Source organism: Capricornis sumatraensis, chromosome 20 (assembly GCF_032405125.1).
Source record: "Capricornis sumatraensis isolate serow.1 chromosome 20, serow.2, whole genome shotgun sequence".
Taxonomy (NCBI): Eukaryota; Metazoa; Chordata; class Mammalia; order Artiodactyla; family Bovidae; genus Capricornis; species Capricornis sumatraensis.
The window spans coordinates 62,554,136-62,842,493 of record NC_091088.1 but is presented as its reverse complement, the minus strand read 5'-3'; the positions used below and the strand labels follow the sequence as shown (position 1 = coordinate 62,842,493).

The following is a 288,358-nucleotide window of genomic DNA, read 5'->3' as shown; positions in this document are numbered from 1 at the left end:
TAGTCCACAGGGTTGCAAAAGAGTGGGACACGACTGAGCTACTGAGAAGGAAAGCACGTGGCCCCAAGCAGGGGAGGGGGAGAGAGGACCCAAGGACTCAGGGTAACTTTGGGAAAATCTCAGAGAGCAAGCCTCACCGCACCCCCCACTCCCCGCAAGGGCATCATGTGACTTTGTGCACCACTGGCCTCCCACCTCCCCTTCCCCAAGCGCAGCTCGAGGCCACGGAGGGCACACCCCAGGAGGAGCCCCTCCCTGGGGCATCAGGCGGAGGGAGCAGGTGTTTTCAGAGGTTCCAGCCCTGCGCCCTCACCGGCTCAGGGCTCCCAGGTGTGCTGTGTGGGATGGCTCCAGCTCAGTGCCACAGAAGACAGGTGTTACAGGAGCAGCGTCAGCACCCACAGGGGGCTTGTTCAACGTGTCATTTCATGGTTTCCCTTCAAACCTGCTAATTCATAACTTCTTAGACTGGGGAGGGTTTGTATCCACTTTAAAGCTGCGGAGAAAATCTTTAGGCAAGTGGTTCTCGTCTGGGGTTCCAGGAGGATCCTCCTTGCAAACTCCGGCCCCTGGTCCTGGAGGAGCATCAGTGCCGCTTGTCTTCCTGCTCCAGGCAAGGCCCGGGCTGAACACGGGGCTTCGGGTGCGTCTGTGAGAGCTCAGAGCCAGCTTCAGGCCGGGAGGGGCAGCGGGGTCTGCTGTTCTGGGGTCGGGAGGGGGACGTCAGTGCCGCTCACCTGTCCCGTGTTGGCAGAATCCAGGGAGAGAACACGTGTGGACAGCAAAGGAGAACTTGACGTGCGTCTCCGGGAGGAGCTGATCGTCCTGAGTCTCTCCTGAGACGAAGGGCAGGAGAGGTGGGCCCTCTCAGCTTTTCAAGCTCCTTGTGCCTGTGGGCGTGTTGCGAGCAGGCGAAGACGCTGTGCTGACGCCTTGGAAGGTGTTATCTCATGATGCTGAGGTGATCCTTCCCCATGACCTTGAGGAGAAAACGACCCAGGGCAGGAGGAAAAGAGGGGACACGGGCCAATGCAGGGAACACGGGTTCCATGCCCGGCCCGGGAAGATCCCACGGGCCGCGGAGCAACTAAGCCCATGCCCACAAGTACTGAGCCTGCGCTCTGGAGCCTGGGAGCCGCAACTACGGAAGTGTGTGCCCTGGAGCCGGCGCCGCACAACGAGAGAAGCCCCCGCAAGGAAAAGCCCATGCACCACAACTGGAGAAAAGCCCGCACAGCAACCAAGACCCAGCACAGCCAGAAATAAATGCGTAAGTAAAAATAGAAGGGCCTGGGATTTAGGAAGACTGCTGGTGACCAGGGCTGCTGGGGAAGACCTATGAGGAATTTACATTGGCTTATGAACTTGCAGGCTGTTATCTAGCACCTGTGCTAATGAGAATAACTAGTGTCAAAGCAAGCACCCGTGGGCTTCTGGTCTATACAAATGCTGCCAAGGCAGCAATATCATGGAGCAGTGTAGATAACTCTCAGCAATACTCCTATGCAATCCATATTGTAACCATCATAATGTTTCAGTAGTTAAAAATGAGGAAATGACACACTGTACCATTTATGGAAAATATGATCTCAAGTTATTTGAGGATTATCCTGGACTGGAAGAAACACAAGCTGGAATCAAGATTGCTGGGAGAAATATCAATAACCTCAGATATGCAGATGACACCACCCTTATGGCAGAAAGTGAAGAGGAGCTAAAAAGCCTCTTGATGAAAGTGAAAGAGGAGAGTGAAAAAGTTGGCTTAAAGCTCAACATTCAGAAAACGAAGATCATGGCATCTGGTCCCATCACTTCATGGGAAATAGATGGGGAAACAGTGGAAACAGTGGCAAACTTTATTTTTTGGGCTCCAAAATCACTGCAGTTGGTGATTGCAGCCATGAAATTAAAAGACGCTTACTCCTTGGAAGGAAAGTTATGGCCAACCTAGATAGCATATTCAAAAGCAGAGACATTACTTTGCCGACTAAGGCTGGTCTAGTCAAGGCTATGGTTTTTCCTGTGGTCATGTATGGATGTGAGAGTTGGACTGTGAAGAAGGCTGGGCGCCGAAGAATTGATGCGTTTGAACTGTGGTGTTGGAGAAGACTCTTGAGGGTCCCTTGGACTGCAAGGAGATCCAACCAGTCCATTCTGAAGGAGATCAACCCTGGGATTTCTTTGGAAGGAATGATGCTAAAGCTGAAACTCCAGTACTTTGGCCACCCCATGTGAAGAGTTGACTCATTGGAAAAGACTCTGATGCCGGGAGGGATTGGGGGCAGGAGGAGAAGGGGACGACAGAGGATGAGATGGCTGGATGGCATCACGGACTCGATAGACGTGAGTCTGAGTGAACTCCAGGAGATGGTGATAAACAGGGAGGCCTGGCGTGCTGTGATTCATGGGGTCGCAGAGAGTTGGACACGACTGAGCTACTGAACTGAACTGAAACGATGGCCAGTAGAAAAAGGGAATTACTATGAGATGTCATTCTGTGTGCATCCTAAGTCACTTCAGATATGTCCAACTCTTTGTGACCGCATGGACTGTAGCCTGCCAGACTTCTCTCTCCATGGGATTCTCCAGGCAAGAATATTGGAATGGGTTGCCCTTCCCTCCTCCAGGGGATCTTCCAGACCCAGGGATTGAACCAGCATCTCTTATGTCTCTTGCAGTGGCAGACAAATTCTTTACCACTAGCACTACCTGGGAAGCCTCATGAGAGTCATCCTACTGTGTTACAGATACTTTCTACTCACCATCAGTTAATGACGACTTAAAAAAAAAAAGCAAGGGGATGATAATGCTTGTATTAATGCTAACATTGGTGGTGGAATACGTATGTGCATGCTCAGTTGTGTCTGACTCTTTGCAACCCCATGGACTGGAGCCCACCAGCCTCCTCTGTCAATGGGATTTCCCATGGCAAAAATACTGGAGTGGATTGCCATTTCCTTCTCCAGGGTATCTGCCTGACCCAGGGATCAAACCTACACCTCCTGTGTCTCCTGCATTGGCAGGCAGGTTCTTTACCACTGAACCACCTGGAAGCATGTTACTGATGAGAACACTTCTTCAAATATACATCAAGTTTAATATATGAAAAGCTGTTCACTTTTATTAATTAACATATAGTAAGTTCACACATAATCTAAATAAAACTTTCCAAAGTTTACTCTATAATCTTTGATCAAAATACAGATTACAAGCATTTGGAAACATTCTTGTTCTTCTGATACAATGGTCAGAGAAATGTGATATTTATGGCTTACAAAACAGAGAGAGCAATTATTTAGGAAACAAGAATGTACATTAATTACATGACCTTTCAGGGAAAGGTTACATATATTTTTCTTGGGTATCTGTGAAGATTTCCTGATTGCTACCATGTCAACTAAAATTCATGACTTCTAGTTATTGCTGTTACAAAAATACATCAGGATTTCAGTGAACTGCCATCTTTATATCCATAAAAAACCATTGGCACAACTATTTAAAATTTCGACTCTCTGTCTTACTTTAATACAAAGAATTATTCTCTGAACACTTACCTAATGGTGACATAGAGGGGTGTTTTAAACAATGACAATCATCACCTTCATTTAGACTTCCACCGTACATTTCACATTACAAGATCCTTAACAGTACATTAAAAAGTAGATACAAATTATTTCCACCTAATATAGAAGGGTTTTGTTTAACTTTGAGGCAGCAAAGATCAAGAATATTAGTTTTTTACAAAGCGTATTAGTTCACATACACACTAGAAACAAAGGTATGGCATGTAGTACTTTGAAAGTTGAGTTATATTAAATTTCATTTTCACATACAGTCAATATGAATAAGGATACAATGATAGTAATTATATTGTCCAACATCTCTCGCCTTGATCCTATGGTCCAAGTAACAAATAATTTTTCTAAGTGTTTTAACTTTGGATTATTTTCTATAATATCCTGATTTAAAGTAATACCAGAAAAGGATTATTGACTGAATGCTATCTTTGATGAATTCTCTGATATTTACTTAGACCTGAGTTTTTAAATTCATGTTGTACATTTTTTACAGCATTAAGTGTTCTTCCTAGTATGAACTCTCTGGCATTTTCTGATGTGTATGCTTAGGACAAACCTCTTTCATCACTTATTACATTTGTAGGGTCTCTCTCCAGCACATGCTCTCTGATGCTGAGTGAGGTGACAGCTCACTTCAAGGCTTTGTCATATTATTTATATTTGTAAGACTACTTGGCAGTATGAATTATTTTATGGCAAGTAAGATTTGAGTGGCAATTAAAAGCTTTGCCTCATTCTTTACATTTGTATGGTTTCTCCCCAGTATGAATTCGCCTATGTCAGCTAAGGTTTGAACTCTGACTAAAGGCTTTGCCACATTCTGTACATTTATAAGGCTTCTCCCCAGTGTGAATTCTCTGATGCTTGAGTAAGTTTGGAGCAACTGATAAAAGCTTTGCTACATTCTTTACACTTGTATGGTTTCTCCCCACTATGGATTCGCTGATGTTGAGTAAGTGTTGTACTTTGGTTAAAGGCTTTCCCACAATTCTGACATTTATATGGTTTCTCCCCAGTATGGATTCGCCTATGTCGATTAAGGTGTGAGCTCTGATTAAAGGCTTTGCCACATTCTGTACATTCATAAGTCTTCTCTGCAGTATGAACAGTGAGATGTTGAGTAAGGCTTAAGGGCTTGCCAAAGGTTTTGCCACATTCTGTACATTTGTGAGTGTTCTCTAAAGTATGAATTATGAGACATCGAGTAAGGTTTGAGGGCTTGCTGAAGGTTTGGCCATATTCTGCATATTGGTTAGGTTTCCCTCCGGTGTGGATTTTCCTGTGTCTATTTAGATTTGATAATTGAGGAAAGACTTTCCCACATTTATTCGACTTGCAATGTTTCTCCTTAGCATGAATACTCAGATGTTGAGTAAGTTCTGATGACTGGTTAGAGACTTGACCACATTCACTAAATTTGTAATTATTCTGTCAATATGTATATTCCTATCTGTAACAAGATTTGAGCTTTGATAAAAGACATTTCTACATTCATCCCTATGGTTCTCTGAACATTGAGTTCTCTGATGATTCATGAGATCTGAGTCTTGGTCAAAGTGATTCCCAGGTTCAAGGCATGGGTAGATTCTGGCTCCATCATAAATACTATTGTAATTATTGAAGCTGGAGCTCTCACTTAAGGCCTCACTCGTGGGATTACACATGGAAGGTTGTTCCGCATTATCTGTACTATGATACCCATTGAATGACGGCAGCTGGATAAAGACTGTCTCATTATTATTGACATTATAGATATTGGAATAAGGAGAAAATGTTTCTTGGTGGAAAAATAATGAGCCTTCACTAAAGGATCTCTCAAACTGATCATAATGAGATTTTCTTCCTTCATTTTCAAATCTCTGGCTCTCAGACATGTATGACTGACTGTTTAATTCAAACCTATATTCATACTGGTTTGAGTGATTATTTGTAGCATAGACTAGATGACTTTCCATGTTTTCAAAATTTCACATCAGAGAATATTTTTTTTTAAATCATGTGGGTTCTTGCTTACAAAAACATATTTTTCTGCCGCACTTATTGGCTTCAAATGGAATTTTTCCCAATTTGATGCGTATCCTCAATTTCTTTTGGCAATCATGTTTTCATCGTGAATAATTGTACCGATTTGGTTACATCTAAAGCAACATCCTTTTAGCCCTTCACAGCCCCCCTTACTTTCCCAGTCTTTCATTAAGTACAAATTTCCAAGCTGGGAGCTCTCAGAATTTCTGAGCACATTACACATGAATCTCCTATCCATAATTTCTTTGGGAACAAACCCTGGGTATCATGAGAAGATATCGCTGAAAGATAACAAATAACCAAGATCCCACTTAGTACCTTGAGTGAATATACTTTAAGTTGTATGCAATATTGACAAACCCTTAGCTAGATTAATAAGAGGTGAGATGCAAGGAAGATCAGAAGTAAAAATAATGGCACTGTACATGTTACATAGAACAAAGAGTAATTCTATCAGGTTACAGTGAATGATACTATACCAAAAAGTTGAATACCTCAAAGGAAGATTCAATTTTTAGAAACACAGAACACCTTAGATGTTAGCATGAGAGAATTAAAAAATTATAACACATCTACAACTATTAATTAGAGTTAAAAAGTAATTTTTAAAAATCCTTGGAGTAGATGAGTTAACTAGAAAATTCCAACAACATTTCAAGAAAAAGAAATATCAGTTCTCCATAAGGGATCACCATGTACACATTGCAATATTTAAAATGGAGAGCCAACAAGGTCCTACTGTACTGCACAGGGAACTCTGCTCAATGTTATGTGGCTGCCTGGATGGGAGGGGAGTTTGGGGGAGAATGGATACATGTGTATGGACGGCTGAGTCCCTCTGCTACCCACCTGAAACTATCACAACATTGTTAACCAGTTATACTCCAATACAAAATAAAAGAACAGTAAAAAATACTTCTGTGAGTTAATAGATATATTAAATGGTTTTAGCATTGACGAGTTGGGGTAAATGCACTTAAAATGTCTAAAATCTGTTCATAGAAGAAAAAATTGGGAGGTAGAAATTGGGGATTACATTTTATGATTTCAGGGACTGAATCTGAATTTCGGAGAGCCAGGTTTGAAGTTTCCATTGGAAATCAGAAAGCAGGAAGCATATAACTGTTCCCAGCATTTCTGGAATTTTGTCAACTAATCCCGGGGTCTGCACAACTCTCCTCACACTTTTCTGACTTGAGGCAGAGACGGAAATTTGGAAAGGCCTTAAGGCACAGTTTGTCAGAACTGTTAGCAGCTTTTCCTAGGTCCCCCAAAGCAGCGAGAGTACACAGGTCCTTACAGACCAGGAGGAAGGTTTCGGCTCTCAGTGAAAGTGAGGGAAAACCCACTGGAGCTGAAGAAGAACACATGGAGATATAAGAGCAGAAGAACGGGGCAAGTCATGTCCCTCTGTGGCAGACATAAACCCAGGCTTCTCATTCTAGTGAAGCAGGCCTCCCCAAACCATCTGAACAAGTCTGGCTTCCTCTGTGGTCTTTGGACCTCTTACCTGTGTCATCCGCTTCATTCCTTCACACCTAGCACCAGGATTCTTCCTTTACTCCAAAGGGGACCTGCTCATTAGAAAAATGAACATAATTAGGACTTTGGGTTTAACATATACACTCTAGTATATTCAAAAATAACCAACAATGATCTGCTGCATAGCGCAGGGAACTGTTCTCAATATCGTAATAATCTATAAGCGAAAAGTGTCTGACTTGACTGATGGAAACCTCTCCTTACAAAACTCAGTATCTCTCCCGAACACTGTTGAGTGTTCATATTTCAAAGCCAACTAGCAGCAAAGAGACACTAGGAGGAAACGGAGTTTCCGCCTTAACTGCGTTGGATTGTGCACCTCCCTCACTACACCTTGCCAAGATTTTATTCAAGATAAAGAGAAAAAAATGGAACTTGATGGTGTGGGAATCTGGCAGAAAACCCCTGAATCGGTGATCATCAGGTATAATAGGATAAACTGGTGTCAGGTGAGAGAAACACTCAAGAAGACACTTGGTCACTGCTCAGGTACTTTTGGCAAAAATAAGGAAATGTCAATGTATCTTGAAAAAATTTCGCTTTTCTGCATTTTTACTCCAAAAATACCTCCCCTGTTCTGCATCCCTAATAGCACATTTAAATAATAGACCTTTCTTACCAATGTAGAGAGTAGTCAGATTTTTGTCGAAAGTCTCTAAGGAGCTCTAAACCACTAAGGTCATCCTGTTTCAGTTCAGTGCAGTCCCTCAGTCCTGTCTGACTCTTTTTGACCCCACCCCATCCCAACAGAAATTCTGCATATCAGTGCCTTCCCTTGTTGGTCTTTCGAAAAGGGAATATTTTTAAAAACTTAAAGTTGTTAATTCACACTGGGAATGCTTCATGCCCTGTAGGGAGCCTGGAGGCAGACAAAGAGAATAGGCTCATGGAGAGAGAAGAGTCTGATTGTGATTCATAAAAATAAAAGAAAAAACAGTATTTAATAGTTGAAAACCACCCCACCAGGCAAGAATATCAGAAAAAGAGAATTAAAGATTTTTATGTTTTCAATCTAGGGCATTTAAGGAGGAAAAAGCAGACACAGCCTCTAACCTGGATCAAGACATTCACCTGAGAAGCTGCCATCGCCTCCTCTTCTTCCTCCTGTCCTGGGTCATTTTCGCATCAAGACTGTGGAGGAATCACCTCAGTGTCATGAGATCACACCTTCAGAGGCGTCAGCATGGCTCCTTCACCTGCTCCCAACACCCACAGGCAGAAGGACCTTGAAAAGCGGGAAAGGCCAACCTCTCCTGTACTTCGTCTCAGGAGAGTTTCAGGACAATCAGCTCCTCTGTGGAGACCAATCTGTCAATTTGTTGTTGTTGTTGTCTACTCTTGTTTCTTCATATAAAGTCCCCCAAATTCTGCTAACACGGGGTGTGTGGGCTGCACTGACTAGCCCCTTTAAAGCTCATGCAGAGCAGAACTTGTTGCCTCTGCTCGGACTGAAGCCCGGCCTCAGCTCTCACAAATGGACCAGGAGCCACGTCCCTAACCCGGGCCTCCCCTTAGAATCCCCTGGAGCACTTCCTACACACCACACTGATGCCCCCACAGGACCGAGAGAGAACTCTGTGGGGAGGGCACTGGGGAGGTTATCGCTTATCACTGGTCACATGACCCTGGTGGGAAACAGGTGGAGAACCACGTGGCCAGAGATTCTTTCTGAACCAGTTCAGTGTGTACAATCCCATGAGGTCAGAGCCCCACTCTGAGAGGTTATGAATCTGCAGGTCTGAGGTGGGGCCATGAAATGAGTCTTCAGCAAGTTCACTATTCTGATGCTTCTTCCCCAAGACCCACACTCAGGAGCCCTGAGCTTCAGCCCTCACACTCAGCACAGCTGAGACCTCCAGGAGGGGAGGGTTTAGGGCAGGAATTTCTTGGAGAGGTCAGGCTAGAACCAGGCAGAGAAAGCTCCAGTACTTGGGGTTCAGGCCTTTCTAAGGGACCCTGGGTGAAGTGCTGAGGGCTCCCCAGGCTGAGCATGGATGGGTCCATTCAAACCAGAGGAGCAGGATTCTGGTGAGCTCTGAGGGTGTCACTGAAGAGGGGTCTGTGCAGTAGACCCTGGGGTTCAGGAAGACTGCTGGTCTCAAGGAAGGGGGTCATCTAGTGGAGGTGCTCACAGGACTGGCTGGTGTGAGTTCAAGGACCTGCAGGCTGCCAGCTCCCCAGACAGATGCTGAGGCAGCAACAGCACGGGGCAGTCAGGGAAGCTCTCAACAGTACTCTGTATGATCCTTCTTATTAGAACCACCACAGTGTCCCTGCAGTCACAGAGAGGGAGCGGGAGAAGGTACAGTGTAGAAATCATGGAAAATATGTGACATTATTTGAGGATTAAGGCCAGGAAGGAAACTAACTGTTACAGATGCCATCCCTCTGTGCTACCTAATGGTGTATTGTCACGATCTCTCCCCCATAACCTTAAAGAAGGTGGGAGAGGTTAATGTTGGTGGTGGGTTAACCATTCATTACACATCAACTTTATCACCAGAAACCATTCAATTTTATCAATTAATATATATGAATATCACACATAGAATAAAACCTGTTACAATCCACTGTGTGACCTTAATCAAAATACAGATTTACAAGCATAGACAACAATATTCATTTGTCTGCTACAATGATCTGAGAATTGTGACTTCTATGGTTGCAAAATGGAGGCTAATCATTTAATAAACAAGATGCAACTAGCCACATGACTTTTCTGGGGAGGCTTTTGCATACTTTTCTAAGGTGTCAGAGATGTCGTTATCCCAAACATGTCAACTAATATTCATGACTTCAGTTGATATGATAAAGATACATTAAGATTCCAACGAACTCTCATTGTCTTATCCTTAACAAGCAAATGACATAACTGTTGAAAATTTAGAATTTTGTCTTACTTTGATACATGGAATTAATTCCTGAACACTTACATCATGGTGACCTATAGGGATGTTTCACATGAATGACGAACACCGCCATTTAGATGTTCAGTGTACACATTACATTGCAGTTAATCTTCTAATGGAGAATAAATACAAATGATTTCTCCCTAGGATAGAAGGGGTTCTTTTATCTTTGAGGCAGCAACCTTCACAAACATAACTTCACATACACTAGAAACAAAGCATAGCATGGAATAATTTGAGAGTTGCATTACAGTCATTTTGGTTTTCAAATAATCTCAAATCATGTTGATAAAACCAGAAAACATTGCTAATAATTATACCTTTCTAAACACCAACCGTCTAGTCAAGGCTATGGTTTTTCCAGTGGTCATGTATGGATGTGAGAGTTGGACTATAAAGAAAGCTGAGCGCAGAAGAACTGATGCTTTTGAACTGTGGTGTTGGAGAGGACTCTTGAGAGTCCTTTGGACTGCAAGGAGATCCAACCAGTCCATCCTAAAGGAGATCAGTCCTGGGTGTTCATTGGAAGGACTGATGTTGAAGCTGAAACTCCAATACTTTGGCCACCTGATGCGGAGAGCTGACTCGTTTGAAAAGACCCTGATGCTGGGAAAGATTGAAGGCGGAGGAGAAGGGGACAGCAGAGGATGAGATGGTTGGAAGGCATCACCAGATCAATGGACATGGGTTTGGGTGGACTCTGGGAGATGGTGATGGACAGGGAGGACTGGTGTGCTGCGGTTCATGGGGTTGAAAAGAGTTGGACATGACTGAGCGACTGAACTGAACTGAACTGAAACACCAACCTTTTGTCTGGTGATACAGAGTGACATCAATTTTCTATCTGTCTTAACTATGGATTACTATGGCATCCGGTCCCATCACTCCATGGGAAATAGATGGAGAAACTGGAAACAGTGTCAGACTTTATTTTTGGGGGGCTCCAAAATCACTGCAGATGGTGATTGCAGCCATGAAATTAAAGGACGCTTATTCCTTGGAAGAAAAGTTATGACCAAACTATATAGCATATTCAAAAGCAGAGACATTACTTTGCCGACTAATGTCCGTCTAGTCAAGGCTATGGTTTTTCCAGTAGTCATGTATGGATGTGAGAGTTGGACTGTGAAGAAGGCTGAGCACCGAAGAATTGATGCTTTTGAACTGTGGTGTTGGAGAAGACTCTTGAGAGTCCCTTGGACTGCAAGGAGATCCAACCAGTCCATTCTGAAGGAGATCAACCCTGGGATTTCTTTGGAAGGAATGATGCTAAAGCTGAAACTCCAGTACTTTGGTCACCTCATGAGAAGAATTGACTCATTGGAAACGACTCTGATGCTGGGAGGGATTGGAGGCAGGTGGGGAAGGGGACAACCGAGGATGAGATGGCTGGATGGCATCACAGACTCGATGGACGCGAGTCTGAGTGAACTCCGGGAGTTGGTGATGGACAGGGAGGCCTGGCGTGCTGAGATTCATGTGGTCACAAAGAGTCGGACATGACTGAGCAACTGAACTGAACTGAACTATCTACAGTAATTCTCCTCCAGGAACTTCAGAAAAGAGGAATTGATGAAATGTTTTCTTATACATTCTTTGATATTTATTTAGATTTGATTAAATACTTTGTTACTTTTTGTTTTAACATCATTCACTGATCTTTCTTGTATAAACCCTTTCCTGTTTTCTAAACTACATTTGGGATGAACCTCTTTCATCACTTATTACATTACTAGAGTTTCTTTCCAGTATGTACTCTGCATATGCATTAAATAATCAGGGTGATGATATACAGCCTTGACATACTCCTTTCCCATTTTGGAACCAGTCTGTTGTTCCATGTCCGGTTCTAACTGTTGCTTCTTGACCTGCATACAGGTTTCTCAGGGGGCAGCTAAGGTGGTCTGGTATCCTCATCTGTTTAAGAATTTTCCACAGTTTGTTGTGATCCACACGGTCAAAGGCTTTAGTGTACTCAATAAAGCAGAAGTGGATGTTTTTCTGGAATTCCCTTTTTCTATGATCCAATGAGGAGAAGGCAATGGCACCCCACTCCAGTGCTCTTGCCTGGAAAATCCTATGGATGGAGGAGCCTGGTAGGCTGCAGTCCATGGGGTCACTAAGAGTTGGACATGACTGAGTGACTTCACTTTGACTTTTCACTTTCATGAATTGGAGAAGGAAATGGCAACCCACTCCAGTGTTCTTGCCTAGAGAATCCCAGGGATGGGGGAGCCCGGTGGGCTGCCGTCTATGGGGTCACACAGAGTCGGAGACGACTGAAGTGACTTAGCAGCAGCAGCAGCATGAGCCAATGAATGTTGGCAATTTAATTTCTGATTCCTCTGCATTTTCTAAATCCAGCTTGTACATCTGCAAGTTCACGGTTCACGTACAGTTGAAGGCTGGCTTGAAGGATTTTGAGCATTACCTTGCTAGCATGTGAAATGAGCGCTATTGTGCAGTAGTTCGAACATTCTTTGGCATTGCCCTTCTTTGGGACTGGAATGAACACTGCCCTTTCCCAGTCCTGTGGCCACTGCTGAGTTTTCCAAATTTGCTGGCATACCTAGCGCAGCACTTTCACAGCATTATCTTTCAGGATTTGAAATAGCTCAGCTGGAATTCTATCACTTCCACGAGCTTTGTTGGTAGTAATTCTTCCTAAGGCCCACTTGACTTCATGCTCCAGGATGTCTGGCTCTAGGTGAGTGACAACACCATTGTGGTTATCCAGGTCATTAACACCTTTTTTGTACAGTCCTGTGTATTCTGGCCACCTCTTCTTAATCCCTTCTGCTTCTGTTAGGTCCATGGCATTTCTGTCCTTTATCGAGCCCATCTTTGCATGAAATGTTCCCTTGGTATCTCTAATTTGCTTGAAGAGACCTCTAGTCTTTCCCATTCTATTGTTTTCTTCTCTTTCTTTGCATTGTTCACTTAAGAAGCCTTTCTTATCTCTCCTTGCTACTCTTTGGAACCCTGAGTTCAGATGGGTATATCTTGCCTTTTCTCCTTTGCCTTTCGCCTCTCTTCTTTTCTCAGCTGTTTGTAAGGCTTCCTCAGACAACCATTTTTCCTTTTTGCATTTCTTTTTCTTGGGGATGGTTTTGGTCCCTGCCTCGTGTACAATGTTACAAACCTCTGTCCATAGTTCTACAGGCACTCTGTCTATCAGATCGAATCCCTTGAATCTACTGTCACTTCCACTGTATAATCATGTTGTTGTTGTTCAGTCGCTCAGCCGTGTCTGACTTTGCAACCACATGGATTGCACCCTACCAGGCTTCCCTGTCTATCACCAACTCTGGAGCTTGCTAAAACATGTCCATTGAGTTGGTGGTGCTATCCATTATCTTGTTCTCTGTCATCCCCTTCTCCTGCCTTCAATCTTTCCTAGCATCAGGGTCTTTTCCAAGGAGTCGGCTCTTCACATCAAGTGGCCAAAGTATTGGAGTTTCAGCTTCAACATCAGTCCTTTCAATGAACACCCAGGACTGATCTCCCTTAGGATGGACTGGTTGGATCTCCTTGCAGTCCAAGGGACTCTCAAGAGTCTTCTCCAACACCACAGTTCAAAAGCATCAGTTCTTCTGCACTCAGCTTTCTTTATAGTCCAACTCTCACATCCATACATGACTACTGGAAGAACCAAAAGTTTGGCTAGACAGACCTTTGTTGGCAAAGTAATGTCTCTGCTTCTTAATATGTTGTCTAGGTTGGTCATAACATTTCTTCCAAGGAACAAGTGTCTTTTAATTTCATGGATGCAGTCACCATCTGCAGTGATTCTGGAGCCCCCCAAAATTAGTTTTGTTTTTATTTCATTACTCTAAGAGGTGGATCCAAACAGAGTTGTGCTTTATATCAAAGTGTGTTCTGTCTGTCTGTCCTACCTATATTTCCCTCAAGAGGTTGAGATTATCAGCCTTCTTTTGAGCTCTTTCATCAACTTGAAGTTTCTTTTTCTGTCTGGGTTCAGGGAGTGTGGGAATTTCATTCTCTTTTCACTTGAGAGACCTCTGCACTATCCTACAGTCTGGCTGTTAACAATTGACATTGCCAGCATCCAACATGTAGGAGGGCTTGCTTCTCTCTACAACCCTTTCCAGCGTTTATTGGTTTTAGACTTCTTGCCAATGTCCATTCTGACCTGTGTGGGTTTTGATTGGCATTTCTCTTAAGATTTCGCCATGTTGAAATATTTTCATATGATTTTGAAAAAAACAGTGTGAGTAAAACTGACCTCTCGAGGTTGTCCCCTTGACCGACTGCCCTGTTTCGAATTCTTTTTTTAGGATCTACCTGAGGACATTTGTTGAGAATAGATTTTTTTTCCCTTACCGCCCCATTAAAGTGAAGTCGGGTCCGACTCTTTGCGACCCCTTGACTGTCCGACTTCTTTGTGACCCCTTGAATGTAGCCTACCAGGCTCCTCCATCCACGGGACTTTCCAGGCAGGAATACTGGAGTGGGTTGCTATTTCCTTCTCCAGGGGATCTTCCGACCCAGGAATCAAACCCAGGTCTCCTGCATTGTAGGCAGACACTTTACCGTCTGAGCCACCAGGGAAGCCCCATAGACCTGGTGAATATGAAGTGCCCATGAGCACAGGTTTTTCAGTCGTTACCAAACGTGGCCACAAGGTGGCAGCATCTCTTCCTGCTCCACTGTTCAGTTTTCTGTTGTTTTTTAGTGTTTATTTTCCGTTCGAGTAGAGTTGATTTCCGATGTGTTTGTCTTAAGTGTACAGGAACTTGGTTTAGTTGTGCATGAACGTATCTCTATTCCCTTTCGGGTTCTTTTCCTATATTGGTTCTCTCGGTGTGTTCAGTGGACTTTCCTGTGCTATTCCGTTATTTTGGATTATCTATCTGATAATAAGCAGTGAGCATGTTAATCCCAACCTCTTAATGTCTTCCTTCCCCTACCTTTAAAAAAAAAAATCATAAGTGAGTTTTCTAAGTCTGTGAGTCTGTTTTTGTTTATAAATTAGTTCATTTTGATGAATTTATAGATTCCACCTGTAAGTGATATATTTCTCTTTCCTTCTCTAATTGACTTCACTCCGTATAATAAATCTCTCGGTCCATCCATGCTGCTGCCAGTGGCATTTTTTCGTTCTGTTGATGGCTGAGTGTATTCGGTGTACAAATGAACCATTTTCTCATTTCTCTATTGATGGACGTTTTGGTTGATGCTCTGTCTTGGATATTGTCAATAGTGCTGCCCTGAAAAGAGGGGTGCATGTACCATTTTAAATTCATGTTCTTTCCGGATCTAACCCGAGGAGTGGGCTTGCCGGATCATGTACTAAGTCTATAGTTAGTGTTTTAAGGAATGCCCATACTGTTTTCCTTGGTGGCTGTCCCCGCCCATTTCCGTTCCTGCCCACAGGAAGGACCAGTCCCTGTTCCCCTCGCCCTCGGCAGCATTTAATCCCTGTAGATCTTTTGGAAGATGGCTGTTCTGAGGGGTGTGAGGTGATACCATGGCCCAGTTTTGATTTGCATTTCTGCAATAGTTAGTGATGCTGAGCATCTTTGCAGGTGCTTTATATGGCTATCTGGATGTCTTCTTTGGACAAATGCCCATTTAGATCTTTGGTCCATTTTTTCTAATGGGATGATTTTTTAAAAAATATATATATATTGAGCTGCATGAGCCGTTTGCATATTTTGGAGATAAATTCCTTGTTTCTAAATTCAGTTCCAAACATTTTTTTCCCCATTCTGAGGGTTTCTTTTTTTTTAGTTTGGTTTACAGTTTCCCTTACAGTGCAAACGTTTTTGAGGTTAGAGAAACTTAAGTCTTTTGTTGAGTTTTGTTTAATTTTTCATTATTCTTAAAGTGGATCCAAAAGGGTTTGCTAGGGTTCATGTCAAAACTTGTTCCTCCTATGATTTTCTCAAGGGGTTTAGAGTAATTATCGCTCCATTAAGCTCTTTAATTGGTTTGGAGTTACTTTCTCTGTATGAGGATAGGGAATGTCACAATTTCATTCACTGTTATCTTCTTGTTATCTTGTTACCCTCTCCTCTGTATGGACTCTTAACAATTTAACTTGGTAGCCTCCGTGCAGGAGAATTAATTCCCTTTTCTCCAAAACCTTCCAGCATTTATTGTTTGTAGACTTTTTGACAAAGGTCATTTTGACCAGTGTGAAGCAATACCTCATAGTTTTGATTTGCATTTTGGTAAGATTGCAGGGTATGAAGGCTTTTCATGGGATTAAAAAGAAAGTGTGAGTACAACTAATGTATCGAGACTGGCCTCTTGACCGTCTGCCCTCTCTTTTGAACTCTTTTTCCAGGACCCACCCGAGGACATTTATTGAGGACAGGTGTTTTTTCATTAAATCCCTGCAAGCCTGGTAAACAGTGAAGTACCCATCCGCACAGGTTTTCCAGTTGCTGTTACCAGATGTGGCCACAAGGGGCAGCAGTTCTTCATGCTCCGCTTTTTTTCGAATTTATGTTTATTTTCTGTTGGAATACAGTTGATTCCTGTTAGGCTTGTTTTAGGTTTACAAGAACTTGATTCAGTTATACATAAATGTATGTCTATTCTCTTATCTTTAGGGGTCTTTTCCCATATAGGTTCTTTCAGTGTTTTCAGTACACTTCCTTGTGCTATTCAGTAGGTGTTTTTTGGATTATCTATCTGATAATAAGTAGTGTGTATGTTAATTCCAGCTTCTTAATGTCTCCCTACCCCTCCCTTTTTTGAAATAATCATAGGTGAGTTTTATTAGTCTATTTCTGTTTATAAATCTGTTCACTTGAAAGAACTTATAGATTCCACCTCTAAGTGATACAATATTTTTCTTTCCCTGACTTCTCTCAGGACGATAAATCTCTTGGTCCATCCACGCTGCTGTTAATGGCATTATTTTTGTTGTTGTTCTTTTTGATGGCTGAGTGTATTCCAGTGTCTAGGTGGACACAGTTACTCTTCACTTCTCTCTATTGATGGACATTTTGGCTGAAGCTCTCTCTTGGAATTTGTGAACAGTGCTGCCATGAAAACAGAGGAGCAAGTATCACTGTAAATTATGATTTTATCCAGACCTAAGGGAAGGAGTGGGCTTGCTTCATCGGGTGGCAACTATTTTAATGTTTTCAGGAATCTCCATACTGTTTTTCTTGCGGCTGCACCCACCCATTTCCATCCCCACCCACAGTGTAGGAGGCCTCCCTGTTCCCCTCGCCCTCTGAAGCATTGAATCTTTGTAGATCTGTTGGAGGATGGTCATTCTGAGGGGGTGAGCTGATACCTTGTTGCAGTTTGATTGGCATTTCTCTAACAGCTATGCTGAGCATCTTTTCATAGGCTTTATGGCCATCTCGATGCCTTTTTTGAGGATACATCCATTAGATCTTTGGCCATTTTTTTCTCTTTGGTTGATTGTATTTTGATATTGTGCTGCAGGAGCTGTTTGCATGATTTGGAGATGAACACGTTGCTTTTAAATTCGGTTGCATTTTCCCCCTGATGTTCAGGGTTGTCTTTTTCTTCCGTTTTGGGTTTCCCTTGCTGTGCAAAGGTTTTGAGGTTAAGGAAGTCCCTTTTGTTGAGTCTTACTTTTCATTATCCTAAAACTGGGTCCAAAAATAATTTGCTGCGATTTGTGTGAAACCGTGTTCTGCCTATATTTTCCTTAAGAGGGTTAGAGTGATCGTCCCTCAGTTTAGTTCTTTAACGGATTTGAAACGTCTTTTTCTGTAATTGGTTAGGGACTGTCAGTTTCATCACTTTTCACTTGTTTAAGGAACCTCCACCCTCTCCTCCACACTGGTTGTTAGCAGTTTATTTTGCTAGCATCAGTGTAGGAAGGTTCCCTTTTCTCCACAACCGCTCCAGCATTTACTGTTTGTAGACTTTTTGACAAACGCCATTTAACCAATTGTAGTTTTGATTTGGGTTTCTATAAGATTTCATGATGTGAAGGCTGTTCATGTGATTTTTTTTTTAAAACAGTGAGTAAAACTGACCTCTCAAGGTTGGCTTCTGCACCGTCTGATCTGCTTTAAATTCTCTTTCCAGAACCTACTCGAGGGCATTAGCTGAGGACAGGTGTTTTTTCCTTACATCCGAGCTGCTGCTGCTGCTAAGTCGCTTCAGTCGTGTCCGACTCTGTGCGACCCCATAGACGGCAGCCCACCAGGCTCCCCCGTCCCCGGGATTCTCCAGGCAAGAGCACTGGAGTGGGTTGCCATTTCCTTCTCCAATGCATGAAAGTGAAGAGTGAAAGTGAAGTCACTCAGTCGTGTCCGACTCTTAGCGACCCCATGGACTGCAGCCTACCAGGCTTCTCCGTCCATGGGATTTTCCAGGCAAGAGTACTGGAGTGGGGTGCCATTGCCTTCTCCGACATCCGAGCAGGCCTGGGGAATATGAAGTGCCCATCAGCACAGGTTTTTCAGCTGATGTTACCAAAAACGGCCACAAGACGGCAGCATTTCTTCATGCCCACCAGAGCCTTAGGGCAAGTCCTATACTGGGTTGTTAATTAGAATGGATATACCCAAGGCTGTGTCTCCTTCCTTCTCTCTGAACCTTTATCCCCGGACAGGTCTCAACGATTGCCACATCACTCTGCAGAAAGAGCTGTCCTCTCAGTGGGGTGACCCTAAGGAAGGAGGCTGGAGGTCGGAACCCTGCCACCAGGAGACACAGAGCCCAGAGCACTTTGCAAAGCTTTTCCAGCCCAGAGACCCCACCATCCTTTGAGGGCACTAGGGTTGGCTCTGCTGCAGGAAGGTCCCCTGGATCTGGAGATTGTGGGCCCATGCAGAGGGGAACAGGCAGTCCAAGTCCATGGGGTGGGAGGTAGGGGGCTGTTTGCCTGGCAAACCCTCCCCAGAGCCCTCAGCTCCAGGACAGTCCCGCCTGGGGACCCAAGCCTGCTCAGACTCCAGGCATGTGACACCAGCCCAGGTCACCAAGGCCAGATGGGAACAGAGTCAGCAGTTCTTTTCTCTTTTTTAAAAAAATGTTTTTGAATTGTAGTTTACAGGTGACTTACATTGTGGTGGCTTGCACAGAAACTTGATTCATTTATTTGTGGAAGTACATATATTCTTTATCGTTTTCTTTTCCCATAGAGGTTATTACAGTTTTGAGAGGGTTTCTTGTGCTCTGCGGTGGGTCCTTGTGGATTATTTTAGAAGTATAAATAGTAGTGTGTTTATGTTCTTCTCAACTTGCTAATTTCTCCTTGCCCCACACATTTCACTTTGGGGAACCATGAATTTATTTTCTAAGTCTGTGATGCTGTTTCTGTTTTGTAAAGAAGTTCACTTGTATCCGTGTTTAGGTTCCACCTAGAAGTGGTCTTATAGGATATATGTTTTTTCCAAATGTAAACAAAGGCCCAGAAGGGCGTCCTGTGTGAGTGATGTGAGTCCCCTCTCACTGGGCTCTCACCAGGACTCTGGCACTCCTCACCCGGTGTGTGCTACCTAGTCTCTGTCTTAAATAAATAAACTGCTTCTGTGTGCTTGCCCAGACATTCTGTGTGTCTCTAATAATGAACTTTGTTTTTACGGAGTGTGCCTCTTTGAGACATTCTTGCTTTCAAGCAGAGGAAAGACCCAGGGTCAATTTGCTTCTCGCCTCTGGCCCCTGCTAGTCTGGCAGCGAGGACTCTTGGTTCTTTTCCGGGCTCCCCACATTCAGTTCAGGATGGCTCACTGCTGCCTGCAAGACCACTTGGTGCTGAAACCAGAAATCCGGGAGTTCAAGGTTTGCATTAAAACAACATTGGGATGGACATGATCGAAAGGAGTATCGATGGACATGAGTTTGAGTAAACTCCGGCAGTTGGTGATGGACAGGGAGGCCGGGCGAGCTGCAGTCCATGGGGTCTCAAAGAGTCGGACACCACTGAGCTACTGAACTGAACTGAAGATAGGGAAGATAATGTTATATGTGGTCAGGACTCTCTAAGACTACACTAGATTCGATTAGGTAAATAAATTTTGTGATTAACAGTAAACTGTGACCAGACTGGAATTTGGTTTTCTCTCCCTGTTAAGAGAATAAAGTTTTCTTGGAACATGGCTTTTGATAACATTCTATGTGAATTTCTTTGCCTTAAAGTGATTTATATTTGTTTTTAAAATCTTTGGTTACTTTGGTGAAGTAAATATTATTTCACAGGGACCTCTGAAGATTGTGGTACATGTAGATAAAGCCAATTCTGCTTCTACAAAGAATTAACCCCTCGTTGTCAGACTTTTGTTTTCCTGATGTCCTTAGGAGTTGGCAATAGTCTCATAAATCAAGGAATTTACACTGGTAAACACTAGCTGTAACTCAGTCAGGGCCACGGGAAATCCAAGACGGCCACTCAGCTCTTCCCAGCTCCTGGACAGACCTCATTTACATTTGATGGCTTACAGCCTTTCCTGGGTACATGTTACATGCCTGATGGCCTCACAATGGAAAAACATAGTTTAAAATGTGTTTTCCACTTGGGGTACATTTGCCACAGTCTCCAGTGATCATGGCACCCACTTCACTGGACAAACCATGCAAGCCTTAACAAAAACTTCACAAACTTCTTACAGCTGTCACCGTCATCATCATACTCAACCATCAGTCAAGGACAGCAGAACAAAGATTAACTACGTGGGGTTAAATAAACTGCTAAACGTGATTATATTGTTCATGACCTTTGGGGTGACGTATTACTGGCTTCCACTCTTTTCAGGTATAAAGGTCTTCTCCTCAAGCTACTTAAGACTTACAACAGTTTGGTAACTTATACCTCTGGGTAAAATTCAAACATTTTTTCTTTTCTCTCTGCCTTGTCCCTCCAGAAATTAGAGACACTTGGGTTCTGAGCAGCCTTACCAGGTAAATGAAAAGACCGTCTCCTGACACGTACAGGAATCTCAAAGATTTTCAGATTTGGGGGACCTTTAGAAGAGAGGAAAAGCCACTTAGGCAGAATCTGATGGCAGGCCTTTGGCATGACTTTCTTGGCCTTGAGAGGCCTTTGGGGAATTTTAGTCCAAGACTCCTGAGGAATTACAGCAGAGACCGTGTAGAAGAAGCTGTGTGGTCAGTACACCAAACTTACTTTTAAAACAACTTAGTCTTGGCCTAGTTTAATAAAAATGCGGGTAATTTTAGAAAAAAAAAACTTGTTTCATTAAATATTAAATTCTAGTTTTGTTAATGAAGGTCTGTGTTTACTAAGACTTTTTCGTCTTAGTAGATGTAGGACCTGGATTACACTGGCTACACTTCGTACAGGTTCTCAGATTCTTGCTTGTGACCCTATTAGTACTGCGAGCTGTATTATTTCTTTTTCTGCCTGCTTTCGAATTGCTTCTTGCATTACTAAATATACGACTGAGCCTCTGATAACACAATGATATCATATAATTCCTCATGAGCTCAGTGATGGTAGTGGTTTACCTCTAAATATGGGAAGAAGCTCCAAATGGGAATATTTTCATGGACCACAGAGGCTGGAGAGACAGGTGGTCCAGCGGCTCCTGGCTACTGCTTTATGGCCTTGTCCAATAACGCCACACTGAGCGGCCTGTCAGCGGAATCTTTCCCAGACCCGGGAACGAGCGTGCCTAGCACCATGGCTCAAAACAGATGTGAGATGCCACCAAAACCGTGGTCAAACTGGCGGCCATGAGGGGCCACGTGATAGGAGATGGGCACCACCGTCTGCTCCTGTGAAGACTGAATCAGGGGCCACTGCCGCTGCCGGCCTTCAGCACAGCCTGAACAGCACGGAGGCGGTGGTCAGGAAGGAGGCCTTGCGCTCTGAGGAAGCTGGCGAGCAAGCCTTCAGACGGTTAGATGTCCTCAGGAAAGATTTTCATGAGCCCAGATTCTTGCCCCTTCTCACGCCTAGAGAGGCGCTAAAGTCAGTAACTGTCACAACTGCTTTGGGTTTTGTGATTTTTTTGTGTTGTTAATAATACCACATCAGAGGTTAAACTCTATTTAGATAAATCTAGACAACTGGCTACCAGGCTAAAGGTCTCCCTGAAGTGCCAGGTCTAGACTGGAACTCAGGCTTACTCTCCTGGGGAAAAAAAAAGAGACCTATTTTGCTTATTACTGTTCAGGTTGTCACCCCTCCAAGTACTTCAAACTGTCGCACCTACATCAGTCACTCTGGGAAAGGGGGAGGGGGGAGGGGAGGGGAGGGGGGAAGGTGGGGGGAGGGGCGGGGCGGGTGAGGTGGGACACTGGGGAGGAGAGGGGAGGGAAAGGGAGGGGAGGGGATGGTGGGATCTTAGGGAGGAGAGGGTGGAGTGGCGTGGGGGGCCCTGGGGAGGGTGGGGTTGGGGGGTGTGTTGGGGCGGGGGTGATGGTGAGAGGAGTGGGGGAGGGGAGGGTTGGGACCCCTGAGGAGGAGAGGAGAAGGAAGGGGAGGGGAGGGTGGGAGCCTAGGGAGGGGAGGGGACAGAAGGGGAGGGTGGAGTGGGTGGGGTGGGACCCTGGGGAGGAGAGGAACATGGTGGGGAGGGGTGGGGTGCCTCCTGTGGAGAAGCAAGGCAGGGTGGGCCCTGCCAAGGTGGGCCTCCAGGGAGGGGCTGTGAGGTGGGCCTTTAGTGATTTGGGTCTTAGGCTGTTTGTCCACTACCTTTCAGAGAACAGTTGTTGAGTGTAGGCTTTTGTTTGCTTGTTTGTTTAACAGGTCCCCAGGCTTGATGAGGGCCTTCCCAGGTGGCTCAGCAGTAAAGAATCTGCCTGAGATGCAGAAAACGCAGGAGACATCACTGGTTGGTTACCTGGCTCAGGAAGATACCTCGAGGAGGCCCTGGCGACCCATTCCAGAATTCCTATCTGGAGAATCCAATGGACAGAGGAGACTGGCTGGCCATAGTCCATTGAGTCACAAAGAGTTGGACACAACTGAAGTGACTGAGCATGCGTGAGGGCTGGTGGGTATTAGCTGCCCAGCAGATGTTTACAGTTGCTTTTACCAGGGTCAGGATTAAGTCAGAACCAGAGTCATACCAGAGTGAGGCCTAAGTACGTACCACAGTCAAGCCTGAGTGTGACCAGAGTCAGGCCTGAGTCAGTACCACAGTCAGGACTAACTCAAGACCAGGCAAGGCCATAGTGAGAACCAGATCCAGGCCTTAGTGTGGACAGAGTCAGGCCTAAGGAAGTACCACAGCCAGGCCTCAGTGAGTACCAGAGTCTGGCCTTACTGTGTAGTAGAGTCAGGCCTGAGTGTGGACCAGAGTCAGTCCTAATAATGACCAGAGTCAGCCCTTAGTGAGGACTACAGTCAGGCCTCAGTGTGGACCAAGTCAGGCCTTACAGTTGACCAGAGTTAGGCCTAAGTGAGTACGACAGACAGGCATAGGAGTGGACCAGTGTCAGGCCAAAATGAGGACCAGAGTCAGGGCTTAGCATGCACCAGAATCAGGTCTCAGGATGGACCTGAGTCAGGGTAAGTAAGTACCAGAGTCAGGCCTTATGTGGACCAGAACTGCCTGAGTGTGCACCAGAGTCAGTCCTGATTGTCGACCAGAGTGAGGCCTTAGCCTGGTCCAAATTCAGGCCTGAGTGTCCACCAGGGTCAGGCCTGAGTGTGCACCAGAGTCAGGGCTGAGTGTCCACCAGGGTCAGGCCTGAGTGTGGACCAGTCATGGCTGAGTGTGCACCAGAGTCAGGCCTGAGTGTGACTAGTGTCAGGCCTGAGTGTGCACCAGAGTAGACCTGAGTATCCACCAGAGTCAGGCCTGAATGTCCACCAGAGTCAGGCCTGAATATCCACCAGAGTCAGGGCTGAGTATCCACCAGAGTCAGGCCTGAGTGTGCACCAGAGTCAGGGCTGAGTGTCCACCAGAGTCAGGCCTGAGTGTGCACCAGAGTCAGGGCTGAGTGTTTCCAGAGTCAGAGCTGAGTGTGCACCAGGGTCAGGCCTGAGTGTGGACCAGAGTAGACCTCAGTGTCCACCAGGGTCAGGCCTAAGTGTGGACCAGAATAGGCCTGAGTGTCCACCAGGGTCAGGCCAGAGTGTGGACCGGTCAGGGCTGAGTGTGCACCAGAGTCAGGCCTGAGTGTGACTAGCGTCAGGCCTGAGTGTGCACCAGAGTCAGGCCTGAGTGTGCACCAGAGTCAGGCCTGAGTATTTCCAGAGTCAGGGCTGAGTGTTTCCAGAGTCACACCTGAGTGTGTACCAGAGTCAGGCCTGAGTATTTCCAGAGTCAGGCCTGAGTGTTTCCAGAGTCACACCTGAGTATGCACCAGAGTCAGGCCTGAGTGTTTCCAGAGTCACACCTGAGTGTGCACCAGAATCAGGCCTGAGTGTAGAACCGAGTCTTCCTGATGCATGACTGTTACTCACTTAGGCCTCACTCTGGTCTACACCAAACCTGACTCTTATACCCACTCAGGCCAGACTCGGGTCCACACTAAGGCATGGTTCTGGTCCACTCTCAGGCCTGACTCTAAACCACTTAAGACCTGACACTTGTCCACTTTAAGGGCTGACTGGTCCACATTAAGTCTGACTCTAGTTCACACTTAGGCCTGACAGTGGCCCACTCTCAGGCCTGACTGTGGTTCTCGCTGAGGCCTCGTACTATTCCACACCACAGCCTGACTCTAGTCCACACTTAGGCCTGAGTCTGGTCCTCAATTAGGCCTGACTCTACTCAAGGCTAAGGCCTGGTTCCACACTAGGGCCTGAATCTGCTGCGCACTAAGGCCCGTACATCATAAATCAGTTCAACCCCGAATAAGTTATAATTACAGCTGGCATAAGCTTAGTCAGAAACTGACAGAAAATTTCAGAGCTATTATCCAGCAATAAAAATTAAATTAAAAAATCATATATGTGTATAAATTTTCAGTGATTGGGCTCCATGCCTGCAGAGGGAGCTGGAGAAAAAGTAATATTTTAGAAGACAGCCACACCCTAGCAATATCGGCAGCTCTAGGTTCAATAACCAAGACAGTGAAGCAACCTACGCTTAGAAGGAGAGATGAAAGACAGAAAAGATGCAGTACAGACACACAGGGCGATATTACTCTACACAGTGTGCGATGAAATAGCGCCTTTTCCAGCCACGGTGACAGAAAATGTATGTCCGTGATCTCGGGGAGACAGCCGTGAGCGGGCCTGGAGAGAGATCTCGGCTCCCTGCCCAGAGCTGAACCAGGGTGCCCTGGATGAAAAGCAGGACTACCAGCCCCGAGACTGCCAGTGGCCAGAGTGTAGAAGCAAAGTGACCCTCAGTCATTCCCTGGTTTGAACCCAAGACTATTTTAAGGAGGCAAGAAGCATAAATACACATAGAAGTCCATTATTATCGACACAGCGTAACATCTTGGAGAGCACAGAGAAACACAGGGTGTTTAAGAGAGAAGCAGCTCAGAGATAAAGAACCGAGAGAAGTGTGCACATCCTGCGGAGAAGCCCAGGAAGAGCTGATGTAAATCCCTCACTGAGGACCAACCTTCCGGGTCTTTGGTTACCTTTGAGCAATTACCTTCTCTCTTTTTCACACCTGACTGATCCCTGCACCCTCCCCAAGATGTGGGCACGACATTTGCTGAGATTGATCCCCCCACAGAGGCCTGTGGGTGCATGTCCACACTTATTATGGGATGGGGCCCCCTCCCTTTTCGGCCATCAAGGAGGCTTCCTGCCCTTGTACAGAGGAGTCTTCCTTGACCTCAGGAGAGGGCCTCTTATCTCTTTACTCTTGCAGACTTCAGCTTCTGCCACTAGATTTGTCCTTGGAGTGTGTGAGTGAGGACACAGCTTCAATTTCACTCCACTTGACAAATACCAGCCGTCCAGCCCAGAGGCCCCTCTATCTCCTATGTCAAATCCTGCTGAGAGACATGAACCCCAAAAATCTTTATTGGGCAGCTGAAGGGTGAAGGTCTGTCTTCTGTAGCTTCTTCAGGCTGGCATGGGGCTCATAGACCCTACCTAGCTGGGGTCATGGAGCTCTCGTCCTGCCTCATTCAGAGGCCCCAGGGTGACCTCTGTTGTTATCCCCACAGGATCTGTTCCGAAGAGTAGCTGGAACCATTATCTTGATGTGAAACCATCGTAATCTGAAAGAGACAAACATAAGAAGTGGATTTAAAAAGTCAGGGACCAAAGATCTGTGATTAATGATCACTAATTATTGTGAGCAGGAGCTATAGCAGGAGTAAGAACCAGGTTACATTTTTTAGCAATTGTGATCCTGTCCAGATAGAGTCAGCACTGGTGGTACCCTCTCCACAGGCATGGAGCCTTTTGCTGTGGTCTTGCACACTTTGGATGTCTTCTGTATTAGCCCAGAGTGACTGACGTAGGTGTGACAGACTCAGTTTCAAGTCATTGGAGGAGTGACAACCTGAACAGTACTGTAAAAAATCAACCACAATTTTTTCCCAGAAGAATAAGCTGGATTCCCAGTCCAGACCTGGCACTTCAAGGAGACCGGTAGCCAGTTGCCAGTCTTGCCTCAGCAGGTTCAGGCCGCTGGCGCGGTGATCACACAGCGATTCGCGTATCAGAGCAGCTGTCACTGCTGCTGACTCTAGTGCTCCTCTAGGCGTGAGAAGAGGCAAGAATCTGGGCTCATGAGAACCTTTACTGAGAGCATCTGACTGTCTGAAGGCCTGTTCTGCCAGCTTCCCCAGCACGGATGCCCCGTTCCCGATCTCCCCGCTCAGTGCTTTCCAGGGCTGCTGAAGGGCAGCCGCTGCAGCAGGTCCTGATTGAGTCCCAGCAGAGGCAGATGGCAAGTGCTGCTTTTCAGCTGGCACGGCCCCTTCGTGGCAATCTGACCATGGTTTCGGGGGCGCTTCATGTCCATTTCCTCCCATGGTGCTAGGAATGCTCATGCCTAGCTCTGGCAAAGATCCTCCTGACGGGCCACTCAGTGCGCTGTTATGGGACTAACCCAAAAAACAGGAGCCAAGAGACACTGGATCACCTGTCTCACCAGCCTCTATGGTCCGGGACAACGTTCCCTCTTGTTGCTTCTTCCCATAGCTAGGGTTTCACCGTTACCCTCACTGATCGCATACCATCATTTTATCAGAGGCTCAGTCACACATTTGGCAACGCAAGAAACAATTGTGCAAAGCAGGCAGAAGAGGAAATAATGCAGCTAGCGGTATCAGTAGGACCACAAGCAGGAATCTGAGGACCTGCTTTAAGCACAGTCAGTATGTCCCAGGTGCTCTGACTTAGTTTGTTAAATAACTGTAGCCTGGGGTTAGTCTCCTGGTTGCAGACCATGGAGATCCTGACCCTTATCCAAAGACTGATTACTGAGATAAGTTTTAGGAATAAACTTAGAGAGTCCCTTACTAATTCAGTTAACTCTCATCAGCATTATAACATAAACGCAAGGAACTATGTGATAAGACTTTCTTAGTAAACATAGACCTCAATTAACAAAACCGAAATTTAATATTTAGTGAAACATTTTTTTTTCCTAAAGTTGCCTCTATTTTCATTAAACTCAGCCAAGACTAATTTGTTTTAAGAAATAAGTTTGGTGTGCTGACTGCATAGACTTCTTCTACACTGACTCTGCTGTAATTCCTCAGGAGTCTTACACTAAATTCCCAAAAGGCCTCTCAAGGCCAAGAATGTATTAATTGGTTCTACTTTCCCCCATTTATAAATGACTGACTAGGGAATAGAATTATCATTACTTTCTTACAACAAAATATTTCCAGTCTTTATATCTTCTCTCACTGACAACATATATCCGACTTGCCATACACACTGAAACATTTTCCTTGTCACTTTAGTAGATCTTGAGTCCATAATTTTTAATCTTTAAAAAACTGATCCCTAGTGAAAAGCAAGAAGAAAGCAATTGTGAACTATTTGTTGCATTGGCAGTCTCTGATTAGCAAACTCAAGAACATATTTTAGAGCCTCTAAAAACATGTATTTTTCAAAGTAGTTTTTCTCAATGTAATACAAGGCATGTGTCTAATATATATACGTCTATGTATAACTGAATGAAGTTCCTGAAAACAACAACAAAAAATTGGAAATCATGTCTACTCTAATAGAATATAACACTTTAAACTACCAAAATAGAGTGGGGCATGAAGAAATGTTGCCACCTTGTGGCCATTTTGGGTAGCAACAATTTAAAACCTGTGAAGATGGGCACGTAATATCCCCAGGCCTTCAGGGATGCAAGGGAAAAAAACTGTCGTCAACGAATGACCTTAGGTAGATCCTGGAAAAAGAATTCAAAACCTGGCAATTGGTCAATAAGCCAACCTTGGGAGGTAAGTTTTACTCACACTCTTTCAAAATAATCACACGAAAAGATATCGGTATCACTGAAACTTCCTGCTGCTGCTGCTAAGTCGCTTCAGTCATGTCCGACTCTGTGCAACCCCATAGACGGTGGCCCACCAGGCTCCCCTGTCCCTGGGATTCTCCAGCCAAGAATACTGGAGTGGGTTGCCATTGCCTTCTCCACACAAAAACTTACAGAAATTCAAATCAAAACTACAATGAAGGTATCACCTCACTCCGATCAGAATGGCCATTGGTAAAAAGTCTGCAAACAAGAAATGCTGGAGAGGATGTGGGAAAACAGGAACCCTCCTACACTGATGCTGGCAAGGTAAGCTGTTAACCGTCAGCATGGAGGAACAGGGTGGAGGTTCCTCAAACAAGTGAAAAGACGATGAATTTACTACACTGCTTAACCCCATGCAGAAAAACATACGCCAAATCAGAGATCTAAATGGAGGGATGGATACTGTAAAGCTCTTGAGGAGCATATACAGAACATGCCTTGATATAAATCGCAGCCAGTTCTTTTTGGATTCATTCTTAGAATAATACAATAAAATCAACAAATGGGACCTCATTAACCTTAAGAGCATTTGAGCAGCAGGGTAAAGTAAAAATGAAAGAAAAAGACAACCCTCAGAATGGATGGGGAATAAAAGGGTTTGCAAATGGAGACGCAAAGAATTCATCTCCCAAACATGCAAACAGTCCATGTAGCTCAATTAAAAAACAAAAACAAAACAAAACAATGGAAAAGTGGGCCAAAGATCGAAATGGGCGTTTCTCCATAGAAGGCATCCAGGTGGACATAAAGTACGCAAAAAGATGCTCAACGTCCCTAATCATTAGAGAAATGCAAGTCAAAAGTTCAATGAGAGATCACTTCACACCAGTCAGCATGGCCATCTCAAAAATTCGACAACAATAAATGCTGGAGGGGGTGTGGAGAGAAGGGAACCCTCCTACCCCGGGTGGGAATGTAAATCAGTGCATCCACTCTGGAGAACAGTACGGAGGTGATTTCAGACACTCAGCAACAAAGTACCATGTGACCCAGCCATCCCATGCCTGGGCATGGATCCTGGGAAAACCAAAATTTCAAGATACTGCACGCCAACAATCATGGCAGCACTGGATACAATCGCCAAGGTACAAAAGAAACCTAAGTGTAGAAGGACAGGTGAATGGTTAAAGAAGCCGGGGTCAATTCAGTTCAGTCGCTCAGTTGTGTCCGACTCTATGTGACCCCATGAATCACAGCACGCCAGGCCTCCCTGTCCATTACCAACTCCCGGAGTTCACTCAGAGTCACGTCCATCGAGTCAGGTATGCCATCCAGCCATCTCATCCTCTGTCGTCCCCTTCTCTTCCTGCCCCCAATCCCTCTAAGCATCAGAGTCTTTTTGAGTGAGTCAACTCAGACACACAAGCCCAGACATAGAAGGATGAAAGAAGGCCACTTCCAGTCACAGGGAAGAGCCAGAGACGATCACACTAGATGAACTGAGACAAGTATCACCTGTTATCACTTCTAGGTGGAATCCAAACATGGAAACAAATGAGCTTCTTTACAAAACAGTAACAGCTTCATACACTTAGTAAAGATCCATGTTCCCAGGATCCATGTTACCAAAAAGGAAAGGCCGGGTTCAGGGAGAAATATATGTTGAGAATAACATATACACACTACTAGTTATAAAGTAATCCATAAGGACCCACTGTAGAGCACAAGGAACCCTACTTTGACTGTAAATAACCTATATGAGAAAAAGAACCCCAAAAGAACATATATACATCTATATATAAATGAATAACGTTGCTTTACACATCCAAAAAAAAAAAAAACCCCACAACAGTGCAAATCACCTATATACTCAAATTCAAAATAAACGTACCAGGAAAGAAAGAAAGAAAGACAAAAGAACTGCTGACTCTGTTCCCCTCGGGCCTTGGGAACCTGGGCTGGTGTCACGTCCCTGGGGCCTGAGCAGGCTGGGTCCCCATGCGGGGCTGTCCTGGGGCTGAGGGCGCTGGGGAGGATATGCCAGCCAATCAGCCCCACAGCCCGGTGGACATGGGCTTCCTGTTCCCCTCTGCATGAGTCCACAATCTCCAGATCCTGTGGGACCCTCCTGCAGCAGCACTAAACCTAGTACTCCCAAAGGATGGTGGGGTCTCTGGGCTGGAAGAGCTTTGCAAAGTGCCCCGGGCCCCGTGTCTCCTGGTGGTGGGGTTCCCACCTCCAGCCTCCTTCCTTAGGGTCACCCCACTGAGAGGACAGGTCCTTCTGCAGAGTGGTGTTGCAATCATTGGGACCGCCTGGGGGATGAAGGGTAAGGGGGAAGAAATAGGGAGACACAAGCCTTAGGGCTTCCCAGGTGGCGCTGGAGGTAAAGAATCCGTCTGCCAATGCAGGAGACGGAGGAGAAGCGGGTTCAATCCCTGCGTCTGGAAGATCCCCGGGAGGCATTCTTATTGCCAACCCAGAAACCAGACTTGCCCTAAGGCTCTGGTTGCCCAGGTAACCAGAGCGGGCATGAAGACATGCTGCCACCTTGTGGTCATTCCCTGTAACAAGCACTTGAAAACCGGGGCTATTGGGCTCGGCTCTAAATGACACCAGCGGAGGGGCCGCCGCGCCCATCCCGATGGCTGGAGGCGTCTGGGGTGCGGACGGAGGCGGCGGCGGCGGCGGGCGCGGGAGCGGGAGTGGAGCAGCCGCCGCGGGACCGACCGGACCGAGCTTCGCCGGCGCACCTGCCCGCAGCGCCCGCGGAGCGGCCGGAGCACGACCACCTCCCGGAGCGGCGGCTGAGGCGGCGGGGAGCGGGCGCGGCAGGCGGGACGAGGCGTCGAGCCTTTTCTCTGTTGCAGACAGTTTCACATGTTTGGGAGAACAGACCAGCAGCACTTCTGAATTAAGATCTCAGATTCTTTGAGGTGGCTTTGAAGAGCACTAAGATTAGAAGATGAGTGAACTTGACCAGTTACGGCGGGAGACCGAACAGCTTAAAGACCAAATTAGAGATGCTCGGAAGGCGTGTGCAGACGCGACTCTCTCAGATCACAAACACTGACCCTGTGGGAAGAATCCAGACGCGCACCAGGAGGACGCCGAGGGGACACTTGGCCAGGATCTGTGCCATGCACTCGGAAACCGACTCCAGGCTTCTGGTCAGCGCCTCGCAGGACGGTAAACTTCTTACCTGGGACAGCTACACCACAAACAAGGTCCATGCCATCCCTCTGCGCTCCTCGCGGGTCGTGACGTGCGCTTAGGCCCCTTCTGGGAACTACGCGGCCTGCGGAGGCCTGGATAACATCTGCTCCATTTACAGTCTGAAAACTCGTGAAGGGAATGTACGTGTGAATCGTGAGCTGGCTGGACACACAGGTTACCTGTCGTGCTGCCGTTTTCTGGATGACAATCAGATCGTTACCGGCTCTGGAGACACCACCTGTGCCCTGTGGGACATCGAGACTGGCCAGCAGACGACCACATTCACCGGACACACCGGGGACGTCGTGAGCCTTTCACTCGCTCCGGACACCAGACTGTCTCTGGTGCTTGTGACGCTTCAGCCAAACTCTGGGACGTGCGAGAGGGGGTGTGCCGGCAAACCTTCACCGGCCACGAGCCCGATATCAACGCCATCTGTTTCTTCCCGAACCGCAACGCATTTGCCACTGGCTCAGACGGCGCCACCTGCCGGCTGTTCGACCTCCGTGCGGACCAGGAGCTCAGGACCTACTCCCACGACAGCATCATCTGCGGGATCACCTCCGTCTCCTTCTCCAAGAGTGGGCGCCTCCTTCTCGCAGGGTACGACGACTTCAACTGCAACGTCTGGGACGCCCTCAAAGCCGACGGGGCAGGGGTCTTGGCCGGGCATGACAACCGCGTGAGCTGCCTGGGGGTAACTGATGACGGGATGGCCGTGGCGACGGGGTCCTGGGACAGCTTCCTCAAAATCTGGAACTAACCCTGACAGCAGGTGGACGCCACAGTGACTGGAAGACCGTTCCAGCCTTGGACGGTTGCAGATAGCATTTCCCATCTACCCCTGCTAACGCGGACGCCCTGCACCCCTCAGAACTTCAAAAGCGCAAGACCTTCCCCTCACTTATTGCTGAAACCAAGAGCACAGTTCCCACTGAGAGAAGAATCTCTGTGCTGTAACTAAAACGAATCGTGCATTCCTTCTGGGACCATTGTCTTTGTTTTCCTTTTTTGTTTGTTTTGAATGAATTTAAAAGGAAATACTATAATAAAAATGTTAACAAGAAGGTAAAAAAATAAAAAAATAAAAAATAAATGACACCAGCCCTAAAGAAATCTTCCGGGGTAAATCACATGAAGAGAATTCAAAACAGGGCTGACTTTCAAGAAGCCACTTTCCGGAGGTTAACTGTACTCCCCCGTAGAAGGTAAAAAGCCCGTGGAAAGATACTCATCATCAGTAAGTAGTAAAGAAATGCAAATTAAAACTACCATGAGCCATCTTCTCACACGGCTCAGAACGGCCATCCTCAAAAGATCTTTGAAGCTTAAGTGCTGCCGAGGGTGAGGGGAACAGGGAACCCTCTTACGCCGTGGGCAGGGTTGTAAATGGGTGGGAAAAGCCACGAAGGAAAATATCTGGAGGCTCCTTGAAACACGAAATAGAGAGTTACCCCGTTTTCCAGCAATACCACTCCTTGCTTTGATCTGGAAAAAATCCTAATTCCGAAGAATATGTACATTTCTATTTTCAGGGCAGCACTGTTCACAATAGCCCATTAACCAAAATATCCGTCGACAGAAAAATGAAGACTAACTGGCCCATCTGGACAGTGGAATACACTCAGAAAAAAAAAAAAAAACTACCATGAGCAGCAGCATGGATGTACTGAGAGATTATCACACTGAGGTATGAGTCCAAAGGCAAACATCCTAAAACAGTACTGAAAAGTGGAAGCCAGAAATTCATGCAAATGAAATAATTTGCAAATAGAAACAGACTCAGACTTAAAAAACCAACTCATGATTATTTTTTTAAAACGTTGCAGGAGGGATACACTAAGAGGGATTAAAATGCTCTCATCACTACATATCAAACAGGTCATCTAAAAGGACCAACTGAACAGCACAGCAAGTTGAAGGAAACACACTGTGATAACCTTCATGGGAAAAGATCCCCCAAAAGAACAGCGGTGCATCTATTTATGACTGAATCAAGTTCCTATACACCTAAAACGCAGTCGGAAATCAACTGTGAGAAAAAAATAAAGTACCCAAAAAATTGGAGGATGAAAAATGCTGCCGCCTTGTGGCTGCTTTTGGTAACAACAACTGAAAAACCTGTGAGGACCAAAATACACCTGTTCTTAACAAATGTCCTGGGATAGGTCCTGGAAAAAGAATTCAAAATAGGGCTGATAGTCAAGAGGCCAACGTAACTTGTTAATAGCCAGGACAGAGGACAGGGAGGAGGGTCCTTAAACAAGCAAAAAGAGAATGAAATTACAACACTCCTTACCCATTTAAAGAAAAACTCCAAATTAGTTAAAGAACTAAATGGAAAGACAATTACTCCTTACCATTAGAGGAAAGCATAGGAAAAACAGGCTTTGACATAAATCACAGCAAATTCCTTCTGGATCCACCTCTTAGAATAATGAAAAATAAGAAAAACTCAGCAAGGGACCTCATTAACCTTAAAAGCACTTACACAGCAAGGGAAACCATAACGAGAGAAAATGACAACCTTCAGAGTGGAAAAAAAGTTTGCAAGCAAATATATCAACAACTAATTCATCTGCAAAACAAGCAAACGGCGCATGCAGCTCAAAAAAAAAAAAAAAAGAAAAAACCAAAAACAACAAAAAAACAAAAAACAAACACATACCCACACACACACAACAGAAATGGGCCAAAGATCTAAATGGATATTTTTTCAAAGAATGTATCCAGATCGCTATAGTTCAGTTCAGTTCAGTTGCTCAGTCGTGTCCGACTCTGTGCGACCCCATAGATGGCAGCACACCAGGCTCCGCCGTCCCTGGGATTCTCCAGGCAATACTGGAGTGGGTTGCCATTTCCTTCTCCAATGCATTAAAGTGAAAAGTCAAAGTGAAGTCGCTTAGTCGTCTCCAACTCTTAGCGACCCCATGGACTGTAGCCCACCAGGCTCCTCTGTCCATGGGATTTTCCAGGCCATAAAGCTCATGAAACGATGATTCGCATCACTGTTAGAGAAATGCCCATCAAAACTGCAACGTGGTATCAACGCACACCCCTCAGAACCGCCATCTTCCAAAAGCTCTAGGAAGTTTAAATGATGCGGAAGGCGAGGCAAACAAGTCTTCCTACACTGTGGGCGGGGATGTAAATGGGCGGGGCCGGCAGTGAAAGAAAGCAGTGTGAAGACTGCTGAAACACATTAAACAGAGTTACCGCATAATCGGGCAAGCCCACCCATTGCCTTAGGTCTGGAGAAAACCCAATTTAAAATGATGCTTGCAAACCTATTTTCAAGGCAGCAATATTGACAATATTTAATGGAGAGCCTCCCCAGTGGCTGAGCTGGTAAAGAATCCGCCTGCAATTCGAGACCTGGGTTCAATCCCTAGATTGGGAAGATCCCCTGGAGGTGGGCGTGGGAACCCACTGCGGTATTCCTGCCTGGAGAATCCCCAAGAACAGCAGAGCCTGGCGGGTTACAGTCCATGGGGTCGCAGAGAGTCAGACACGACTGAGCGACTAAGCCCAGCACAATAAAGAGCATCAGTCGAAATGTCCGTCCATAGAGAAATAAAGTCACTGACCCATCTACACACGGGAATCACTCAGCTGTCAAAAAGAGCGAGAAAATCATTGTCAGCAGCGTGGATGGACCGAGGTTTATCACAGTGAGTGAAGTCAGGCAGGCAGGGAAAGAAACATATCACGGGTGGGATCTGTAAACTCATACGAATGAAGGAATTCATAAAGACAAACAGACTCTCAGACTTAGAAAACCAACTTATGACTATTAAAAAAAAACAGGTACAGGGAGGGAGACATTAAGAGGTTTGGATTAACATATAACGTATTATCAGGTAGATAATCCAAAAGGACCTCCTGAGTAACACAGAGAAGTCTACCGAACACACTGAAAGAACCGACCTAGGACAAACCAGAAAAAGAATAGATACAGTTCTCTATATAACTGAATCAAGTTCCTGTAAACCTGAAGCAAGCACAACAGCGGAAATCCACTCTACTCCAAGAGAAAATAAATATTAATTTAGCCCACAAAACAAAACAGCGGAGCGTGATGTGCTGCCCCCATGTGGCCGCTTTTGGTAACAACAGTGAGAAAACTGCGGGCCGGCACTTCACAGGCACCAGGACCGAGGGCTGTAGGAAGACGCACCCGTCCTCAGCCGAGGCCCTCGGTGGGCTGGGGGAAGATTCAGAACAGGGCCAGTGACCACACGGCCCATCTCAAAAGATCAGCTTTACTCACATTGTTTTTAAAAATATCACATGAAAAGCTTTCAGCATTGTGAAATGTTACAGAAATGTAACTCAAAAAAGTACAAGGAGGTATCAGCTCATAAAGGTAAGAACAGCCTTTGTCAAAAAGTTGTTAACAGCCATGACAGAGGATGGAGTGGAGGTTCCTTCAACTTGTGAGCAGCGAAAGAATTTACATCTCTCCCTAACCGCTTACAGACGAAGGAATTTCAAATCGATTAAAGAGTTTTATGTAGGCATGATTCCTCTAAATCTCTTGAGGAAAATATATGCACAAGACACTCTGACATAAATCACAGCAAGTTCTTTTTGGGTCTGTTAGGTAGGTAGAAAAGGGAAAAGGAGTCCAAAATGGCGGTGGCTACAAGACAAGGAAGGGAAAAGCCTGCGAAAATGAAACAAAAGAAGGTCCGAGGACCGGAGTGAGGACCTCAGGGAAAACAAACAACACTCCTGGCTGGCCCAATTTACACAGGACAGGCCCAGGGAGAGAAACATATAAACGGAGGGGCCAAAGCCAGCTCGCTCTCTCTCCCGCACGCTGGGGCGCACTTCTCCTCCGGTCTTTAGATCAACGTGCCCTCACGCCTTGAAGATGGATTTTCCTGCTATCTTCTAAATAAAATAGAGCTGTAACACTGAGCTGTAACACTGATTTGTCTAAGAGCTATAACATGGTCCATTCGAGAACTGAGAGCTATGAAACGGTCTATCCAAGACCTGAGAGCTGTGACACGCCGTGTGGGTTTTAATGTCCGCCACTCCAAATCTTTGTTGTGATGAGACAAAAAATCAAGGAACATACACTTGCGTGACAGATCTATACTCAGAATTATTAAAAATAAAACTAAACTAAAAAAAAAGGCACCTCATTAACCTAAAAAGGTTTTGCACAGGAAGGCTAACCCTAAAGGAAAGAAAAAGACAACCCTCAGAATAGGAAAATAAATGTTTGCAACCGAACTTAAAAATAAGGAATTGGTCTCCAAAGATGCAAAATGCTCACACAGCTCAAGGTTTTTAAAAAAAAAAAAAAGAAAAAAAAAGAACACAGCAGGAATACAGGCAAAGATCTAAACGGGCATTTTAAAGAAGGCATCCAGATGGCCATAGAGCACATGAAAAGATGCTCAGGACCACACTTACAGAAATGTCAATTGAAACCTCGATGAGGTATCACCTCACGCCCCTCATACAGCCCCCCAAAGACCTACAAAGGTTAAATGCTGCAAGAGCCAGGGGAACAGGGAATCCTCCGACACTATGGGCAGGGAAGGAAATGGGTGGGTGTGGCCACAAGAAAACAGTATGGACATTCCTTACAACACTGAACATAGACTTACTACCTGATCTGGCAAGGCCACCCCTTGCTTTATATCCAGAGAAAAGCATAATTGAAGATGATAGTTGCACCCTTATTTCCAGGGCAGCGCTATTGAATCTCCAAGATGGAGCATCAACCAAAGTGTCCATCAATAGAGACATAAAGAGGAATCTGTCCATCGAAACACCGGAATACACTCAGCCATCGGAACAAATGGAAAAACGTAATTTTCAGGAGCATGGATGGACTGAGAGTTTACAATACTGAACGAAGTCAGTCTGAGAGAGAAAGCAAACTATCACACACATGGGGAACAGATAAATTCCTCAAATGAACCAATTCATAAACAGAAACAGCCTCACAGAATTAGAAACATAAGTTTATGATTATTTTTAAAAAAAAAAGGTTGGGGAAGGGAGACAATAAAAGGCGGGAATTAACAGATACACGCTACTTACTGTCAGATCATCCAAATGAACCTACTGAATAGCACAAGAAAGTACAAAACACACTGAAGGAACCTATATGGGAAAATACTCCGGAAAAGAACAGAATAGATATACCTCTATGTATAATTGAATCAAGTTCCTGCCAACCTAAAACAAACACAGCAGAAACAACTCTACTTCAATAGAAAATAAAAATTAACAGCAGTAAATAAATTCACTGAAATAAATAATTGTGCAGCATAACAAAATGCTGCCGCCTTGTGGCCGCTTTTGGTACAACAACGGAAAATCCTGGGCTGAGGGTACTTCCTATTCACGATGACTGAGGGGCTCTAAGGAAGAAACACCTGCCTGGAGAAATGTCCTAGGTGCGTCCGGGAAATTTTTCAAAACAGGGCAAAAGATCACAAGGCCGATCTCCGAAGCCCATTTTACTCACACTGCTATTAAAAATATCTCGTGAGAAGCTTTCAACTTTGTGAAATGTTATCGAAATGTAAATCAAAACTACAATGAGGTATGAGCTCGTACTGGTCAGAATGGACTCTGTCAAAAAGTCTTACAAAAAATAAAGGCTGGAGAGGTTGTGGAGAAAAGCGAGCCCTCCTACACTGATGCTGGGATTGTAAGTTGTTAACAGCCACGATAGAGGACCGGGTGGAGGTCCCTTAAACAAGGGGAAAGTTAAAGCATTTACATCTCTGGCTAACCAATTCCACACAAACTCCAAATCGAATAAAGAGTTACCTGGAGGGACAATTACTCTAAACCTCTAGAGGAAAATATAGGCAGCGCACACTTTACATAAACCACAGCAAGATTTGTTTTTTGGATCTATATTCAGAATATTTCAAAATAAAACTAAACTTCAAAAAGGCATCTCATTAACCTGAAAAGCTTTTGCACAGGAAGGGCAACCCTGACGGAAAGAAAAAGACAACCCCCAGAATGGGAAAATAAACATTTGCAACTGAAGTTAGAAACAAGGAATTCATCTCCAAAGACACAGAGTGCTCACACAGGGAAAGTGAAACTCGCTCAGTTGTCTCCGACTCTCTGTGACCCATGGACTGTACAGCCCATGGACTTCTCCAGGCCGGAATACTGGAGTGAGCCGCCTTTCCCTTCTCCAGGGGATCTTCCCAACCCAGGGATCGAACCCAAGTCTCCTGCATTGCAAGCGGATTCTTTACCAGCTGAGCCACCAGTGAAGCCCCCACAGCTCATGATCAAGGAAACAATCAGCCCAGGAGAAAAACTGGCAAAAATCTAAATAGACATTTCTCCAAAGAAGGCACCCAGATGTCCATAAAGTACATGAAAAGATGCTCAGGACCACTCTTAGAGAAAGGCCAATCAAACTGCAACCAGGTACCACTGACGCCCCTCAGAAGAGCCATCCTCCAAAAGATCTCCAAGGATGAAATGCTGCAGAGGGCAAGGAAAACAGGGACTCCTCCTACCCTGGGGGCGGGGATGGAAACGGGTGGGTGCAGCCACAAAAGAAAGCAGTATGGAGATTCCCTAGAACACTAAACAGACTTACCGCATGGTCCAGCAAGCCCACTCCTGGTCTTAGATCAGTAGACAATCACAACTGAAATGATAGTTGCACCCATATTTTCAGGGCAGCATCATTGACAATATCCAAGACAGAGCATAAACCAAACTGTCCATCAACAGAGAAATAACGAGGAAATTGTCCATCAAAACGCTGCAGTCCACTCAGCCATCGAAACGAATGAGAGAAAAAGTCATTTTCAGGAGCATGAATGGACCGAGAGATTTATCACACTGAGTGAAGCCAGTCAGAGAGGGAAAGCAAGGGATGATATACAGGGAGAATCGACAGAGTCCTCAAGTGAACCAATTCATAAACTGAGACAGACTCACAGACAAAACACGAGTTTACGATTTATTTTTAAGGTTGGGGAAGGGGAACAATAAGAGATTGAGGCTTACAGATACACACTACTTATTGTCAGATAACTGAAATGGACCTACTGAATAGCACAGGGAAGTCTACTGAACACACTCAAAGAATCTATTTGGGAAAAGACCCTGAAAAAGAGGAGAATAGATGTACCTTTATTTATAACAGAATCAACTTCCTGTCAACCTAAAACAAACACAACAGAAATCAACTCTACCTCAGTAGAAAATAAAAGTTAACCGTAATAAACACCTAATTGTGCAGCATAAGGAAATGCTGTCGCCTTGTGGCCACTTTTGGAACAGCAATGGAAAGTCCTCTGCGTTGGCACTTCATTTTCATGAGGACTGAGGGGCTCTAAGGAAGAAACTTTGGCCACCTCATGCGAAGAGTTAACTCGTTGGAAAAGACTATGGTGCTGGGAGGGATTGGGGGCAAAAGGAGAAGGGGACGACAGAGGATGAGTTGGCTGGATGGCATCACTGACTCGATGGACGTGAGCCTGAGCGAACTCCGGGAATTGGTGATGGATAGGAAGGCCTGGTGTGCTGCGATTCTTGGGGTCGCAAAGAGTCGGACACGACTGAGCGACTGAACTGAACTGAACTGAACTGAAGGAAGAAACACCTGCCTGAAGAAATGTCCTAGGTGCGTCAGGGGAAAAAGAGTCAAACCAGGGCAAAAGATCACAAGGCCAATCACCAAACTCAGTTTTACTCACACTGTTCTTAAAAATGTCACAAAAGCTTTCAACTTTGTGAAATGTTATAGAAATGTAAATCAAAACTGCAAATCAAAAATGTAAAAGGAGAAAAGGAAAGATATACCTATTTGAATGCAGAGTTCCAAAGAATAGCAAGGAGAGATAAGAAAGCCTTCCTCAGTGATCAGTGCAAAGAAATAGAGGAAAACAATAGAATGGGAAAGACTAGAAATCGCTTCAGGAAAATTAGAGATACCTGGAGAATATTTCATGCAGAAATGGGCAAAATAAAGACAGAACTGGTAAGGACCTAACAGAAGCAGAAGATATGAAGAAGAGGTGGGAAGAAAACACAGAAGAACTATCCAAAAAAACCTTAATGACCAAGATAACCACCATGGTGTGATCACTCACCTAGAGCCAGATGTCCTGGAATATGAAGTCAAGTGGGCCTTAGGAAGCATCACCATGAACAAGCTAGTGGAGGTGATGGAATTCCAGCTAAGCTATTGCAAATCCTAAAAGATAATGCTGTTAAAGTCCTGCACTCAATATGCAGGGAAATTTGGAAAACTCAGCAGTGGCCACAGGACTGGAAAAGGTCAGTTTTCATTCCATCTGAAAGAAAGGCAATGCCAAAGGATGCTGAGACTACTGCACAATTGCACTCATCTCACACACCAGTAAAGTAATGCTCAAAATTCTCCAAGTGAGGCTTTAACAGTATATGAACTGAGAACTTCCAGATATTCAAGTTGCATTTAGACAAGGCAGAGGAACCAGAGATCAAAAGGAGGGGAGCCCTAAAGGAAAAACAAAATAACCCTCAGAATAAAAAAATGTTACAACCAAGGTGAAAATAAGGAATTCATCCCCAAAATATGCAAACAACACATGCTGTTCAATTAAAAAAAGTGGTGGAGGGCAAAGATCTAAATGGATATTTCTCCCCAGAAGACATCCAGGTGGCTATAAAGCCCATGAAAAGGTGCTCACATTGCTAATTATTAAAGAAATTAAAATCAAAACTACAAGAACATATCACCTCACCCAGCTCAGAGTGGCCTATCTCCTGAGGTTTACTAACAAAATGGCAGAGAGGACGTGGAGACACAGGAAGTCTCGTACAATGATGCTGGCAATGTAAGCTGTTAACAGTCAGGATGGACAGGGAGGAGCTTCCTTAAACAAGGGGAAAGGGAAAGAATTTATGTCTCTCCCTAACTGTTTACAGAAGAAAAAATCCAAATAGCTTGAAGAGTTAAATGGACGGAAGATTACTCTAATCCTCTTGAGGAAAATATAGGCAAACACACTTTGACATGAATCACAAGTTCTTTTTGAATCTATGCTTAGAATAATTAAAACTAAAACAAAACTTTAAAAAGGCACCTCATCACCTAAAAAGCTTTTGCACTGCAAGGGCAACCTAAAGGAAAAAAAAAGACAACCCTCAGAATGGGAAAATAAATGTTTGCAACAGATGTTTAAAATAATGAATTCATCTCCCAACATGCAAACTGCTCACGCAGCTCATGATAAAGCTGCAAAACAAAACAAAACAAAACAAACAAACAAAAAAAAACCCCTATCAATCCAATAGAAAAACCGCAAAGATCTAAATGGATGTGTCTCCAAGGAAGGCATCCAGATGGCCATAAAACACATGAAAAGATGCTCAGGACCACTTTTAGAGAAATCGAATCAAAACTGCAATGAGGTATCACCTCACACCTCACAGAATATCCATCTTCCAAAAGGTCTACAAAGGAATCCTCTGTGTCCTACAAAGGTTAATTGCTGCTGAGGGCGAGGGTCACAGAGAATCCTCCTATACTGTGGGCAGGAATGTAATTGAGTCGGTGCAGCCACAAGGAAAAGAGTATGGAAATTCCTTAAAACACTAAATACAGACATACCACTTGAACTGGCAAGTCCACTCCTTGACTTCAGTTCAGTTCAGTCGCACAGTGGTGTCCTACTCTTTGTGACCACATGAATCACAGCACGCCAGGCCTCCCTGTCCATCACCATCTCCTGGAGTTCACTCAGACTCATGTTCATCAAGTCCGTAATGCCATCCAGTCATCTCATCTCGTCCCCTTCTGCTCCTGCCCCCAATCCTTCCCAGCATCAGAGTCTTTTCCAGTGAGTCAACTCTTCGCATGAGGTAGCCAAAGTACTGGAGTTTCAGCTTTAGCATCATTCCTTCCAAAGAAATCCTAGGGCTGCTCTCCTTCTGAATGGATTGGTTGGATCTCCTTGCAGTCCAATGGACTCTCAAGAGTCTTCTCCAACACCACAGTTCAAAAGCATCAATTCTTCAGCGCTCAGCCTTCTTCACAGTCCAACTCTCACATCCACACATTAAAATGATAGTTGCACCTCAATTTTCAGGGCAGTGCTATTGACAATATCTAAGACAGAGCATCAACCGAAGTTCCATCTATAGAGAAGTGAAGAGTCACCTGTCCATCTAACAACTGGCATACACTCAGCCATCCAAAAGAATGAATGAATGACATTTTCAGGAGCATGGGTGGACTGAGAATTTATCATACTCAGTGAAGTCAGAGATGAAAGAAGAAGTATCACTTAGAGGGGGAATCTATACATTTATACGGATTAGTTAGTTAGTTAGTTAGTTAAGTTGCTCAGTCATGTCCGACTCTTTGTGACCCCATGGACTATAGCCCACCAGACTCCTCCATCCATGGGATTCTCCAGGCAAGAATACTGATTAACTAACTATAAACAGAAACAGACTCACAGACTTAGAAACCCAACTTATGACTTAAAAAAAAAAATGTAGTGGCAGGGAGACACTGAGAGGTTGCGGTTAACAAAAACACACCATTTATTACCATATAGATAATGCCAGTCGACCTACCAAATAGCACAGGGAAGTCGACTGGATACGCAGAATAGATATACATCTGTGTATAACTGAATCATGTTCTCGTAAACCTAAAACAAACAAAACAGAAATCAACTCTACTCCGATAGAAAATAAAAGTTAACCAAAAAAGAAAAAAAGAGAAAGAGAGATACCAAGGGAACATTTCATGCAAAGATGGGCACAAGAAAGGACAGAAACAGTATGGACCTAACAAAAGCAGAAGATAGTAAGGAGAGGTGGTGAAAATACACAGACGAACTATACTGAGTTTCCCCTGTGGCTCAGCTGGTAAAGAATCCGCCTGCAATGCCTGAATTCGCCTTCGTTCGAACCCTAGAAAGGTTGGGAAGATCCCCTGGAGAAGGGAAAGGCTACCCACTCCAGTATTCTGGCCTCGAGAATTCGACCGACTGCATAGTCCATGGGGTCACAAAGCGTTGGACACGACTATTAAGGAGAGGTGGTGAAAATACACAGATGAACTATACTAAAAAGATCTTATCACACCAGATAATCCCGATGGTGTGACCACTCACCTGGAGCCAGAAATCCTGGAGTGAGAAGTCAAGTGGGTCTTAGGAAGCATCACTATAAAAAGAGCTAGTAGAGATGATGGAATGCCAGCTGAGCTGTTTTATTTTATTTATTTATTTGTTTAATTTTTTTATTTTTTTTAAAATTTTAAAATCTTTAATTCTTACATGTGTTCCCAAACATGAACCCCCCTCCCCTCCCTCCCCATAACATCTCAGTGGGTCATCCCCATGCACCAACCCCAAGCAAGCTGTATCCTGCGTCAGACATGGACTGGCAATTCAATTCTTACATGATAGTATACATGATAGAATGTCATTCTCCAAAATCATCCCACCCTCTCCCTCTCCCTCTGAGTCCAAAAGTCCGTTATACACAGCTGTGTCTTTTTCTCCTGTCTTAGATACAGGGTCGTCATTGCCATCTTTCTAAATTCCATATATATGTGTTAGTATACTATATTGGTGTTTTTCTTTCTGGCTTACTTCACTCTGTATAATCGGCTCCAGTTTCATCCATCTCATCAGAACTGATTCAAATGAATTCTTTTTAATGGCTGAGTAATACTCCATTGTGTAAAATAGCTGAGCTATTTTAAATTACAAAGGATGATGCTGTTAAAGTGCTTCATTCAATATGCCAGCAAATTTGGAAAACTCAGCAGTGTCTACAGGTTGGAAAAGGTTAGTTTTCATTCCAATCCCAAAGAAGATCAATGCCAAAGAATGTTCAAACTTCTGCACAATTGCACTCATTTTACATGCCAGCAAGGTAATGCTCAAAATCCTTCAAGCTAGGCTTCAACAGTATGTGAATTGAGAACGTCCAGATGTACAATCTGGATTTAGAAAAGGCAGATGAACGAGAGATTAAATTGCCAACATCCACTGGATCACAGAAAAAGTAAGAGAATTCCAGAAAACATCTACTTCTGCTTCATTGACTATGCAAAAGGCTTTGTGTGGATCACAACAAACTGTGGGAAATTCTTCAAGAGATGGGACTACCAGACCACCTGACCTGCCTCCTGAGAAATCTGTATGCAGGTCAGGAAGCAACAGAACTGGATATGGAACATGAACTGGTTCCAAATTGGGAAAGGAGGACATCAAGCCTGTATATTGTCCTCTGCTTATTGAACTTTCATGCAGATAACATCATGCAAAATGCCAGATTGGATGAAGCTCAACCTGGAATCAAGACTGCCAGGAGAAATATCAATAATCTCAGATATGCAAATGACACCACCCTGATGTCAGAAAGCAAAGAGGAACTAAAGAGCCTCTTGGTGAAAGTGAAAGAGGAGAGTGAAAAAGCTGGCTTAATACTCAAAATTCAAAAAACTAAGATCATGACATCCAGTCCCTTCTCTTCATGGCAAATAAAAGGGGAAACGATGGTAACAGGGAGAGACTTTATTTCCTTGGACTCCAAAATCAATGCAGAGGGTTACTGCAGCCATGAAATTAAAAGATGCTTGCTCCTTGGAAGATAAGCAATGAAAAACCTAGACAGCGTGTTAAAAAGCAGAGACATTACTTTGCCAACAAAAGTCCATCTGGTCAAATCTATGGTTGTTCCAGTAGTTATGTATGGATGTAAGAGACGGACCATAAAGAAGGCTGAGTGCCAAAGAATTGATGCTTTTGAAGTGTGGTGCTAGAGAAAACTCTTGAGAGTTCCCTTGGACAGCAAGGAGATCAAGCCAGTCCACCCTAAAGAAAATCAGTCCTGAATATTCACTGGGAGGACTAATGCCAAAGCTGATACTCCAATACTTTGGCCACTTGATGGGAAGAGCCAACTCATTGGAAAAGACCCTGATGCTGGGAAAGATTGAGGAAAGGAGGAGACGGGGGCGACAGAGGATGAGATGCTTTGTTGGCATCATCAACTCAATGGACATGAGTTTGAGCAAGTTCTGGGAGTTGGTGATGGACAGGGAAGCCTGACATGCTGCAGTCCATGGGGTCACAAAGAGTCGGACAGGACTGAGCGACTGAACAACATTGTGGTCTCGGGAGAGAGGAAGGCATTGTAGAATGTGAAAAGAGTCCAGGACGTGACTTCCCAAAAGAGTTTATAGAAAGCACATTTACTGTAGTAGGCAATAGTTAAAACCCAGATCCTGAGATCTCCATCAGAATAACATTCAGTCAAAAATAAGGGTGGACCTCTGTCTTTATGAGGAAGGCAGCATGATTTTATACCAGTAAACTGAGAGAGTGACCTCTAGTCTAGAGCGAAGGAGGCAGAGAGCTCAAGAAAGAGGAAGGTTAGAATCATGTGAGTCATCAGGAAGCTTTCTGTCTATTCTCACCAACTCCCATTTATTCCTCAAAAGCAGAGATTGTAAACTCTATTGTAGGACACAGAGGATTCCAGAAGGCAAGCTACAAATGAAGGAAACAATATCCCAAGGGTAGATAAGGGATTCTGGAAGGCAGCTGTCCTCACCCGAGAAGGCCAGGTTCCCATAGTTCTCTAACATCACATCCCTGTACAATTCCCGCTGACCGAGGTCCAGGTACTCCCACTCCTCTTGAAAGGTTGTTGCTGAACCACAGAAGACACCAGGATTCTTGGCCTCTGAAGGAGAAGAATTCCATTCGTGGCCAGAGACGAGGCTTGATCACTCAGAGCCTTTGTGTAATAGAGTTTTATTAAAGTATAAAAGAGATAGCGAAAGCTTCTGACATAGACATCAGAAGGGGGCAGAAAGAGTGCCCACTCACTAGCGTTAGCAAAGGAGTTATATACCTTTAATTAGTTATCCCAATGAAACAAAAGAATGTCTGGAGGTTGTAAAGATCTTACTAGACCCACTCTCATAATTTACATTTTAAGATAACAGGATTAGCCAGAAGATTTTCAGGAAGGAGGAACTGTCCTCAAGCAGGATACGTTATTATTGTATAATCCCTAGTACAGAGTTTAAACTGAGTTGTGTAATTGACTAAGACTAAATATATTCTTTGCAGCCAAAGATGGAGAAGCTCTATACTGTCAAAAAAAAAAAAAAAAAAACAAGACCAGGAGCTGACTGTGGCTCAGATCATGAACCCCTTATTACCAAATTCAGACTCAATTTGAAGAAAGTAGGGAAAATCGCTAGACCATTCAGGTATGACCTAAATCAAATCCCTTATGATTTTACAGTGGAAGTGAGAAATAGATTTAAGGGCCTAGATCTGATAGATAGAGTGCCAGATGAACTATGGAATGAGGTTCGTGACATTGTACAGGAGACAGGGATCAAGACCCTCCCCATGGAAAAGAAATGCAAAAAAGCAAAATGGCTGTTTGGGAAGGTCTTACAAATACCTCTGAAAAGAAGAGAGGGGAAAAGCAAACGAGAAAAGGAACGATATAAGCATCTGAATGCAGAGCTCCAGAGAATAGCAAGAAGAGATAAGAAAGCCTTCTTCAGCAATCAATGCAAAGAAAAAAGAGGAAAAGAACAGAATGGGAAAGACGAGAGATCTCCTCAAGAATATTAGAGATACCAAGGGAACATTTCATGCAAAGATGGGCTTGATAAAGGACAGAAATGATCTGGACCTAACAGAAGCAGAAGATATTAAGAAGAGCTGGCAAGAATACACAGAAGAACTGTACAAAAAAGATTTTCATGACCCAGATAATCATGATGGTGTGATCACTCATGTAGAGCCAGACATCCTGGAATGTGAAGTCAAGTGGGCCTTAGAAAGCATCACTATGAACAAAGCTAGTGGAGGCGATGGAATTCCAGTTTGGCTGTTTCAAATCCTGAAAGATGATGCTGTGAAAGTGCTGCACTCAATATGCCAGCAAATTTGGAAAACTCAACAGTGGCCACAGGACTGGAAAAGGTCAGTTTTCATTCCAATCCCAAAGAAAGGCAATGCCAAAGAATTCTCAAACTACCGCACAGTTGCACTCATCTCACACGTTAGTAAAGTAACACTCAAAATTCTGCAGGCCAGGCTTCAGAAATACGTGAACCGTGAACTTCCTGATGTTCAAGCTGGTTTTAGAAAAGGCAGAGGAACCAGAGATCAAATTGCCAACCTCTGCTGGATCATGGAAAAAGCAAGAGAGTTCCAGAAAAACATCTATTTCTGCTTTATTGACTATGCCAAAGCCTTTGACTGTGTGGATCACAATAAACTGTGGAAAATTCTGAAAGAGATGGGAATAGCAGACCACCCGACCTGTCTCTTGAGAAATCCATGTGCAGGTCAGGAACCAACAGTTAGAACTGGACTTGGAACAACAGACTGGTTCCAAATAGGATATTGTCACCCTGCTTATTTAACTTCTATGCAGAGTACATCATGAAAAACGCTGGGCTGAAAGAAACACAAGCTGGAGTCAAGATTGCCAGGAGAAATATCAAACACCTCAGATATGCAGATGATACCACCCTTATGGCAGAAAGTGAAGCGGAACTAAAAAGCCTCTGGATGAAAGTGAAAGAGGAGAGTGAAAAAGTTGGCTTAAAGCTCGACATTCAGAAAACGAAGATCATGGCATCTGGTCCCATCACTTCATGGGAAATAGATGGGGAAACAGTGGAAACAGTGTCAGACTTTATTTTTAGGGGCTCCAAAATCACTGCAGATGGTGGCTGCAGCCATGAAATTAAAAGACAATTATTCTTTGGAAGAAAAGTTACGACCAACCTAGATAGTATATTCAAAAGCAGAGACATTACTTTGCCGACTAAGGTCCGTCTAGTCAAGGCTATGGTTTTTCCTGTGGTCATGTATGGATGTGAGAGTTGGACTGTGAAGAAGACGGAGTGCTGAAGAATTGATGCTTTTGAACTGTGGTTTTGGAGAAGACTCTTGAGAGTCCTTTGGACTGCAAGGAGATCCAGCAAGTCCATTCTGAAGGAGATCAGCCCTGAGATTTCTTTGGAAGGAATGATGCTAAAGCTGAAACTCCAGTACTCTGGCCACCTCAGCGAAGAGTTGACTCATTGGAAAAGACTCTGATGCTGGGAGGGATTAGGGCAGGAGGAGAAAGGGACGACAGAAGATGAGATGGCTGGATGGCATCAGACTCGATGGACGTGAGTCTTAGTGAACTCCAGGAGTTGGTGATGGAGAGGGAGGTCTGGTGTGCTACAATTCATGTGGTCGCAAAGAGTCGGACGTGACTGAGTGACTGAACTGAACTGAACTGAACTGAAAGAATGTAGACAAAAAGTTTGTCCTTTGCTTCTTCTTGAGAATTCCAGACCCCTCTCTCCTTGGGGACCCTCGGACTTCTTATCAACCTGCCTAGGAACTGACTCTCTCACTCTTGAGTGAACTCTATGGCCACATCCCAGAATGTCAGCTGCCCCTGAAATACAACGGACAGATGCCATGTGACTGTGGGAAGACTTCCTAATGTGACCCAAGTTGAAAATAGAAAGTACAGAGAGCTAGTTTTTCAATGAGAAGAGTGTCTGTAGGTATAGAATAAGATTCTTTTTTACATAGTAATATGCTCTAGGGCATTTCTAACCTGAAGAAAACAGGATGACATATGATTCACAAAGCCACTTGGGTTTCCCTGGTAGCTCAGATGGTAAAGCATCTGTCTGCAATGCAGGTGACCTGGATTCAATCCCTAGGTTGGGAAGATCCCCTGGAGAAGGGAATGGCAACCCACTCCAGTATTCTTGCCTGGGGAATCTTATGGAGAGAGGAACCTGGCAGGCTATAGTCCATGGGGTCAGAAAGAATGGGACGTGACTGAGTGACTAGGAGTCATTCATTCATCTGGGAGAAAAATTATTAACTGTGATCAACAGAGGCATATTTAGTTTTGAGGGTTTTCCTTGTGTTGCACAGGATAAATATCAGTCAAAGCAGGAATATTTTTAAAAAGCATATTGTGATTCAAGAGTTCTAGAGTGGGGCCACAGTTTTTCATCTTGAACAAGCTTAGTTTGAACTAAATCTCTAGTTGATAAATGGCCATTGTGAATAGCACGGAGGTAAAAGAGCCATGGCAAACAGCCCCGGCATCCAGTCCCATCACTTCAGGGCAAATAGACGGGGGAACAAGGGAAACAGTGAGAGACTTGATTGTTTTGGGCTCCAAAGTCACTGCAGATGGTGACTGCAGCCATGAAATTAAAAGATGCTTGCTCCTTGGAAGAAACACTATGACCAACTTAGACAGCATATTAAAAAGCAGAGACATTACTTTGCCGACAAATTTCCATCTAATCAAAGCTATGGTTTTTCCATAGCTTTGGATGTGAGAGCTGGAGTATAGAGAAAACTGAGCACCAAAGAATTGATGGTTTTGAACTGTGGTGTTGGAGAAGACTCTTCAGAGTCCCTTGAACTGCAAGAAGAGTCAACCAGTCCATCCTAAAGGAAATCAGTCCTGAATATTCAATGGAAGGACTGATGCTGAAGCTGAAACTCCAATACATTGGCCACCTGATGCAAAGAACTGACTCATTGGAAAAGAGCTTGATGCTGGGAAAGACTGAAGGCAGGAGGAGAAGGGGATAACAAAGGTTGAGATAGTTGGATGGTGTCACGGACTCAATGGATACATGGTTGAGTAAGCTCTGGGAGTTGGTGATTGTCAGATGTGCTGCAGTCCATGGGGTTACAAAGAGTTGGACAGAACTGAGCGACTGAACTGAACTGAAAAGAGCCAGGTATGAATTCATAGTTATTATTGAGCTTTATGCGCATTACAGATTTTACAGGTTTAATCGATTAGTAAGCAGAGAAAACAATCCTTTTGATCATTTCTGAACTATATAACCTTCTAACATTTTTTTACTTTGTAATCTTGAATTAGCCACATAAATAATTTTAGATTAAAAAATATTGCTGTTCAAAATTATTTGGAATATTTGATCAAATATTCAGAAAATGTAGAGCTTGGGATTTTCTTCAACGGATCTGAGCTCGATTTTATGTAAAAAGAATTAAGTCAACACAGAGACCTGACTGAGCGACTGAATTGAACTGAACGCAGAGACCACTCTAATGGATGTTTTACCAGTTGAGGTAACTGGCAAAAATATCAAAAACAGTAAAACAGTCATATACTGTTAACATTTTCATGCACACAGACATACATTAGTTGGGAAAAAAATGATTCATGTTTATAAAATTAGGAATAGATTTCTGTGCTTAAACTTTATAATTTATTTGTGGCAATATTCTGTATTTTTAAAATACACTAGGGTGCAAAAACACATAAAGACAAAAATTAGAGCTCTTGGTTCTGAATCTTTTATTCCTTTGAAAATCTCTGTCATTTGTGTTGCATTCTATTTTAGATTTACCAGTTAAACATACATAAGCAATTACATTCTTATAAATATTGTAGAAAATACAAAGATGTGATAAGAATTCTGTCTGGAAAATGAGTGCGGAGTATATTACTAACGGAAATGATCAGACCTGGGCTTGAGTGATGAAAACCTCCATTCCCAAAATGCAAGAACTGTATTAAACACAGGTGAGTGTTCATTTTCCAAAGCAAAGGGTACTAAGAAGACGCAGCTTGCTACATTAATTTCGGCAGCTTATACACATCCCTCACTAAATCTTTCAAAAATCCTTATTAAAGTCAAAAAGCAGGAACATCACAGTTTCCAATATCACAATATCACAGAAGCACCTGAACCAGGGAATGTGAGGTGTAGTGGGATAAATGTTGGCAGTGATCTAAATCCTGAAAAATCAGTTTTATACAAAATTCACTTCTTATATAACTTCCATGTTCTGTATCCTAAGACTACACTTAAGAGTGAGTCCTTCCTACCAATATAGACAAAGGTCTCTCATATTTTTCTCCTTCTATTCTCCAAACTTCCTGTGGAATTCTGGACCACTGAGGTAATTCTACTCATTAGGACAATTTCCTAATCCTGTTCTAAACGTCTCAAGTGGCATATATATGTAAATTCATTCCTAATTTCCCCTACTTCTCAAGGTCCCAAGACTGTATTTAGTATTTTACTTAAAAAGCATTTTAAGTATTTTACTTAGAGAGCAAGTGACATAACTATTGAAAATACACATCTTACTATATGTGGAATTACTCCCTGAACACTTACCTCATGGTGACCTATGGGGATGTTTGACATGAATGACTAACACCTCCATTTAGATGTACATGTTACATTCCTGTGTCCTTAATCTTCTAATGGAGACTAAATATAAATGATTTCTCCCTAGGATAGAAGGCCTTGTCTCACCTTTGAGATAGCAATCATCAAAAACATAACTTTGCCTACACACTAGAAATGAAACACAGCAGCATGGTGTAATTTCAGAGTTGAATGACATTTATTTTGGTTTTCAAATAATCACAAATTATGTCAATATAAACAAAGATATATTGCTAATAATTGTACATTTCTAAATACCAACCTTCATCTTGTGATCCATAATAACATATCAATTTTCTGTTTTAACTATGGATTACTATCTACAATAGTTCTCCTGAAGAGGAATTTCAAAAAACAGGATTGATGAAATGGTTTCTATTGTACGGGCTTCCCTTGATAGCTCAGTTGGTAAAGAATCTGCCTCCCACTCCAGTATCCCAGCCTGGAGAATTCCATGGACACAGTCCACGTGGTTGCAAAGAGGTGGACACGACTGAGCGACTTTCACTTTTTCTAGTGTGCAATTTCTGGTATTTATTTATATTTAATTTTTATTAAATACTTTTCTACATTTTTTTTAATGTCACTCCTTCTCTTTCTTAAATAGATGGTCTTATATTTTCTTAAGTGTGTGTTTAGGACAAACCTCTTCCATCACTTATTAATAGGGTTTCTCTCCCGTACGTGCTCTCTGGTATCTAATAAGGTGAGAGCTCTGATTAAAGCCTTTGGCACTTTCCTTACATTTGTAAGGTTTTTCCTCCAGTATGAATTCTCTGATGTTGAGTAAGATGTGAGTGCTTGATGAAGGCTATTCCACATTCTTTACATTTGTAAGGTTTCTCTCCAGTAGGAATTCGCTGGTGTTGAATAAGACTTGAGTGGTGACTGAAGGCTTTTCTGCATTCTTTCCATTTATAAGGTTATTCTCCAGTATTAATTCTCTGATGGTAAGTAAGACCTGAGTGCTTACTAAAGTCTTTGCCACAATCCTTACATTTATAAGGCCTCTCCCCAGTATGAATTTGCTTGTGTTGAGTAAGAGTTGAGTTCTGAGTAAAGGATTTCCCACATTCTGTACATTTATAAGGTTTCTCTCCAGTATGAGTTCTCTGGTGGCAAGTAAGACCTGAGCACTGGTTAAATTCTTTGCCACAATCCTAACATTTATAAGGCTTCTCTCCAGCATGAATTCGCTGGTGTTGAGTAAGAGTTGCGTAGTGACTGAAGGCTTTTCCACATTCTTTACATTTATAAGGCTTCTCTCCAGTATGAATTTGCTGGTGTTGAGTAAGAGTTGCGTAGTGACTGAAGGCTTTTCCACATTCTTTACATTTATAAGGCTTCTTTCCAGTTTGAATTCACTGGTGTTGAGTAAGAGTTGAGTTCTGACTAAAGGATTTCCCACATTCTGTACATTTATAAGGTTTCTCTCCAGTAAGAATTCTCTGATGGTAAGACAGACCTGAGCACTGGTGAAATTCTTTGCCACAATCCTTACATTTATAAGGCTTCTCTCCAGTATGAATTTGCTGGTGTTGAGTAAGAGTTGAGTTCTGACTAAAGGATTTCCCACATTCTGTACATTTATAAGGCTTCTCTCCAGTATGAATTCTCTGATGGTAAGTAAGACCTGAGCACTGGTTAAATTCTTTGCCACAATCCTTACATTTGTAAGGTTTCTCTCCATTATGAATTCTCTGGTGGTAGTAAGACCTGAGCACTTCTTAAATTCTTTGCCACAATCCTTACATTTATAAGGCTTCTCTCCAGTATGAATTCGCTGGTGTTCAGTAAGATGTGACTTCTGATTAAAGGCTTTGCCACACTTTGTACATTTATAATGCTTCTCCCCCGTGTGACTTCTCTGATGTTGACTAAGGTTTGAGTAACACATAAATGCTTTTCCACATTCTTTACGTTCATAAGGTTTCTTGCCAGTGTGGATTTGCTGATCTTGACTAAGCTCTGAATTCTGCTTAGAGGTGTTGCCACACTCTGTATATTTGGAAGGTTTCCATCCTGAATGAATTTTCCTGTGTCTACTTAGACTGGATGAGTTAGTAAAGGCTTTCTCACATTCATACACTTATAACTTTTTTGTGGATTATAAATACTCTGCTGTTGAGTGAGATTTGAAGACTGATTAGAAACATCACCATATTCACAATTGTAAGTCTTCTCTCCAGTATGTGTACTCTCATTTAGTGGAAGACCTGATGTTTGATAAAAGATATTACTCCATGCACTATTTTTAGACTCTTTGTCTGAAGATTGAGGTCCCGGATGTTTCAAAGGGTTAAAGTCTTGTGTAGTTTTACACCCAGTTTCATTGCATGAATGGCTTCTCACTCCATCATAAATATTCTTGTAATCACTTGGGGTAGAGCTCTTACTTAAGGCCTGACTTGTGTTATTACACGTGAGAAGTTGTTCCGTATTAACTGTATCATGATGTGTATTGAACAATGATGGTGGGATTAACTCTCTTCCATTATTATCAACATTACACATTTTGGAACAGAGAGAATCTGTCTGTTGGTGGAAGAATAATGACCCCTTGCTCACAGATCTCTCAAACTGGTTATATTGTGAGTTTTCCCCATCATTTTTCAATTTCTGGTTTTCAGACGTGCTTGAATGTATGTGTAATAGAAGCCTGTGTTCAGAGTGGTTTGCAAGAATATTTGCAATAGAGACTGGATGACTTTCCAGATTTTCCACATTTCTCTTCAGAGAACGTGTATGTTTCAAAAACGGATTTAAGCCTTTGCTTGAAGAGATACACTTCTCTGCAGATGTTGATAACTGAAATGGGTGTGTTCTGCAGTTTGACTGACATTGCTCATTTCCTTGGGCAGTAATGTCCACATTGTGTGAAACTGTCTTGGTTTCTTTCTGTCCATATAAACATCTTCTAGGTCTTTCACATACCCCCATATATTCCCGGACTTTCATTAAATGTTCGTTTCCAAGGTGAGACCTTTCATATATTCCTAGGTTTGCTTTTTGGATTAAATTTTCTAATCTTGCATTCTTTGACATCAAACCACGGATGTTGTGAGAAGACACAGCTGAAAGATACCAAATGAAAGTTTTCTTATCTACTATTCTTATCTACTGGGTCTGGTGTGAGCTCAACTGGGACAGAAGGGGAGGCTCATTCTCTGTGGGAAGAGAACACGGCATCAGTCTGTGGCAGCAGGACAGAGTGAGACCTGTACACAGGGTACTGATCCCAGTCCTGCCTACCTAGCCTGAGAAGGTGTCCACTGCAGCAGACAAAGGCTGGGTGCTGAAAAGTGGGGTCTGGAGAGCAGACTCAGGCCGAGGACTGCTGTGGGCTGTGAGGAGACATCCTGAGGGGATGGGGTGAGGGAGGAGCTCTATAAACAAGAATGCCTGTGGAGGAAGCCTGAATCACCAGAGAGCAGAGCGCCGTTGTTGAGTGATGCCCAAAGGGAAGATCCACCACTGCAGCCCCTTTCCCCCTGTGCTGGCCCCTTCTCCCCAAGCACTAGGAAGGGCCACCACATGGGTGGGCTATATTGAGCTCCAGCCACAGCCTTCCCCCATGCACCTTCTCCACAATCAGCAGACTCCTGCACTCTGTGGGTAGCTGAAAGCTCAGCTGATCCCCAAGGTTAAGGAAGAAAACCTGAAGTCTCTCCTCACAGTTGCAAAAACCATGCTTTTACACCTGCAACTGGCTTTGTCAACTCAGCCCCTGCAGAGCATCTGAGTGGACAACAGGGCTCCCCCAGCCATGGGAGGTGTAGGTTTAACAGCTGTAGACTTTGTGGAGATGTATACTAGGGGGTGGGGCCAGGCCAGAGTCTGAGCTGCCCCCATAGCACCAGAGCAGGTCCAGCTCCATGAATGTAATTCTGGGACCTGAGTTCACGGGATTTATGCTGGTGTTCTAGTGAAAACAACATCTGAGGAGGCAGACCTCTCTGCTTTCACAAACAGTGGATGTAAATCCCTAAAAGTGAAAGCTGCTGGCACCAGAGCAATGTGCCACCATGCCCATGGTTGAAAGGGGGCCAAGGGCAGTGCCAACATGGGGTCACGTGAGACTCACACAGTGCATGAGCACACCCCAAGGTGAACAATCCCAGAGGAGCAATCCTTAGTGGCTTCTCTCCCAGTAGGTGTCCTCCAATCCTAACTGCCTTGACCACAGACCAGAATCACAGTGAAGAAACGGATCTGGGGGTCTTCTCCACCAACCAGGGAGCAGACCCTACACCTGACAGGGCAGAGACAACCATAGAGCCGAGGGGACACTCCCCTCAATATCCAGGGGAGGTTGGGTCACAATAACAGCAATCAAAGCCAAGATCAAGGGGGTAAGGGTACAAGCCTGTGGAACAACCACCCCCCCTAGGGGGAAGACAACAGACCAAGAGGAGCTAGGATCCTGCAGCCTGCAGAACAGACCACAAACCCACAAAATGTGACAAAATGAGAGGACAAAGAAGTATGGTGTAGAGGAAAGAGCAAAACAAAAAGCTACAAGAACCACTAAATGAAGGAGAGACCGGCAGTCTAATGATGACTCTTCCACTTAAGTCATCTTAAATGCCAATGCCACTAGGTGCCCTCTAATTCTTTAACCCACTTTATATTTTAGCGTGTTCTATATGAGGTTTCAATACAAAAATCATAAATGATACTGACATAGGTCTAATCAGAAAGCAAGGACATGTAGGACAAAGTCTGGGGAAGCTGATAACAAGATTCATTAAATAAAGAAGCAGTTCTTGAGAAATTAAGAAAAGAGACTTTAAAAATATGGTGTGAACACTATCAATGCTCTGTGGAGATCGAATTGGGAAGGAAATCTTAAAAAGAGTAGATATCTACACGTAAAATGGATTCTCTTTGCAGTACAACATTGTAAACAGGTTATACTCCAATAAGAACGTTTTAAAAAGATTCTATTATCTAAGCATTATAATAGTTTGAAACAATTAAAAATATGGTGGAAAATGTTTTAAGCTCTTAAGCCAATTTATTTGAAAATTCTTTGAGTTAATTGAATATGCTTAAGTCTTTTAGCATTGAGGAATTGGGGCAGATACACTTAACATTTCATATGAGTTCGTATGAAAAAAACAGAAACTTTGAAACAACCCTGAGATTGGCATTCTTTCTCTTTAGGGAGGTTTTGGTTCATGCAGTGAAGAAATTACGTGAATTTAAAATCTATAAGATCATATTTTAAGCTTCCAGTGTTTTAGAAATTATAAGTCAGAAAAAAAAAAAAATCCACTCTGTCCCCAATATTCCTAGAACTTTGGCAGTATGTCTACAATTCTGCTCACACACGGCCATCTAGAGGTAGAAACTTTAATAGGAGCGTCTTAGAGTTTTTCAGAAATGTCCAGTTTTCCTAGGGCGCCAACACACACCCCTCACCCCGACCCCCCGCCCACTGGAGAAATTGAATAGTAGTAGATTCATGCAGGTTGTCACAGGCCAAGAGAGGGATTTCAGTTCTCACTGTGATTGAGAAAAGTAATCACTGGAGATGAATTCAGGAATAATTTAAAGAGACAGAATGGAGCAGGTGATATCCGCCTATGACAGCAACAGAAAGAAACCCAGACTTCTCTAAAAATCATTTCCGTTGAAGCAGATCTTCCCAAACCACATGACAAAGGATGAACTCCTCACTAATCTTTGGACCTGTCGTTGACTCATCGGCTCCATCCATTCATACATACCTGTGTATATGGCTGGCATCTCCAGTCTCCTTACATCCCAGGGATTTTTTATTTGCAGAAAGGTGACCAGATCTGGCTTAGAGACCACAAGACCTGCTATCAGGAAAATGAATATTCATTTTATGAGAGATTCATCAGTTTCCAATCTAATATATATTCAAGTGAGAAGAGAAGGCACATGTGCTAAGCCACTCCAGTCCTGTCTGACTCTTTGCCACCCTATGGACTGTAGCCCACCAGGCTCCTCTGTCCATGGGAGTGTCCAGGCAAAAGTACTGAGTGGGTTGCCATGTCCTCCTCCAGGAATTCTTCCCAACCCAGGGATCAAACACACTTCTTTTACGTCTCCTGCATTGGCAGGCAGGTTCTTTATGACTAGTGCCACCTGGGAAGCCCAGAGAAGGCATGGTAGAATGTTAATACAGCCTAGAACTAAAGTATTTGGGGACATAATTTCCCAAGCTGTATTAAAATTCCCTGGTGGCTCAGCTGGTAAAGAAGCCACCTGCACTGTGGGAAACCTGTATTTGATTCCTGGGTTGGGAAGATCCTCTGGAAAGGGAACTGCTACCCACTCCAGTATTCTGCCCTGGAGAATACCATGGACTATTCCATAGGGTCACAAAGAGTCAGACATGACCATAATTTTGCCCATTACATTATTACTATTAACATTCTAGAGAAGTCATGGTTGAATGTTAATATAGCCTAGAAAGTTATATCCCCAAATACTTCATCGAAGCACTTTTATAACTAGAAAATACATAAAGAAAAGATCTTGAGATTCTAGTCAAGTACTACTAAGGCCAAAGTAAGTAAGTAGGAGATATCTGATTTATAAAGGAGAGTGGCACCCTTTTATACCACAGAACCTACAGAATTAGCACTAACCTAGAAGAAGGAGGCAGGTTCCACCAAGGAAAAGTTAGAATCATAGTGAATCATCATGAGGTCTTCTTTCTCAACTCATAAATATCCATTTTCCCATAGAAAGCAGGGATCTGAAAATATTATAAGGAGCAGAAGATTCTAGGAGACATTCTAGAAATGCAGAAACCAAAACCCGTAGGTAGAGAGGGGATTCTGGAAGGCAGTTATCCTCACCCAAGGAGGCCAGGTTCCTGTAGTTCTCTAACATCACGTCCCTGTACAATTCTCGCTGACTGAAGTCCAGGCATTCCCACTCCTCTTGAGTGAAGTCTATGGCCACATCTTGGAATGTCAGCCATCCCGGAAATACAAAGTACAGGTGCCATGTGGTCATGGGAAGACTTCCTAATGTGACCCAAGAGGAAACCAGCAAGAGAAATGGCTTTGATTTAGAAGAATGTCTGGTGTTACACAGGAATATAATTTTTACACTATAATATATTCTACCAGATTTTTAACGCCAAGAAAAGAGGATGAGATACGATCCATCAACCACTACAGAAATTATTCTGATTTGGAAGAGAAATTACAATCAGATTAAAATTGGCATATTTATTTTTGAGTGTTGTACTCAGTTGACAGATGACAAACTGTCTATCATAAAAAACAGGAAATATTTTTAAAAAGCACTTCCTGATACAAATATCCTGGAGTGGGCTCAGTGTGCCACATTTTTAACAAGCTTATTTGAACTAATAATGTTGAAAATTCTGCTCTATGAGTGACAATGTTTGAACAGCAACGAAGAAGAATAGTAAAGAAAGAATTCACAGTTAACTTTGAACTTTAAGTCCTTTACAGATTTTACAGGTCTGATAGGATAGTAACCTCGGTGACAGGAATCATTTTAATGATCTGGTATATACTATTTTCTGACAGTTTTCAGAGACTTGAATGTATAACAGAAATAATTTAAAATCAATAATGTTGCTGTAGCATCTTTTGGCAAATATTTTAACAAACATCCTTTAAATGACAGCTTAAGGGACGGGGGAGCCTGGTGGGTTGCCGTCTATGGGGTCGCAGAGTCGGACACGTCTGGAGCGACTTAGCAGCAGTAGCAACTTTTACTTCAGTTTGTGACTCTAGACTTTAATCAAACAAAGACAAACGCACAGAGCTAACTCTAATGAAAATTTATAGAAATTTCTGTATTTGTAAATAATACTAAAAACAAGAAAAGTGTTAGTCACTCGGTCGTGTGCAACCCCAGGGACTGTAGCCTACCAGGCTTCTCTGTCCATGGGATTCTCAAGGCATGAATACTGCAGTGGGTAGCTATTCCCTGCTTCAAAGAATCTTCAAAGAAGAAAAGGAAAGAAAATCTATCAAATGATGTTAACATGTTCATGCATACGGACATACACTAAAATCAGGAGTGTATACATATTAAGAGAAAAATGGTCTTGGCAATAAAATCAGGATACTTTTTAACTGATTGAAAATGTACATAAATATTTGAGGATGATATTGTTAGGTAGGTAGATTAGGGAAAAGGAGTCCAAAATAGCGGTGGCTAAAAGACAAGGAAGGTCTGAGGAAGGTCTGAGGACCAGAATGGAGACTTCAGGTAGAACAAACAACACTCCTGGCTAAATCCAGTTTGCACAGGGCAGGCCCAGGTCGAGGAAAAAACATATAAAAGGAGGAGCCAAAGCGCTTTCTCTCTCTCCCTCTTTCTCTCCCGCGTGTATGCGTGAGCTCTTCTCTTTTTCTCCCTCCCCCACGCACTCCTCCACGCTCTTCTCTTCGAGTCTTTGGGTTGGTATGCCCTCACACTTCGAGGATGGATTCTTCTGCTATTGTCTAAATAAAATAGAGCTCTAACACTGATTTGCCTAAGAGCTATAACACAGTTTGTCCAAGACCCAAGAGCTGTGATGCGCCGAGGGCTTTAATATTCATCGCTCCAAATATTTGTTGTGAGGAGACAAAGAACCGAGGAACATACACTCGTGTGACAATATTATTCAAAATTTTTTAAATAGACTAGGGTGCAGACATACACAATGATTAAGAAAATAGACACCTCTGGTTCTGAATTTTTTAATTTCCTGAAAAATTTACCATTTGCATGGAACTATATTTTAAAATTTAACACAGTTGAACATAGATTCACAGTAATATGATTCTTGTAAACATTTTGGAAAATACAGAAATGTGATGAGACTCTATCTGTGATGTGAGCATGGAGTGTACTGGAAATGATCAGACCTGGGCTTGAGTGGTGAAAATCCCCTCTCCCAAATCCCAGCATCTCTACTAAACACGCAGGAGTGTTGTCAACTACAAATCGGCACTTGCCAAGAGCATCGCCAGCGACTGAACAAGACCTTTTAGAACTAACACCCCAAAAAGATGTCCTCTTCATTATAGGGGACTGGAATGCAAAAGTAGGAAGTCAAGAAACACCTGCAGTAACAGGCAAATTTGGCCTTGGAAAGCAGAATGAAGCAGGGCAAAAACTAATAGAGTTTTGCCAAAAAAATGCACTGGTCATAGCAAACACCCACTTCCAACAACACAAGAGAAGACTCTACACATGGACATCACCAGATGGTCAACACTGAAATCAGATTGATTATATTCTTTGCAGCCAAAGATGGAGAAGCTCTATACAGTCAGCAAAAACAAGAACAGCAGCTGACTGTGGCTCAGATCATGAACTCCTTATTACCAAATTTAGACTTAAATTGAACAAAACAGGGAAAACCACTAGACCATTCAGGTATGATCTAAATCAAATCCTTTATGATTCTACAGTGGAAGTGAGAAATAGATTTAAGGTCTTAGATCTGATAGAGTGCCTGATGAACTATGGAATAAGGTTCGTGACATTGTACAGGAGACAAGGATCAAGACAATCCCCATGGAAAAGAAATGCAAAAAACCAAAATGGCTGTCTGGGGAAGACTTACAAATAGCTGTGAAAAGAAGAGAAGCGAGAAGCAAAGAAGAAAAGGAAAGATATAAGCATCTGAATGCAGAATTCCAAAGAATAGCAAGAAGAGATAAGAAAGCCTTCTTCAGAGATCAATGCAAAGAAATAGAGGGAAACAACAGAATGGGAAAGACTAGAGATCTCTTCAAGAAAATCAGAGATACCAAGGGAACATTTCATGCAAAGATGGGCTTGATAAAGGACAGAAATGGTCTGGACCTAACAGAAGCAGAAGATGTTAAGAAGAGGTGGCAAGAATCAACAGAAGAACTGTACAAAAAATATCTTCATGACCCGGATAATCACGATGGTGTGATCACTCATCTAGAGCCAGACATCCTGGAATGTGAAGTCAAGTGGGCCTTAGAAAGCATCACTATGAACAAAGCTAGTGGAGATGATGGAATTCCAATTGAGCTGTTTCAAATCCTGAAAGATGATGCTGTGAAAGTGCTGCACTCAATATGCCAGCAAATTTAGAAAACTCAACAGTGGCCACAGAACTGGAAAAGGTCAGTTTTCACTCCAATCCCAAAGAAAGGCAATGCCGAAGAATGCTCAAACTACCTCACAATTGCACTCATCTCACATGCTAGTAAAGTAATGCTCAAAATTCTCCAAGCCAGGCTTCAGCAATACGCGAACCGTGAATTTCCAGATGTTCAAGCTGGTTTTAGAAAAGGCAGAGGAACCAGAGATCAAATTGCCAACATCCGCTGGATCATGGAAAAAGCTAGAGAGTTCCAGAAAAACAATTATTTCTGCTTTATTGACTGCTAAAGCCTTTGACTATGTGGATCATAATACACTGTGGGAAATTCTGAAAGGGATGGGAATAGCAGACCACCTGACCTGCCTCTTGAGAAATCTATATGCAGGTCAGGAAGCAACAGTTAGAACTGGACATGGAACAACAGACCAGTTCCAAATAGGAAAAGGAGTATGTCAAGGCTGTATATTGTAACCCTGCTTCTTTATCTTATATGCAGAGTACATCATGAGAAACGCTGGACTGAAGAAACACAAGCTAGAATTAAGATTGCCGGGAGGAATATCAACAACATCAGATATGCAGATGACACCACTCTTATGGCAGAAAGTGAAGAACTAAAAAGCCTCCTGATGAAAGTGAAAGAGGAGAGTGAAAAAGTTTGCTTAAGCTCAACATTCAGAAAACGAAGATCATGGCATCTGGTCCCATGACTTCATGGGAAACAGATGGGGAAACAGTGGAAATTGTGTCAGACTTTATTTTTTGGGACTCCAAAATCCCTGGAGATGGAGACTGCATCCATGAAATTAAAAGACGCTTACTCCTTGGAAGAAAAGTTATGACCAAACTAGATAGCATATTCAAAAGCACAGATATTACTTTGCCAACTAAGGTCCATCTAGTCAAGGCTATGGTTTTTCCAGTAGTCATGTATGGATGTGAGAGTTGGACTGTGAAGAAGGCTGAGTGCCGAGAAATTGATGCGTTTGAACTGTGGTGTTGGAGAAGACTCTTGAGAGTCCCTTGGACTGCAAGGAGATCCAACCAGTCCATTCTGAAGAAGATCAGCCCTGAGATTTCTTTGGAAGGAATGATGCTAAAGCTGAAACTCCAGTACTTTGGCCACCTCATGCAAAGAGTTGACTCATTGGAAAAGACTCTGATGCTGGGAGGGATTGGGGGCAAGGGGAGAATGGGACGACAGAGGATGAGATGGCTGGATGGCATCACTGACTCAATGGACATGAGTCTAAGTGAACTCCTGGAGTTGGTGATGGACAGGGAGGTCTGGCGTGCTGTGATTCATGGGGTTGCAAAGAGTCAGACACGACTGAGCAACTGAACTGAACTGAATAACAAGGGCGTTTGCGATCTGCCTCTGGGGAGAATGAACCCTATGGTGCTGCAACTGACTTCAATCCCCTCGAAGGAGTTCAGGGTGGATTGTAGCACTCTGCTCCAGGGAATCTGGGGGAACAGGTCTTTAGAGTCAGATATTCTCAGGAACTGCTTTCATGATCCCAATCCTTGCATCTCTTCATATCTAGAAAAGCACTAAACCACTAAATGATGACTTCAGTTCCTCATGCCTGGCAGGAAACCTTTTGTAAAGTAAGTGCTTGATTGCACTGAACTCCCCCTTCACCAAAGTCACGTACTGACCTTCCCCCACTGGCTCTTTGGAGCAGTTCCTCAGAGTTCTCTGAGATGCTGTCTCCTGGGCTGCTGTCCTCATTTTGCCCCAAATAAAACTTAATTCACATCTCTCAAATTGTGCATCTGTTTTAGCTGACAGTGTTTATTTTTCAAAGCAAAGAGTAACTAAGAAGATACGGCATTTCCTCATTAACTGTGATAGGCATATCCATCACTTTTTCTTTCCAAGATCCTTGTTCAAGACAAAAAGAAAAAAATGAATTTCATAGCGTGGAAATCTCAGAGAAGCACCTGAACCAGTGAACATCAGAGGTCACGGGTAAGAGTGCACAGAAAAATGCATTATCACTGCCTGGCATCTTGGCAATATTAGGAAAACCATGATCTCAATCTATCATGAAAAATGTCAGCTTTCTGCAAATTCCACCTCCTATATACCTCCCGTGATCTGTAGCTTAATAGTCCACTTAATTAGTATATTTTTCTCATTGGTATAGAGGATTGTCTCTGCTACTTTAACTTCTGAAAAATTCTGGAATGCTGAGTTCATTCTATTAACAAGGGCATTTTCTCACTCCTGTTCTAGAGAGCAGAATTGCATCCACACGTAAATTCATCACGGCATTTCCCCGACTTCTCTAAGATCCTAACACTGAACCACATCCCAGTGGGAATCTCAGATACCAGGGCCTCCCTGTATTGATCTCTCACAAAGGGAATGTATTGAACATTGAAAGTCACTATTTCATGTTGAGAATTCATTATGCTCTATAGAAAGCCAGGGTACACACAATGGAGAAAAGGCTCTGGAATATGAGGGAGATGAAACCTGAAGAGCTGGTTTTCACTATTTAAAATTTAAAAAAAAAAGGGGGGGGGTGAATGAGAAGGTGATAACAAGCACTCCAGGCAGAAAACTTAGAAGCAGAGAACTAAAGGTTTGCAGATTCTCAGTCCAGGCATGTCAGGAGGAAAAGCAGACACAGCCCCACACCCGGGACACGACAATTACCTGAGAAGCTGCCATTTCCTCCTCTTCTTCCTCCTGCACTGCATCTTCTGGGGGATATGACGTCTCAAATTCACAGCTGCATGTTGAGAAAATACCTTCAAAGACATCCATACAGCCGTTTAACCTGCAACTGTTGCAGTGAAAAAGAAGAAAACGTTTTCTTGTTTCTCTCACCCTTTTCGGAGCTCTTGTCTGACTTTCTGTGTTCCTGATCTGTAGTGGGTAATCAAAACTAAACTGATATGCTAATCACATCCTGCTGGTCCACTCTATTTGCAGATCATCTGGGCTAGTTCATCTCCTTCCTTTTTGCACTACAGAGAGCAGGCCGCAGAACAATTCACCAGACACAATGGACCCTACTTCTGGGCTACTTGACCCAGCCTAGGAGGGTTTTGAAAAAATGCAAGAGACCTGCATTCAGGAGCCCTGAGGGAAACCTCACATTTGGCACATCTGAGACCTCAGGAAGGGAGGATTTAGGGTGGGCACTTCTAGAAGCAAAGCTCAACCTGATTCCCTGGTGAGGGGCTCTTTCTAGGATGTGTGTGGTGTCCTTGGCCTGGGTCTGCGCCCTGGGGGAGGGGAGGGGAGAGGTGACTGTTTGGTAGGAATCACCTGGGGGTCTTGGGTTCCTGCCAGGCTTTATTTGCAGACTTCTTCCCAAAGATCTCCCGTGTCCTTAGTTTTTTTCACCCCTCTCTGCAGCCTGGGGACACACGTTTTCACAAAATGATTTGCATGGTGACCACCTCTCTGCAGGTGTGGCACCTCCAACTTCAGAGACCAGGAGCCTGGAGGTGTTTCCATCACAGCTTTCTTTGAAAATAAACCGAGGGCAGCAGGCGGCCTGGCGAGCTGCAGTCCATGGTGTCGCAAAGAGTAGAAAGGACTGAGCAGCTGAACTGAACTGACCTGAGCAGGACACGCTAGATTAACAAGTGTGTGTGGGCAGAGACAAATGCCTTTGAAAATGATGCCCTAAATGCTATCTGATGACCAACCAAGGAAATAATGATCGGTGTTGTAAGTTACATTACACATGAATTAACACGTGAGAGCGTTGTTCTACTTCCTGTGTGTGCGTTTTTCTAGGTTTTATGAATCAACTGCTACAGTTTGTTGTCTGTGCCATCTAGAGAGCTCTATTTTCTCACACCTTTAAAGTATAATGACTAAGAAGAAATTAAAGTTAGAAGCATGTCCATCTTTGTAATATTATATATTCTAAAAAATATTTAGTGTGCATGCACCAGTACCAACTTTGTAGAAGATTTCGTTTCACAGCAGAGTTGAGAATAAGGTATAGACGTTTCCCGTATACCCCTTGTTCCCACACGTGGACAATCTCACTACTTACCTTTCCCCACCAGAGTGAGCATTTGTTACCACTGATGAAGCTACAAGGACAGTAAATACATAAACTCTTTAGTTTACCCTTATGTTTCTCTTTTAGGGATGTGCACTCCATACCTCTGGATAAATGTATAATAACATGTATCCATCACAACAGTTTAACACAAATTACTTCACGGTCCTGAAAGTTCTCTAGATTTAGGATATTCAGAGTCCCTCCTTTAAAACCCATGGCAACCACAGACCTTTTAAATCTCTTCTATATTTCCTACTAGATTCCCAGGTGACTGAGTGGGAAGAAGTCTGCTGCCGATGAAGGACATCCAGGTGATGTGGGTTTGATCCTTGGGTCAGGAAGATCGCCTGGAGGAAGAAATGGAAACCCACTCCAGTATCCTTTCCTGGGAAATCTATGGAGAGAGGAGCCTGGCGGGCTACAGCCCCTGGGCTCACAAAGACTCAGACACCACTGAGCACATATGAACATTTACCTACACCAAAGTGTCATATTGTAAAACTCCTACTTTCTGTAGCATTTTTGAATGGGCTTTTTTCACTTCGTAAAATGCATGGCATGATTGTCCACGTATTTTATGCCTTGAAAGCCTAACATCCAAAAGCTTAAGAACGACCTCTGTGCCTATATTCCTGCTCAGTAAATAAGTTCATCAACACCATTTTTTTAGATTCCATATATATCTCTTAAGGCAATATTTGCCCAAATATAGAGAACAGATGTATGGATATGGCAGGAGGAGGGGGACAAACTGAAGAGCCCCACTGACACACATATACCACCGTGGCTGAAATGCTGGAGAAGACTCTTGCCAGGCCCTTGGACTGCACAGAGATCCAGCCAGCCCATCTTAAGGGAGATCAGTCCTGGGTGTTCATTGGAAGGACTGATGCTGAAGCTGAAACTCCAGTACTTTGGCCACTTCATGCGAGAAGCTGACTCATTTGAAAAGTCCCTGATTCTGGGAATGACTGAAGTGGGGAGGAGTAGGGGACGACCGAGGATGAGATGGTTGGATGGCATCACCGACTCAATGGACATGAGTTTGGGTAAACTCTGCGAGTTGATGATGGACAGGGAGGCCTGGCGTGCTCCAGTCCATGGGGTCGCAAAGACTTGGACATGACTGAGCAAGTGAACTGAACTGAACTGATGGTTAAAACAGATAGCTAGTGGGAAGCTGCTGGATAGCACGGGGAGCTCAGCTTGGTGCTCTGTGCTGACCAGAGGGGTGAAATGGAGATCACGGGAGGGAGGTTCAAGAGGGAGCAGATTCATGTGTACTTATGGCTGATTGATGATGTCGTACAGCAGAAACTAACACAACATTGTAAAGCAATTATATTCCAATACAAAATATACATGCATCTCAAAAGGAAAAAAGCTAAACAGACGGGTCACCCAGTGGTGGAGAATCCATCTGACAGTGCCGGGGACATGGACTTGATTCCTGGTCCAGGAATACTCCACATGTTTTGTGGCAACTAAGCCTGTGCGCCACAACTGCTGAGCCTGGGTGGGACAACTTGCTCTTTTAGCTGGGCAAGAGGGAAATGAAAGATGCTCACTAGTGCTAAACAATAAAAAATGCAAAACAAAGCTACAGTGATGCATCACCTCATGCCAGTCAGAATAACAATTAGCAAAGAGCCCACTAATAATATCATAAACGCTGAGGAGGCTTGGAGATCAGGGACCTACTACAGGGTTAGAGGGAATGTAAACTGGGGCAGTCATGGGGGGGGGGAGGCACAGAGTGGAAGCTCCTTAAAAAATGCAACCTCCTGACAGTTAAGGAAATGAATTCCATGAAAAATAGACAAAACAGATTAATTGACATATTGATAAGTTTTGCTGTTTTTAGTCAATCATCTGCAAGTCTAAAATGACCCGTTTTGATCTAGCCTTTCTAAATTCTCTAAGTTAAATGTGTACAAATACACATACACTCACATATTCCTTCTTGGTTTTCTCACTGCTAACATGTATACCTTCAGATATTTATATGTTGTATTCAATGTGTGTTATATAAATTATATGATGTATATATCTTCAGATATTTATATATTGCATTCAAAGTGTGCCAAGGCTATGAGAAAAATTCCTTTAAGCCTAGACAAGAAACTTGTGCTAAGAGTTGTACAGGGTAAGATTTTATAAATCTTGGTTCAGAACTTTACCATCACGGCTTTTAATTATGCTTTCTGTGACTTTGTTAAATTTACATTTGCTTAAATGAGCCCCTGAAAAGTTTTAGCTAACAGAAGAACAAAGGGCAATTGAAGCAGGTGAGTTTATGACTCTAGGTCCTGAGAGAATTCACAGGAAGACTTGAAGGCCCCTGAGGAAGGTCAAGGCTAGAACCAGGCAGAGAAAGCTCCAGTATTTGGCGTTCAGGCCTTTCTAAGCGGCCCTGGGTGAAGTGCTGTGGGCTCCCCAGGCTGAGTGTGGATCTGTCCATTCAAACCAAGAGGAGCAGGAATTTAGAGCTCTGAGGGTGTCACTGAAGGGGGGCCTGTGCAGTAGACCCTGGGGTTCAGCACGACTGCTGGTCTCAGGGTGGGTGGTCATCTAGCGCAGGTGTTCACAGGACTGGCTGGTGGGAGTTCAAGGGCCTGCAGGCTGCCTGCTCCCCAGACAGATGCTGAGGCAGCAACAGCATGCAGTAGTTCAGGTAAACTCTCAACAGTACTCTCTATGATCCTTCTTAGATCCATCACAATGTCCCAGCAGTTACAGAGAAGTTGGGGGAGTGGGGGGGAGTACAATGGAGAAATGATGGGAAATATCCAATTATTCAATTATTTGAGGCTTAAAGGCAGGATGGAAACTAATTGTTACAGATATCATCCCTCTGTGCTAACAAAGAGTTTATTGTTAGGTATTTTCCCTTCAACCTTAAATTGGTAGGTTGACAATTCATTACACACCAACTTCATCACAAGAAACAGTCCAGTTTTATTAACATGTTATATCACATAGTCAGAATAAAACCTTTTCCAACCCACTATTTAACTGAATAAAATACAGATTACAAGCATAAACTATGATATTCATTCCTCTGATACAATGATCTGAGAACTGTGATTCCTATGGATACAAAATGGAGGTGAATTGTTTATGAAATAAAACATACACTAATTACATGACTTTTCTGCGAGGGGTTTCCATACATTTCTAGGGTATCAGATATCTTTATTTGAAACATGTCAAGTAATATTCATGACTTCTGTTGATATTATAAAGATACATCAAGATTTCAGTGAACTGTCATTGTATTTTACTTAAATAGCAAGTGACATAACTATTGAAAATGTACATCTTACTATAATATGTGGAATTACTCCCTGAACAGTTACCTCATGGTGACCTACAGGGATGTCTGACATGAATGACTAACACCTCCATTTAGATGTACATGTTACATTCCTGTGTCCTTAATCTTCTAATGGAGAATAAATATAAGTGATTTATCCCTAGGATTGAAGGCCTTGTCTCATCTTTGAGATAGCAACCATCAAAAATATAACTTTGCATACACACTAGAAATGAAGCATAGCAGAATGGAGTAATTTGAGAGTTGAATCACATTGATTTTGGTTTTCAAACAATCACAAATCATGTCAATATAAACAAAGATATATTGCTAATAATTGTACATTTCTAAATACCAACGTTCATCTTGTGATCCATACTAACATATCAATTTTCGATTTGTTTTAACTATGGATTACTATCTACAATACTTCTCCTGAAGAGGAACTTCTAAAAACAGAATTGATGAAATGGTTTCTATGTGCGGGCTTCCCTGATAGCTCAGTTGGTAAAAATCCGCCTCCCACTCCACTATTCTGGCCTGGAAAATTCCATGGGCACAGTCCATGGGGTTGCAAAAAGTTGGAAACAACTGAGCGAGTTTCACTTTTTCTAGTGTGCAATTTCTGATATTTATTTAGATTTAATTTTTATTAAATACTTTTCTACATTTTCTTTATGTCATTCCTTATCTTTCTTAAATAAAAGGTCTTGTATTTTCTGAAGTGTATGTTTGGACAAACTTCTTCCATCACTTATTAGTAGGGTTTCTCTCCAGTACGTGCTCTCTGTCTAATAAGGTGAGAGCTCAGATTAAAGTCTTTGCCACTTCTCCAGTATGAATTCTCTGATGTTGAGTAAGATCTGAGTGCTTCATGAAGGTTTTTCCACATTCTTTACATTTCTAAGCTTTCTCTCCAGTATGAATTCTCTGATGGTGAGTAAGACGTGAGTGCTTTGAAGGCTTTTCCACATTCTTTACATTTCTAAGGTTTCTCTCCAGTATGAATTCTCTGATGGCAAGTTAGACCTGAGTGCCTGCTAAAGTCTTTGCCATAATCCTTACATTTATAAGGCCTCTCCCCAGTATGAATTCTCTGGTGTTACATTTATAAGGCCTCTCCCCAGTATGAATTCTCTGGTGTTGAGTAAGATTTGAGTACTGACTGAAGGCTTTTCCGCATTCTATACATTTATAAGGCTTCTCTCCAGTGTGAATTCGCTGGTGTTGAGCAAGAGCTGAGCAGCGACTGAAGGCTTTTCTGCATTCTTTACATTTATAAGGCTTCTCTCCAGAATGAATTCGCTGGTGTTCATGAAGAGCTGAGTAGTAACTGAAGGCTTTTCCACATTCTTTACATTTATAAGGCTTCTCTCCAGTATGAATTCTCTGGTGTTGAGTAAGATTTGAGTACTGACTGAAGGCTTTTCCGCATTCTGTGCATTTATAAGGCTTCTCTCCAGTGTGAATTCGGTGGTGTTGAGTAAGAGTTGAGTAGTAACTGAAGGCTTTTCCACATTCTTGACATTTATAAGGCTTCTCTCCAGTATGAATTCTCTGGTGTTGAGTAAGAGTTGAGTGGTAACTGAAGGCTTTTCCGCATTCTTTACATTTATAAGATTTCTCTCCAGTATGGATTAGTTTATGTTTAGTAAGACATGAGTGCTGTCTAAACGCTTTGCCACAATCCTCACATTTATAAGGCCTCTCTCCAGTATGAATTCTCTGATGGCGAGTAAGACGTGAGTGCTTGCTAAAGTCTTTGCCACAACACTTACATTTATAAGGCCTCTCCCCAGTATGAATTCTCTGGTGTTCAATAAGAGTTGAGTAGTGACTGAAGGCTTTTCTGCATTCTTTGCATTTATAAGGTTTCTCTCCAGTATGAATTCGCTGGTGTTGAGTAAGAGCTGAGCAGCGACTGAAGGCTTTTCCACATTCTTTACATTTATAAGGCTTCTCTCCAGAATGAATTCGCTGGTGTTCATGAAGAGCTGAGTAGTAACTGAAGGCTTTTCCACATTCTTTACATTTATAAGGCTTCTCTCCAGTATGAATTCGCTGGTGTTGAGTAAGAGTTGAGCAGCGGCTGAAGGCTTTTCTGCATTCTTTACATTTATAAGGCTTCTCTCCAGAATGAATTCGCTGGTGTTCATGAACATCTGAGTAGTAACTGAAGGCTTTTCCACATTCTTTACATTTATAAGGCTTCTCTCCAGTATGAATTCGCTGGTGTTGAGTAAGAGTTGAGCAGTGATTGAAGGCTTTTCCGCATTCTTTACATTTATAAGGTTTCTCTCCAGTATGAATTCTCTGGTGATCAGTAAGATATGACTTCTTAATAAAGGCTTTGCCACACTCTATACATTTATAAGGCCTCTCCCCAGTGTGAATGCGCTGATGTCGACTAAGGTTTGAGTAACACATAAATGCTTTTCCACATTCTTTGCATTCATAAGATTTCTTGCCAGTGTGGATTTGCTGATCTTGACTAAGCTCTGAATTCTGCTTAGAAGTGTTGCCACACTCTGTATATTTGAAAGGTTTCCATCCTGAATGAATTTTCCTGTGTCTACTTAGACTGGATGAGTTAGTAAAGGCTTTCTCACATTGCTTACACTTGTAACTTTTCTGCGGATTCTGAATACTCTGCTGTTGAGTGAGATTTGAAGACTGATTAGAGACATCACCATATTCACAATTGTAAGTCTTCTCTCCAGTGTGTGTACTCTCATTTAGTGGAAAACCTGATGTTTGGTAAAAGATATTCCTCCATGTACTATTGTTAGAATCTTTGTCTGAAGATTGAGGTCCCTGATGTTTCATAGCATTAGAGTCTTGTTCAGTTTTACACCAAGTTTCATTGCATGCATGGCTTCTCACTCCACTGTAAATATTCTTGTAATTATTGGGGGTAGAACTCTTACTTAAGGCCTGACTCGTGTTATTACACATGAGAAGTTGTTCCGTATTAACCGTACCATGATGTGTATTGAACAGTGATGGTGGGATTAACTCTTTTCCATTAATGTCAACATTACACATTTTGGAATGGAGAGAAACTGTCTGTTGGTAGAAGAATAATGACCCCTTGGTCACAGATCCCTCAAGCTGATTATTTTGTGAGTTTTCCCCATCATTTTTAAATTTCTGGTTTTCAGACGTGCTTGAATGTATGTGTAATCGAAGCCTGTGTTCAGAGTGGTTTGCATGAGTATTTGCAATAGAGACTGGATGACTTTCTAGAGTTTTCACATTTCCCTTCAGAGAACGTGTATGTTTAAAAAACTGCTTTAAGCCTTTGGTTGAACAGATAGACTTTTCTGCAGCTATTGATAACTGAAATGGGTGTTTTCCACAGTTTGACTCATATTGCTCATTTCTTATGGCAGTAATGTCCGCATTGTGTGAAACTGTCTTGGTTTCTATCTGTCCATATAAACATCTTCTAGGTCTTTCACATACCCCCATATATTCCTGGACTTTCATTAAATGTTCGTTTCCAAGGTAAGCTCTTTCATATATTCCTAGGTTTGCTTTTTGGATTAAGTTTTCTAATCTTGGATTCTTTGACATCAAACCACAGGTGCTATGAGAAGACACAGCTGAAAGATATCAAATGAAAGTTTTCTTATCTACTGTTCCTATCTACTGGGGCTGGTGTGAGCTCAGCTGGGACAGAAGGGGAGCCTCATTCTCTGTGGGAAGAGAACACGGCAACAGTCTGTGGCAGCAGGACAGAGTGAGACCTGTACACAGGGTACTGATGCCAGCCCTGCCCACCCAGCCTGAGAGGGTATCTGCTGCTGCAGACAAAGGCTGGGTGCTGAAATATGGGGTCTGGAGAGCATAGCCAGGCAGAGCACTGCTGTGGGCTGTGAGGAGACATCCTGAGGGTCTTGGGGTGAGGGAGGAGCTCTATAAGCTAGAATGCTTGTGGAGGAAGCCTGACCACCAGAGAGCAGAGCGCCTTTGTTGACTGATGCCCAAAGGGAAGACCCACCATTGCAGCCCCTCTCCCCCTGTGCTGGCCCCTCCTCCCCCAGCACTAGGAAGGGCCACCACCCGGGTGGGCTCTATTGAGCGCCAGCCACAGACTCCCCCCATGCACCTCCTCCACAATCAGCAGACTCCTGTGCTCTGGGGCAGCTTCTGCAGCAGACACCTGTGGGTGGCCCACACACATAGAAGGAGCTGAAAGCTCAGCTAGCCCCAGGGTTAAGGAAGGAAAACTGAAGTCTCTCCTCACGGTTACACAAACCATGCTTTTATACCTGCAACTGGCTTTGTCAACTCAGCCCGTACAGAACATCTGAATGGACAACCAGGGCTCCCCCAGACATGGGAGGTGTAGCTTTAGCAACTGTAGACTTTGTGGGGATGTATACTAGGGGGAAGGGCCAGGCTAGAGTCTGAGCTGCTCCCAGAGCACCACAGCAGGTCCAGCTCCATGAATGCAATTCTGGGACCTGAGTTCACTGGATCTCTGCTGGTGTTCCAGTGAAAACAACATCTGAGGAGGCAAATCTCTCTGCTTTCACAAACAGTTTATGTAAATCCCTAAATGTGAAAGCTGCTGGCACCAGAGCAATGTGCCAGCATGCCCATGGTTGAAGGGGGGCCAATGCAGTGCCTACATGGGGTCTCATGAGACTCACACAGTGCCTGAGCACACCCCAAGGTGAACAATCCCAGAGGAGCAATCTTTAGTGGCTTCTCTCCCAGTGGGTGTCCTCCAATCCTACCTGCCTTGACTACAGATCATAATCACAGTGAAGAAACGCGTCTGGGGGCTCTTCTCCACCAACCAAGAAGCAGACCCCACCCCAATAGACCAGTGACAACCATAGAGCCAAGGAGAAATTCCCCTCAATATTTTGGGGAGGCACGGGTCACAATAACAGCAATCAAAGCCCAGATCAAGGGGATAAGGGTACAAGCCTGTGGACCAACCTCACCCCCTAGGGGGAAGACAACAGAGCAAGAGGAGCTAGGATCCTGCAGCCTGCAGAACAGACCACAAACCCAGAAAATATGACAAAATGCGACGACAAAGAAGTATGATGTAGAGGAAGGAGCAAGACAAAAAGCTACAAGAACCACTAAATGAAGAAGAGACAGGCAGTCTAATGATTACTCTTCCTCTTAAGTCATCTTAAATGCTGATGCCACTAGGTGCCCTCCAATTCTTTAACCCACTTTTTATTTTAGCAAGTTCCATATGATGTTTCAATATAAAAATCATAAATGATACTGACATAGGTCTAATCAGAAAGCGAGGACATGTAGGACAAAGTCTGGGGAAGTTGATAACAAGATTCATTAAATAAAGAAGCAGTTCTTGAGAAATTAAGAAATGAGACTTTCAAAGTATTGTGTGAACACTATCAATGCTCTGTGGAGATCGAATTGGGAATGAAATCTTAAAAAGAGTAGATATCTATATGTAAAATGTATTTTTTTTGCAGTACAACATTGTAAATGAGTTATACTCCAATAAGAACGTTTTAAAAAGATTCTATATCTAAACATTATAATAGTTTGAAACCATTAAAAATATGGTTGAAAATGTTTTAAGGTCTTATGCCAATTTATTTGAAAATTTTTGAGTTAATTGAATATATTTAAGTCTTTTCAGTTCAGTTTAGTTCAGTTAAGCCTTTAGCATTGAGGAATTGGGGCAGATACACTTAACATTTCATATGAGTTCATATGAAGAAAACAGAAACTTTGAAGTAATCCTGAGATTGGCATTCCTTCTCTTTAGGGAGGTTTTGGTTCATACAGTGAAGAAATTACTTGAATTTAAAATTTATATGATCATATTTGTAGCTTCCAGTGTTTTAGAAATTATAAGTCAGAAAAACAAAACACAAACTCTGTCCCCAATATTCCTAGAACTTTGGCAGTATGTCCTCAATTCCGCTCACACACTGTCATCTAGAGGTAGAAACTTTAATAGGAGCGTCTTAGAGTTTTTCAGAAATGTTCAGTTTTCCGAGGGGCCCCCTGCCCCCCACGAAATGGAATGGTAATCGATTCATGCAGGTTGTCACAGGCCAAGAGAAGGGTTTCAGTTCTCACTGTGATTGAGAAAAGTAATCACTGGAGATGAATTCAGGAATGATTTAAAGAGACAGAATGGGGCAGGTGATATCCACCTTTGACAGCAACAGAAAGAAACCCAGACTTCTCTAAAATCATTTCCATTGAAGCAGATCTTCCCAAACCATATGACAAAGGATGAATTCCTCACTAATCCCTGGACCTGTCATGGACTGGTCGGCTCCATCCATTGACCCCTACCTGTGTATACTGCTGGCGTCTCCAGTCTCCTTACATCCCAGGGATTCTTCATTTGCTCCAGAAAGGTGACCAGGTCTGGCTTAGAGACCACAAGACCTGCTATCAGGAAAAGGAATATTCGTTTTGCTAGAGATTCATCAGTTTCCAATCTAATATGTATTCAAGTGAGAAGAAAAGGCACATGTGCTAAGTCGCGCCAGTCTCGTCTGACTCTTTGCCACCCTATAGACTGTAGCCCGCCAGGGTCCTCTGTCCATGGGAGTGTCCAGGCAAAAATACTGAGTGGGTTGCCATGTCCTCCTCCAGGAGTTCTTCCCAACCCAGGGATCAAACCCATTTCTTTTATGTCTCCTGCATTGGCAGGCAGGTTCTTTATGACTAGTGCCACCTGGGAAGCCCAGAGAAGGCATGGTAGAATGTTAATAGAGCCTAGAGCTACAGTATTTGGGGACATAATTTCCTAAGCTGTATTAACATTCCCTGGTGGCTCAGCTGGTAAAGAAGCCACCTGCACTGTGGGAGAGCTGTGTTTGATGCCTGGGTTGGGAAGATCCTCTGGAAAGGGAACGGCTACCCACTCCAGTATTCTGCCCTGGAGAATTCCATGGACTATTCCATAGGCTCGCAAAGAGTCAGACATGACTGTTACCTTGCTCATTACATTATTACATTATTAACATTCTAGAGAAGGCATGGTTGAATGTTAATATAGCCTAGAAAATTATATCCCCAAATACTCTATCGAAGCACTTTTATAACTAACAAATACATAAAGAAAAGATCTTGAGATTCTAGTCAAGTACTACTAAGGCCAAAGTAAGTAAGTGGGAGATATCTGATTTATAAAGGAGAGTGGCACCCTTTTATACCATAGAACCTACAGAATTAGCACTAACCTAGAAGAAGGAGGCAGGTTCCATCAAGGAAAAGTTAGAATCATAATGAATCCTCATGAAGTCTTCTTTCTCAACTCATAAATATCCATTTTCCCATAGAAAGCAGGGATCTGAAACTATTATAAGGAGCAGAAGATTCTAGGAGACATTCTAGAAATGCAGGAACCAAAACCCAGTGGGTAGAGAAGGGATTCTGGAAGGCAGTTATCCTCACCCAAGGAGGCCAGGTTCCTGTAGTTCTCTAACATCACGTCCCTGTACAATTCTCGCTGCCCGAGGTCCAGGCATTCCCACTCCTCTTCAGTGAAGTCTATGGCCACATCTTGGAATGTCAGCCATCCCTGAAATACAAAGTACAGGTGCCATGTGGCCATGGGAAGACTTCCTAATGTGACCCAAGAGGAAACCAGCAAGAGAAATGGTTTTGATTTAGGAGAATGTCTGGTGTTACACAAGAATATAATTTTTACACAGTAATATTTTCTACCACATTTTTAACCCCAAGAAAAGAGGATGAGATACGATCCATCAACCACTACAGAAATTATTCTGATTTGAAAGAGAAATCATATGATCAGATCAACACTGGCATAGTTATTTTTGAGTGTTGTGCTCAGTTGACAGACGATAAACTGTCTATCAAAAGAAACAGGAAATATTTTTACAAAGCACTTCCTGATCCAAATGTTCTGGAGTGGGCTCAGTGTGCCACATTTTTCACAAGCTTATTTGAACGAGTAATGTTGAAAATTCTGCTCCATGAGTGACAATGTGTGAACAGCAACGAGGTAGAATAGTAAGGAAAGAATTCACATTTAACTTTGAAGTTTAAGTGCTTTACAGGTTTTACAGGTCTGATAGGATAGTAACCTCAGCAACAAGAATCATTTTAACGATCTGGTATATACTACTTTCTGACAGTTTTCAGACTTGAATGTATAACAGAAATAATTTCAAATCAATAATGTTGCTGTATCATCTTTTGGCAAATATTTTAACAAACATTCTTTAAATGACAGCTTAAGGGACGGGGGAGCCTGGTGGGTTTCCGTCTTTGGGGTCGCACAGAGTCGGACACGACTGGAGCGACTTAGCAGCAGCAGCAACTTTTACCTCAGTTTGTGACTCTAGACTTTAATTAAACACAGACAAATGCACAGAGCTAACTCTCATGAAAGTTTATAGAAATTTCTGTATTTGTAAATAATACTAAAAACAAGAAAAGTGTTAGTCACTCAGTCATGTCGTACTCTTACCAACCCCAGGGACTGTAGCTTGCCACGCTTCTCTGTCCATGGGATTCTCAAGGCACGAATACTGGAGTGGGTAGCTATTCCCTGCTTCATGGAATCTTCAAAAAAGAAAAACAAAAAATCAATCAAATGATGTTAACATGTTCATGCATACAGACATACACTAAAATGGGACTGTGTACTTATTAAGAGACAAATTGTCATGTCAATAAAATCAGGATAATTTTTAAATGATTGAAATTATACATAAATATTTGAGGATGATATTGTTAGGTAGGTAGAATACGGAAAAGGAGTCCAAAATGGCGGTGGCTAAAAGACAAGGAAGGTCAAGGAGGGTCCAAGGACCAGTAGTGGGATGCCACTGCCTTCTCCTAAAGAAACAGCACTCCTGGTTAAACCCAATTTGCATAAGGCAGGCTCCAAATCTTTGTTGTGATGAGACAAAGAACCAAGGAACATACACTTGTGTGACATCTATGGTGCCATGACTCGGATTTAACCAGGCTGAAACAACCTCCCAGCGGAAGAGGCCAAGCGCAGCAGGAGTCCAACTCAGCGAAGCTCCCGCGCTAGAAGTGGAAGGTGAAGAAACCCAGCACAGGGGAAGGCCCATCGTGCTGGATACCGGGACAGCGAAAAACAAATTCAGCCGAAAGGTCACGCGTCCCAGTCTCTGATCCCAGATTAAGGTAAGAGGTCCTCACTGGAGGGATATGCCTAATGAAATCTTAATTCCTTTACAATCTCTCCTTTCTTGTTGTCTTGAACCTCCTGCAAACAGGCAGGCGGCAGGGGGCACAATTGAGGGACTCTGGAGAAGCTACTCCTCAGCATGCCCCAAAGGCGCTGTCTGCAGAGCCCCAGCAGCTGTTACACAAGCCGGTGGGGGTTCTTCTGTCCTTTCTCTTCTCTGTGCCAAGGATCAGACCAATGAAATTGTGAGCACTGGTCAGATATTTAGCAAATTTTCCGGCGGACCATGAAGGGGATTCCTTGGCACGTTTTACCCACTGCTTTTTCCTCCTGTCCTTCAGCTCTCTCCCGGTACTCAAGCTCAGCCAAAACTAATGAAACTCAGGCTCTGGTGTCTCATTGCAAAAATTCATTGAGAGACAAAGAGGTGGATTTGTTAGGATCCAGAGAGAAGCCACTCTTCAGGGTGTGAACCATTGCCAAGGGCAAGGGCTGGGGCCACAGCCTTAGGCCTGGCTAGGTTTTGTGAGGGGGTGAAAATCATATGCTAATGAGTGGGAGGATCACCGCAACCATTGGGGCACCACCCACTCCTCCCTCTTATGCCTTGAAGCTGTTCTGCACCTGTCTGTTGGCTTATAGATTGGGGATTAAGTACTTGAATTTGACTTGTTATTTTGGACCCACTTGGTTTTAATTGGTTTACATTATACCCTTGTGCAATGTCATTCTTTCAAAGCTTGTGCTCTGCCCCCTTCCCTCCAGTTTCATGTTCTTTGCCTGAGCCCCATCCAGACCCACAAGAGACAACCAGAAAATAGCTGGCCTTGGTAGGGAAATACTCTATAATATCCAACCCCCTAATCCTACCCAGTACTGTTCACACTGGAGATCTTGGGGACGTCCAGCTCCAGTCTGGGGGTCCAAGGAGGTCATCACACCTTGACATGCCTAGGGATCTAGTCCTTGAAAGGTTGTCATGTCTCAACTTGCTCGGGGATCTGCTAGTCCCAGGGGTCCCAGGAGGTCGTCACGCCTCAGCCTTCCCACGGACCCAATTCTCGAGAGGCTGTCACACCTCGACCTGCCCGGTGATTCCATCTCTAGCAGGCTGTCACACCTCAGCCTGCCTGGGGCTCTGCACCCTGACCTGGGGACGCCTGGTTCTCAGGTTGCAACAGTTCTGAGTAGGATAAGCTTCAGAAAGACTCACCCCTAAGGAAGTCCACCCATGGAAACAGAAGGAAGCCTATTACTTGTGGGACTGTGCCCAGTCTCAGCAATAACTCACGAACCCAGTGAGAACCCCATTGCCTTTCTGGAAAGGCTGAAAGAGGCACTCCAAAAGTTTACCAATCTGGACTTAGACTCTTACGAGGGACAGGTGATTTTAAACGACAAATTCCTGTCCCAATGTGCATCAGATATCAGAATTAAGTTACAACAGCTACAACAGCAGGACCTTGCTGCCTCTTTAGATGAGATGGTCCAGGCAGCCACCAATACCTTTTATAACAGAGAACAGGAGAAGGAGGCCAAGGCCCAGGAGGAGGTGAGAAAGAAAGAGACAAGGCATGCCCAGATGCTGGCCGCCCTCTAGAGAAGCCCTATGGCAAACCCCGAGTCCCTGAAGGACAAGGCATGAGACAAATGCCTGATCTGTAGACAGGCGGGGCATTGGGCCAAAGAGTGTCCAAACCGGGACAAGTCTCCTGGAACGGCTTGCCACAAATGCCATCAACTGGGACATTGGGCGGCACTCTGCCCTGGGGACCCAAGAGCCTCAAGGTCAAGTGCCAAGCCTACCCTCACGAAGGTTCAAGAGGACTGAAGTGGCCCACTCCAGCCAGCCTGCCTGTCACAGATAACCATCACAGGGCTGGAGCCAAGGGTGCAACTGGATGTGGCAGGTAGGCCCGAGAATTTCTTGGTTGACACAGGGGCTACCTACTCTGTCTTGATCTCCTACTCCAGAGCCTTCTCCTCCCAAACCTGTACCATTTTGGGTGCCACAGGAAAAGCAACTACTAAAAGATTCACCCGAGCACTTCTTTGTTGCTGGGATGGACAAATATTTTCCCACCAGTTTCTAGTGGTCCCTGAGTGTCCTACTCCCTTATTGGGAAGAGATATACTCACTAAACTGGGGACCACCCTTGTGATGGGAAGTTTTTCAGCCCCTAGAGCTCTACAGCTCCTGGTTACTACTGAAGAACCCATTACACCTTCAATAGAGAGGGACCAAAAACCATGGGAAGACAAAATTAACCCCCAGGTGTGGGACCAGGGGATTCCTGGATGAGCCCACCAAGCCGAACCGGTCATCAGTGTCCTCCGAGATCCCACTCGGTTTCCTAACTGGAAACAATACCCTCTCAAAAGAGAGGCTTGGGAGAGACTACAGCCTTGAATAAATAAATTCCTTGCTTGTGGGCTATTGGTTCCCACCAGTTTGCCACGTACACCCCAATCCTCTCAGTAAAGAAAAAAAAGACGGAACCTGGTGAATGGTTCAAGGTCTCCGGATCATAAATGAAGCTGTAGTCCCCCTCCATCCCGCAGTACCCAATCCCTATGTAATCTTGGGAGAAATCCCACCCAGTGCCAAGTGGTTTACAGTCTTGGAATTCAAAGATGCATTTTTTTTGCATACCACTGGCTAAAGAATCCCAATATCTTTTTGCCTTTGAGAAAACAGCCCAGGAGAAAACAGCCAACAGATGACTTGGACAGTATTACTTCAGGGGTTCAGAGATAGCCCCCACCTGTTTGGACAGGCCCTTACCCTAGATCTGGACCTGGGACCTAATGGGAAAACATTACAATACGTAGATGACCTACTAATCTGCTATCCAGATGAGGAAAGTGCCCAACAACATGCAATTCAGGTTCTAAACTTCTTGGCAGAAAGAGGATATAAAGTCTCCCATGCTAAGGCACAGATGGTCGAGACAAAGGTCACTTACCTGGGAGTTCAGATTACACACGGGTCCAGGAGGCTGTCCTCTGATCGGGTACAAGAAATCCTCCAGTTGCCCTCCCCCATGACTCGAAAACAATTGCGAGGTTTCCTGGGGCTAACTGGATATTGTAGAATCTGGATACCCAACTATGGTCTAATTGTCCAGTCCTTATATGAAAGCTTAAAGGGACGAGATGATTCAATCTCACTGATATGGGGAACTCCTCAAAAGAAGGCAGAGGCTATGCTAAAACAGGCCTTAACTCGAGCACCTGCCTTGAAGTTGCCAGACCCAGAAAAAGCATTCCAACTTTATGCCCATGAAAGAGAGGGAATAGCTTTGGGAGTATTAGCTCAAAGGTTGGGATCTGAGCCCCAGCCCGTAGCTTACTGATCCAAAAAGCTCGATCCACCTACCCGAGGCTGGCCCTACAGCCTTCAAAATCTTGCAGCTATTGCAATCATGATAGAAGATGCTTTAAAACTCTCCTTTGGGGGCAAACTAACTATTTTTACCAGCCACCAAGTAAAACAACTCCTAAATGGGAGAGGCCATTTATGGATGTCTGATCAAAGAATCCTCAGATAGCAAGTAATGCTGATGGAAAATCCAGGCCTCACTATATCCCCTTGTGAGGTTCTTAACCCAGCCACCCGCCTGCTTACCCCCGAGAGCTCTCTCCCCTTTCACTCTTGTCTAGAAACCTTGGACCACTAGATAAAACCCCGGGAGGGATTGTCAGAAGATCCTCTGACCAATCCTGAGGAAATCTGGTACACTGATAGAAGCAGCTTTGTCTTGGATGGAAAAAGAAGAGCTGGGTATGCAGTAGTCTCCAATTTTGAGACCATAGAGGCTAAGCCTCTGCCACCAGGCACTTCAGCCCAATTAGCTGGGCTCATAGCCCTGACTTGAGCTTTAGAGGTGGGAAAAGGAAAAAGAATAGCCATTTACACTGATCCCAAGTATGCCTTTCTGGTGCTACATGCACTTGCTGCTATTTGGAAAGAAAGGGGCCACTTGACCACCCGAGGGTCCCCAATCAAATATGGTGACAAAAATCTTCGACTCTTGGAGGCAGTCCATCTGCCCACTGAGGTTTCAGTCTCCCACTGTAAAGGACACCAAAGATGGGAGCACAGAAGAGGCACGAGGGAACCAAGCAGCTGATCAGGCAGCTAGGAGAGCAGCATTACAGAACCATGACCTAATAGGGGTTGCCACCTTAGTTCCACAGACTAATTTGCCAGAAACTCCTTCATATACTGAAGGTGAGACTCTTAAAACTAAGAGCAAGGGCTTTCAAGAAGAGCATATGGGGTGATTCCAAAAGGAGGGACTCCTTTTTCTGCCTGGGAACCTCCAATGGAAGTTGGTTAACTCCTTACATGCCACTACTCATTTAGGAGAAAAGGCCCTCCAAAGATTACTAGAAAAGTCCTTCAGGGGAACAGACTTCCAAACAACTATAAGACAGGTGGTGTCCTCTTGTCCCACTTGCCAATTAAACAACCCCCAAGGAGCTCGAAGACCCCAGCTGGCCCAGCCCATCTGACGACGTGGAGCCTACCCAGGAGAGGACTGGCAGACGGACTTCACCCAGATGCCAGTTTCTCAAGGGTATAGACACCTATTAGTCATGATAGATACATTCACAGGATGGGTTGAATGCTTTCCCACCCGGACTGAGAAGGCTGAGGAGGTGGTAAAAAAACTGCTCCATGAAATCATTCCAAGATTTGGTCTGCCCAGGTCATTACAAAGTGACAATGGGACATCCTATACTTCCAAGGTCACCCAAGGGGTCTCAAGAGCATTGGAAATTACTTATTATCTCCATTGTGCCTGGAGGCCTCAATCTTCAGGAAAAGTAGAAAGAGCCAATCAATTCTTAAAATCAGCTATAAAACAGACAACCCAGGAGACCTCCCTGGGGTGGAAGGAGGCTTTACCAATAGCTCTCCTCCGCACTGGCATTGCCCTTAAGGAACAGCTTGGTCTTAGTCCTTATGAGATGCTATATGGGAGACCTTTTGTTTATGTCAATGACCTCTTCCTAGATCCAGAGGTTCAGACCCTCTAGTCTTATACCATGGCCATTGGGCAATTCCAACAGGATATACGCTTGTGGGGTATAAACCAGGACCCAAAAGATTCTAAGGAGTCACCACGATATGCTCCAGGGACTCAAGTCCTAATTAAAGTCTGGAAAGATGGGTCCCCAAAAGCTCAACTCCAGCCCACATGGAAGGGCCCCTACCCTGTAATACTTTCTGCCCCCACAGCAGTCAAGGTACCAGAACATGACTCCTGGATTCACTACTCACGAGTCAAGGCATGGAAGATGACAAAAGAGGACACTCAATACACCTGTGAGCCCTTGGGAGATCTCAGATACCTATTCAGGACTACCAATGAGTGCCATTCTAATGAACACCCCCAAAATCTGATTTCTGGGGATAAGATTTCTCAGGATAGCTCTACACAGCCAACCCAGCTTGAGAGAGATTGTATTCCAAAACAGACAAGAGATAGAACTTCTGATCCCTGAACAAGGAGGGACTTGAGCCATCCTGGCGATGTGAATTTAAAGTTGACTAATGCCCCTACTAGTCCTTGTTATGCTGCATTGATGATGCTTATGATTATTCCATGAACTGTCGATTGTCTAACCTGTTTTGTCTCTGCCCAGGTCAACAAGCTACAACATGCAGTGCCAGTTCAGCAAAGATAGAAAACTCCAGCCGACCATGAAAAATATCACACCCTAAGATGGACACCGCTATAAGGACTCTGAGGCTTGAGACTAGCAAGAGGGGGAGGCCCAATACCCCTCACCGCCCCAGTTCAGCAGGAAGTAGCCAGAAAGACCTTGACACCCCTATTCCCAAAGAATTGGGCCTCCCATCTCTTGAGGGGGGAATGTTAGGTAGGTAGAATGGGGAAAAGGAGTCCAAAATGGCAGTGGCTAAAAGACAAGGAAGGGCAAAGCCCGCGAAAATAGAACTAAAGCAGGTCCGCGGACCAGAGTGAAGACTTCAGGTAGAACAAACAGCACTCCTGGCTAAGCCCAATTTGCACAGGGCAGGCCCAGGGGGAGGAAAACATATGAAAGGAGGAGCCAAAATGCTTTCTCTCTCTCTTCCTCTCCTGCATGCGTGCACTCTTTCTCTCTCTCTCCCCCTCTCCCACACGCTCCTCCACTCTCCTCTCTTCAAATCTGTGGGTTGGCATGCCCCCACGCTTCGAGGATGGATTCTCCTGCTATCTTCTCAATAATATAGAGCCGTAAGACTGATTTGCCTAAGAGCTATAACATGGTTTGTCCAAGACCCGAGAGCTGTGACGCGCCGAGGGCTCTAATGTCCATTGCTCCAAATCTTTGTTATGACGAGACAAAGAACCAAGGAACATACACTGGTGTGACAATAGTCCACTTAATTAGTATATTTTTCTTTTCGGTATAGAGGATTGTCTCTGCTACTTTAACTTCTGAAAAATTCTGGAATGCTGAGTTCATTCTATTAACAAGGGCATTTTCTTACTCCTGTTCTAGAGAGCTGAATTGCATCCACACGTAAATTCATCACAGCATTTCCCCGACTTCCCTAAGATCCTAACACCGAAACACATCCCAGAGGGAATCTCAGATACCAGTGCCTCCCCGTATTGATCTCTCACAAAGGGAATGTATTCAACATTGAAAGTCACTATTTCATATTGAGAATTCATCATGCTCTATAGAAAGCCAGGATACAGACAATGGAGAAAAGGCTCTGGAATATGAGGGAGACGAAACCTGAAGAGCTGGTTTTCACTATTTAAAATTTAAAAAAAAAAGGGGGGGGGCGGTGAATGAGAAGGTGATAACAAGCACTCCAGGCAGAAAACTTAGAAGCAGAGAACTAAAGCTTTGCAGATTCTCAGTCCAGGCATGTCAGGAGGAAAAGCAGACACAGCCCCACACCCGGGACAGGACAATTACCTGAGAAGCTGCCATTTCCTCCTCTTCTTCCTCCTGCTCTGCGTCTTCTGTGGGGATACGACGTCTCAAACTCACATCTGCATGTTGAGAAAATACCTTCAAAAGCATCCATACAGCCGTTTAACCTGCAACTGTTGCAGTGAAAAAGAAGAAAACGTTTTCTTGTTTCTCTCACCCTTTTCAGAGCTCTTTGCTGACTTTCTGTGTTCCAGATCTGTAGTGGGTAATCAAGACTAACCTGATATGCTAATCACATCCTGCTGCTCCACTCTATTGGCAGATCTTCCTGGCTAGTTCCTCTTCTTCCTTTTTACATTACAGAGAGCAGGCCGCAGAACAATTCACCAGACACAATGGACCCTACTTCTGGGCTACCTGACCCAGCCTAGGAGGGTTTTGAAAAATGCAAGAGGAAGACCTGCATTCAGGAACCCTGAGGGAAACCTCACATTTGGCACATCTGAGACCTCAGGAAGGGAGGATTTAGTGCGGGAACTTCTAGAAGGAAGGGTCAACCTGATTCCCTGGCGAGGGGCTCTTTCTAGGATGGGTGTGATGGTCCTCGCCTGTGCCTGCGCCCTTGGGGGAGGGGAGGGGAGAGGTGAGTGGTGGGAATCACCTGGGGGTCTTGGGTTCCTACCAGGCTTTACTTGCAGAATTCTTCCCAAAGATCTCCTTAGTTTTTTTACCCCCCTCTGCAGCCTGGGGACACAGGTTTTCACAAAATGATTTGCATGGTGACCACCTCTCTGCAGGTGTGGCACCTCCAACTTCAGAGACCAGGAGCCTGGAGGTGTTTCCATCACAGCTTTCTTTGAAAATAAACCAGAGGCAGCAGGAGGCCTGGCGAGCTGCAGTCCATGGGGTCACAAAAAGTAGGACAGGACTGAGCAGCTAAACTGAACTGAACTGAGCAAGACACGCTAGGTTAACAAGTGTGTGTGGGCAGAGACAAATGCCTTTGAAAATGATGCCCTAAATGCTATCTGATGACCAACCAAGGAAAGAATGATCGGTGTTGTCGTTTAAGTTACATTAACACGAATTAACACGTGAGAGCCTTGTTCTACTTCCTGTGTGTGTGTTTTTCTAGGTTTTATGAATCAACTGCTACAGTTTGTTGTCTTCGCCATTTAGAGAGCGCTATTTTCTCACATCTTTAAAGTACAATGACTAAGGAAAAATTAAAGATAGAAGCATGTCCATCTTTCTAATATTATATATTCTAAAAAATATTCAGTGTGCATGCACCAGTACCAACTTTGTAGAAGATTTCGTTTCACAGCAGAGTTGAGAATAAGGTATAGACGTTTCCCATACCCATATGACTCTTGTTCCCACACGTGGACAATCTCCCTTCTTACCTTTCCCCACCAGAATGAGCATTTGTTACCACTGGTGAAGTTACAAGGACAGTAAATAAACTCTTTAGTTTACCCTTATGTTTCTCTTTTAGGGATGTGCACTCCATACCTCTGGATAAATGTATAATAATATATGTCCATCACAACAGTTTAACACAAATTATTTCATGGTCCTGAAAGTTCTCTAGATTTAGGATATTCAGAGTCCCTCCTTTGAAACCCATGGCAACCACAGACCTTTTTAATCTCTTCTATATTTCCTACTAGATTCCCAGGTGACTGAGTGGGAAGAACTTTCTACCTGCCAATGCAGGACATCCAGGTGATGAGGGTTCCATCCTTGGATCAGAAAGATCCCCTGGAGGAAGAAATGGAAACCCACTCTAGTATCCTTTCCTGGGAAATCTATGGACAGAGGAGCCTGGCTGGCTACAGCCCCTGGGCTCACAAAGACTCAGACACCACTGAGCACATATGAACATTTACCTACACCAAAGTGTCATATTGTAAAATTGCTACTTTCTGTAGCATTTTTGAATGGGCTTCTTTCACTTCATAAAATGCATGCCACGATTGTCCATGTATTTTATGCCTTGAAACCTTAACATCCAAAAGCTTAAGAACTACCGTTGCGCCTATATTCCTGCTCAGTAAATAAGTTCATCAACACCATTTTTTTACATTCCATGTATATCTGTTACGACAATATTTGTCCAAATATAGAGAACAGATGTGTGGACACGGCAGGAGAAGAGGGGGACAAACTGAAGAGCCTTCCTGACATACATACACTACCATGGCTGAAATGCCGGAGAAGACTCTTGCCAGGCCCTTGGACTGCATGGAGATCCAGCCAGTCCATCCTAAGGGAGATCAGTCCTGAGTGTTCATTGGAAGGACTGATGCTGAAGCTGAAACTCCAGTACTTTGGCCACCTCATGTGAAAAGCTGACTCATTTGAAAAGCCCCTGATGCTGGGAATGATTGAAGTGGGGAGGAGAAGGGGACGACAGAGGATGAGATGGTTGGATGGCATCACCGACTCAATGGACATGAGTTTGAGTAAACTTTGCGAATTGGTGTTGGACAGGGAGGCCTGGCGTGCTCCAGTCCAGGGGGTCGCAAAGACTTGGACATGACTGAGCAAGTGAAATGAACTGAACTGATGGTTAAAACAGGGAGCTAGTGGGAATCTGCTGGATAGCATGGGGAGCTCAGCTTGGTGCTCTGTGCTGACCAGAGGGGTGAAATGGAGATCACGGGAGGGAGGTTCAAGAGGGAGCAGATTCATGTATACTTACGGCTGATTGATGATGTCGTACAGCAGAAACTAACACAACATTGTAAAGCAATTATATTCCAATACAAAATATACATGCATCTCAAAAGGAAAAAAAGCTAAACAGACGGGTCACCCAGCGGTGAAGAATCCATCTGACAGTGCAGGGGACATGGACTTCATCCCTGGTCCAGGAATACTCCACATGCTTTGGGGCAACTAAGCCTGTGTGCCACAACTGCTGAGCCTGGGTGGGGCAACTTGCTCTTTTAGATGGGCAAGAGGCAAATGAAAGATGCTCACCAGCGCTAAAGAATAAAAAATACAAAACAAAGCTACAATGATGCGTCATCTCATGCCAGTCAGAATAACAATTAGCAAAGAGCCCACTAATAATATCATAAACGCTGAGGAGGCTTGGAGATCAGGGACCTACTACAGGGCTAGAGGGAATGTAAACTGGGGCAGTCACGGAGGGGAGCAGAGTGGAAGCTCCTTAAAAAATGCAACCTCCTGACATTTAAGGAAATGAATTCCATGAAAAATAGACAAAACAGATTAATTGACATATTGATAAGTTTTGCAGTTTTTAGTCAATCATCTGCAATTCTAAAATGACCAGTTTTGATCTAGCCTTTCTAAATTCTCTAAGTTAAATGTGTATGAATACACATACACTCACATATTCCTTCTTGGTTTTCTCACTGCTAACATGTATACCTTCAGATATTTATATATTGTATTCAATGTGTGTTATATAAATTATGTGATGTATATATTTTCAGATATTTATATGTTGCATTCAAAGTATGCCAAGGCTATGAGAAAAATGCCTTTAAGCCTAGACAAGAAATTTGTGCTAAGACTTATACAGGGTAAGATTTTATAAATCTTGGTTCAGAACTTTACCATCATGGCTTTTAATTATGCTTTTTGTGACTTTGTTAAATTTACATTTGCTTAAATGAGCCCTTGGAAAGTTTTAGGGAACAGAAGAACAAAGGGCAATTGAAGCAGGTGAGTTTATGACTCTAGGTCCTGAGAGAATTCACAGGAAGCCTAAGGCCCCTGAGGAAGGTCAAGGCTAGAACCAGGCAAGGAAAGCTCCAGTATTTGGCGTTCAGGCCTTTCTAAGGGGCCCAAGATGAAGTGCTGTGGGCTCCCCAGGCTGAGTGTGGATCTGTCCATTCAAACCAAGAGGAGCTGGAATCTAGAGCTCTGAGGGTGTCACTGAAGGGGGGCCTGTGCAGTAGACCCTGGGGTTCAGCACGACTGCTGGTCTCAAGGTGGGTGTTCATCTAGTGCAGGTGTTCCCAGGACTGGCTGGTGGGAGTTCAAGGGCCTGCAGGCTGCCTGCTCCCCAGACAGACGCTGAGGCAGCAACAGTATGCAGTAGTTCAGGTAAACTCTCAACAGTACTATCTATGATCCTTCTTAGATCCATCACAATGTCCCAGCAGTTACAGAGAAGTTGGGGGAGTGGGGGGGAGTACAATGGAGAAATGATGGGAAATATCCAATTATTTGAGGCTTAAAGGCAGGATGGAAACTAATTGTTACAGATATCATCCCTCTGTGCTAACAAAGAGTTTATTGTTAGGTATTTTCCCTTCAACCTTAAATCGGTAGGTTGACAATTCATTACACACCAACTTCATCACAAGAATCCGTCCAGTTTTATTAACATGTTATATCACATAGTCAGAATAAAACCTTTTCCAACACACTATTTAACTGAATAAAATACAGATTACAAACATAAACTATCATATTCATTCCTCTGATACAATGATCTGAGAACTGTGATTCCTATGGTTACAAAATGGAGGTGAATTGTTTATGAAATAAAACATACACTAATTATATAACTTTTCTGGGAGGGGTTTCCATACATTTCTAGGGTATCAGATATCTTTATTTGAAACATGTCAACTAATATTCATGACTTCTGTTGATATTATAAAGATACATCAAGATTTCAGTGAACTGTCATTGTATTTTACTTAAATAGCAAGTGACATAACTATTGAAAATGTACATCTTACTTTAATATGTGGAATTACTCCCTGAACAGTTACCTCATGGTGACCTACAGGGATGTTTGACATGAATGACTAACACCTCCATTTAGATGTACATGTTACATTCCTGTGTCCTTAATCTTCTAATGGAGAATAAATATAAATGATTTCTCCCTAGGATAGGCCTTGTCTCACCTTTGAGATAGCAACCATCAAAAACATAACTTAGCCTACACACTAGAAATGAAGAATAGCAGCATGGAGTAATTTGAGAGTTGAATCACATTGATTTTGGTTTTCAAATAATCACAAATCATGTCAATATAAACAAAGATATATTGCTAATATTTGTACATTTCTAAATACCAAATTTCATCTTGTGATCCATACTAACATATCAATTTTGAATTTGTTTTAAGTATGGATTACTATCTACAATACTTCTCTTGAAGAGGAACTTCAAAAAACAGAATTGATGAAATGGTTTCTATTGTGCGGGCTTCACTGATAGCTCAGCTGGTAAAAATCCGCCTCCCACTCCACTATTCTGGCCTGGAAAATTCCATGGACACAGTCCATGGGGTTGCAAAGAGTTGGAAGCAACTGAGCGACTTTCACTTTTTCTAGTGTGCAATTTCTGATATTTATTTATATTTAATTTTTATTAAATACTTTTCTACATTGTCTTTATGTCATTCCTCATCTTTCTTAAATAAAAGGTCTTGTATTTTCTGAAGTGTATGTTTAGAACAAACTTCTTCCATCACTTATTAGTAGGGTTTCTCTCCAGTACGTGCTCTCTGTCTAATAAGGTGAGAGCTCAGATTAAAGTCTTTGCCACTTCTCCAGTATGAATTCTCTGATGTTGAGTAAGATGTGAGTGCTTTGAAGGCTTTTCCACATTCTTTACATTTCTAAGGTTTCTCTCCAGTATGAATTCTCTGATGGTAAGTTAGACCTGAGTGCCTGCTAAAGTCTTTGCCACAATCCTTACATTTATAAGGCCTCTCCCCAGTATGAATTCTCTGGTGTTGAGTAAGATTTGAGTAGTGCCTGAAGGCTTTTCCGCATTCTTTACATTTATAAGGCTTCTCTCCAGTATGAATTCGGTGGTGTTGAGTAAGAGTTGAGTAGTAACTGAAGGCTTTTCCACATTCTTGACATTTATAAGGCTTCTCTCCAGTATGAATTCTCTGGTGTTGAGTAAGAGTTGAGTGGTAACTGAAGGCTTTTCCACATTCTTTACATTTATAAGATTTCTCTCCAGTATGGATTACTTGATGTTTAGTAAGACATGAGTGCTCTCTAAACGCTTTGCCACAATCCTCACATTTATAAGGCCTCTCTCCAGTATGAATACTCTGATGGCGAGTAAGACGTGAGTGCTTGCTAAAGTCTTTGCCACAACACTTACATTTATAAGGCCTCTCCCCAGTATGAATACTCTGGTGTTCAATAAGAGTTGAGTAGTGACTGAAGGCTTTTCTGCATTCTTTACATTTATAAGGCTTCTCTCCAGTATGAATTCGCTGGTGTTCATGAAGAGCTGAGTAGTAACTGAAGGCTTTTCCACATTCTTTGCATTTATAAGGCTTCTCTCCAGTATGAATTCGCTGGTGTTGAGTAAGAGTTGAGCAGTGACTGAAGGCTTTTCTGCATTCTTTACATTTATAAGGCTTCTCTCCAGTATGAATTCGCTGGTGTTGAGTAAGAGTTGAGCAGCGACTGAAGGCTTTTCCGCATTCTTCACATTTATAAGGTTTCTCTCCAGTATGAATTCTCTGGTGATCAGTAAGACATGACTTCTGATTAAAGGCTTTGCCACACTGTGTACATTTATAAGGCCTCTCCCCAGTGTGAATGCGCTGATGTCGACTAAGGTTTGAGTAACACATAAATGCTTTTTCACATTCTTTACATTCATAAGGTTTCTTGCCACTGTGGATTTGCTGATCTTGACTAAGCTCTGAATTCTGATTAGAGGTGTTCCCACACTCTGTATATTTGAAAGGCTTCCATCCTGAATGAATTTTCCTGTGTCTACTTAGACTGGATGAGTTAGTAAAGGCTTTCTCACATTTCGTACACTTGTAACTTTTCTGTAGATTCTGAATACTCTGCTGTTGAGTGAGATTTGAAGACTGACTAGAGACATCGCCATATTCACAATTGTAAGTCTTCTCTCCAGTATGTGTACTCTCATTTAGTGGAGGACTTGATGTTTGATAAAAGATATTCCTCCATGTACTATTGTTAGAATCTTTGTCTGAAGATTGAGGTCCCTGATGTTTCATAGCATTAGAGTCTTGTTCAGTTTTACACCAAGTTTCATTGCATGCATGGCTTCTCACTCCACCGTAAATATTCTTGTAATTATTGGGGGTAGAGCTCTTACTTAAGGCCTGACTCGTGTTATTACCCGTGAGAAGTTTTTCTGTATTAACCGTATCATGATGTGTATTGAACAGTGATGGTGGGATTAACTCTCTTCCATTAATATCAACATTACACATTTTGGAATGGAGAGAAACTGTGTGTTGGTAGAATAATAATGACCCCTTGGTCACAGATCCCTCAAACTGATTATTTTGTGAGTTTTCCCCATCATTTTTAAATTTCTGGTTTTCAGACGTGCTTGAATGTATGTGTAATCGAAGCCTGTGTTCAGAGTGGTTTGCATGAGTATTTGCAGTAGAGACTGGATGACTTTCCAGATTTTCCACATTTCCCTTCAGAGAACGTGTATGTTTCAAAAACTGCTTTAAGCGTTTGGTTGAACAGATAGACTTCTCTGCAGCTGTTGATAACTGAAATGGGTGTTTTCCACAGTTTGACTCATATTGCTCATTTCTTATGGCAGTAATGTCCGCATTGTGCGAAACTGTCTCGGTTTCTTTCTGTCCATATAAACATCTTCTCGGTCTTTCACATACGCCCATATATTCCCGGACCTTCATTAAATGTTCGTTTCCAAGGTAAGCTCTTTCATATACTCCTAGGTTTGCTTTTTGGATTAAGTTTTCTAATCTTGGATTCTTTGACATCAAACCACGGGTGTTGTGAGAAGACACAGCTGAAAGATATCAAATGAAAGTTTTCTTATCTACTATTCCTATCTATTGGGGCTGGTGTGAGCTCAGCTGGGACAGAAGGGGAGCCTCATTCTCTGTGGGAAGAGAACACGGCAACAGTCTGTGGCAGCAGGACAGAGTGAGACCTGTACACAGGGTACTGATGCCAGCCCTGCCCACCCAGCCTGAGAGGGTATCTGCTGCTGCAGACAAAGGCTGGGTGCTGAAATGTGGGGTCTGGAGAGCATAGCCAGGCAGAGCACTGCTGTGGGCTGTGAGGAGACATCCTGAGGGGCTGGGGGTGTGGGAGGAGCTCTATAAGCTAGAATGCTTATGGAGGAAGCCTGACCACCAGAGAGCAGAGCGCCTTTGTTGACTGATGCCCAAAGGGAAGACCCACCATTGCAGCCCCTCTCCCCCTGTGCTGGCCCCTCCTCCCCCAGCACTAGGAAGGGCCACCACCCGGGTGGGCTCTATTGAGCTCCAGCCACAGCCTCCCCCCATGCACCTCCTCCACAATCAGCAGACTCCTGTGCTCTGGGGCAGCTTCTGCAGCAGACACCTGTGGGTGGCCCACATGCATAGAAGGAGCTGAAAGCTCAGCTGAGCCCCAGGGTTAAGGAAGGAAAACTGAAGTCTCTCCTCACGTTGCACAAACCATGCTTTTATACCTGCAACTGGCTTTGTCAACCTAGCCCCTACAGAGCATCTGAATGGACAACCAGGGCTCCCCCAGACATGGGAGGTGTAGCTTTAGCAGCTGTAGACTTTGTGGGGATGTATACTAGGGGGAAGGGCCAGGCTAGAGTCTGAGCTGCTCCCAGAGCACCACAGCAGGTCCAGCTCCATGAATGCAATTCCTGGACCTGAGTTCACTGGATCTCTGCTGGTGTTCCAGTGAAAACAACATCTGAGGAGGCATATCTCTCTGCTTTCACAAACAGTTTATGTAAATCCCTAAATGTGAAAGCTGCTGGCACCAGAGCAATGTGCCAGCATGCCCATGGTTGAAGGGGGGCCAATGCAGTGCCAACATGGGGTCACATGAGACTCACACAGTGCATTAGCAAACCCCAAGGTGAATAATCCCAGAGGAGCAATCCTTAGTGGCTTCTCTCCCAGTAGGTGTCCTCCAATCCTACCTGCCTTCACTACAGATCAGAATCAGAGGGAAGAAACACACCTGGGGCTCTTCTCCACAAACCGAGAAGCAGACCCCACCCCGAGAGACCAGTGACAACCATAGAGCCAAGGGGAAGCTCCGCTCAATATTTTGGGGAGGCACGGGTCACAATAAAAGCAATCAAAGCCCAGATCAAGGGGATAAGGGTACAAGCCTGTGGACCAACCTCACCCCCTAGGGGGAAGAAAACAGAGCAAGAGGAGCTAGGATCCTGCAGCCTGCAGAACAGACCACAAACCCAGAAAATGTGACAAAATGGGACGACAAAGAAGTATGATGTAGAGGAAGAAGCAAGACAAAAAGCTACAACAACCACTAAATGAAGAAGAGACAGGCAGTCTAATGATGACTCTTCCTCTTAAGTCATCTTAAATGCTGATGCCACTAGATGCCTCTAATTCTTTAATCCACTTTTTATTTTAGCATGTTGTATATGATGTTTCAATATAAAAAACATAAATGATGCTGACATAGGTCTAATCAGAAAGCGAGGACATGTAGGACAAAGTCTGGGGAAGTTGATAACAGGATTCATTAAATAAAGAAGCAGTTCTTGAGAAATTAAGAAATGAGACTTTCAAAGTATTGTGTGAACACTATCAGTGCTCTGTGGAGATCGAATTGGGAATGAAATCTTAAAAAGAGTAGATATCTATATGTAAAAGAATCTATGGATTCTTTTTGCTGTACAACATTGTAAATTAGTTATGTTCCAATAAGAACGTTTTAAAGATTCTATTATCTAAACATTATAATAGTTTGAAACCATTAAAAATATGGTGGAAAACGTTTTAAGCTCTTATGCCAATTTATTTGAAAATTCTTTGAGTTAATTGAATATATTTAAGTCTTTTCAGTTCAGTTCAATTCAGTTAAGTCTTTTACAATTGAGGAATTGGGGCAGATATACTTAACATTTCATATGAGTTCATTTGAAGAAAACAGAAACTTTGAAGTAATCCTGAGATTGGCATTCTTTCTCTTTAGGAGGTTTTGGTTTATACAGTGAAGAAATTACTTGAATGTAAAATTTATAAGATCATATTTGTAGCTTCCAGTGTTTTAGAAATTATAAGTCAGAAAAAAAAAAAAAAACTCTGTCCCCAATATTCCTAGAACTTTGGCAGTATGTCCTCAATTCTGCTCACACACTGTCATCTAGAGGTAGAAACTTTAATAGGAGCGTCTTAGAGTTTTTCAGAAATGTTCAGTTTTCCAAGGGGCCCCCTGCCCCCCATGAAATGGAATAGTAATCAATTCATGCAGGTTGTCACAGGCCAAGAGAAGGGTTTCAGTTCTCACTGTGATTGAGAAAAGTAATCACTGGAGATGAATTCAGGAATGATTTAAAGAGACAGAATGGGGCAGGTGATATCCACCTTTGACAGCAACAGAAAGAAACCCAGACTTCTCTAAAATCATTTCCACTGAAGCAGATCTTCCCAAACCACATGACAAAGATGAATTCCTAACTAATCCTTGGGCCTGTCGTGGACTGGTCGGCTCCATCCATTGACCCCTACCTGTGTATACGGCTGGTGTCTCCAGTCTCCTTACATCCCAGGGATTCTTCATTTGTTCCAGAAAGGTGACCAGGTCTGGCTTAGAGACCACAAGACCTGCTATCAGGAAAAGGAATATTCGTTTTGCTAGAGATTCATCAGTTTCCAATCTAATATGTATTCAAGTGAGAAGAAAAGGCACATATGCTAAGTCGCGGCAGTCACGTCTGACTCTTTGCCACCCTATAGACTGTAGCCGCCAGGGTCCTCTGTCCATGGGAGTGTCCAGGCAAAAATACTGAGTGGGTTGCCATGTCCTTCTCCAGGAGTTCTTCCCAACCCAGGGATCAAACCCATTTCTTTTATGTCTCCTGCATTGGCAGGCAGGTTCTTTACCACTAGTGCCACCTGGGAAGCCCAGAGAAGGCATGGTAGAATGTTAATACAGCCTAGAACTAAACTATTTGGGGACATAATTTCCTAAGCTGTATTAACATTCCCTGGTAGCTCAGCTGGTAAAGAAGCCACCTGCACTGTGGGAGAGCTGTGTTTGATGCCTGGGTTGGGAAGATCCTCTGGAAAGGGAACGGCTACCCACTCCAGTATTCTGCCCTGGAGAATTCCATGGACTATTCCATAGGCTCGCAAAGAGTCAGACATGACTGTTACCTTGCTCATTACATTATTACATTATTAACATTCTAGAGAAGGCATGGTTGAATGTTAATATAGCCTAGAAAATTATATCCCCAAATACTTTATCGAAGCACTTTTATAACTAACAAATACATAAAGAAAAGATCTTGAGATTCTAGTCAAGTGCTACTAAGGCCAAAGTAAGTAAGTAGGAGATATCTGATTTATAAAGGAGAGTGGCACCCTTTTATACCACAGAACCTACAGAATTAGCACTAACCTAGAAGAAGGAGGCAGATTCCATCAAGGAAAAGTTAGAATCATAATGAATCCTCATGAAGTCTTCTTTCTCAACTCATAATATCCATTTTCCCATAGAAAGCAGGGATCTGAAACTATTATAAGGAGCAGAAGATTCTAGGAGACATTCTAGAAATGCAGGAACCAAAACCCAGTGGGTAGAGAAGGGATTCTGGAAGGCAGTTATCCTCACCCAAGGAGGCCAGGTTCCTGTAGTTCTCTAACATCACGTCCCTGTACAATTCTCGCTGACTGAGGTCCAGGCATTCCCACTCCTCTTCAGTGAAGTCTATGGCCACATCCTGGAATGTCAGCCGTCCCTGAAATGCAAAGTACAGGTGCCATGTGGCCATGGGAAGACTTCCTAATGTGACCCAAGGGGAAACCAGCAAGAGAAATGGTTTTGATTTAGGAGAATGTCTGGTGTTACACAAGAATATAATTTTTACACAGTAATATTTTCTACCACATTTTTAACCCCAAGAAAAGAGGATGAGATACGATCCATCAACCACTACAGAAATTATTCTGATTTGAAAGAGAAATCATATGATCAGATCAACATTGGCATAGTTATTTCTGAGTGTTGTACTCAGTTGACAGATGATAAACTGTCTATCAAAAGAAACAGGAAATATTTTTAAAAAGCACTTCCTGATCCAAATATTCTGGAGTGGGCTCAGTGTGCCACATTTTTCACAAGCTTATTTGAACGAGTAATGTTGAAAATTCTGCTCCATGAGTGACAATGTGTGAACAGCAACGAGGTAGAATAGTAAGGAAAGAATTCACATTTAACTTTGAACTTTAAGTCCTTTACAGATTTTACAGGTCTGATAGGATAGTAATCTCGGCAGCAAGAATCATTTTAACAATCTGGTATATACTACTTTCTGACAGTTTTCAGAGACTTGAATGTATAACAGAAATAATTTAAAATCAATAATGTTGCTGTATCATCTTTTGGCAAATATTTTAACAAACATTCTTTAAATGACAACTTAAGGGACGGGGGAGCCTGGTGGGTTTCCGTCTATGGGGTCGCACAGAGTCGGACACGACTGGAGCAACTTAGCAGCAGCAGCAACTTTTACTTCAGTTTGTGACTCTAGACTTTAATCAAACACAGACAAATGCACAGAGCTAACTCTAATGAAAGTTTATAGAAATTTCTGTATTTGTAAATAATGCTAAAAACAAGAAAAGTGTTAGTCACTCAGTCCTGTCCTACTCTTACCAACCCCAGGGACTGTAGCTTGCCACACTTCTCTGCCCATGGGATCTCAAGGCACGAATACTGGAGTGGGTAGCTATTCCCTGCTTCATGGAATCTTCAAAAAAGAAAAACAAAAAATCAATCAAATGATGTTAACATGTTCATGCATACAGACATACACTAAATTGGGACTGTGTACTTATTAAGAGACAAATTGTCATGTCAATAAAATCAGGATAATTTTCAAATGATTGAAAATGTACATAAATATTTGAGGATGATATTGTTAGGTAGGTAGAATAGGGAAAAGGAGGCCAAAATGGCGGTGGCTAAAAGTCAAGGAAGGTCAAGGAGGGTCCAAGGACCAGGAGTGGGATGCCACTGCCTTCTCCTGAAAAAACAGCACTCCTGGCTAAACCCAATTTGCATAGGGCAGGCCCAGGTCGAGGAAGAAACATATAAAAGCAGGAGCCAAAGTGCTTTCTCTCTTTCTCTCCCGTGTTCGTGCGCTCTTCCTCTTTTTCTCCCTCCCTCCCGCTCTCCAGCAATCTCTTCTCTACAAGTCCTTGGTTTGGCATGCCCTCATGCTTCAAGGATGGATTCTCCTGCTATCTTCTAAATAAAATAGAGCTGTAACACTGATTTGCCTAAGAGCTAAAACACGGTTTGTCCAAGACCCAAGAGCTGTGATGCACCAAGGGCTTTAATGTCTGTCACTCCAAATCTTTGTTGTGATGAGACAAAGTACCAAGGTACATACACTCATGTGACAATATTATTTTAATTTTTTAAAATAGACGAGGCTACAGACATACACAGTGATTAAAAAAATAGACAGCTTTGGTTCTGAATTTTTTAATTACCTCAAAAAACTACCATTTGCATGGAACTATATTTTAAAAATTAGCACAGCTGAACATAGATAAGCAGTAATATGATTCTTGTAAACATTTTGGAAAATACCGAAATGTGATGAGACTCTATCTATCTGTGATATGAGAGTGGAGTGTACTGGAAATGATCAGACCTGGGCTTGAGTGATGAAAATCCCCACTCCCAAATCCCAGCATCTCTAGTAAACACACAGGAGTGTTGTCAACTACAAATCAGCACTTTCCGAAAGCATTGCCAGCGACTGAACAGACCTTTTAGAACTAACACCCAAAAAAGATGTCCTCTTCATTATAGGGGACTGGAATGCAAAAGTAGGAAGTCAAGAAACACCAGGAGTAACAGGCAAATTTGGCCTTGCAATGCGGAATGAAGCAGGGCAAAGACTAATAGAGTTTTGCCAAGAAAATGCACTGGTCATACCAAACACCCTCTTCCAACAACACAAGAGAAGACTCTACACATGGACATCACCAGATGGTCAACACCAAAATCAGATTGATTATATTCTTTGCAGCCAAAGATGGAGAAGCTCTATACAGTCAATAAAAACGAGACCAGGAGCTGACTGTTGCTCAGATCATGAACTCCTTATTACCAAATTCAGACTGAAATTGAAGAAAGCAGGGAAAATGACTAGACCATTCAGGTATGACCTAAATCAAATCCCTTATGATTTTACAGTGGAAGTGAGAAATAGACTTAAGGGCCTAGTTCTCATAGAGTGCCTGATGATCTATGGAATGAGGTTCATGATATTGTACAAGAGACAAGGATCAAGACCATCCCCATGGAAAAGGAATGCAAAGAAGCAAAATGGCTGTCTCGGGAGCCTTACAAATAGCTGTGAGAAGAAGAGAAGAGAAAAGCAAAGGAGAAAAGGAAAGATATAAGCATCTGAATGCAGAGTTCCAAAGAATAGCAAGAAGAGATTAAGAAAGCCTTCTTCAGAGATCAATGCAAAGAAATAGAGGAAAACAACAAAATGGGAAAGACTAGAGATCTCTTCAAGAAAATCAGAGATACCAAGGGAACATTTCATGCAAAGATGGGCTTGATAAAGGACAGAAATGGTATGGACCTACAGAAGCAGAAATATTAAGAAGAGCTGGCAAGAATACACAGAAGAACTGTACAAAAAAGATCTTCAAGACCTGGATAATCAAGATTGTGTGATCACTCACCTAGAGCCAGACATCCTGGAATGTGAAGTCAAGTGGGCCCTAGAAAGCATCACTATGAACAAAACTAGTGGAGGTGATGGAATTCCAGTTGAGCTGTTTCAAATGAAAGATGAAGCTGTGAAAGTGCTGCACTCAATATGCCAGCAAATTTGGCCACAGGACTGGAAAAGGTCCGTTTTCATTCATATCCCAAAGAAAGGCAATGCCAAAGAATGCTCAAACTACCGCACAATTGCCCTCATCTCACATGCTAGTAAAGTAATGCTCAAAATTCTCCAAGCCACACTTCAGCAACACATGAACCATGAACTTCCTGATGTTCAAGCGGGTTTTGGAAAAGGCAAAGGAACCAGAGATCAAATTGTCAACATCCGATGGATCATGGAAAAAGCTAGAGAGTTCCAGAAAAAACATCTATTTCTGCTTTATTGACTATGCCAAAGCCTTTGACTGTGTGGATCACAATAAACTGTGGAAAATTCTGAAAGAGATGGGAATACCAGACCACCTGACCTGCCTCTTAAGGAAATAGGTATGCACGTCAGGAAGCAACACTTAGAACCGGACTTGGAACATCAGACTGGTTCCAAATAGGAAAAGGAGTGCGTCAAGACTGTATATGTCACCCTGCTTATTTAACCTCTATGCAGAGAAAATCATGAGAAACGCTGGACTGAAGAAACACAAGCTGGAGTCAAGATTGCCAGGAGAAATATCAATCACCTCAGATATGCAGATGACACCACCCTTATGGCAGAAAGTGAAGAGGAACTAAAAAGCCTCTTGATGAAAGTGAAAGAGGAGAGCGAAAATGTTGGCTTAAAGCTCAACATTCAGAAAACAAAGATCATGGCATCCGGTCCCATCACTTCATGAGAAATAGATGGGGAAACAGTGGAAACTGTCTCAGACTGTATTCTTTGGGGCTCTAAAATCAGTGCAGATGGTGACTGCATCCATGAAATTGAAAGACGCTTACTCCTTGGAAGAAACATTATGACCAACATAGATAGCATATTTAAAAGCAGAGACATTACTTTTCTGACTGAGGTTCGTCTAGTCAAGGCTATGGATTTTCCTGTGGTCATGTATGGATGTGAGAGTTGGACTGTGAAGAAGGCTGAGTGCTGAAAAATTGATGCTTTTGAACTGCGGTGTTGGAGAAGACTCTTGAGAGTCGCTTAGACTTCAATGAGTTCCAACCAGTCCATTCTGAAGGAGATCAGCCCTGGGATTTCTTTGGAAGGAATGAGGCTAAAGCTGAAACTCCAGTGCTTTGGCCACCTCATGTGAAGAGTTGGCTTATTGGAAAAGACTCTGATGCTGGGAGGGATTGGGGGCAGGAGGAGAAGGGGACGACAGAGGATGAGATGGCTGGATGGCATCACTGACTCGATGGACGTGAGTCTAAGTGAACTCCGGGAGTTGATGGATAAGGAGGCCTGGCAGGCTGTGATTCATGGGGTTGCAAAAAGTCAGAGACGGCTGAGTGACTGAACTGAAGTGAGCAGCAACAAGGCCGTTTGCCATCTGCCTCTGGGGAGAAGGAACACTATGGTGCTGCACCTGACTTCAGTCCCCTAGTCATAGTTTAGGGTGGATTGAGGCACTCTGCTCAGGGGAATCTGGTGGAACGGGTCTTTAGAGAGTCAGATATTCTCAGGAACTGCTTTCATGATCCCAATCCTCGCATCTCTTCATATCTAGAAAAGCACTAAACCACTAAATGATGACTTCAGTTCCTCACGACTGGCAGGAAACCTTTTGTAAAGTAAGTGCTTGATTGCACTGAACTCCCCCTTCACCAAAGTCACATACTGACCTTCCCCCACTGGCTCTTTGGAGCAGTTTCTCAGAGTTCTCTGAGATGCTCTCTCCTGGGCTGCTGTCCTCATTTTGCCCCAAATAAAACTTAATGCACGTCTCTCAAACTGTGCATCTGTTTTAGCTGACAGTGTTTATTTCTCAAAGCAGAGTAACTAAGAAGATACGGCATTTCCTCATTAACTGTGATAGGCATATCCATCATTTTTCTTTCCAAGACCCTTGTTCAAGACAAAAAATTAAAAAAATGAATTTCATAGCGTGGAAATCTCACAGAAGCACCTGAACCAGTGAACATCAGAGGTCACGGGGTAAGAGTACATGTAAATGTGCATATCACTGCCAGGCTTCTTGGCAATATTAGGAAAACCATGATCTCAATCTACCACGAAAAATGTCAGCTTACTGCAAGTTCCACCTCCTATATACCTCCCGTGATCTGTAGCTTATAGTCCACTTAATTAGTATATTTTCCTTATCGGTATAGAGGATTGTCTCTGCTACTTTAACTTCTGAAAAATTCTGGAATGCTGAGTTCATTCTATTAACAAGGGCACTTTCTTACTCCTGTTCTAGAGAGCTGAATTGCATCCACATGTAAATTCATCACGGCATTTCCCCGACTTCCCTAAGATCCTAACACTGAACCGCATCCCAATGGGAATCTCAGATACCAGTGCCTCCCCGTATTGATCTCTCACAAAGGGAATGTATTCAACATTGAAAGTCACTATTTCATGTTGAGAATTCATCATGCTCTATAAAAAGCCAGGATACAGACAATGGAGAAAAGGCTCTGGAATATGAGGGAGATGAAACCTGAAGAGCTGGTTTTCACTATTTAAAATTTAAAAAAAAAAAAACGGGGGGGGCGGTGAATGAGAAGGTGATAACAAGCACTCCAGGCAGAAAACTTAGAAGCAGAGAACTAAAGCTTTGCAGATTCTCAGTCCAGGCATGTCAGGAGGAAAAGCAAACACAGCCCCACACCCGGGACAGGACAATTACCTGAGAAGCTGCCATTTCCTCCTCTTCTTCCTCCTGCTCTGCGTCTTCTGTGGGGATATGACGTCTCAAACTCACATCTGCATGTTGAGAAAATACCTTCAAAAGCATCCATACAGCCGTTTAACCTGCAACTGCTGCAGTGAAAAAGAAGAAAACGTCTTCTTGTTTCTCTCACCCTTTTTGGAGCTCTTTGCTGACTTCCTGTGTTCCTGATCTGTAGTGGGTAATCAAGACTAACCTGATATGCTAATCACATCCTGCTGCTCCACTCTATTGGCAGATCTTCCTGGCTAGTTCCTCTCCTTCCTTTTTGCATTACAGAGAGCAGACCTCAGAACAATTCACTAGACACAATGGACCCTACTTCTGGGCTACCTGACCCAGCCTAGGAGGGTTTTGAAAAAATGCAAGAGGAAGACCTGCATTCAGGAACCCTGAGGGAAACCTCACATTTGGCACATCTGAGACCTCAGGAAGGGAGGATTTAGGGCGGGAACTTCTAGAAGCAAAGGTAAACCTGATTCCCTGGTGAGGGGCTCTTTCTAGGATGGGTGTGATGGTCCTCGCCTGTGCCTACGCCCTTGGGGGAGGGGCGGGGAGACATGAGTGGTGGGAATCACCTGGGGGTCTTGGGTTCCTGCCAGGCTTTACTTGCAGACTTTTTCCCAAACAACTCCTATGTCCTTAGTTGTTTTCACCCCTCTCTGCAGCCTGGGGACACACGTTTTCACAAAATGATTTGCATTGTGACCAGCTCTCTGCAGGTGTGGCACCTCCAACTTTAGAGACCAGGAGCCTGGAGGTGTTTCCATCACAGCTTTCTTTGAAAATAAACCAGAGGCAGCAGGAGGCCTGGCTAGCTGCAGTCTACGAGGTCACAAAGAGTAGGACAGGACTGAGCAGCTGAACTGAACTGAACTGAGCAGGACACGCTAGGTTAACAAGTGTGTGTGGGCAGAGACAAATGCCTTTGGAAATGATGCCCTAAATGCTATCTGATGACCAACCAAGGAAATAATGATCGGTGTTGTCGTTTAAGTTACATTACACACGAATTAACACGCGAGAGCCTTGTTCTACTTCCTGTGTGTGTGTTTTTCTAGGATTTATGAATCAACTGCTACAGTTTGTTGTCTGCGCCATTTAGAGAGCTCTATTTTCTCACATCTTTAAAGTATAATGACTAAGGAAAAATTAAAGTTAGAAGCATGTCCATTTTTCTAATATTATATATTCTAAAAAATATTCAGTGTGCATGCACCAGTACCAACTTTGTAGAAGATTTCGTTTCACAGCAGACTTGAGAATAAGGTATAGACGTTTCCCATACCCATATGACTCTTGTTCCCACACGTGGACAATCTCCCTTCTTACCTTTCCCCACCAGAGTGAGCATTTGTTACCACTGATGAAGCTACAAGGACAGTAAATAAACTCTTTAGTTTACCCTTATGTTTCTCTTTTAGGGATGTGCACTCCATACCTCTGGATAAATGTATAATAACATGTGTCCATCACAGCAGTTCAACACAAATTATTTCACGGTCCTGAAAGTTCTCTAGATTTAGGATATTCAGAGTCCCTCCTTTGAAACCCATGGAAACCACAGACTGCCGCGGCCAGCACAAGCAAGAGTCGCACCTGCAAGGGGAGAGAAACGGAGCGTCCCCGCGTGGAAAAATAAGAGAGAGAGACAAAAGATGGGGTTGAGAGGATCAGACCCACTATGTCTGATGCCTTCCTTTATTAGGCCACGGTATTTATAGGGTAAAGTACGTGACTTAAGACATGTACAAGGTTATTCTTTAATCTCCAAATACAATCACCAGACCCCTACCATTGTGTACAGAATTCAATAAGATAATCTATCTTTTATGATACGTGTATAAGATAATCTATCTTCTAGGACATGTTGCAGGAACAAGACATCCTGGAGCAAGACGACCTGGAGCCTTAAGGGCTACAAGAATTCTTGAGGGTGGCGGGACAGGGAGCTTAGGACAACGCCTAAGGCTCTGCATACCTGCGGAGCAGCTCCCAGGACTTAACCCTTCACGGGCGGTCCCCCGCAACAGACCTTTTTAATCTCTTCTATATTTCCTACTAGATTCCCAGGTGACTGAGTGGGAAGAACTTTCTACCTGCCGATGCAGGACATCCAGGTGATGCGGGTTCGATCCTTGGATCAGGAAGATCCCCTGGAGGAAGAAATGGAAACCCACTCTAGTATCCTTTCCTGGGAAATCTATGGACAGAGGAGCCTGGCTGGCTACAGCCCCTGGGCTCACAAAGACTCAGACACCACTGAGCACATATGAACATTTACCTACACCAAAGTGTCATATTGTAAAATTGCTACTTTCTGTAGCATTTTTGAATGGGCTTCTTTCACTTCATAAAATGCATGTCACGATTGTCCATGTATTTTATGCCTTGAAAGCTTAACGTCCAAAAGCTTAAGAACTACCATTGTGCCTATACTCCTGCTCAGTAAATAAGTTCATCAACACCATTTTTTTACATTCCATGTATATCTGTTACGACAATATTTGTCCAAATATAGAGAACAGATGTGTGGACACGGCAGGAGAAGAGGGGGACAAACTGAAGAGCCTTCCTGACACACATACACTACCATGGCTGAAATGCCGGAGAAGACTCTTGCCAGGCCCCTGGACTGCACGGTAATCCAGCCAGTCCATCCTAAGGGAGATCAGTCCTGGGTGTTCATTGGACGGACTGATGCTGAAGCTGAAACTCCAGTACTTTGGCCACCTCATGTGAAAAGCTGACTCATTTGAAAAGCCCCTGATGCTGGGAATGATTGAAGTGGGGAGGAGAAGGGGATGACAGAGGATGAGATGGTTGGATGGCATCACCGACTCAATGGACATGAGTTTGAGTAAACTCTGCGAGTTGATGATGGACAGGGAGGCCTGGCGTGCTCCAGTCCATGGGGTTGCAAACACTTGGACATGACTGAGCAAGTGAACTGAACTGAACTGATGGTTAAAACAGGTAGCTAGTGGGAATCTGCTGGATAGCACAGGGAGCTCAGCTTGGTGCTCTGTGCTGACCAGAGGGGTGAAATGGAGATCACGGGAGGGAGGTTCAAGAGGGAGCAGATTCATGTATACTTATGGCTGATTGATGATGTCGTACAGCAGAAACTAACACAACATTGTAAAGCAATTATATTCCAATACAAAATATACATGCATCTCAAAAGGAAAAATGCTAAACAGACGGGTCACCCAGTGGTGGAGAATCCATCTGACAGTGCCAGGGACGTGAGCTTGATACCTGGTGCAGGAATACTCCACATTCTTTGGGGCAGCTAAGCCTGTGCGCCACAACTGCTGAGCCTGGGTGGGGCAACTTGCTCTTTTAGATGGGCAAGAGGCAAATGAAAGATGCTCACCAGCGCTAAACAATAAGAAATGCAAAACAAAGCTACAATGATGCATCACCTCATGCCAGTCAGAATAACAATTAGCAAGGAGCCCACTAATAATATCATAAAGATGCTTGGAGATCAGGGACCCTCCTACATGGCTGGAGGGAATGTAAACTGGGGCAGTCACAGGGGGAGGACAGTGTGGAAGTTCCTTAAAAAATGTAACCTCCTGACATTTAAGGAAATGAATTCCATGAAAAATAGACAAAACAAATTAGTTGACAAATTGACAAGTTTTGCAGTTTTTAGTCAATCATCTGCAGTTCTAAAATGACCAGTTTTGATCTAGCATTTCTAAATTCTTTACGTTAAATGTGTACGAATACACATACACTCACGTATTCCTTCTTGGTTTTCTCACTGCTAACGTGTACACCTTCAGATATTTATATGTTTTATTCAATGTGTGTTATATAAATTATGTGATGTATATATCTTCAGATATTTATATATTGCATTCAAAGTATGCCAAGGCCATGAGAAAACAGTTCCTTTAAGCCTAGACAAGAAACTTGTGCTAAGAATTATATAGGGGAAGATTTTATAAATCTTGGTTCAGAACTTTCCCATCATGGCTTTTAATTATGCTTTTTGTGACTTCGTTAAATTGACATTTGCTTAAATGAGCCCCTGAAAAGTCTTAGCTAACAGAAGAACAAAGGACAATTGAAGTAGATGAGTTTATGACTCTAGGTCCTGAGAGAATTCACAGGAAGCGTTGAGGGCCCCTGAGGAAGGTCAAGGCTAGAACCAGGCAGAGAAAGCTCCAGTACTTGAGGTTCAGGCCTTTCTAAGGGGCCCTGGGTGAAGGGCTGTGGGCTCCCCAGGCTGAGTGTGGATTGGTCCATTCAAACCAGAGGAGTAGGATTCTGGTGAGCTCTGAGGGTGTCATTGAAGAGGGGCCTGTGCAGTAGACCCTGGGCTTCAGCAAGACTGCTGGTCTCAAGGAAGGGGGTCATCTAGTGGAGGTGCTCACAGGACTGGCTGGTGTGAGTTCAAGGACCTGCAGGCTGCCTGCTGCCTAGACAGACTCTGAGGCAGCAACAGCATGGAGCAGTCAGGGAAGCTCTCAACAGTATTCTGTATGATCCTTCTTATTCAAACCATCACAATGTCCGAGTAGTTTCAAAATGGGAGAGGAGATACAACATAGAAATTGTGGGAAACATATGAATTATGAGAGTTTAACACCAGTAAGGAACTAATTTCTACAGATGCCATCCCCCTGTGCTACAAACAGTTTATTATCATGTTATCTTTCCTGCAACCTTAAAGAGGTGGGAGAGGTTAATGCTGGTGGTGCATTCACCCTTCCTTCATTCCACATCAACTGTAACACTAAAAAACCCTTCACTTTTATTAATGAACATACATTAATTTTACACAGAGGGAATAAAACTTTTTACAACTGTTGTTTGATCCTTGATTAAAATACACATTACAAGCTTCTAAAAACTTTCCGGATTCTCTGATGAAATGATCAGTGAATGTGATTTATGTGGTTTACAAAACGGAGGCTAATGTAGTAAACATGGATGGACATTAATTATATTAATATGAATTTTCTAGAAAGAGTTTTCTATACTTACATCAGGTAGAAGAGAAGGTATCCTTACTTCAAGCCTGCCAGGTAATATGCATGATTTCTCGATGTTGATGTTATAAAAAGACTTTCGATTTGAATGAACAATCCTTGTTTTATGCTTAAAAAGCAATTGCCATAATTATTGAAAACTTAGAGCAAACTTCCGTCTTACTTTGAATTATTCCCTGAACACTTACATCATGGTGACAACACAGATGTTCGACATCAGTGACAAATACCTCCATCTAGAGGTTTAGTGTGCATATAACATGACTGTGTTCTTAATCTTATAAATTGGAGAATAAATATAAATGATTCCCACCTAGTATAGAAGGGCTTCTCTTACAATTGAGGTAACAACATCACAAACAGATGTTCATATATACAGTAGAAACAAAGCACAGCACAGTAACTTGAGAGTTGAACGACATGCGTTTTGGTTCCTTAATGATCTCAAATAATGTTAATATAAACAAGGATACATGATTAATAATTATACCTCTGAAAATATCCACCCCTTCATCTTGTGATCCATACAAACATATCAATTTTGTGCATGTTTTAAATATGGAATACTTGCTACAGTGTTTCTGTTTAGAGTAATTCAACAAAAGTGGTACCAATGAAATGCTTTCTAGTATGAATTCTCTGGCATTGATTTACTTCTGATGTTTGATTAAACTCTTGTCTATATTTTTGTATTTCATTCATGTATCTTTCCAAAGTAAACACTCGTTGTTTCAAAATTGTATATTTAGGACCAACCTTTTTTATCATTGACTCATTTCTAGGGTTTCTCTGCAGTATGTATTCTCTGACGGGGAGTGAGGTGATGGCTGTGACGAAATCCTTTGCCACATTCCTTACATGTCTAACATTTCTCTGCAGTGTGAATTCTCTGATGTTGAGAAAGACCTGAACTCTGGGGAAAGGCTTTGCCACAGTCTGTACATTTATCAAGTCTCTCCCCAGTATGGATTCGTTGATGTCGAGTAAGATGTGAACAATGGATAAAGGCTTTGCCACATTTGTTACATTTGTATGGTTTCTCCCCAGTATGAGTTCACTGAGGTACAGGAAGATGCCAGTTAAAGGCTTTGCCACATTCTGTACGTTTATAAGGTCTCTCCCCAGTGTGGATTCGTTGATGTTGAGTAAGAAGTGAATAACGGGTAAAGGATTTGCCACATTCTGTACATTTATGAGGTCTCTCCCCAGTGTGGATTCACTGATGTTCAGTTAAAGTTGAACTCTGCTTAAAAGCCTTGCCACATGCTGTACATTTATATTTTGGCCATCTGATGCGAAAAGCTGACTCATTCGGAAAGACCCTGATGATGGGAGATTGAAGGCAGGAGGAGAAGGGGACAACAGAGGATGAGATGGTTGGATGGCATCACTGACTCAATGGACATGAGTTTGAGTAGACTCCAGGAGTTGGTGATGAACAGGGAGACCTGGCATGCTGTGGTTCATGGGGTCGCAAAGATTTGGACACGACTGAATGACTGACCTGAACTGATTCATGTCAATAAAATCAAGATTATTTTTAATGGGTTAAAATATATACATCTACTTGTGAGTGATATTCTTTGTATATTTTAAATACACCAGGGTGCAAACATATTCAATGGTATAAGATAAATTAGAGCTCTTGGTTCTGAAACTTTAATTTCTTGACAAACTGTATCATTTTGTTGAGCTGTAGCTTAGAAATTCAACACAGGTGAAAACTTAGCACCAATATGATTATTTCAAATATTTTGGGCTCTCTGCTCCTGCCCATTCAACAGATATCCGTAACTTCTGTGCTGTGCCAGCCGCATCCCTGAGACAAGATGGTGAAGGTCGGAGTGAACGGATTCGGCCGCATCGGGCGCCTGGTCACCAGGGCTGCTTTTAATACTGGCAAAGTGGACATCGTTGCCATCAATGACCCCTTCACTGACCTTCACTACATGGTCTACATGTTCCAGTATGATTCCACCCATGGCAAGTTCCATGGCACAGTCAAGGCAGAGAACGGGAAGCTCATCATCAATGGAAAGGCCATCACCATCTTCCAGGAGCGAGATCCTGCCAACATCAAGTGGGGTGATGCTGGTGCTGAGTACGTGGTGGAGTCCACTGGGGTCTTCACTACCATGGAGAAGGCTGGGGCTCACTTGAAGGGTGGTGCCAAGAGGGTCATCATCTCTGCACCTTCTGCTGATGCCCCCGTGTTTGTGATGGGCGTGAACCACGAGAAGTATAACAACACCCTCAAGATTGTCAGCAATGCCTCCTGCACCACCAACTGCTTGTTGGCCAAGGTCATCCATGACCACTTTGGCATCGTGGAGGGACTTATGACCACTGTCCACACCATCACTGCCACCCAGAAGACTGTGGATGGCCCTTCCGGGAAGCTGTGGCGTGATGGCCGAGGGGCTGCCCAGAACATCATCCCTGCTTCTACTGGCGCTGCGAAGGCCGTGGGCAAGGTCATCCCTGAGCTCAACGGGAAGCTCACTGGCATGGCCTTCCGCGTCCCCACCCCCAATGTGTCCATTGTGGATCTGACCTGCCGCCTGGAGAAACCTGCCAAGTATGATGAGATCAAGAAGGTGGTGAAGCAGGCGTCAGAGGACCCTCTCAAGGGCATTCTAGGCTACACTGAGGACCAGGATGTCTCCTGCGACTTCAACAGCGACACTCACTCTTCTACCTTCGATGCTGGGGCTGGCATTGCCCTCAACGACCACTTTGTCAAGCTCATTTCCTGGTATGACAATGAATTCAGCTACAGCAACAGGGTGGTGGACCTCATGGTCCACATGGCCTCCAAGGAGTAAGGTCCCTGGACCCCCAGCCCCAGCAGGAGCACGAGAGGAAGAGAGAGTTTCTCAGCTACTGGGGAGTCCTGCCCCACCTCCACCACACTGAGAATCTCCCGACCTCCACACATTTCCATCCCCAAGGCCCTGAGGAAAGGGAAGGGCTTAGGGAGCCCTGCCTTGTAACGTACCACCAATAAAAGTACCCTATACCCAGAAAAAAAAAACAAAAACAAATATTTTGGAAAAAAAATGTGAATAAGAAGACCATGTGTGATATGAGTGTGGAGTGTACTGGAAACATCACACCTGGGCTTCAGTGATGAAAATGCCCACTCCCCAAACCCAGTGTCTATCATCAACAGAGTGAGCGTTCGTTTTCCAAAGTAAAGAGAAACCAAAAAGACGTGGAATTTCTCCATTAACTGTGAGGGTTTTCACACGCTCCCCACTCCATTTTTCCACAGGCTTGCTAAAGACAGAGGGGAAAAATGAACTTCCTAGCCTGATAATCTCAGAGAAATCGCCAGAGCCAGTGGACAGCATCTGTCATGGTGTAAATGAATCACACGGAAGATGCACTATCAGAGCCTGGGCATTTAGGGAAAAATAAGGAAATTATAACTTGAACCTAACAAGCAGATATCAGTTTTATGCAAAATTCATTTTATATATACTTCCTCTGTTTTGTATCCTAACAGTGTGTTTAACTAGTAAGCCTTAGCATCACAGAGGACAGTGTCTCCTAGTTTCCTTTTTATTTCTGCGCATTTTCTGAAAAATTCTGGATCACTGAGTTGATTCAATATATAAGGGCATTTTCTAACTCCTAAAGAGCTGAATTGCATCCACGTGTGAACTCATCATGGCATTTCCCCTACTTCCCGAAGATCCCAACACTGAACCACATCCCAGTGGGAATCTCGGATACCAGTGCCTCTCCGTGTTGATCTCTCACAAGGGAATATGTTCACCAGCTCAAAGTCACTCATTCAGGTTGGGAATTCATCATGTTCTATAGAAAGCCAGGATACAGACAATGGAGAACAGGATCTGGGACACAAGGGAGAGATGGTCTAAAGAGCCAGTCTTCACTATGATAAGAAGAAAAGGAAAAAATAAGAAGTGGATAACAAACACCCCAGGCAGAAAAATTAGAAGCAGAGAGCTAAAGGTTGGCAGATTCTCAGTCCAGGCATTTCAGGAGGAAAGCAGACACAGCCCCAGGCCTGGAACAGAACATGGACCTGAGAAGCTGCCATTTCCTCCTCTTCTTCCTCCTGCTCTGTCTTCTCTGGGGATGTTATGTAGCAAACACACCTCTGCACCTTGAGAAAATACCTTCAAAGTCATCCGCAGGGCTCTTTAACCTGCAACTACTTCACCTACAGACAGAATGACTTGAAAACCTGAAAAGACCCACCTCTCCTGTCCTGTCTCAGGAGAGATTCAGGAACAATCACCTCCTACCTGGAGACCAGCCTGCGAACTTATTTCTTGATTGTTCTCTCCCCATAGAGAGCTCCTAACCCTCTGCTCACACAGATGATGTGAGCTGACTGCCTTCCCCAGTCCAAACCCAGCTAGACCAACCCTGCAGCCTCTCCTCAGACTGAAGCTGGTCCTCAGTTCTCACAGATGGACCAGGAGCCATGTCCTTAACCCAGGCCTCCCCTTAGAAGCCCCTGGAGCACTTCCTACACACCATACGGATGCCCCCACAGGACCAAGAGAGAACTCTGTGGGGCGGGCACCAGGGAGGTCCTTTCCTAACACTGGTCACATGACCCTGATGGGAAACACATGGAAATCACTTGGTCAATGGTTCAGATTCTTTCTGAACCATTTCAGTGAATATGAACCCCTCGAGGTCAGGTCTCCACTCTAAGAAGTTATGAATCTGCAGGTCTGAGGTGGGGTCATTAAATCATCTTTAGCAAGTTCTCTGTTCTGATGCTTCTTCCCCAAGACCCACACTAGGAGCCCTGACCTTGAGCCTTCTCACTCAGCACAGCTGAGACATCTCAGGAGGGGAGGGTTTAGAGTGGGAATTTCTGAGGGAGGTCAGGCTAGAACCAGGCAGAGAAAGCTCCAGTACTTGGGGTCAGGCCTTTCTAAGGGACCCTGGGTGAAGTGCTGTGGGCTCCCCAGGCTGAGCGTGGATGGGTCCATTCAAACGAGAGGAGCAGGAATCTGGTGAGCTCTGAGGGTGTCATTGAAGCGGGGCCTGTGCAGTAGACCCTGGGCTTCAGCAAGACTGCTGATCTCAAGGAAGGGGGTCGTCTAGTGGAGGTGCTCACAGGACTGGCTGGTGTGAGTTCAAGGACCTGCAAGCTGCCAGCTCCCCAGACAGATGCTGAGGCAGCAACAGCATGGGGCAGTCAGGGAAGCTCTCAACAATACTCTGTATGATCCTTCTTATTAGAACTATCATATTGTCCCTGCCATTACAGAGAGGGGGAAAAAGTACAATGGATAAATGATGGGAAATACATGATCAAATTATATGAGGCTAAAGGGCAGTAACAGATGTCATCCCACTGTGCTACCCAATAGTTCACTGTTATGCATTCTTCCTTGCAACCTTAAATAAGGTGGAGAGGTTAATGTCGGTGGTAGGTAAACACTTAATTCATTACACAGCAACTGCATCACCAGAAACCATTCACTTTTATTGATTAACATGTATGAATATCAGATGTAGTCAGAACGAAACCTTTTACAATCCACTGTGTGACCCTTGATTAGAATACAGATTACAAGCATAGACAACGATATGCATTTTTCTGATACAATGGTCTGAGAGTTGCACTTTCTATGGTTACAATAGGAAGGCTAATCATTTAATCAAGAAGGCATAGATTAATTACATGATTTTTCTGGGAAGGGTTTCCCATACTTTTCCAGGGTATTAGAGAAATCTTTGTTTCAAACATGCCAATTAATATTCATGACTTCTGTTGATATTATAAAAATATGTCAAAATTTCAGTCAACTGTCATTTGTATTATCCTTAAAAAGCCAGTGACATTGAAAATTTAGAACAAACCTCTGTCTGACTTTAATATGTGGAATTAGTCCCTGAACACTTACATCATGGTGACCTACAGGGTTGTTTGACACCAATGACAAATACCTCCATTTAGATGTTCAGCGTCCATGTTATATTAGTATGTCTGTAATGTCCTTAATGGAGAATAAATACCAATGGTTCCTACCTCAGATAGAAGGGATTCTCTTATCACTGAGTCAGCAACCATCAAAAACTTGAGTTCACATACACAGTAGAAACAAACCATAAAATGTAGTATTTTGAGATTGAGTTACTTTCATTCGGTTTTCAAATAATCTCAAATATGTCAAAACAAGCAAGAATACATTGCTAATACTTGTACCACTCCACACACAACCCTTCATTCTAACATATCAATTTTCTCTGTGTTTTAACTGTGGATTGCTATGCACAGTAATTCTCCTTCAGAGGAAATTTGGGAAAGAGGAATTGATGAAATGCTTCCTAGTATGAATTCTCTGATATTTATTTAGAGTTGATTTTTATTACAACTTTCCTACTTTTTTTTTTTTTCATCATCACATATCTTTTCTGAAGAAATGCTCTAGGGTTATTAAAGTGTACATTTAGGACTAATCTCTTTCATCACTTATGACATTACTAGAGTTTCTCTCCAGTACGTGCTCTCTGATATCTAGTGAGGTGAGAGCTCTAATTAAAGCCTTTGCCACTTTCCTTACATTTAAGTTTTTAAGTTTTTTCTGAAGGATGAATTCTCTGCTGTTGATGAAGACTTGAGCTCTGGGTAAAGGCTTTGCCACATTCTTTACATCGGAATGGTTTCCAGTACAAATTTGCCAATGTTGAATAAAGCTAGGAATTTGGTTAAAGGCTTTGCCACAACCCTTAAATTTATAAGGTTTCTCTCCAGTATGAATTATCTGATGCCTACTAAGAGTTGAACTATGATTGAAGTTTTGCCACACTCTGTGCATTTATAAGGCTTCTCCTCAGTATGAATTCGCTTATGTTGAATAAATTTTGAGCAATGCATAAAGGCCTTGCCACATTCTGTACATTTAAGTCTTCTCTGCATTACCAATGTGAATTTTTTAATGTCTAGCAAGAATGGATATCAGATTAGTTTTTCCACATTACATATATTTATAAGGCTTCTCTCCAGTATGAATTTGCTGATGCTGAGTGAGATATGAGTACTGGTTAAAGGCTTTGCTCCATTCTGTACATATGAAAGGTTGCCTTCCTGTATGAATTTTCCTATGTCTATTTAGATTTAATGGTTTAGCAAGACTTTACCACATTTATTACACTTGTCATGCTTCTGTGGATTTTGAATACTCTGCTGTTGAATAAGTTTTAAAGATTAATTTCTCTTATATAGAGAAAGATGTGATCATTGATAAAAGATATTCATACATTTATTACTTTTAAAATCATTGTCTGAAGACTGAGGTCCCTGATGTTTCATAAGACTTGAATCTCAGTCAACATTACCCCCAGTTTCATTGCATGAAAATCTTCTCCCTTCCCTATAGATATTCTTGTGATTGTTGGAGGTAGCGTTCTTGCTTAAAGCTTTCCCCATTTTATTACACATGAAAAATTCTTTCACATTGAGTATACTGTGATATGTTTTCAACCATGATGGTTGGATTAGTCTCTTTCAAAATAAGCAACATTACAGACTTTGGAACAAAGAGAAAACAGCTGTTGGTTGAAGAATATTGAACTCTGGCTAAAAGATCCCTCAAATGGATTATACTGGGAATTGTTAACCTAAACTTTAAATACCTGGTTTTCAGACATATTTTATTGTGTGTTACCTGCATTCAGAAAGGTTTGAATGAGTACTTACAGTATAGATTAGGTGACTTTCCAGATTTTCCATATTTCCTTTCAGAGAACATGTATGTTTCAAAAAAGCATGGGTCTTTGCTTACAAACATACACTTCTCAGCAGATATTAATGACTGAAATGGGCGTTTTTCTCAGTTTGGTTCATATCCTCCTTTTCTTTTGGCATTAATATTTATATTATGAGAAGCTGTCCTCATTTGGTTATGTCCATCATAACATCCTCTCAGTATTTCACATGCCCTTTCATTAAATGTAAATTTCCGATGTGAAATCTTTCATATATTGTTAACTTTTCTTGGGGGAATAAATCTGCTAAGCCTGGCTTTTGGGGCATCAAACCCTGCATGTCATGAAAAGACACAGCTGAAAGTAAATAACAAGTTATTCCACCACTTACTATTCTCAGGGAATCTACTTTACAACCTACATAAAATTGATACTCGCTTAGCTAGGTTAGGAATAAAACAGACACAGGAGTCAAGACGGCAGAGGATTAGGAAGATGTGGAGTTCGTCTCGCTCCACAGACGCATCGAGAATACATCTGTCATGGGACAATATTCACAGAGCCCCTGCTGAACACGAGCAGAGGACCTTGACACCTAAAAGGACAAAAAAGATTCCCTCATAGCCAGGTAGGATCAAAGAAACAAGAAGGAAACTGGTGAGGAGAGGAAGTGAGATGGGACCTGCAGCCCTTGGCGGAGCTCAGTGGGACAGAAGGGAGCCTTATCCTCTTATGGGAAGAGGAGGCAGTACCAGTTAGAGGCAGGCAGGACGGAGTGAGACCTCTACAGATGGTACTAACCACAGCCCTGCTCCCCAAGCCTGAGAGGGGTGTCCACCGCTGCACACAATGGCTGGGTGCTGGGATGTGGGGTTTGGAGAGCAGATCCAGGCAGAGGACTGGGGTTGGCTGCGAGGAGACATCCTGAGGGGGCAGGAGGGAGAGAGGAGCTCTGCAAACGGGAATGCTTGTGGAGGAAGCCTGAACCACCGGAGAAGCAGAGCAGCGTTGTTGAGTGATGCCTGAAGGGCAGGGCGGCCATCCCATCCTCTGTCCGCGTGCTCCAGCCTTTGCCTCACTAGGCACTAGCGAGGGCTCCCAGCACGGTCCGTTCAGTTCAGTCGCCCAGTTGTGTCCGACTCTCTGTGAACCCCACGGACTGCAGGGCAATCTCATGACCCCAGCTGCTGCCTCCTCCTCAGCAATCTTAAATTTACAAAGCAAACATTTTCACCATGCAAGGTGCCTACGAATTCTGTAATGCAGTTCTTCACACAAGTGTTTTTATTTTGGTGTGTTTTACTAGATGTTTTGAATCTAAAATCTTAAATGATCTTGATATATAATTAATCTGAAAGTAAGAACGTAGGGGACACAGTCCTGGTAAGCTTCATAACAAACAAGATAAACTTAACAAAGTAACAGTTCTTATGAAATCAAACAAAAATTGAGAGCTTAAAATATGGTGGAATGTTTTTAAGTCTCAATTCTTGTTTAATTTAACACAGGGAACTCTACTCATTGCTCTATGGTGACCTAAATGGTATGGAAATCTAAAATAGAGTGGATAAATATTGTATATGTGCATGCTGGTAAGTCGCTTCAGTCACATCTGACTCTTTGCGACTCTGTGGACCGTAGCCCGCCAGGCTGCTCTGCCCATGGGATTCTCCAGGCAACACTTCTGTAGTGGGTGGCCATGCCCTCCTCCAGGGATTACACACACACACACACACACACACACACACACACACACACATGTATATATACATATAACTGATTTACTCTGCAGTACAGCATAACCTAACATCAACATTGTAAAGCAACTATACTCAAATTATTTTTTTCATTAAAAAAATACTTTATATAATCTAACAAGTTTAATAGTGAGAATTAACCACAAACATTTAGGTGGTAAATGTTCTAATTTCCCAAGTCAACAATGTAAAAATTCCATGAGTTGAGTAAATATAAAAGTATTTTAGGTTTGTGGAAATGGGGCAGATACACTTAACATTATTGATATTAATTTGTACAAAGAAAAACCAAACTTTGAAGAAATCTTCAGGTTTGTATTTCTCACTGGAGAGAGGTCCCTTATGCAGTGAAGAAATCAGTTGAGTATGAAATTTATCAAGTCATATGTATAGTTTGCAGGGGATTGGAAATTATAAAGCAGAAAACAAATAATATCTGTCCCCAGTATTCCTAGAAGTTTGGCAATTTGTCCATGACTCCACTCACACACTTCTGTCTAGAGACAGAACCACAGCATTTAAAAGGGCAAATATATGAGGAAAATATGAAAAGGGTTATATTTCATTTTCTTGGACTCCAAAATCTATGCAGAAATTGACTGCAGCCACGCATTGGAAGGACTGATGCTGAGGCTGAAACTCTAATACTTTGACCATCTCATGTGAAGAGTTGGCTCATTGGAAAAGACCCTGATGCTGGGAGGGATTGGAGGCAGGAGGAGAAGGGGACGACAGAGGATGAGATGGTTGGAAGGCATCACCAGCTCAATGGACATGGGTTTGGGTGGACTCTGGAAGTTGGTGATGGACAGGGAGGCCTGGCGTGCTGTGGTTCATGGGGTTGGAAAGAGTTGGACATGACTGAGCGACTGAACTGAACTGAACTGAGACACCAACCTTTTGTCTGGTGATGCAGAGTAACATGTCAATTTTCTACCTGTCTTAACTATGGATTACTATCTACACTAATTCTCCTCCAGGAACTTCAGAAAAGAGAAATTGATGAAATGCTTTCCTATACATTCTTGTTCTTTTTTTTTTTAAACAGAAGCGCGACCGATTCTTTATTAAATTATACAAAAAAAAGGGGAAGGGAGGGGGGCAGCTGTGGGGCTCAGCCCCAACCCTGGCCCCACCCCGTCCTGGCGCTGTCTGAGAAAGGGATCTGAGGCAGGAGACCCAGGGATCAGTCAGGGCAGGGATGGGCAGGGCAGGGTCACGTGGGGCTGGGATGCAGAGCTTAGGAAGGAGAGGCTATGGAAGGAGGGAGAGGTTGGCTGTGGGAAGGGCGGGAAGAGAGGAGGGAGAGGGAGGGGGTGACTGGGGACCAGCTGGGGAGCTCAGATGGAGCAGGTAAGGAGGTGGGAGACGGCAGTGAGGATGCAGGTGCGGCATGAGAAGGCTGGGGGGAGAGAGGGCGGCAACTCTGGCGCGGGGCCCAGAGCAGGGAGCCAGGGGAAGAGTGGTTGCCCGAGGCGCTCCCCACCCCCACCTCCGGGCCCCGAGCGGCCTCCCTCCCCCCCAGCCCACTGGCAGGGGGCTCAGGCCGACGCCCCGTTTTCTGCCTTCTGCCGCGTGGGACCCGCTTCATCCTCCTCTTCATCCTCCTCCTCTGCGCCGTCCTCCTCCTCCTCCTCCTCCACTTCTTTCTTCCGCTCTTCCCGGCCTGCCTTCTCCTCCGCCTTCTCTTTCTTCTCCTTCGGGTCCTTGGCGCTTAACTCGGCCGCTGCCTCCATGCTCTTCTCCCACACGGGGCCGGGGCCGGGGCCGGGGCTGGGGCTGGCGGGGAGTCGGGGTCCCGGGGCCTGCACGGAAGGGCCCTGGGCGGCAGAGGTTGGCCGCGGCCGGAACCTGGCGCGGGGGCGGCGGCGGCCGCTGGGCAAGCGGGGGCTCAGGAAGAGGCGGCCGGGGCGCGCGGGGCGGGGCGGGGCGCGCGGGGCGGGGCGGGGCGCGCGGGGCGGGGCGGGGCGCGCGGGGCGGGGCGGGGCGCGCGGGGCGGGGCGGGGCGCGCGGGGCGGGGCGGGGCGCGCGGGGCGGGGCGGGGCGCGCGGGGCGGGGCGGGGCGCGCGGGGCGGGGCGGGGCGGGGCGCGCGGGGCGGGGCGGGGCGCGCGGGGCGGGGCGGGGCGCGCGGGGCGGGGCGGGGCGCGCGGGGCGGGGCGGGGCGCGCGGGGCGGGGCGGGGCGCGCGGGGCGGGGCGGGGCGCGCGGGGCGGGGCGGGGCGCGCGGGGCGGGGCGGGGCGCGCGGGGCGGGGCGGGGCGCGCGGGGCGGGGCGGGGGTGGGTCTGCAGCGGGGACCGCAGGGCTGCGCCGTCAGGAGGGCGGGCGGAAGGGCGGTGCGGGCGGTGCCGGCGCGCTCAGGCCGCGGTGGCTCGGTCCTCGGCTCCCCGCCCCCGCCCCCGCACCCGCAGAGCTGCCGCCGACCAGCCGTGCCTATACATTCTTTGATATTTATTTAGATGTGATTAAATACTTTGTTACTTTTTTGTTTTAACATCACTCACTTATCTTTCTTTTACAAACCCTTTCTTGTTTTCTACACTACATTTGGGATGAACTTCTTTCATCACTTATTCAGTTCAGTTCAGTTCAGTTCAGTCGCTCAGCCGTGTCCGACTCTTTGCGACCCCATGAATCGCAGCACGCCAGGCCTCCCTGTCCATCACTCAGACTCGCGTCCATCGAGTCAGTGATGCCATCCAGCCATCTCATCCTGGGTCGTCCCCTTCTCCTCCTGCCCCCAATCCCTCCCAGCATCACAGTCTTTTCCAATGAGTCAACTCTTCGCATGAGGTGGCCAGAGTACTGGAGTTTCAGCTTTAGCATCATTCTCTCCAAAGAAATCCCAGGATTGATCTTCAGAATGGACTGGTTGGATCTCCTTGCAGTCCAAGGGACTTTCAAGAGTCTTCTCCAACACCACAGTTCAAAAGCATCAATTCTTCGGCGATCAGCCTTCTTCACAGTCCAACTCTCACATCCATACATGACTACTGGAAAAACCATAGCCCTGACTAGACGGACCTTAGTGTAATGTCTCTGCTTTTGAATATGCTATCTAGGTTGGTGATAACTTTTCTTATAAGGCGTAAGCGTCTTTTAATTTCATGGCTGCAGTCACCATCTGCAGTGATTTTCGAGCCCCCCAAAATAAAGTCTAACACTGTTAACACTGTTTCTCGATCTATTTCTCATGGAGTGATAGGACCGGATGCCATGATCTTCGTTTTCTGAATGTTGAGCTTGAAGCCAGCTCTTTCACTCTCCTCTTTTACTTTCATCAAGAGGCTTTTTAGTTCCTCTTCACTTTCTGCCATAAGGGTGGTGTCATCTGCATATCTTACATTACTAGAATTTCTCTCCAGTATGTACTCTGCATATACATTAAATAATCAGGGTGATGATATATACAGCCTTGACATACTCCTTTCCCCATTTGGAACCAGTCTGTTGTTCCATGTCTGGTTCTAACTGTTGCTTCTTGACCTGCATACAGGTTTCTCAGGGGGCAGGTGAGGTGGTCTAGTATTCTCATCTGTTTAAGAATCTTCCACAGTTTGTTGTGATCCACACAGTCAAAGGCTTTAGTGTGCACAATAAAGCAGAACTGGATGTTTTTCTGGAATTCCCTTTTCCTATGATCCAATGAATGTTGGCATTTTAATTTCTGATTCCTCTGCATTTTCTAAATCCAGCTTGTACATCTGCAAGTTCATGGTTCACGTACAGTTGAAGGCTGGCTTGAAGGATTTTGAGCATTACCTTGCCAGCATGTGAAATGAGCGCTATTGTGCAGTAGTTCGAACATTCTTTGGCATTGCCCTTCTTTGGGACTGGAATGAACACTGTCCTTTTCCAGTCCTGTGGCCACTGCTGAGTTTTCCAAATTTGCTGGCATACCTAGCGCAGCACTTTCACAGCATTGTCTTTTAGGATTTGAAATAGCTCAGCTGGAATTCCATCACCACCACAAGCTTTGTTGGTAGTAATTCTTCTTAAGGCCCACTTGACTTCACGCTCCAGGATGTCTGGCTGTAGATGAGTGACAACACCATTGTGGTTATCCAGGTCATTGAGACCTTTGTTGTACAGTCCTGTGTATTCTGGCCACCTCTTCTTAATCTCTTCTCCTTCTGTTAGGTCCATGGCATTTCTGTCCTTTATCGAGCCCATCTTTGCATGAAATGTTCCCTTGGTATCTCTAATTTGCTTGAAGAGACCTCTAGTCTTTCCCATTCTATTGTTTTCTTCTCTTTCTTTGCATTGTTCACTTAAGGCTTTCTTATCTCTCCTTGCTAGTCTTTGGAACTCTGCATTCAGATGGGTATATCTTTCCTTTTCTCCTTTGCCTTTCACCTCTCTTCTTTTCTCAGCTCTTTGTAAGCCTTGCTCAGACAACCATTTTTCCTTTTTGCATTTCTTTTTCTTGAGGATGGTTTTGGTCACTGCCTCCTGTACAAGGTTACAAAGCTCTGTCCATAGTTCTTCAGGCAGTCTGTCTATCAGATCGAATCCCTTGACTCTACTTGTCACTTCCACTGTATAATCATGTTGTTGTTGTTCAGTCGCTCAGCCGTGTCTGACTTTGCAACCCCATGGATTGCACCACACCAGGCTTCCCTGTCCATCACCACCTCTGGAGCTTGCTCAAACATGTCCCTTGAGTTGGTGATGCTATCCATTGTCCTGTTCTCTTTTGTCCCCTTCTCCTCCTGCCTTCAGTCTTTCCCAGCATCAGGGTCTTTTCCAGTGAGCCAGCTCTTCACATCAGGTGGCCAAAGTATTGGAGTTTCAGCTTCAGCATTAGTCTGTCCAGTGAATATTTGGCACTGATCTCCTTTCGGATGGACTGGTTGGATCTCCTTGCAGTCCAAGGGACTCTCAAGAGTCTTCTCCAACACTGCAGTTCAAAAGCATCAATTCTTCGGCACTCAGCTTTCTTTATAGTCCAACTCTCACATCCATACATGACTACTGGAAAAACCAAAGCTTTGGCTAGACAGACCTTTGTCGGCAAAGTAATGTCTCTGCTTTTTAATATGTTGTCTAGGTTGGTCATAACTTTTCTTCCAAGGAACAAGTGTCTTTTAATTTCATGGCTGCAGTCACCATCTGCAGTGATTCTGGAGCCCCAAAAAGTTTATTTTGTTTTTATTTCATTACTCTACGAGGTGGATCCAAACAGTTGCGGTTTATAGCATAGCATGTTCTGTCTGTCTGTCCTACCTATATTTCCCTCAAGAGGTTGAGATTATCAGACCTCTTTTGAGCTCTCTCATCAATTTAGAGTTTCTTTTTCTGTCTGGGTTCAGGGAGTGTGGGAATTTCATTCTCTTTTCACTTGAGAGACCTCCGCACTGTCCTACAGTCTGGCTGTTAACAATTGACATTGCCAGCATCCAACATGTAGGAGGGCTCGCTTCTCTCTACAACCCTTTCCAGCGTTTATTGGTTTTAGACTTCTTGCCAATGTCCATTCTGACCTGTGTGAGTTCTGATTGGCATTTCTCTTAAGATTTCACCATGTTGAAATATTTTCATATGATTTTTTAAAAAACAGTGTGAGTAAAACACCTCTGTCCCCTTGACCGACTGCCCTGTTTCAAATTCTTTTTTTAGGATCTACCAGAGGACATTTGTTCAGAATAGATTTTTTTTTTTCCTTTCAGCCCCGTGAAAGTGGAGTCGCTCAGTCCTGTATGACTCTTTGCGACTCCATGGACTGTAGCCTACCAGGCTCCTCCATCCATGGGACTTTCCAGGCAGGAATACTGGAGTGGTTGCCATTTCCTTCTCCCTAAGCCCCATGCTCCTGCTGCTGCTGCTAAGTCGCTTCAGTCGTGTCCGACTCTGTGCGACCCCATAGACGGCAGCCCACCAGGCTCCCCCGGCAAGAACACTGGAGTAGGTTGCTGTTTCCTTCTCCAATGCATGAAAGTGAAAAGTGAAACTGAAGTCGCTCAGCCGTGTCCGACTCAGCGACCCCATGGAGTGCAGCCTACCAGGCTCCTCCGTCCATGTGATTTTACAGGCAAGAGCACTGGAGGGAGGTGCCATTGCCTTCTCCCTAAGTCCCACAGACCTGGTGAATATGAAGTGCCCGTGAGCACTGGTTTTTCTGTCGTTACCAAACGTGGCCACAAGGTGGCAGCATCTCTTCCTGCTCCACTGTTGGGTTTTTTGTTGTTTGTTTTTTAGTGTTTATTTTCTGTTCGAGTAGAGTTGATTTCCGATGTGTTTGTTTTAAGTGTACAGGAACTTGGTTTAGTTGTGCATGAACGTATCTCTATTCCCTTTCGGGTTCTTTTCCTATATTGGTTCTCTTGGTGTGTTCAGTAGACTTCCCTGTGCTATTCTGTTATTTTGGATTATCTATCTGATAATAAGCAGTGAGTATGTTAATCCCAACCTCCTAATGTCTTCCTTCCCCTACCATAAAAAAACTAATAATCATAAGTGAGTCTTCTAAGTCTGTGAGACTGTTTGTTAATAAATTAGTTCATTTTGATGAATTTATAGATTCCACCTGTAAGTGATATATTTCTCTTTCCTTCTCTAGCTGACTTTACTCCATATAATAAATCTCTCGGTCCATCCATGCTGCTGCCAGTGGCATTTTTTCGTTCTGTTGATGGCTGAGTGTATTCGGTGTACAAATGAACCATTTTCTCTCCATTTCTCTATTGATGGACATTTTGGTTGATGCTCTGTCTTGGATATTGTCAATAGTGCTGCCCTGAAGAGAGGGGTGCATGTATCATTTTAAATTCATGTTCTTTCCGGATCTAACCCAAGGAGTAGGCTTGCCGGATCATGTGCTAAGTCTATAGTTAGTGTTTTAAGGAATGCCCATAATGTTTTCCTTCGTGGCTGCCCCCCGCCCATTTCCATTCCTGCCCACAGTGTATGAGGAGTCCCTGTTCCCCTCGCCCTCAGCAGCATTTAATCCTTGTTCATCTTTTTGGAAGATGGCTATTCTGAGGGGTGTGAGGTGATACCATGGCCCAATTTGATTTCTATTGCTTCAATAGTTAGTGATGCTGAGCATCTTTGCAGGTGCTTTATATGTCCACCTGGATGTCTTCTTTGGACAAATGCCCATTTAGATCTTTGGTCCATTTTTTCTAATGGGATTTTTTAAAAAAATATATATATTGAACTGCATGATCTGTTTGCATATTTTGGAGATAAATTCCTTGTTTCTAAATTCAGTTCCAAACATTTTTTCCCATTCCGAAGATTTCTTTTTTTTAGTTTGGTTTACAGTTTCCCTTGCAGTGCAAACGTTTTTGAGGTTAGAGAAACTCAAGTCTTTTGTTGAGTTTTGTTTAATTTTTCATTATTCTAAAAGTGGATCCAAAAGGGTTTGCTATGATTTCTGTCAAAGCTTGTTCTTCCTATAATTTCCTCAAGGGGTTTAGAGTAATTGTCCCTCCATTAAGCTCTTTAATTGGTTTGGAGTTACTTTCTCTGAATGAGGATGGGGAATGTCACAATTTCATTCACTGTTATCTTGTTGTTATCTTGTTACCCTCTCCTCTGTATGGACTCTTAGAAATTTAACTTGGTAGCCTCTCTGCAGGAGAATTAATTCCCTTTTCTCCAAAACCGTCCAGTATTTATTGTTCGTAGACTTTTTGACAAATGTCATTTTGACCTTTTCAGTAGGTATTTTTTTGGATTAGCTCCCTGATAATACATAGTATGTATGTTAATTCCAACTTCTTAATGTCTCCCTACCCTTCCCTTTTTTGAAATAATCATAGATGAGTTTTATTAGTCTGAGTCTATTTATGTTTATAAATCTGTTCACTTGAAAGAACTTATAGATCCCACTTGTAAGTGATATAATCTTTCTCTTTCCCTGACTTCTCTCAGGATGATAAATCTCTTGGTCCATCCACGCTGCTGTTAATGGCATTATTTTTGTTGTTCTTTTTGATGGCTGAGTGTATTCCAGTGTCTAGGTGGACACAGTTACTCTTCACTTCTCTCTATTGATGGACATTTTGGCTGAAGCTCTCTCTTGGAATTTGTGAATAGTGCTGCCATGAAAACAGAGGAGCAAGTATCACTGTAAATTATGATTTTATCCAGACTTAAGGGAAGGAGTGGGCTTGCTTCATCAGGTGGCAACTATATTTAATGTTTTCAGTAATCTCCCTACTGTTTTTCTTGTGGCTGCACCCACCCATTTCCATCCCCACCCACAGTGTAGAAGGCCTCCCTGTTCCCCTCGCCCTCTGAAGCATTGAATCTTTGTAGATCTTTTGCAGGATAGTCATTCTGAGGGGGTGAGCTGATACCTTGTTGCAGTTTGATTGGCATTTCTCTAACAGCGATGCTGAGCATCTTTTCATAGGCTTTATGCCCACCTGGATGCCTTCTTTGAAGATACATCCATTTAGATCTTTGGTCAATTTTTTCTCTTGGGTTGATTGTATTTTGATATTGAGCTGCAGGAGCTGTTTGCATGTTTTGGAGATGAATACGTTGCTTTTAAATTCGGTTGCATTTTCCCCCTGATGTTCAGGGTTGTCTTTTTCTTCCGTTTTGGGTTTGCCTTGCTGTGCAAAGGTTTTGAAGTTAACGAAATCCCTTTTGTTGAGTCTTATTTTTCATTATCCTAAAAGTGGGTCCAAAAATAATTTGCTGCGATTTGTGTGAAACCGTGTTCTGCCTGTATTTTCCTTAAGAGGGTTAGAGTAATCGTCCCTCAGTTTAGTTCTTTAATGGATTTGAAACGTCTTTTTCTGTAATTGGTTAGGGACTGTCAGTTTCATCACTTTTCACTTGTTTAAGGAACCTCTGCCCTCTCCTCCACACTGGTTGTTAGCAATTTATTTTGCCAGCATCAGTGTAGGAAGGTTCCCTTTTCTCCACAACCGCTCTAGCATTTACTGTTTGTAGACTTTTTGACAAAGGCCATTTAACCAATTGTAGTTTTGATTTGGATTTCTATAAGATTTCATCATGTGAAGGCTGTTCATGTGATTTTTTTTTTTTAAACAGTGTGAGTGAAACTGACCTTTCAAGGTTGGCCTCTGGACCGTCTGCTCTGCTTTAAATTCTCTTTCCAGGACCTACTCGAGGGCACTAGCTGAGGACAGGTGTTTTTTCCTTACATCTGAGCACGCCTGGTGAATATGAAGTGCCCATCAGCGCAGGTTTTTCAGCTGATGTTACCAAAAGCGGCCACAAGACGGCAGCATTTCTTCATGCCCACCAGAGCCTTAGGGCAAGTCCTGTTCTGGGTTGCTAATTAGAATGGATACACCCAAGGCTGTGTCTCCTTCCTTCTCTCTGAGCCTTTATCCCCGGACAGATCTCAACGATTGCCACACCACTCTGCAGAAGAAGCTGTCCTCTCAGTGGGGTGACCCTAAGGAAGGAGGCTGGAGGTGGGGGAACCCTGTCACCAGGAGACACGATACCCAGAGCATTTTGCAAAGCTCTTCCAGCCCGGAGACCCCACCATCCTTTGGGGGCACCAGGGTTGGCTCTGTTGCAAGAGGGTCCTGTGGATCTGGAGACTGTGGGCTCATGCAGAAGGGAACAGGCAGTCCAAGTCCATGGGGTGGGGCGTGGGGGGCTGTTTGCCTGGCAAACCCTCCCCAGCGCCCTCAGCCCCAGGACAGTCCCCCTTGGGGACCCAAGCCTGCTCAGACTCCAGGCATGTGACACCAGCCCAGGTCGCCAAGGCCAGATGGGAACAGAGTCAGCAGTTCTTTTCTCTTTTTTAAAAAAATGTTTTTGAATTGTAGTTTACAGGTGACTTACATTGTGGTGGCTTGCACAGAAACTTGATTCATTTATTTGTGGAAGTACATATATTCTTTATTGTTTTCTTTTCCCATAGAGGTTATTACAGTTTTGAGAGGGTTTCTTGTGCTCTGTGGTGGGTCCTTGTGGATTATTTTAGAAGTATAAATAGTAGTGTGTTTATGTTCTTCTCAACCTGCTAATTTCTCCCTGCCCCACACATTTCACTTTGGGGAACCATGAATTTATTTTCTAAGTCTGTGATGCTGTTTCTGTTTTGTAAAGAAGTTCACTTGTATCCGTGTTTAGGTTCTACCTAGAAGTGGTCTTATAGGATATATGTTTTTTCCAAATGTAGACAAAGGCCCAAAAGGGCGTCCTGTGTGAGTGATGTGAGTCCCCTCTCACTGGGCTCTCACCAGGACTCCGGCACTTCTCACCCAGTGTGCGCTACCTAGTCTCTGTCTTAAATAAATAAACTGCTTCTGTGGGCTTGCCCAGACATTCTGTGTGTCTCTAATAGTGACCTTTGTATCTGTTTTTAAGGGGTGTGCCTCTTTGAGACATTCTTGCTTTCAAGCAGAGGAAAGACCCAGGGTCACTTTGCTTCTCGCCTCCGGCCCCTGCTGGTCTGGCAGCGAGGACTCCTGGTTCTCTTCCAGGCTCCCCACATTCAGTTCAGGACGGCTCACTGCTGCCAGCGAGAACACTTGGTGCTGAAACCAGAAATCCGGGAGTTCAAGGTTTGCATTAAAACAACATTGGGATGGACATGATCGAAAGGAGTATCGATGGACATGAGTTTGAGTAAACTCCGGCAGTTGGTGATGGACAGGGAGGCTGGGCGAGCTGCAGTCCATGGGGTCGCAAAGAGTCGGACACCACTGAGCGACTGAACTGAACTGAAGATAGGGAAGATAATGTTATATGTGGTCAGGACTCTCTAAGACTACACTAAATTCGATTAGGTAAATAAATTTTGTGATTAACAGTAAGCTGTGACCAGACTGGAATTTGGTTTTCTCTCCATTAAGATAATAAAGTTTTCTTGGAACGTGGCTTTTGATAATGGTCTATGTGAATTTCTTTGCCTTAAAGTGATTTATATTTGTTTTTAAAATATTTGGTTACTTTAGTGAAGTAAATATTTTTTCACAGTGACCTATGAAGATTGTCGTACATGTAGATAAAGCCAATTCTGCTTCTACAAAGAATTAACCCCTCATTGTCAGACTTTTGTTTTCCTGATGTCCTTAGGAGTTGGCAGTAGTCTCCTAAAGCAAGGAATTTACACTGGTAAACACTAGCTGTAACTCAGTCAGGGCCACGGGAAATCCAAGATTGCCACTCAGCTCTTCCCAGCTCCCGGACAGACCTCATTTACATTTGATGGCTTACAGCCTTTCCTGGGTACATGTTACAGGTCTGATGGCCTCACAATGGAAAAACATAGTTTAAAATGTGTTTTCCACTGGGGTACATTTACCACAGTCTCCAGTGATCATGGCACCAACTTCACTGGACAAACCATGCAAGCCTTAACAAAAACTTCACAAACTTCTTACAGCTATCACCGTCATCTTCATACTCAATCATCAGGCAAGGACAGCAGAACAAAGATGAACTACGTGGGGTTAAATAAACTGCTAATCGTGATTATAATGTTCATGACCTTTGGGGTGACGTATTACTGGCTTCCACTCTTTTCAGGTATAAAGAAGCTCTTCTCCTCAAGCTACTTAAGACTTACAACAGTTTGCTAATTTACACCCCTGGATAAAATTCAAACATTCTTTCTTTTCTCTCTGCCTTGTCCCTCCAGAAATTAGAGACACTTGGGTTCTGAGCAGCCTTATCAGGTAAATGAAAAGACCGTCTCCTGACATGTACAGGAATCTCAAAGATTTTGAGATTTGGGGGAACTTTAGAAGAGGGGAAAATCCACTTAGGCAGAATCTGATGGCAGGCCTTTGGCATGACTTTCTTGGCCTTGAGAGGCCTTTGGGGAATTTTAGTCCAAGACTCCTGAGGAATTACAACAGAGACCGTGTAAAGAAGCTGTGTGGTCAGTACACCAAACTTACTTTTAAAACAACTTAGTCTTGGCCTAGTTTAATAAAAATGGGGGTAATTTTAGAAAAAAAAAAACTTGTTTCATTAAATATTAAATTCTAGTTTCGTTAATGAAGTTCTATGTTTACTAAGACTTTTTCGTCTTAGTAGACGTAGGACCTGGATTACACTGGCTACACTTCATACAGGTTCTCAGATTCTTGCTTGTGACCCGACTAGTACTGCGAGCTGTATTATTTCTTTTTCTGCCTGCTTTCAAGTTGCTTCTTGCATTACCAAATATACGACTGAGCCTCTGATAACACAATGATATCATATAATTCCTCATGAGCTCAGTGATGGTAGTGGTTTAACTCTAAATATGGGAAGAAGCTCCAAATGGGAATATTTTCATGGACCACAGAGGCTGGAGAGACAGGTGGTCCAGCGGCTCCTGGCTACTGCTTTATGGCCTTGTCCAGTAACGGCACACTGAGTGGCCTGTCAGCGGAATCTTTGCCAGACCTGGGAACGAGTGTGCCTAGCACCATGGCTCAAAATGGATGTGAGATGCCACCAAAACTGGTCAAACCGACGGCCAGGAGGGGCCATGCTGACAGGAGACGGGCACCGCCGTCTGCTCCTGCGAAGACTGAATCAGGGGCCACTGCCGCTGCTGGCCTTCAGCACAGCCTGAACCGCACTGAGGCGGCGGTCAGGAACGAGGCCTTGCGCTCTGGAGAAGATGGCAGAGCAAGCCTTCAGACGGTTAGATGTCTTCAGGGAAGATTTTCATGAGCCCAGATTCTTGCCTCTTCTCAGGCCTAGAGAAGCACTAAAGTCAGTAACTGTGACAACGGCTTTGGGTTTTGTGATTTTTTTGTGTTGTTAATAATACCACATCAGAGGTTAAACTCTATTTAGATAAATCTAGACAACTGGCTACCAGGCTAAAGGTCTCCCTGAAGTGCCAGGTCTAGACTGGAACTCAGGCTTACTCTCCTGGGGGGGAAAAAAAAGAGATCTATTTTGCTTATTACTGTTCAGGTTGTCACCCCTCCAACTACTTCAAACTGAGTCTGTCACACCTACATCAGTCACTCTGGGAGAGGGGGAGGGGGGAGTGGAGGGGAGGGGAGGGGAGGGGAGGGGGTAGGGGAGGGGAGGGGAGGGGGGAAGGAGAGGGAAGTGGTGAGGGGGAGGGGAGGGGAGGGTGGGATCTTAGGGAGGAGAGGGTGGAGTGGGGTGGGGGACCCTGGGGAGGGTGGGGTTGGGGGGTGCCTTGGGGCGGAGGTGGTGGTGAGAGGAGTGGGGGAGGGGAGGGTTGGGACCCCTGAGGAGGAGAGGGGAAGGAAGGGGAGGGGAGGGTGGGAGCCTAGGGAGGGGAGGGGACAGGAGGGGAGGGTGGAGTGGGTGGGGTGGGACCCTGGGGAGGAGAGGAACATGGTGGGGAGGGGTGGGGTGCCTGCTGTGGAGAAGCAGGGCAGGGTGGGCCCTGCCAAGGTGGGCCTCCAGGGAGGGGCTGCAAGGTGGGCCTTTAGTGATTTGGGTCTTAGGCTGTTTGTCCACTACCTTTCAGAGAACAGTTGTTGAGTGTAGGTTTTTGTTTGCTTGTTTGTTTAACAGGTCCCCAGGCTTGATGAGGACCTTCCCAGGTGGCTCAGCAGTAAAGAATCTGCCTGAGGTGCAGAAAACACAGCAGACATCACTGGCTGGTTACCTGGCTCAGGAAGATACCTCGAGGAGGGCCTGGCGACCCATTCCAGAATTCCTATCTGGAGAATCCAATGGACAGAGGAGACTGGCGGGCCACAGTCCATTGAGTCAAGAAGAGTTGGACACGACTGAAGTGACTGAGCACATGTGAGGGTTGGTGGGTATTAGCTGCCCAGCAAATGTTTACAGTTGCTTTTACCAGGGTCAGGATTAAGTCAGAACCAGAGTCATACCAGAGTGAGGCCTAAGTACATACCACAGTCAAGCCTGAGTGTGACCACAGTCAGGCCTGAGTCAGTACCAGAGTCAGGACTAACTCAGGACCAGGTGAGGCGATAGTGAGAACCAGATCCAGGCCTTAGTGTGGATGAGATTCACACCTTAGTGTGAGCCAGGTCAGGCCTAAGTATGTACATGAAGAGAGCTTAAAACAGGGCTGACTTTCAAGAAGCCACTTTCCGGAGGTTAACTGTACACAGCAAGGAAAACTATAACGAAAGAAAATGACAACCCTCAGCGTGGGAAAAAAGTTTGCAAGCAAATATATCAACAAGTAATTCATCTGCAAAACAAGCAAACAGCACATGCAGCTCAAAGAATAAATAAATAAATAAAATAAAAAAGAAGAAGAAGAAAAAAAAAAGCAACAGAAAGTTTTCCAAAGAATGTATCCAGTTTGCTCTAAGGCACATGAAAACATGCTCAGCATCCTTAATGATTGGAGAAATGCAAATCAAAACGACACTGAGGTATCAGCTAAAATCACTGAGAGTGACTATCCTCCAAAAGATCTACAAAGATTAAACTCTGCCAGGAGCAGGGGGGAAAGGAATCATTCTACCCTGGGGGCAGGGATGTAAATGGATGGGTGTGGCCAAGAAGGAAAACGGCATGGAGATGCCTTAAAACACTAAACATGGAGTTACTAACGCCCTGGAAGCCAACTCCTTGCCTTAGACCCGGAAAAACTAAACAATTTAAATGATATGTGCATGTACCCTTATTTTTAGGACAGCACTATTGACTATATTGAAGACAGAGTGTCCAACAAAATGTCCATCGATAGACACCAGAATACATTCAACCAGCAACAGAAGGAGAAAGTGGCATTGGCGGCAGCAGGATGGACCGAGGGGACGTAAGGAAAACACACCTCTCCTCAACTCGCGTCCTCGGGAGGGTCCGGGGAAAAGAATTCAAAACAGGGCAGACGGTCAAGAGGCCAATCTTGAGAGGCCGGTTTTAATCACACTGTTTTTTTTTTTAATCAAATGGAAACCTTTCAACATGAAGTAATTTTAGAGAAATTCAAATAAAAACTACAACTAGGAATGAGCTAGTCCCAGTCAGAATGGCTCGTGTCAAAAACTCTACAAACAGTAAATGCTGGAGAGGTTTTGGAGAAAAAGAAATTCTCCTACACTGATGCTAGTAATGTCCATTGTTAACAGCCAGAGCAGAGGATTGTGTGGAGGCTCCTGAAACAAGTGAAAAGTAAATGAAATTGCATCCCTCCCTAACCTCATCCAGAAAAGAAACTCCAAATCAATTAAAGAACTAAATGGAGGGATGGATACTCTAAACTTCTTGAGGAAAATATGGGCAAGACAGGTTTTGAAATAAATCACAGCAAGTTCTTGGTTTCCCTCTTAGGATAACAACAACAACAACAAAACCTCAACAAAAGTAACGTCATTAACCTCAAAAGCTTTAGCACAGCAAGGGCAACTCTAAATGAAAGAAAAAGACAACACTTAAATTGGGAAAAATGGTTACACTTGATTTGGAACACGTGTACACCTGTGGCGGATTCATTTTGATGTATGGCAAAACCAATACAATATTGTAATTAGCCACCAATTAAAATAAATTAATTTGTATTAAATATAAAAGTAAAAACAATTTATTCATCTCCAAAAACATGCAAACAGTTCATTCAGCTCAACATCAAAAATCAATCAATAGAAAAATAGGCCAAAGGTCTAAATAGGCCTTTGTCTTCCGCTGGCATCCAGATGGCCATAAAGCACATGAAAAGATGATTCGCATCACTGTTAGAGAAATGCCCATCAAAACTTCAGCATGGTATCAACGCACACCCCTCAGAATGGCCATCTTCCAAAAGCTCTACGAAGTTTAAATGATGTGAAAGCTGTGTGAAGATTGCTGAAACACATTAAACAGAGTTACTGCATGATTGGTTAAGCCCACCCATTGCCTTAGGTCTGGAGAAAACCTAATTTAAAATGATACTTGCAACCCTATTTTCAAAGCAGCAATATTGACAACATTTAATAGAGAGCTTCCCTAGTGGGTCAGCTGGTAAGGAATCCACCTGCAATGCGGGAGACCTGGGTTCCATCCCTAGGTTGGGAAGATCCCCTGGAGGTGGGAAAATAAATGTTTCAACCGAAGTTAAAAATAAGGAATTCGTCTCCAAAGATGCAAACTGCTCATGCAGCTCAAGATTTAAAAAAAAAAAAAAAAAAAAAAGAACCCAGCAGGAATACAGGCAAAGATCTAAACGGACATTTTCCAAAGAAGGTATCCAGATGGCCATAGAGCACATGAAAAGATGCTCAGGACAACTCTTACAGAAATGTCAATTGAAATCTCAATGAGGTATCATCTCACACCCCTCAGACAGCCCCCCAAAGACCTACAAAGGTTAAATGCTGGGAGAGCAAGGGGAACAGGGAATCCTCCGACACTATGGGCAGGGAAGGAAATGGGTGGGGGCAGCCACAAGAAAACAGTATGGACATTCCTTACAACACTGAACATAGACTTACTACCTGATCTGGCAAGGCCACCCCTTGCTCTGTATCCAGAGAAAAGCATAATTGAAGATGATAGTTGCACCCCTATTTCCAGGGCAGCACTATTGAATCTCCAAGACACAGCATCAACCAAAGTGTCCATCAATAGAGACATAAAGAGGAACCTGTCCATCGAAACACCAGAAGACACGCAGCCATCGGAACAAATAGAAAAATGTCATTTTCAAGAGCATGGATGGAATGAGAGTTTACAATACTGAACGAAGCCATCTGAGAGAGAAGGCAAACTATCACACACACGGGGAATCGATAAATCCTTCAAATGAACCAATTCATAAACAGAAACAGCCTCACAGACTTAGAAACATAAGTTTATGATTATTTTTTTAAAAAAGGTTGGGGAAGGGAGACAATAAAAGACTGGGATTAACAGATACACACTACTTACAGAAATAGGACCTACTGAATAGCACAAGAAAGTACAAAACACACTGAAGGAACCTATGTGGGAAAATGCTCCAGAAAAGAACAGAATAGATATACCTCTATGTATAACTGAATCAGGTTCCTGTCAACCTAAAACAAACACAGCAGAAATCAACTCTACTTCAATAGAAAATAAAAATTAACAGCAGTAAAGAAATTCACTGAAATAAATAATTGTGCAGTATGCTGCCGCCTTGTGGCCGCTTTTGGTACAACAACAGAAAATCCTGGGCAGAGGGCACTTCCTATTCACCAGGACTGAGGGGCTCCAAGGAAGAAACACCTGCCTGAAGAAATGTCCTAGGTGCGTCCGGGAAATTTTTCAAGAGGGCAAAAGATCACGAGGCCGATCTCCGAAGCTCGTTTTACTCACACTGGTATTAAAAACATCTCATGAGAGGCTTTCAACGTTGTGAAATGTTATCGCAATGTAAATCAAAACTACAATGAGGTATGAGCTCGTACTGGTCAGAATGGACTCTGTCAAAAAGTCTTACAAAAAACAAAGGCTGGAGAGGTTGTGGAGAAAAGGGAGCCCTCCTACACTGATGCTGGGAATGTAAGTTGTTAACAGCCACGATAGAGGACGGGGTGGAGGTTCCTTAAACTAAGGGAAAGTGAAAGAATTTACATCTCTGGCTAACTCCTTACAGACAAACTCCAAATCGAATAAATAGTTACCTGGAGGGACAATTACTCTAAACCTCTAGAGGAAAATATAGGCAGCGCACACTTTACATAAATAAACCACAGCAAGATTTTTTTTTTTTGATTTACACTCAGAATATTTCAAAATAAAACTAAACTTTAAAAAGGCATCTCATTAACCTGAAAAGCTTTTGCACAGGAAGGGCAACCCTGAAGGAAAGAAAAAGACAACCCCCAGAATGGGAAAATAAACATTTGCAACTGAAGTTAGAGACAAGGAATTCATCTCCAAAGACGCAGAATGCTCACACAGGGATAGTGAAAGTCGCTCGGTTGTGTCCAACTCTCGGTGACCCATGGACTGTATAGCCCATGGACTTCTCCAGGCCGGAATACTGGAGTGAGCCGCCTTTCCCTTCTCCAGGGGATCTTCCCAATCCAGGGATTGAACCCAGGTTTCCTGCATTGCAGGTGGATTCTTTACCTTAAAGCTAACCCACCAAGGGAGCCCCCATAACTCATGATCAAAAAGCAATCAGCCCAGTAGAAAAACTGGCAAAAATCTAAAAGGACATTTCTCCAAAGAAGGCACCCAGATGTCCATAAAGCACATGAAAAGCTGCTCAGGACCACTCTTACAGAAATGCCAGTCAAACTGCAACCAGTTATCACTGACACCCCTCAGAAGAGCCATCCTCCAAAAGATCTCCAAGGATGAAATGCTGCAGAGGGCAAGGAAAACAGGGACTCCTCCTACCCTGTGGGGGGATGGAAACGGGTGGGTGCAGCCACAAGAGAAAGCAGTATGGAGATTCCTTAGAACACTAAACAGACTTACCGCATGGTCCAGCAAGCCCACTCCTGGTCTTAGATCAGTAGAAAATCACAACTGAAAATGATAGCTGCACCCCTATTTTCAGGGCAGCATTATTGACAATATCCAAGACAGAGCATAAACCAAACTGACCATCAACAGAGAAATAACGATGAAATTGTCCATCAAAACGCTGCAGTCCACTCAGCCATCGAAACGAATGAGAGAAAAAATCATTTTCACCAGCATGGATGGACCGAGAGATTTATCATACTGAGTGAAGCCAGTCAGAGAGGGAAAGCAAAGGATGACATACAGGGAGAATCGACAGATTCCTCAAGTGAACCAATTCATAAACTGAGACAGACTCACAGACATAGAAACACGAGTTTACGATTTTTTTTTTTAAGGTTGGGGAAGGGGAACAATAAGAGATTGGGGCTTACAGAGACACACTACTTATTGTCAGATAGACAACTGAAATGGACCTACTGAATAGCACAGGGAAGTCTACTGAACACACTCAAAGAACCTATATGGGAAAAGACCCCGAAAAAGAGGAGAATAGGTGTACCTCTATGTATAACTGAATCAAGTTCCTGTCAACCTAAAACAAACACAACAGAAATCAACTCTACTTCAATAGAAATAAAAGTTAACCATAATAAATACCTAATTGTGCAGCATAAGGAAATGCTGTCGCCTTGTGGCCACTTCTGGAACAGCAACGGAAAATCTTGTGCGGATGGCACTTCATATTCATTAGGACTGAGGGGCCCTAAGGAAGAAACACCTGCCTGCAGAAATGTCCTAGGTGCGTCGGGGGAAAAGAATCAAATCAGGGCAAAAGATCACGAGGCCAATCTCCAAAGCTCAGTTTTACTCACAGTGTTCTTAAAAATGTCACATGAAAAGCTTTCAACTTTTTGAAATGTTATAGAAATGTAAATCAAAACTGCAAATCAAAAATGGAAAAGGAGAAAAGGTAAGATATACTTATTTGAATGCAGAGTTCCAAAGAATAACAAGGGAGGAGAGATAAGAAAGCCTTCCTCAGTGATCAGTGCAAAGAAATAGAGGAAAACAATAGAATGGGAAAGACTAGAAATCGCTTCAGGAAAATTAGAGATACCAGGAGAATCTTTCATGCAGAAATGGGCAAAATAAAGGACAGAACTGGTAAGAACCTAACAGAAGCAGAAGATATTATGAGGAGGTGGCAAAAAAACACAGAAGAACTATCCAACAAAAGCTTAATGATCAAGATAACCACCATGGTGTGATCACTCACCTAGAGCCAGATGTCCTGGAATGCGAAGTCAAGTGGGCCTTAGGAAGCATCACCATGAACAAGCTAGGGGAGATGATGCAATTCCAGCGGAGCTATTGCAAATCCTAAAAGATAATGCTGTTAAAGTCCTGCACTCAATATGCAGGGAAATTTGGAAAACTCAGCGGTGGCCACAGGACTGGAAAAGGTCAGTTTTCATTCCAATCTGAAAGAAAGGTAATGCAAAGGATGCTCAGACTACTGCACAATTGCACTCATCTCACACATCAGTAAAGTAATGTTCAAAATTCTCCAAGTGAGGCTTTAACAGTATATGAACTGAGAACTTCCAGATGTTCAAGGTGGATTTAGAAAAGGCAGAGGAACCAGAGATCAAAAGGAGGGGAACCCTAAAGGAAAAACAAAATCACCCTCAGAATAAAAAAATGTTACAACCAAGGTGAAAATAAGGAATTCACCCCCCAAATATGCAAACAACTCATGCTGTTCAATTAAAAAAGTGGTGGAGGGCAAAGATCTAAATGGATATTTCTCCCCAGAAGACATTTGGTGGCTATAAAGCCCATGAAAAGATGCTCACATTGCTAATTATTAAAGAAATTAAAATCAAAACTACAAGAACATCTCACCTCACCCAGCTCAGAGTGGCCTATGTCCTGAGGCTTACTAACAAAATGGCAGAGAGGACGTGGAGACATGGGAAGTCTCCTACACTGATGCTGGCAATGTAAGCTGTTAACAGTCAGGATGGACAGGGAGGAGCTTCCTTAAATAAGGGGAAAGGGAAAGAATTTACGTCTTTCCCTAACTGCTTACAGAAGAAAAAATCCAAATAGCTTGAAGAGTTAAATGGAAGGAAGATTGCTCTAAGCCTCTTGAGGAAAATATAGGCAAGCACACTTTGAACATGAATCACAACAAGTTCTTTTTGAATCTATGCTTAGGATAATTAAAACTAAAACAAAACTTTAAAAAAACACCTCATCACCTAAAAAGCTTTTGCACTGCAAGGGCAACATAAAGGAAAAAAAAGACAACCCTCAGAATAGGAAAATAAAGGTTTGCAACAGATGTTTAAAATAATGAATTCATCTCCCAACATGCAAACTGCTCATGCAGCTCATGATAAAGCTGCAAAAATACCCTATCGATCCAATAGAAAAACCACAAAGATCTGAACGGATATGTCTCCAAGGAAGGCATGCAGATGACCATAAAACACATGAAAAGATGCTAGGATCACTTTTAGAGAAATCTAATCAAAACTGCAATGAGGTATCACCTCACACCTCACAGAATATCCATCTTCCAGAAGGTCAATAAAGTAATCCTCTGCATCCTACAAAGGTTAATTGCTGCTGAGGGTGAGGGTCACAGAGAATCCTCCTATACTGTGGGCGGGAGTGTAATTGAGTGGGTGCAGCCACAAGGAAAAGAGTATGAAAACTCCTTAAGACACTAAATATAGACATACCACATGATCTGGCCAGCCCACTCTTTGCTTTAGACCTGGAGAAAATCATGATTTAAAATGATAGTTGCACCTAAATTTTCAGGGCAATGCTATTGACAATATCTTCCATCTATAGAGAAATGAAGAGCCACATGTCCATCTCAAAACTGGCATACACTCAGCCATCCAAAAGAATGTATGAATGAATGACATTTTCAGGAGCATGGGTGGACTGAGAAGTACCATACTCAGTGAAGTCAGAGATGAAAGAAGAAGTATCACTTAGAGGGGGAATCTATAAATTTAAACAGATTAACTAACTATAAACAGAAACAGACTCACAGACTTAGAAACCCAACTTATGACTTAAAAAAAAATGTAGTGGCAGGGAGACACTGAGAGGTTGCGATGAACAAAATCACACTATTTATTACCATATAGGTAATGCCAGTGGACCTACCAAATAGCGCAGGGAAGTCAACTGGATGCGCAGAATAGATATACATCTGTGCATAACTGAATCATGGTCTCGTAAACCTAAAACAAACACAGCAGAGATCAACTCTACTCCAGTAGAAAATAAAAATTAACGAAAAAAGGAAAAAAGAGGAAGAGAGATACCAAGGGAACATTTCATGCAAAGACGGGCACAATAAAGCACAGAAACAGTATGGACCTAACAAAAGCAGAAGATAATAAGGAGAGGTGGTGAAAATACACAGACGAGCTATACTGAGTTTCCCCTGTGGCTCAGCTGGTAAAGAATCCGCCTGCAATGCAGGAGACCTAGGTTCGAACCCTGGGTTGGGAAGATCCCCTGGAGAAGGGAAAGGCTACCCACTCCAGTATTCTGGCCTCAAGAATTCGACCGACTGTATAGTCCATGGGATCATAAAGATTTGGTCACGGCTTAAGGAGAGGTGGTGAAAATACACAGATGAACTATACTAAAAAGATCTTATCACACTAGATAATCCCGATGGTGTGACCATTCACCTAGAGCCAGAAATCCTGGTGTGAGAAGTCAAGTGGGTCTTAGGAAGCATCACTATAAACAGAGCTAGTAAAGATGATGGAATTCCAGCTGAGTTATTTTAAATTACAAAGGATGATGCTGTTAAAGTGCTTCATTCAATATGCCAGCAAATCTGGAAAACTCAGCAGTGGCTACAGGTTGGAAAAGGTCAGTTTTCATTCCAATCCCAAAGAAGATCAATGCCAAAGAATGTTCAAACTTCTGCACAATTGCACTCATTTTACATGCCAGCAAGGTAATGCTCAAAATCCTTCAAGCTAGGCGTCAACAGTATGTGAACTGGGAACATCCAGATGTACAAGCTGGATTTAGAAAAGGCAGATGAACGAGAGATCAAATTGCCAACATCCGCTGGATCACTGAAAAAGTAAGAGAATTCCACAAAATATCTACTTCTGCTTCATTGACTATGTTAAAGGCTTTGTGTGGATCACAACAAACTGTGGGAAATTCTTCAAGAGATGGGAATACCAGACCACCTGACCTGCCTCCTGAGAAATCTGTATGCAGGTCCAGAAGCAACAGTTAGAACTGGACATGGAACAATGAACTGGTTCCAAATTGGGAAAGGAGTACATCAAGCCTGTATACTGTCACCTGCTTATTTAACTTATATGCAGATAACATCATGTAAAATGCCAGATTGGATGAAGCTCAACCTGGAATCAAGATTGCCAGGAGAAATATGAATAATCTCAGATATGCAGATGACACCACCCTTATGGCAGAAAGCAAAGAGGAACTAAAGAGCCTCTTGATGAAAGTGAAAGAGGAGAGTGAAAAAGCTGGCTTAATACTCAAAATTCAAAAGGCTAAGATCATGGCATCCAGTCCCATCTCTTCATGGCAAATAAAGGGGAAACAATGGTAACAGGGAGAGACTATTTCCTTGGACTCCAAAATCAATGTAGAGGGTGACTGCAGACATGAAAATAAAAGATGCTTGCTCCTTGGAAGAAAAGCAATCACAAACCTAGAAAGCATGTTAAAAAGCAGAGACATTAGTCTGCCAACAAAGGTCCATTTGGTCAAAGCTATGGTTGTTCCAGTAGTTATGTATGGATGTAAGAGTTGGACCATAAAGAAGGCTGAGTGCCAAAGAATTGATGCTTCTGAACTGTGGTGCTGGAGAAGACTCTTGAGCATTCCCTTGAACAGCAAGGAGAACAAACCAGTCCACCCTAAAGGAAATCAGTCCTGAATATTCACTTGGAGGACTAATGCCAAAGCTGAAACTCCAATACTTTGGCCACTTGATGGGAAGAGTCGACTCAATGGAATAGACCCTGATCCTGGGAAAGATTGAGGAAAGGCAGAGAAGGGGGCAACAGAGGATGAGATGCTTTGTTGGCATCATCAACTCAATGGACACGAGTTTGAGCAAGCTCTGGGAGTTGGTGATGGACAGGGAAGCCTGACATGCTGCAGTCCATGGGGTCACAAAGAGTCGGACAGGACTGAGCGACTGAACAACATTGTGGTCTCGGGAGAGAGAAAGGCATTGTAGAATGTGAAAAGAGTCCAGGACGTGACTTCCCAAAAGACTTTATAGAAAGCACATTCACTGTAGTAGGCAATAGTTAAAACCCAGATCCTGAGATCTCCATCAGAATAACATTCAGTCAAAAATAAGGGTGGACCTCTGTCTTTATGAGGAAGGCAGCATGATTTTATACCGGTAAACTGAGAGAGTGACCTCTAGTCTAGAGCGAAGGAGGCAGAGAGCTCAAGAAAGAGGAAGGTTAGAATCATGTGAGTCATCAGGAAGCTTTCTGTCTATTCTCACCAACTCCCATTTATTCCTCAAAAGCAGAGATTGTAAACTCTCTTGTAGGACAGAGACGATTCCAGGAGACAGTCTACAAGTGAAGGAACCAAAATCCCGAGGGTAGATAAGGGATTCTGGAAGGCAGCTGTCCTCACCCGAGAAGGCCAGGTTCCCATAGTTCTCTAACATCACGTCCCTGTACAATTCCCGCTGACTGAGGTCCAGGGACTCCCACTCCTCTTGAAAGGTTGTTGCTGAACCACAGAAGATGCCAGGATTCTTGGCCTCTGAAGGAGAACTCGATTCGTGGCCAGAGACGAGGGTTGATCACTCAGAGCTTTTGTGTAATAGAGTTTTATTAAGGTATAAAAGAGATAGAGAAAGCTTCTGATGTAAACATCAAAGGGGGCAGAAAGAGTGCCCACTCACTAGTGTTAGCAAGGCAGTTATATACCTTTAATTAGTTATCCCAATGAAACAAAAGAATGTCTGGAGGTTGTAAAGATCTTCCTAGACCCACTCCCATAATTTACATTTTAAAATAACAGGATTAGCCAGAAGATTTTCAGGAAGGTGAAACTGTCCTAGAGCAGGACACATTGTTGTTGTATAATCCCTAGTACAGGGTTTAAACTGAGTTGTGTAATTGACTAAGACTAAGGACTGTAGACACAAAAGTTTCTCCTTTCCTTCTCCTTGAGAATTCCAGACCCCTCTCTCCTTGGGGACCCCCGGACTTCTTATCAACCTGCCTAGGAATTGACTCTCTCACTCTTGAAGTCTATGGCCACATCCCAGGATGTCAGCCGTCCCTAAAATACAAAGGACATATGCCATGTGACTGTGGGAAGACTTCCTAATGTGACCCAAGTTGAAAACAGCAAGTACAGAGAACTAGTTTTTCCATGAGAAGAGTGTCTGATGGTATACAATAATATACTTTTTTACAGAGTAATATGCTCTAGCTCATTTCTAACCCGAAGAAAACAGGCTGACAGATGATCCACAAAGCCACTTGGGCTTCCCTGGTGGCTCAGATGGTAAAGCATCTGTCTGTAATGTGGGTGACCTGGATTCAATCCCTAGGTTGGGAAGGTCCCCTGGAGAAGGGAAGGCAACCCACTCCAGTATTCTTGCCTGGGGAATCTTATGGAGACAGGAACATGGCAGGCTATAGTCCATGAAGTGACAAAGTGGTACGTGACTGAGTGACTAGGAGTCATTCATTCATCTGGGAGAAAAATTAACTGTGCTCAACAGAGGCATATTTAGTTTTGAGTGTTTTCCTTGTGTTGCACAGGATAAATATCAGTCAAAGCAGGAATATTTTTAAAAAGCATATTGTGATTCAAGAGTTCTAGGGTGGGGCCACAGTTTTTCATCTTGAACAAGCTTAGTTTTAACTAAATGTCTGGTTGATAAATGGCTATTGTGAATAACACGGAGGTAAAAGAGCCATGGCAAACAGCCACGGCATCCAGTCCCATCACTTCAGGGCAAATAGATGGGGGAACAAGGGAAACAGTGAGAGACTTGATTGTTTTGGACTCCAAAATCACTGCAGATGCTGACTGCAGCCATGAAATTAAAAGATGCTTGCTCCTTGGAAGAAAAACTATGACCAACTTAGACAGCATATTAAAAAGCAGAGACATTACTTTGCCGACAAAGTTCCATCTAGTCAAAGCCGAGGTTTTTCCACTAGTCGTGTATAGATGTGAGAGCTGGATTATAAAGAAAACTGAGCACCAAAGGATTGATGGTTTTGAACTGTGGTGTTGGAGAAGACTCTTGAGAGTGCCTTGAACTGCAAGAAGATCCAACCAGTCCATGCTAAAGGAAATCAGTCCTGAATATTCATTGGGAGGACTGATGCTGAAGCTGAAACTCCAATACTTTGGCCACCTGATGCAAAGAACTGACTCACTGGAAAAGAGCCTGATGCTGGGAAAGATTGAAGTTGGGAGGAGAAGGGAACAACAAAGGTTGAAATGGCAGAATGGTGTCACGGACTCAATGGATACATGGTTGAGTAAGCTCTGGGAGTTGGTGATTGTCAGATGTGCTGCAGTCCATGGGGTCGCAAAGAGTTGGACACAACTGAGAGACTGAACTGAACTGAAAAGAGCCAGGTATGAATTCATAGTTATTATTGAACTTTATGCACGTCACAGATTTTATAGGTTTAATTGATTAGTAAGCAGAGAAAACAATCCTTTTGACCATTTCTCAACTATATAACTTGCTAACAGTTTTTTACTTTGTAATCTTGAATGAGCCACGTAAATAATTTTAGATTAAAAAATATTGCTGTTCAAAATTGTTTGGAATATTTGATTAAATATTCAGAAAATGTAGAGCTTGGGATTTACTTCAATGGATCTGAGCTCGATTTTATGTAGAAAGAATTAAGTCAACACAGAGACCTGACTGAGCGATTGAATTGAACTGAACGCAGAGACCACTGTAATGGATGTTTTACCAGTTGAGGTAACTGGCAAAAATATCCAAAACAGAAAAAATGCCATATACTGTTAACATTTTCACGCATACAAACATACACTAGTTGGGAGAAAAATGATTCATGTTTATAAAATCAGGAATAGATTTCTGTGCTTCAATCTTATAATTTATTTGTGACAATATTCTGTATTTTTTAAATACACTAGGGTGCAAAAACACATAATGAATATTAGAGCTCTTGGTTCTGAATCTTTTATTCCTCTGAATATCTCTATCATTTGTGTTGCACTATATCTTAATTTTAGCAGTTAAACATACATAAGTAATAACATTCTTGTAAATGTTGTAGAAAATACAAAGACGTGATAAGAACTCTGTCTGGAAAATGAGTGTGGAGTATATTACTAACGGAAATGATCAGACCTGGGCTTGAGTGATGAAAACCTCCATTCCCAAAATGGAAGAACCTTACTGAACACAGGTGAGTGTTCATTTTCTAAAGCAAATGGAACTAAGAAGGCACAGTTTGCTACATTAATTTTGGCAGCTTATACACATCCCTCACTAAATCTTTCAAAAATCCTTATTAAAGTCAAAAAGCAGGAACATCACAGTTCACAATATCACAATATCACAGAAGCACCTGAACCAGGGAACCTGAGGTGTAGTGGGATAAATGTTAGCAGTGATCTGAATCCTGAAAAATATCAGTTTTGTACAAAATTCACTTCTTATACAACTTTCATGTTCTGTATCCTAAGACTACACTTGAGTGAATCCTTCCTACCATATAGACAAAGGTCTCTCATACTTTTCTCCTTCTATTCCCAAAACTTCCTGTGGAATTTTAGACCACTGAGGTAATTCTATTCATGAGGACAATTTCTTAATCCTGTTCTAAATGTCTCAAGTTGCACATATATGTAAACTCATCCCTAATTTCCCCTACTTCTCTAAGGTCCCAAGACTGAACCACATGCCAATGAGAATCTCAGAACCTATGCCTCCCCATGTTGATCTCTCACAAAGGGAATATTTTCACCAGTTGAATGTCACTCATTCAGGTTGAGAACTCATCACGCTCTATAGAAAGCCAGGATACAGACAAGGGAGACAAGGTTCTGGGACACAAGGGAGAAGTGATCTAAAGAGTCGGTCCTCACTATGATAAGAGAAGGAAAAAATAAGAAGTTGATAACAGACTCCCCAGGCAGAAAAATTACAAGCAGAGAACAAAAGGTTTGCAGGTTCCCTCAGTTCAAGCATTTTAGGGGGAAAAGCAGACATAGGCCCAGACCCAGGACAGAACTGTCATTTGCTCCTCTTCTTCCTCCTGCTCTGTCTTCTCTGAGGATGTTATGCAGCAAACACATCTCTGCATATTGAAAATATACCTACAAAGGCATCTGCACAGCTCTTTAACCTGCAACTACTTCACCTACAGACAGAAGAACCTTGAAAAGCTGAAAAAACCCACCTCTCCTGTCCTGTCTCAGGAGAGATTCAGGAACAATTACTTCCTTTCCTGGAGACCAGCCTTTGAACTTATTTCTTGATTGTTCTCTCCTCAGAGAGAGATCCTAACCCTCTGCTCACACAGATGATGTGAGCTGACTGACTTCCCTGGTCCAAATCCAGCTAGACCAACCCTGCAGTGTCTCCTCAGACTGAAGCCAGGCCTCAGCTCTCACAGATGGACCAGGAGCCACGTCCTTAACCCGGGCCTCCCCTTAGAGTCCCCTGGAGCACTTTCTACTCACCACACTGATGCTCCCACAGGACCAAGACAGAACTCGGTGGAGAGGTTATTGCTTAACACTGGTCAGGTGATCTTGATTGGAAACTGGGCTGAAACCACTTACAAGGTTCTTTCTGAACCATTTCAGTGAATATGAACCCCTCGAGGTCAGGTCCCCACTCTAAGAAGTTATAAATCTGCAGGTCTGAAGAGGGGCCATGAATGACTCTTCAGCAAGTTCCCTGTTTATTTTGATGCTTCTCCCCCAAGACCCACACCCAGGAGCCCTGAGCTTCAGCCCTCACCCTCAGCACACCTGAGACCTCTCAGGAGAGGAGGTTCTAGGGCAGGAATTTCTTAGGTCAAGGTTAGGACCAAGCAGAGAAAGCTCCAGTACTTGGGGTTCAGGCCTTTATAAGAGTCCTTGGGTGAAGTGCTGTGGGCTCCCCAGGCTGAGTGTGGATGGGTCCATTCAAACCAAGAGGAGCAGGAATCTGGTGAGCTCTGAGGGTGTCACTGAAGGGGGGCCTGTGCAGTAGACCCTGGGCTTCAGCAAGACTGCTGGTCTCAAGGTGGGTGGTCATCTAGTGCAGGTGTTCCCAGGACTGGCTGGTGTGAGTTCAAGGACCTGCAGGCTGCCTGCTCCCCAGACAGACGCTGAGGCAGCAACAGCATCGAGTAGTTCAGGTAAACTCTCAACAATACTCTGTATGATCCTTCTTAGAACCATCACAATGTCCCAGCAGTTCCAGAGAGGGGAAAAAAGTATAATGGAGAAATGATGGGAAATATCCAATTATTTGAGCCTTAAAGGCAGTTGGAAACTAACTGTTACAGAAAGCATCCCTCTGTGCTAACAAAGAGTTTATTGTTAGGTATTTTCCCTTCAACCTTAAATCGGTAGGTTCACAATTCATTACACACCAACTTCATCACAAGAAACCGTCCAGTTTTATTAACATGTCATATCACACAGTCAGAATAAAACCTTTTCCAACCCACTGTGTAACTGAATAAAATACAGATTACAAACATAAACAATGATATTCATTCCTCTGATACAATGATCGGCAAACTGTGATTCTTATGGTTACAAAATGGAGGTTAATCATTTACGAAACAAGACATACACTAATTCCATGACTTTTCTGTGACCGATTTCCATACATTTCTAGGGGATCAGAAATGTCTTTATTTGAAACATGTCAACTAATATTCATGAATTCTGTGGACATTATAAAGCTACATCAAGATTTCAGTGAACTGTCATTGTATTTTACTTAAAAAGCAAGTGACATAACTATTGAAAATGTACATCTTACTTTAATATGTGGAATTACTCCCTGAACACTTACCTCATGGTGACCTATGGGGATGTTTGACATGAATGAGTAACACCTCCATTTAGATGTACATGTTACATTCCTGTGTCCTTAATCTTCTAATGGAGAATAAATATAAATGATTTCTCCCTAGGATTGAAGGCCTTGTCTCACCTTTGAGATAGCAACCATCAAAAACATAACTTTGCATACACACTAGAAATGAAGCATAGCAGCATGGAGTAATTTGAGAGTTGAATCACATTGATTTTGGTTTTCAAATAATCACAAATCATGTTAATATAAACAAAGACATATTGCTAAAAATTGTACATTTCTAAATACCAACCTTCATCTTGTGATCCATACTAACATATCAATTTTTTATCTGTTTTACCTATGGATTACTATCTACAATACTTCTCCTGAAGAGGAATTTGAAAAAACAGGATTGATGAAATGCTTTCTATTGTGCAGTCTTCCCTGATAGCTCAGTTGGTAAAGAATCCACCTCCCACTCCACTATTCTGGCCTGGAGAATTCCATGGACACAGTCCATGGTGTTGCAAAGTATTGGACACGGCTGAGTGACTTTCACTTTTTCTAGTGTGCAATTTCTGATATTTATTTAGATTTCATTTTTATTAAATACTTTTCTACATTTTCTTTATGTCATTCCTTATCTTTCTTAAATAAATGGTCTTATATTTTCTGAAGTGTATGTTTAGGACAAACCTCTTCCATCACTTATTGCTAGGGTTTCTCTCCAGGACGTGCTCTCTGATGTCTAACAAGGTGAGAGCTCTGATTAAAGCCTTTGCCACTTCTCCAGAATGAATTCTCTGATGTTGAGTAAGACGTGAGTGCTTGATGAAGGCTTTTCCACATTCTTTACATTTGTAAGGTTTCTCTCCAGTATGAATTCGCTGGTGTCCAATAAGACTTGAGTGGTAACTGAGGGCTATTTCTCATTCTTTATATTTATAAGGTTTTTCTCCAGTATGAATCCTCTGGTATTGAGTAAGAGTTGAGTAGTGACTGAAGGCTTTTCCGCATTCTTTACATTTATAAGGCTCTCTCCAGTGTGAATTCTCTGATGGTAAGTAAGAGCTGAGCACTGGTTAGATTCTTTGCCACAATCCTTACATTTATAAGGCTTCTCTCCAGTATGTATTCTCTGATGGTAAGACCTGAGGGCTTCTAAAGTCTTTGCCACAATCCTTACATTTATAGTCCTCTCCGCAGTATGAATTCTCTGGTGTTGAGTAAGACATGAGTTCTGACTAAAGGATTTCCCACATTCTGTACATTTATAAGGTTTCTCTCCAGTATGAATTCTCTGATGGTAAGTAAGACCTGAGCACTTGTTAAATTCTTTGCCACAATCCTTATATTTATAAGGCCTCTGCCCAGTATGATTTCTCTGGTGTTCAGTAAGAGTTGAGAAGTGACTGAAGGCTTTTCCACATTCTTTACAGTTATAAGGCTTCTCTCCAGTATGAATTCTCTGATGGTAAGTAAGACCTGAGCACTGGTTAAATTCTTTGCCACAATCCTTACATTCATAAGGCTTCTCTCCAGTATGAATACACCAAGAGGAGCAGGGATCTAGAGCTCTGAGGGTGTCACTGAAGGGGGGCCTGTGCAGTAGACCCTGGGCTTCAGCAAGACTGCTGGTCTCAAGGTCGGTGGTCATCTAGTGCAGATGTTCCCAGGACTGGCTGGTGTGAGTTCAAGGACCTGCACACTGCCTCCTCCCCAGACAGACACTGAGGCAGCAACAGCATGGAGTAGTTCAGGTAAACTCTCAACAATACTCTGTATGATCCTTCTTAGAACCATCACAATGTCCCAGCAGTTCCAGAGAGGGGAAAAAAGTACAATGGAGAAATGATGGGAAATATCCAATTATCTGAGGCTTAAAGGCAGTATGGAAACTAATTGTTACAAATATCATCCCTCTGTGTTAACAAAGAGTTTATTGTTAGGTATTTTCCCTTCAACCTTAAATCGGTAGGTTCACAATTCATTACACACCAACTTCATCACAAGAAACCGTCCAGTTTTATTAACATGTCATACCACACATCAGAATAAAACATTTTCCACCCACTGTGTAACTGAATAAAATACAGATTACAAGCATAAACAACGATATTCATTCCTCTGATACAATGATCGGCAAACTGTGATTCTTATGGTTACAAAATGGAGGTTAATTGTTTATGAAATAAGACATACAGTAATTACATGACCTTTCTGGGAGGGGTTTCCATACATTTCTAGGGGATCAGAGATGTCTTTATTTGAAACATGTCAACTAATATTCATGACTTCTGTTGATATTATAAAGAAACATCAAGATTTCAGTGAACTGTCATTGTATTTTACTTAAAAAGCAAGTGACATAACTATTGAAAATGCACATCTTACTTTAATATGTGGAATTACTCCCTGAACACTTACCTCATGGTGACCTATAGGGATGTTTGACATGAATGACTAACATCTCCATTTAGATATACATGTTACATTCCGGTGTCCTTAATCTTCTAATGGAGAATAAATATAAATGATTTCTCCCTAGGATAGAAGGTCTTATCTCACCTTTGAGATAGCAACCATCAAAAACATAACTTTGCATACACACTAGAAATGAAGCATAGCAGCATGGAGTAATGTGAGAGTTGAATCACATTTAGTTTGGTTTTCAAATAATCACAAATCATGTCAATATAAACAAAGATATATTGCTAATAATTGTACATTTCTAAATACCAACGTTCATCTTGTGATCCATACCAACATTTCAATTTTCTATCTGTTTTAACTATGGATTACTATCTACAATACTTCTCCTGAAGAGGAACTTGAAAAAACAGGATTGATGAAATGCTTTCTATTGTGCGGGCTTCCCTAATAACTCAGCTGGTAAAGAATCCACCTCCCACTCCACTATTCTGGCCTGGAGAATTCCATGGACACAGTCCATGGCGTTGCAAAGAGTTGGAAACAACTGAGTGACTTTCACTTTTTCTAGTGTGCAATTTCTATTTATTTAGATTTAATTTTATTAAATACTTTTCTACATTTTCTTTATGTCATTCCTTATCTTTCTTAAATAATGGTCTTGTATTTTCTGAAGTGTATGTTTAGGACAAACCTCTTCCATCACTTATTACTAGGGTTTCTCTCCAGGACGTGCTCTCTGATGTCTAACAAGGTGAGAGCTCTGATTAAAGCCTTTGCCACTTCTCCAGCATGAATTCTCTGATGCTGAGTAAGACGTGAGTGCTTGATGAAGGCTTTTCCACATTCTTTACATTTGTAAGGTTTCTCGCCAGTATGAATTCGCTGGTGTCCAATAAGACTTGAGTGGTGACTGAAGGCTTTTCCCCATTCTTTACATTTATAAGGTTATTCTCCAGTATGAATTCTCTGATGGTAAGTAAGACCTGAGTGCCTGCTAAAGTCTTTGCCACAATCCTTACATTTATAAGGCCTCTCCCCAGTATGAATTCTCTGGTGTTGAGTAACAGTTGAGTAGTGCCTGAAGGCTTTTCCGCATTCTTTACATTTATAAGGCTTCTCTCCAGTATGAATTCGCTGGTGTTGACAAAGAGATGAGTAGTAACTGAAGGCTTTTCCACATTCTTTACATTTATAAGGCTTCTCTCCAGTATGAATTCGCTGGTGTTGAGAAAGAGATGAGTAGTAACTGAAGGCTTTTCCACATTCTTTACATTTATAAAGCTTCTCTCCAGTATGAATTCTCTGGTGTTGAGTAAGAGATGAGTGGTAACTGAAGGCTTTTCCGCATTCTTTACATTTATAAAATTTCTCTCCCGAATGGATTACTTGATGTTTAGTAAGACATGAGTGCTGTCTAAACGCTTTGCCACAATCCTTACATTTATAAGGCCTCTCTCCAGTATGAATTCTCTGATGGCGAGTAAGACCTGAGTGCTTGCTAAAGTCTTTGCCACAATCCTTACATTTATAAGGCCTCTCCCCAGTATGAATTCGCTGGTGTTGAGTAAGAGATGAGTTCTGACTAAAGGATTTCCCACATTCTGTACATTTATAAGGCTTCTCTCCAGTATGAATTCGCTGGTGTTGAGTAAGAAATGAGTTGTGACTGAAGGCTTTTCCGCATTCTTTACATTTATAAGGCTTCTCTCCAGTATGAATTCTCTGGTGTTCAGTAAGATGTGACTTCTGATCAAAGGCTTTGCCACACTCTGTACATTTATAATGCTTCTCCCCAGTGTGAATTCGCTGATATCGACTAATGTTTGAGTAAGACCTAAATGCTTTTTCACATTCTTTACATTCATAAGGTTTCTTGTCAGTGTGGATTTGTTGATCTTGACTAAGCTCTGAATTCTGATTATAGGTGTTGCCACACTCTGTATATTTCAAAGGTTTCCATCCTGAATGAATTTTCCTGTGTCTACTTAGACTGGATGAGTTAGTAAAGGCTTTCTCACATTGCTTACACTTGTAACTTTTGTGCGGATTCTGAATACTCTGCTGTTGAGTGAGATTTGAGGACTGATTAGAGACATGACCATATTCACAATTGTAAGTCTTCTCTCCAGTATGTGTACTCTCATTTAGTGGAAGACCTGATGTTTGATAAAAGATATTCCTACATGTACTATTGTCAGAATCTCTGTCTGAAGATTGAGGTACCTGATGTTTCATAGTGTTAGAGTCTTGTGTAGTTTTCCACCCAGTTTCATTGCATGAATGGCTTCTCACTCCATCATAAATATTCTTGTAATTATTGGGGGTAGAGCTCTTACTTAAGGCCTGACTCGTGTTATTACACGTGAGAAGTTGTTCCATATTAACCGTATCATGATGTGTATTGAACAATGATGGTGGGATTAACTCTATTCCATTATTATCAACATTACACATTTTGGGACAGAGAGACACTGTCTGTTGGTGGAAGAATAATGACCCCTTGCTCACAGATCCCTCAAACTGATTATATTGTGAGCTTTCCCCATCATTTTTAAATTTCTCATTTTCAGCCATGCTTGAATGTATGTGTAATTGAAGCCTGTGTTCAGAGTGGTTTGCATGAGTATTTGTGGTAGAGACTGGATGACTTTCCAGATTTTCCACATTTCCCTTCAGAGAACATGTATGTTTCAAAAACTGATTTAAGCCTTTGCTTGAAGAGATACACTTCTCTGCAGATGTTGATAACTGAAATGGGTGTTTTCCACAGTTTGACTCATATTGCCCATTTCTTTGGGCAGTAATGTCCGCATTGTGTGAAACTGTCTTGGTTTCTTTCTGTCCATATAAACATCTTCTAGGTCTTTCACATACCCCCATATATTCCTGGTCTTTCATTAAATGTTCGTTTCCAAGGTGAGCTCTTTCATATATTCCTAGGTTTCCTTTTCGGATTAAATTTTCTAATCTTGGATTCTTTGACATCAAACCACAGGTGTTGTGCGAAGACACAGCTGAAAGATATCAAATGAAAGTTTTCTTATCTACTATTCTTATCTACTGGGGCTGGTGTGAGCTCAGCTGGGACAGAAGGGGAGCCTCATTCTCTGTGGGGAGACAACATGGCAACAGTCTGTGGCAGCAGGACAGAGTGAGACCTGTACACAAGGTACTGACCCCTGTCCTGCTCACCCAGCCTGAGAGGGTGTCTGCTGCTGCAGACAAAGGCTGGGTGCTGAAATATGGGGTCTGGAGAGAATTGGCAGGCAGAGGACTGCTGTGGGCTGTGAGGAGACATCCTGAGGGAATGGGTTGAGGGAGGAGCTATATAAGCTAGAATGCAAACCACCAGAGAGCAGAGCGCCATTGTTGAGTGATGCCCAAAGGGAAGATCCGCCATTGCAGCCCCTCTCCCCCTGTGCTGGCCCCTCCTCCCCCAGCACTAGGAAGGGCCACCACCCGGGTGGGCTCTATTGAGCTCCAGCCACAGCCTCCCCCCATGCACCTCCTCCACAATCAGCAGACTGCTGTGCTCTGGGGCAGCTTCTGGAGCAGACACCTGTGGGTGGCCCACACAGAGAAGGAGCTGAAAGCTCAGCTGAGCCCCAGGGTTAAGGAAGGAAAACTGAAGTCTCTCCTCACAGTCACACAAACCATGCTTTTATACCTGCAACTGTCTTTGTCAATTCAACCCCTACAGAACATCTGAATGGACAACCAGGGCTCTCCCATTCGTGGGAGGTGTAGCTTTAGCAGCTGTAGACTTTGTGGGGATGTATACTAGGGTTTGGGGCTAGGCCAGAGTCTGAGCTGCCCCCATATCACCACAGCAGGTCCAGCTCCATGAATGCAATTCTGGGACCTGAGTTCACTGGACCTATCCTGGTGTTCCAGTGAAAAGAACATCTGAGGAGGCAAATCTCTCTGCTTTCATAAACAGTGGATGTAAATCCCTAAAAGTGAAAGCTTCTGGCACCAGAGCAATGTGCCAGCATGCCCATGGTTGAAGGGGGGCCAATGCAGTGCCAACATGGTGTCACATGAGGCTCACACAGTGCATGAGCACACCCCAAGGTGAACAATCCCAGAGGAGCAATCCTTAGTGGCTTCTCTCCCAGTGGGTGTCCTCCAATCCTACCTGCCTTGACCACAGATCAGAATCACAGTGAAGAAACACATCTGGGGGCTCTTCTCCACCAACCAGGGAGCAGACCCCACCCCTGACAGGGCAGTGACAACCATAGAGCCAAGGAGAAATTCCCCTCAATATTTTGGGGAGGCATGGGTCACAATAACAACAATCAAAGCCCAGATCAAGGGGATAAGGGTACAAGCCTGTGGACCAACCTCACCCCCTAGGGGGAAGACAACAGAGCAAGAGGAGCTAGGATCCTGCAGCCTGCAGAACAGACCACAAACCCAGAAAATGTGACAAGATGGGACGACAAAGAAGTATGGTGTAGAGGAAGGAGCAAGACAAAAAGCTACAAGAACCACTAAATGAAGAAGAGACAGGCAGTCTAATGATGACTCTTCCTCTTAAGTCATCTTAAATGCTGATGCCACTAGGTGCCCTCTAATTCTTTAACCCACTTTTTATTTTAGCATGTTCTATATGATGTTTCAATATAAAAATCATAAATGATACTGACATAGGTCTAATCAGAAAGCGAGGACATGTAGGACAAAGTCTGGGGAAGCTGATAACAAGATTCATTAAATAAAGAAGCAGTTCTTGAGAAATTAAGAAATAAGACTTTCAAAATATGGAGTGAACACTCTCAATGCTCTGTGGAGATCTAATTGCAAAGGATATCTTAAGAGAAGAGTAGATATCTATATGTAAAACGGGTTCTCTTTGCTGTACAACATTGTAAACCAGTTATACTCCAATAAGAATGTTTTAAAAAGATTATATTATCTAAACATTGTAATACTTTCAAACCATTAAAAATATGGAGGAAAATGTTTTAAGCTCTTATGCCAATTTATTTGAAAATTCTTTGAGTTAATTGAATATATTTAAGTCTTTTCAGATCAGTTCAGTTCAGTTAAGTCTTTTAGCATTGAGGAATTGGGGCAGATACACTTAACATTTCATATGAATTCATATGAAGAAAACAGAAATTTTGAAGTAACCCTTAGACTGGCATTTTTTCTCTTTAGGGAGATTTTGGTTTATGCAGTGAAGAAATTACCTGAATTTAAAATTTATAAGATCATATTTGAAGCTTCCAGTCTTTTAGAAATTATGTCAGAAAAAAAAAAACAAAACAAAAAAAAAACCTCTGTCCCCAATATTCCTAGAACTTTGGCAGTATGTCTACAATTCTGCTCACACACTGCCATCTAGAGGTAGAAATTTTAATAGGAGCGTCTTAGAGTTTTTCAGAAATGTGCAGTTTTCCTAGGGCCGCCCCCCCCCCCCGCCCCCAAGAAATGGAATAGTAATCGATTCATGCAGGTTGTCACAGGCCAAGAGAAGGATTTCAGTTCTCACTGTGATTGAGAAAGGTAATCACTGGAGGTGAATTCAGGAATGATTTAAAGAGACAGAATGGGGCAGGTGATATCCGCCTGTGACAGCAACAGAAAGAAACCCAGACTTCTCCAAAATCATTTCCATTGAAGCAGATCTTCCCAAACCACATGACAAAGGATGAACTCCTCACTAATCTTTGGACCTGCCATTGACTCATCGGCTCCATCCATTGACCCCTACCTGTGTATATGCCTGGCGTCTCCAGTCTCCTTATATCCCAGGGAGTCTTCATCTGCTCCAGAAAGGTGACCAGGTCTGGCTTAGAGACCACAAGACCTGCTATCAGGAAAAGGAATATTTGCTTTGCTAGAGATTCATCAGATTCCAATCTAATATGTATTCAAGTGAGAAGAGAAGGCACATGTGCTAAGTCGCTCCAGTCATGTCTGACTCTTTGCCACCCTATAGACTGTAGCCCGCCAGGCTCCTCTGTCCATGGGACTGTCCAGGCAAAAATACTGAGTGGGTTGCCATGTCCTCCTCCAGGAGTTCTTCCCAACCCAGGGATCGAACCCACTTCTTTTATGTCTCCTGCATTGGCAGGCAGGTTCTTTAACACTAGGGCCACCTGGGAAGCCCAGAGAAGGCATGGTAGAATGTTAATACAGCCTAGAACTACAGTATGTGGGGACATAATTTCCTAAGCTGTATTAACATTCCCTGGTGGCTCAGCTGGTAAAGAAGCCACCTGCACTGTGGGAGACCTGTGTTTCATGTCTGGGTTGGGAAGATCCTCTGGAGAAGGGAACGGCTACCCACTCCAGTATTCTGCCCTGGAGAATTCCATGGACTATTCCATAGGCTCGCAAAGAGTCAGACATGACTGTAACCTTGCTCATTACATTATTACATTATTAACATTCTAGAGAAGGCATGGTTGAATGTGAATATAGCCTAGAAAATTATATCCTCAAATACTTTATCAAAGCACTTTTATAACTAACAAATGCATAAAGAAAAGATCTTGAGATTCTAGTCAAGTGCTACTAAGGCCAAAGTAAGTAAGTAGGAGAAATCTGATTTATAAAGGAGAGTGGCACCCTTTTATACCACAGAACCTACAGAATTACCACTAACCTAGAAGAAGGAGGCAGATTCCATCAAGGAAAAGTTAGAATCATAATGAATCATCATGAAGCCTTCTTTCTCAACTCATAAATATCCATTTTCCCATAGAAAGCAGGGATCTGAAACTATTATAAGGAGCAGAAGATTCTAGGAGACATTCTAGAAATAACCCAGTGGGTAGAGAAGGGATTCTGGAAGTTATCCTCACCCAAGGAGGCCAGATTCCTGTAGTTCTCTAACATCACGTCCCTGTACAATTCTCGCTGACTGAGGTCCAGGAGTTCCCACTCCTCTTGAGTGAAGTCTATGGCCACATCCTGGAATGTCAGCCGTCCCTGAAATACAAAGTACAGGTTCCATGTGGCCATGGGAAGACTTCCTAATGTGACCCAAGAGGAAACCAGCAAGAGAAATGCTTTTCACTTAGGAGAATGTCTGATGTTACACAAGAATATAATTTTTACACAGTAATATCTTCTACCACATTTTTAACCCCAAGAAAAGAGGAAGAGATACGATCCATCAACCACTACAGAAATTATTCTGATTTGGAAGAGAAATTATAATCAGATCAACATTGGCATATTTATTTTTGAGTGTTGTACTCAGTTGACAGAGAATAAACTATCAAAAGAAACAGGAAATATTTTTAAAAAGCACTTTGTTCTGGAGTGGGCTCAGTGTGCCACATTTTTCACAAGCTTATTTGAACTAGTAATGTTAAAAATTCTGCTCCATGAGTGACAATGTGTGAACAGCAACGAAGTAGAATAGCAAGGAAAGAATTCACATTTAACTTTGAACTTTAAATGCTTTACAGATTTTACATGTCTGATAGGATCCTCAGTCAGCGGCAACAAGAATCATTTTAACGATCTGGTATATACTACTTTCTGACAGTTTTCAGAGACTTGAATGTATAACAGGAATAATTTAAAATCAATAATGTTGCTGTAGCATCTTTTGGCAAATATTTTAACAAACATTCTTTAAATGACAGCTTAAGGGACGGGGGAGCCTGGTGGGTTCCCATCTATGGGGTCGCATAGAGTCGGACACGACTGGAGCGACTTAGCAGCAGCAGCAACTTTTACTTCAGTTTGTGACTCTAGACTTTAATCAAACACAGACAAATGCACAGAGCTAACTCTCATGAAAGTTTATAGAAATTTCTGTATTTGTAAATAATGCTAAAAACAAGAAAAGTGTTAGTCACTCAGTCGTGTCCTACTCTTTCCAACCCCAGGGACTGTAGCTTGCCAGGCGTCTCTGTCCATGGGATTCTCAAGGCACGAATACTGGAGTGGCTAGCTATTCCCTGCTTCAGGGAATCTTCAGAAAAGAAAAAGAAAAAATCAATCCATGATGTTAACATGTTCATGCCTGCAGACATACACTAAAATGGGACTGTGTACTTATTAAGAGACAAATTATCATGTCAATAAAATCAGGATAATTTTTAACTGACTGAAAATGTACATAAATATTTGAGGATGATATTGTTAGGTAGGTAGAATAGGGAAAATGAGTCCAAAATGGCGGAGGCTAAAAGACAAGGAAGGTCAAGGAGGGTCCAAGGACCAGGAGTGGGATGCCACTGCCTTCTCCTGAACAGACAGCACTCCTGGCTAAACCCAATTTGCATAGGGCAGGCCCAGGTCGAGGAAAAAACATATAAAAGGAGGAGCCAAAGTGCTTTCTCTCTCTCTTTCTCCCTCCCTCCCACACTCCTCCAATCTCTTCTCATCAAGTCCTTGGGTTGGCATGCCCTCACGCTTCGAGGATGGATCCTCCTGCTCTCTTCTAAATAAAATAGGGCTGTAACACTGATTTGCCTAAGAGCTAAAACACGGTTTGTCCAAGACCCAAGAGCTGTGACACGCCAAGGGCTTTAATGAATAAATCTTTGTTGTGATGAGACAAAGAACCAAGAAACATACACTCGTGTGACAATATTATTTTAATTTTTTAAAATAGACTAGGCTGCAGACATGCACAGTGACTAAAAAAATAGACAGCTCTGGTTCTGAATTTTTTAATTACTTGAAAAATCTACCATTTGCATGGAACTATATGTTAAAATTTAGCACAGCTGAACATAGATTAGCAGTAATATGATTCTTGTAAACATTTTGGAAAATACAGAAATGTGATGAGACTCTATCTGTAATGTGAGCATGGAGTGTACTGGAAATGATCAGACCTGGGCTTGAGTGATGAAAATGCCCACTCCCAAATCCCAGCATCTCTACCAAACACACAGGAGTGTTGTCAACTATAAATAGGCACTTTCAGAAAGCATTGCCAGCCACTAAACAAGACCTTTTAGAATTAACACCCAAAAAAGATGTCCTCTTCATTATAGGGGACTGGAATGCAAAAGTAGGAAGTCAAGAAACACCTAGAGTAACAGGCAAATTTGGCCTTAAATGCGGAATGAAGCAGGGCAAATACTAATAGTTTTGGCAAGAAAATGCACTGGTCATAGCAAACACCCTCTTCCAGCAACACAACAGAAGACTCTAGACAAGAACATCATCAGATGGTCAACACCAAAATCAGATTGATTATATTCTTTGCAGCCAAAGATGGAGAAGCTCTATACAGTCAACAAAAAGGAGACCAGGAGCTGACTGTGGCTCAGATCATGAACTCCTCATTAACAAATTCAGACTGAAATTGAAGAAAGTAGGGAAAACCGCTAGACCATTCACGTATGACCTAAATCAAATCCCTTATGACTTTCCGGTGGAAGTGAGAAATAGATTTAAGGGCCTAGATCTGATAGATAGAGTGCCTGATGAACTATGGAATGAGGTTCATGACATTGTATAGGAGACAGAGATCAAGACCATCCCCATGCAAAAGAAATGCAAAAAAGCAAAATGGCTGTCTGGGAGGCCTTACAAATAGCTGTGAAAAGAAGTAGGGGAAAAGCAAAGGAGAAAAGGAAAGATATAAGCATCTGAATGCAGAGTTCCAAAGAATAGCAAGAAGAGATAAGAAAGCCTTCAGAGATCAATGCAAAGAAATAGAGGAAAACAGCAGAATGGGAAAGACTAGAGATCTCTTCAAGAAAATTAGAGATACCAAGGGAACATTTCATGCAAAGATGGGCTTGATAAAGGACAGAAATGGTCTGGACCTAAAAGAAGCAGAAGATGTTAAGAAGAGGTGGCAAGAAAACACAGAAGAACTGAACAAAAAAGATCTTAATGACCCGGATAATCACGGTGGTGTGATCACTCATCTAGAGCCAGACGTCTTGGAATGGGAAGTCAAGTGGGCCTTAGAAAGCATCACTAGGAACAAAGCTAGTGAAGATGATGGAATTCCAGTTGAGCTGTTTCAAATCCTGAAAGATGATGCTGTGAAAGTGCTGCACTCAATATGCCAGCAAATTTGGAACACTCAGCAGTGGCCACAGGACTGGAAAAGGTCAGTTTTCATTCCAATCTCAAAGAAAGGCAATGCAAAAGAATGCTCACACTACTGCACCATTGCACTCATCTCACATGCTAGTAAAGTAATGCTCAAAATTCTCCAAACCAGGTTTCAGCAATACATGAACCGTGAACTCCCTGATGTTCAAGCTGGTTTTAGAAAAGGCAGAGGAACAAGAGATCAAATTGCCAACATCTGCTGGATCATGGAAAAAGCAAGACAGTTCCAGAAAAACATCTATTCCTGCTTTATTGAATATGCCAAAGCCTTTCAGTGTGGGTCACAATAAACTGTGGAAAATTCTGAGACAAACGGGAATACCAGACCACCTGACCTGCCTCTTGAGAAATCCATGTGCAGGTCAGAAAGCAACAGTTAGAACTGGACATGGACCAACAGACTGGTTCCAAATAGGAAAAGGAGTAGTCAAGGCTGTATGTTGTCACCCTGCTTATTTAATTTCTATGCAGAGTACATCATGACTGAACTGAACAACAAGGGCGTTTGCCATCTGCCTCTGTGGAGAATGAACCCTATGGTGCTGCAACTGACTTCAGTCCCCTTAAGGGAATTCAGGGTGGATTGAGGCACTCTGCTCCAGGGAATCTGCTGGAACAAGTCTTTCAGTTCAGTTCAGTCGCTCAGTCGTGTCCGACTCTTTGCAACCCCATGAATCGCAGCACGCCAGGCCTCCCTGTCCATCACCAACTTCCGGAGTTCACTCAGACTCACGTCCATCGAGTCAGTGATGCCATCCAGCCATCTCATCCTGGGTCCTCCCCTTCTCCTCCTGCCCCCAATCCCTCCCAGCATGAGAGTCTTTTCCAATGAGTCAACTCTTCTCATGAGGTGGCCAAAGTACTGGAGTTTCACTTTAGCATCATTCCTTCCAAAGAAATTCCAGGGCTGATCTCTTCAGAATGGACTGGTTGGATCTCCTTGCATTCCAAGGGACTCTCAAGAGTCTTCTCCAACACCACAGTTCAAAAGCATCAATTTTAGAGTAAGATATTTTCAGGAACTGCTTTCATGATGCCAATCCTTGCATCTCTTCATATCTAGAAATACACTAATCCACTAAATGATGGCTTCAATTTCTCACGACTGGCAGGAAACCTTTTGTAAAGCAAGTGCTTCATTGCACTGAACTCCCCCTTCACCAAAGTCACGTACTGACCTTCCCCAACTGGCTCTTTGGAGCAGTTTCTCAGAGTTCCCTGAGATGCTGTCTCCTGGGCGGCTGTCCTCATTTTGCCCAAAATAAAGCTTAATTCACATCTCTCAAGCTGTGCATCTGTTTTACCTGACAGTGTTCATTTTTCAAAGCAAATAGTAGCTAAGAAGATACGGCATTTCCTCATTAACTGTGACAGGCATATACATCACTTTTTCCTTCCAAGACCCTTGTTCAAGAAAAAAAAAAGAAAGAATTTCATAGCGTGGAAATCTCACAGAAGCAGTGAACATCAGAGGTCATGGGGTAAGAGTACATGGAAAAATGCATATCACTGCCAGGCATCTTGGCAATATTAGGAAAACCATGATCTCAATCTATCATGAAAAATGTCAGTTTTCTGCAAATACCACCTCCTATGTACCTCCCATGATCTGTAGCTTAATAGTCCATCTAATTAGTATATTTTTCTTATCGGTATAGAGGATTGTCTCTGCTACTTATGAAAAATTCTGGAATGCTGAGTTCATTCTTTGAACAAGGGCATTTTCTTACTCCTGTTCTAGAGAGCTGAATTGCATCCACATGTAAATTCATTTTGGCATTTCCCCGACTTCCCTAAGATCCTAACACTGAACCACATCCCAATGGGACTCTCAGATACCAGTGACTCCCCGTATTGATCTCTCACAAAGGGAATGTATTCAACATTGAAAGTCACTATTTCATGTTGAGAATTCATCATGCTCTATAGAAAGCCAGGATACAGACAATGGAGAAAAGGCTCTGGAATATGAGGGAGACGAAACCTGAAGAGCTGGTTTTCACTATTAAAAAAAAAAAAAAGGGAAAAATAAGAAGGTGATAACAAGCACTCCAGGCAGAAAACTTAGAAGCAGAGAACTAAAGGTTTGCAGATTCTCAGTCCAGGCATGTCAGGAGGAAAAGCAGACACAGCCCCACACCCGGGACAGGACAATTACCTGAGAAGCTGCCATTTCCTCCTCTTCTTCCTCCTGCTCTGCGTCTTCTGTGGGGATACGACGTCTCAAACTCACATCTGCATGTTTAGAAAATATCTTCAAAGGCATCCATATGAAGAATCTAAGCTACTCCATTTTGTTAACAGAAAAACTCCATTTTGTAAGGTTCCAGGAAAAGAGCCTTTGGAAATCCCCTGACCTCACCCCACCGCCCACGTGCCAATCGGACCCCAGACCAAAATCTCCTGACTTAATGCTCAGGAACTTGTAGTCTACCTAGACAATAGGGACCAATCAAGAACCAATACGCAACCCTTCGAAAGAAAGTGACCAATCAGACGTTCCCCTACCTAGAAATCCTTTTTTTCCATGTATACTCCCTATATAAGCAATGTAATCCAAAACCTGGGGCTCCTCCCTATAGCCGCTGTGTAGGTATCCGTGGGAGCCCCAGCTGGAGCTTGGTAATAAAAACTCTTGCTTTTGCATCGGATATCGGCTCCCTGGTGGTCATTGGGAGATTTCGCGACTTGGGCATAACACATACAGCCCTTTAGCCTGCAACTGCTGCAGTGAAAAAGAAGTTTTCTTGTTTCTCTCACCCTTTTCTGAGCTCTTTGCTGACTTTCTGTGTTCCTGATCTGTAGTGGGTAACCAAGACTAACTTGACTGCTAATCACATGCTGGTGTTCCACTCTATTTGCAGATCTTCCCGGCTAGTTCCTCTCCTTCCTTTTTTGCATTACAGAGAGCAGATCACAGAACAATTCACCAAAGACAATGGACCCTACTTCTGGGCTACCTGGCTATGAGGGTTTTGAAAACATGCAAGAGGAAGACCTGCATTCAGGACCCTGAGGGAAACCTCACATTTGGTACATCTGAGACCTCAGGAAGGGAGGATTTAGGGCGGGAACTTCTAGAAGCAAAGCTCAACCTGATTTCCTGGGGAGGGGCTCTTTCAAGGAAGGGTGTGGTGGTCCTCAGCCTGCGCCTGCCCCCCTGGGGTAGGGGAGGGGAGCGGTGAGTGTTTGGTGGGAATCACCTGGGGGACTTGGGTTCCTGCCAGGCTTTACTTGCAGAATTCTTCCCAAAGATGTCCTTAGTTTTTTTCACCCTCCTCTGCAGCCTGGGGACACAAGTTTTCACAAAATGATTTGCATTGTGACCACCTCTCCGGAGATGCGGCACCTCCAACTTCAGAGACCAGGAGCCTGGAGGTATTTCCATCACAGCTTTCTTTTGACAATAAACCGGAGGCAGCGGGAGGCCTGGCGAGCTGCAGTCCATAGCGTCGGAAAGAGTAGGACAGGATTGAGCAGCTGAACTGAACTGAACTGAGCAGGACACGCTAGGTTAACAAGTGTGTGTGGGCAGAGACAAATGCCTTTGGAAATGATGCCCTAAATGCTATCTGATGACCAACCAAGGAAATAATGATCGGTGTTGTAAGTTACATTACACATGAATTAACACGTGAGAGCGTTGTTCTACTTCTTGTGTGTGTGTTTTTCTACGTTTTATGAATCAACTGCTACAGTTTGTTGTCTGCGCCATTTAGAGAGCGCTATTTTCTCACATCTTTAAAGTACAATGACTAAGGAAAAATTAAAGATAGAAGTATGTCCATCTTTCTAATATTATATATTCTAAAAAACATTCAGTGTGCATGCACCAGTACCAACTTTGTAGAAGATTTAGTTTCACAGCAGAGTTGAGAATAAGGTACAGACGTTTCCATATAACTCTTGTTCCCGCACGTGGACAATCTCCCTCCTTACCTTTCCCCACCAGAGTGAGCATTTGTTACCACTGATGAAGCTACGAGGACAGTAAATAAACAACCTCTTATGTTTCTCTTTTAGGGATGTGCACTCCATACCTCTGGATAAATGTATAATAATATGTGTCCATCACAACAGTTTAACACAAATTATTTCACGGTCCTGAAAGTTCTCTAGATTTAGGATATTCAGAGTCCCTCCTTTGAAACCCATGGCAACCACAGACCTTTTTAATCTCTTCTATATTTCCTACTAGATTCCCAGGTGACTGAGTGGGAAGAACTTTCTACCTGCCGATGCAGGACATCCAGGTGATGCAGGTTCCATCCTTGGATCAGGAAGATCCCCTGGAGGAAGAAATGGAAACCCACTCCAGTATCCTTTCCTGGGAAATCTATGGACAGAGGAGCCTGGCGGGCTACAGCCCCTGGGCTCACAAAGACTCAGACACCACTGAGCACATATGAACATTTACCTACACCAAAGTGTCATATTGTGAAATTCCTTTCTGTAGCATTTTTGAATGGGCTTCTTTCACTTCGTAAAATGCATGGAATGATTGTCCATGTATTTTATGCCTTGAAAGCCTAACATCCAAAAGCTTAAGAACGACCTCTGCGCCTATATTCCTGCTCAGTAAATAAGTTCATCAACACCATTTTTTTAGATTCCATATATATCTGTTAAGACAATATTTGCACAAATATAGAGAACAGATGTGTGGACACCGCAGAAGAGGGGGGGCAATCTGAAGACCCCCACTGACACACATACACCACCATGGCTGAAATGCTGGAGAAGACTTTTGAGGCCCTTGGACTGCTCGGAGATCCAGCCAGCCCATCCTAAGGGAGATCAGCCCTGGGTGTTTATTGGGAGGACTGATGCTGAAGCTGAAACTCCAGGACTTTGGCCACCTCATGTGAAAAGCTGACTCATTTGAAAAGCCCCTGATGCTGGGAATGATAGAAGTTGGGAGGAGAAGGGGAGAGAGAGGATGAGATGGTTGGATGGCATCACCGACTCAGTGGACATGAGTTTGAGTAAACTCTGCGAGTTGGTGATGGACAGGGAGGCCTGGTGTGCTGCAGTCCATGGGGTCGCAAAGACTTGGACATGACTGAGCAAGTGAAATGAACTGAACTGATGGTTAAAACAGATAGCTAGTGGGAAGCTGATGGATAGCATGGGGAGCTCAGCTTGGTGCTCTGTGCTGACCAGAGGGGTGAAATGGAGATCACGGGAGGGAGGTTCAAGAGGGAGCAGATTCATGTATACTTATGGCTGATTGATGATGTTGTACAGCAGAAACTAACATAACATTGTAAAGCAATTATATTGCAATACAAAATATATATGCATCTCAAAAGGAAAAAAAGCTAAACAGACGGGTCACCCAGCGGTGAAGAATCCATCTGACAGTGCAGGGGACACAGGCTTGATCCCTGGTCCAGGAATACTCCACATGCTTTGGGGCAGCTAAGCCTGTGTGCCACAACTGCTGAGCCTGGGTGGGGCAACTTGCTCTTTTAGACAGGCAAGAGGCAAATGAAAGATGCTCACCAGTGCTAAACAATAAGAAATGCAAAACAAAGCTACAATGATGCATCACCTCATGCCAGTCAGAATAACAATTAGCAAAGAGACCATAATAATATCATAAACGCTGAAGAGGTTGGAGATCAGGGAACCTCCTACACGGCTGGAGGGAATGTAAACTGGGGCAGCCATGGGGCGAGCACAGTGTGGAAGTTCCTTAAAAAACGTAACCTCCTGGAGAAGGAAATGGCAACCCACTCGAGTATTCCTGCCTGGAGAATCCCATGGATGGAGGAGCCTGATAGACTACAGTCCATGGAGTCGCAAAGAGTCGGACACGACTGAGTGACTTCACTTTCACCTTCACCAAAAAGAAATATAGTCTCCTATTCACTTCCTGCGGGTCCTTCTTTAGGACATCTGCATGTCTAGTCACTTTTTATGTAGTCATGTAGGACCTATAGCCTTATTTCCCAATTTTAGAAATAGAATTTTTTTATATGTAGGTTTCCTGTCTAAAATTTTAACATTCTATTCATTTTGTTTTTGCTAATTTGATACCACTACTGCTTCTAAAAATTTCATTTCTTTGTTGCTTATTTGTATAACTTTGAAATAAATCTCTCACTCCTTAGACTAGAAGAGTAGACCTCCGTGAACGTCATCTCCCCTTTCACAAGTGAATTCTAACTTGTCAGTAAAATATTTTATGTTCATTTAATACTTAAGTGAAGCTGTTGAGTTGATAAAATCTTTACTACATTTGGAAAACCAGTGCAGTGATTTTTTTTTTTTTTTTGTAATTTTGGTGGTGTTATATTATCTCTGCAGTTAAGTCTTCTGATGAAGGTTCCATATATCAGTTTTAAAATGAAAATAAAAGTATTATTATTCATAAAAAAAAGTAACCTCCTAACATTTAAGGAAATGAATTCCATGAAAAATAGACAAAACAGATTAATTGACAAATTGACAAGTTTTGCAGTTTTTAGTCAATCATCTGCAATTCTAAAATGACCAGTTTTGATCTAGCATTTCTAAATTCTCTAAGCTAATGTGTTCGAATACACATCAGTTCAGTTCAGTTAAGTTCAGTCGCTCATTCGTGTCCAACTCTTCAGACCCTATGAATCGCAGCAGGGCAGGCCTCCCTGTTCATCACCATCTTCCGGAATTCACTCAGACTCATGTCCATTGAGGCAGTGATGCCATCCAGCCATCTCATCCTCGGTCGTCCCCTTCTCCTCCTGCCCCCAATCCCTCCCAGAATGAGAGTCTTTTCCAATGAGTCAGCTCTTCGCTTAAGGTGGCCAAAGTACTGGAGCTTCAGCTTTAGCATCATTCCTTCCAAAGAAATCCCAGGGCTAATCTCCTTCAGAATGGACTGGTTGGATCTCCTTGCAGTCCAAGGGACTCTCAAGAGTCTTCTCCAACACCACAGTTCAAAAGCATCAATTCTTCTGTGATCAGCCTTCTTCACAGTCCAACTCTCACATCCATACATGATCTCAGGAAAAACCATAACCTTGACTAGAAGGACTTTAGTAGGCAAAGTAATGTCTCTGCTTTTGAATATGCTATCTAGGTTGGTCATAACTTTTCTTCCAAGGCGTAAGCGTCTTTTATTTTCATGGCTGCAGTCACCATCTGCAGTGATTTTGGAACCCCCCAAAATAAAGTCTGACACTGTTTCCCCATCTATTTCCCATGAAGTGATGGGACCGGATGCCATGATCTTCGTTTTCTGAATGATGAGCTTTCAGCCAACTTTTTCACTCTTCTCTGTCACTTTCATCAAGAGGCTTTTTAGTTCCTCTTCACTTTCTGCCATAAGGGTGGTGTCATCTGCATATCTGAGGTTATTGATATTTGTCCCAGCAATCTTGATTCCAGCTCATGTTTCTTCCAGTCCAGCGTTTCTCATGATGTACTCTGCAGAGAAGTTAAATAAGCAGCGTGACAATATACAGCCTTGACATACTTCTTTTCCTATTTGGAATTGTCACATGAGTGTATGTTCCTCGATTCTTTGTCTCATCACAACAAAGATTTGGAGTGACGGGCTTTAAAGACGCCTTGGCGAGTCACAGCTCTCAGGTCTTGGATAGACCGTGTTGTAGCTCTCAGGTCTCCAATGGACCATGTTATAGCTCTTAGACAAATCAGTGTTACAGCTCAGTTTTACAGCTCTATTTTATTTAGAAGAGAGCAGGAAAATCCATCTTTGAGGCATGAGGGCATGTCGATCTAAAGACACGAGGAGAGAGCTCCCCAGCACATGGGAGAGAGAGTGAGCCAGCTAGCTTTGGCTCTTTTATTTATATGTTTATCTCTCCCTGGGCCTGTCCTATGTAAATTGGGCCAGCCAGGAGTGTTGTTTGTTTCACCTGAGGTCCTCACTCCGGTCCTTGGACCGTCTTTTGTTTCATTTTCGTGAGCTTTTCCTTTCCTTGTCTGTAGCCACCGCCATTTTGGACGCCTCTTCCCTGTTCTACCTACCTAACATTCCACCCTCAAGAGATGGGAGGCCCAATTCTTTGGGCTAAGGGGCGTCAAGGTCTTTCTGGGTACTTCCTGCTGAACTGGGGTGGCGAGGGGTATTGTGCCTCCCCCTCTTGCTAGTCTCAAGCCTCAGAGTCCTTATAGCCATGTCCATTTAAGGGTGAGTGGTATTTTCTGTGGTCGGCTGTAGTTTCCCATCTTTGTTGAACTGGCACTGCATGCTGTAGCTGGTTGACCTGGGCAGAGACAAAAGAGGTTAAACAACTGACAGTACATGGAATAACCATAAGCATCATCAATATAGCATAACAAGGACTAGTAGGGGCATTAGCCAAGTTTAAATTCACATCGCCAGGATGGCTCAAGTCCCTCCTTGTTCAGGGATCAGAAGATCTATCTCCTGTCTGTTTTGGAGTACAGTCTCTGTCAAGCTGTGTTGGCTCTTTAGAGCTATCTTGAGAAATCTTATTATCCCCAGAAACTAGATTTTGGGGGTGTTCATTAGAATGGCACTCATTGGTAGTCCTGAATAGGTATCTGAGATCTCCCAGGGGCTCACAGGTGTATTGAGTGTCCTCTTCTGTTTTTTTTCCATGGTTTGACTCATGAGTAGTGAATCCAGGAGTCATGTCCTGATACCTTACTGCTGTGGGGGTAGAAAGTATTACAGGGTAGGGGCCCTTCCATGTGGGCTGGAGTTGAGCTTTTGGGGACCCATCTTTCCAGACTTTAATTAGGACTTGAGTCCCTGGAGCATATAGTGGTGACTCCTTAGAATCTTTTGGGCCCTGGTTTATACCCCACAAGTGTATATCCTGTTGGACTTGCCCAGTGGGCATGGTATAAGACTGGAGGGTCAGAACCTCTGGATCTAAGAAGAGGTCATTGACATAAACAGAAGGTCTCCCATATAGCATCTCATCAGGACTAAGACCAAGCTGTTCCTTAGGGGCAGTGTGGGTGTGGAGGAGAGCTATTGGTAAAGCCTCCTTCCACCCCAGGGAGGTCTCCTGGGTTATCTATTTTATAGCTGATTTTAAGAATTGATTGGCTCTTTCTACTTTTCCTGAAGATTGAGGCCTCCAGGCACAATGGAGATAATCAGTAATGCCCAATGCTTTCGAGACCCCTTGGGTGACCTTGGAAGTAAATGATGTCCCATTGTCACTTTGTAATGACCTGGGCAGACCAAATCTTGGAATGATTTCATGGAGCAGTTTTTTTTTTACCACCTCCTCAGCCTTCTCAGTCCGGGTGGGAAAGCCTTCAATCCATCCTGTGAATGTATCTATCATGACTAATGGGTATTTATACCCTTGAGAAACTGGCATCTGGGTGAAGTCCATCTGCCAGTCATTTCCTGGGTAGGTCCCACAAAGCTGCTTCCATCAGTGTACCAGATTTCCTCAGGATTGGTCAGAGGATCTTCTGACAATCCCTCTCAGGGTTTTATCCAGTGGTCTAAGGTTTCTAGACAAGAGTGAAAGGGGAGATAGCTCTCGGGGGTAGGCAGGAGGGTGACTGGGTTAAGAACCTCACAAGGGGACATAGTAAGGCCTGGATTTTCCATCAGCATTACTTGATATCTGAGGATTCTTTGATCAGACATCCATAAATCGCCTCTCCCATTTAGGAGTTGTTTTACTTGGTGGCTGGTAAAAATAGTTAGTTTGCCCCTAAAGGAGTGTTTTAAAGCATCTTCTATCATGATTGCAATAGCTGCAAGCTTTTGAAGGCAGGGGGGCCAGCCTCGGGTAGTTGAATAGAGCTTTTTGGATAAGTAAGCTACAGGCTGGGGTTCAGATCCCAACCTTTGAGTTAACACTCCCAAGGCTATTCCCTCTTTCATGGACATAAAGTTGGAATGCTTTTTCTGGGTCTGGCAACCTCAAGGCAGGTGCCTGAGTTAAGGCATGTTTTAGTGTAGCCTCTGCCTTCTTTTGAGGAGTTCCCCACATCAGTGGGATTGAATCATCTCATCCCTTTCATATAAGGGCTGACAATTAGACCATAGTTGGGTATCCAGATTCTACAATATCCAGTTAGTCCCAGGAAAGCTCGCAATTGTTTTCAAGTCATGGGGGAGGGCAACTGGAGGATTCCCTCCACCCGATCAGAGGACAGCCTCCTGGACCCATGTGTAATCTGAACTCCCAGGTAAGTGACCTTTGTCTCGACCATCTGTCCTTAGCACGGGAGACTATATCCCCTTTCTGCCAAGAAGTTTAGAATCTGAATTGCATGTTGTTGGGCACTTTTCTCATCTGGAGAGCAGATTAGTAGGTAATCTACGTATTGTAATATTTTTCCAGTAGGTCCCAGGTCCAGATCTAGGAGATCCAGGCTAAGGGCCTGTCCAAATAGGTGGGGCCTATCTCTGAACCCCTGAGGTAATACTGTCCAAGTCATCTGTTGGTGTTTTTCTCCTGGGGCCTCCCACTCAAAGGCAAAAAGATATTGGGATTCTTTAGCCAGTGGTATGCAAAAAAATGCATCTTTGAGATCCAAGACTGTAAACCACTTGGCACTGGGTGGGATTTCTCCCAAGATTACATAGGGATTGGGTACTGTGGGATGGAGGGGGACTACAGCTTCATTTATGATCCGGAGACCTTGAACCATTCACCAGGTTCCGTCTTTTTTCTTTACTGAGAGGATTGGGGTGTTACATGGTGAACTGGTGGGGACCAATAGCCCATAAGCAAAAAATTTATTTATTCAAGGCTGTAGTCCCTCCCGAGCCTCTCTTTTGAGAGGGTATTGTTTCCAGTTAGGAAAGCGAGTGGGATCTCAGAGGACAATGATGACTGGCTCAGCTTGGTGGGTTCGTCCAGGAATCCCCTGGTCCCACACCTGGGGGTTAATTTTGTCTTCCCATGGCTTTTGGTCCCTCTCTATTGAAGGTGTAATGGGTTCTTCAGTAGTAACCAGGAGCTGCGGGGCTCTAGGGGCTGAAAAACTTCCCATCACAAGGGTGGTTCCCAGTTTAGTGAGTATATCTCTTCCCAATAAGGGAGTAGGACACTCAGGGACCACTAGAAACTGGTGGGAAAATATTTGTCCATCCCAGCAACAAAGAAGTGCTCGGGTGAATCTTTTAGTAGTTGGTTTTCCTGTAGCACCCAAAATGGTACAGGTTTGGGAGAAGGGTCCAGAGTAGGAGATCAAGACAGAGTAGGTAGCCCCTGTGTCAACCAAGAAATTTTTGGCCTACCTACCACATCCAGTTGCACCCTTGGCTCCAGCCCCATGACGGTTATCTGTGACAGGCGGGCTGGCTGGAGTGGGCCGCTTCAGTCCTCTTGAACCATCGTGAGGGTAGGCTTGGTGCTTGACCTTGAGGCTCTTGGGTCTCGAGGGCAGAGTGCCGCCCAGTGTCCCAGTTGAAGCCACTTGTGGCAAGCCGTTCTAGGAGACTTGTCCCGGTTTGGACACTCTTTGGCCCAATGCCCCGCCTGTCTACAAATCAGGCATTTGTTTCATTCCTTGTCCTTCAAGGACTCGGGGTTTGCCATAGGGCTTCTCTGGAGGGCAGCCAGCATCTGGACATGCCTTGTCTCTTTCTTTCTCTCCTTCTCCTGGGCCTTGGCCTCCTTCTCCTGTTCTCTGTTATAAAAGGTATTGGTGGCTGTCTGGACCATCTCATCTAAAGAGGCAGCAGGGTCCTGCTGTTGTAGCTGTTGTAACTTAATTCTGATATCTGATGCACATTGGGACAGGAATTCGTCCTTTAAAATCACCTGCCCCTCATAAGAGTCTAAGTCCAGATTGGTAAACTTTTGGAGAGCCTCTTTCAGCCTTTCCAAAAAGGCAATGGGGTTCTCATTGGGCTCCTGAGTTATTGCTGAGACTGGGCACAGTCCCACAAGTAATAGGCTTCCTTCTGTTTCCATGGGTGGACTTCCTTAGGGATGAGTCTTTCTGAAGATTCTACCCAGAACTGTTGCAACCTGAGAGCCAGGCGTCCCCTGGTCAGGGTGCAGATCCCCAGGCAGGCTCAGGCGTGACAGCCTCCTAGAGATCGAATCCCCAGGCAAGTCGAGGCATGATAGCTTCCTGAGAATTGGGTCCCTGGGCAGGTCGAGGCTTGACGACCTCCTGGGACCCCTGAGACTAGCGGATCCCCGAGCAGGTTGAGGCGTGACAACTTTTCGAGGACCAGATCCCTAGTCAGGTCAAGGCGTGATGACCTCCTAGGATCCCCGGACTGGAGGTGGGCGTCCCCAAGGTCTTCAGTGTGACCAGTACTAGGTACGATTAGAGGGTTGGGTATTATAGAGTATTTCCCTTCCAAGGCCAGCTATTTTCTGGTTGTCTCTCCAGAAGATTATAGAGGCAACCTTATGGGTCTGGATGGGGCTCAGGAAAAGAGCATGAAACAGGAGGGAAGAGGGCAGAGCACAACCTTTGAAAGAATGACATAGCACAAGGGGATAATGTAAACCAATTAGAACCAACTAGGTCCAAGATGAAAAGTAAAATTCAAGTACTTAATCTCCAATCTATAAACCAACAGACACACCAAGAGGTGGCAGGACAGCTCCAAGGCAGTGTCAAAAGAGGGAGGAGTGGGTGGTTCCCCAATGGTTAAGATGATCCTCCCACTCATTAGCATATGAATTCCATCCCTTCACAAAACCTAGCCAGGCCTAATTCCCTGGCCCCAGCCCTTGCCCTTGGCAATGGTTCACACCCTGAAGAGTGGCTTCTCTCTGGATCCTAACAAATCCACCCCGCTTTGTCTCTCAATGAATTTTTTGCAATGAGACATCAGGGCCTGAGTTTCATTAGTTTTGGCCGAGCTTGAGTCCTGGGAGAGAGCTGAAGGACAGGAGCAAAAAGCAGTGGGAAAAACGTGCCAAGGAATCCCCTTCATAGCCCGCCGGAAAATTTGTTAAATATGTGACCGGTGCTCCCGGTTTCTTTGGTCTGATCCTTGGCACAGAGAAGAGAAAGGACAGAAGAACCCCCACCAGCTTGTGTAACAGCTACTGGGGCTCAGCAGATAGCACCTTTGGGACATGCTGAGGAGTAGCCTCTGCAGAGTTCCTCAATTGTGCCCCCTGCCACCCTCCTGTTCTCGGGAGGTTTGAGGGAACAAGAAACAAGAGATTGTAAAGGAATTAAGATTTCGTTAGGCATGTCGCTCCAGCGAGGACCTCTTACCTTACCCAGAGGTCTTCTAGGCTGAGACTGGGCCACGTGAGCTTTCTGCCAGTTTGTTTTTCTCTGTTCCAGTTTCCAGCACGATGGGCCTTCCCCTGCACTGGATTTTCTTCACCTTCTGCCTCTACGGTGGGAGCTTCGCTGAGTTGGGCTCCTGCTGTGCCTGGCCTCTTCTGCGTGGAGGTTGTTTCAGCCAGGTTACATCCGAGTCACGGCACCATTGATGTCATGCAAGTGTATGTTCCTCGGTTCTTTGTCTCGTCACAACAAAGATTTGGAGCGACGGACATTAAAGCCCTCAGCGCATCACAGCTCTCGGGTCTTGGACAAACCGTGTTATAGCTTTTAGGCAAATCAGTGTTACAGCTCCATTTTATTTAGAAAATAGCAGGAGAATACATCCTCGAAGGGTGAGGAGAAAAAGAGAATGTGCTTTGGCTCCTCCTTTTATATGTTTTCTTCCACCTGGGCCTGCCCTATGCAAATTAGGTTTAGCCAGGAGTGCTGTTTCTTCTACCTGAAGTCTTCACTCTGGTCCTTGGACCCTCCTTGACCTTCCTTGTCTTTTAGCCTCCGCCATTTTGGACTCCTTTTCCCGATTCTACATACCTAACAGTATCATCTTCAAATATTTATGTGCATTTTCAATCAGTTAATAATTATCCTGATTTTATTGACATGACAGTTTTTCTCTTAATAAGTACACAGTCCCATTTTAGTGTATGTCTGAGGCATGAACATGTTAACATCATTTGATTGATTTTTTGTTTTTCTTTTTTGAAGATTCCCTGAAGCAGAGAATAGCTACCCACTCGAGTATTCATGCCTTGAGAATCCCGCGCACAGAGAAGCCTGGCAGGCTACAGCACCTGAGGTTGCAAAGAGTAGGACTCGACTGAGTGACTAACACTTTTCTCGTTTTTAGTATTATTTACAAATACAGAAATTTCTATAAACTTTCATTAGAGTTAGCTCTGTGCATTTGTCTCTGTTTGATTAAAGTCTAGAGTCACAAACTGAAGTAAAAGTTGCTGCTGCTGCTAAGTTGCTCCAGTCGTGTCCGACTCTGTGTGACCCAATAGACGGCAACCCACCAGGCTCCCCAGTCCCTTAAGCTGTCATTTAAAGAAAGTTTGTTAAAATATTTGCCAAAAGATGCTACAGCAACAATATTGATTTTAAATTATTTCTGTTATACATTCAAGACTCTGAAAACTGTCAAAAAGTAGTATATACCAGATCGTTAAAATGATTTTTGTCACCGAGGTTACTATCTTATCTGACCTGTAAAATCTGTAACATACTTAAAGTTCAAAGTTAAATGTGAATTCTTTCCTTACTATTCTACTTTGTTGCTGTTCACACATTGTCACTCATGGAGCAGAATTTTCAACATTACTAGTTCAAATAAGCTTGTGAAAAATGAGGCACACTGAGCCCACTCCAGAATATTTGGATCAGGAAGTGCTTTTTAAAAATATTTCCTGTTTCTTTTGATAGACAGTTTATCATCTGTCAACTGAGTTCAACACTCAAAAATAAATATGCCAATGTTGATCTGATTATAATTTCTCTTCCAAATCAGAGTAACTGCTGTAGTGGTTGATGGATTGTATCTCATCCTCTTTTCTTGGGGTTAAAAATGTGGTAGAAGACATTACTGTGTAAAAATTATATTCTTGTGTAACACCAGACATTCTCCGAAATCAAAACCATTTCTCTTGCTAGTTTCCTCTTGGGTCACATTAGGGAGTCTTCCCATGGCCACATGGAACCTGTACTTTGTATTTCAGGGACGGCTGACATTCCAGGATGTGGCCATAGACTTCACTCAAGAGGAGTGGGAATGCCTGGGCCTCGGGCAGCGAGAATTGTACAGGGACGTGATGTTAGAGAACTACAGGAACCTGGCCTCCTTGGGTGAGGATAACTTCCAGAATCCCTTCTCTACCCACTGGGTTTTGGTTCCTGTATTTCTAGAATGACTCCTAGAATCTTCTGCTCCTTACAATAGGTTCAGATCCCTGCTTTCTATGGGAAAATGGATATTTATGAGTTGAGAAAGAAAACTTCATGATGATTCATTATGATTCTAACTTTTCCTTGATGGAATCTGCCTCCTTCTTCTAGGTTAGTGGTAATTCTGAAGGTTCTGCAGTATAAAAGGGTGCCACTCTCCTTTATAAATCAGATTTCTCCTACTTACTTACTTTGGCCTTAGTAGCACTTGACTAGAATCTCAAGATCTTTTCTTTATGTATGTTAGTTATAAAAGCACTTCAATAAAGTATTTGGGGATATAATTTTCTAGGCTATGTTAACATTAAACCTTGCCTTCTCTAGAATGTTAATAATGTAATAATGTATTGAGCAAGATTACAGTCATGTCTGACTCTTTGCGAGCCTATGGAATAGTCCATGGAATTCTCCACGGCAGAATACTGGAGTGGGTAGCCGTTCCCTTCTCCAGAGGATCTTCCGAACCCAGGCATCAAACACAGGTCTCCCACAGGGCAGGTGGCTTCTTTACCAGCTGAGCTACCAGGGAATGTTAATACAGCTTAGGAAATTATGTCCCCAAATACTTTATTTTTAGGCTGTATTAAGATTCTACCGTGCCTTATCTGGGCTTCCCAGGTGGCACTAGTGGTAAAGAACCTGCCTGCCAATGCAGGAGATGTAAAAGAAATGGGTTTGATCCCTGGGTTGGGAAGAACTCCTGGAGGAGGACATGGCAACCCACTCAGTATTTTTGCCTGGACACTCCAATGGAGAGAAGAGCCTGGTGGGCTACAGTCCATAGGGTGGCAAAGAATCAGACATGACTGGAGAGACTTAGCACATATGGCTTCTCTTCTCACTTGAATATATATTAGATTGGAAACTGATGAATCTCTAGCAAAACAAATATCCCTTTTCCTGATAGCAGGTCTTGTGGTCTCTAAGCCAGACCTGGTCTCGTTTCTGGAGCAAATGAAGACTCCCTGGGATGTAAGGAGACTGGAGACGCCAGGCATATACACAGGTAGGTGTGAATGGATGGAGCCGATGAGTCAATGGCAGGATTAGTGAGGAATTTATCCTTTGTCATGTGGTTTGGGAAGATCTGCTTCAATGGAAATGATTTTAGAGAAGTCTGGGTTTCTTTCTGTTGCTGTCAGAGGCGGATATCATCTGCCCCATTCTGTCTCTTTAAATCATTCCTGAATTCATCTCCAGTGATTACTTTTCTCAATCACAGTGAGAACTGAAATCCTTCTCTTGGCCTGTGACAACCTGCATGAATCAATTACTATTCCATTTCTTCAGGGGGCGGGGTTCAGGGGGGCTAGGAAAATTGCACATTTCTGAAAAACTCTAAGATGCTTCTATTAAAGTTTCTACCTCTAGATGGCTGTGTGTGAGTGGAATTGTAGATATACTGCCAAAGTTCTAGGAATATTGGGGACAAAGGGGTGTTTTTTTTTTTTTTCTGACATAATTTCTAAAAAACTGGAAGCTACACTTCAGTTCAGTTCTGTTGCTCAGTCGTGTCCGACTCTTTGAGACCCCATAATCGCAGCACGTCAGGCCTCCCTGTCCATCACCATCTCCCAGAGTTCACTCAGATTCACATCCATCAAGTCAGTGATGCCATCCAGCCATCTCATCCTCTGTCGTCCCCTTGTCCTCCTGCCCCCAATCCCTCCCAGCATCAGAGTCTTTTCCAATGAGTCAACTCTTCGCATGATGTGGCCAAAGTACTGGAATTTCAGCTTTAGCATCATTCCTTCCAAAGAAATCCCAGGGCTGATCTCCTTCAGAATGGACTGGTTGGATCTCCTTGCAGTCCGAGGGACTCTCAAGAGTCTTCTCCAACACCACAGTTCAAAAGCATCAATTCTTTGACGCTGAGCCTTCTTCACAGTCCAACTCTCACATCCATACATGACCACAGGAAAAACCATAGCCTTGACTAGACGGACCTTAGTCAGCAAAGCAATGTCTCTGCTTTTGAATATGCTATCTAGGTTGGTCATAACTTTTCTTCCAAGGAGTAAGCGTCTTTTAATTTCATGGCTGCAGTCACCACCTGCAGTGATTTTGGAGCCCCCCAAAATAAAGTCTGACACTGTTTCCACTGTTTCCCCATCTATTTCCCATGAAGTGATGGGACCAGATGCCATGATCTTTGTTTACTGAATGTTGAGCTTTAAGCCAACTTTTTCACTCTCCTCTTTTGCTTTCATCAAGAGGCTTTTTAGTTCTTCACTTTCTGCCATAAGGGTGGTGTCATCGGCATATCTGAGGTTATTGATATTTCTCCTGGCAATCGTGATTCCAGCTTGTGTTTCTTCCAGTCCAGTGTTTCTCATGATGTACTCGGTATATAAGTTAAATAAGCAGGGTGACAATATACAGCCCTGACGTACTCCTTTTCCTATTTGGAACCAGTCTGTTGTTCCATGTCCAGTTCTAACTGTTGCTTCCTGGCCTGCAGACAGATTTCTCAAGAGCAGTTCAGGTGCTCTGGTACTTTCAGAATTTTCCACAATTTATTGTGATCCACATAGTCAAAGGCTTTGGCATAGTCAATAAAGCAGAAATAGATGTTTTAAATGGAGAAAAACCTTACAAATATAAAGTATGAGGAAAAGCCCTCAGTCACCACTCAAGTCTTATTCGACACCAGCGAATTCATACTGAAGAGAAACCTTACAAATGTAAAGAAAGTGGAAAATCCTTCATCAAGCACTCACATCTTATTCAACATCAGAGAATTCATACTAGAGAAGTGGCAAAGGCTGTAATCAAAGCTCTCACCTTATTAGACATCAGAGAGCATGTATTGTCGAGAAACCATAGTAATAAGTGATGGAAGAGGTTTGTCCTAAACATATACTTCAGAAAATACAAGACCATGTATTTAAGAAAGATAAGGAATGACATAAAGAAAATGTGAAAAATTATTTAACAGAAATTAAATCTAAATAAATATCAGAAATTGCACACTAGAAAAAGTGAAAGTCACTCAGTTGTGTCCAACACTTTGCAATCCCATGGACTGTGTCCATGGAATTCTTCAGGCCAGAATAGTGGAGTGGGAGGTGGATTCTTTACCAACTGAGCTATCAGGGAAGCCTGCACAATAGAAAACATTTCATCAATCCTGTTTTTTCAAGTTCTTCTTCAGGAGAAGTATTGTAGTCATCCACAGGTAAAACAGATAAAAAATTGATATGTTAGTAGGGATCACAAGATGAAGGTTGGTATTTAGAAATGTACAATTTTTAGCAATATGTCTTTGTTTATATTAACATGAATTGTGAATATTTGAAAACCAAAATAAATGTGATTCAACTCTCTAAATTACTCCATGCTGCTATGCTTCATTTCTAGTGTGTAGGCAAAGTTATGGTTGATGGTTGCTATCTCAAAGGTGAGACAAGGCCTTCTATCCTAGGGAGAAATCATTTATATTTATTCTCCATTAGAAGATTAAGGACCCAGTAATGTAACATGTACATCTAAATGGAGGCGTTAGTCATTCATGGCAAACATTCCTATAGGTCACCATGAGGTAAGTGTTCAGGGAGTAATTCCACATATTAAAGTAAGATGTACATTTTCAATAGTTATGTCACTTGCTTTTTAAGTAAAATACAATGACAGTTCACTGAAATCTTGATGTATCTTTATAATATCCACAGAAGTCATGAATATTAGTGGACATGCTTCAAATAAAGACATTTCTGATCCCCTAGAAATGTATGGAAACCCCTCCCAGAAAAGTCATGGAATTAGTGTATGTCTTGTTTGGTAAATGATTAACCTCCATTTTGTAACCATAAGAATCACAGTTTGCCGATCATTGTATCAGAGGAATGAATATCATTGATTATGCTTGTAATCTGTATTTTATTCAGTTACACAGTGGGTTGGAAAAGGTTTTATTCTGACTGTGTGATATGACATGTTAATAAAACTGGACGGTTTCTTGTGATGAAGTTGGTGTGTAATGAATTATCAACCTACGGATTTAAGGTTGAATGGAAAATACCTAACAATAAACTCTTTGTTAGCATAGAGGGATGATAACTGTAACAATTAGTTTCCACACTGCCTTTAAGCCTCAAATAATTGGATATTTCCCATCATTTCTCCATTATACTTTTTTCCCCTCTCTGGAACTGCTGGGACATTGTGATGGTTCTAAGAAGGATCATACAGAGTATTGTTGAGAGTTTACCTGAACTACTCCATGCTGTTGCTGCCTCGGTGTCTGTCTGGGGAGGAGGCAGCGTGCAGGTCCTTGAACTCACACCAGTCAGTCCTGGCAACACCTGCACTAGATGACCACCCACCTTGAGACCAGCAGTCTTGCTGAAGCCCAGGGTCTACTGCACAGGCCTCCCTTCAGTGACACCCTCAGAGCTCACCAGATTCCTGCTCCTCTTGGTTTGAATGGACCCATCCACACTCAGCCTGGGGAGCCCACAGCACTTCACCCAAGGACTCTTATAAAGGCCTGAACCCCAAGTACTGGAGCTTTCTCTGCTTGGTCCTAACCTTGATCTAAGAAATTCCTGCCCTAGAACCTCCTCTCCTGAGAGGTCTCAGGTGTGCTGAGGGTGAGGGCTGAAGCTCAGGGCTCCTGGGTGTGGGTCTTGGGGGAGAAGCATCAAAATAAACAGGGAACTTGCTGAAGAGTCATTCATGGCCCCTCTTCAGACCTGCAGATTTATAACTTCTTAGAGTGGGGACCTGACCTCGAGGGGTTCATATTCACTGAAATGGTTCAGAAAGAACCTTGTAAGTGGTTTCAGCCCAGTTTCCTATCAAGATCACCTGACCAGTGTTAAGCGATAACCTCCCCACAGAGTTCTGTCTTGGTCCTGTGGGGGCATCAGTGTGTAGGTGCGTAGGAAGTGCTCCAGGGGACTCTAAGGGGAGGCCTGGGTTAAGGACATGGCTCCTGGTCCATCTGTGAGAGCTGAGGCCTGGCTTCAGTCTGAGGAGACACTGCAGGGTTGGTCTAGCTGGATTTGGACCAGGGAAGTCAGTCAGCTCACATCATCTGTGTGAGCAGAGGGTTAGGAGCTCTCTCTGAGGAGAGAACAATCAAGAAATAAGTTCAAAGGCTGGTCTCCAGGAAAGGAAGTAATTGTTCCTGAATCTCTCCTGAGACAGGACAGGAGAGGTGGGTCTTTTCAGCTTTTCAAGGTTCTTCTGTCTGTAGGTGAAGTAGTTGCAGGTTAAAGAGCTGTGCAGATGCCTTTGAAAGTATATTTTCAATATGCAGAGATGTGTTTGCTGCATAACATCCTCAGAGAAGACAGAGCAGGAGGAAGAAGAGGAGCAAATGACAGTTCTGTCCTGGATCTGGGCCTATGTCTGCTTTTCCCCCTAAAATGCTTGAACTGAGGGAACCTGCAAACCTTTTGTTCTCTGCTTGTAATTTTTCTGCCTGGGGAGTCTGTTATCAACTTCTTATTTTTCCTTTTTCTTATCATAGTGAGGACCGGCTCTTTAGATCACTTCTCCCTTGTGTCCCAGAACCTTGTCTCCCTTGTCTGTATCCTGGCTTTCTATAGAGCATGATGAGTTCTCAACCTGAATGAGTGACATTCAACTGGTGAAAATATTCCCTTTGTGAGAGATCAACATGGGGAGGCATAGGTTCTGAGATTCTCATTGGCATGTGGTTCAGTCTTGGGACCTTAGAGAAGTAGGGGAAATTAGGGATGAGTTTACATATATGTGCAACTTGAGACATTTAGAACAGGATTAAGAAATTGTCCTCATGAATAGAATTACCTCAGTGGTCTAAAATTCCACAGGAAGTTTTGGGAATAGAAGGAGAAAAATATGAGAGACCTTTCTCTATATTGGTAGGAAGGACTCACTCTTAAGTGTAGTCTTAGGATACAGAACATGAAAGTTGTAAAAGAAGTGAATTTTGTACAAAACTGATACTTTTCAGGATTCAGATCACTGCTAACATTTATCCCACTACACCTCACGTTCTCTGGTTCTGGTGCTTCTGCGATATTGTGATATTGCGAACTGTGATGTTCCTGCTTTTTGACTTAAATAAGGATTTTTGAAAGATTTAGTGAGGGATGTGGATAAGCTGCCAAAATTAATGTAGCAAACTGTGCCTTCTTAGTTCCGTTTGCTTTAGAAAATGAACACTCACCTGTGTTTACTAAGGTTCTTGCATTTTGGAAATGGAGGTTTTCATCACTCAAGCCCAGGTCTGATCATTTCCGTTAGTAATATACTCCACACTCATTTTCCAGACAGAATTCTTATCATGTCTTTGTATTTTCTACAATATTTACAAGAATGTTATTACTTATGTATGTTTACCTGTTAAATCTAATATATAGTGCAACACAAATGATAGAGATTTTCAAAGGAAAAGATTCAGAACCAAGAGCCCTAATTTTTGCCATTATGTGTTTTTGCAGCCTAGTGTATTTAAAAAATACAGATATTGCCAGTAATAGAGTATAAGATTTAAACACAGAAATCTATTCCTGATTTTATAAACATGAATTATTTTTCTCCCAACTAGTGTATGTTTGTATGCATGAAAATGTTAACAGTATATGGCATTTTTTCTCTTTTTGATATTTTTGCCAGTTACCTCAACTGGTAAAACATCCATTAGAGTGGTCTCTGCGTTCAGTTCAATTCAGTCGCTCAGTCAGGTCTCTGTGTTGACTTAATTCTTTTTACATAAAATCAAGCTCAGATCCATTGAAGTAAATCCCAAGCTCTACATTTTCTGAACATTTAATCAAATATTCCAAACAATTTTCAACAGCAATATTTTTTAATCTAAAATTATTTATGTGGCTCATTCAAGATTACAAAGTAAAAAACTTTTAGAATGTTATATAGTTCAGAAATGGTCAAAAGGATTGTTTTCTCTGCTTACTAATCAATTAAACCTATAAAATCTGTGACGCGCATAAAGTTCAATAATAACTATGAATTCATACCTGGCTCTTTTCAGTTCAGTTCAGTCTCTCAGTTGTGTCCAACTCTTTGCGACCCCATGGACTGCAGCACATCTGACAATCACCAACTCCCAGAGCTTACTCAACCATGTATCCATTGAGTCCGAGACACCATTCTGCCATCTCAGCTTTGTTGTCCCCTTCTCCTTCCACCTTCAATCTTTCCCACCATCAGGCTCTTTTCCAGTGAGTCAGTTCTTTGCATCAGGTGGCCAATGTATTGGAGTTTCAGCTTCAGCATCAGCCCTCCCAATGAATATTCAGGACTGATTTCCTTTAGGATGGACTGGTTGGATCTTCTTGCAGTTCAAGGGACTCTGAAGAGTCTTCTCCAACACCACAGTTCAAAACCATCAATTCTTTGGTGCTCAGTTTTCTTTATAGTCCAGCTCTCACATCCATACACGACTAGTGGAAAAACCACGGCTTTGACTAGATGGAACTTTGTCGGCAAAGTAATGTCTCTGCTTTTTAATATGCTGTCTAAGTTGGTCATAGTTTTTCTTCCAAGGAACAAGTGTCTTTTAATTTCATGGCTGCAGTCAGCATCTGCAGTGATTTTGGAGCCCAAAACAATCAAGTCTCTCACTGTTTCCCTTGTTCCCCCATCTATTTGCCCTGAAGTGATGGGACTGGATGCCGGGGCTGTTTGCCATGGCTCTTTTGTCTCCGTGTTATTCACAATGGCCACTTATCAATTGGACATTTAGTTAAAACTAAGCTTGTTCAAGATGAAAAACTGTGGCCCCACGCTAGAACTCTTGAATCATAATGTGCTTTTTAAAAATATTCCTGCTTTGACTGATATTTATCCTGTGCAACACAAGGAAAACCCTCAAAACTAAATATGCCTCTGTTGATCACATTTAATAATTTTTCTCCCAGATGAATGAATGACTCCTAGTCACTCAGTCACGTACCACTCTTTGTCACCCCATGGACTATAGCCTGCCAGGTTCCTCTCTCCATAAGATTCCCCAGGCAAGAATACTGGAGTGGGTTGCCATTCCCTTCCCCAGGGGATCTCCCCAACCTAGGGATTGAATCCAGGTCACCTGCATTGCAGACAGATGCTTTACCATCTGAGCCACCAGGGAAGCCCAAGTGGCTTTGTGGATCATCTGTCATCCTGTTTTCTTCAGGTGAGAAATGCGCTAGAGCATATTACTCTGTAAAAAAGTATATTATTGTATATTATCAGACACTCTTCTCATTGAAAAACTAGTTCTCTGTACTTGCTGTTTTCAACTTGTGTCACATTAGGAAGTCTTCCCACAGGCACATGGCATATGTCCTTTGTATTTTAGGGATGGCTGACATCCTGGGATGTGGCCATAGACTTCAAGAGTGAGAGAGTCAATTCCTAGGCAGGTTGATAAGAAGTCCGGGGGTCCCCAAGGAGAGAGGGGTCTGGAATTCTCAAGGAGAAGGAAAGGACAAACTTTTTTGTCTACGTTCCTTAGTCTTAGTCAATTACACAACTCAGTTTAAACTCTGTACCAGGGATTATACAACAACAATATATCCTGCTTGAGGACAGTTTCTCCTTCCTGAAAATCTGGCTAATCCTGTTATCTTAAAATGTAAATTATGGGAGCGGGTCTAGGAAGATCTTTACAACCTCCAGACAATCTTTTGTTTCATTGGGATAACTAATTAAAGGTATATAACTGCCTTGCTAACACTAGTGAGTGGGCACTCTTTCTGCCCCCTTTGATGTCTATGTCAGAAGCTTTCTCTATCTCTTTTATACTTTAATAAAACTCTATTACACAAAAGCTCTGAGTGATCAAGCCTCATCTCTGGCCATGAATCGAATTCTTCACCTTCAGAGGCCAAGACTCCCAGTGGCTTCTGTGGTTCAGCAACAACCTTTCAAGAGGAGTGGGAGTCCCTGGACCTCGGTCAGCGGAATTGTACAGGGATGTGATGTTAGAGAACTATGGGAACCTGGCCTTCTCGGCTGAGGACAACTGCCTTCCAGAATCCCTTATCTACCCTCGGGATTTTGGTTCCTTCACTTGTAGAATGTCTCCTGGAATAGTCTGTGTCCTACAATAGAGTTTTTGATCTCTGCCTTTGAGGAATAAATGGGAGTTGGTGAGAATAGACAGAAAGCTTCCTGATGACTCACATGATTCTAACCTTCCTCTTTCTTGAGCTCTCTGCCTCCTTCGCTCTAGACTAGAGGTCACTCTCTCAGTTTACTGGTATAAAATCATGCTGCCTTCCTCATAAAGACAGAGGTCCACCCTTATTTTTGACTGAGTGTTATTCTGATGGAGATCTCAGGATCTGGGTTTTAACTATTGCCTACTACAGTGAATGTGCTTTCTATAAAGTCTTTTGGGAAGTCACGTCCTGGACTCTTTTCACATTCTACAATGCCTTCCTCTCTCACGAGACCACAATGTTGTTCAGTCGCTCAGTCCTGTCCGACTCTTTGTGACCCCATGGACTGCAGCATGTCAGGCTTCCCTGTCCATCAGCAACTCCCAGAGCTTGCTCAAATGTCCATTGAGTTGATGATGCCAACAAAGCATCTCATCCTCTGTTGCCCCCGTCTTCTCCTTTCCTCAGTCTTTCCCAGCATCAGGGTCTTTTCCAATGAGTCGGCTCTTCACATCAAGTGGCCAAAGTATTGGAGTTTCAGCTTTGGCGTTAGTCCTCCCAGTGAATATTCGGACTGATTTCCTTTAGGGTGGACTGGTTTGATCTCCTTGCTGTCCAAGGGACTCTCAGGAGTCTTCTCCAGCACCACCGTTCAAAAGCATCAATTCTTTGACACTCAGCCTTCTTTATGGCCCAACTCTTACATCCATACATAACTACTGGAAAAACCATAGCTTTGACTAGATGGACCTTTGTTGGCAAACTAATGTCTCTGCTTTTTAACATGCTGTCTAGGTTTGTCATTGCTTTTCTTCCAAGAAGCAAGCATCTTTTAATGTCATGGCTGCAGTCACCCTCTGTATTGGTTTTGGAGTCCAAGGAAATAAAGTCTCTCCCTTCTACCATTGTTTCCCCTTTTATTTGCCATGAAGAGATGGGACTGGATGCCATGATCTTAGTTTTTTGAATTTTGAGCATTAAGCCAGCTTTTTCACTCTCCTCTTTCACTTTCACCAAGAGGCTCTTTAGTTCCTCTTTGCTTTCTGCCATCAGGGTGGTGTCATCTGCATATCTGAGATCATTCATATTCTCCTGGCAATCTTGATTCCAGGTTGAGCTTCATCCAATCTGGCATTTTGCATGATGTTATCTGCATATAAGTTAAATAAGCAGGTGACAGTATACAGGCTTGATGTCCTCCTTTCCCAATTTGGAACCAGTTCATTGTTCCATGTCCAGTTCTAACTGTTGCTTCCTGACCTGCATACTGATTTCTCAGGAGGCAGGTCAGGTGGTGTGGTATTCCCATCTCTTGAAGAATTTTCCACAGTTTGTTGTGATCCACACAAAGCCTTTAGCATAATCAATGAAGCGGAAGTAGATGTTTTCTGGAATTCTCTTACTTTTTCTGTGATCCAGTGGATGTTGGCTATTTGATCTCTCATTCATCTGCCTTTTCTAAATCCAGCTTCTACATCTGGACGTTCTCAGTTCACATACTGTTGAAGCCTAGCTTGAAGGATTTTGAGTATTACCTTGCTGGCATGTAACATGAGTGCAATTGTGCAGAAGTTTGAACATTCTTAGGCATTGATCTTCTTTGGGATTGGAATGAAAACTGACCTTTTCCAACCTGTAGCCACTGCTGAGTTTTCCAGATTTGCTGGCATATTGAATGAAGCACTTTAACAGCATCATCCTTTGCAATTTAAAATAGCTCAGCTGGAATTCCATCATCTCTACTAGCTCTCTTTACAGTGATGCTTCCTAAGACCCACTTGACTTCTCACTCCAGGATTTCTGGCTCCAGGTGAGTGGTCACACCATCAGGATTATCTGGTGTCATAAGATCCTTTTAGTATAGGTCATCTGTGTATTTTCACCACCTCTCCTTAATAGTCGTGTCCAACTCTTTGTGACCCCATGGACTATGCAGTCGGTCGAATTCTCGAGGCCAGAATACTGGAGTGGGTAGCCTTTCCCTTCTCCAGGGGATCTTCCCAACCCAGGGTTCAAACCTAGGTCTCCTGCATTGTAGGCGATTCTTTACCAGCTGAGCCACAGGGAAAACTCAGTATACTTCGTCTGTGTATTTTCACCCCCTCTCCTTATTATCTTCTGCTTTTGTTAGGTCCATACTGTTTCTGTCCTTTCCTGTGCCCATCTTTGCATGAAATGTTCCCTTGGTATCTCTCTTTCTCTTTTTTCCATTTTTGGTTAATTTTTATTTTCTATTGGAGTAGAGTTGATTTCTGTTGTGTTTGTTTTAGGTTTACGAGAACATGATTCAGTTATACACAGATGGATATCTATTCTGCGTATCCAGTCGACTTCCCTGTGCTATTTGGTAGGTCCACTGGCGTTATCTATATGGTAATAAATAGTGTTTTTTTAATCGCAGCCTGTCAATGTCTCCCTGTCACTACATTTTTTTTAAAAGTCATAAGTTGGGTTTCTAAGTCTGTGAGTCTGTTTCTGTTTATAGTTAGTTAATCTGTATAAATGTATAGATTCCCCCTCTAAGTGATACTTCTTCTTTCATCTCTGACTTCACTGAGTATGATGAATTCTCAGTCCACCCATGCTGCTGAAAATGTCATTCATTCATTCTTTTGGATGGCTGAGTGCATGCCAGTGTTTAGATGGACACCTGACTCTTCATTTCTCTATAGATGGAACTTTTCTTGATGCTCTATCTTAGATATTGTCAATAGCACTAACCTGAAATTTGAGGTGCAGCTATCATTTTAAATATGATTTTCTCTGGGTCTAAGGCAAGGAGTGGGCTGGCCAGATCATGTGGTATGTCTATATTTAGTGTTTTAAGGAATTTCCATACTCTTTTCCTTGTGGCTGCACTCACTCAATTACACTCCCGCCCACAGTATAGGAGGATTCTCTGTGACCCTCGCCCTCAGCAGCAATTAACCTTTGTAGGACGCAGAGGATTCCTTTGTAGACCTTTTGAAAGATGGATATTCTGTGAGGTGTGAGGTGATACCTCATTGCAGTTTCTATTAGCATTTCTCTAAAAGTGATCCTGAGCATCTTTTCATGTGTTTTATGGCCATCTGGATGCCTTCCTTGGAGACATATCCATTCAGATCTTTGTGGTTTTTCTATTGGATTGATAGGTTTGTTTTTTTTGCAGTTTTATCATAAGCTGCGTGAGCAGTTTGCATGTTGGGAGATGAATTCGTTATTTTAAACATCTATTGCAAACATTTATTTTCCCATTCTGAGGGCTGTCTTTTTTTTTTTTTTCTTTAGGTTGCCCTTGCAGTGCAAAAGCTTTTTAGGTGATGAGGTGCCTTTTTAAAGTTTTCTTTTAGTTTTAATTATTCTAAGCATAGATTTAAAAAGAACTTGTGATTCATGTCAAAGTGTGTTTGCCTATATTTTCCTCAAGAGGATTAGAGTAATCTTCCATCCATTTAACTCTTCAAGCTATTTGGATTTTTTTCTTCTGTAAGCAGTTAGGGAGAGACATAAATTCTTTTCCTTTCCCCTTGTTTAAGAAAGCTCCTCCCTGTCCATCCTGACTGTTAACAGCTTACATTGCCAGCATCAGTGTAGGAGACTTCCCGTGTCTCCATGTCCTCTCTACCATTTTGTTAGTAAACCTTAGGACATAGGCCACTCTGAGCTGGGTGAGGTGAGATGGTCTTGTAGTTTTGATTTTAATTTCTTTAATTGTTAGCTATGTGAGCATCTTTTCATGGGCTTTATAGCCAGCTGGATGTCTTCTGGGGAGAAATATCCATTTAGAACTTTGCTCTCCACCACTTTTTTAATTGAACAGCATGGGTTGTTTGCATATTTTGGGGATGAATTCCTTATTTTCACCTTGGTTGTAACATTTTTTTATCCTGAGGGTTATTTTGTTTTTCCTTCAGGGTTCCCCTCCTTTTGATCTCTGGTTCCTCTGCCTTGTCTAAACGCACCTTGAACATCTGGAGGTTCTCTGTTCATATACTGTTAAAGCCTCGTTTGAATAATTTTGAGCATTACTTTACTGGTGTGTGAGATGAGTGCAACTCTGCAGTACTTTGAGCATCCTTTGGCATTGCCTTTCTTTCAGATGGAAGGAAAACTGACCTTTTCCAGTCCTGTGGCCACTGCTGAGTTTTCTAAATTTCCCTGCATATTGAGTGCAGGACTTTAACAGCATTATCTTTTAGGATTTGCAATAGCTCAGCTGGAATACCATCATCTCTAGTTTGTTCATAGTGATGCTTCCTAAGTGTTAGGACCAAACTGAAGCCAGGACAGGCTCTAAGGGGCGGGCTAGGCCTGAGAAAAGCTGAGGCTCTGGGAATTCCCACAGGCAGTGTAGCTGGACCAATCAGAAAAAATCCCCGTAGCCCCCCCACCGCTGCCAGACCTGAGTCAATCTGGATAGGGATGCGAGGTTTAAAAGTCCCGCACGCGCGTACGGTTTAACCAATCAGCTATGCTGTTACAGAAACAAAGAACCATCTGTATAAAAGTATATGTGATTCAGAGCTCGGGGCCTTTGTCTGATTCCACTGTGCTGGATGAAACATGGGTCCTGGCTCGAGCTGGTAATAAACCCCTTTTATGCTTTTGCATTGCTGTGGACGTCTTATTCTCTCAGTTTTGGGGACTCGGATTCTGGGCATAACATTTGGGGGCTCATCCGGGATCCCTTTAACTGGGAAGTATAACACTCTCCCGGTAGAAGGGGTTTCCTCACTTGGAGGAAAGCTATCTGAACACCGGTGTTAAGTTTGGTTAGCCGGCGTAAGACCGAGGCCCAGCTTATGCGCTGGAAGGCAGCTGGCTCTGGTGAGAAGAGAGCTCTTGTCAGGCTTAATCATGGGCGAATTAGTCGTCGCTCTGGAAGACCTAGTACTGTGTTCTGGGCCGAGGTTTGTCTCTCCTCTGTTCGTCGCATCTTTGTGTGTGCCGGCATTGTCACTGCTCTCTGTGTGTTCGTCTTGTCTCCTGTGTTCTATCCTGTAATCATGGGGCAAGAGACTTCCACTCCGTTGTCCTTTATGACTGACCATTTTTCTGATTTTAAGTCTAGAGCACAGAATCTATCAGTGCTGGTGAAGAAGAACGAATTAATAACTTTTTGCAGCACAGAATGGCTGACCTTCCATGTAGGCTGGCCCTCAGAAGGCACCTTTGACTTGGGAACTGTACACCAAGTCCGAGATATTGTCTTCCAACTGCAGATCGGACACCCTGACCAAGCCCCCTCCTTGGGTAAAACCTTTTTTTGCCTCAACAGGGATTTTCTACCCCTCAGGTGTTGGCAACACATGTAAGAAAATAAACCCCCCAAAAGTCTCAAGGAGCCTGAACCAATGGCGCCGCTATATGCCCCATCTTGCGGGCGGAATTGTTAAGGGAAGCACAGTGATTGAAACCGCCCCACCCTGGCCAGGCACCATAGTAACCATTTGCATGAGTTGTTTTATGACAGGAGAGCCTGATTAGGAATACGGAACTAATAAGCCTCCACCAACCGGAAGAGTTCGGGAAAGGTTTAAAGGAGACACCGCCTGTACATTGTGAGCCACGCGGCAGAGCAGGTCTCCTGGGTTTCCTTACCCTTCTGCTCTCCACCCGGGTGCCCTTTCCCAATAAAATCTCTTGCTTTGTCAGCACATATGTCTCCTCGGACAATTCATTTCCGAGTGTTAGGCAAGAGCCCAGTTTCGGGCCCTGGAAGGGGTCCCTCTTCCTGCAACAAATGGTGACTCTGGTGAGATTCTTCTTCACTGAGACTGACATCCTGACCACTCGGGGTACTCAGGGGGGCAGCTTGCCTGCCAATGGACCAGACCCAGTGGCCGCAACTGGGACCCTTCTGTCCCTGGTCTCCTCCTGACGCGGACAACTGGCCAGAGTGCCCCGACCGGTAAGAAACAAGAGACTTTATTGATCTCTCTCTCCTTCCCTCTCTCTTTCCTCTCCTTAACCCTTCCTATCCTTCCCTGTTTTTCTAGTCCCCTGGTCCTAGATGCAGAAATCTGGTCAAAGGGCCCTCAGCCTGAGCTGAGGATTGGAGACTGATCACCTCCTCTTGGCAGAAAACTCAAATTCTGGTTCTGATTTCTGGTAGGGCCGAGTCCAGTCCTCCCTCCTCTGGAAGCCCAGGGAAAAGTCCCGTAAGGCCTGGGTATCTGTAGGTGGCAGGAGACGTCTGTAAGGCCACCCCTTTTGCCCCCCTCTCCCGCCTCCTCCCCCTTCTTTTTCAACCTGGCTTCCTTTCCTCCCTTGAAATCTTTGATGTCACAGAAAGGCTTGGTGGGCTACAGTCCACAGGTCGCAAACAGTCTGATACGACTGAGCGACTTCACCTTCACTTTGATGAAGACTGCCGGGTTTATATGTGTGTGTTTTAACTCTGTGACCTGTAGATTTTTGATGGCCATTTTGCTTTGTCTGGCCACCATGTGGTTTAGACCTGCCGCCATTTGTTAGAACTTGATTTTCTTTCCCCATGCCTTGAGACCAGGGCTCTTAAGAACACTTATCTAGACTATCTCTAACTCCTGACACTGAAAAGAAAAAAAAAAAGACTTAAAGCTAAATCTTGCACTGTGTCTGTCTAAATATGTCTTGGTATGTCTCTGGGTAATATTTTTAAAGTTAATTTGTATATGAGATCTGTTTATTTGGCTTAAAAAAGATAAGCGCTTACACATCAAGTAATTCTAAATTAAACAATAAATTCCAGGTTTATGTGAACTGGGAAATATTTAGTGTTAAATACCTGATATTAATGTTTGTTTGTTGACCTATTTAATATAGACATGTCTTTGAGTACTTAACGTTAAAAAAAAATTTTCATTGTACCTAGGTTTAATATGTTAAATATTATATCTGTTACAAGTTTGTCAACAAGAAAATTACCTCAAGTAAAAAACTTCAAAAAAAATGTAAATGAGATATGAGCTTTTAGATAAACTCTATTAAGAATAATTATGCTTTGGGAATGTCTGTCTGAAATAGTCTGTCCAAATTGGGGTAACTTAAATTGGGTTGTGCTAAACTAAGTGATAAAAGTTCACTGACTAGCTAGCTCACTTCCAAATAAAATAAAATTTTAAAACATTTATTACTGAACATTAGTTTCCTCTTACAAAGAAGCTAAAGAAATTTGGGACTGTTAGTGACTAAAAATAAGCTGGCGCAAAAACTTGAATTTGGCTTTTCTCTCTGTTAAAAGGACACATTTTCTTCAGATGTTGAACTGCATTTAACAATAGATTTAAGTTCATTTGCCTCTTAAATGATCTGTTCTGTATTTGCCTCTGAAATCCCATATTGTTACTTTGGCTGAGTGAATAGCTATTGTTTCACAGTGACCTATAGTCCTATCTGACTGAGTGCTCAAAACCTTTCTGATATTTGTTGACAAAACTTACTAAATCATTCTATGAAGCACTTTTGGCTTCTAGCTGACTTTGGGGTGCTTCAGAGGGCCCCTGAAGCATCCCAAAGAGAGATATTAAACTGTGTTTATTTGGTTGGTTAAATTACATAAAAAAAGATTATCGAATGAGTAATAAATCTGCTCATATTATAATGTAGGGTAAAATTACTAATACAGATATCCTAAAAATTATATGGAGTTTTTAACATTCTGATATGTCCTGGTATTTTAATGGAAAACCTGATGACTTCACAAAAGTTAGCAAAAAGACTAAATGAACCAGTGAATATGCTTATAACTTTTATGGTTCCTATCTGAAAAATTATGGGGTTAAATCTTATGTTTTCAGGGAGTAGGGAAAATCTTCCTCTCAATACTTTGGTAAAATTAAACGTTATAAACAAAACAATCATATTTCTATCTGACTCCTCCAAAAATTGGAAGTTCTTAGGTTCCCAGTAAGTTTATCAAATGAGTTAGGAAGTTTATCTCATGGATACAAAAATCTCAAAAAATTTTTGAGACCTAAAAAGGAAAAAATTCACCTAGATTTGTTAGGCAAAATCTGTGATAAGCCTTTGGTGTGAGTTTCCCAGCCCTGTTTTATTTTAAAAGTTCAGTCTGAGACTCTATAAATGTTTCAGCAAAACAAAAAGCCTATAATCAATTATGGTTATAAAAATCATCAGACCAAAATCAGTGAGAACAAACCTATTTTGCAAACAAACTAGCCTTAATTTGGTTATATTTAATAAAAATAAGGGTAACTTTAAGGGAAAAAAAAGATATTTCAAAATGTTAAATACCAGTTTGTTAATGGAAGTCTGCATCTAGTAAGACTCATCTCTTAGATAGTTCTTTGCTGTTATGAAATGTTAATATAAAATTTAATTAAATTCTTGAAGAACACCCTAAGTTTGTTTCTGAAGCTTATCTCAGCAATCTATCTTTGGATGAAGATCAGATGACTCATGACCTGCAACCAGGACTGGAAAAAGACATAATTTAAGGGACTGTCTCCAACATGGATGGAAGGACTTTTTTTATCAGGAGAAACTACACTACACCAGGAGGAGAAGACGACGACATCAGAGGTAGACAGCTTCCCCGAGATGCTGGACCTGATTCGTATGATCATTTATGTTTTCTTGATTTCTTAGACCTTTACATATAAGTCGAATGCTTTTCTATCATAGGCCTGATCCTATGCTAGTTTCAAAATCAATCCAATTGTTGGGTTTGTGGCCAATAACCTGTGTCTAGTTCTGGGTTATCTTGGTAAATTTCTCTATTACCAGACTTTAACTGGTTGGCCCTGAAAAATTTACTTAAAAAAATTAAATCGTACTAAAGATAATCAGTCTAGTGACACTAAAAAAAACTGGGCTATGTTCCTTATAGATGGTGCCAATATATAATTTCCCTGAAAGATAAAGATTCTACAGGGCAGACTAAGTCAGATGACCTGAAGATATACTGGGCTACATCTAATGAAAGTTCTTAACATAAGTCTTACTTGTGACTTTACTAATACTGCTGGCTATGTTATTTGTATTTCACCTATTTTACAAAATTGCTGTTTCTTACACTGCATGTGTGTGAGGCCTCTAATAGAATAATATATAGCCCCATATGAGATCAATGATGGTAACAGTGTAACTCTAGATATGGCAAGAAGCAACAAGAGGGAATATTTTCCTGGACCAAAAAGCTAGTAAGACAGGTGGTCCAGAGAATGTTAGATACTGTTTCATGGCCTAGTCCAGTAACACCACATTGAGTGGCCTGTTTACCTGAAAATGGACACTCTCAGCACCCTGGGATAAAATGGTCATGAAATGCCCCCTCATAATTATGGTCAAGTTTATGTGCAAAAAGAGGGTCTGCCAACTGAAGACTGACACTCACCATCTGCATCTACAAAGATTAAACCATGGCCGCTGCAACTGCTGACTTTCAACGCCCCTGAAAGGAGTTCACGGTAAAAATCAGAAATGAGGCAAAAAAAAACAAAAAACAAAAAACTGGCAAAACAGGCCATCAGATAGTTAGATCTTTTCAGGAAAAGATTTTATGAGTCCCAATTTCTTGCATCTTTTCATATCTAGAAAAACACGGTCATTAACGGTAAAATCTGCTTTGGCTATTAAAAAGTAGTTTACAGTTAAAAGTCAAAATAGCGTAGCTACGGTTCAGATATCCTGGAAAATAACTAGGTGATGCTATGGGTGTACTTTCAGATTAGAGCTTGTATTGCTCCAAGCTGGGCCAGTCCTATGCCCCATTTTGACAGGAAGTTATCATAGTCATTGTTGCCTAGTTCCCTAAAATTAAAACTGAGCCAGACTCTGTGGGGCTCTGGAGTACAGATCTGCTCTGTGTTCTCCTTCTCTTATCTGTAAGATATAGACTTTGTGCAGCCTCCTTGGCCTTCCCTGAATTCCAAAGCATAGATTCAAACAATTGTTAATCAGGGAAGGGAGGGGATACAAAAACAGAAACAATCAAAGGTTGGTACAGCCTCCAGACAGAGTCCTGGTTCCCACTCAAAGAAATATGCATAGCAATGTCTTTGAGCCCCCACCCAGGTAGAAGATAGTGACTTCAGACTAAACACAAGATTCTTGGAGCACTGCTCTGTGGTCTCATCACCAACCAATCAGAAGGGGTCACAAACCCTGTAACCCTCACCCCAAATGGTGCCTTCTCTTTCCGGGGACCAGAGATGACCATCCTGTTAGGTCTCTTGGCCCTTGTCTATTTCATCTCTGAGAGGGGCCAACTAAATGGCTGCAACTACAAGGGTAAAAGCTGGTTTCAGATGTGAAAAACCCCAACTTAGATCAGGTAGAGAGACTTCTGCTCTGCTAGGCAGGCCTACACCCATGCACAGCAGGAAGAAATTACAGAAGAAAGAGACCTCCACCCCAATTCCCAAAAAGTATCTTGAGTATGAAGTCTCTCAGGGGGCCCATGTGCTGTGTTAGGGGAAAAACGTTGTTTTTATGTAAATCACTCAGGGATAATCAGGGAGTCCCTGGCCAAGATAAGAAAAGGGCTAAAAAAAAAAAAAAGAAAAAAAAAGTCTCAAAATTAATTTGAGTCCTGGTTCCAACAGTCCCTGTGGTTAACAACACTAATTTCTACCCTACTCAGACTGCTCATTATACTCCTACTCATTCTAACTTTTGGCCCATGTATTTTAAATAAATTGATAACCTTTGTAAAAAAAAAACACAAATCAGTACCGTTCAGGTAATGGTACTGAGGCGACAATATCAGACAGTGTCTCAGAATAGAGAGGAAGATTCCTCTCAAGGGTAAAAAGACGGGGAATATTAGGAGCAAACTGAAGCCAGGACAGGCTCTAAGGGGTGGGCTAGGCCTGATAAAAGCTGAGGCTCTGGGAATTCCCGCAGGCAGTGTAGCTCGACCAATCAGAAAAAAATTCTCATAGCCCCCCGCCCCTGCCAGACCTGAGCCAATGCGGATAGGGATGCGAGGTTTAACCAATCAGCTATGCTGTTACACAAACAAAGAACCATCTGTATAAAAGTATATGTGATTCAGAGCTTGGGGCCTTTGTCTGATTCCACTGTGCTGGATGAAACATGGGTCCTGGTTCGACCTGGTAATAAACCCCTTTTATGCTTTTGCATTGCTGTGGACGTCTTATTCTCTCAGTTTTGGGGACTCGGACTCTGGGCATAACACTAAGGCCCACTTGACTTCGCATTCCAGGATGTCTGGCTCTAGGTCAGTGATCACACCATGGTGGTTATCTTGGTCATTAAGATTTCTTTGGATAGTTCTGTGTTTTCTTGCCACCTCTTCTTAATATCTTTTGCTTCTGTTAGGTCCTTACCAGTTCTGTCCTTTATTTTGCCCATTTCTGCGTGAAATATTCTCCTGGTATCTCTAATTTTCCTGAAGCGATTTCTAGTCTTTCCCATTCTATTGTTTTCCTCTATTTCTCTGAACTGACCACTGAGGAAGGCTTTCTTATCTCTCCTTGCTATCTTTGGAACTCTGCATTCAAATAGGTATATCTTTCCTTTTCTCCTTTTACATTTTTGGTTTGCAGTTTTGATTTACATTTCTATAACGTTTCACAAAGTTGAAAGCTTTTCATGTGACATTTTTAAGAGCAGTGTGAGTAAAACTGAGCTTTGGAGATCGGTCTCATGATCCTTTGCCCTGGTTTGACTCTTTTCCCCCTACGCACCTAGGACTTTTCTTCAGGCGGGTGTTTCTTCCTTAGAGCCCCTCAGTCCTGATGAATATGAAGTGCCATCCGCACAGGATTTTCGTTGCTGTTCCAAAAGAGGCCACAAGGAGGCAGCATTTCCTTATGCTGCACAATTAGGTATTTATTACGGTTAACTTATTTTCTATTGAAGGAGAGTTGATTTCTCTTGTGTTTGTTTTAGGTTGACAGGAACTTGATTTAGTTATACATAGAGGTACATCTATTCTACTCTTTTTCGGGGTCTTTTCCCATATAAGTTCTTTGAGTGTGTTCAGTAGACTTCCCTGTGCTATTCAGTAGGTCCATTTCAGTTGTCTATCTGACAATAAGCAGTGTGTCTCTGTAAGCCCCAATCTCTTATTGTTCCCCTTCCCCAACCTTAAAAAAAATAATCGTAAACTCGTGTTTCTGTCTGTGAGTCTGTCTCAGTTTATGAATTGGTTCACTTGAGGAATCTGTCGATTCTCCCTGTATGTCATCCTTTGTGTTCCCTCTCTGACTGGCTTCACTCAGTATGATAAATCTCTCGGTCCATCCATGCTCCTAAAAATGATTTTTTTTTTCATTCTTTTCGATGGCTGAGTGTACTGCAGCGTTTTGATGGACAATTTCCTCGTTATTTCTCTATTGATGGACACTTTGGTTTATGCTCTGTCTTGGATATTGTCAATAATGCTGCCCTGAAAATAGGGGTGCAACTGTCATTTTCAGTTTTGATTGTCTACTGATCTAAGACCAGGAGTGGGCTTGCTGGACCATGCGGTAAGTCTGTTTAGTGTTCTAGGGAACCTCCATAATGCTTTCTCTTGTGGCTGCACCCACCCGTTTCCATCCCCGCCCCCAGGGTAGGAGGAGTCCCTGTTTTCCTTGCCCTCTGCAGCATTTCATCCTTGGAGATCTTTTGGAGGATGGCTCTTCTGAGGGCATCAGTGATAGCTGGTTGCAGTTTGATTGGCATTTCTGTAAGAGTGGTCCTGAGCATCTTTTCATGTGCTTTATGGACATCTGGGTGCCTTCATTAGAGAAATGTTCGTTTAGATTTTTGCCAGTTTTCTACTGGGTTGATTGTGTTTTTGATCATGAGCTGTGGGGGCTTCCCTGGTGGCTCAGCTTTAAGGTAAAGAATCCGCCTGCAATGCAGGAGACCTGGGTTTCATCCCTCGGTTGGGAAGATCCCCTGGAGAAGGGAAAGGCGGCTCACTCCAGTATTCCGGCCTGGAGAATTCCATGGGCTGTACAGTCCATGGGTCACAGAGAGTCGGACACAACTGATCGAGTTTCACTTTCCCTGTGTGAGCACTCTGCGTCTTTGGAGATGAATTCCTTGTCTCTAACTTCCGTTGCAAATGTTTATTTTCCCATTCTGAGGATTGTCTTTTTCTTTCCTTCAGGGTTGCCCTTCCTGTGCAAAAGCTTTTCAGGTTAATGAGATGCCTTTTTAAAAGTTAGTTTTATTTTGAAATATTCTGAATGTAGATCCAAAAAAAAAAAAAAAATCTTGCTGTGGTTTATGTAAAGTGTGCACTGCCTATATTTTCCTCTAGAGGTTTAGAGTAATTGTCCCTCCAGGTAACTCTTTATTCAATTTGGAGTTTGTCTGTAAGGAGTTAGTCAGAGATGTACATTCTTTCACTTTCCCCTTGTTTAAGAAACCTCCACCCTGTCCTCTGTCGCGGCTGTTGACAACTTACATTCCCAGTATCAGCATAGGAGGGCTCCCTTTTCTCCACAACCTCTCCAGCCTTTATTTCTTCTAAGACTTTTTGACAGAGTCCATTCTGACCAGTATGAGCTCATACCTCATTGTAGTTTTGATTTACATTGCGATAATATTTCACAAAGTTGAAAGCTTCTCATGAGATATTTTTAATACCAGTGTGAGTAAAACGAGCTTCGGAGATTGGCCTCGTGATCTTTTGCCCTCTTGAAAAATTTCCCGGACGCACCTAGGACATTTTTTCAGGCAGGTGTTTCTTCCTAAGAGCCCCTCAGTCCTGGTGAATAGAAGTACCCTCAGCCCAGGATTTTCCGTTGTACCAAAAGTGGCCACAAGGTGGTAGCATTTGCTTATGCTGCACAATTATTTATTTCAGTGAATTTCTTTACTGCTGTTAATTTTTATTTTCTATTGAAGTAGAGTTGATTTCTGCTGTGTTTGTTTCCGGTTGACAGGAGCTTGATTCAGTTATGCATAGAGGTATATCTATTCTGTTCTTTTCCGGAGTATTTTCCCACATAGGTTCCTTCAGTGTGTTTTGTACTTTCTTGTGCTTCTCAGCAGGTTCATTTGGATGATCTGACAGTAAATAGTGTGTACGTTAATCCCCGTCTTTTATTGTCTCCCTTCCCCAACCTTTTTTTAAAAAATAGTCATAAACTTATGTTTCTAATTCTGTGAGGCTGTTACTGTTTATAAATGGGTTCATTTGAGGAATTCATCAATTCCCCATGTGTGTGATAGTTTGCTTTCTGTCTCAGACTGGCTTCGTTCAGTATTCTAAACTCTCAGTCCATCCGTGCTCCTGAAAATGACGTTTTCCCATTTGTTCCGATGGCTGAGTGTCTTCCCGTGTTTCAATGGACAGGTTCCTCTTTATGTCTCTATTGATGGACACTTTGGTTGATGCTCTGTCTGGAGATTCAATAGTGCTGCCCTGAAAACAGGGGTGCAACTATCATCTTCAATTATGCTTTTCTCTGGATATAAAGCAAGGGGTGGCCTTGCCAGATCAGGTAGTAAGTCCATGTTTAGTGTTTTAAGGAATGTCCATGCTGTTTTTCCTTGTGGCCGCCCCCACCCATTTCCTTCCCCACCCACAGTGTAGGAGGATTCCCTGTTCCCCCGGCTCTCGCAGCATTTAACCTTTGTAGGTCTTTGGGGGGATGTCTGAGCGGTATGAAGTGATACCTCATTGACGTTTCAATTGACATTTCTGTGAGAGTGGTCCTGAGCAACTTTTCATGCGCTCTATGGCCATCTGGATGCCAGCTGAAGACAAAGGCCTATTTAGACCTTTGGCCTATATTTCTATTGATTGTTTTTTGATGTTGAGCTGAATGAACTGTTGGCATGTGTTTGGAGGTGAATAAATAGTTTTTATTTTTATTTTTAGTATAAATTTATTTTAATTGGCTGCTGATTAGAATGTTGTATTGGTTTTGCATCAAAATGAATCTGCCATGGGTGTACACATGTTCTGAAGACCCTAAGCCACTCCATTTTGCCAAAAAAAAAAAAAAAAAAAGACTCCATTTTAGAGTTCTGAGGAAAGAGTCTTTGGAAATCCCCTGACCTCACCCCACCACCTACAAGCCAATCAGATCCCAGATCAGGATCTCCTGACTTTACCTTCAGGACTTATGACCTGCCCGGGAAATTCGAATTAAGCCCTGGAAATGGGAACCAATCAGAACACGTGGCCAGCCCAGGAAATGAAACCAATCAGTACCCAACACCTAACCCTTCCACAGAAGGTAACCAATTAGACGTCTCCCAACCTGGAAACTCCTGTTTTTCGATTTTTTCGTGCGGAATACCCTATATAAGCAATGTAACCCAGAGTTCGGGACTCCTCTCCTTAGCCACTGCAACGGTAACGGTGGGAGCCCCAGCTCGAGCTGGGTAGTAAAAACTCTCTTGCTTTTGCATCGGATATTGGCTCCCTGGTGGTCATTGGGAGATTTCCCGACTTGGGCATAACAGTTCCAAATCAACTGAGCAACTTCACGTTCACTTTTCCCTTTCATGCATTGGAGAAGGAAATGGCAACCCACTCCAGAGTTCTTGCCTGAAGAATCCCAGAGACGGCAGAGCCTGGTAGGCTGCTGTCTATGGGGTCACACAGAGTTGGACACGACTGAAGTGACTTAGCAGCAGCAGCATCAATGTAGGAGAATTTCTTTTTCTCCAAAACCTCTCCAGCATTTACTATTTGTAGAGTTTTTGACACTAGCCATTCTGACTGAGACTAGCTCATTCCTAGTTGTAGTTTTTATTTGAATTTCTCTAAAATTACTTCATGTTGAAAGGTTTCCATTTGATTAAAAAAAAAAAGTGTGATTAAAACTGGCCTCTCAAGATTGGCCTCTTGACCGTCTGCCCTGTTTTGAATTCTTTTCCCCAGACCCACCCGAGGACGCGAGTTGAGGAGAGGTGTGTTTTCCTTACGTCCCCTCGGTCCATCCTGCTGCCGCCAATGCCACTTTCTCCTCCTGTTGCTGGTTGAATGTATTCCGGTGTCTAGATGGACCAGTTACCTTCATTTCTGTACCGATGGACATTTTGTTGGACACTCTGTCTTCAATATAGTCAATAGTGCTGTCCTAAAAATAAGGGTACATGCACACATCATTTAAATTGTTTATTTTTTCCGGATCTAAGGCAAGGAGTTGGCTTCCAGGGCGTTGGTAACTCCGTGTTTAGTGTTTTAAGGAATCTCCATGCCTTTTTCCTTCTTGGCCACACCCACCCATTTACATCCCTGCCCCCAGGGTAGAAGGATTCCTTTCCCCTGCTCCTGGCAGAGTTTAATCTTTGTAGATCTTTTGGAGGATCCTCACTCTCAGTGGTTTTAGCTGATACCTCAGTGATTTGCATTTCTCCAATCATTAAGGATGCTGAGCATGTTTTCATGCGCCTTATAGCAGTCTGGATACATTCTTTGAAAAAATATCCATTTAGATCTTTGGCCCATTTCTGTTGTGTGTGTGTGTATGTGTGTATGGTTTTTTTTTTTTTTTGAGCTGCATGTGCTATTTGCTTGTTTTGCAGATGAATTACTTGTTGAGATATTTGCTTGCAAAGTTTTTTTCCACACTGAGGGTTGTCATTTTCTTTCGTTACGGTTTTCTTTGCTTTTAAGTGCTTTTAAGGTTAATGAGGTCCCTTGCTGAGTTTTTCTTATTTCTATTTTTCATTATTCTAAGAGGTGGATCCAGAGAGAATTTGATGTGATTTTTGTCAAAGCCTGTTTTTCCTATGCTTTCCTCTAATGGTAGGGAGTAATTGTCTCTCCATTTAGTTCTTTAACTAATTTGGAGTTTTTCTTTAAATGGGTAGGGAGTGTTGTAATTTCATTCTCTTTTTGCTTGTTTAAGGACCCTCCTCCCTGTCCTCTGTCCTGGCCATTAACAAGTTACGTTGGCCTCTTGACCATCTGCCCTGTTTTGAATTCTTTTTCCAGGACCTATCCCAGGACATTTGTTGAGAACAGGCATATTTTGGTCAGCACAGGTTTTGCAGTTGTTACCAAAATCGGCAGCATTTTTCATCCTCCACTTTTTTGGGTAATTTATTTTTTTTCTAATAGAGTTGATTTCCGACTCTGTTTGTTTTAGGTGTACAGGAACCTGATTCAGTCATAAATAGATGCACCGCTGTTCTTTTGGGGGATCTTTTCCCATGAAGGTTATCACAGTGTGTTTCCTTCAACTTGCTGTGCTGTTCAGTTGGTCCTTTTAGATGACCTGTTTGATATGTAGTGATGAGAGCATTTTAATCCCTCTTAGTGTATCCCTCCTGCAACGTTTTTAAAAAATAATCATGAGTTGGTTTTTTAACTCTGAGTCTGTTTCTATTTGCAAATTATTTCATTTGCATGAATTTCTGGCTTCCACCTTTCAGTACTGTTTTAGGATGTTTGCCTTTGGTCTCATACGTCAGTGTGATCTCTCAGTATATCCATGCTGCTGCTCATGGTAGTTTTTTTTTTTTTTTTTTCCTGAGTATATTCCACTGTACAGATGGGCCAGTTAGTCTTCATTTTTCTGTCGACGGATATTTTGGTTAATGCTCTGACCTGGCTATTGTGAACAGTGCTGTCATGAAAATAGAAATGTACATATTCTTTTGAATTAGGATTTTTTCCAGATCAAAGTAAGGAGTGGTATTGCTGGAAAACGTGGTAACTCTCTATGTCATGTTTCAAGGAGCCTCCAGATATTTTCCTTCATGGCTGCACCCACCCATTTACAACCCTGCCCACGGTCTAGGGGTGTTCCCTGTTCCGCTCGCCCTCAGTAGCACTTAAGCGTCGAAGATCTTTGAGGATGGCCGTTCTGAGCCGTGTGAGAAGACGGCTCATGGTAGTTTTAATTTGCATTTCTTTACTACTTACTGATGATGAGTATCTTTCCATGGGCTTTTTACCTTCTATGGGGGAGTACAGTTAACCTCCGGAAAGTTGCTTTTTGAAAGTCAGCCCTGTTTTGAGCTCTCTTCATGTGATCTACCCCGGAAGATTTCTTTAGGGCTGGTTTCATTTAGAGCCGAGCCCAATAGCCCCGGTTTTCAAGTGCTTGTTACAGGGAATGACCACAAGGTGGCAGCATTTCTTCAGGCCCGCTCTGGTTACCTGGGCAACCAGAGCCTTAGGGCAAATCTGGTTTCTGGGTTGTCAATAAGAATGCATCCCGGGGATCTTCCCGACCCAGGGACTGAACCCGCTTCTCCTCCGTCTCCTGCATTGGCAGACGGATTCTTTACCACCAGCGCCACCTGGGAAGCCCTAAGGTTTGTGTCTCCTTATTTCTTCCCCCTTACCCTTCGTCCCCCAGGCGGTCCCAATGATTGCAACACCACTCTGCAGAGGGACCTGTCCTCTCAGTGGGGTGACCCTAAGGAAGGAGGCTGGAGGTGGGAACCCCACCACCAGGAGACACGGGGCCCGGGGCACTTTGCAAAGCTCTTCCAGCCCAGAGACCCCACCATCCTTTGGAGGCACTAGGTTTAGTGCTGCTGCAGGAGGGTCCCACAGGATCTGGAGATTGTGGACTCATGCAGAGGGGAACAGGAAGTCCATGCCCACCGGGCTGGGGCGCTGATTGCCTGGCATATCCTCCCCAGCGCCCTCAGCCCCAGAACAGCTCTGCCTGGGGACCCAGCCTGCTCAGGCCCCAGAGACGTGACGTCAGCCCAGGTCCCCAAGGCCCGAGGGGGACAGAGTCAGCAGTTCTTTTGTCTTTCTTTCTTTCCTGTTTCGTATATTTTGAATTTGAGTATATAGGTGATTTGCACTGCTGTGGTGGTTTTTTTTTTTTCCTATGTGTAAAGCAACGTTATTCATTTATACATAGATGTATATATGTTCTTTTCAGGTTCTTTATCTCATATAGGTTATTTACAGTCAAAGTAGGGTTCCTTGTGCTCTACAGTGGGTCCTTATGGATTATTTTATAACTAGCAGTGTGTATATGTTATTCTCAACATATATTTCTCCTTGCACGCGGCCTTTCCTTTTTGGTAACACGTTTCTTTCCTAAGTGTATGAAGCTGTTACTGTTTTGTAAAGAAGCTCATTTGTTTCCATGTTTGGATTCCACCTAGAAGTGATAACAGGTGATACTTGTCTCACTTAGTTCATCTAGTGTGATCGTCTCGGGCTCTTCCCTGTGACAGGAAGTGGCTTTCTTTCATCCTTTTATGTCTGGGTTTGTGTATCTGTACCCCGGCTGCTTTAACCATTCACCTGTCCTTCTACACTTAGGTTTCTTTTGTATCTTGGCGATTGTATCCAGTGCTGCCATGATTGTTGGCGTGCAGTATCTTGAAAATTTGGTTTTCCCAGGATCCATGCCCAGGCATGGGATGGCTGGGTCATATGGTGCTTTGTTGCTGAGTGTCTGAAAGCCCCTCCAAACTGTTCTCCAGAGTGGATGCACTGACTTACATTCCCACCTGGGGTAGGAGGGTTCCTTTCTCTCCACACTCCCTCCAGCATTTATTGTTGTTGAATTTCTGAGATGGCCATGCTGACTGGTGTGAAGTGATATCTCATTGAACTTTTGATTTGCATTTCTCTAATGATTAAGTATGCTGAGCATCTTTTTGCGTACCTTATGTCCACCTGGATGCCTTCTATGGAGAAACGCCCATTTCGGTCTTTGGCCCACTTTTCCATTGTTTGTTGTTTTGTTTTAATTGAGCTGCATGGACTGTTTGCATGTTTTGGAGATGAATTCCTTGTATCTCCATTTGCAAACACTTTTTTTCCCCACTTATTCTGAGGGTTGTCTTTTTCTTTCATTTATAGTTTACCCCTGGAGAAGGAAATGGCAATCCACTCCCAGTACTATTGCCTGGAAAATCCCATGGACAGAGGAGCCTTGTAAGCTACAGTCCATGGGGCCGGAAAAAGTCGGACACGACTGGGCGACTTCACTTCATAGTTTACCCTGCTGCTCAAATGCTCTTAAGGTTAATGAAGTCCCATTTGTTGATTTTATTGTATTATTCTAAGAATGAACCCAAAAAGAAATGGCTGCGATTTATATCAAGGCATGGTCTGTATATGCTCCTCAAGAGCTTTATAGTATCCATCCGTCCATTTAGATCTCTGCTTTGGCGTATGTTTTTCTGCATGGGGTTAAGCAGTGTAGTAATTTCATCGTCTTTCCACTTGTTTGAGGATCCTCCACCCTGTTCCTCCATGCTGACGGTTAACAGCTTACCCTGCCAGCATCGGTGTAGGAGGGTTCCTGTTTTCCCACATCCTCTCCAGCATTTCTTGTTTGCAGACTTTTTACCAATGGCCATTCTGATGGGAGTGAGGTCATACCTTCATTGTAGTTTTGATTTGAATTTCTGTAAGTTTTCGTGTGGAGAAGGCAATGCCAACCCACTCCAGTATTCCTGCCTGGAGAATCCCAGGGGCGGGGGAGCCTGGTGGGCTGCCGTCTATGGGGTCGCACAGAGTCGGACACTACTGAAGCGACTTAGCAGCAGCAGCGGCAGGAAGTTTCAGTGATATCGAAATCTTTTTGTGTGATTATTTTGACAGAGTGTGAGTAAAACTTACCTCCCACGGTTGGCTTTTTGACCAATTGCCAGGTTTTGAGTTCTTTTTCCAGGATCTACCTAAGGTCGTTTGTTGATGACAGTTTTTTTCCCTTGCATCCCTGAAGGCCTGGGGATATTACGTGCCCATCTTCACAAGTTTTAAATTGTTGCTACCCAAAGTGGCCGCAAGGTGGCAACATTTCTTCATGCCCCACTCTATTATTTTGGTAATTTAAATGTTTATATTCTATTAGAGTAGACATGATTTCCGATGTGGGTTTTTTTTTTTTTTTTTTTGGTTTTCAGGAACTTCACTCAGTTATACATAGACGTATATCTACTAGACACATGCCTTGTATTACCTGGAGAAAAACTGTACTTTGGAAAAATACATGTTTTTAGAGGTTCTAAAATATGTTCTTGAGTTTGCTAATCAGAGACTGCCAATGCAACAAATAGTTCACAATCGCTTTCTTCTTGATTTTCACTAGGGGTTAATTTTTTAAAGATTAAAAATTATGGACTCAAGATCTACTAAAGTGACAAGTTAAATATTTCAGTGTGTATGGCAAGTCGGATATGTGTTGTCAGTGAGAGAAGATATAAAGACTGGAAATATTTTTGTTGTGAAAAGTAATGATAATTCTACTCTCTAGTCAGTCATTTATAAATGGGGGAAAGTAGAACCAATTAATACATTCTTGGCCTTGAGAGGCCTTTTGGGAATTTAGTCTAAGACTCCTGAGGAATTATAGCAGAGTCAGTGTAGAAGAAGTCTACACGTATTGCTGAAGCCTGGCTTGGAGAATTTTGAGCATTTCTCTACTAGCATGTGAGATGAGTGCAACTGTGCAGTAGTTTGAGCATTCTTTGGCATTGCCTTTCTTTGGGATTGGAATGAAAACTGACCTTTTCTAGTCCTGTGGCCACTGCTGAGTTTTCCAAATTTGCTGGCATATTGAGTGCAGCACTTCCACAGCATCATCTTTCACGATTTGAAAGAGCTCAACTGGAATTCCATCACCTCCACTAGCTTTGTTTGTAGTGATGTTTTCTAAGGCCCACATGACTTCACATTCCAGGATGTCTGGCTCTAGGTAAATGATTAGGTTCAAGTTATAATTTCCTGATTTTTTCCTAAATGCCCAGGCTCTGATAGTGCATCTTCCGTGTGATCCATTTACACCATCACAGATGATGTCCACTGGCTCTGGTGATTTCTCTGAGATTATCAGTCTATGAAGTTCATTTTTTCCCCTCTCTCTTAAAACAAGGCTGTGGAAAAATGGTGTGGGGAACATGTGAAAACCCTCACAGTTTTGCAGAAATTCCACATCTTTTTGATTCTCTTTGCTTTGGAAAATGAACGTTCACTCTGTTGATGATAGACACTGGGTTTTGGGACTGGGCGTTTTCATCACTCAAGCCCAGGTGTAATGTTTTCAGTACACTCCATGCTCATATCACACATAGTCTTCTTATTCACATCTTTTTTTTTTTTTTTTCAAAATATTTGCAATAATCATATTGGTGCTAATCTGTTTTCACCTGTGTTGAATTTCTAAGATACAGCTCAACAAAATGATACAGTTTGTCAAGAAATTAAAGTTTCAGAACCAAGAGCTCTAATTTATCTTATACCGTTGTATATGTTTACACCCTAGTGTATTTAAAATATACAAAGAATATCATTCCCAAGTAGATGTATATATTTTAACCCATTAAAAATAATCTTGATTTTATTGACATAAAGCAGTTCAATTCAGTCACTCAGTCGTGTCCAACTCTTTGCAACCCCATGAACCACAGCATGCCAGGTCTCCCTGTCCATCACCAGCTCCTGGAGTTTACCCAAACTCGTGTCCATTGAGTCAGTGATGCCATCCAACCATCTCATCCTCTGTCGTCCCCTTCTCCTCCTGCCTTCAATCTTTCCCAACATCAGGGTCTTTTCAAATGAGTCAGCTTTTCGCATCAGATGGCCAAAATATTGGAGTTTCAGCTTTAGCATCAGTCCTTCCAATGAACACCCTGGACTGATCTCCTGTAGGATGGACTGGTTGGATCTCCTTGCAGTCCAAGGGACTCTCAAGAGTCTTCTCCAATACCACAGTTCGAAAGTATCCATTCTTCTGTGCTCAGCTTTCTTTATAGTCCAACTCTCACATCCATACAAGACCACTGCAAAAACCATAGCCTTGACTAGATGGACCTTTGTGGACAAAGTAATGTCTTTGCTTTTTAATATGCTGTCTAGGGTGGTCATAACTTTCCTTCCAAAGAGTAGGTATTTTTTAATTTCATGGCTGCAATCACCATCTGTAGTGATATTGGAGCCCCCCAAAATAAAGTCAGCCACTGTTTCCACTGTTTCCCCATCTATTTGCCATGAAGTGATGGGACTGGATGCCGTGATCTTAGTTTTCTGACTGTTAGCTTTTCTTTAATGCTCTTAATAAATATATAGTCTCATTTTAATATATGCCTGTATGCTTGAAAATGTTAAAATTATTATTTTTTCTTGTTTTGGTATTCTCCCCAGTTATATAAATTTCTTTTTTTTAAAAAATACACATATTAATGTGTTTGGCTGAATTGTGTCTTGGTTGTAGCCTGCAGAATCTTGGAGCCATGTGGGAGACTTTGTTGCAGCAGGCAAACTTTAGCTGTGTTGTGTGGGATCTAGTTCTCTAACAAGGGGCTGAAGCCAGCCCCCTGACTTGGGCGCTTGGACTACCAGGGAAGACCCTTTAAAAACTTGCATAAACTTTCTTTAGTGTTGTCTCTGTGTATTTGTGTTTTACTAGTTAAATTTTAGTTTACATAAACGGAAGCAAAATTCAAGATCTGTCATTTAATGAAAGTTTGACAAAATATTTGCAAAAGGGGGAACAACAGTGTTGTTGATGTTATATTATTTATGTGGTGCATTCAAGACTCTGTAAAAACTGTTAGAAAGACATATAGTATATACTAAATAGTTAAAGGATTATTGCTGCTATGCGTACTATTCTATCAGACCCATCAATTTTGTAAAATTGACTCGACTGAAGCGACTTAGAAGCAGCAGCGGCAGCAGTATTTGTGAAAATGTTTTGTTTGTAAATTTGATTACTTCGAGGTAAAATGAATCACTACATTGCCCAACTGCTCGTCATTTAGTTGTTCCTGGAGGTTTCTATGTTGACTTCTCCTCTACACCGTACTCCTTTGTCATCTCGTTTTGTCCAGTGTTCTGTGTTTGTGGTCTCTGTTCTGCAGGCTGCAGGTCCTAGTTCCTCTTGCTCTGGTGTCTGCCCCCTGGTGGGTGAGGTGGTCCAGAGACTTATGCCCGTATCCCCTTGATAGGGAGTGGATTGTTATTATTGTGAGCAGAGCCTTCCTCAATATTGAGGGGCACTTTGTCTGTCCTCTGTGGCTGTCACTGCCCTGTCAGGGGTGGGGTCTGCTCCCTGATTAGTGGAGTAGAGTCCTCAGATCTGTGTCTTAGCTGTGCTTAGCTTAGCTGATCTGTGGTGCTTCTGATCTAGTGGGACTGGAGCACACCCACTGGGAGAGAAGCCACTGAGGATTGCTCCTCTGGGGATGTGCACCTCGGAGCATGCTCTGTGGGTCATCTTTCATGTGCTGTGCGAGCTCTCATGTGACCCTGTGTTGGCATTGATCTTGGCCCCACCTGAACCATGGGCACGATGGCACTTGACCCTGGTGTCTCTCAGATGATGTTTTCACCAGGTCACCAGCATAGATCCATCGTAGTCACGTCCCAGGTGTACATTCATTGTGGAGCTGGACCCCCTGCAGTGCTATGGGGCCAATTTAGACTGTGACCTGGCCCAACCGCCTCATGTGCATGCCTACAAAGTCTACAGTTGCTAAAGCCAGACTGGTCTCGACTGCCAGAGCCTCGTTTCCATCCAGATGTTTTGTCAGGGCTGAGTTTACAAAGCCAGTTGTGGGGTATAACACCATGGTTTGTACAGCTGCAAGGAGAGATCTCAGCTTTTCTTTCTTAGTGGTGAGAGGGTAACAGGCAGGAAGGCCAGGGGTCTCCAAATGGAGGAAATGGCCTGCAAGTGGCAGACATTTTTATCTCTCTTAAGCAACAGGAGGAAACAAACTAGAGATATTTTTTCCTTCTCTATACAAATTTAAAAGGTAGTTTCTCTTAAAATTCTGTGTTGCCATAGTGACACTTGGTTTCACCTGAAGTTAACCAATGCCTTTTTCTTATGGAAATGTTTATCTTAAGCGATGCTAATGTACTATGCATTTACCCCAAACTCTGTCTTCAAGTCAGTTCCACCTTTTGGCTCAGAACCTACTTGATAAAGCAGTATGTTATACTCTAATCTATGTAAATAAAACTATTTGTATGGTGATCTGCCCTTCTTCAAGATTCAAGTTAACCATTTTATGGCCCAAGATAAACCATTTGGTGCCAAGATTATCCCAAAATACATCTTATGGGTGAGGGGACTGGTGCCATTTTGAGTTTTGAGACATTCCTTTCTTTCATTAACAGGCTGCTTGTGACTATATAACGTCCAGCTAAAGACTAGCAGGGGGGTACTCTTTCTGCCCCCTTCTGATGCCTATGTCAGAAGCTTTCTCTATCTCCTTTATACTTTAATAAAACTTTGTTACACAAAATCTCTGAGCAATCAAGCCTTGTCTCTGGCCCCGGATTGAATTCTTCTTCTCCGGGGGCCAAGAATCCCAGCATCTTGGCGTGATTCAACAACAACCTTTCATCTTGGGGCCTCGTCCGGGATCCTTCAGGACAAGGTAAAGATGCTTGGAGCTCTAGTTCTTTGCTCTCTTAGCGAACACGTTTTCTGCTGTGCTTTACTAACTCTACCGTGTGCTTGAGTGAATAAATGACATGCCCTGCACGAAACAAAAAAAGAGCCCTGCTCTACGGTTCCACAGTGACCTCATATGGCTTATGGCAGAAACCTGTCTGAGGGTTATACAGACCTGCCAATGCCAAGAGACACCCAATGACTCCTTTGGGAACCGACCAGAAATGGGCAAAGCATGTGGACCGAACTCTCCTTTCTCGGTTAAACTTTTCGGTCTCTTTGACCATTTCATAACTCCTTGGGAATTAGAAGTACTAACCTAATCTATCGGATCTTAGACTTTCAAGGGACTTGTGATCTATACTGTTACTGTGTACTGTGGCTTAGGTCCCAAACTTGGATTGGTAGTCAAGAAAGCGCCTAGCCTTGCTAGAAATCGAAAGTTTGGAAGCTAGATGGAGCTCTAGCCCCAGGAACATCTCGGAGGGTAAAGGTTACTCAGATTGGGACTGCAAAGGGTGTTTTTCCTTTGGTAACGCTGGCTCTTAGTGGACCAGAGGAGGCTCTTATACTGGTGTGGTGATGCTTGAAAAGAACATCCCAGCTTTATGTTCATATGCGTCTTATTGTGGTCAGGAATATACTCAGGGTCGTGCACAGGCACTCGGCTGACGAATGCTTCCCCCAGCGGTCTTAGCTTGGGGGGCATTCCGGAAGGTTACTCTGATTGCATCCCGGGTGGCATCAGAGGCAAGCAAGGTTAAAGGTGAAGAGCTGGATGTCAGGTAGATATACTATCAGGTCTAACCCTGGTACATCCCCACCCCATCTCCATGGTAAAACCGAGAGGGTCGAAGACAGCACCTGCGTCGGTTAGAGACAGACTAAGTCTGACCAAAAAAAAAAACCTTTTGGTGTAAAGTCTGTCTACACCCCCATCTAAAACAGAAAGACGCCTCTGGTAAAAAAAAAAAAAAAAACGGTGCTGGTCACTTTTTTTCTCTCTTACAGATGAGAGCTCACAATTCCAGCCTCACTCCTTTGAACTGTGTCCTGAAAAACTAGGATAGATCCCCAGGGCTTAAAGAAGACACACCTGGTCTTCCTATGCGATACTACATGGCCACGGTATCCATTGGAGTACAGCGAACGGTAGCCAGGTGGAGGGTCTCTTCAGTATAATACTGTTTTACAATTAGACCGGTTCTATAAAGAGCAAGGAAAGTGGGTAAAAGTAACATATGTGTTGCCCTTTTTCCCTCTGCAAAATATGCCAGACTTATGTCCTAAGGGTATAGATTTGGGCGTAAAACCTTCAGTTCCCTCCTGTCTTCCTACTTTGCCCCCGTACCCGGGGCTCCAAGCTGAACAAACTAAAAGCCAGAAAACCCCCCTCAGAATGGCTGCTTTGGTCTCAGTGAAAATCCAAACTGAGATTCAAACTGCCCACGTAGAAGTCCAAACAACTGCTGTCTCAGTACTATTATGCCTGCAGTCCAAGTCCCCACAGCTGAGAAAACAAGACATCCACGGCAATGCAAATGCAAAAAGGGAATTTATTGCTAGCTCCAGCCAGGGCCCAAGTCACATCCAGCGCAGTGGAGTGGAGCAAGGGCCCCAAGACCTGAATTACAGCATTATTTATAGGTTTAAGACAAAGACAGGGATTTGACAGGGGCGGATTGGTTGCAAGGGTTCCTTTGCAATCTAACCAAATTGGCTTTCACGCGCGGGCTTTCTCAGGGGGTTTTCATCCTCGTCCTGATAAGCTTGAAACAGGCTACAGTGTTGACTTCCATTCTCTTTGAGACCTCTCTTGTTCTTCTGGAGTGGCCTGTTGCACGTGGTTGCAACATACCCAGGGTCCAATTCCGTCTACCTTGAGGGCAGTAGGGGTGGTAAGAAGAACAACATAAGGGCCCTTCCATCTTGGTTCTAAGATCCTTGACTGGTGTCTTTTAACCCAAACCCAATCTCCTGGGCCTATATTATGAAACGGGATCATTCCTTCATTTTGGCCCTCATGAATTTCCCATACCAATGACCAGATATGTTTATGCACCTTACTCAAAGCTAGCACCTCCTGTTGGAAAGCACATAGCGAGAGAGGTGGTTTGGTCTTTCCCTCAAAAGCTGGACAAACGGGGGGCAGACTTCCATATACAATTTCAAAGGGAGTCAGACCCAGTTTATAGGGAGTGTTTCATGCCCGAAAAAGCGTGAAGGGAAGAAGGGTCACCCAGTCCCCGCCAGTCTCTATTGCCAGTTTTGTTAAAGTGTCTTTTAGGGTCCAATTCATTCTTTCCACCTGTCCTGAGTCTGGGGACTGTATTTGCAATGTAACTTCCATTTGGTCCCCAGGGCTGAGGCCAGTCCCTGAACAATTTTACTCACAAATGCAGGTCCATTGTCAGAGCCAATAGATGCTGGCAGCCCAAACCTAGGTATAATCTCTTCTAGGAGCTTCTTAGCTACTACTATCACTGTCTCCTTTTTAGTAGGGTAAGCTTCTACACACCCAGAAAACATATCAACCAAAACTAACAGGTAACGGTACCCATACTTGCCTGGCCTTACCTCTGTAAAATCTATCTCCCAATGATGTCCTGGCCTTTCCCCCCGATATCTTACACCTGTGTGCTGTCCTTTTCCTGGTCTCATCATCTGACAGGCCTTGCAGGTGCGGATTATATCCTGTATGGTTTTCTTCTATTGGGGAAACTGCAGTTGTGCTGTTTGTAGGAGAGTCAGAGTCTTTTTCTTTCCCAAATGGGTGGTTTGATGTAAATGGGTACAGAGATGTCTGCCTAGGTCGGCAGGAAGCAACAGGTTGTCATCTTGGTCCCGATACCATCCATTTTTGCCAGCAGGACGGGTGGTATTATCTTGCATCCAGCTCAAATCAGAGGGGGAGTATATGGGACTTGGGGGAAGTGTTCCCATCCCTGGCGGTGGCGATCCCACAGTCAGTATATGGGCTTTGTGGTCTCCAGCAGCTGCCTCACAGGCTGCTGCATCGGCAGCACGGTTGCCTCGGGCTCTGGCATCCTCTCCTTTCTGGTGTCCCGGGACATGCACTATGGACACTGCCCGGGGCAAGTGGACCGCTGCCAAGAGTCTGAGAATCTCAGGCACGTTTTTAATCTCTTTTCCCTCCGCCGTCAAGAGACCCCGCTCTTTATATATGGGGCCTTGAATGTGCACAGTGCCGAATGCATATCGGCTCTCAGTGTAAAAAGTGATTCTTTTTCCTTTTGCCCTCTCTAGTGCTTGTATTATAGCTATCAGTTCTGCTTTTTGGGCAGATGTTCCAGGGGGCAAGGCCTCAGCCCAGATGATCCTTCCAGTGTCATCTTCTATGGCTGCCCCCGCTTTTCTCTGTCCATCCTTTATATAACTGCTCCCTTCCGTGAACCATACCAGCTCACTGTTTTTTAATGGCAAGTTGCTGAGGTCTTTTCGTATGGCGGTTACCTCAGCTAACACTTCAACACAGTCATGGAGGGGCCCGTCCTCCTCCGGGATGGGTAGCAAAGTGGCAGGGTTCAGAAAACAAGGTGTTTGAAAGTGTATCCGGGGAGCATCCAGCAGCAGGGCCTGGTAATGGGTTAAGCGAGCATTAGAAATCCACTTACCCAGTGGCTGTTTGAGGATTCCCTCTATGGCATGAGGAGTGTAGACCAGGAGACACTGTCCATAAGTCAGCTTGTCAGCATCATGGACAAGGAGAGCAGTGGCCGTGATGATACGGAGACAGGGTGGCCATCCCACAGCTACTGGATCCAGTCGTTTAGAGAGATATGCCACAGGCCGTCTCCACGGTCCCCATTGCTGCGTCAGAACTCCCTTCCCTACTCCCTGCTTTTCATCCACAAACAATTGAAATGGCTTAGTCGGGTCAGGGAGAGCAAGGGCTGGGGCTTCCAGTAACACCTGTCGAAGTTCCTGAAATGCCCGCCTCATTGATTCAGTCCAAGTCGAGTTTTTATTTTCTCTGCTTCCTTCATATAGAGGCTGGGCCTTTTCAGCAAATCCCATGATCCATAGCCTGCAGTACTCAACAGTCCCTAAAAACTCTCTCACATGCCGGGGAGTCGTTGGCTCGGGGATCCGTAGAATAGTCTCTTTCATAGCCTGAGTCGACCATCTTTGTCCCTGTTTTATTTTATATCCCAAATAAATGACTTCCTGTCTAGCAATTTGGGCCTTCTTCGCACTTGCCTGGTACCCCAGTGTCCCCAAAGTCTGAAAGAGACCGCCTGTGGCCTTCAGGCATACCTCCTTAGTCGTAGCGGCCAGCATGAGGTCATCTACATACTGCAACAGAACGACTTCGGGGTGGCTGGTTCGATACTCACAGAGATCTTCACCCAGAGCCTCATTGAACAACATCGGCGAGTTTTTGAACCCCTGTGGGAGGCGAGTCCAGGTCAGCTGCCCCACAGTTTGGCCGTCCTCATCAGCCCATTCAAATGCGAAGATTTCCTGGCTCTGGGGGGGCCAAAGGCAAGCTGAGAAAGGCATCTTTCAAGTCTAAAATTGTATACCAGACATAGTCTGGTGGCAAGCTGCCCAGGAGGGTGTAGGGGTTAGGGAGAGTGGGATGAATGTCACTCACCCGTTTGTTGACTTCACGAAGATCTTGGACGGGTCTAAAGTCTGCTCTCCCGGGCTTTTTCACAGGCAACAGGGGAGTATTCCATGGGGACCGGCACTTTTTGAGAATTCCTGCCTGTAGGAGGCGCTGGATGTGTGGCATAATTCCTTGCCGGGCTTCCTGGCTCATGGGATACTGTTTCACCCTCACAGGCATAGCATTTGCTTTTAATTCAACAACAATGGGAGGCCTTTGTTTAGCCAGTCCTCCTCCCGCTGTCTCTGCCCAGGCCAGAGGGTATTTCTGAATCCACTGCTGCATAGCAGGATCCACAGCTGCAGGGGGCTTTGGTGAATATAGTCTGTATTCATCTCTCAGTGCCAGGGATAAAACATGAATTGGTTGACAAGCCCGTCTGTGACTGATATCCCCCCAGAGTCAAAGTGAATTTGTGCATTGACTTTGGCCAATAGGTCTCTTCCTAATAAAGGGGCCGGACATTCCGGGATCACCAGAAACGAGTGGGACACCCATTGTGCTCCCAAGTCCACTTTTCGTTCAGTAGTCCAGTAATATCTCTTTGTCCCGGTGGCTCCCTGGACCAAGCTAGTCTTTTTGGACATCGGCCCAAATTTTTGACTGAGAACTGAGTATTGGGCTCCCATATCCACCATGAAGCCGACTGGTTTCTCCTCCACATTAATAGTTACCCAGGACTCGGGGAGAGGTACCAGGCCCTGACCCCCCTAATCACTATCTTCCCCTGCATATAAGACGTGGGTCCCCAGGGAAGATTCCTCCTTTCTTACAGTCTTTCTCTTCAGATCTCTTTTGGAGCACTCATTTTTCCAGTGTCCCTGCTCTTTGCAGTAAGCACATTGGTCTCTCTTTAGGGCTGGTCTAGCTAGTTTTTCCTTTCCTCCCGACCGGGTGTCTTAAGTTCTTGGGGCTTCGGGCCCCTTTCTCGTCCCCCAAAAAGGATCTGAGCCAGCTCTTTTTTATTTCTCCGGTTTTCTTCAGCCCTATATTCCCTTTCCTCCCGTCTAATCCGTTCCTCATTATCTCTTTCTTCCTGTCTAATCCGTTCCTCCCTCTCCTCAGGGCTCTCTCTGTTATTAAACACTTTCTCAGCTGCCCTTACCAGATCCTGTATTGACAGTTCCCCCAGCCCTTCTATCTTCTGTAACTTTCTCCTGATATCTGGAGCTGCCTGGTTCACGAAAGCTAACAGAACTGGTGTGCGTGACTCATCAGCCTGGGGGTCCATGGGCATATATTGCCTAAAGGCTTCCAATAACCTTTCTAAGAAGGCTGCCGGGCTCTCGTTTGGCTCCTGTCTTATCAAATTTACCTTCGACAGATTCGTGGGTTTCCTGGCAGCTGCCCAGAGGCCGGCCATGAGAGTCTGACGGTACACTCGGAGACGCTCCCTACCTTCAGCGTGTTCAAAGTTCCAGTTCGGCCGCATGGAAGGGAACCCGCCCTCCACTAGGTGAGGCTGCATGGTCGGTCTCCCATCCACTCCAGGAACATGTTTCCGTGCTTCCAACAGAATTCGCTCCCGTTCCTCCGTGGTGAAAAGCACCTGTAACAGCTGCTGACAATCATCCCAAGTAGGATTGTGAGTAAACAGGATAGTGTCTAAAAGATCAATAAGGCCTTGGGGTTTTTCAGAAAAAGAGGGGTTTTGAGCTTTGCAGTTATATAAGTCACTAGTAGAGAAAGGCCAACATTAGTAGTTCCGTTCAGGATTTGCTGGCCCGACCTGGACAGGAAGCGCTTGGATGGTGGATGAAGGGGCCTCTCGGCTCTGGTAGTCAGACGAGTCTCCACCCCCTCGGGTCCTTCTGCAAGTTCCCTGGCCTGGCCCCCCCTCCTGCTGCGGAGCCGAGGGTTCTGGGTCCCCCCTTTGTTCTCCGGATGACACCTGATGTACCTGCAGGAGCAAGGGTGGCGGGATATATGGGGGAGGTGAGATTTCAGTGTCTAAATCAATCAGGCTATGGTATAGAGAAGACTCCTGGAGTATCGGTTTCTTCTGGTTCTCCCGTGCCTCCTGGTCTTCTTCCTTAGAGGCCTCCATGAGCAGGATCTGTGGAACAGAAGCACTGGGGGGGGTTGTGAATAAAGGGTTTCAGCCAAACGGGAGGGTCTTCTACTAGATTCTGCCAGACTAGGATGTAAGGAGCTTGGTCCGGATGGCCCCGAGGGTCCAGAGCCATTATTTTTTCTTTAACAGCCTGGATGACCGGCAGGCCAAAAGTTCCCTCCGGCAGCCAGCCGACCTGAAATGTCGGCCACTCAGATGAGCATAAGGTTTTTAGCTTGCTCTTCTTTACTAGCATTGATAGATTCTGAGCCTTGGACTTAAAATCGGAAAAATGGTCAGTCATTACAGATAGCGGAGTAGAATAACTTTGACCCTTGACTGCAACACCCACAATAAGCACGCAAAAAACAAGCACGGCGCCGGCACGCAGAGACAAGCGACAGACAGTAGACGAACAAATATCGGCAGAAAACACTGAACTAGGTTTATCCTGGGTTGCTGTTGTCCTGTTCCCCAAAGTTACCTTACCGAAGGGCATCCACTGCCCACCAGACTCAGGATCGGGAGAAACGTTTTCCGCCATTCCTTTACAGAATGGCTCACAGAACCAGCTGCCTTCCAGCTCGAATGCTGGGCCTCGGACTTATGCTGGCCGGGCGACTCTTTCACCCCCTGACCTGATGCTGGTGTCCAGATATACTTCCTCAAAGTAAGGCTTCCCTTATGCCTGGAAGGTGTTGTTCTTCTCAGTCAGGGGATCCTGGACGAGCCCCCAAATGTTATGCCCGCAGTCCAAGTCCCCACAGCTGAGGAAACAAGACATCCACGGCAATGCAAATGCAAAAAGGGAATTTATTGCTAGCTCAAGCCAGGGCCCAAGTCACATCCAGTGCAGTCGAGTGGAACAAGGGCCCTGAGCCCTGAATTACAGCATTATTTATAGGGTTAAGACAAAGACAGGGAGTTGGCAGGGGCGGATTGGTTGCAAGGATTCCTTAGCATCTACTAATTGGCTTGATTTTCACGCACGCAGGCTTTCTCAGGGGTTTTCATCCTCGTCCTGATAAGCTTGAACCAGGCTACAGGGAGTATACTGATTGGTTGAGTCCTGGCGCCAGCGGTGGATAATCTCAGCTCCTCCTTGGCAATAACTCAGCCCCTCTGTAAAGGAGACTTAGGCCTACCTTGGCCCCCCTGAAGCCTGTCATGGCGCCTGTCTGGTCCTAACAGTACGACTTAAGACTATTCTGGTTTCAGTAAAAACTCAAACCATCAAAGTAAGAGATGAGATGGAGGACAAGAGAGAAAGAAAAAAGAAAAAAGAAAAAACAGGTTTCTCCAGTCTACCCCTGGGATTATATGCACAGAGCTGCCAGAGAGACTGAAGAACAGTCACACAAGCTGTTGCCTCTTTATGAAACACCCACTGGGAACAATAATCAATCTATGAGTGTTAATAAGCCTTTTTCTTATCAAGAAATACAAAAAATCAAGGAGGATCTGAGAGACTATTTAGAAGACCCCCAAAAAATATATTAGAAATTTTAAAGGTGTTACTCTGCTTTAAGACCTTACTTGAAAAAATGTGATGTATATCTTGGGACAAACGCTGACTCCCGACTCAAAGACTCGAGTTTTGGGAAAATTGGTTGCTTATGGAGATGAATGGCTTGGTAATGAATCAGTAGGGAAGAGAGAGGACGAGATAGCGGCGCTCCCTACTGGGAATCAGGCGGTCCCAATTATAGAACCAGACTGGGACTACAACTCAGCTAAAAGAAGATGGGATGAGTCATTTTGTCAGATGTATTCTTGAAGGACTCAGACAGGCACATTCTAAGCCTTTAAACTATAACAAATTGGCAGACATAGAACAGGAGGAAAAGGAAGCTCCCAGTAAATTCCTAGCTAGACTAACAAAAGCTCTTCACAGATTCACTGAGATTGATCCCAAAAGTGAAGAAAGAAAAGTGATCTTAAAAGATAGATTTATCACTCAGTCGGCTCCAGATATCCACCGTAAGCTACAAAAACGGGCGTATAGACCAAATCAGTCTTTAGATACTCTGTTACAACTGGCTCAGACGGTCTATTATGGTAGAAAATATGAAAAAAAAAAAAGACAAAGAAAGGGCAAAAGCCTTCACAAAGGCTATGAAAAACTTTCTTAAACAGCCAGAAAAAAATGTCCAGAGGGACCCAGGTGAAAAGGGATGGGCTTGCTATTACTGTGGAAAAGAGGGACACCTCCAACGAGGTTGCCCTCAGACATCTAAGCTGCCCCCGGCTCCATGTCCGGTCTACAAAAGACCACGCTAGAAAAGAGACTGCCCTCAGAGGCATAGGTCTCCAGGGTCGGACTCTCAAGACAATCAAGACTAAAGGTGTCCGGGGGTCCCCACACAAGCTCCCATCCTAATTACACCTGAGGAACCCTGGGTATTAATAATTGTGGAGGGCCAATCCATCGATTTCATTTTAGATACTGTGACAACTTACTCTGTGCTTACTGAAGCCCCTGGTCCACTTTCTTCCCTATCTGCTTCTGTAATGAGACTGTCTGGATGAGACAAAAGGTATTATTTCAGTTATTCTTTATCTTACAACTGGGATTCTGTGCTATTTTCATACAAGTTTCTGATTGTGCGAAAATCTCCCTCACCCCTTTTGGGGAGAGATACACTGAGCAAGGTCCATGCCTCTGTTTTTATCAATATAGAGCCCTCCCTTTCTCTCCCTCTAGTTGAACAAAATGTAAATCCTAGAATATGGGCTGATGAAAAATCTGTGGGTTGAACACAAAATTCTACTCCTATAGTTGTCAAGCTCAAAGACCCACACTTATTTCCACGTAAAAAACAGTATCCTCTGAAACCTGAAGTGAAAAAAGGGTTAAAACCCATCATCACAAACTTAAAAAAACAGAGACTACTACTTCCCTGTAACAGTCCTTACAACACTACTATTTGGGGTATACAAAAATCAAATGGTAAATAGAAACTAGTTCAAGATTTACATGTAAGAAATGAGGCTGTAGTCCCTTTACCCCCGTGGTGCCTAATCCTTATACTCTATTGTCTGAAATTCCTGAACGAGCCAAATATTTCTCAGTAATTGATTTAAAAGATGCCTTCTATTCAGTGCCTTTGCAGAAGAAAGTCAATTTCTATTTGCCTTTAAAGACCCTGCGAAGCCAGCTTCTCAGTTAACCTAGACAGTTTTGCCCCAGAGATTTCGTGACAGTCCTCACTTATTTAGACAAAGTTTGTCACGGGATCTCCAAAACTTTAATAACTCTGAAGCGGTGGTGTTACAATATGTAAATGAAATTTTGCTCTGTGCTGAGACAGAAGATGCTTGTTTGCGAGCCTCAAAAGATTTCTTAAACTTTCTGGCAGGCTGTGGTTACAAGACATCAAAAAAAAAGGCTCAGCTTTGTCAACGATCAGTTAGATATCTGGGCCTAATCATATCAAAAGGGACTAGGGCCATAGGCCCTAAAAAAATTAAACTTATACTAAATCATCCCCTACCTATAACTTTAAGACAATTGAAAAGATTTTTGGAATTACAGGTTACTGTCACATTTAGATTCCGGGTTATGAAGAAGTTGCCTGGCCTTTATATAAACTTATAGCCGAAACTCAGCAGGCCAAAACTGACAAACTGTTTGGTCTCCAAAAACTCAAAAGGCTTTTAAGGTTCTTCAGACTGCTCTCCCACAAGCTCCAGCTCTGAACTTGCCCACAAGGTCAAAATTTAATTTGTTTGTCACTAAACGAAAAAGTATGGCCTTGGGAATTTTGACACAACCCCGAGGGCCTCACCAACAACCTATTGCTTATCTAAGTAAAAAATTAGATGTAATTTCATGTGGTTGGCTCCACTGCCTAAGAATAATTGGGACAGCGGCTTTATTAACACCTAAAGCTTTAAAAATAATTAATAGACAAACCTTACTGTACTGACTTCTCATGATGTGAATAAAATCTTAAATTCTAAGGTTAATATTTAGATGACCGACAGTAGGCTTCCTAAGTATCAGTCATTGTTGTTAAAAAGACCAGTAACTAAGCTTACAGTTTGTAAAAATTTAAATCCTGCCACTTTCCTTCCTGAAAAAATAAAATAAAACACCTGATCACAATTGTTCTCAATTCCTATCTTTAAACTATACAGCACGAAAAGATCTACTGGATACCCCATTAGACAATCCTGACATGAAAATATTTACAGATGGCAATTCTTTTTTTCGAGATGAAAAACATAAAACAGGTTATGCCTTGGTGACTGCTAAACAGGTTTTAGAAACAAAATCTCTCCCCCAAAGAACTAGTGCTCAGTTAGCGGAGCTTGTGGCTCTGACCCGAGCTCTAGAGTTAAACAAAGGACAGCGGGTACATATCTACACTGATTTTAAGTATGCTTATTTGACTTTACATGCTCATACTACAATATATAAAAAAAGACAGTTTAAAAACCAACAGAAAAACTTATTCAACATTTCAGAGAGATTGAGAGACTTTTAACTACTACATATTGTCCTAAAAGAGTAGCTGTTATGCATTGCAAAGGGCAGAGCAGAGATGGGAATAAAGTAGCTAAAGGTAATCAGCTGGCTGACTGTCAAGCCAGAAAAATGACACTTTTGGAAACCCCTTCACTGCAGACGCCTTTAATCTAGACAGGTCCTGTGAAACAAGAAAAACCACTACATACTGAGAAAAAATTTAAAAGATACTAAAAGAGAAGAACAAAAATTACTGATAAAAGATGGTTACAGTCTGAAGATAGATGATTAATAATTGCTAAACATGCTCAATAAAACAATTCTTAAGGGTTAACATCAGTTTTCATTTGGGTACAGAGAGTACTTACCAAATGGCTTCTCATTTGTTTAAAGGTAAAAATGTAATAAAAACTTTAAAAAATATTATCAAAAGGTGTGAGGTTTGTCAAAAAAATAACCCAAAGACTAAAAAACTAACAAAATCTAAATTACAAGAAAGTGAAAAATATCCTAGAGAAGCCTGAAAAATTGATTTTACTCATATGCCAAAAGCTAATAGATATTCTTGCTTACAAGTTTGGGTAGATACTTTTACTGGATGGATTGAGCCTTTTCCCTGTCATAGTAAAGACGCTAAAGAGGTTATAAAGATTTTAATCCATAAAATTATCCCCAGATTTGGGTTGCCACGGAGCCTTCAGAGTGACAATGGCTCCTCCTTTAAAGCTGCTGTAACTCAGGGGGTATCTAAAGCTCTAGAAATAAAATATCACTTACACTGTTCCTGGAGACCCCAATCCTCAGAAAAGGTTAAAAAAGCTAATGACACTATCACAAGACATCTGCACAAATTAACTCAAGAGACACAAGACAAGTAAATTAAAGTCCTACCCATAGCTTTAATGAGGGCTTGAACTGCCCCCCAAAAAGAGAGACTGTCCCCCTTTAAATGTATTTATAGAAGGCGTTTCTTACACACAGACATTGTTATAGACCCTGAAGCCTTAAAATAAACTACTTATGTGACTCAGCTCTCAACTTTTCAACAGGCATTAACAGAACTCCAAGACGACGACTCCTAACCCTGCCTCTGAGTCAAACAAGCCTCTATTTGAGCCAGGAACTGAAGTCCTCATAAAAACTTTGAGATCTGGGGGCCCATCCCTCGAGCCCCTCTGGAAAGGCCCTTACCAGGTTATTCTTTCTTCTCCCACAGCTGTCAAAGTGCCAAAAATTGATTCATGGATACATCATACTGGAGTTAAGAGGCGACACCCTGACCAAAACTAAGTGACATCTTTTTATGTCTTTATTTTCTATGCTCTGACTTTGTATTTTTCAGATGGGCCTGATAACCTATGTGAGCTTACTTCTGCTGACTCCAAATATACTGAGGCTGCCCTTTGATCCTCAAGACAATGCCTTCCTGTCCTGGGCTCACTCCTACATTCCACAATCGGTCTAACTGCTGGGTCTGTGAAACACTCCCTTCTTCATCAGTAAAAGGCTTCTCCTGGTAGATATCTGCACTTCAAAAAAAAAGACTTTCTCCAAGTGTGTAAATACCTTCGACAACAATTACATGTGATACCTCTTCTCATCTGATGACATCTACCAACCCTAAAATAGACTGGTACAACACTTTGTACTTTAACTATAGACATAATGTGACTTTTGATTTTGATTATACATTGTCTCGGTTCAATGACTATTTTACTACAGATAAGACAAATAGGTCTAGATCTAATGGTTTTTTACCTGACGTTTATCAAATATGAGATGAGGTTATATGGCTAACTCCAAAAAAAGACGTTTAATATCTACTGCCCCTATATGCTGAAAACAAGCAGAGCCATCCCCAAAAGTGAGCCAACAACTTAATTACAATGATTAAAAACAATTGAGATTTCTGCCTCAAAAAATATACAACATAATCATTCCCGTATTTTCCAACCCAAGTTCAGGTCCTCCCTTTGTGTGGCCAGGCACTAATTGGGACTAGATATCTCAGTCATGCTGGCTTGCTCCAAACGAGACTTATTAGATAGATGGCTGTTACCTATGGACATGGCTTCCCCCTGGTTGGATAGGGAGATACACCCTGAGTCTAGCCTTTACTCATGGCTTTATATTTTCAGAGCTCCCAAAAAAGCCTGCTAATTTACCCCACCTTAAAACTCGGTGGACAAGGTCTATATTTCACTGATATGATTATTTGGCTACAGTGTTTGTTCCCTCTTTGGAAACTACAGATGTTATGCTACGAATGGATGCTTTGACTAACTTTACTAAACAGACATTTCAAGATTCTCAAAAGACTATTTCAGCTCTTAATGCTAAACAAACACAAGTTAAAAAGGTGGTTTTACAAAACAGATTGGCTTTAGATATTCTGACAGCTGCTCAAAGAAAAATGTGTGCTTTATTCATACCCAATGCTGCACATTATACCTGATTTGAACACAAATGTTACTCATTTTACTAAACACATGAACAAGATGATTGGGGCCATAAATACTCCTAACGCCTCAATTGCCTCACTCTGGGAGACATTAACTAGTTCCCCTTGGTAGACAACTATTTTAATTACAATAATTCTGATTGTTTTGTTTCTACTGTTTGCTCCCTACATCTGTAACTATATAACTAGATTTGTTTCTAGCCACATAAAAGCTTTCACATTACAAATAGTTGCTCAAACTCCTGCTACTGCTACTGCTGCCTCCAACTACTATTTGGGGCCCCTAGATCAAATATCCTCAATATGAAGATTAAGAAAATATGTTGCCTCCCCAATTTAGGGACAACGCCCCTTCTCAGCTCAAAAACAGTTATAAAACAAAAACGACGCCCCCTTTCCCTAGACAACATAATTCTCCTAAAAAGGGGGGGGAGAGGGGAATGAGAGGGAAACAGGCAGGAAGGCCAGGGGTCTCCAAACAGAGGAAATAGCCTGCAAGTGGCAGACATTTTTCTCTCTCTTAAGCAGCGAGAGAAAACAAACTAGCGATATTTTTTCCTACTCTATACAAAGTTAAAAGGTGGTTTCTCTTGAAATTCTGTGTTGCCTTAGTGACACCTGGTTTCACCTGAAGTTAACCAATGCCTTTTTCTTATGGAAATGTTTATCTTAAGCGATGTTAATGTACTATGCATTTACCCCAAACTCTGTCTTCAAGTCAGTTCAGCCTTTTGGCTCAGAACCTACTTGATAAACCAGTATGTTATACTCTGATATTGTTCCTCTATGTAAATTAAACTATTTGTATGGTGCTCTGCCCTTCTTCAAGATTCAAGTTAACCATTTTATGGCCCAAGATAAACCATTTGGTGCCAAGATTATCCCAAAATACATCCTATGGGTGAGGGGGCTGGTGACATTCTGAGTTTTGAGACATACCTTTCTTTCATTAACAGGCTGCTTGTGACTATATAACATCCAGCTAAAGACTAGCAGAGGGGTACTCTTTCTGCCCTCTTCTGATGCCTATGTCAAAAGCTTTCTCTATCTCCTTTATACTTTAATAAAACTTTGTTACACAAAAGCTCTGAGCCATCAAGCCTCCTCTCTGGCTCCGGATTAAATTCTTCTCCTCCTGGGGCCAAGAATCCTGGCATTGTAATTCAACAACAACTTTTCACTGGCAGGGCTTGGGGGCTCAGCTGTGATTTCAGCGCCATCTGTACATTGGGACCACCCACAGGCATGTGCTCTGAAGGTGCCCCTAGAGCCCAAGGGTCTACCCTGGTGGGGAAGGGGCTGGAGAGGAGGAACCAGCTGTGGGGGTCCTGAGATCAGCCACCTAGGTGGGAGCCATTTCTAGTATCTGGAGAGGCAGGGACAGGCACGGGGCAGGGAGGCTGAAATGGGGTTCTTCCCTTTGGGCATCACTCAACAATGCTGCTCTGCTTCTCTGGTGGTTCAGGCTTCCTCCACAAGCATCCTGTTTGCAGAGCTCCTCCCTCCCTCCTGTTGCCTCAGGGTGTCTCCTCACAGCCAACCGCAGTCCTCTGCCTGGGTCTGGTCTCCAAACCCCACATTCCAGCACCCAGCCCTTGTCTGCAGCCGAGGACACCCTCTCAGGCTGGGTGGGCAAGGCTGGGGTCAGCAGCCTGTGTACAGGTCTCACTCTGTCCTGTGCACTGGTTGCCGTGTTCTCTTCCCACAGAGAATGAGTCTCTCCTTCTGTCCCAGCTGGGCTCCCCGCAGTGAGGGGCTTCCCTGGATGTGGAGACCTCTCCTCTCTTCAGATCCCCCCCAGGGTTTTGCGGGTCCCATCCCGCTTCTTTTCCTCTTGCTATTCATCCCTCATTCTTTTGTCCTACCTGGCTCAGCAGGAATCTTTCCTGTCCTTTCAGGAGTCCTAGTTCCTCTGCCCGTGTTCCGCAGGGCTCTGTGAGAATTTTTCCACTTCAAGATGTATTCCTGATGCTTTTGTGGAGAGAGATGAACTCCATGTCTTCTGAATCCTCTGCCATCTTGATTCCTTCTATCTGGTTTGAGGCTGAATCTAGCCAGTGTATGCCAATGTTATGTAAATTGTAAAACATATGCCCCGAGAGTAGTTTAAGTAGAATAACTTGGTATGTCATTTGGTATCTTTCAGCTGTGTCTTCTCACGACACCCAGGGTTTGAGGACCCAAAAGCCAGGCTTAGAAGATTTATTCCCAACAGCAAAGCTAGGAATATATGAAAGAGTTCACCTTGGAAATTTACATTTAACCAAAGACTGGGACTATATGAGGGCATATAAAGAGCAGAAAGCACGTTATGATGGACAAAATCAAATTGGTACAGTTTCCCATAATGTAAACATTACCGCCAAAAGAAATCAAGGATGTGAATTAAACAGGGGGAAACCAATTTCAGATGACCAATTTCAGTCATCACCATCTGCAGATAAGTGTATATTTGTCAGCAAAGACCCACATCATCTCTTGAAACATTCACGTTCTCTGAAGGGAAATGTGGAAAATCTGGAAAGTCATCTAGTCTCTACTGCAAATACTCATTCAAACAACTCTGAGCATAGATGTCTATTAAATATACATCAAACATGTCTGGAAACCAGAAACTTAAAAATGAGGGGGAAAATTCCCAATATAATCAATTTGAGGGATTCTTTAACAAGGGTTTATTGTTCTTCAACCAACAACTATTTTCTCCTTGTTCCAAAATCTGTAATGTTGATAAAAATGGGAGAGATCTTATTCAACCATCATTGTTCGATACATATGGAGGTATAATTAGTGTGGAACAACTTTACAAGCATAACAAAATCAGTAATGCCCTAAGCAGGAGCTCTACCCTCAATAATTACACGAGTATACATGATGGAATGAGAAGCTCTTCATGCAATGAAACTAGGCATAATGTTGACCAAGACTCATATCTCATGAAACAACAGGGACAACAGTTTTCAGACAACAATTCTAAACATAATAGATATAAGAATATATTTTATCAAAGCTCAAATCTTACTATCAATACGTATAAGAGTATTGATATTGGAGAGAAGACTTCTAATTGTTATGATTACAGTAACGTTTTTAAGCAGTCTTCAAAAGTTATTCAACAGCAGAATATTCAGACTAAGCAGAAACATTACAAGTGTAATACATGTGGAAAAGTCTTTAGTAACTCACCAAATCTAAGTAGACATAGGAAAAGTCATACAGGAAGGAAACGTTTCAAATGTACAGCATGTGGCAAAGCCTTTAATCAGAGTTCATATTTTACTGAACATCAGCGAACCTATGCTGGGGAGAAACCATACAAATGTACAGAATGTGGCTACGCCTTTATCTGTTGTTCACGTGTTACTCAACATCAGCAGATTCATACTGGGGAGAGACCTTATAAATGTACAGCATGTGGCAAGGCTTTTAAGCAGAGTTCAACTTTAACTGAACATCAGCGAATCCACACTGGGGAGAGACCTTATACATGTACAGAATGTGGCAAATCCTTTACCTGTCATTCACTTCTTACTCAACATCAACGAATCCACACTGGGGAGAGACCTCATAAATGTACAGAATGTGGCAAAGCCTTTAACTGGCATCTGAGTCTTACTGTACATCAGCGAACTCATACTGGGGAGAAACCATACAAATGTAAAAAATGTGGCAAAGCCTTTATCCATTGTTCACATCTTACTCGACATCAACGAATCCATACTGGGGAGAGACTTGATAAATGTACAGACTTTCCCCAGAGTTCAGGTCTTTCTCAACATCAGAGAATTCATACTGCAGAGAAATGTTAGACATGTAAGGAATGTGGCAAAGGATTTCGTCACAGCCATCACCTCACTCCCCGTCAGAGAATACATACTGCAGAGAAACCCTAGAAATGAGTCAATGATAAAAAAGGTTGGTCCTAAATATACAATTTTGAAACAACGAGTGTTTACTTTGGAAAGATACATGAATGAAATACAAAAATATAGACAAGAGTTTAATCAAACATCAGAAGTAAATCAATGCCAGAGAATTCATACTAGAAAGCATTTCATTCATACCACTTTTGTTGAATTACTCTAAACAGAAACACTGTAGCAAGTATTCCATATTTAAAACATGTACTAAATTGATATGTTTGTATGGATCACAAGATGAAGGGGTGGATATTTTCAGAGGTATAATTATTAATCATGTATCCTTGTTTATATTAACATTATTTGAGATCATTAAGGAACCAAAACGCATGTCATTCAACTCTCAAGTTACTGTGCTGTGCTTTGTTTCTACTGTATATAAGAACATCTGTTTGTGATGTTGTTACCTCAATTGTAAGAGAAGCCCTTCTATACTAGGTGGGAATCATTTATATTTATTCTCCAATTTATAAGATTAAGAACACAGTCATGTTATATGCATACTAAACCTCTAAATGGAGGTATTTGTCACTGATGTCAAACATCTGTGTTGTCACCATGATGTAAGTGTTCAGGGAATAATTCAAAGTAAGAGGGAAGTTTGCTCTAAGTTTTCAATAATTATGTCAATTGCTTTTTAAGCATAAACCAAGGATTGTTCATTAAAATCGAAACTCTTTTTATAACATCAACATCGAGAAATCATGCATATTACCTGGCAGGCTTGAAGTAAGGACACCTTCTCTTCTACCTGATGTAAGTATAGAAAACTCTTTCTGGAAAAATCATATTAATATAATTAATGTCCATCCATGTTTACTACATTAGCCTCCATTTTGTAAACCACATAAATCACATTCACTGATTATTTCATTAGAGAAATAGGAAAGTTTTTAGAAGCGTGTAATCTGTATTTTAATCAAGGATCAAACAACAGTTGTAAAAAGTTTTATTCCATCTGTGTAAAATTAATGTATGTTCATTAATAAAAGTGAATGATTTTTTAGTGTTACAGTTGATGTGGAATGAAGGAAGGGTGAACTCACCACCAGCATTAACCTCTCCCACCTATTTAAGGTTGCAGGAAAGATAACGTTATAAGAAACTATTTGTAGCACAGGGGGATGGCATCTGTAGAAATTAGTTCCTTACTGGTGTTAAACTCTCATAAATTCATATATTTCCCACTATTTCTATGTTGTATCTCCTCTCCCATTTTGAAACTACTCGGACATTGTGATGGTTTGAATAAGAAGGATCATACAGGGTATGGCTGAGACCTTCCCTGAGGGCTCCGTGCTGTTGCTGCCTCAGCATCTGTCCAGGCAGCAGGCAGCCTGAAGGTCCTTGAACTCACACACCAGCCAATCCTGTGAGCACCTCCACTAGATGACCCCCTTCCTGGAGACCAGCAGTCTTGCCAAACCCCAGGGTCTACTGCATAGGCCTCCCTTCAATGACACCTTCAGAGCTCACCAGAATCCTACCACTCTGGTTTGAATGAACCGATCCATACTCAGCCTGGGGAGCCCTCAGCACGTCACCCAGGGCCCCTTAGAAAGGCCTGAACCTCAAGTACTGGAGCTTTCTCTGCCTGGTTCTAGCCTTGACCTTCCTCAGGGGCCCTCAACGCTTCCTGTGAATTCTCTCAGGACCTAGAGTCATAAACTCACCTGCTTCAATTGTCCTTTGTTCTTCTGTTACCTGAAACTTTTCAGGGGCTCATTTAAGCAAATGTAAATTCAACAAAGTCACAAAATGCGGGGGACTGCCCGTGAAGGGTTAAGTCTTGGGAGCTGCTCGGCAGGTATGCAGAGCCTTAGGCATGGTCCTAAGCTCCCTGTCCCGCCCCCCTTGAAGAATTTTTATAGCCCTTAAGGTCAGGATGTCTTGCAACATGTCATAGAAGATAGATTACTTAGTATACTCTGTACACAATGGTAAGGGTCTAGTGATTGTATCCTGAGGGTAAAAAATAATCTTGTACATGTCTTAAGTCACGTACATTATCCTATAAATACTATAGCCTAATAAAGAAAGGCATCAGCCATTTGTGGTCTGATCCTCTCAACCCCATCTTTTGTCTCTCTCTCTTATTTTTCTTAGCGGGGACGCTCCGTTCTCTCCCTGTGCAGGTGCAACTCTTGCTTGTGCTGGCCGCGGCAACAAAAAGCATCATTAAAAGCCATGATGGTAAAGTTCTGAACCAAGATTTATAAAATCTTACCCTGTATAATTCTTAGCACAAGTTTCTTGTCTAGGCTTGAAGGAACTGTTTTCTCATGGCCTTGGCATACTTTGAATGCAATCTATAAATATCTGAAGATATATACATCATATAATTTATATAACACACATTGAATACAATATATAAATATCTGAAGTTATACATGTTATCAGTGAGAAAACCAAGAAGGAATATGTGAGTGTATGTGTATTCGTACACATTAACTTAGAGAATATACAAAGGCTAGATCAAAACTGGTCATTTTAGAATTGCAGATGATTGACTAAAAACTGCAAAACCTGTCAATTTGTCAATTAATCTGTTTTGTCTATTTTTCATGGAATTCATTTCCTTAAATGTCAGGAGGTTACACTTTTTAAGGAACTTCCACACTGTGCCCCCCCACCCCCACCCCGTGACTGCCCCAGTTTACATTCCCTCTAGCTTTGTAGGAAGTTCCCTGATCTCCAAGCCTCGGCAGCGTTTTTGATATTATTAGTGGGTTCTTTGCTAACTGTTATTCTGACTGGCATGAGGTGATGCATCATTGTAGCTTTGTTTTGCATTTCTTATTGTTTAGCGCTGGTGAGCATCTTTCATTTGCCTCTTGCCCATCTAAAAGAACAAGTGGCCCCACCCAGGCTCAGCAGTTGTGGCACACAGGCTTAGTTGCCTCAAAGCATGTGGAGTATTCCTGGACCAGGGATCAAGCCCGTGTCCCCTACACTGTCAGATGGATTCTCCACCACTGGTTGACCCGTCTGTTTAGCTTTTTTCCTTCTGAGATGCATGTATATTTTGTATTGGAATATAATTGCTTTACAGTGTTGTGCTAGTTTCTGCTGTACGACATCATCAATCAGCCATAAGTACACATGAATCAGCTCCCTCTTGAACCTCCCTCCCGTGATCTCCATTTCACCTCTCTGGTCAGCACAGAGCACCAAGCTGAGCTCCCTGTGCTATCCAGCAGCTTCCCACTAGCTCCCTGTTTTAGCCATCAGTTTAGTTCAGTTCACTTGCTCAGTCATGTCCAAGTTTTTGCGACCCCATGGACTGCAGCATGCCAGGCCTCCCTGTCCATCACCAACTCGCAGAGTTTACTCAAACTCATGTCCACTGAGTGGGTGATGCCATCCAACCAGCTCATCCTCGGTCGTCCCCTTCTCCTCCCCACTTCAATCATTCCTAGCATCAGGGGCTTTTCAAATGAGTCAGCTTTTCGCATGAGGTGGCCAATGTACTGCAGTTTCAGCTTCAGCTTCAGTCCTTCCAATGAACACCCAGGACTGATCTCCCTTGGGATGGGCTGGCTGGGTCTCCATGCAGTCCAAGGGCCTCGCAAGAGTCTTCTCCAGCATTTCAGCCATGGTAGTGTATGTGTGTCAGGAAGGCTCTTCAGTTTGTCCCCTTCTTCTTCTCCTGCCATGGCCACACATCTGTTCTCTATATTTGTGCAAATATTGTCTTAACAGTTATATATGGAATCTAAAAAAATGGTGTTGATGAACTTATTTACTGAGCAGGAATATAGGTGCAGAGGTAGTTCTTAAGCTTTTGGATGTCAAGTTTTCAAGGCATAAAATACGTGGACAACCATTCCATGCATTTTACGAAGTAAAAGAAGCCTATTCAAAAAGGCTACAGAAAGTAGGAATTTTACAATATGACACTTTGGTGTAGGTAAATGTTCATATGTGCTCAGTTGTGTCTGAGTCTTTGTGAGCCCAGGGGCTGTAGCCTGCCAGGCTCCTCTCTCCATAGATTTCCCAGGAAAGGATAGTGGAGTGGGTTTCCATTTCTTCCTCCAGGGGATCTTCCTGACCCAAGGATGGAACCCGCATCACCTGGATGTCCTGCATCGTGTGATAGATTTGTTCCCACTCAGTCACCTGGGAATCTAGTAGGAAATATAGAAGAGATTAAAAAGGTCTGTGGTTGCCATGGGTTTCAAAGGAGGGACTATGAATATCCTAAATCTAGAGAACTTTCAGGACCGTGAAATAATTTGTGTCTGTTAGGACCAAGCAGGCACCACGACAGGCTTCTGTGGGGCCAAGGTAAGCCTAAGTCTCCTTTACAGCGGGGCTGAGTTTATCGCCAAGGAGGAGCTGAGATCATCCTCCGCCAGCAACAAAACTCGACCAATCAGTATATTCACTGTAGCCAGGTCCAAGCCTATCAGGATGAGGATGAAAACCCCCCTGAGAAAGCCTGCGCGTGTGAAAATCTAGCCAATGAGCAGATGCTAAGGAACCCTTGCCACCAATCCGCCCCTGTCAACTCCCTGTCTTTGTCTTAACCTTATAAATACTGCTGTAATTCAGAGCTCGGGGCTCTTGTTCCACTCCATTGCATTGGATGAAACTTGGGTCCTGGCTTGAGCTAGCAATAAAATTCCCTTTTTGCATTTGCATTGCTGTGGATGTCTTGTTCTCTCAGTTCTGGGGATTGGGACCTTGGGCATAACAGTGTTAAACTGTTGTGATGGACACATGTTATTATACATTTATCCAGAGGTATGGCGTGCACATCCCTAAAAGAGAAACATAAGGGTAAACTAAAGGGTTTATGTATTTACTGTCCTTGTAGTGTCATCAATGGGAACAAATGCTCACTCGGGGTGGGGGGTGGGGGGGAAGGTAAGTAGGGAGATTGTCCATGCGTGGGAACAAGAGGTATATGGGAAACGTCTATACCTTATTCTCAATTCTGCTGTGAAACTAAATCTACAAAGTTGGCACTGGTGAATACACTGAATCTTTTTTAGAATATATAATATTAGAAAGATGGACATGCTTCTATCTTTAATTATTCCTTAGTCATTATACTTTAAAGATGTGAGAAAATAGAGCTCTCTAAATGGCGCAGACAACAAACTGTAGCAGTTGATTCATAAAACCTAGAAAAACACACACAGGAAGTAGAACGCTCTCGCGTGTTAATTTGTGTGTAATGTCACTTACGACAACACCGATCATTATTTCCTTGGTTGGTCATCAGATAGCATTTAGGGCATCATTTTCAAAGGCATTTGTCTCTGCCCACACACACTTGTTAATCTAGCATATCCTGCTCAGTTCAGTTCATTTCACCTGCTCAGTCCTGTCCTACTCTTTGTGACCCCATGGACTGCAGCTCGCCAGGCCTCCTGCTGCCTCTGGTTTACTTTCAAAGAAAGCTGTGATGGAAACACCTCCAGGCTCCTGGTCTCCGAAGTTGGACCTGCAGAGAGGTGGTCGCAATGCAAATCATTTTGTGAAAACCTGTGTCCAAAGGCTGCAGACGGGGGTGAAAAAAACTAAGGACACGGGAGATCTTTGGGAAGAATTCTACAAGTAAAGCCTGGCAGGACCCAAGACCCCCAGCTGATTTCCACCAAAGGCTCACCTCTCCCCTCCCCTCCCCCAAGGGCGCAGGCACAGGCTGAGTACCACCACACCCATCCTAGAAAGAGCCCCTCCCCAGAGAATCAGGTTGACCTTTGCTTCTAGAAGTGCCCGCCCTAAATCCTCCCTTCCTGAGGTCTCAGATGTGCCAAATGTGAGGTTTCCCTCAGGGCTCCTGAATGCAGGTCTTCCTCTTGCATTTTTTCAAAACCCTCCTAGGCTGAGTCAGGTAGCCCAGAAGTAGGGTCCATTGTTTCTGGTGAACTGTTCTGAGGCCTGCTCTCTGTAATGCAAAAAGGAAGGAGAGGAACTAGCCGGGAAGATCTGCAAATAGAGTGGAGCAGCAGGATGTGATTAGCATATCAGGTTAGTCTTGATTACCCACTACAGGAACACAGAAAGTCAGCAAAGAGCTCCGAAAAGGGTGAGAGAAACATGTTTTTCACTTCAGCAGTTGCAGGTTAAACGGCTGTATGGATTCCATTGAAGGTATTTTCTCAACATGCAGATGTGAGTTTGAAACGTCATATCCCCACAGAAGACGCAGAGCAGGAGGAAGAAGAGGAGGAAATGGCAGCTTCTCAGGTGATTATCCTGTCCCGGGTGTGGGGCTGTGTCTGCTTTTCCTCCTGACATGCCTGGACTGAGGATCTGCAAACCTTTAGTTCTCTGCTTCTAAGTTTTCTGCCTGGAGTGCTTGTTATCACCTTCTTATTTTTTCCTTTTTTTTTTTTTCTTAAATAGTGAAAACCAGCTCTTCAGGTTTCGTCTCTCTCATATTCCAGAGCCTTTTCTCCATTGTCTGTATCCTGGCTTTCTATAGAGCATGATGACTTCTCAACATGAAATAGTGACTTTCAATGTTGAATACATTCCCTTCGTGAGAGACCAATACGGGGAGGCACTGGTATCTGAGATTCCCATTCGGATGTGGTTCAGTGTTAGGATCTTAGGGAAGTCGGGGAAATGCCTTGATGAATTTCATGCGGATGCAATTCAGCTCTCTAGAACAAGAGTAAGAAAATGCCCTTGTTAATAGAATGAACTCAGCATTCCAGAATTTTTCAGAAGTTAAAGTAGCGGAGACAATCCTCTATACCGATAAGAAAAATATACTAATTAGATGGACTATTAAGCTACAGATCATGGGAGGTATATAGGAGGTGGAATTTGCAGAAACCTGACATTTTTCATGATAGATTGAGATCATGGTTTTCCTAATATTGCCAAAATGCCTGGCAGTGGTAATGCATTTTTCCATGTATCTTACCCCGTGACCTCTGATGTGCACTGGTTCAGATGCTTCTGTGAGATCTCCACGCTATGAAATTATTATTATTATTTTTTTTGTCTTGAACAAGGATCTTGGAAAGAAAAAGTGATAGATATGCCTATCACAATTAATGAGGAAATGCCGTATCTTTTTAGTTACTCTTTGCTTTGAGAAATGAACACTGTTAGCTAAAACAGATGCACAATTTGAGAGATGTGAATTAAGTTTTACTGGGGGCAAAATGAGGACAGCAGCCCAGCAGACAGCATCTCAGAGAACTCTGAGGAACTGCTCCAAAGAGCCAGTGGGGGAAGGTCAGTGTGTGACTTTGGTGAAGGGGGAGTTCAGTGCATTCAAGCACTTACTTTACAAAAGGTTTTCTGGCAGGCTTGAGAAACTGAAGTCATCATTTAGTGGTTTAGTGTTTTTCTAGATATGAAGAGATGCCAGGATTGGGATCATGAAAGCAGTTCCTGAAAGTATCTGACTCTCTAAAGACCTGTTCCACCAGATTCCCTGGAGCAGAGTGCTTCAATTCACCCTGAACTCCCTCGAAGGGATTGAAGTCAGGTGCAGCACCATAGGGTTCATTCTTCCCAGAGGCAGATCGCAAACGCCCTTGTTGTTCAGTTCAGTTGCTCAGTGATGTCTGACTCTTTGCAACCCCAAGAATCGCAGCACGCCAGGTCTCCCTGTCCATCACCAACACCTGGAGTTCACTTAGACTCACGTCCATCCATCCAGCCATCTCATCCTCTGTCGTCCCCTTCTCCTCCTGCCCCCAATCCCTCCCAGCATCAGAGTCTTTTCCAATGAGTCAACTCTTTGCATGAGGTGGCCAAAGTACTGGAGTTTCAGCTTTAGCATCATTCCTTCCAAAGAAATGCCAGGGCTGATCTCCTTCAGAATGGACTGGTTGTATCTCCTTGCAGTCCCAGGGACTCTCAAGAGTCTTGTCCAGCACCACAGTTCAAACGCATCAATTCTTCCGTGCTCAGCCTTCTTCACAGTCCAACTCTCACATCCATACATGACCACAGGAAAAACCATAGCCTTGACTAGACAGACATTAGTCGGCAAAGTAATGTCTCTGCTTTTGAATATGCTATCTAGGTTGGTCATAACTTTTCTTCCAAGGAGTAAGCGTCTTTTAATTTCATGGCTGCAGTCACCATCTGCAGTGATTTTGGAGTCCCCCAAAATAAAGTCTGACACTGTTTCCACTGTTTCCCTCTCTATTTCCCATGATGTGATGGGACCGGATGCCATGATCTTCGTTTTCTGAATGTTGAGTTTTAAGCCAACTTTTTCATTCTCTTTCACTTTCATCAAGAGGCTTTTTGGTTCCTCTTCACTTTTTGCCATAAGGGTGGGGTCATCTGCATATCTGAGGTTATTGATATTTCTCCTGGCAATCGTGATTCCAGCTTGTGTTTCTTCCAGTCCAGCGTTTCTCATGATGTACTCTGCATAGAAGTTAAATAAGCAGGGTGACAATATACAGCCTTGCCGTACTCCTTTTCCTATTTGGAACCAGTCTGTTGTTCCATGTCCAGTTCTAACTGTTGCTTCCTGACCTGCATACAGATTTCTCAAGAGGCAGGTCAGGTAGTCTTGTATTCCCATGTCTTTCAGAATTTTCCACAGTTTCTTGTGATCCACACAGTCAAAGGCTTTGGCATAGTCAGTAAAGCAGAAATAGATGTTTTTCTGGAACTCTCTTGCTTTTTCCATGATCCAGAGGATGTTGGCAATTTGTTCTCTGATTCCTCTGCCTTTTTTCAAAACCAGCTTGAACATCAGGAAGTTCTTGGTTCACATATTGCTGAAGCCTGGCTTGGAGAATTTTGAGCATTACTTTACCAGCATGTGAGATGAGTGCAATTGTGGAGTAGTTTGAGCATTCTTTGGCATTGCCTTTCTTTGGGATTGGAGTGAAAACTGACCTTTTCCAGTCCTGTGGCCACTGCTGAGTTTTCCAAATTTGCTCGCATATTGAGTGCAGCACTTTCACAGCATCATCTTTCAGGATTTGAAATAGCTCAACTGGAATTCCATCATCTCCACTAGCTTTGTTCATAGTGATGCTTTCTAAGGCCCACTTGACTTCACATTCCAGGAGGTCTGGCTCTAGATGAGTGATCACACCATCGTGATTATCCTGGTTGAAAAGATCTATTTACTACAGTTCTTCCACGTACTTGCGACCTCTTCTTAATATCCTCTGCTTCTGTTAGGTACATCCCATTTCTGTCCTTTATCGAGCCCATATTTGCATGAAATATTCTCTTTGTATCTCTACTTTTCTTGAAGAGATCTCTAGTCTTTCCCATTCTGTTCTTTTCCTCTATTTCTTTGCCTTGATCGCTGAAGAAAGCTTTCTTATCACTTCTTGCTGTTCTTTGGAACTCTGCATTCAGATGCTTATATCTTTCCTTTTCTCCTTTGCTTTTCACTTCTCTTCTTTTCACAGCTATTTGTAAGGCCTCCCCAGACAGCCATTTTGGTTTTTTGCATTTCTTTTCCATGGGGATTGTCTTGATCCCTGTCTCCTGTACAATGTCACGAACCTCATTCCATAGTTCATCAGGCACTCTATCATATCTAGGCCTTTAAATCTATTTCTCACTTCCACTGTATAATCATAAAAGATTTGATTTAGGTCATACCTGAATGGTCTAGTGGTTTTCCCTACTTTTCTTCAATTTAAGTCTGAATTTGGTAATAAGCAGTTGATGATCTGAGCCACACTCAGCTCCTGGTCTTCTTTTTGTTGAATGTATAGAGCTTCTCCATCTTTTGCTGCAAAGAATATAATTAATCTGATTTTGGTGTTGACCATCTGGTGATGTCCATGTGTAGAGTCTTCTCTTGTGTTGTTGGAAGAGGACGTTTGCTATGACCGGTGCATTTCCTTGGCAGAACTCTATTAGTCTTTGTCCTGCTTCATTCCGCATTCCAAGGCCAAATTTGCCTGTTACTCCAGTTGTTTCTTGACTTCCTACTTTTGCATTCCACTCCCCTATAATGAAGAGGACATCTTTTTTGGGTGTTAGTTCTAAAACATCTTGTTCAGTCAGTGGCAATGCTCTTGGAAAGTGCCGATTTGTAGTTAACAACACTCCTGTGTGTTTACTAGAGATGCTGGGATTTGGGAGTGGGGATTTTAATCACTCAAGCCCAGGTCTGATCATTTCCAGTACATTCCACGCTCACATCACAGATAAAGTCTCATCACATTTCTGTATTTCCAAAATGTTTACAAGAATCATATTACTGCTAATCTATGTCCAAAGGTTTTAAATTTTAAAATATGGTTCCATGCAAATGGTAGATTTTTCAAGAAATTAAAAAATTCAGAACCAGAGCTGTCTATTTTTCAAATCATTGTGTATGTCTGCTCCCTAGTGTATTTTAAAAAATTAGAATAATATTGCCACGTGAGTGTATGTTCCATGGTTCTTTGTCTCGTCACAACAAACATTTGGAGCGACGGTCATTAAATCCCTCAGCACATCACAGCCCTAGGGTCTTGGACATGCCATATTATACCTCTTAGGCAAATCAGTGTTAGAGCTCTATTTTATTTAGAAGATAGCAGGAGAATCCATCCTCGAAGTGTGAGGGCATGTCAACCCAAAGACTCGAAGAGAAGAGAGTGGAGGAGCGTGTGGGAGGGAGAAAGAGAGAAAGAGTGCACGCACCTGGGAGAGAAAGAGAGAGAAAAAGCGCTTTGGCTCCTCCTTTTATATGATTTTTCCTCGACCTGGGCCTGCCCTATGCAAATTGGGTTTAGCCAGGAGTGTTGTTTGTTCTACCTGAAGTCTTCACTCTTGTCCTTGGACCTTTCTTTGACCTTCCTTCTCTTTTAGTCTCTGCCATTTTGGGCTCCTTTTCCCTATTCTACCTACCTAACAATATCATCCTCAAATATTTACATACATTTTCAGTCAGTTAAAAATTATCCTGATTTTACTGACATGACCATTTTTCTCTTAATAGGTACACAGTCCCATTTTAGTGTATGTCTGCATGCATGAACATGTTAACATCATTTGATTGAATTTTTTTTCTTTTTTGGTTTTGAAGATTCTCTGAAGCAAGGAATGGCTACCCACTCCAGTATTTGTGCCTTGAGAATCCCATGGACAGAGAAGCCTGGCAGGCTACAGTCCCTGGGGTTGCACACGACTGAGTGACTAACACTTTTCTTGTTTTTAGTATTATTTACAAATACAGAAATTTCTATAAACTTTCATTAGAGTTAGCTCTGTGCATTTGTCTGTGTTTGATTAAAGTCTAGAATCACAAATTGAAGTAAATGTTGCTGCTGCTGCTAAGTCGCTCCAGTGGTGTCCGACTCTGTGCGACCCCATAGACGGCAACCCACCAGGCTCCCCCGTCCCTTAAGCTGTCATTTAAAGAATGGTTGTTAAAATATTTGCCAAAAGATGCTACAGCAACATTATTGATTTTAAATTATTTCTGTTATACATTCAAGACTCTGAAAACTGTCAGAAAGTAGTATATACCAGATCGTTAAAATGATTCTTGTCACCGAGGTTACTATCCTATCAGAACTGTAAAATCTGTAAAGCACTTAAAGTTCAAAGTTAAATGTGAATTCTTTCTTACTATTCTACTTCGTTGCTGTTCAAACATTGTCACTCATGGAGCAGAATTTTCAACATTGCTAGTTCAAATAAGCTTGTGAAAAATGTGGCACACTGAGCCCACTCCAGAACATTTGGATCAGGAAGTGCTTTTTAAAAATATTTCCTGTTTCTTTTGATAGACAGTTTATCCTCTGTCAACTGAGTACAACACTCAAAAATAAATATGCCAATGTTGATCTGATTATAATTTCTCTTCCAAATCAGAATAATTTCTGAAGTGGTTGATGGATCGTATCTCAACCTCTTTACTTGGGGTTAAAATTGTGGTAGAAAATATTACTGTGTAAAAATTATATTCTTGTGTAACACCAGACATTCTCCGACATCAAAACCATCTCTCTTGCTGGTTTCCTCTTGGGTCACATTAGGAAGTATTCTCATGGCCACATGACACCTGTAGTTTGTATTTCAGGGATGGCTGACATTCCAGGATGTGGCCATTGACTTCACTCAAGAGGAGTGGAAATGCCTGGACCTTGGTCAGCGAGAATTGTACAGGGACGTGATGTTAGAGAACTACAGGAACCTGGCCTCCTTGGGTGAGGATAACTGCCTTCCAGAATCCCTTCTCTACCCACTGGGTTTTGGTTCCTGCATTTCTAGAATGCCTCCTAGAATCTTCTGCTCCTTGAAATAGTTTCAGATCCCTACTTTCTATGGGAAAATGGATATTTATGAGTTGAGAAAGAAGACTTCATGATGATTCATTATGATTCTAACTTTTAATTGATGGAATCTGCCTCCTTCTTCTAGGTGAGTGGTAATTCTGTAGGTTCTGTGGTATAAAAGGGTGCCACTCTCCTTTATAAATCAGATTTTTACTACGTACTTACTTTGGCCTTAGTAGTACTTGACTAGAATCTCAAGATCTTTTCTTTATGTATTTGTTAGTTATAAAAGTGCTTTGATAAAGTATTTGGGGATATAACTTTCTAGGCGATATTCACATTCAACCATGCCTTCTCTAGAATGTTAACAATGTAATAATGTAATGAGCAAGATTACAGTCATCTCTGACTCTTCGTGACCCTATGGAATAGTCCATGGAATTCTCCAGGGCAGAATACTGGAGTGGGTAGCCGTTCCCTTCTCCAGAGGATCTTCCCAACCCAGGCATCAAACACAGGTCTCCCACAGTGCTGGTGGCTTCTTTACCAGCTGAGTCACCAGAGAATGTTAATACAGCTTAGGAAACTATGTCCCCAAATACTTTAGTTCTAGGCTCTATTAACATTCTACCATGCCTTCTCTGGGCTTCCCAGGTGGCACTAGTAGTGAAGAACCTGCCTGCCAATGCAGGAGATGTAAAAGAAGTGAGTTCGATCCCTGGGTTGGGACGAACTCCTGGAGGAGGACATGGCAACCCACTCAGTATTTTTGCCTGGACACTCCCATGGACAGAGGAGCCTGGCGGGCTACAGTCCATAGGGTGGCAAAGAGTCAGACATGACTGGAGGGACTTAGCACATGTGCCTTCTCTTCTCACTTGAATACATATGAGATTGGAAACTGATGAATCTCTAGCAAAACAAATATTCCTTTTCCTGATAGCAGGTCTTGTGGTCTCTAAGCCAGACCTGGTCACCTTTCTGGAGCAAATGAAGAATCCTTGGGATGTAACGAGACTGGAGATGCCAGCCATATATACAGGTAGGTGTGAATGGGTGGAGCCGATGAGCCAACGACAGGTCCAAGGATTAGTGAAGAATTCATCCTTTGTCATGTGGTTTGGGGAGATCTGCTTCAATGGAAATGATTTTAGAGAACTCTGGGTTTCTTTCTGTTGCTGTCATAGGCGGATATCACCTGCCCCATTCTGTCTCTTTAAATCATTCCTGAATTCATCATTACTTTTCTCAATCACAGTGAGAACTGAAATCCTTTTCTTGGCCTGTGACAACCTGCATGAATCGATTACTATTGCATTTCTTGAGGGCGGGGGGGGGGGCGGGGGGCGCCTAGGAAAACCGCACATTTCTGAAAAACTCTAAGACGCTCCTATTACAGTTTCTACCTCTAGATGGCCGTATGTGAGCAGAATTGTAGACATACTGCCAAAGTTCTAGGAATATTAGGTACAGAGTGGATTTTTCTTTTTTCTGACTTATAATTTCTAAAACACTGGAAGGTTCAAATATGATCTTCCAGATTTTCAAGTAATTTCTTCACTGCATAAACAAAAACCTCCCTAAAGAGAAGGAATGCCAATCTCAGGGTTACTTCAAACTTTCTGTTTTTTTCATATGAACTCATATGAAATGTTGTGTATTTGCCCCAATTCCTCAATACTAAAAGACTTAAGCATATTCAATTAACTCAAAGAAATTTCAAATAAATTGGCATAAGAGCTTAAAACATTTTCCACCATATTTTTAATGGTTTCAAACTATTACAATGCTTAGATAATATAATCTTTTTAAAACGTTCTTATTGGAGTATAACTGGTTTACAATGTTGTACAGCAAAGAGAATCCATTTTACGTGTAGATATCTACTCTTCTCTTAAGATTTCCTTCCCAATTCGATCTCCACAGAGCATTGATAGTGTTCACACCAGATTTTTAAAGACTCATTTCTTAATTTCTCAAAAACTGCTTCTTTATTTAATTAATCTTGTTATCAGCTTCCCCAGACTTTGTCCTACATGTCCTTGCTTTCTGATTAGACCTATGTCAGTATCATTTATGATTTCTATATTGAAACCTCATATAGAACATGCTAAAATAAAAAGTGGGTTAAAGAATTAGAGGGCACCTAGTGGCATTAGCATTTAAGATGACTTAAGAGGAAGAGTAATCATTAGACTGCCGGTCTCTCCTTCATTTAGTGGTTCTCGTAGCTTTTGTCTTGCTCTTTCCTCTACACCATACTTCTTTGTCCTCTCATTTTGTCACATTTTCTGGGTTTGTGGTCTGTTCTGCAGGCTGCAGGATCCTAGCTCCTCTTGCTCTGTTGTCTTCCCCCTAGGGGGTGAGGTTGGTCCACAGGCTTGTACCCTTACCCCCTTGATCTGGGCTTTGATTGCTGTTATTGTGACCCGAGCCTCCCCTGGATATTGAGGGGAGTGACCCGAGCCTCCCCTGGATATTGAGGGGAGTGTCCCCTTGGCTCTATGGTTGTCACTGCCCTGTCAGTTGTAGGGTCTGCTCCCTGGTTGGTGGAAAAGAGCCCCCATATCCGTTTCTTCACTGTGATTCTGATCTGTGGTCAAGGCAGTTAGGATTGGAGGACACCTACTGGGAGAGAAGCCACTAAGGATTGCTCCTCTGGGATTGTTCACCTTGGGGTGTGCTCAGGCGCTGTGTGAGTCTCACGTGACCCCATGTTGGCACTGCTCTTGGGCCCCTTTCAACCATGGGCATGCTGGCACATTGCTCTGGTGCCAGCAGCTTTCACTTTTAGGGATTTACATCCACTGTTTGTGAAAGCAGAGAGGTTTGCCTCCTTAGATGTTGTTTTCACTAGAACACCAGCATAGATCCAGTGAACTCAGGTCCCAGAATTACATTCATGGAGCTGGACCTGCTGTGGTGCTCTGGGGGCAGCTCAGACTCTACCCTGGCCCCACCCCCTAGTATACCTCTCCACAAAGTCTACAGCTGTTTAACCTACACCTCCCATGGCTGGGGGAGCCCTGTTGTCCATTCAAATGCTCTTCAGGGGCTGAGTTGACAAAGCCAGTTGCAGGTATAAAAGCATGGTTTTTGCAACTGTGAGGAGAGACTTCAGGTTTTCTTCCTTAACCTTGGGGATTAGCTGAGCTTTCAGCCACCCACAGAGCACAGGAGTCTGCTGATTGTGGAGAAGGTGCATGGGGGGAAGCTGTGCCTGGAGCTCAATAGAGCCCACCCATGTGGTGGCCCTTCCTAGTGCTTGGGGAGAAGGGGCCAGCACAGGGTGAAAGAGGCTGCAATGGTGGGTCTTTCCTTTGGGCATCACTCAACAATGGCACTCTGCTCTCTGATGATTCAGGCTTCCTCTACAAGCATTCTTGTTTATAGAGCTCCTCCCTCACCTCTGTCCCCTCAGGATGCCTCCTCACAGTCCACAGCAGTCCTTTGCCTGGGTCTGCTCTCCAGACCCCACATTGCAGCACCCAGCCTTTGTCTGTAGCAGTAGACACCCTCTCTGGCTGGGTAGGCAGGGCTGGGATCAGTACCCTGTGTACAGGTCTCACTCTGTCCTGCTGCCACAGACTGTTGCCGTGGTCTCTTCCCACACAGAATGAGGCTCCCCTTCTGTCCCAGCTGAGCTCACACCAGCCCCAGTAGATAAGAATAGTAGATAAGAAAACTTTCATTTGGTATCTTTCAGCTGTGTCTTCTCACAACACCCGTGGTTTGATGTCAAAGAATCCAAGATTAGAAAATTTAATCCAAAAAACAAACCTAGGAATAGATGAAAGAGCTCACCTTGGAAAGGAACATTTAATGAAAGACCAGGAATATACGGGTGTATGTGAAAGACCTAGAAGATGTTTATATGGACAGAAAGAAACCGAGACAGTTTCACACAACGTGGACATTACTGCCCAAAGAAATGAGCAATGTGAGTCAAACTGCAGAACACACCCATTTCAGTTATCAACATCTGCAGAGAAGTGTATCTCTTCAAGCAAAGGCTTAAATCAGTTTTTGAAACATACACGTTCTCTGAAGGGAAATGTGGAAAATCTGGAAAGTCATCTAGTCTCTACTGCAAATACTCATGCAAACCACTCTGAACACAGGCTTCAATTACACATACATTCAAGCACGTCTGAAAACCAGAAATTGAAAAACGATGGGGAAAACTCACAATATAAGCAGTTTGAGAGATCTGTGAGCAAGAGGTCATTATTCTTCCACCAACAGACAATTTCTCTCTGTTCCAAAATGTGTAATGTTTCCAAAATGTGTAATGTTGATAATAATGGAAGAGATTTAATCCCATCATCATTGTTCAATACACATCATGATACAGTTAATATGGAACAACTTCTCACATGTAATAACACAAGTCAGGCCTTAAGTAAGAGCTTTACCCCCAATGATTATAAGAATATTTACGATGGAGTGAGAAGCCATTCGTGCAATGAAACTGGGTGTAAAACTGAACAAGACTCTAACCCTATGAAACATCAGGGACCTCAATCTTCAGACAAAGATTCTAAAAATAGTACATGGAGGAATATCTTTTATCAAACATCAGGCCTTCCACTAAATGAGAGTGCACATACTGGAGAGAAGACTTACAATGGTGAATATGGTGATGTTTCTAATCAGTCTTCACATCTCACTCAACAGCAGAGTATTCAGAATCCGCAGAAAAGTTACAAGTGTAAGCAATGTGAGAAAACCTTTGCTAGCTCATCCAGTCTAAGACACAGGAAAATTCATTCAGAATGGAAACCTTTCAAATGTACAGAGTGTGACAACACCTCTAATCAGAATTCAGAGCTTAGTCAAGATCAGCAAATCCACACTGGCAAGAAACCTTATGAATGTAAAGAATGTGGAAAACCATTTATGTGTTACTCAAACCTTAGTCGACATCTGCAAATTCACGCGGCGGAGAAGCATTATAAATGTACAAAGTGTGGCAAAGCCTTTAATCAGAAGTCAAATCTTACTCAACACCAGAGAATTCATACTGGAGAGAAGCCTTATAAATGTAAAGAATGCGGAAAAGCCTTCAGTCATTACTCAAGACTTACTCAACACCAGCGAATTCATACTGGAGAGAAGCCTTATAAATGTAAGGATTGTGGCAAAGAATTTAACCAGTGCTCAGGTCTTACTTACCATCAGAGAATTCATACTGGAGAGAAGCCTTATAAATGTACAGAATGTGGGAAATCCTTTAGTCGGAACTCAACTCTTACTCAACACCAGCGAATTCATACTGGAGAGAAGCCTTATAAATGTAAGGATTGTGGCAAAGAATTTAACCAGTGCTCAAGTCTTACTTACCATCAGAGAATTCATACTGGAGAGAAGCCTTATAAATGTAAAGAATGCGGAAAAGCCTTCAGTCATTCCTCAAGACTTACTCAACACCAGCGAATTCATACTGGAGAGAAGCCTTATAAATGTAAGGATTGTGGCAAAGAATTTAAACAGTGGTCAGGTCTTACTTTCCATCAGAGAATTCATACTGGAGAGAAGCCTTATAAATGTAAGGATTGTGGCAAAGAATTTCACCGGTGCTCAGGTCTTACTCACCATAAGAGAATTCATACTGGAGAGAAGCCTTATAAATGTACAGAATGTGGGAAATCCTTTAGTCAGCAGTCAACTCTTACTCAACACCAGCGAATTCATACTGGAGAGAAGCCTTATAAATGTAAAGAATGCGGAAAAGCCTTCAGTCACTACTCAACTCTTACTCATCACCAGAGTATTCATAGTGGAGAGAAGCCTTATACATGTAAAGAATGTGGAAAAGCCTTCAGTCACTACTCAAATCTTACTCAACACCAGCGAATTCATACTGGAGAGAAGCCTTATAAATGTGAGGATTGTGGCAAAGAATTTAACCAGTGCTCAGGTCTTACTTACCACCAGAGAATTCATACTGGAGAGAAACCTTATAAATGTAAGGATTGTGGCAAAGAATTTAACCAGTGCTCAGGTCTTATTTACCATCAGAGAATTCATACTGGAGAGAAACCTTATAAATGTACAGAATGTGGGAAATCCTTTACTCAGAACTCAACTCTTAATCAACACCAGCGAATTCATACTGGGGAGAGGCCTTATAAATCTAAGGATTGTGGCAAAGACTTTGGCAGGCACTCAGGTCTTACTTACCATCAGAGAATTCATACTGGAAAATAACCGTATAAATGGAAAGAATGCGGAAAGCCTTCAGTCACCACTCAAGTCTTAGTCAACACCAGCGAATTCCTACTGGAGAGAAACCTTACAAATGTAAAGAATGTGGAAAAGCCTTCATCAAGCACTCACATCTTACTCAACATCAGAGAATTCATACTGGAGGAAAAACCTTACAAATGTAAGGAAAGTGCCAAAGGCTTTAATCAGAGCTCTCACCTTATTAGACACCAGACAGCACATACTGGAGAGAAACCCTAGTAATAACTGATGGAAGAGGTTTGTCCTAAACACACACTTAAGAAAACACAAGACCATTTATTTAAGAAAGAGAAGGAATGACATTTAAAAAAAAATGTCAAAAAGTATTTAATAAAAATTAAATCTAAATAAATACCAGAAATTGCACACTAGAAAAAGTGAAAGTCACTCAGTCTTGTCCACCTCTTTACAACCCCATGGACTGTGTCCATGGAATTCTCCAGGCTGGGATACTGTAGTGGGAGGCAGATTCTTTACCAACTGAGCTATCAAGGAAACCCGCACAATAGAAAGCATTTCATCAATCCTGTTTTTTGAAATTCCTCTTCAGGAGAACTATTGTAGATAGTAATCCATAGTTAAAACAGAAAATTGATATGTTATTATGGATCACAAGATGAAGGTTGGTATTTAGAAATGTACAGTTATTAGCAATATATCTTTGTTTATATTGATATGATTTGTGATTATTTGAAAACCAAAATAAATGTCATTCAGCTCTGAAATTACACCATGCTGGTGTGCTTCATTTCTAGTGTGTATGCAAAGTTATGTTTTTGATGGTTGCTATCTCAAAGATGAGACAAGGCCTTCTATCCTAGGGAAAAATCATTTATATTTAGTCTCCATTAGAAGATTAAGGACACAGGAATGTAACGTACATCTAAATGGAGGTGTTAGTCATTCATGTCAAACATCCCTATAGGTCACCATGAGGTAAGCGTTCAGGGAGTAATTCCACATTATAGTAAGATGTGTATTTTCAATAGTTATGTCACTTGCTTTTTAAGTAAAATACTTAAAATACTTTTAAGTAAAATACTAAATACAGTCTTGGGACCTTAGAGAAGTAGGGGAAATTCGGAATGAATTTACATATATATGCCACTCAAGACATTTAGAACAGGATTAAAAAATTGTCCTCATGAATAGAATTACCTCAGTGGTCCAGAATTCCACAGGAAGTTTGGTGTATAGAAGGAGAAAAGTATGAGAGACCTTTGTCTATATTGGTAAGAAGGACACACTCTTAAGTGTAGTCTTAGGATACAGAACATGGAAGTTATATAAGAAGTGAATTTTGTATAAACCTGATTTTTCAGGATTTAGATCACTGGCAACATTTATCCCACTACACCTCACGTTTCCTGGTTCAGGTGCTTCTGTGATATTGTGATATTGTGAACTGTGATGTTCCTGCTTTTTGACTTTCATAAGGATTTTTGAAAGATTTAGTGAGGGATGTGTATAAGCTGCTGAAATTAATGTAGCAAGCTGCGCCTTCTTAGTTGCCTTTCCTAAGGAAAATGAACACTCACCTGTGTTTAATACGTTTCTTCCATTTTGGGCATGGAGGTTTTCATCACTCAAGCCCAGGTCTGATCATTTCCGTTAGTAATATACTCCGCACTCATTTTCCAGACTGAATTCTTATCACATCTTTGTATTTTCTACAATATTTACAAGAATGTTATTACTTATGTATGTTTAACTGGTAAATCTAAAATATAATGCAACACAAATGACAGATTTTCAAAGGAATAAAAGATTCAGAACCAAGAGCTCTAATTTTTGTCTTTATGTGTTTTTGCACTCTAGTGTACTTAAAAAATACAGAATATTGCCACAAATAAATTATAAAATTTAAGCACAGAAATCTATTCCTAATTTTATAAACATGAATCATTTTTCTCCCAACTAATGTATGTTTGTGTGCATGAAAATGTTAACAGTATATGACAGTTTTTCTGATTTTGATATTTTTGCCAGTTACCTCAACTGGTAAAACATCCATTACAGTGGTCTCTGTGTTCAGTTCAATTCAGTCGCTCAGTCAGGTCTCTGTGTTGCCTTAAATCTTTTTATAAAATTGAGCTCAGATCCACTGAAGTAAATCCCAAGCTCTACATTTTCTGAATATTTGATCAAATATTCCAAACAATTTTGAACAGCAATATTTTTTAATCTAAAATTATTTATGCGGCTCATTCAAGATTACAAAGTAAAAAACTGTTAGAAAGTTGTAAAGTTCAGTAATGATCAAAAGGATTGTTTTCTCTGCTTACTAATTGATTAAACCTGTAAAATCTGTACTGCGCATAAAGTTCAATAATAACTATGAATTCATACCTGGCTCTTTTCAGTTCAGTTCAGTCGCTCAGTTCTGTCCAACTCTTTGTGACCACATGGACTGCAGCACATCTGACAATCACCAACTCCCAGAGCTTACTCAACCATGTATCCATTGAGTCCTTGACACCATCCAACTATCTCAACCTTTGTTATCCCCTTCTCCTGCCTTCAATCTTTCCAAGCATCAGGCTCTTTTCCAGTGAGTCAGTTATTTGCATCAGGTGGCCAAAGTATTGGAGTTTCCGCTTCAGCATCAGTCCTTCCATTGAATATTCAGGACTGATTTCCTTTAGGATGGACTGGTTGGCTCTTCTTGCAGTTCAAGGGACTCTGAAGAGTCTTCTCCAACACCACAGTTCAAAACCATCAATCCTTTGGTGCTCAGTTTTCTCTATACTCCAGCTCTCACATCCAAAAAGCTTTGACTAGATGGAACTTTGTCAGCAAAATAATGTCTCTGCTTTTTATTATGCTGTCTAAGTTGGTCATAGTGTTTCTTCCATGGAGCAAGCATCTTTTAATTTCATGGCTGCAGTCACCATCTGCAGTGACTTTGGAGCCCAAAACAACAAAGTCTCTCACTGTTTCCATTGTTCCCCCATCTATTTGCCATGAAGTGATGGAACTGGATGCCGGGGCTGTTTGCCATGGCTCTTTTACCTCCGTGCTATTCACAATGGCCATTTATCAACCAGACATTTAGTTAAAACTAAGCTTGTTCAAGGTGAAAAACTGTGGGCCCACCCTAGAACTCTTGAATCATAATGTGCTTTTAAAAAATATTCCTGCTTTGACTGATATTAACTGTTCCTGTGCAACACAAGGAAAACCCTCAAAACTAAATATGCCTCTGTTGATCACATTTAATAATTTTTCTCCCAGATGAATGAATGAATCCTAGTCACTCAGTCACGTCCCATTCTTTGTGACCCCATGGACTATAGCCTGCCAGGTTCCTCTCTCCATAAGATTTCCCAGGCAAGAATACTAGAGTGGGTTGCCATTCCCTTCTCCAGGGGATCTTCCCAACCTTGGCATCGAATCCAGGTCACCCACATTACAGACAGATGCTTTACCATCTGAGCTACCAGGGAAACCCAAGTGGCTTTGTGGATCATCTGTCTTCCTGTTTTCTTCAGGTTAGAAATGCGCTAGAGCATATTACTATGTAAAAAAGAATCTTATTCTATACCTACAGACTCTCTTCTCATTGAAAAACTAGTTCTCTGTACTTTCTGTTTTCAACTTGGGTCACATTAGGAAGTCTTCCCACAGTCACATGGCATCTGTCTGTTGTATTTCAGGGGCAGCTGACATTCTGGAATGTGGCCATAGAATTCATTCAAGAGTGAGAGAGTCAATTCCTAGGCAGGTTGATAAGAAGTCCAAGGGTCCCCAAGGAGAGAGGCGTCTGGAATTCTCAAGAAGAAGGAAAGGACAAACTTTTTGTCTACATTCATTCAGTTCAGTTCAGTTCAGTCACTCAGTCGCGTCCAACTCTTTGCGACCACATGAACTGCAGCACGCCAGGCCTCCCTCTCCATCACCAACTCCCGGAGTTCACTCAGACTGACGTCCATCGAGTCTGGTGCCATCCAGCCATCTCATCCTCTGTTGTCCCTTTCTCCTCCTGCCCGAATCCCTCCCAGCATCAGAGTCTTTGCCAATCAGTCAACTCTTCTCATGAGGTGGCCAAAGTACTGGAGTTTCAGCTTTAGCATCATTCCTTCCAAAGAAATCTCAGGGCTGATCTCCTTCGGAATGGACTGGTTGGATTTCCTTGCAGTCCAAAGGACTCTCAAGAGTCTTCTCCAAAACCACAGTTCAAAAGCATCAATTCTTCAGCACTCCGTCTTCTTCACAGTCCAACTCTCACATCCATACATGACCACAGGAAAAACCATACCCCTGACTAGACAGACCTCAGTCGGCAAAGTAATGTCTCTGCTTTTGAATATACTATCTAGGTTGGTTGTAACTTTTCTTCCAAAGAATAAGCGTCTTTTAATTTCATGGCTGCAATCACCATCTGCAGTGATTTTGGAGCCCAAAAAAATAAAGTCTGACACTGTTTCCACTGTTTCCCCATCTATTTCCCATGAAGTGATGGGACCAGATGCCATGATCTTTGTTTTCTGAACGTTGAGCTTTAAGACAACTTTTTCACTCTCCTCTTTTACTTTCATCAAGAGGCCTTTTAGCTCCTCTTCACTTTCTGCCATAAGGGTGGTGTCATCTGCATATCTGAGGTTATTGATATTTCTCCCAGCAATCTTGACTCCAGCTTGTTTCTTCTAGTCCAGCGTTTTGCTTGATGTACTGTGCATAGAATTTAAATAAGCAGGGTGACAATATACAGCCTTGATGTACTCCTTTTCCTATTTGGAACCAGTCTGTTGTTCCATGTCCAGTTCTAACTGTTGGTTCCTGATCTGCATATGGATTTCTCAAGAGACAGGTCCGGTGGTCTGCTATTCCCATCTCTTTCAGAATTTTACACAGTTTATTGTGATCCACACAGTCAAAGGCTTTGGCATAGTCAATAAAGCAGAAATGGATGTTTTTCTGCAACTCTCTTGCTTTTTCCATGATTCAGCAGATGTTGGCAATTTGATCTCTGGTTCCTCTGCCTTTTCTAAAACCAGCTTGAACATCAGGAAGTTCACGGTTCACGTAGTGCTGAAGCCTGGCTTGCAGAATTTTGAGCGTTACTTTACTAACATGTGAGATAAGTGCAATTGTGCAGTAGTTTGATCATTCTTTGGCATTGCCTTTCTTTGGGATTGGAATGAAAACTGATCTTTTCCAGTCCTGTGGCCACTGCTGAGTTTTCCAAATTTGCTCGCATATTGAGTCCAGCACTTTCATAGCATCATCTTTCAGCATTTGAAACAGCTAAACTGGAATTCCATCGCCTCCACTAGCTTTGTTCATAGTGATGCTTTCTATGGCCCACTTGACTTCACATTCCAGGATGTCTGGCTCTAGATGAGTGATCACACCATCATGATTATCTGGGTCATGAAAATCTTTTTTGTACAGTTCTTCTGTGTATTCTTGCCACTTCTTCTTGATATCTTCTGCTTCTGTTAGGTCCAGACCATTTCTGTCCTTTATTGAGCCCATCTTTGCATGAAATGTTCCCTTGGTATCTCTGATTTTCTTGAAGAGATCTCTAGTCTTTCCCATTCTGTTGTTTTCCTCTATTTCTTTGCATTGATCGCTGAAGAAGGCTTTCTTATCTCTTCTTGCTACTCTTTGGAACTCTGCATTCAGATGCTTATATCTTTCCTTTTGTCCTTTGCTTTTCCCCTCTCTTCTTTTCAGAGGTATTTGTAAGACTGCCCCAGACAGCCATTTTGCTATATTGCATTTCTTTTCCATGGGGATGGTCTTGATCCCTGTCTCCTGTACAATGTCACGAACCTCATTCCATAGTTCATCAGGCACTCTATCTATCAGATCTAGGCCCTTAAATCTATTTCTCACTTCCACTGTAATAAGGGATTTGATTTAGGTCATACCTGAATGGTCTAGCGGTTTTCCCTACTTTCTTCAAATTGATTCTGTATTTGGTATTAAGGAGTTCATGATCTGAGCCACAGTCAGCTCCTGGTCTTGTTTTTTTTTGACAGTATAGAGCTTCTCCATCTTTGGCTGCAAAGAATATATTTAGTCTTAGTCAATTACACAACTCAGTTTAAACTCTGTACTAGGGATTATACAACAACAATGTATCCTGCTTGAGGACAGTTCCTCCTTCCTGAAAATCTTCTGGCTAATCCTGTTATCTTAAAATGTAAATTATGAGAGCGGGTCTAGTAAGATCTTTACAACCTCCAGACATTCTTTTGTTTCATTGGGATAACTAATTAAAAGGTATATAACTCCTTTGCTAACGCTAGTGAGTGGGCACTCTCTCTGCCCTCTTCTGATGTCTATGTCAGAAGCTTTCTCTATCTCTTTTATATTTTAATAAAACTCTATTACACAAAAGCTCTGGGTGATCAAGCCTCGTCTCTGGCCACGAATGGAATTCTTCTCCTTCATAGGCCAAGAATCCCGGTGTCTTCTGTGGCTCAGCAACAACCTTTCAAGAGGAGTGGGAGCGCCTGGACCTCGGTCAGTGGGAATTGTACAGGGACGTGATGTTAGAGAACTATGGGAACCTGGCCTTCTCGGTTAAGGACATCTGCCTTCCAGAATCCCTTATCTAGCCTTGGGATATTGGTTCCTTCACTTGTAGCTTGCCTTCTGGAATCCTCTGTGTCCTACAATAGAGTTTACAATCTCTGCTTTTGAGGAATAAATGGGAGTTGGTGAGAATAGACAGAAAGCTTCCTGATGACTCACATGATTCTAACCTTCCTCTTTCTTGAGCTCTCTGCCTCCTTCACTCTAGACTATAGGTCACTCTCTCAGTTTACTGGTATAAAATCATGCTGCCTTCCTCATAGACAGAGGTCCACCCTTATTTTTGACTGAGTGTTATTCTAATGGAGATTTCAGGACCTGGGTTTTAACTATTGCCTACTACATTAAATGTGCTTTCTATAAAGTCTTTTGGGAAGTCACGTCCTGGACTCTTTTCACATTCTACAATGCCTTCCTCTCTCCCGAGACCACAATGTTGTTCAGTCGCTCAGTCATGTCCGACTCTTTGTGACCCCATGGACTGTAGCATGTCAGGCTTCCCTGTCCATCACCAACTCCCAGAGCTTGCTCAAACTCATGTCCATTGAGTTGATGATGCTAACAAAGCATCTCATCCTCTGTCGACCCCTTCTCTTCCTGTCCTCAATCTTTCCCAGCATCAGGGTCTTTTCCAATGAGTCGGCTCTTCCCATCAAGTGGCCAAAGTATTGGAGTTTCAGCTTTGGCATTAGTCCTCCCAGTGAATATTCAGGACTGATTTCCTTTAGGGTGGACTGGTTTGATCTCCTTGGCGTCCAAGGGAACTCTCAAGAGTCTTCTCTAGCACCGCAGTTCTAAAGCATCAGTTCTTTGGCACTCAGCCTTCTTTATGGTCCATCTCTTACATCCATAATAACTACTGGAACAACCATAGGTTTGACTAGATGGACTTTTGTTGGCAAAGTAATGTGTCTGCTTTTTAACACCCTGTCTAGGTTTATCATTGCTTTTCTTCCAAGGAGCAAGCATCTTTTAATTTCATGGCTGCACTCACCATCTGCATTGATTTTGGAGCCCAAGGAAATAAAGTCTCTCCCTGTTACCATCGGTTCCCCTTTTATTTGCCATGAAGAGATGGGACTGGATGCCATGATCTTAGTTTTTTGAATTTTGAGTATTAAGCCAGCTTTTTCACTCTCCTCTTTCACTTTCACCAAGAGGCTCTTTAGTTCCTCTTTGCTTTCTGCCATCAGGATGGTGTCATCTGCATATCTGAGATTATTGATATTTCTCCTGGCAATCTTGATTCCAGGTTGAGCTTCATCCAATCTGGCATTTTACATGATGTTATCTGCATATAAGTTAAATAAGCAGGGGACAATATACAGCCTTGATGTCCTCCTTTCCCAATTTGGAACCAGTTCATTGTTCCATATCCAGTTCAAACTGTTGCTTCCTGACCTGCATACAGATTTCTCAGGAGGCAGGTCAGGTGGTCTGGTATTCCCATCTCTTGAAGAATTTCCCACAGTTTGTTGTGATCCACACAAAGCCTTTAGCATAGTCAATGAAGCAGAAGTGGATGTTTTCTGGAATTCTCTTGCTTTTTCTATGATCCAGCGGATGTTGGCAATTTGCCTCATTCATCTGCCTTTTCTAAATCCAGCTTGTACATCTTGACGTTCTCAATTCACATACTGTTGAAGCCTAGCTTGAAGGATTTTGAGCATTACCTTGCTGGCATGTAAAATGAGTTCAATTGTGCAGAAGTTTGAACATTCTTTGGCATTGATCTTCTTTGGGATTGGAATGAAAACTCACCTTTTCCAACCTGTAGCCACTGAGTTTTGCAAATTTGCTGGCATATTGAATGAAGCACTTTAATAGCATCATCCTTTGGAATTTAAAATAGCTCAGCTGAAATTCCATCATCTCTACTAGCTCTGTTTATAGTGATGCTTCCTAAGACCCACTTGACTTCTCACTCCAGGATTTCTGGCTCTAGGTCAGTGGTCACACCATCAGGATTATCTGGTGTGATAAGATCTTTTTAGTATAGGTCATCTGTGTATTTTCACCACCTCTCCTTAATAGTCGTGTCCAATGCTTTGTGACCCCATGGACTATACAGTCTGTCAAATTCTCGAGGCCGGAATACTGGAGTGGGTAGCCTTTCCCTTCTCCAGGGGGTCTTCCCAACCTTTCTAGGGTTCGAACCTAGGTCTCCTGCATTGCAGGCAGATTCTTTACCAGCTGAGCCACAGGGAAAACTCAGTATAGTTCGTCTGTGTATTTTCACCACCTCTCCTTATTATCTTCTGCTTTTGTTAGGTCCAAACTGTTTCTGTCCTTTCTTGTGCCCATCTTTGCATGAAATGTTTCCTTGGTATCTCTCTTTCTCTTTTTTTCTTTTTTGGTTAATTTTTATTTTCTATCGGAGTAGAGTTGATTTCTGTTGTGTTTGTTTTAGGTTTAGGAGAACGTGAATTTGTTATACACAGAGATATATCTATTCTGCGTATCCAGTCGACTTCTCTGTGCTATTTGGTAGGTCCACTGGCATTATCTATATGGTAATAAATAGTGTGTTTTTGTTCACCGCAACCTCTCAAGGTCTCCCTGCCACTACATTTTTTTTTTTTAAGTCATAAGTTGGGTTTCTAAGTCTGTGAGTCTGTTTCTGCTTATAGTTAGTTAATCAGTATTCTTGCCTGGAGAATCCCATGGATGGAGGAGCCTGGTGGGCTACAGTCCATGGGGTCACAAAGAGTCAGACATGACTGAGCGACTGAACTGAACTGAAGTCAAGGAGTGGGCTTGCCAGTTCAAGTGGTATGTCTGTATTTAGTGTTTTAAGGAATTTCCATACTCTTTTCCTTGTGGCTGCACCGACTCAATTACATTCCTACCCACAGTATAGGAGGGTTCTCTGTGACCCTTGCCCTCAGCAGCAATTAACCTTTGTAGGACGCAGAGGATTCCTTTGTAGACCTTTTGGAAGATAGATATTCTGTGAGGTAGGAGGTGATACTTCATTACAGTTTTGATTAGATTTCTCTAAAAGTGGTCCTGAGCATCTTTTCATGTGTTTTATGGCCATCCTGATGCCTTCCTTTGAGACACATCCATTTAGATCTTTGCGGTTTTTCTATTGGATTGATAGGGGGGTTTTTTGTTTTGTTTTGTTTTGTTTTGTTTTGTTTTGCAGCTTTATCATGAGCTGCGTGAGCAGTTTCCATGTTGGGAGATGAATTCATTTTTTAAACATCTGTTGCAAACATTTATTTTCCCATTCTGAGGGTTGTCTTTTTCTTTCCTTTAGGTTGCCCTTGCAGTGCAAAAGCTTTTTAGGTGATGAGGTGCCTTTTTAAAGTTTTCTTTTAGTTTTAATTATTCTAAGCATAGATTCAAAAAGAACTTGTTGTGATTCATGTCAAAGTGTGTTTGCCTATACTTTCCTCAAGAGGATTAATCTTCCATCCATTTAACTCTTCAAGCTATTTGGATTTTTTCTTCTGTAAGCAGTTAGGGAGAGACGTAAATTCTTTCCCTTTCCCCTTGTTTAACGAAGCTCCTCCCTGTCCATCCTGACTGTTAACAGCTTACATTGCCAGCATCATTGTACGAGACTTCCCATGTCTCCACGTCCTCTCTGCCATTTTGTTAGTAAACCTTAGGACATAGGCCACTCTGAGCTGGTTGAGGTGAGATGGTCTTGTAGTTTTGATTTTAATTTCTTTAATAATTAGCAATATGAGCACCTTTTCATGGGCTTTATAGCCACCTGGATGTCTTCTGGGGAGAAATATCCATTTAGATCTTTGCCCTCCACCACTTTTTTAATTGAACAGCGTGGGTTGTTTGCATATTTGGGGGATGAATTCCTTATTTTCACCTTGGTTGTAACATTTTTTTATCCTGAGGGTTATCTTATTTTTCCTTCAGGGTTCCCCTCCTTTTGATCTCTGGTTCCTCTGCCTTGTCTAAATGCAACTTGAACATCTGGAAGTTCTCAGTTCATATACTGTTAAAGCCTTGCTTGGAGAATTTTGAGCATTACTTTACTGGTGTGTGAGATGAGTGCAATTGTGCAGTAGTCTGAGCATCCTTTGGCATTGCCTTTCTTTCAGATGGAATGAAAACTGACCTTTTCCAGTCCTGTGGCCACTGCTGAGTTTTCCAAATTTCCCTGCATATTGAGTGCAGGACTTTAACAGCATTATCTTTTAGGATTTGCAATAGCTCAGCTGGAATTCCATCACCTCCACTAGCTTGTTCATGGTGATGCTTCCTAAGGCCCACTTGACTTCACATTCCAGGACGTCTGGCTCTAGGTGAGTGATCACACCATGGTGGTTATCTTGGTCATTAAGATTTTTTTGGATAGTTTTTCTGTGTTTTCTTTCCACCTCTTCTTAATATCTTCTGCTTCTGTTAGGTCCTTACCAGTTCTGTCCTTTATTTTGCCCATTTCTGCATGAAATATTCTCCTGGCATCTCTAATTTTCCTGAAACGATTTCTAGTCTTTCCGATTCTATTGTTTTCCTCTATTTCTTTGCACTGATCACTGAGGAAGGCTTTCTTATCTCTCCTTGCTATTCTTTGGAACTCTGCATTCAAATAGGTATATCTTTCCTTTTCTCCTTTTACATTTTTGATTTGCAGTTTTGATTTACATTTCTATAACATTTCACAAAGTTGAAAGCTTTTCGTGTGCCATTTTTAAGAACAGTGTGAGTAAAACTGAGTTTGGCGATTGACCTCGTGATCTTTTGCCCTGGTTTGACTCTTTTTCCCCTGACGCACCTAGGACATTTCTTCAGGCAGGTGTTTCTTCCTTCAGTTCAGTTCAGTTCAGTCACTCAGTCGTGTCCGACTCTTTGCGACCCCAGGAATCGCAGCACGCCAGGCCTCCCTGTCCATCATCAACTCCCGGAGTTCACTCAGGCTCACGTCCATCGAGTCAGTGATGCCATCCAGCCATCTCATCCTCTGTCGTCCCCTTCTCCTTTTGCCCCCAATCCCTCCCAGCATCAGAGTCTTTTCCAATGAGTTAACTCTTCGCATGAGGTGGCCAAAGTTTCTTCCTTAGAGCCCCTCAGTCCTGATAAAAATGAAGTGCCATCCGCAGAGGACTTTCCATTGCTGTTCCAAAAGTGGCCACAAGGCGGCAGCATTTCCTTATGCTGCACAATTAGGTGTTTATTACGGTTAACTTTTATTTTCTACTGAAGTAGAGTTGATTTCTGTTGTGTTTGTTTTAGGTTGACAGGAACTTGATTTTGCTATACATAAAGGTACATCTATTCTCCTCTTTTTTGGGGTCTTTTCCGAAATAGGTTCTTTGAATGTGTTCAGTAGACTTCCCTGGGCTATTCAGTAGGTCCATTTCAGTTGTCTCTCTGACAATAAGCAGTGTGCATCTGTAAGCCCCAATCTCTTATTGTTCCCCTTCCCCAACCTTAAAAAAAAATGTAAACTCGTGTTTTGTCTGTGAGTCTGTCTCAGTTTATGAATAGGTTCACTTGAGGACTCTGTCGATTCTCCCTGTATGTCATCCTTTGTGTTCCCTCTCTGACTGGCTTCACTCAGTGTGATAAATCTCTCGGTCCATCCATGCTCCTGAAAATGACTTTTTCTTTCATTCGTTTCGATGGCTGAGTGGACTGCAGCGTTTTGATGGACAATTTCCTCGTTATTTCTCTGTTGATGGACACTTTGGTTTATGCTCTGTCTTGGATATTGTCAATGATGCTGCCCTGAAAATAGGGGTGCAGCTATCATTTTCAGTTGTGATTTTCTACTGATCTAAGACCAGGAGTGGGCTTGCTGGACCATGCGGTAAGTCTGTTTAGTGTTCTAAGGAATCTCCATACTGCTTTCTCTTGTGGCTGCACCCACCCGTTTCCATCCCCGCCCACAGGGTAGGAGGAGTCCCTGTTTTCCTTGCCCTCTGCAGCATTTCATCCTTGGAGATCTTTTGGAGGATGGCTCTTCTGAGGGCGTCAGTGAGAGCTGGTTGCAGTTTGATTGGCATTTCTGTAAGAGTGGTCTTGAGCATCTTTTCATGTGCTTTGTGGACATCTGGGTGCCTTCTTTGGAGAAATGTCCGTTTCGATTTTTGCCAGTTTTTCTCCTGGGCTGATTCTTTTCTTGATCATGAGGTGTGGGGGCTTCCCTGGTGGCTCAGCTGGTAAAGAATCCGCTTGCAATGCAGGAGACTTGGGTTCGATCCCTGGGTTGGGAAGATCCCCTGGAGAAGGGAAAGGCGGCTCACTCCAGTATTCCGGCCTGGAGAAGTCCATGGGCTGTACAGTCCATGGGTCACAGAGAGTCGGACACAACCGCGTGAGTTTCACTTTCACTGTGTGAGCACTCTGCGTCTTTGGAGATGAATTCCTTGTCTCTAACTTCGGTTGCAAATGTTTATTTTCCCATTCTGAGGATTGTCTTTTTCTTTCCATCAGGGTTGCCCTTCCTGTGCAAAAGCTTTTCAGATTAATGAGATGTCTTTTTAAAGTTTAGTTTTATTTTGAAATATTCTGAATGTAGATCCAAAAAAAAAAAAAAATCTTGCTATGGTTTATGTAAAGTGTGCGCTGCCTATATTTTCCTCTAGAGGTTTAGAGTAATTGTCCCTCCAGGTAACTCTTTATTCGATTTGGAGTTTGTGTGTAATCGGTTAGCCAGAGATGTAAATGCTTTAACTTTTCCCTTGTTTAAGGAACCTCCACCCCGTCCTCTATCGTGGCTGTTAACAACTTACATTCCCAGCATCAGCGTAGGAGGGCTCGCTTTTCTCCACAACCTCTCCAGCCTTTATTTTTCCTAAGACTTTTTGACAGAGTCCATTCTGACCAGTACGAGCTCATGCCTCATTGTAGTTTTCATTTACAGTTCGATAACATTTCACAAAGTTGAAAGCTTCTCATGAGATATTTTTCATACCAGTGTGAGTAAAACGGGCTTCAGAGATCTACCTCGTGATCTTTTGCCCTGTTTTGAAAAATTTCCCGGACGCACCTAGGACATTTCTTCAGGTAGGTGTTTCTTCCTTAGAGCCCCTCAGTCCTCGTGAATAGCAAGTACCCTCAGCCCAGGATTTTCCGTTGTTGTACCAATAGCGGCCACAAGGCGGCAGCATTTGCTTATGCTGCACAATTATTCATCTGAGTGAATTTATTTACTGCTGTTAATTTTTATTTTCTATTGAAGTAGAGTTGTTCCTGCTGTGTTTGTTTTAGGTTGACAGGAACTTGATTCAGTTATGCATAGAGGTATATCTATTCTGTTCTTTTCCGGAGTATTTTCCCATATAGTTTCCTTCAGTGTGTTTTGTACTTTCTTGTGCTATTCAGTAGGTTCATTTGGATGATCTGACAGTAAGTAGCGTGTATCTGTTAATCCCTGTCTTTTATTGTCTCCCTTCCCCAGCCTTTTTAAAGAAATAATCATAAACTTATGTTTCTAAGTCTGTGAGGCTGTTTCTGTTTATGAATTGGTTCATTTGAGGAATTTATCGATTCCCCATGTGTGTGATAGTTTGCTTTCTCTCTCAGACTGATTTCGTTCAGTATTGTAAACTCTCAGCCCATCCATGCTCCTGAGAATGACGTTTTTCCACTTGTTCCGATGGCTGAGTGTTTTCCAGTGTTGTGATGGACAGGTTCCTCTTCATGTCTCTATTGATGGACACTTTGGTTGATGCTCCGTCTTGGAGATTCAATAGTGCTGCCCTGGAAATAGGGGTGCAACTATCATCTTCAATTATGCTTTTCTCTGGATATAAAGCAAGGGGTGGCCTTGCCAGATCAGGTAGTAAGTCTATGTTTAGTGTTGTAAGGAATGTCCATGCTGTTTCCTTGTGGCCACACCCACCCATTTCCTTCCCTGCCCACAGTGTAGGAGGATTCCCTGTTCCCCTGGCTCTCGCAGCATTTAACCTTTGTAGGTCTTTGGGGGGCTGTATGAGGGGTGTGAGGTGATACCTCATTGAGGTTTCAATTGACATTTCTGTAAGTGTGGTCCTGAGCATCTTTTCATGTGCTCTATGGCCATCTGGATGCCTTCTTTAAAATGTCCGTTTAGATCTTTGCCTGTATTCCTGCTGCGTTCTTTTTTTTTTTTTTTTTTAATCTTGGGCTGCATGAGCATTTTGCATCTTTGGAGACCAATTCCTTATTTTTAAGTTCGGTTGCAAACATTTATTTTCCTATTCTGAGGGTTGTCTTTTTCTTTCCTTTAGGGTTACCCTTCCTGTGCAAAACTGTTTTAGGTTAATGAGGTGCCTTTTTTTTTTAGTTTAGCTTTATTTTTAATAATTCTGAGTATAGATCTGTCGTGCGAGTGTATGTTCCTCGATTTTTTATCTCGTCACAACAAAGATTTGGAGTGACGGACATTAAAACCCACTCGGTGTGTCACAGCTCTCAGGTCTTGGATAGACCGTTTTATAGCTCTCAGTTCTCAAATGGACCGTGTTATAGCTCTTAGACAAATCAGTGTTACAGCTCTATTTTATTTAGAAGATAGCAGGAAAATCCATTTTCAAGGCGTGAGGGCACGTTTATCTAAAGACCGGAGGAGAAGAGCACCCCAGCGCGCTGGAGAGAGAGCGAGCTGGCTTTGGCCCCTCTGTTTATATATTTCTCCCTCCCTGGGCCTGTCCTGTGTAAACTGGGCCAGCCAGGACTGTTGTTTGTTTTCCCTGAGGTCCTCACTCCGGTCCTCGGACCTTCTTTTGTTTCATTTTCGCAGGCTTTTCCCTTCCTTGTCTTGTAGCCACCGCCATTTTGGACTCCTTTTCCCTTTTCTATCTACCTAACAGACCCCAAAAGAACTTGCTGTGATTTATGTCAGTGTGTTGTGCATATATTTTCCTCAAGAGATTTAGAGGAATCATGCCTACATAAAACTCTTTAATCGATTTGAAATTCCTTCGTCTGTAAGCGGTTAGGGAGAGATGTAAATTCTTTCGCTGCTCACAAGTTGAAGGAACCTCCACTCCGTCCTCTGTCGTGGCTGTTAGCAACTTACAGCCCCAGCATCAGTGTAGGAGGGCCCCCTTTTCTCCACAACCTCTCCAGCCTTTATCGTTTTTAAGGCTTTTTGACAAAGGCTGTTCTGACCTTTATGAGCTGATACCTCCTTGTACTTTTTTGAGTTACATTTCTGTAACATTTCACAATGCTGAAAGCTTTTCATGTGATATTTTTAAAAACAATGTGAGCAAAGCTGATCTTTTGGGGTGGGCCGTGTGGTCACTGGCCCTGTTCTGAATCTTCCCCCAGCCCACCGAGGGCCTCGGCTGAGGACGGGTGCGTCTTCCTACAGCCCTCGGTCCTGGTGCCTGTGAAGTGCCGGTCTGCAGTTTTCCCACTGTTGTTACCAAAAGCGGCCACATGGGGGCAGCACATCACGCTCCGCTGTTTTGTTTTGTGGGCTAAACTAATATTTATTTTCTCTTGGAGTAGAGTGGATTTCCGCTGTTGTGCTTGTTTCAGGTTTACAGGAACTTGATTCAGTTATATAGAGAACTGTATCTATTCTTTTTCTGGTTTGTCCTAGGTCGGTCTTTCAGTGTGTTCGGTAGACTTCTCTGTGTTATTCAGGAGGTCCTTTTGGATTATCTACCTGATAATACGTTATAAGTATATGTTAATCCAAACCTCTTAATGTCTCCCTCCCTGTACCTTTTTTTTTTAATAGTCATAAGTTGGTTTTCTAAGTCTGAGAGTCTGTCTTTATGAATTCCTTCATTCGTATGAGTTTACAGATCCCACCCGTGATATGTTTCTTTCCCTGCCTGCCTGACTTCACTCACTGTGATAAACCTCGGTCCATCCACGCTGCTGACAATGATTTTTTTTCGCTCTTTCTGACAGCTGAGTGATTCCCGTGTGTAGATGGGTCAGTGACTTTATTTCTCTATCGATGGACATTTCGACTGATGCTCTTTATTGTGCTGGGCTTAGTCGCTCAGTCGTGTCTGACTCTCTGCGACCCCATGGACTGTAACGCGCCAGGCTCTGCTATTCTTGGGGATTCTCCAGGCAGAAATACCGCAGTGGGTTCCCACGCCCACCTCCAGGGGATCTTCCCAATCTAGGGATGGAACCCAGGTCTCGAATTGCAGGCGGATTCTTTACCAGCTCAGCCACTGGGGAGGCTCTCTAATAAATATTGTCAATATTGCTGCCTTGAAAATAGGGTTGCAAGCATCATTTTAAATTAGGTTTTCTCCAGACCTAAGGCAATGGGTGGGCTTGCCCGATCATGCGGTAACTCTGTTTAATGTGTTTCAGCAGTCTTCACACTGCTTTCTTTCATTGCCGCCCCCGCCCATTTACATCCCCGCCCACAGTGTAGGAAGACTTCTTGTTTGCCTCGCCTTCCTCATCATTTAAACTTCGTAGAGCTTTTGGAAGATGGCGGTTCTGAGGGGTGTGCGTTGATACCACGTTGCAGTTTTGATGGGCATTTCTCTAACAGTGATGCGAATCATTGTTTCATGAGCTTTATGGCCTGGAAAATCCCATGGACAGAGGAGCCTGGTGGGCTACAGTCCATGGGGTCGCTAAGAGTTGGAGACGACTAAGCGACTTCACTTTGACTTTTCACTTTAATGCATTGGAAAAGGAAATGGCAACCCACTCCATTGTTGCCTGGAGAATCCCAGGGACGGCGGAGCCTGGTGTGCTGCCATCTATGGGGTCACACAGAGTCGGACACGACTGAGCGACTGAACTGAAATGAACTGAACTGAACTATAGCGATCTGGATACATTCTTTGAAAAAATATCCATTTAGATCTTTGGCCCATTTCTGTTGTGTGTGTGTGTGTGTGTGTGTGTGTGTGTGTGTGTGTTTGTTTTTTGTTTTGTTTTGTGTTTTGAGCTGCATGCGCCGTTTGCTTGTTTTGCAGATGAATTAGTTGTTGATATATTTGCTTGCAAACTTTTTTTCCACTCTGAGAGTTGTCATTTTCTTTCGTTATGGTTTCCCTTGCTGTGTAAGTGCTTTTAAGGTTAATGAGGTCCCTTGCTGAGTTTTTCTTATTTTTCATTATTCTAAGAGGTGGATCCAGAGGGAATTTGCTGTGATTTATGTCAAAGCCTGTTTTTCCTATGCTTTCCTCTAATGGTAAGGAGTAATTGTCTTTCCATTTAGTTCTTTAACTAATTTGGAGGTTTTCTTTAAATGGGTAAGGAGTGTTGTAATTTCATTGTCTTTTTGCTTAAGGACCCTCCTCCCTGTCCTCTGTCCTGGCCATTAACAAGTTACGTTGGCCTCTTGACCATCTGCCCTGTTTTGAATTCTTTTTCCAGGACCTATCCCAGGACATTTGTTGAGAACAGGCGTATTTTGGTCAGCACAGGTTTCGCAGTTGTTACCAAAATCGGCAGCATTTTTCATCCTCCACTTTTTTGGGTAATTTATTTTTTTTCTAATAGAGTTGATTTCCGACTCTGTTTGTTTTAGGTGTACAGGAACCTGATTCAGTCATAAATAGATGCACCGCTGTTCTTTTGGGGGATCTTTTCCCGTGAAGGTTATCACAGTGTGTTTCCTTCAACTTGCTGTGCTGTTCAGTTGGTCCTTTTAGATGACCTGTTTGATATGTAGTGATGAGAGCATTTTAATCCCTCTTAGTGTATCCCTCCTGCAACGTTTTAAAAAATAATCATGAGCTGGTTTTTTAACTCTGAGTCTGTTTCTATTTGCAAATTATTTCATTTGCATGAATTTCTGGCTTCCACCTTTCAGTACTATTTTAGGATGTTTGCCTTTGGTCTCATACCTCAGTGATAATCTCTCAGTACATCCATGCTGCTGCTCATGGTAGTTTTTTTTTTTTTTTTTCTGAGTGTATTCCACTGTACAGATGGGCCAGTTAGTCTTCATTTTTCTGTCGATGGATATTTTGGTTAATGCTCTGACTTGGCTATTGCTGCCCTGAAAATAGAAATGTACATATTCTTTGGAATTAGGATTTTTTCCAGATCAAAGCAAGGAGTGGTATTGCTGGAAAACGTGGTAACTCTCTATTTCGTGTTTCCAGGAGCCTCCAGATATTTTCCTTCGTGGCTGCACCCACCCATTTACAACCCTGCCCACGGCGTAAGAGGGTTCCCTGTTCCCCTCGCCTTCGGCAGCACTTAAGCTTCGAAGATCTTTTGAGGATGGCCATTCTGAGCTGTGTGAGAAGATGGCTCATGGTAGTTTTAATTTGCATTTCTTTACTACTTACTGATGATGAGTATCTTTCCACGGGCTTTTTACCTTCTATGGGGGAGAAAGTGGCTTCTTGAAAGTCAGCCCTGTTTTGAATTCTCTTCATGTGATTTACCCCGGAAGATTTCTTTAGGGCTGGTGTCATTTTTTTTTAATTAATTTATTTTTTTACCTTCTTATTAACATTTTTATTATAGTATTGCCTTTTAAATTCATTCAAAACAAACAAAAAAGGAAAACAAAGACAATGGTCCCAGAAGGAATGCACGATTCGTTTTAACTACAGCACAGAGATTCTTCTCTCAGTGGGAATTGTGCTCTTGGTTTCAGCAATAAGTGAGGGGAAGGTCTTGCGCTTTTGAAGTTCTGAGGGGTGCAGGGCGTCCGCGTTAGTAGGGGTAGATGGGAAATGCTATCTGCAACCGTCCAAGGCTGGAACGGTCTTCCAGTCACTGTGGCGTCCACCTGCTGTCAGGGTTAGTTCCAGATTTTGAGGAAGCTGTCCCAGGACCTCGTCGCCACGGCCATCCCGTCATCAGTTACCCCCAGGCAGCTCACGCGGTTGTCATGCCCGGCCAAGACCCCTGCCCCGTCGGCTTTGAGGGCGTCCCAGACGTTGCAGTTGAAGTCGTCGTACCCTGCGAGAAGGAGGCGCCCACTCTTGGAGAAGGAGACGGAGGTGATCCCGCAGATGATGCTGTCGTGGGAGTAGGTCCTGAGCTCCTGGTCCGCACGGAGGTCGAACAGCCGGCAGGTGGCGCCGTCTGAGCCAGTGGCAAATGGGTTGCGGTTCGGGAAGAAACAGATGGCGTTGATATCGGGCTCGTGGCCGGTGAAGGTTTGCCGGCACACCCCTTCTCGCACGTCCCAGAGTTTGGCTGAAGCGTCACAAGCACCAGAGACAGTCTGGTGTCCGGAGCGAGTGAAAGGCTCACGACGTCCCCGGTGTGTCCGGTGAATGTGGTCGTCTGCTGGCCAGTCTCGATGTCCCACAGGGCACAGGTGGTGTCTCCAGAGCCGGTAACGATCTGATTGCCATCCAGAAAACGGCAGCACGACAGGTAACCTGTGTGTCCAGCCAGCTCACGATTCACACGTACATTCCCTTCACGAGTTTTCAGACTGTAAATGGAGCAGATGTTATCCAGGCCTCCGCAGGCCGCGTAGTTCCCAGAAGGGGCCTAAGCGCACGTCACGACCCGCGAGGAGCGCAGAGGGATGGCATGGACCTTGTTTGTGGTGTAGCTGTCCCAGGTAAGAAGTTTACCATCCTGCGAGGCGCTGACCAGAAGCCTGGAGTCGGTGCCCGAGTGCATGGCACAGATCCTGGCCAAGTGTCCCCTCGGCGTCCTCCTGGTGCGCGTCTGGATTCTTCCCACAGGGTCAGTGTTTGCGATCTGAGAGAGAGTCGCGTCTGCACACGCCTTCCGAGCATCTCTAATTTGGCCTTTAAGCTGTTCGGCCTCCTGCCGTAACTGGTCAAGTTCACTCATCTTCTAATCTTAGTGCTCTTCAAAGCCACCTCAAAGAATCTGAGATCTTAATTCAGAAGTGCTGCTGGTCTGTTCTCCCAAACATGTAAAACTGTCTGCAACAGAGAAAAGGCTCGACGCCGAGTCCCGCCTGCCGCGCCCGCTCCCCGCCGCCTCAGCCGCCGCTCCGGGAGGTGGTTGTGCTCCGGCCGCTCCGCGGGCGCTGCGGGCAGGTGCGCCGGCGAAGCTCGGTCCGGTCGGTCCCGCGGCGGCTGCTCCACTCCCGCGCCCGCGCCCGCGCCCGCGCCCGCCGCCGCCGCCGCCTTCGTCCCCACCCCAGACGCCTCCAGCTGTCGGGATGGGCGCGGCGGCCCCTCCGCTGGTGTCATTTAGAGCCGAGCCCAATAGCCCCGGTTTTCAAGTGCTTGTTACAGGGAATGACCACAAGGTGGCAGCATGTCTTCATGCCCGCTCTGGTTACCTGGGCAACCAGAGCCTTAGGGCAAGTCTGGTTTCTGGGTTGGCAATAAGAATGCCTCCCGGGGATCTTCCCGACCCAGGGATTGAACCCGCTCCTCCGTCTCCTGCATTGACAGATGGATTCTTTACCACTAGCGCCACCTGGGAAGCCCTAAGGCTTGTGTCTCCTTACTTCTTCCCCCTTACCCTTCATCCCCCAGGCGGTCCCAATGATTGCAACACCACTCTGCAGAGGATTTAGGATTCAAGGCATAAAATACATGGACAATCGTGGCATGCATTTTATGAAGTGAAAAAAGCCCATTCAAAAATGCTACAGAAAGTAGCAATTTTACAATATGACACTTTGGTGTAGGTAAATGTTCATATGTGCTCAGTGGTGCCTGAGTCTTTGTGAGCCCAGGGGCTGTAGCCCGCCAGGCTCCTCTGTCCATAGATTTCCCAGGAAAGGATACTGGAGTGGGTTTCCATTTCTTCCTCCAGGGGATCTTCCTGATCCAAGGATGGAACCTGCATCACCTGGATGTCCTGCATCGGCAGGTAGAAAGTTCTTCCCACTCAGTCACCTGGGAATCTAGTAGGAAATATAGAAGAGATTAAAAAGGTCTGTGGTTGCCATGGGTTTCAAAGGAGGGACTCTGAATATCCTAAATCTAGAGAACTTTCAGGACCGTGAAATAATTTGTGTTGAACTGTTGTGATGGACACATGTTATTATACATTTATCCAGAGGTATGGAGTGCACATCCCTAAAAGAGAAACATAAGGGTAAACTAAAGAGTTTATTTACTGTCCTTGTAGCTTCATCAGTGGTAACAAATGCTCACTCTGGTGGGGAAAGGTAAGAAGGGAGATTGTCCACGTGTGGGAACAAGAGTTATATGCGTATGGGAAACGTCTATACCTTATTCTCAACTCTGCTGTGAAACGAAATCTTCTACAAAGTTGGTACTGGTGCATGCACACTGAATATTTTTTAGAATATATAATATTAGAAAGATGGACATGCTTCTATCTTTAATTTTTCCTTAGTCATTGTACTTTAAAGATGTGAGAAAATAGAGCTCTCTAAATGGCGCAGACAACAAACTGTAGCAGTTGATTCATAAATCCTAGAAAAACACACACACAGGAAGTAGAACAAGGCTCTCACGTGTTAATTCGTGTTAATGTAACTTAAACGACAACACCGATCATTATTTCCTTGGTTGGTCATCAGATAGCATTTAGGGCATCATTTCCAAAGGCATTTGTCTCTGCCCACACACACTTGTTAATCTAGCGTGTCCTGCTCAGTTCAGTTCAGTTCAGTTCAGCTGCTAAGTCCTGTCCTACTCTTTGTGACCCCATGGACTGCATCTCACCAGGCCTCCTGCCGCCTCTGGTTTATTTTCAAAGAAAGCTGTGATGGAAACACCTCCAGGCTCCTGGTCTCTGAAGTTGGAGGTGCCACACCTGCAGAGAGGTGGTCACCATGCAAATCATTTTGTGAAAACCTGTGTCCCCAGGCTGCAGAGGGGGGTAAAAAAACTAAGGAGATCTTTGGGAAGAATTCTGCAAGTAAAGCCTGGCAGGAACCCAAGACCCCCAGGTGATTCCCACCACTCACCTCTCCCCTCCCCTCCCCCAAGGGGGCAGGCACAGGCGAGGACCACCACACCCATCCTAGAAAGAGCCCCTGGTCAGGGAATCAGGTTGACCCTTCCTTCTAGAAGTTCCCGCACTAAATCCTCCCTTCCTGAGGTCTCAGATGTGCCAAATGTGAGGTTTCCCTCAGGGTTCCTGAATGCAGGTCTTCCTCTTGCATTTTTTCAAAACCCTCCTAGGCTGGGTCAGGTAGCCCAGAAGTAGGGTCCATTGTGTCTGGTGAATTGTTCTGAGGCCTGCTCTCTGTAATGTAAAAAGGAAGAAGAGGAACTAGCCAGGAAGATCTGCCAATAGAGTGGAGCAGCAGGATGTGATTAGCATATCAGGTTAGTCTTGATTACCCACTACAGATCAGGAACACAGAAAGTCAGCAAAGAGCTCCGAAAAGGGTGAGAGAAACAAGAAAACGTTTTCTTCTTTTTCACTGCAGCAGTTGCAGGTTAAACGGCTGTATGGATGCTTTTGAAGGTATTTTCTCAACATGCAGATGTGAGTTTGAGACGTCATATCCCCACAGAAGACGCAGAGCAGGAGGAAGAAGAGGAGGAAATGGCAGCTTCTCAGGTAATTGTCCTGTCCCGGGTCTGGGGCTGTGTCTGCTTTTCCTCCTGAAATGCCTGGACTGAGAATCTGCAAACCTTTAGTTCTCTGCTTCTAAGTTTTCTGCCTGGAGTGCTTGTTATCACCTTCTCATTCACACACACACCCCCTTTTTTTTTTTTTAATTTTAAATAGTGAAATGCAACTCTTCAGGTTTCGTCTCCCTCATATTCCAGAGCCTTTTCTCCATTGTCTGTATCCTGGCTTTCTATAGAGCATGATGAATTCTCAACATGAAATAGTGACTTTCAGTGTTGAATACATTCCCTTTGTGAGAGATCAATACGGGGAGGCACTGGTATCTGAGATTCCCTTTGGGATGTGGTTCGGTGTTAGGATCTTAGGGAAGTCGGGGAAATGCTGTGATGAATTTACATGTGGATGCAATTCAGCTCTCTAGAACAGGAGTAAGAAAATGCCCTTGTTAATAGAATGAACTCAGCATTCCAGAATTTTTCAGAAGTTAAAGTAGCAGAGACAATCCTCTATACCGATAAGGAAAATATACTAATTAAGTGGACTATTGTCACACCAGTGTATGTTCCTTGGTTCTTTGTCTCGTCATAACAAAGATTTGGAGCAATGGACATTAGAGCCCTCGGCGCGTCACAGCTCTCGGGTCTTGGACAAACCATGTTATAGCTCTTAGGCAAATCAGTCTTACGGCTCTATATTATTGAGAAGATAGCAGGAGAATCCATCCTCGAAGCGTGGGGGCATGCCAACCCACAGATTTGAAGAGAGGAGAGTGGAGGAGCGTGTGGGAGAGGGGGAGAGAGAGAAAGTGCACGCATGCAGGAGAGGAAGAGAGAGAGAGCGCTTTGGCTCCTCCTTTCATATGTTTTCCTCCCCCTGGGCCTGCCCTGTGCAAATTGGGCTTAGCCAGGAGTGCTGTTTGTTCTACCTGAAGTCTTCACTCTGGTCCGCGGACCTGCTTTAGTTCTATTTTCGCGGGCTTTGCCCTTCCTTGTCTTTTAGCCACTGCCATTTTGGACTCCTTTTCCTTATTCTACCTACCTAACATTCCCCTCTCAAGAGATGGGAGGCCCAATTCTTTGGGAATAGGGGTGTCAAGGTCTTTCTGGCTACTTCCTGCTGAACTGGGGCGGTGAGGGGTATTGGGCCTCCCCCTCTTGCTAGTCTCAAGCCTCAGAGTCCTTATAGCGGTGTCCATCTTAGGGTGTGATATTTTTCATGGTCGGCTGGAGTTTTCTATCTTTGTTGAACTGGCACTGCATGTTGTAGCTTGTTGACCTGGGCAGAGACAAAACAGGTTAGACAATCGACAGTTCATGGTATAATCATAAGCATCATCAATGCAGCATAACAAGGACTAGTAGGGGCATTAGTCAACTTTAAATTCACATCGCCAGGATGGCTCAAGTGCCTCCTTGTTCAGGGATCAGAAGTTCTATCTCCTGTCTGTTTTGGAATACAATCTCTGTCAAGCTGGGTTGGCTGTGTAGAGCTATCCTGAGAAATCTTATCCCCAGAAACCAGATTTTGGGGGTGTTCATTAGAATGGCACTCATTGGTAGTCCTGAATAGGTATCTGAGATCTCCCAGGGGCTCACAGGTGTATTGAGGGTCCTCTTCTGTCTTCTTCCATGGCTTGACTCGTGAGTAGTGAATCCAGGAGTCATGTCCTGGTACCTTGACTGCTGTGGGGGCAGAAAGTATTACAGGGTAGGGGCCCTTCCATGTGGGCTGGAGTTGAGCTTTTGGGGACCCATCTTTCCAGACTTTAATTAGGACTTGAGTCCCTGGAGCATATCGTGGTGACTCCTTAGAATCTTTTGGGTCCTGGTTTATACTCCACAAGCGTATATCCTGTTGGAATTGCCCAATGGCCATGGTGTAAGACTGGAGGGTCTGAACCTCTGGATCTAGGAAGAGGTCATTGACATAAACAAAAGGTCTCCCATATAGCATCTCATAAGGACTAAGACCAAGCTGTTCCTTAGGGGCAATGCAGGTGCAGAGGAGAACTATTGGTAAAGCCTCCTTCCACCCCAGGGAGGTCTCCTGGGTTATCTATTTTATAGCTGATTTTAAGAATTGATTGGCTCTTTCTACTTTTCCTGAAGATTGAGGCCTCCAGGCACAATGGAGATAATTAGTAATGCCCAATGCTCTTGAGACCCCTTGGGTGACCTTGGAAGTATAGGATGTCCCATTGTCACTTTGTAATGACCTGGGCAGACCAAATCTTGGAATGATTTCATGGAGCAGTTTTTTTTACCACCTCCTCAGCCTTCTCAGTCCGGGTGGGAAAACCTTCAACCCATCCTGTGAATGTATCTATCATGACTAATAGCTATCTATACCCGTGAGAAACTGGCATCTGGGTGAAGTCCGTCTGCCAGTCCTCTCCTGAGTAGGCTCCACGTCGTTGGATGGGCTGGGCCAGCTGGAGTCTTTGAGCTCCTTGGGGGTTGTTTAATTGGCAAGTGGGACAAGAGGACACCACCTGTCTTATAGTTGTTTGGAAGCCTGTTCCCCTGAAGGACTTTTCTAGTAATCTTTGGAGGGCCTTTTCTCCTAAATGAGTAGTGGCATGTAAGGAGTTAACCAACTTCCATTGGAGGTTCCCCAGAAGAAAAAGGAGTCCCTCCTTTTGGAATCACCCCATATGATCTTCTTGAAAGCCCTCGCTCTTAGCTTTAAGAGTCTCACCTTCAGTATAGGAAGGAGTTTCTGGCAAATTAGTCTGTGGAACTAAGGTGGCAACCCCTATTAGGTCATGGTTCTGTAATGCTGCTCTCCTAGCTGCCTGATCAGCTGCTTGGTTCCCTCGTGCCTCTTCTGTGCTCCCATCTTTGGTGTCCTTTACAGTGGGAGACTGAAACCTCAGTGGGCAGATGGACTGCCTCCAAGAGTCGAAGATTTTTGTCACCATATTTGATTGGGGACCCTCGGGTGGTCAAGTGGCCCCTTTCTTTCCAAATAGCAGCAAGTGCATGTAGCACCAGAAAGGCATACTTGGGATCAGTGTAAATGGCTATTCTTTTTCCTTTTCCCACCTCTAAAGCTCAAGTCAGGGCTATGAGCCCAGCTAATTGGGCTGAAGTGCCTGGTGGCAGAGGCTTAGCCTCTATGGTCTCGAAATTGGAGACTACTGCATACCCAGCTCTTCTTTTTCCATCCAAGACAAAGCTGCTTCTATCAGTGTACCAGATTTCCTCAGGATTGGTCAGAGGATCTTCTGACAATCCCTCCCGGGGTTTTATCTAGTGGCCCAAGGTTTCTAGACAAGAGTGAAAGGGGAGAGAGCTCTCGGGGGTAAGCAGGTGGGTGGCTGGGTTAAGAACTTCACAAGGGGATATAGTGAGGCCTGGATTTTCCATCAGCATTACTTGCTATCTGAGGATTCTTTGATCAGACATCCATAAATGGCCTCTCCCATTTAGGAGTTGTTTTACTTGGTGGCTGGTAAAAAATAGTTAGTTTGCCCCCAAAGGAGAGTTTTAAAGCATCTTCTATCATGATTGCAATAGCTGCAAGATTTCGAAGGCAGTAGGGCCAGCCTCGGGTAGGTGGATCGAGCTTTTTGGATCAGTAAGCTACGGGCTGGGGCTCAGATCCCAACCTTTGAGCTAATACTCCCAAAGCTATTCCCTCTCTTTCATGGGCATAAAGTTGGAATGCTTTTTCTGGGTCTGGCAACTTCAAGGCAGGTGCTCGAGTTAAGGCCTGTTTTAGTGTAGCCTCTGCATTCTTTTGAGGAGTTCCCATATCAGTGGGATTGAATCATCTTGTCCCTTTAAGCTTTCATATAAGGACTGGACAATTAGACCATAGTTGGGTATCCAGATTCTGCAATATCCAGTTAGCCCCAGGAAAGCTCGCAATTGTTTTCGAGTCGTGGGGGAGGGCAACGGGAGGATTTCTTGTACCCGATCAGAGGACAGCCTCCTGGACCCGTGTGTAACTGAACTCCCAGGTAAGTGACCTTTGTCTCGACCATCTGTGCCTTAGCACGGGAGACTTTATATCCTCTTTCTGCCAAGAAGTTTAGAACCTGAATTGCATGTTGTTGGGCACTTTTCTCATCTGGAGAGCAGATTAGTAGGTCATCTACGTATTGTAATGTTTTCCCATTAGGTCCCAGGTCCAGATCTAGGGGATCCCGGGTAAGGGCCTGTCCAAACAGGTGGGGGCTATCTCTGAACCCCTGAGGTAATACTGCCCAAGTCATCTGTTGGATGTTTTCTCCTGGGCTGTTTTCTCAAAGGCAAAAAGATATTGGGATTCTTTAGCCAGTGGTATGCAAAAAAAATGCATCTTTGAAATCCAAGACTGTAAACCACTTGGCACTGGGTGGGATTTCTCCCAAGATTACATAGGGATTGGGTACTGTGGGATAGAGGGGGACTACAGCTTCATTTATGATCCGGAGACCTTGAACCATTCACCAGGTTCCATCTTTTTTTTTCTTTACTGAGAGGATTGGGGTGTACGTGGCAAACTGGTGGGAACCAATAGCCCACAAGCAAGGAATTTATTTATTAAAGGCTGTAGTCCCTCCCGAGCCTCTCTCTTGAGAGGGTATTGTTTCCGGTTAGGAAACCGAGTGGGATCTCGGAGGACACTGATGACCGGTTCGGCTTGGTGGGCTCATCCAGGAATCCCTTGGTCCCACACCTGGGGGTTAATTTTGTCTTCCCATGGTTTTTGGTCCCTCTCTATTGAAGGTGTAATGGGTTCTTCAGTAGTAACCAGGAGCTGTAGAGCTCTAGGGGCTGAAAAACTTCCCATCACAAGGGTGGTCCCCAGTTTAGTGAGTATATCTCTTCCCAATAAGGGAGTAGGACACTCAGGGACCACTAGAAACTGGTGGGAAAATATTTGTCCATCCCAGCAACAAAGAAGTGCTCGGGTGAATCTTTTAGTAGTTGGTTTTCCTGTAGCACCCAAAATGGTACAGGTTTGGGAGGAGAAGGCTCTGGAGTAGGAGATCAAGACAGAGTAGGTAGCCCCTGTGTCAACCAAGAAATTCTCAGGCCTACCTGCCACATCCAGTTGCACCCTTGGCTCCAGCCCCATGATGGTTATCTGTGACAGGCGGGCTGGCTGGATTGGGCTGCTTCAGTCCTCTTGAACCGTCGTGAGGGTAGGCTTGGCACTTGACCTTGAGGCTCTTGGGTCCCGAGGGCAGAGTGCTACCCAATGTCCCAGTTGATGCCATTTGTGGCAAGCCATTCTAGAAGACTTGTCCCAGTTTGGACACTCTTTGGCCCAATGCCCCACCTGTCTACAGATCAGGCATTTGTCTCGTGCCTTGTCCTTCAGGGACTCGGGGTTTGCCATAGGGCTTCTCTGGAGGGCGGCCAGCATCTGGGCATGCCTTGTCTCTTTCTTTCTCTCCTTCTTCTGGGCCTTGGCCTCCTTCTCCTGTTCTGTCACGCTTCAAGGATGTATTCTCCTGCTATCTTTTAAATAAAATAGAGCTGTAACACGGATTTGCCTAAGAGCTATAACACAGTTTGTCCAAGACCCGAGAGCTGTGACGCACCGAGGGCTTTAATGTCCGTCGCTCCAAATCTTTGTTTGGATGAGACAAAGAACTGAGGAACATACACTCGGGTGTGTTATAGGTCTTCGAGAATCCATCCTCGAAGCGTAGGGGCATGCCAACCCAAAGATTTGAAGGGAAGGTAGTGGAGGAGTGCATGGGAGAGAGAGAGGGAGAGAGAGAGAAAGAGCGCGTGCATGCAGGAGAGGGAGAGAGAGAGAAAGCGCTCTGGCTCCTCCTTTCTTATGTCTTCTTCCACGTGCAAATTTGGCTTAGCCAGGAGTGCAGTTTCTTCTACCTGAAGTCTTCACTCTGGTCCACGGACCTTCTTTTGTTCGATTTTGGCAGGCTTTCCCCTTCCTTGTCTTTTAGGCTCCGCCATTCTGGACTCCTTTTCCCTATTCTACCTACCTAACAGGTTTTGTCTTCCTCATATTCCAGAGCCTTTTCTCCATTGTCTGTATCCTGGCTTTCTATAGAGCATGATGAATTCTCAACATGAAATAGTGACTTTCAATGTTGAATACATTCCCTTTGTGAGAGATCAATACGGGGAGGCACTGGTGTCTGAGATTCCCATTGGGATGTGGTTCAGTGTTAGGATCTTAGGGAAGTCGAGGAGATGCCGTGATGAATTTACATGTGGATGCAATTCAGCTCTCTTGAGCAAGAGTAAGAAAATGCCCTTGTTAAAAGAATGAACTCAACATTCCAGAATTTTTCAGAAGTTAAAGTAGCAGAGACAATCCTCTATACCGATAAGGAAAATATACTAATTAAGTGGACTATAAGCTACAGATCATGGGAGGTATATAGGAGGTGGAACTTGCAGAAAGCTGACATTTTTCGTGGTAGATTGAGATCATGGTTTTCCTAATATTGCCAAAATACCAAGCAGTGATAATGCGTTTTTACATGTACTCTTACCCGTGACCTCTGATGTTCACTGGTTCAGGTGCTTCTGTGAGATTTCCATGCTATGAAATTCATTATTTTTATTTTTTGTCTTGAACAAGGGTCTTGGAAAGAAAAATGATGGATATGCCTATCACAGTTAATGAGGAAATGCCGTATCTTCTTAGTTACTCTTTGCTTTGAGAAATGAACACTGTCAGCTAAAACAGTGCACAGTTTGAGAGATGTGAATTAAGTTTTATTTGGGGCAAAATGAGGACAGCAGCCCAGGAGACAGCATCTCAGGGAACTCTGAGAAACTGCTCCAAAGAGCCAGTGGGGGAACGTCAGTACGTGACTTTGGTGAAGGGGGAGTTCAGTGCAATCAAGCACTTGCTTTACAAAAGGTTTCCTGCCAGTCGTGAGGAACTGAAGTCATCATTTAGTGGTTTAGTGCTTTTCTAGATATGAAGAGATGCGAGGATTGGGATCATGAAAGCAGTTCCTGAGAATATCTGACTCTCTAAAGACCCGTTCCACCAGATTCCCCTGAGCAGAGTGCCCCAATCCACCCTAAACTATGACTAGGGGACTGAAGTCAGGTGCAGCACCATAGTGTTCCTTCTCCCCAGAGGCAGATGGCAAACGGCCTTGTTGCTGCTCACTTCAGTTCAGTCACTCAGCCGTCTCTGACTTTTTGCAACCCCATGAATCACAGCCTGCCAGGCCTCCCTATCCATCAACAACTTCCGGAGTTCACTTAGACTCACGTCCATCGAGTCAGTGATGCCATCCAGCCATCTCATCCTCTGTCGTCCCCTTCTCCTCCTGCCCCCAATCCCTCCCAGCATCAGAGTCTTTTCCAATGAGTCAACTCTTCACATGAGGTGGCCAAAGCACTGGAGTCTCAGCTTTAGCATCATTCCTTCCAGAGAAATGCCAGGGCTGATCTCCTTCAGAATGGACTGATTGGATCTCCTTGAAGTCTAAGGGACTCTCAAGAGTCTTCTCCAACACCACAGTTCAAAAGCATCAATTCTTCAGCACTCAGCCTTCTTCACAGTCCAACTCTCACATCCATACATGACCACAGGAAAATCCATAGCCTTGACTAGACAAACCGCAGTCAGAAAACTAATGTCTCTGCTTTTGAATATGCTATCTAGGTTGGTCATAATGTTTCTTCTGAGGAGTAAGCGTCTTTTAATTTCATGGATGCAGTCACCATCTGCAGTGATTTTAGAGCCCCAAAGAATACAGTCGGAGACTATTTCCACTGTTTCCCCATCTATTTCTCATCAAGTGATGGGACCGGATTCCATGATCTTTGTTTTCTGAATGGTGAGCTTTAAGCCAACTTTTTCGCTCTCCTCTTTCACTTTCATCAAGAGGCTTTTTAGTTCCTCTTCACTTTCTGCCATAAGGGTGGTGTCATCTACATATCTGAGGTGATTGATATTTCTCCTGGAAATCTTGACTCCAGCTTGTGTTTCTTCAGTCCAGCGTTTCTCATGATGTACTCTGCATAGAGGTTAAATAAGCAGGGTGACATATACAGTCTTGACGCACTCCTTTTCCTATGTGGAACCAGTCTGATGTTCCAAGTCCAGTTCTAAGTATTGCTACCTGACGTGCATACCGATTTCCTTAAGAGACAGGTCAGGTGGTCTGGTATTCCCATCTCTTTCAGAATTTTCCACAGTTCATTGTGATCCACACAGTCAAAGGCTTTGGCATAGTCAATAAAGCAGAAATAGATGTTTTTCTGGAACTCTCTTGCTTTTTCCATGATCCAGCAGATGTTGACAATTTGATCTCTGGTTCCTCTGCCTTTTCCAAAACCAGCTTGAACATCAGGAAGTTCACGGTTCACGTATTGCTGAAGCGTGGCTTGGAGAATTTTGAGCATTACTTTACTACCATGTCAGATGAGTGCAATTGTGTGGTAGTTTGAGCATTCTTTGGCATTGCCTTTCTTTGGGATTGGAATGAAAACTGACCTTTTCCAGTCCTGTGGCCACTGCTGAGTTTTTCAAATGTGCTGGCATATTGAGTGCAGCACTTTCACAGCATCATCTTTCATTTGAAACAGCTCAATTGGAATTCCATCACCTCCACTAGTTTTGTTCATAGTGATGCTTTCTAAGGCCCACTTGACTTCACATTCCAGGGTGTCTGGCTCTAGATGAGTGATCACACAATCTTGATTATCCGGGTCATGAAGATCTTTTTCGTAGCGTTCTTCTGTGGATTCTTGCCACCTCTTCTTAATATTTTCTGCTTCTGTTAGGTCCATACCATTTCTGTCCTTTATCGAGCCCATCTTTGCATGAAATGTTCCCTTGGTATCTCTAATTTTCTTGAGGAGATCTCTAGTCTTTCCCATTCTGTTCTTTTCCTCTATTTCTTTGCCTTGATCGTTGAAGAAGGCTTTCTTATCTCTTCTTGCTATTCTTTGGAACTCTGTTTTCAGAAGCTTATATCTTTCCTTTTCTCCTTTGCTTTTCTCTTCCCTTCTTCTCACAGCTATTTGTAAGTTTCCCAAGACAGCCATTTCGCTTTTTTGCATTCCTTTTCCATGGCGATTGCCTTGATCCCTGTCTCTTGTACAATATCATGAACCTCATTCCATAGTTCATCAGGCACTCTATCAGAACTAGGCCCTTAAGTCTATTTCTCACTTCCACTGTAAAATCATAAGGGATTTGATTTAGGTCATACCTGAATGGTCTAGTCATTTTCCCTGATTTCTTCAGTTTCAGTCTGAATTTGGTAATAAGGAGTTCATGATCTGAGCCACAGTCAGCTCCTGGTCTCGTTTTTATTGACTCTTTAGAGCTTCTCCATCTTTGGCTGCAAAGGATATAATCAATCTGATTTTGGTGTTGACCATCTGATGATGTCTATGTGTAGAGTCTTCTCTTGTGTTGGTGAAAGAGGGTGTTTGCTATGACCAGTGCATTTTCTTGGCAAAACTCTCTTAGTCTTTGCCCTGCTTCATTCTGCATTCCAAGGCCAAATTTGACTGTTACTGCAGGTGTTTCTTGACTTCCTACTTTTGCATTCCAGTCCCCTATAATGAAGAGGACATCTTTTTTGGGTGTTAGTTCTAAAAGGTCTTGTTCAGTCACTGGCAATGCTTTCTGAAAGTGCCGGTTTGTAGTTGACACCACTCCTGTGTGTTTAGTAGAGATGCTGGGATTTGGGAGTGGGGATTTTCATCACTCACGCCCAGGTCTGATCATTTCCAGTACACTCCATGCTCACATCACAGATAGATAGAGTCTCATCACATTTCTGTATTTTCCAAAATGTTTACAAGAATCATATTACTGCTACTCTATGTTCAGCTATGCTAATTTTTAAAATATCGTTCCATGCAAATGGTAGTTTTTTGTGGTAATTAAAAAATTCAGAACCAAAGCTGTCTATTTTTTTAATCATTGTGTATGTCTGCAGCCTAGTCTATTTTAAAAAATTAAAATAATATTGTCACATGAGTGTATGTTCCTCGGTACTTTGTCTCGTCACAATAAAGATTTTGAGTGACAAGACATTAAAGCCCTTGGCGCATCACAGCTCTTGGGTCTTGGACAAACCATGTTTTAGCTCTTAGGCAAATCAGTGTTACAGCTCTATTTTATTTAGAAGATAGCAGGAGAATCCATCCTCAAACCGTGAGGGCATGCCAACCCAAAGACTTGATGAGAAGAGATTGGAGGAGCATGGGAGGGAGGGAGAAATAGAGGAAGAGCGCACGCGCTCCGGAGAGAAAGAGAGAGAAAGCGCTTTGGCGCCCCCTTTTATATGATTTTTCCTTGACCTGGGCCTGCCCTATGCAAATTGGGTTTAGCCAGGAGTGCTGTCTGTTCAGGAGAAGGCAGTGGCATTCCACTCCTGGTCCTTGGACCCTCCTTGACCTTCCTTGTCTTTTAGCCACCGCCATTTTGGACTCCTTTTCCCTATTCTCCTACCTAACAATGTCATCCTCAAATATTTATGTACATTTTCAATCATTTGAAAATTATCCTGATTTTATTGACATGACAATTTGTCTCTTAATAAGTACACAGTCCCATTTTAATGTATGTCTGTATGCATGAACATGTTAACATCATTTGATTGATTTTTTGTTTTTCTTTTTTGAAGATTCCATAAAGCAGGGAATAGCTACCCACTCCAGTATTCGTGCCTTGAGAATCCCATGGACAGAGAAGCCTGGCAAGCTACCGTCCCTGGGGTTGGTAGGAGTAGGACACGATTGAGTGACTAACACTTTTCTTGTTTTTAGTATTATTTACAAATACAGAAATTTCTATAAACTTTCATTAGAGTTAGCTCTGTGCATTTGTCTGTGTTTGATTAAAGCCTAGAGTCACAAACTGAAGTAAAAGTTGCTGCTGCTGCTAAGCCACTCCCGTCATGTCCGACTCTGTGCGACCCCATAGACGGAAACCCACCATGCTCCCCATTCCCTTAAGCTGTCATTTAAGGAATGTTTGTTAAAATATTTGCCAAAAGATGATACAGCAACATTATTGATTTTAAATTATTTCTGTTATACATTCAAGTCTGTGAAAACTGTCAGAAAGTAGTATATACCAGATCGTTAAAATGATTCTTGTTGCCGAGGTTACTATCCTATCAGACCTGTAAAATCTGTAAAGCACTTAAACTTCAAAGTTAAATGTGAATTCTTTCCTTACTATTCTACCTCGTTGCTGTTCACACATTGTCACTCATGGAGCAGAATTTTCAACATTACTCGTTCAAATAAGCTTGTGAAAAATGTGGCACACTGAGCCCACTCCAGAACATTTGGATCAGGAAGTGCTTTTTTAAAATATTTCCTGTTTCTTTTGATAGACAGTTTATCATCTGTCAACTGAGTACAATACTCAAAAAGAAATATCTATGCCAATGTTGATCTGATCATATGATTTCTCTTTCACATCAGAATAATGTCTGTAGTGGTTGATGGATCGTATCTCTTCCTCTTTTCTTGGGGTTAAAAATGTGGTAGGAAATATTACTGTGTAAAAATTATATTCTTGTGTAACACCAGACATTCTCCGAAATCAAAACCATTTCTCTTGCTGGTTTCCTCTTGGGTCACATTAGGAAGTCTTCCCATGGCCACATAGCACCTGTACTTTGTATTTCAGGGACGGCTGACATTCCAGGATGTGGCCATAGACTTCACTCAGGAGGAGTGGGAACGCCTGGACCTCAGTCAGCGAGAATTGTACAGGGACGTGATGTCAGAGAACTACAGGAACCTGGCCTCCTTGGGTGAGGATAACTGCCTTCCAGAATCCCTTCTCTACCCACTGGGTTTTGGTTCCTCTATTTCTAGAATGTCTCCTAGAATCTTCTGCTCCTTGTAATAGTTTCAGATCCCTGCTTTCTGTGGGAAAATGGATATTTATGAGTTGAGAAAGAAGACTTCATGAGGATTCATTATGATTCTAACTTTTCCTTGATGGAATCTGCCTCCTTCTTCTAGGTTAGTGGTAATTCTGTAGGTTCTGTGGTATAAAAGGGTGCCACTCTCCTTTATAAATCAGATTTCTCCTACTTACTTACTTTGGCCTTAGCACTACTTGACTAGAATCTCAAGATCTTCTCTTTATGTATTTGTTATTTATAAAAGTGCTTCAATAAAGTATTTGGGGATATAATTTTCTAGGCTATATTAGCATTCAACTATGCCTTCTCTAGAATGTTAATAATGTAATGAGCAAGGTAACAGTCATGTCTGACTCTTTGCAAGCCTATGGAATAGTCCATGGAATTCTCCAGGGCAGAATACTGGACTGGGGAGCCGTTCCCTTCTCCAGAGGATCTTCCCAACCCAGGCATCAAACACAGCTCTCCCACAGTGCAGGTGGCTTCTTTACCCGATGAGCCACCAGGGAATGTTCATACAGCTTAGGAAATTATGTCCCCAAATATTTTAGTTCTAGGCTCTATTAACATTCTACCATGCCTTCTCTGGGCTTCCCAGTGGCACTAGTATTAAGAACCTGCCTGCCAATGCAGGAGACATAAAAGAAATGGGTTTGATCCCTGGGTTGGGAAGAACTCCTGGAGGAGGACATGGCAACCCACTCAGTATTTTTGCCTGGACACTCCCATGGACAGAGGAGCCTGGCGGGCTACAGTCTATAGGGTGGCAAAGAGTCAGACATGACTGGCGCGACTTAGCACATGTGCCTTCTCTTCTCACTTGAATACATATTAGATTGGAAACTGATGAATCTCTAGCAAAACAAATATTCCTTTTCCTGATAGCAGGTCTTGTGGTCTCTAAGCTAGACCTGTTCACCTTTCTGGAGCAAATGAAGACTCCCTGGGATGTAAGGAGACTGGAGACGCCAGCAGTATACACAGGTAGGGGTCAATGGATGGAGCCGACCAGTCCACGACAGGTCCAAGGATTAGTGAGGAATTCATCCTTTGTCATGTGGTTTGGGAAGATCTGCTTCAGTGGAAATGATTGTATATAAGTCTGGGTTTCTTTCTGTTGCTGTCATAGGTGGATATCACCTGCCCCATTCTGTCCCTTTAAATCATTCCTGAATTCATCTCCAGTGATTACTTTTCTCAATCACAGTGAGAACTGAAACCCTTCTCTTGGCCTGTGACAACCTGCATGAATCGATTACTATTCCATTTCGCGGGGGGGGGGGGGGGGGGGGGGGGCTGGGTGCATGGGGCCCCTCGGAAAACTGAACATTTCTGAAAAACTCTAAGATGCTCCTATTAAAGTTTCTACCTCTAGATGGCAGTGTGAGCGGAATTGTAGACATACTGCCAAAGTTCTAGGAATATTGGGGACAGAGGTTTGTTGTTTTTTTTTTTTTCTGACATAGTTTCTAAAACACTGGAAGCTACAAATATGATCTTATAAATTTTATATTCAAGTAATTTCTAAACTGCATAAACCAAAACCTCCCTAAGAGAAAGAATGCCAATCTCAGGGTTACTTCAAAGTTTCTGTTTTCTTCATATGAACTCATATGAAATGTTAAGTGTATCTGCCCCAATTCCTCAATGCTAAAAGACTTAACTGAATTGAACTGAACTGAAAAGACTTAAATATATTCAATTAACTCAGAGAATTTTCAAATAAATTGGCATAAGAGCTTAAAACGTTTTGCACCATATTTTTAATGGTTTCACAGTATTGCAATGTTTAGATAATGGAATCTTTTTAAAACGTTCTTATTGGAGTATAACTCATTTACAATGTTGTACAGTAAAAAGAATCCATTTTACGTATAGATATCTACTCTTTTTAAGATTTCCTTCCCAATTCGATCTCCACAGAGCATTGATAGTGTTCACACCATACTTTGAAAGTCTCATTTCTTAATTTCTCAAGAACTGCTTCTTTATTTAATGAATCTTGTTATCAACTTCCACAGACTTTGTCCTACATGTCCTTGCTTTCTGATTAGACCTATGTCAGTATCATTTATGATTTTTATATTGAAACATCATATGGAACGTGCTAAAATAAAAAGTGGATTAAAGAATTAGAGGGCACCTAGTGGCATCAGCATTTAAGATGACTTAAGAGGAAGAGTCATCATTAGACTGCCTGTCTCTTCTTCATTTAGTGGTTCTTGTAGCTTTTTGTCTTGTTCCTTCCTCTACACCATACTTCTTTGTCGTCCCATTTTGTCACATTTTCTGGGTTTGTGGTCTGTTCTGCAGGCTGCAGGATCCTAGCTCCTCTTGCTCTGTTGTCTTCCCCCTAGGGGGTGAGGTTGGTCCACAGGCTTGTACCCTTATCCCCTTGATCTGGGCTTTGATTGCTTTTATTGTGACCCGTGCCTCCCCAAAATATTGAGGGGAGGTTCCCCTTGGCTCTATGGTTGTCACGGGTCTGTCGGGGTGGGGTCTGATTCCTGGTTTGTGGAGAAGAGCCCCCAGATGTGTTTCTTCGCTGTGATTCTGATCTGTGGTCAAGGCAGTTGGGATTGGAGGACACCTACTGGGAGAGAAGCCACTAATGATTGCTCCTCTGGGATTGTTCGCCTTAGGGTGTGCTCATGCACTGTGTGAGTCTCATGTGACCCCATGTTGGCACTGCATTGGCCCCCCTTCAACCATGGGCATGCTGGCACATTGCTCTGGTGCCAGCAGCTTTCACTTTTAGGGATTTACATAAACTGTTTGTGAAAGCAGAGAGATGTGCCTCCTCAGATGTTCTTTTCACTGGAACACCAGCATAGGTCCAGTGAACTCAGGTCCCAGAATTGCATTCATGGAGCTGGACCTGCTGTGGTGACATGGGGCAGCTCAGACTCTAGCCTGGCCCTACCCCATAGTATACATCCCCACAAAGTCTACAGCTGCTAAAGCTACACCTCCCATGTCTGGGGGAGCCCTGGTTGTCCATTCAGATGTTCTGTACGGGCTGAGTTGACAAAGCCAGTTGCAGGTATAAAAGCATGGTTTGTGTAACCGTGAGGAGAGACTTCAGTTTTCCTTCCTTAACCCTGGGGCTCAGCTGAGCTTTCAGCTCCTTCTCTGTGTGTGGGCCACCCACAGGTGTCTGCTGTAGAAGCTGCCCCAGAGCACAGCAGTCTGCTGATTGTGGAGGAGGTGCAGGGGGGAGGCTGTGGCTGGAGCTCAATAGAGCCCACCCGGGTGGTGGCCCTTCCTAGTGCTGGGAGAGGAGGGGCCAGCACAGGGGAAGAGGGGCTGCAATGGTGTGTCTTCCCTTTGGGCATCAGTCAACAAAGGCGCTCTGCTCTCTGGTGGTCAGGCTTCCTCCACAAGCATTCTAGCTTATAGAGCTCCTCCCTCACCCCCGGCCCCTCAGGATGTCTCCTCACAGCCCACAGCAGTCCTCTGCCTGGGTCTGCTCTCTAGACCCCACATTTCAGCACCCAGCCTTTGTCTGCAGCAGCAGATACCATCTCAGGCTGGGTGGGCAGGGCTGGGATCAGTACCCTGTGTACAGGTCTCACTCTGTCCTGCTGCCACAGACTGTTGCCGTGGTCTCTTCCCACGGAGAATGAGGCTCCCCTTCTGTCCCAGCTGAGCTCACACCAGCCCCAGTAGATAGGAACAGTAGATAAGAAAACTTTCATTTGGTATCTTTCAGCTGTGTCTTCTCACAACACCCGTGGTTTGATGTCAAAGAATTCAAGATTAGAAAATTTAATCCAAAAAGCAAACCTAGGAATACATGAAAGAGCTCACCTTGGAAACGGACATTTAATGAAAGACCAGGAATATACGGGGGTATGTGAAAGACACAGAAGATGTTTATATGGACAGAAAGAAACCGAGACAATTTCACACAATGCGGACATTACTGCCAAAAGAAATGAGCAATATGAGTCAAACTGTGGAAAACACCCATTTCAGTTATCAACAGCTGCAGAAAAGTCTATCTGTTCAACCAAAGGCTTAAAGCAGTTTTTGAAACATACACGTTCTCTGAAGGGAAATGTGGAAAACCTGGAAAGTCATCCAGTCTCTACTGCAAATACTCATGCAAACCACTCTGAACACAGGCTTCGATTACACATACATTCAAGCACGTCTGAAAACCAGAAATTTAAAAATGATGGGGAAAACTCACAAAATAATCAGTTTGAGGGATCTGTGACCAAGGGGTCATTATTCTTCTACCAACAGACAGTTTCTCTCCATTCCAAAATGTGTAATGTTGATATTAATGGAAGAGAGTTAATCCCACCAGAACTGTTCAATACACATCATGATACGGTTAATACAGAACAACTTCTCACGTGTAATAACACGAGTCAGGCCTTAAGTAAGAGCTCTACCCCCAATAATTACAAGAATATTTACAGTGGAGTGAGAAGCCATGCATGCAATGAAACTTGGTGTAAAACTGAACAAGACTCTAACCCTATGAAACATCAGGGACCTCAATCTTCAGACAAAGATTCTAACAATAGTACATGGAGGAATATCTTTTACCAAACATCAAGTCTTCCACTAAATGAGAGTACACATACTGGAGAGAAGACTTACAATTGTGAATATGGTCATGTCTCTAATCAGTCTTCAAATCTCACTCAACAGCAGAGTATTCAGAATCTACAGAAAAGTTACAAGTGTAAGCAATGTGAGAAAGCCTTTACTAACTCATCCAGTCTAAGCAGACACAGGAAAATCCATTCAGGATGGAAACCTTTGAAATATACAGAGTGTGGCAACACCTCTAATCAGAATTCAGAGCTTAGTCAAGATCAGCATATCCACACTGGCAAGAAACCTTATGAATGTAAAGAATGTGAAAAAGCATTTATGTGTTACTCAAACCTTAGTCGACATCAGCGCATTCACACTGGGGAGAGGCCTTATAAATGTACAGAGTGTGGCAAAGACTTTAATCAGAAGTCATGTCTTACTGATCACCAAAGAATTCACACTGGAGAGAAACCTTATACATGTAAAGAATGCAGAAAAGCCTTCAGTCGCTACTCAACTCTTACTCAACACCAGCGAATTCATACTGGAGAGAAGCCTTATAAATGTAAAGAATGTGGAAAAGCCTTCAGTTACTACTCAGCTCTTCATGAACACCAGCGAATTCATACTGGAGAGAAGCCTTATAAATGTAAAGAATGCAGAAAAGCCTTCAGTCACTACTCAACTCTTATTGAACACCAGAGTATTCATACTGGGGAGAGGCCTTATAAATGTAAGTGTTGTGGCAAAGACTTTAGCAAGCACTCACGTCTTACTCGCCATCAGAGTATTCATACTGGCGAGAGGCCTTATAAATGTGAGGATTGTGGCAAAGCGTTTAGACAGCACTCATGTCTTACTAAACATCAAGTAATCCATACTGGAGAGAAATCTTATATATGTAAAGAATGCGGAAAAGCCTTAGGTTACCACTCAACTCTTACTCAACACCAGAGAATTCATACTGGAGAGAAGCCTTATAAATGTAAAGAATGTGGAAAAGCCTTCAGTCACTACTCAACTCTTACTCAACACCAGCGAATTCATACTGGAGAGAAGCCTTATAAATGCATAGAATGTGGAAAAGCCTTCAGTCACTACTCAAATCTTACTCAACACCAGAGAATTCATACTGGGGAGAGGCCTTATAAATGTAAGGGTTGTGGCAAAGACTTTAGCAAGCACTCAGGTCTAACTTGCCATCAGGGAATTCATACTGTAGAGAAACCTTAGAAATGTAAAGAATGTGGAAAAGCCTTCATCAAGCACTCACGTCTTACTCAACATCAGAGAATTTATACTGGAGAAGTGGCAAAGTCTTTAATCTGAGCTCTCACCTGATTAGACAGAGAGCATGTACTGGAGAGAAACCCTAGTAATAAGTGATGGAAGAAGTTTGCCCTAAACATACACTTCAGAAAATACAAGACCATTTATTTAAGGAAGATAAGGAATGACATAAAGAAAATGTAGAAAAGTATTTAATAAAAATTAAATCTAAATAAATAAATTGCACACTAGAAAAAGTGAAAGTCGCTCAGTTGTTTCCAACTCTTTGCAACCCCATGGACTGTGTCCATGGAATTCTCCAGGCCAGAATAGTGGAGTGGGAGGTGGATTCTTTACCAACTGGGCTATCAGGGCAGCCCACACAATAGAAAGCATTTCATCAATCCTGTTTTTTCAAGTTCCTCTTCAGGAGAAGTATTGTAGATAGTAATCCATAGTTAAAACAGATCAAAAATTGATATGTTAGTATGGATCACAAGATGAAGGTTGGTATTTAGAAATGTACAAATATTAGCAATATATCTTTGTTTATATTGACATGATTTGTGATTGTTTGAAAACCAAAATCAATGTGATTCAACTCTCAAATTACTCCATGCTGCTATGCTTCATTTCTATTGTGTATGCAAAGTTATGTTTTTGATGGTTGCTATCTCAAAGATGAGACAAAGCCTTCAATCCTAGGGAGAAATCATTTATATTTATTCTCCATTAGAAGATTAAGGACACAGGAATGTAACAAGTACATCTAAATGGAGGCGTTAGTCATTCATGTCAAACATCCCTGTAGGTCACCATGAGGTAAGTGTTCAGGGAGAAATTCCACATATTATCGTAAGATGTACATTTTCAATAGTTATGTCACTTGCTATTTAAGTAGAATACAATGACACTTCACTGAAATCTTGATGTATCTTTATAATATCAACAGAAGTCATGAATATTAGTTGACATGTTTCAAGTAAAGACATCTGATACCCTAGAAATGTATGGAAACCCCTCCCAGAAAAGTTATGTAATTAGTGTATGTTTTATTTCATAAGCAATTAACCTCCATTTTGTAACCATACGAATCACAGTTCTTAGATAATTGTATCAGAGGAATGAATATCATTGTTTATGCTTGTAATCTGTATTTTATTCAGTTAAATAGTGGGTTGGAAAAGGTTTTATTCTGACTGTGTGATATAACATGTTAATAAAACTGGACGGTTTCTTGTGATGAAGTTGGTGTGTAATGAAGTGTCAACCTACCGATTTAAGGTTGAAGGGAAAATACCTAACAATAAACTCTTTGTTAATGCAGAGGGATGATACCTGTCACAATGAGTTTCCATCCTGCCTTTAAGCCTCAAATAATTGGATATTTCCCATCATTTCTCCATTGTACTCCCCCCACCCCTCCCCGCATAACTACTGGGATATTGTGATGGTTCTAAGAAGGATCATACAGAGTATTGTTGAGAGTTTACCTGAATTACTCCATGCTGTTGCTGCCTCAGCGTCTGTCTGGGGAGCAGGCAGCCTGCAGGCCCTTGAACTCACACCAGCCAGTCCTGTGAACACCTGCACTAGATGACCACCCACCCTGAGACCAGCAGTCGTGCTGAACCCCAGGGTCTACTGCACAGGCCCTCCTTCAGTGACACCCTCAGAGCTCTAGATTCCTGCTCCTCTTGGTTTGAATGGACCAATCCACACTTAGCCTGGGGAGCCCACAGCACTTCACCCAGGGCCAATTAGAGAGGCCTGAACACCAAATACTGGAGCTTTCTCTGCCTGGTTCTAGCCTTGACCTTCGTCAGGGGCCCTCAAGGCTTCCTGTGAATTCTCTCAGGACCTAGAGTCATAAACTCATCTACTTCAATTGTCCTTTGTTCTTCTGTTAGCTAAGACTTTTCAGGGGCTCATTTAAGCAAATGTCAATTTAACGAAGTCACAAAAAGCATAATTAAAAGCCATGATGGTAAAGTTCTGAACCAAGATTTATAAAATCTTACCCTGTATAATTCTTAGCACAAGTTTCTTGTCTAGGCTTGAAGGAACTGTTTTCTCATGGCCTTGGCATACTTTGAATGCAGTCTATAAATATCTGAAGATATATACATCATATAATTTATATAACACACATTGAACACAACATATAAATATCTGAAGGTATACACGTTAGCAGTGAGAAAACCAAGAAGGAATATGTGAGTGTATGTGTATTCGTACAGATTTAACGTAGAGAATTTAGAAATGCTAGATCAAAACTGGTCATTTTAGAACTGCAGATGATTGACTAAATACTGCAAAACTTGTCAATTTGTCAATTAATCTGTTTTGTCTATTTTTCATGGAATTCATTTCCTTAAATGTTAGGAGGTTACATTTTTTAAGGAACTTCCACACTGTCCTCCCCCTGTGACTGCCTCAGTTTACATTCCCTCCAGCCGTGTAGGAGGTTCCCTGATCTCCAAGCCTCGTCAGCGTTTACGATATTATTAGTGGGCTCTTTGCTAATTGTTGTTCTGACTGGCATGAGGTGATGCATCATTGTAGCTTTGTTTTGCATTTCTTATTGTTTAGCTTTGGTGAGCATCTTTCATTTGCCTCTTGCCCATCTAAAAGAGCAAGTTGCCCCACCCAGGCTCAGCAGTTGTGGCACACAGGCTTAGCTGCCCCAATGCATGTGGAGTATTCCTGGACCAGGGATCAATCCCATATCCCCTGCACTGTCAGATGGATTCTCCACCACTGGGTGACCTGTCTGTTTAGCTTTTTTCCTTTTGAGATGCATGCATAATTTGTATTGGAATATCATTGCTTTACAATGTTGTGTTAGTTTCTGCTGTACGACATCATCAATCAGCCATAAGTATACATGAATCTGCTCCCTCTTGAACCTCCCTCCCGTGATCTCCATTTCACCTCTCTGGTCAGCACAGAGCACCAAGCTGAGCTCCCCGTGCTATCCAGCAGCTTCCAACTAGCTCCCTGTTTTAACCATCAGTTCAGTTCATTTCACTTGCTCAGTCATGTCCAAGTCTTTGCGACCCCATGGACTGCAGCACGCCAGGCCTCCCTGTCCATCACCAACTCTCAGAGTTTACTCAAACTCATGTCCA

At 43.2% G+C, this 288,358-nt stretch overlaps 8 protein-coding genes and 5 pseudogenes across 13 annotated transcripts; 5 read left to right on the top strand and 8 right to left on the bottom strand.

Annotated features, from left to right (window-relative positions):
- The first annotated feature begins 31,300 nt into the window (after nt 1-31,300).
- LOC138095792 (guanine nucleotide-binding protein G(I)/G(S)/G(T) subunit beta-1 pseudogene) lies at nt 31,301-32,314 on the top strand (annotated as a pseudogene).
- Nucleotides 32,315-52,460: 20,146 nt separating this feature from the next.
- LOC138096879 (zinc finger protein 420-like) lies at nt 52,461-58,795 on the bottom strand (annotated as a pseudogene).
- An 11,433-nt stretch (nt 58,796-70,228) lies between these two features.
- Nucleotides 70,229-76,791, bottom strand: LOC138096877 (zinc finger protein 420-like). Its single transcript, XM_068993128.1, has 6 exons — nt 76,668-76,791; nt 75,552-75,653; nt 74,205-74,212; nt 71,090-71,903; nt 70,393-71,011; nt 70,229-70,265 (listed from the first exon to the last, which is right to left on the bottom strand). The coding sequence occupies exons 1-6, from the start codon at nt 76,699-76,701 to the stop codon at nt 70,229-70,231; spliced, it is 1,614 nt and encodes a 537-aa protein (XP_068849229.1). The 5' UTR covers nt 76,702-76,791.
- A 14,137-nt stretch (nt 76,792-90,928) lies between these two features.
- On the bottom strand, nt 90,929-91,909 carry LOC138095793 (zinc finger protein 678-like). The gene has a single exon (XM_068991691.1). The coding sequence runs from the start codon at nt 91,907-91,909 to the stop codon at nt 90,929-90,931; it is 981 nt and encodes a 326-aa protein (XP_068847792.1).
- A 1,621-nt stretch (nt 91,910-93,530) lies between these two features.
- LOC138096876 (KRAB domain-containing protein 5-like) lies at nt 93,531-97,059 on the bottom strand. The gene is made up of 3 exons (XM_068993127.1): nt 96,900-97,059; nt 95,754-95,887; nt 93,531-93,647 (listed from the first exon to the last, which is right to left on the bottom strand). The coding sequence occupies exons 1-3, from the start codon at nt 97,057-97,059 to the stop codon at nt 93,531-93,533; spliced, it is 411 nt and encodes a 136-aa protein (XP_068849228.1).
- An 11,599-nt stretch (nt 97,060-108,658) lies between these two features.
- Nucleotides 108,659-144,989, bottom strand: LOC138096875 (zinc finger protein 678-like; annotated as a pseudogene).
- Nucleotides 109,642-110,864, top strand: LOC138096354 (glyceraldehyde-3-phosphate dehydrogenase-like). Of its 2 annotated transcripts, XM_068992513.1 has the most exons (2): nt 109,642-109,832; nt 109,887-110,864. In XM_068992513.1, the coding sequence occupies exons 1-2, from the start codon at nt 109,710-109,712 to the stop codon at nt 110,703-110,705; spliced, it is 942 nt and encodes a 313-aa protein (XP_068848614.1). In that variant the 5' UTR covers nt 109,642-109,709; the 3' UTR covers nt 110,706-110,864. The 2 variants fall into 2 exon arrangements, with proteins under 2 accessions (XP_068848614.1, XP_068848613.1); XM_068992512.1 differs by having other exon boundaries at nt 109,642-110,864.
- A 2,422-nt stretch (nt 144,990-147,411) lies between the features above and the next one.
- Nucleotides 147,412-148,364, bottom strand: LOC138096874 (zinc finger protein 678-like; annotated as a pseudogene).
- Nucleotides 148,365-149,839: 1,475 nt separating this feature from the next.
- Nucleotides 149,840-162,641, bottom strand: LOC138096873 (zinc finger protein 420-like). The gene is given in 6 exon segments (XM_068993126.1): nt 149,840-150,358; nt 150,527-151,077; nt 155,959-156,085; nt 161,352-161,447; nt 161,556-161,627; nt 162,543-162,641. Coding segments are annotated over 6 exon segments (1,464 nt in total).
- Nucleotides 162,642-169,312: 6,671 nt separating this feature from the next.
- LOC138096872 (zinc finger protein 383-like) lies at nt 169,313-226,133 on the top strand. Its single transcript, XM_068993125.1, has 4 exons — nt 169,313-169,333; nt 174,136-174,262; nt 176,980-177,116; nt 225,465-226,133. The coding sequence occupies exons 1-4, from the start codon at nt 169,313-169,315 to the stop codon at nt 226,131-226,133; spliced, it is 954 nt and encodes a 317-aa protein (XP_068849226.1).
- A 6,229-nt stretch (nt 226,134-232,362) lies between these two features.
- Nucleotides 232,363-244,724, top strand: LOC138096342 (zinc finger protein 420-like). 5 transcript variants are annotated; one of them, XM_068992496.1, is made up of 6 exons: nt 238,210-238,348; nt 239,364-239,459; nt 240,976-241,056; nt 242,468-242,489; nt 243,253-244,518; nt 244,688-244,724. In XM_068992496.1, the coding sequence occupies exons 1-6, from the start codon at nt 238,315-238,317 to the stop codon at nt 244,722-244,724; spliced, it is 1,536 nt and encodes a 511-aa protein (XP_068848597.1). In that variant the 5' UTR covers nt 238,210-238,314. The 5 variants fall into 5 exon arrangements, with proteins under 5 accessions (XP_068848592.1, XP_068848597.1, XP_068848595.1 ...); XM_068992494.1 differs by having other exon boundaries at nt 239,361-239,459; XM_068992491.1 differs by lacking the exons at nt 240,976-241,056; nt 244,688-244,724 and adding an exon at nt 232,363-232,445 and having other exon boundaries at nt 238,222-238,348; nt 242,124-243,107; nt 243,357-244,627.
- A 19,140-nt stretch (nt 244,725-263,864) lies between these two features.
- Nucleotides 263,865-264,880, bottom strand: LOC138096352 (guanine nucleotide-binding protein G(I)/G(S)/G(T) subunit beta-1 pseudogene; annotated as a pseudogene).
- A 14,373-nt stretch (nt 264,881-279,253) lies between these two features.
- LOC138096349 (zinc finger protein 420-like) lies at nt 279,254-285,191 on the top strand. Its single transcript, XM_068992504.1, has 4 exons — nt 279,254-279,287; nt 280,293-280,388; nt 283,078-283,082; nt 284,091-285,191. Exons 1-4 carry the CDS (start codon nt 279,254-279,256, stop codon nt 285,189-285,191), a joined length of 1,236 nt encoding a protein of 411 aa, XP_068848605.1.
- The last annotated feature ends 3,167 nt before the right edge of the window (nt 285,192-288,358 follow it).

Coding starts and splice junctions, on each gene's coding strand:
- LOC138096349 (XM_068992504.1), top strand. CDS start 279,254: ATGTCAGAGAACTACAGGAACCTGGCCTCCTTGG. Junction 279,288..280,292: donor CAGGAACCTGGCCTCCTTGG/GTGAGGATAACT, acceptor TCCTGATAGCAG/GTCTTGTGGTCTCTAAGCTA.
- LOC138096342 (XM_068992491.1), top strand. Junction 238,349..239,363: donor CAGGAACCTGGCCTCCTTGG/GTGAGGATAACT, acceptor TCCTGATAGCAG/GTCTTGTGGTCTCTAAGCCA. Junction 243,108..243,356: donor TCAACAGCAGAGTATTCAGA/ATCCGCAGAAAA, acceptor TGCAAATTCACG/CGGCGGAGAAGCATTATAAA.
- LOC138095793 (XM_068991691.1), bottom strand. CDS start 91,909: ATGTGTTACTCAAACCTTAGTCGACATCAGCGCATTCACACTGGGGAG.
- LOC138096354 (XM_068992512.1), top strand. CDS start 109,710: ATGGTGAAGGTCGGAGTGAACGGATTCGGCCGCATCGGGCGCCTGGTC.
- LOC138096876 (XM_068993127.1), bottom strand. CDS start 97,059: ATGGCCACATGGCACCTGTACTTTGCATTTCAGGGACGGCTGACATTC. Junction 95,888..96,899: donor CAGGAACCTGGCCTCCTTGG/GTGAGGATAACT, acceptor TCCTGATAGCAG/GTCTTGTGGTCTCTAAGCCA. Junction 93,648..95,753: donor AGCCGACCAGTCCACGACAG/GCCCAAGGATTA, acceptor GGCCACCCACAG/GTGTCTGCTGCAGAAGCTGC.
- LOC138096877 (XM_068993128.1), bottom strand. CDS start 76,701: ATGTTAGAGAACTACAGGAACCTGGCCTCCTTGG. Junction 71,012..71,089: donor AGAATGCAGAAAAGCCTTCA/GTCACTACTCAA, acceptor GTTGTGGCAAAG/ACTTTAGCAAGCACTCACGT. Junction 70,266..70,392: donor TACTCAAATCTTACTCAACA/CCAGAGAATTCA, acceptor TAACTTGCCATC/AGAGAATTCATACTGGAGAG.
- LOC138096872 (XM_068993125.1), top strand. CDS start 169,313: ATGTGTAATCTGAACTCCCAG. Junction 169,334..174,135: donor TGTGTAATCTGAACTCCCAG/GTAAGTGACCTT, acceptor TTTGTATTTCAG/GGACGGCTGACATTCCAGGA. Junction 174,263..176,979: donor CAGGAACCTGGCCTCCTTGG/GTGAGGATAACT, acceptor TATGAGGAAAAG/CCCTCAGTCACCACTCAAGT.